Source organism: Pelophylax lessonae, assembly GCF_965119305.1.
Source record: "Pelophylax lessonae genome assembly, chromosome: 4".
Classification (NCBI taxonomy): domain Eukaryota; kingdom Metazoa; phylum Chordata; class Amphibia; order Anura; family Ranidae; genus Pelophylax; species Pelophylax lessonae.
This window is the reverse complement of record NC_138771.1, coordinates 504,619,640-504,907,997: the sequence shown is the minus strand read 5'-3', so window position 1 is coordinate 504,907,997 and position 288,358 is coordinate 504,619,640. Positions and strand designations below refer to the sequence as shown.

At 43.6% G+C, this 288,358-nt stretch overlaps 3 protein-coding genes across 4 annotated transcripts in view; 2 read left to right on the top strand and 1 right to left on the bottom strand.

The window, feature by feature from the left end:
• Positions 1-3,909, bottom strand: part of PKP2 (plakophilin 2) — a 157,004-nt gene extending 153,095 nt beyond the window's left edge. The window contains exon 1 of the mRNA XM_082255212.1: positions 3,665-3,909. Coding sequence (XP_082111338.1) covers positions 3,665-3,878 — 214 coding nt within the window. The 5' untranslated portion in view covers positions 3,879-3,909. The remainder of the gene's footprint in view (positions 1-3,664) is intronic.
• Positions 3,910-111,433: 107,524 nt separating this feature from the next.
• Positions 111,434-127,266, top strand: LOC309554056 (guanylyl cyclase inhibitory protein). Its single transcript, XM_082255580.1, has 5 exons — positions 111,434-111,565; positions 120,876-121,008; positions 123,208-123,357; positions 125,605-125,710; positions 126,949-127,266. Exons 1-5 carry the CDS (start codon positions 111,498-111,500, stop codon positions 127,110-127,112), a joined length of 621 nt encoding a protein of 206 aa, XP_082111706.1. The 5' UTR covers positions 111,434-111,497; the 3' UTR covers positions 127,113-127,266.
• Positions 127,267-130,781: 3,515 nt separating this feature from the next.
• On the top strand, positions 130,782-276,648 carry LOC309554155 (uncharacterized protein). Of its 2 annotated transcripts, none has more exons than XM_082255758.1 (9): positions 130,782-130,875; positions 148,525-148,604; positions 165,882-166,011; positions 192,024-192,076; positions 218,385-218,482; positions 245,713-245,818; positions 252,268-252,317; positions 253,882-253,960; positions 276,334-276,648. In XM_082255758.1, the coding sequence occupies exons 2-9, from the start codon at positions 148,548-148,550 to the stop codon at positions 276,556-276,558; spliced, it is 798 nt and encodes a 265-aa protein (XP_082111884.1). In that variant the 5' UTR covers positions 130,782-130,875; positions 148,525-148,547; the 3' UTR covers positions 276,559-276,648. The 2 variants fall into 2 exon arrangements, with proteins under 2 accessions (XP_082111884.1, XP_082111885.1); XM_082255759.1 differs by having other exon boundaries at positions 130,821-130,875; positions 148,528-148,604.
• The last annotated feature ends 11,710 nt before the right edge of the window (positions 276,649-288,358 follow it).

Below are 288,358 nucleotides of genomic sequence, written 5' to 3'. Positions count from 1 at the left end.
AGTCTATGGCGGTCGCCTCCTGGTCGCCCCAAAGAAGCTCCGGGCCCTTTTTCTGAGTCGGAGCGACTTGTGTCGCTCCTATCAGAACGGGTCCGCAGCTTCCCTATGGGAGGCGACCTGCGGCGACCTGTAAAGGCGACCAGGTCGCCTCACAGGTCGCCCCAGTGTGAACGGGGGCTAAGGATGAAACTATGTAAATGGTCATAAACAACACAACAATCATTGATATCCTAGCAGAGATGCATTGAAGGGCGGATTCAGTGTCTACCGTTATGGACAGATGTTTTGTAACGCCTTTTTTACATTGTCTTCTACAGTGAGTTATTACTGGGTTGTCGTATTGCTGTGTGCAGTAATGTACAGCGAATCACATTAAAACATTAGAGCCCAAACTGGGGCCCTTTCACACTTTATGTGTGGCCCTTGGGGCCCCTGCAGACATTAATCTGTGTTTCCCTATTGCCCTGTTATAGCAGTGACTTTTTCTCGTGTAATGTGTCTCCAGTCTATGGCTGTCTCTAGAGGCCTGTTCCCAGTCTCCTACAACTCCTAAGCATGTTCACCATCTCTGACAGTCTCTTGTATCATGTCTGCAGTCTCTGACCATCTCATATATCATGTCTGCAGTCTCTGACCATCTCATATATCATGTCTGCAGTCTCTGACCATCCCTTGTATCATGTCTGCAGTCTCTGACCATCTCATATATCATGTCTGCAGTCTCTGACCATCTCTTGTATCATGTCTGCAGTCTCTGACCATCTCTTGTATCATGTCTGCAGTCTCTGACCATCTCTTGTATCATGTCTACAGTCTCTGACCATCTCTTGTATCATGTCTACAGTCTCTGACCATCTCTTGTATCATGTCTGCAGTCTCTGACCATCTATTGTATCATGTCTACAGGCTCTGGCCATCTCTTGTATCATGTCTACAGTCTCTGACCATCTCATGTATCATGTTTACAGTCTCTGACCATCTCTTGTATCATGTCTACAGTCTCTGACCATTTCTTGTATCATGTCTGCAGTCTCTGACCATCTCTTGTATCATGTCTGCAGTCTCTGACCATCTCTTGTATCATGTCTACAGTCTCTGACAATCTTTTGTATCATGTCTGCAGTCTCTGACCATCTCTTGTATCATGTCTACAGTCTCTGACAATCTTTTGTATCATGTCTGCAGTCTCTGACCATCTCTTGTATCATGTCTGCAGTCTCTGACCATCTCTTGTATCATGTCTACAGTCTCTGACCATCTCTTGTATCATGTCTACAGTCTCTGACCATCTCTTGTATCATGTGTGCAGTCTCTGACCATCTATTGTATCATGTCTACAGGCTCTGGCCATCTCTTGTATCATGTCTACAGTCTCTGACCATCTCTTGTATCATGTCTACAGTCTCTGACCATCTCTTGTATCATGTCTACAGTCTCTGACCATTTCTTGTATCATGTCTGCAGTCTCTGACCATCTCTTGTATCATGTCTGCAGTCTCTGACCATCTCTTGTATCATGTCTACAGTCTCTGACAATCTTTTGTATCATGTCTGCAGTCTCTGACCATCTCTTGTATCATGTCTACAGTCTCTGACAATCTTTTGTATCATGTCTGCAGTCTCTGACCATCTCTTGTATCATGTCTGCAGTCTCTGACCATCTCTTGTATCATGTCTGCAGTCCCTGACCATTTCTTGTATCATGTCTGCAGTCTCTGACCATCTCTTGTATCATGTCTGCAGTCTCTGACCATCTCTTGTATCATGTCTACAGTCTCTGACAATCTTTTGTATCATGTCTGCAGTCTCTGACCATCTCTTGTATCATGCCTACATTCTCTGGCCATCTCTTGTATCCTGTCTGCAGTCTCTGACCATCCCTTGTCACAGTCCCACAGTTTGACCATCGCTTATATCATGCCTGCAGTCTCTAGCCCTCTCTTGTATCATGTCTATAGTCTGACTTCTTGTCTCCTATTCTCAATCTTTGACCATCTCGTGTATTATGCCTATTGTATCTGACCATCTCTTGTATCCTGTCTACAATATTTAACCATCTCATGTATTATGCCAATTGTCTCAGATCATCTCTTGCATCATGTCTATGGTCTTTAACTACATCATGTTGTGTGTCTGTTGTCCCTGACACTGAATATTCACTGAATTTTACATACGGCCCCTTGGTGGTAACGAGGGCTGCACTTGAGGCCCCCCATATCAAGAAAGTTGACCACCACTTCTATTGAATGAGTTCCACCTAGGACTGCATAACCACTGCAGGACTTAACCTCAAAATTATAGCTTCAGTGAACCAGATAACAAAATAGTTTTTGCTATAACATTTGGCTGGATTCACATCTTTGCATGTTTGCTTTATGTGTTTTCTATTGAAATCAATGGAAATGGGGAAACCAAAATATACCTTTCACCTATTATTTGTCATTCTTTCATTGCTTAAGATAATGTCGCTTATTGAGTGAAATAATGTATAAGGTTTGCCAACTGAATTTTATATCCATATGCTTCTTCTACAACACCCATTGCACTTTGTCGTATGTTTATAGTATATTGATATACTTTTTCAATGTACACAAGTTTTGAAACTTTCAATAAAATTTTTGGAAAAATAAATCAATGGAAATTAATCAAAATGCATCTCAATGCATACATTAGGAAGTGAATTAATGTGTGTGAAAACACACGGCAGCCCGTTTTAATACGCCATAACATGCATCAAAATGCACATGGCATCCAATATAAAAAATCAGGACGAAGTGTATATATACGTGTCAAACTGGGGTTTCATGTGCTTACATTGATTTCAATGACAAAATGCATTGGAGAGAAAAATGCATAGGTTCATATGTTCATATTTTCACACATATTCACAAATTTCTATGTTTTAAATTCTCAAAATGATGAGAACCTTTTAATAATAAGATGTGTGTAAAAAAAAAAAAAGGATTTTATTGTCATGTTATTCAATATTCTAAACAGCAACATTTTCAAAGACAACTTTCCAAAATGTAGGACGGAAGTTGGGGACACAGCGCTCAGTCTGTAAGCACTTTCGGGGTTGGGGAGTAAAGACTGATCTGAATCTTTCAGTATAATTACGCCATAGAATATGTTGGTGATATACAGTATAATAACAAATACTATATTTCTTGCCTTGAGAATTTGGACACATTTTTAGCAATAGTACACAGCATTTTACAAATCACATGAAAAAAATACTCAAAAAGTCCTAGCAACCCTGCTTTCAATTTGATGTTCCTACTGCGCACCCTCTCCTGGGCCAATTCAGTAAGGTACCAGTTAATCCACAAATATGTTTCTTGTGGGAGGAAGACCGCACTAAAACAGGGAGAACATATAAACGTCATGCAAACAGCACGCTTGCTAAAACCCAAGTCCTCATTGCTGACAGGGAAGAATTCTAACCACTTAACAACCATGCTGCCCAATGCATATTGTAAAGTCTTTACACACCACATCAACTTTTACAAAAGCCCAGACTGTCTGAAAAGAACTGTGCAACCCACAACTGCTGGAGGACTACAAGTCCTAGTTGACTGACAGACCACGCTGAGACTCTTAGTCCCCCAACATCTATAAAACCCTTGCCTTATGAATGACATGAACAAGCTGCAAATATACATACCATTGGCTAAACTCTTTTTATTCGTCCTCTTTGCCATGGTCATCTGGACCTGGTGCTGGATCCGCATGGACTTCTCCAGGTCCTGACGACCCACTTTCAATGTCTCTTCGGACGGCAGTGCCAGGGTAGAGCTGTCCATGTCCATAAAGTGATCTCTACTCAGGACTGTCCTGATGTAGCCTTGCTCACCAGCTGGAGATGCCACCATTGCCATGTTGGATGCAAGTGGTCTACTTAGTCTACTAGTGCTCCTACAGCTTTCTTGTGACAGGAATGTTATTGTACCACTGCCCACCACTGGTATGCAGTGATTGAGCCCTGGGTACCCGCTGTGCTCTGGGCTACAGCCTTCAACAAGCTGTTTTTAAAAGTGTGCACCTCCTGTATGGGCTTAACCCCAGTGTGCAATCTAGGATACACAATGGTCGCAAATTACAAACCGTAGTATGTTCTTTGTTCTAGTATACACGTTTGGTACACTTAATACCCAGAATAAGTTCTTGAGTACACGTTTACTACCACTATCCAGCTTCGGTTAAATAATCTTTTCAAGTAGAAACCTCCAGTATACTTAAAATCCCAGTGTACAACCTTGAGTAAATATTAGGATCCAGTCTACGGTCTGTTGATGGTAGTAAACACTTCCAGTACGCACTATGTCCCAGCATACAGCCTTCAGTTAGTATTTCATGCCTGCGCCAACTCCCAGTAACGGTCTAATTCGGTACACGCCTCCCTTAGACACCCCAAAATACACTCTCCAGTCAGTTCTTCACACCAGTACACACTTCCAGTGCAATGCCACCTCCCAGTACACAGCCTTCAGTCCACGTCAGGTGCAGGTAAAAGGCTGGTCACCTGTATTTGGCTCAGCTTTCCGATCAGGGTCCCAGTGCAAGGAGCAGTACACGCTGTTCCGGTTGGTGCAGTCCCCAGAGATCACCAAGTTCCAGTATGCAGCTTTCAACAGCAGTGTTCCAAAGCTCACACACCAATGCACACCTCCACACACACAGCTTCCTCTCTTAGGAACTGGCAGGCCTCCTCCCACCTTGAGTTTCCAGCCTGGGATTCCTCAGATAGCTCAGTTTTTAATGTCCCTGAGGTTCAGGGCTGGGCTGTAGAGCATAGAGGAGGGAGGGGAGAGGAGTGTACACATCAGTACACAAAGGCTGCACTGCCAGGAGCTGTGCAGGAGGAGTGGGCTGGGGAGTGGCACCTCTCTATACAGGTCACAGCTAAAGTTCAGGTTCAGTGCTGAGCACACAACTAGGGACGTGAATTCAGACAGCCCGCTTTGCAGACATTCTTTATGCATCATCATTGCCAAACATAATACAGTCATGGAGGAACACAAAATTCGAAATTTAAAGCGTATGTAAACTCCAACAATAAATAATTGTTTGCTCCTGTCTGGTCTGTATACCAATAAAAGTTTTTCCTTATATCTGTTCAATAAGTGTATAAAAATAGCTGTTAATCCTTTCACAAGCTGATAACTTCCCATGCTGTCTGCTGCATTGCATTCATATTTGTTACATTGTTCTCAGCTATCTCTTAGTGCCGGACCACACTTAACCTCCCTGGTGGTCTGATTACATACAGATTTCTGTGCTAAAAGCGCTACATTCTTTTGCATGGAAATCTGTTGTTTTACATTTTAAAACTCACCTTCCCCTGCGATCCCCCGCCGTCCTCCCCTGCCGTCCTCCAACCATCCTCCAGCCATCCTCCTGCTGTCATCTCGCTCTGTGCTCGGCCAATTGCCGATGTTCTATCAGAAAACCCTACCCCATCAGATTTCCCTGCCTACGTCATTTCCGGTGCAGGCTCGTCAAGCACCAGCTGTAGCCGCGTCACACGTCCTACTGCGCATGCGCGGAATAGGTAGGGAATTTTGGTAACATCGTAAGGGGTGAGGCAAAAGTCCTCTTGCGCATGAGCGGGCACATGCGCACCAACGGATCGGGTAGCGGCATCTCTTATAACAAACATCCACCCGATCTCCATGGCATACACTGCGCCGAGCCGAAAATGGGACAATCCTATTCCCTACCCACACGCGCACGCCCACTGTCCCATTGTCTGGTCGGTGCAGTGTGGGGCATGGAGATCGGATTGTCAGGTCGCTGCAGTGTCGGCTCGGCGTAGTGTCGGGTCAGCGCAGTGTAGGCCATGGAGATCGGATGGATGTTTGTTATCAGAGATCCCACTGCCCAACCCGTTGGTGCGCATGCGCCAGCGCATGCACACTAGGACTTTTGCCTGACCCTTACGATGTTATCAAAATGCCCTATCTATTCTGCGCATGCGCAGGATGACTTGTGACACGGCTACAGCTGATTCATGACGAAGCCACAGCTGATCCGCAACCGGAAATGACGGAGGTATGGAATTCTGATAGGGTATGGTATTCTGACAGAACACCGGCATTTGTCTTCCGGTTCCCTGCAAGCGTTTCGACGCAGGGGGTGGAACCGGCGGCAATTTAAAAAATGTAAATACACTAAATGACATAAAATGAAGGTGCATGATAGAGACAATCAAATAGGAAGTACTAAAACACACTAGCAGCGCTAAAATTCATAAATGATAAATGAAGTGCAGTCCACTGGGATAATGTCCATATGTTCATATAATCATGCAATGTGCCCAGAAACCGTGAATGGATATATTGCACTGGACCCTCCACCGCACCAACGGAGTGGAGTTTTCTCACACAATACAATTCCCAATATAGAGAGGTAGAGGACATTATTAGAAAACATTGGGGTGTATTGAGTGTAGATAGGATTTTGGGGAGCCTTATTCCATCCACACCCTCCTTTGTATATAAAAAAGCACGCACTTTTGGGGATCAATTGGTGTGCAAGGTCCTTGACCCCCCCACCAAGCCCTCTATGTTTTGGGACGACAGGACGGGTTTTTATGCCTGTCGTCGTTGCAAGACATGTAGACAGGTGCGGACTCATTTGCGGGGGTTTTCCTCTTTTAGTTCTTCCGCGAATGGTGAGACCTTCGACATTAAGGATCTCATCACTTGCCACACCACTCATGTGGTATACGGCTTGGAGTGCCCTTGTGGCTTAATTTATATTGGAAGAACGAAGAGAACTATTGCAATACGTGTTTCAGAGCACATTGCAAATATTCGAAATGGTTATAAGGACCATAATGTCTCTACATTTTAAAAAGTATCACAATCAAGATCCGAGTGAGTTGAAATTTTGGGGAATTGAAAATGTCAAACAGGTCTGGAGGGGCTCAAACAGAGTAAGAGAGCTGTCCAAGCGTGAAACATATTGGATATTTTTGACCAACTCTCTACATCCCAAAGGGCTAAACGTTGATTTAGACATCAACTGTTTTATCAGTGATTATTAACTTTTTTAACCTCCCCTGTCTCATGTGATGCTTTTGTCTCTTTGGATTTGGTCGTTTAACCCTTGTTTCTTGCTTTAATATGGTTAATTTTAAATATAGAATGATGCCTTTTATGTGTTTTCTTAAGATAATTTTATCTAATTTTTATAATGTGCATGTGATTATCGTTATGTTTATTGAATGATAATCACCTTTTTATTTGGATATTTTTGTTGTAATAAGTCGCTATTTATTGTAACATATCGATTATGTATATATAGGCTATATGATCTGCCTGTGATCCGACGAGTGCCAGTTCCCTTTCGTCCCTAGGGGCGCTGTGGAAAATGGATAGTCTTGATCGGAGATGGCAGTGATTCGCTGTGTGGGCGGAAGCCAATGTTACATGATATGACTTCCGGTATGGGCGGAAGTGATGACGAGCAGGAAGGTCCTGCGTCATCCGGCTGATTGGTGCCTCCGCCCCGTCGGTATAGTCAAATAGCGGTGACCGTACACGCGTGACCACGCCCTCAGTTGAAGTTACTTGCTAACGAAACGCGTCAGGGCGTGGTCACGCGGTCACGAGGTAGGACCTAGCGTCTGATGCTGAACCCGAGGCTCGCTACAGCCTGGTACCGGCGGCGAACTGGCACTACGGGGATCGGCCTCTACACGCAGGTTTATGCCTCATCCTTTATATGACAAGCTTGCTTTGTTTTACATGTTGTAAGTGCATCAGCTACTGGGGATCCTTTTGTGGGTAATAAAGTCTGATTTTAGCCATGCAATATTGCCCTATGTGAGCTATTATTTTCACATGTACTACCCCTGATGTAATTGGAATCTCCTGTGGGTCTGCCACAAGAATTGATCTGATTGAGACTGATCGAGGGCCGTTTGTCCTGGGAAGTTCCTGTGGATATCGTTTTCTGAGCCTGAGATAGGCTGGCATTACAAGTCCTTGTATGACCAGATTTCTGGTGAGTGTCTCTCATTAGGGGGAGCACGTTGGTGCGGTGGAGGGTCCAGTGCAATATATCCATTCACGGTTTCTGGGCACATTGCATGATTATATGAACATATGGACATTATCCCAGTGGACTGCACTTCATTTATCATTTATGAATTTTAGCGCTGCTAGTGTGTTTTAGTACTTCCTATTTGATTGTCACTATCATGCACCTTCATTTTATGTGGTTAGATTTATAGCAGCAGCTTTTAGATATATTATTTGTTTTAGCATTTTATATATCACTCTATATACATATAGGTACTTGGTAATAGCGCCGGTTGAGTAAGTATTTTTAGTCCCCACTTGTGTCCGTTTCACTTGCTCCTTTTGGACACTAAATGACATGATACAAAGCTGCGATCCTAACGGATTACACTGTATCATGCCATTTCACCACAGGATTGCACCTGGTGACTTTTCCAGTGCCCTGCCTGTGCTTTTCCAGTGCTTTGTGCCCGGAAAATAGAGATCGACCATGGCGTTCAAAAAGGGTTCTTAATGCGCAAAAGCGCTTTTAGACGAACTAGAAGACAGCGAAAGCGAAACTGAGTTACTTGAAGAACTGAGCGATAGCGATCCGTGGGAAAATTCATCATCGGGTACGGAAAGTGACCACAGTGACGGTTCTGATGTCTCTTTTTGGCACATAGCTCCTTTGGAAATTCTGAAGAATCATTTGATATACTTCCCAAATTCCACAAGCTATGTGCCAGAAAGAGACATCAGAATCGTCGCTATCGTCACTTTCCGTACCTGATGACGAATTTTCCCACGAATCGCTATTGCTCAGTTCTTCAAGTAACTCTGTATCGCTGTCGCTGTTTTCCATTTCCTCTAAAAGCCCTTTGCGCAAAAAGAAAGATTTTTGGACGACATGGTTGTTCAAAATTTTCCAGGCACAAAGCAGAGTCACAATGTAGATACAGTAATTTGAGTGAGTGTCAATAAAGACCATTAAAGTAAAACTATGACCTCCTATAAAAAAAAAAAAAACAGCCAAAAAACAAACGAAAATAAAATGCTGCCACATTAAGGCTAGGTTCACACATGTCTGGTGCAAATTTCTCCTCTTTCACCGCAAATTTCCAGAGCAGCTGTTCAGTGGCTCAGCTGCGATTTTGATAAGGTGCATATGTGAATTTGTGGGACCGGCGCCTTTAGCTAATTGTTAAGGAGCGGGCTGGGAAACAAAAAATAATGTCCACCGGTGTAGATCCAGCGTCAATCATAATTAACGCTGCCGCCAACCCGAAAAAAGAAAAAAAGCTGGCTCCCACCGCCTGCCCGCTCTGCCATCTGACAGTTCTTAAATAGCTAAGGGGTGGGGCCACCAAGGGACATCATCAACCCAGCATGCACCGGGCAGACAGGGGGAGCCAGCAACAGGTGCAGAGCTTTTCTTCTCTGTGGCGGTGTTTATCGTGGTTGACGCTGGATCTACTCTGGAGGACATTGTTTTGTTTGTTTTTTCTTAAATATAGCAATTATTTCTTTTTGACACTTTTTTTGGTGAATGAGTAGGGGTTCTATGTACCCCTACCTATTCATATAGGGGTGGGCTGGGATCTGGGGACCCCCTTCTTAGAGGGGGCTTCCAGAATCCATTAAGACCCAATGCCCAAAGACCCCCACAACCATCAGCCAGGGTAGTGGGGAAGAGGCCCTTGTCCCCATCAACATGGGGACAAGGTGCTTTAGGGTGGGAGTGCAGAGAAGCCCCTGCCACAAAGCACCCCCCATGTTGAGAGGCACGTGGCCTGGTATGGTTCAGGAGGGGGAGAGGAACTCACCCACCCCCCGCCCTTTCCTGGCCTGCTGGGCTGTATGCTTGGATAAGGTTCTGGTATAGATTTTGAGGGGGGACCCCACGCCATTTTTTAAAAAAATGTCTGTGTTGGGGTTCCTCTCAAAATCCTTAGGCCTGGTATGGATTTGGGGGAGGGGGGACTCCACCCCTTTTATTTAAAATTTTGGCGTAGGGTTCCCATTAAAATTCTTACCAGACCCGAAAGGGTATGGTATGGATTGGTTTGGACCCCCCCCCATGCTGTTTTTTTTCTCATTGAATTTGTGTTTAAACCTAATGAGATATGCGATTCAGATGTGTTCACATAGAAGGCAATGAGCCTGGAATCTGCATCTGAAATGCACTACAGTGCTCAGAAAACGCACATTTTCAAATTCGCAGTGAATTTGCACTGCCACTGCATATATGTGAGCCGGCTCCATTGAAAGCCGGTTCTGTTTACATGTCATGAGAATCAGATGCAATAGGACACAGGTGGTGAAAGAAAAATCTGACAGGGGTTGTAACCCTCCCTTGCTCTATCCAAAATGAAAAGTTTTGCCCACGGTTCTACTTTAATTATAAGTGCTTCTTTCATTAGAGTTTTTTCTTAGTCCCCCTGCAAAGTCCCCACAAATACCTGTCGAACTTGTCAGTGAAATCCACCTAATGCAGCTTCGTGTAATGGTGTGGCAACAATGCTGCACTGCTCATGCATTTAGAGCAGAGTTGCCACCCTCATGTAGGCTGTGCCTGATTGCACTACAGTGAGATGAGATGTTGCAGGGGGTGTGGCTATCAGCATTGACTGTTAATTCGCAAGCTTGTAGATTGCTAATCACCATCTGGTCACCAGGGCCGGCCTTTGGAGTGTGCGAGCTGTGCGGCCGCACAGGGCGCCATGGGCAAAAGGGGCGCCGTGCGGCCATCACAGCTCGCAGACTGTAAGTCGCAGTTAGTTACTCACATCAGTGGAGTCCTCTGATCCTATGAGTCACAGCAGCAGGTGCTGCCAGGTCCCCCTGCCCTGAGACTGGGTGAAGATCAACGCATCGGCACCTGAAAAAAAAAAATGGCTGCTGCCGGCCCCGACAGATCTCTCTTTTCCTCTATTGCATCCACTCTCCCTACAGTTAGAAAGCACTCCCTCGGAGCACACTTAACCTCTTGATCACCCCTGGTGTTAACCCCTTCACTGCCAGTGTAATTTATACAGTAACAGTGCATTTTTTTTTAGCACTGATCGCTGTATTAGAGTTACTAGTCCCCAAAAAGTGTCACTTAGTGTCAGATTTGTCAGCCGCAATGTCGCAGTCCCGCTAAAAATCGCTGATCACCGTAAAAACAATGAAAAAATAAAAAGTCCATAAATTTATCACATAGTTTGTAGACGCTATAAGTTTTGCGCAAACCAATCAATATACACTGCAGAGGCATTCAAATACCACAAAAGAAAGCTCTGTTTGTGAGAAAAAAAGACTTAAAGTTTATTTGGGTACAGCGTTGCATGACCGCGCAATTGTCAGTTAAAGCAACGCAGTGCCGTATCGCAAAAAATGGCCTGGTCATTAAGGGGGTAAAACCTTCCGGAGATGAGGTGGTTAATGGACTCAGACTCCAGCTTTTCTGCAGAAATTTGTGTAGACGTGAAATTACTGATAAAAACCAGCCCTGTTAGCAGTAATAGGATCCCCTTATCACTGCTAATACTGCGATTATTATCATTAACTGATTCTTCCTCGTAATAATTATCACTGCCCTCAGTATGCAGAATAATTGGAACACAAGACCGATAATAATAATAATATGAATAATAATACCCCCTTCCTGTCCAGGCCATTTTTTTAGTTTTTGGCAATACGTATAATTCTAGGGCCAGACCTCCTTATAAAGTGTTACTAAACCCAGGACCCTGCATTTACTATATCTTTGGTCTCCCACAGTACACAGAACATGGAAATGCAATTATTTTAGTAAATATAAACTGATAAATACCTTATCTCATCAGCAGTATATAGCAGTTTTGTGACTTCTATTAGTGCCTGGTTATAGCTTGTAGGAGGAGTTTTCATACTTTTTTAAAACCTTCATAAAGGGGTATTTAAAACTGACACTTGTGCCTCTATTGCAGAACAAAAGGGTTAAAAAACTGTCACTGGTCACTAATGCATCAGTGACCAGTGGCAGAACATTATTTAACCACTTCTTGCAGACATTGTTAATGAATTAACGCCTTCACCCCCTCCAGGAGTTATTCAGTCTAGTTCACAGGAAAGAGAGACAGGGAGGTAAGAGAGAGAAAGTGGGGTGGTGAGAGATGGGGGGAGGGTGAGAGAGAGGGAGGGGGTGAGAGAGACGGGGATCTGAGAGCGATAGGGGGCTGAGAGAGAGAGAGGGGGGCTGGCAGGGGAGCTGAGAGAGAGAGAGGCTGAGAGAAAAAGAGGGGGCTGAGAGAAAAAGAGGGGGTGAGAGAGAGGGATGTGAGAGATGGGGGATGAGAGACAGAGAGGGTGGTGAGGGGTGAGAGAGGGAGGGGGGAGAGAGAGGGGGGAGAACGAGAGAGGGTGATAAAAGAGAGGAGGGCTAAGAGAGGGGAGCTGAGAGAGAGAGAGGGAGAGCAGGTGAGAGAGAGGGAGTGAGATAGAGGGGGCTGAAAGTGAGAGGGAGGACTGAGAGAGAGGGGGTGGGAAAGAGGGGGGTGAGAGAGAGAGGGAGAGAGAGGGGGCTGATAGAGATGGGTGAGAGAAAGAGAGAGTGGGTGAGAGAATGGGGGGCTGAGAGAGAGGGGGGTGAGAGAGAGAGAGGCGAGAGAGAGAGAGAGAGGGGGGCTAAGAGAGAGAAGGGGGCTGAGAGATGGGGGTGAGAGAGAGGGAGGGGGGCTGAGAGAGAAAGGGGGTGCAAGAAAGAGGGAAGGATAAGAAAGAGGTGGGTGAGAGAGAGAGGGGGCTGAAGGGGGGGGGGAGCTGACAGAGAGGAGGGCTGTGAGAGAGGGGGTGAGGGGGGAAGATGAGAGATAGGTCCCTAGCCCTGTCCCAATCCTGCAGTTCCTCCTCTGCCCCCCCTCCCAGTCTCTGTCTGCAGGTAGGTCTGTGTATGATGCCCGGTAACTTTCATGCCAGTCTCCGTCTCGATCCAGGGGTGCTCTGCTTCTTCAAGCAGCTCCCTGGCAACCTGCACCTCCTGCCCATCCTCATTCTCCAGGCCTCATTGTTGATATTGGAATGGAGAGGAGGTTGGAGGAGGCTTTGGAGGCACCAGGGATCATGCTGCACCTGCTGCTGCTAGCCTTTTTGAGGGGTCAAGGAGGCTGTGAATCTCTTCTCCCTCCCGAGCTCACAGGCCTAGCTTCACTCGATGTTCACCTTCCCAGCGGCCTCTGTCTTCGGGGGCAACCCATTCGACATGTGTGGGGATAGATGATCAATAAAGTTGTGGACAGGCACAAGTCAGGAGATGGATACGAAAAAAAGCCAAAGGCATTATTAATGCCGAGAAGCACTGTGAATCTGTTATTAAGAAGTGGAAGGTATTTGGTACAACACAAACCCTCAGTGGATCAGGACATCGCTCCAAATCAGGTGAAAGAGCCTGGAGGAAACTGGTCAGAGAGGCTACCAAGAGGCCTACAGCAACTCTGAAGTAGTTGCAAGAATTGATGACAAAGATTGGTCATTGTGTGCATGTGACAACAAGATAAAATGTGACTTATATGGATGGGAAGGTTGCAAGAAAAATGCCACTCCTCAAGAAAGGCCACATGCAATTATGACTTAGCTTTGCAAAAACGCAATTCGAAGATTCTGAGGTCACATGGAAAAGGGCGTTATGGTCAGATAAGACTAAAAATTAATTATTTGACCTCAACACCAAACGATATGTCTTTTGGAAATCCAATACAGCTCACTATCCATACACATTTTCTACAGTAAAAGGAGGTGTTAATATCCTGGTAAGGGGATATTTCTCTTGTACTTGTCAGGATAGAAGGAAAAATGGACGGGGCAAAATACTGTCAAATTCTTGAGGAAAATCTACTGCCCTCAGCCAGAAAGATGTCAATGGGAAGAAGGTTTACCTTCCAACATGACAATGACCCAAAGCACACAACATAAATGACCACACAGTGGTTGAAGGAGAAAAAGGAGAATGTCCTTGCTTGGCTTAGTCAGTGTCCAGACTTAAACTCCATTGAAAATCTGTGGAATGATTTGAAGACTGCAGTCCACAAATGGTCACCATCAAATTTAACTGAACTTGAGCAGTTCTGCAAAGAAGAGTGGGCAATTATTGCAAAGGCTAGATGTACAAACCCAATAGAAACATATCCCAACAGACTAAAGGCTGTAAATAAAGCACCTGGTGATTCAACAAAATACTGATACTGGGGGGTCATCCTTTTTCCAACTCAGCGATTCTGTTATTTTTTTCTGACATGTTGGCGTTATCTCTTTTACTTGGCTATTACCCACTGTAGATAGCAGTAAAGCTTGACAGGGGATCTAACCTTTCCAAAGTCTATAAGAAACATAAAAAAAATATATTGTGCAGCACACGATACCTTTAGAATTTGCAACCAGTAATGCATTCTTTAACCATTTATTAATAGATTGCTATGTACAACATATTTTATCTGTATTATTCAGATCTGTTCTAAGATATTCAGAGATTTATCCAACCTGCCATAACACGTCGTGTAATTCTGACCACCAGAAAAGGGAATATATTATCAAAGGAAGAGCATTCCCCTGAAACAGAGACGTGAATCCTTGAGGATCAACGTCAGCTATTAATAAGGAATGTAAAAAACTAAAACATGGCGCCTCCCTGTGATGTGTAGAACATAAATGTTAAATAAAATGTAAAGATGCGGCTGCCATCAATTTTGGATAACCAATAAAACAAATAAAAGTGACAATACGAGGTGCCAAATCCAAAAGTGCTAAGTGCTAAATAAATAATTGGTGTTAATTAATAAATATTATAAATACTTAATAATAGATACCAATATTTCATATAGTGCAATAAACTCCATCCAATTAAGAAACATAAATAAACATATATAAAAAAACGACATATAAAAATACATCCAGTCCATAAATTCATAAGGTACAACAGTATTATTTCCATGCAGAAAACTCCACCACAAAAAGTGACATAAGGTGCTGAGCAAATCTTCTTAAAAAGTGCTTGTGCTTAAAATGTTCCTTCGCCCATTAATGCGGGGGTAACTCACCAGAAATCAAAGGGCCTCCAGGATCCAGTTTGCTATAAATTTTGTATTAGGCTCCTTGGATATATAGTAGATAGATGGTCTTCCTGTGTTCACAATGGATTGCTATGCACTTATCCTCTCAATCAGGATATCCCTAGAAAATAAAAGTATAGATTGAGCAATAACGTTTTTAAAAGATTTATGATACACAATAATGGATAGTACACTCACATTTTAATGTGCCAAACGGCACATCCAAATAGAGGAGAGCAGAGAAGTGTGTGAACGCCCGCTCGGTATCAGCATATATGCATTCCACAATGCGTTCCAACAGTGGGCGGAAATGACGAACCGGAAGTGATCACCGAACAAGCCTCAATGCATTTTGCGATGCCGCTGTTGGAACGCATTGTGGAACGCACGCTGATACCAAGCAGGCCTTCACACACTACTCTGCTCTCCACTATTTGGATGTGCCCTTTGGCACATTAAAATGTGAGTGCACTATACATTATTGTGTATAATAAATCTTTTAAAAATGTTATTGTGCAATCCTATACTTTTATTTTCTTGGAAAACGGCAACAATATCCTGATTGAGAGGATAAGTGCATAGCAATCCATTGTGAACACAGGGGGACCATCTATCTACTATACAGTATCTCACAAAAATGAGTACACCCCTCACATTTTTGTAAATATTTTATTATATCTTTTCATGTGACAACACTGAAGAAATGACACTTTGCTACAATGTAAAGTAGTGAGTGTACGGCTTGTATAACAGTGTAAAATAGCTGTCCCCTCAAAATAACTCAACACACATCCATTCATGTCTAAACCGCTGGCAACAAAAGTGAGTACACCCCTAGATCAACATGTCCAAATTGGTCCCAATTAGCTATTTTCCCTTCCCGGATGTTATGTGACTCTTTAGTGTTACAAGGTCTCAGGTGTGAATGGGGAGCAGGTGTGTTAAATTTGGTGTTATCGCTCTCACTCTCTCATACTGGTCACTGGAAGTTCAACATGGCATCTCATGGCAAAGAACTCTCTGAGGATCTGAAAAAAAATATCCCTTCACAATGGGGATCCCTGTGATGTCACTGACCATATTTGATAAATTATATCACCGGGGAGACCTGTCCCATTTGTTTTTACCTAGCTGTCATCTTCTGGAGCTGCCATTCATGGGTGAACACACATTGGGATTGAATTGTTCCTGCGGGTGGCTGTTTTTTTTCTTTCAGTTTTTGGCGGCATCGTTCATCATGATTAGAGTGGATCTGCGGTGCTAGACAACATGATTGGCGGTGGGTGTACATTGTGAGATTTTTTTTAAGGACTTCTTAAAATGGTGCATGTTTTTTTTTCTTTTGTTTTTTTTTGGTACATGTTTTTATTTACTCTTTTATAGTAAGTGAGCAGCGGATTCCAATAAGCCCCCCCCCCCCCCCCCGTTGACCCCTTAAACACAAGGCCAGATTACTATTGACTGAAAATCTATAATAGCAAAAGTGCCATATTGCTGCAGCAGAAGCATATACATGGATGCACAAAAAGGTGTACCCCAATCTGAAAGAGTCGTTGATGCTTGGAATAGACTTCCAGCGGAGGTCAACAGTAAGTGGATTAAAACATAAATCTACACTCAGATAAAGAAGTTAAAAAAATGGGGCAGACTCCATGGACCACAAGGTCTTTTTTCTGCCATCACTCTTCTATGTTTCAGCATGGAGGGGCTTTAAGCTGGCCATACAATGTAAATTTTGGCAAATTCCTGAGAAACTGAAATTCATTTGGTAGGTGGCCTTCATTTGGTAGGTACCCTTTTGCCAGACATTTTTCGATTGAAAAATCAAAGACACGTGGTGGAAAATTGTTGGTTGAACAATGGCTGCATCCAATTATCAGCCACTGTTCAGGTAAATTCCTTGTATTATTATTATACAGGATTTATATAGCACCGACAGTCTATGCAGCACTTTAGAACTTGAGGTATATAGTGCAACTACAATACACTTTAAAGCGGAGTTCCGGCCACATACAACTCTTTTAGATAAAAATACCCCCCTAATCCTAATCTATCCCTAATTACCCTAACACTAACCCCACATTACAGGTCATTACAGTAAACAAATAAAGATAAATACTTACCTTTAAAATTGATTGCAGAGCGCGGCCATCTCCGTTGTGGGTGTCTGAAGCCGCTGTGTCCCCCGCTGTGTCCTTCTTCCTGGAACTGGCTACCCAGAATGCCAATCACAATCTCGCGCATGCGCTGTAGATTGCGATCGGCATTCTGAATAGCGGCCGGCCGTTCCCATTGCATCCTGGGATTAATGACGCTCATCTCCCAGGACGCAATGTGAAGGAGGAAGTAACGTCGGCGGCCGTGTCCGCAGAGGGAGGAAGAGGAAGGAAGAAAAGTATATTTGCATTAAAAACAAGGTAAGTAAATAGAAAAAAAAAAATTGTAATTATCCAATTCTTTTTCAGGTACTTTAAAGCAAGCGTACAAAAAAAAAATAATTTTTAGGGTGGAACTCCGCTTTAATACAGTAGGAATCAGAGAGCCCTGCTCATTAGAGCTTACAATCTAAGAGGGAGGGTCAAGAGATACAATAGGTAATAACTGTGGGGGATGTGCTGATGGAGAAAATAAATGTACAGTTGTTAGGTGGGGGCCCAATAGATTTCTCTTAAAAGATGAGTTTTCAGGGATCGTCTGAAAGTGGACAAAGTAGGAGATAGTTGGACAGATGGTGGTAGAACATTCAAGAGGATCAGGAGTAGTCCTAGAGGTGAGCATGGGATGAGGTGACAAGGGAGCTAGAGAGCAGGAGGTCATGGGAGGAATGAAGACAACAATTTGGATGGTATTTTGAGACCAGGTTAGTGATGTAGCTGGGGGCCAAGTTGTGGATGACTCTGTAAATTATTGTTAGTATCTTGAATTGAATTAGTTGGTTGAGTGGCAGCCAATAAAGGGATTGGGAGAGAGGGATAGCAGATGCTGAGTGGTTTTTAAGGTGGATGGGCCTGGCAGCAGCGTTCCTGATGGACTGAAGGGTGTATAGCCTAATTAAAGGTAAGCCAATAAGGAGGGAGTTGCAGTAGTCAAGGCTAACCAGGGAGTGTATTAGAAGCTTTGTGGTGTTATTGGTTAGGAAGGGGCATATCTTGAAGATGCTGCGGAGGTTAAAGCGGCAAGCTTTGGGAAGCGATTGGATGTGGGACCAAAAGGATAGTTCAGAGTCCAGGATTACACCTAGGACCTTGGCATAGGGGGATGAGTTGATAGGTGAGCCATTGATTTTGGCTGTGAAATTAGGGGAAGAGGCATGTGGGGGAGGAAAAATCATGAGTTCAGTTTTAGATGGTAGGGTTTGAGGAAGTGAAGTGACACCCAGGCTGATATGTTTGGTAATAAGTTGGTAAAGCATGAGAAGACTGATGGAGTGAGCTGGGGGGTAGAGAGATAGATTTGGGTGTCATCCGCGTAGAAATGGTATTGAAAGCCATGAGCAGTAATAAGCTGACCCAGGGAGGAGTTTTAAATTGAGAAAAGGAGAGGTCAAAGAACAGAACCTTGGGGGACCCAGACAGAGAAAGGAAGAGGAGAAGAGGAAGTAGAGTTGTAAGTGACACTGAAGGTTTGGTGGGATAGGTAGGATGAGAACCAGTGAAGACTACAGTCACGGAGACCAAAGGAGTAGAGTTTTTTGAGGGGGAAGGGTGGTCCACAATGTCAAAGGCAGCAGAGAGGTCCAGGAGAAGTAGTACAGAATAATGTCCGTTGGTTTAAGCCGTTAATAGGTCATTTTTGAGTTTAAGGAGAGCAGTTTCCGTGGAGTGTTGAGGGCGAAATCTGGACTGAGAAGGATTAAGAAGTTTGTTCATAGTCAGAGGGTCGCTCATTGTAAATCACCTCACAAATTGTATCAATCTTATCTTATTAGGGGTTGGCGATCTCCTGGGCAGTGAGTGAGTTAGTGGGTGGAGGTAGTGGAGGACAGAGTAGAGAGTTAAAGATAAAAAAAAGAGGTGACGGGGACTAGATGAGAATGTGTTATTGAGAGTGATAAAAAAAGGTCTATCTGGCAATGAGGAGGCAGTAATAGTATTTTAGGAGGGCAGATTTATATTGGTTGAAGTCTTCCTGGGACTTAGTCTTACACCACAGGCGCTCAGGAGCACGGTTATGTTTTCTGAGATTTCTGGTGTCGTTGATTTGCCAGGGTTGTAGAGGTCGGGGCCTGATACTGGGTGTAGTGGGGGGGTTGAGATTGTCTAGGGAAGATGACAATGAGCTGTTGTAGACAGAGGTGGCTAGGTTGGGGCAGGACAGGGGTGAGATTTTGTCATGTAGGTGGTCAGTTGCAGAGTAAAGAAGGGAAGGGTTGAAGTGGCGAAGGTTTCTACAGGTAACTGTTAGGCGGTTGGGGGAAAGGAGAGGGAAGACCGGGAGAGAGCGAAACTAATAAAGTGGTGATCAGAGAGTAGGAGGGGATTGTTGGAGAGGTTGCACAGGGTGCATAGATAGAGGAAGACAAGGTCAAGGGTGTTGCCATTGGAGTAGGAGCCTGTATCTATTGCTTTAGGTCAAGAGATGAGGTTAGACTGAGAAGTTTAGAAGTAGTAGTAGTATTAGCATTAACAGGGATGTTGAAGTCGCCAAGAATGATTGTAGGGATTTCAGAAGGGAGAAAGTAGGATAGTCAGGCAGAGAAGTCATCAAGAAAGGTTGATACCAGTCCAGGGGGCCGATAGATTACAGCAATTCTTAGAGAAACAGGAGAAAAAAGAGGAGCCTCAAAAGAGGAGAGTATCAGAGAGGGGAGGTGGGTGAAGTACCTGATAGGTGCTGCATGGGGCTAGAAGGATTCCCCCTCTGCCTCCCTTCCATCCATTTGGTCTGGGGGAATAAGTGCAGAGAAGGCCCTCATGGGAGAGGGAAGCAGAAGTAGTGTTGGATTCATGAAGCCAGGTTTCGGTAATGGCAAGTAGGTTAAACTAATTTTTGATAAAGAGGTCGTGGGGGGAGGTAAGTTTGTTACAGAGAGAGCGGGCATTGCAGAGGGCACTGGAAAAGTTCTATGGGTTGCGGCTGCTATCAGAGGGTGTAGGGGGATGGGAGTGTCGGGCAAAGCCAAATAATGGAGGTCCAGGGTTTGGGGATATGTCATCAGTGGTTTGGAGAAGCAGGAGGGTGAGGAAGGCGATGTGTGAGCGTGATTTATATAATGAAAAATGCCCCAGAGTTCTGGAGGTTTTATCAGTATATGGATGTAGAATTTTAAAGAGTTGGTAGGAGCAGTAAAAAGGTAAAGGACAGAAGAGAGGGTGATATATATAAGCTGTGGGGTGGAGAAGAGGGGTGAAGGTAAGAGAGTTTGAGGAGAGAGTACACAACTACCAGAAGGAGCGGTAGAGGGAAAGTTTTACAGATTGGAAGGAGAGCTGAATAGAGAGACAGGGTCACCTGCAGCCTGTTTGGTGCTTTTAGTGTAGTTTGCTCGCTTCGTGCATAGCTTGAAGTGCATAGATATCACTTGTATAAAGTACAGAGCTTGAAATGCATATCACTTGTATAAAGTGCAGAGCTTGAAGTGCATATCACTTGTATAAAGTGCAGAGCTTGAAGTGCATATCACTTGTATATAGTGCAGAGTTTGAAGTGCATATCACTTGCATATAGTGCAGAGCTTGAAGTACACATCACTTGTATAAAGTGCAGATTTTGAAGTGCATATCACTTGTATAAAGAATCACTTGGAAAGAAGCCCAGCAAGGTGCTCCCCCAGCAAAGTGCTGACCCCATAAGGGTGCTCTAGCTTTATACTCTTAAGGGTGGGGGTGGGTGTTTATTAATTAATCATGAGTTAATATAAGGATGCCTAACAATCAAAGCGAGCCTTTCATTTCTAAAGTCAGACTAGCAAGAGGCCAGAGTTGTAAAGATAAGACCAGCACATTAAACTTAGGTACAGGGGTGGACTGACAACTCATGGGGCCCCCGGGCAATCAGAGTTCATGGGGCCCCTTGTGTCCACACTCAAGCCACACAAAGCCCCACCTACAAATTGCAGCTCAGCCACATAGAGTGGGCATTTAAATATCTACCACAGCATAGCCTGCATGGAAGTTCCTGGCTTCTTTCTGTAGTGTGTAGCCTCTCATGGGGCCCCCTACTGACCCTGGGCCCTCGGGCAGTGCCCTAATCCCTGAATGGTCAGTCCACCCCTGCTTAGGTAAGACTCTACAGAGTAAATAAAACATCATTATAATGCACACAGGGCAATAGATGGAGAAGGCAACATACCAAAAGCACATATACACATGTAGCACGGCCCCCTTGATGGCTGCTGGTTAGTGGAAGTTCCGCCGCACTTACCTTACCCTGCGAATTATCCAACCCACTAGGCACTTTAGGTTTCCGACATTTCAGTGGTAATCTCCAAAAACACACTGACACAATGGAGATACAAATCCTATTATTTACTGAAGAAAAGGGTAAATCAATCAAACTTATTGATAATGAATAGAATACAGTAATAACAAATATAGCAGTGTCAATCAGTTAAACCCCACTAATCACAGTGGGGCTTAGGAGACCGAAACTGTGGAGATAAATGTTCAGCAGAGTGTTATATTCAACTAATGATGTTAACGGACTGTATTATCAGGTCTAACTGTCAAAGCTATTGTAATATATATATTATCCTTGAACACTGGCGGAACCTCTTCTAAAATCAGAACTAGCAATATCTCGGTCTAACAGTATTCTAACAGGTCCCCTTTAAGACAGTAAGTACTAAAGTTCCTGCCCTAGCAAGGTCTTACGGAATCTTCGCCGGCAGTTGGAGCTCTTATCACTCTTCAACGTGATATTTGTAATACCAAAGTAATGGTGTACATGAAATCCTATCTGCAGTCAGTGTATAATAGGTGCAGGTTTATACTTGCGATTTAGGATGTCACTAGGCACTTTCTCACACAACAGTTTCCACTTGTGATTATCCTGCCGCCAGGCGATGTATTTCCCCCACACTCCTGCGTCACTGGGGATGTTCGGCTCTCGCTGTCCCGGAACAGTCAGTTCAACTTCACCTGCTCTGTACTCAGCTCCACTGGATTTATCACTGCCCTGTGACTACCAGCATCCGCACCACTGAGGATGGTCTCTGCTCTCCTTAGGCTGCACTCTCTGTCCTCTGACAACAACAGTCTCCTCTGGCACCTCTCAGACCAATCCGTCCTCCACGAGTCCCGAAAGCAACAGATTCCAGTTTCAGTTATAGATGGATGTGGTTCAGCTGAACATACTCGTGGATGGACAGAGAAGAAATGCACTTTGTGTGCAATCAGCTGCCAGAATTCCAGAGGGGTTCCCATGATTAGCTTGGGAGTTGGCAACCCCAATGATTGCAATTGGAGGCTACTGACTCTGTCAGTTAATAACGCACACTCACATGTAAACGCTCAAGCAGTGATCAGATGCGAGTAATCGGCCCTGGATGCAGACAGCTTGTGTTCAGGGCTGATCACTGGCATGTGATCGCTGCTTGAGTGCTTAGATGCAAGAGGGCCAATTAGCTGGGAGAGACAACAGCCTCCCATTGCTTTCAATTGGGCTGCCTACCCGCAGCTAGTTGCGGAACACTCCTGCACTCTAAGCTGATCAAAAACACAGGTGCATTCGCAAGAGTGAATATATCCTTAAGAATGTCAACTACCTGTCTGTATTCCTTGTAAAACATAGTCGAAAAGGTTGGTATATTACTCATATTTTCTCATATTACTCATATCCTCATATCCACATCTTTCAAAATCTTTACAATCAGCAATGAGTTTAGCATTGTTGATAGACCATTCCAGATTAACTCTTGCACAGAGCTGTTTTCTCACAATATTAAGCTGTGTACACTGGTCAAAAATCATCTGGTTTAGCAGGAACCAGCCCACTTTGTACAACTAGCTCATTATGTCTTTCTCTTGCAGGGTGGAAAAAAAAAAAAAAAAAAAAAAAACGAGTTTACAACCTCTTTAAGTTGTGTGCACTACAGTCGCTAGATGGAGGTGACCGTCACTACTTTACATTACACATACGTAGGTTGCACCAAAATTTTTTAAAAACTGACAGTTGAAGGAAAGTGGGCTTTTAAGAGACAAACTGTAATGTGAACCTGATGTCTGTGGTTTATGTACTTTAAAGTGATACTAAAGTCCCACTTTTTCATTTAAAAATAACAAACATAAGTAAGCTAACAGTTTCTTTTGGCCGCTGAGCAAAGCCCAACACATGAACACCTAGAGATGGCTTTACGGTTCGTGCCGAACTTTGCTTGTTCGCTGTCCGCCAATCATGCGAACATATGGCGATGTTCACGGCCGCCATATTATTTTACATTGTGAAGAACTTTGACCCATGACACATCCATCAGGTGGTGCAGGACAGCCAATTGAGACATTTTAGCACATGGATATACCCCCTACTTTATAAATAGACCTGATCTGGCTGCCATTTTACATTCTGCTTTTTGTCAGTGTAGGGAGAGGTTTGCTGTGTGCACCATGGACAGATTTTCAGTGACACAGATCACTCTGTTATAGGTCCACAAAAGTCCTTTTAAGGACTGGTATTTGGTATATGTGTACTATCTATATTCTCTATTTTGTCAATGTAGGGAGAGGTTTGCTGTGGGGAGCAGGGACAGATTGTCAGTGACACAGATCGCTCTGTTATAGGTCCACAAAAGTCCTTTCAATATCTATATATATTCAATATTTGGTATAGGTGTACTATTGTTTGGTGTGCAGTATATAGGGGTGTAATACACTTATAATATACTTTCTAATATAGAAAGCATATTATAGTGTATTTGGGTACTGCAGAAATGTTGCCTCCTTTGCTGTGTTAACTCTGCTACACACAGTGAAAAACGTTACTAGAAAATATTTTTTATAACTGGTGTGATAAAACAGTGGTCCCCCAAAACGACAGATTGAAGCGGGTGTTATACTTTTATAATAGTGTTTTTGGGTACTGCAGAAATGTTGCCTCTTTCGCTGCGTTAACTCTGCTACACACAGTGACAAAAGTTACTAGAAAATATTTTTCATAACTGGTGTGATAAACCAGTGGCCCCCCAAAACGACAGATTGAAGCGGGGTGTTATACTTTCATAAGTGTTTTTGGGTACTGCAGAAATGTTGCCTCTTTCGCTGAGTTAACTCTGCTACACACAGTGACAAAAGTTACTAGAAAATATTTTTCATAACTGGTGTGATAGACCAGTGGCCCGCCGGTCACACGCGCCAGCTTCTTCGGGTACGAGCGGGGGCGGAAGCGCGCCTCCGGCGGCGCGTGCTCGCCCCCTATTCGCTCCCAGGCTAGTGACGTACCGGTACGTCGCTTTGCCTGGGAGGGGCTGACCGCCACCATATATAGTCGGGCGGCGCTCGGCAAGTGGTTAAGATAAAAAACCTTCTGTGTGCAGCAGCCCCCCTAATACTTAGCTGAGCCCCATCTCGATCCAGCGATGTTGCACGAAAGATTTGTCTCCCTCCTGATTGGCTGAGACACAGAAGCGGAAGCCATTGGCTCCTGCTGCTGTCAATTAAAGTCAGTGAGCCAAAGAGGAGAGAGAGGGGACGGGGCCGAACCATGGACACACAGAGCAGAGGCTCAGCTTGGGTGCCTCCATAGCAAGCTGCTTGTTGTGGGGGCACTCGACAGAAGGGAGAGGGACCCTAGAAGAGGAGATTCGGGACTGCTTTGCACAAAACCGCTGCACAAATAAGTATAACATATTTGTTATTTTTTAAGAAAAAAAAAAAAGAAGACTTTAATATGACTTTAAGAAAGCTTCATTGTAATTTTCTTTCAAGATCAAATCAATATTTTGATCCGTTGTCACAGGGTCCTTTAATGGTGTGTGGCCCATAGGCCAGTGCCTACTCTGCCTATTTGCTAATCTGGCGCTGGAGGAAAGATTCCTTATTGAACAGTATATCAGTTGTGGTGCTACTCATGTGTGCCATGCTTACTGCACCCGCCTTATGAGAATAGGTATTCACTTTGGTGCCGGATGGAACTCTTTGGCATTCCACCAAACATTCCACATGTGTTAAGACATTTCTCTAGGGAACATGGAGAAGATATGTCATCTTTCACCTTTCATGGTATAAAGAGGGTTCTGCAATTCCACAGAGGACATCAGAGAATGAAGTCTTTTGGCTTGACTCTGCTTGAGAATGCAGCAAGGATTAAGTTACAGATGGGACATTATTTGCATATTAAGTAGCTGTTTATGTATTTTGTGTTTGTAAACATATTTAATCAGTACCATCTGTCATACTTGCTTTTGCATTTAACTATATACTGTTTTTTTTTCCAATCTATCTCTGTTTATTTTATTTTCTAATGTGTTTAAATTGTAATATCTGGCTCATCGCCGCGCCTTCCAGGTGGCTGGGGGAAGGGGATATTTTAAGCAGTTTCACTGCACAAGCATAGAGTGATGGTTAAAGCCCAACTGGGCTGAAATGCACAAGGGGGTTCTTGTTTTTATTTATCAAATATAGTTTCAATACGGAACATTTAGCCCCGGTTCACACTAGGGCGACCTGTGAGGCGACCTGGTCGCCTCACAAGTCGCCGCAGGTCGCCTTCCATAGGGAAGCTGCGGACCCGTTCTAATAGGAGCGACACAAGTCGCTCCGACCTAGAAAAAGGGTCCGGAGCTTCTTTGGGGCGACCAGGAGGCGACCGCCATAGACTTCAATGTTATGAAGTCTGTGGCGGCCGCTCCGAGGTCGCGGCGCGCTGCTCGCACCGCGATCTCGGAGGTCGCCCCGGGAAGTAGCGTCGCGGTAGTGTGAACCGGCGTTTGGAGGATTGAAGCATGTGCCAGTACTTTGTGTTACTCATTGGCCTGTTATTGGTGAAGGAGATCTCCTCTGTCATTGCACGGTGGGAGTTCACGTGTTGGGCTTTGCCAGAAGAAACTGTTAGCTTACTCACTTCACATACTGTATCTATGGCAATGGACATACACTATAGTGTCAAAAGTATTGAGGCGCCTCCCTTTACACCCACATGGCATCCCAGTCTTAGTTTGTAGGATTCAATATTGAGTTGGCCCACCCTTTGCAGCTCTAACAGCTTCATCTCTTCTGGGAAGGCTGTCCACAAGGTTTAGGAATGTGTCTATGGGAATGTTTGGCCATTCTTCCAGAAGCGCATTTGTGAGGTCAGGCACTGATGTGGGAGAGAAGGCCTGGCTCGAAGTCTCAGCTCTAATTCATCCAAAAGGTGTTATATCAGGTTGAGGTCACGACTCTGTGCAAGTCAAGCCCCTAAACCCCAAGCTGCTCATCCATGTCTTTATGGACCTTGCTTTGTGCATTGGTGCGCAGTTATGTTGGAAGGGGCCATGCTCAAACTGTTCCCACAAAGTTGGGAGAGGTAAAATGTCTTGGTATGCTGACTCCTTAAGAGTTCCCTTCACTGGAACTAAGGGGCCAAACCCAATCCCTGAAAAACAACCCCACACCATAATCCCCCCCTTCACCAAATGATTTGGACCAGTGAACAAAGCAAGCTCCATAGAGACATAGATGACCGAGTGTGAGGTGGAGGAACTTGACTGGCCTGCACACAGTCCTGACCTCAACCTGAAAGAAGACCTTTGGGATGAATTAGAGCGCAGCGCTGAAGCGGTTATAGCTGCAAAGGGTGGGCCAACTCAATATTGAACCCTACAGACTAAGACCGGGATCCCATTAAAGTTCATGTGCGTGAAAAGGCAGGCATTTGGATACTTTTGGTAATATAGTGTATCTGTTTTGGATGGACTGCCCTGCGAGAACAAAAACAAAACAGCTGCTATTGGCTTGTTAACAGTCAATTTAAAAATCAACTGAACTGGGTGGAAATTATCAGCCGAACAGTAACTGCATCCTATTAGATGCAATCCTTGTTCAACAGTAGGGATGGGCGGAACACCCCCTTGTTCGGTTCGCACCAGAACATCTCGAACAGGGAAAAAGTTCTAGCGAACATGCAAACTCTATTAAAATCAATGGGACACGAACGTGAAAAATCAAAAGTCCTCATTTTAAAGTCTTATATGCTAGTTATTGCCATAAAAATTGTATGGGGACCTGGGTACTGCCCTGGGGGACATGTATCAATGCAAAAAAAAAAAAAAAATGTATACAATCGTTTTTAAAGGAGCAATGATTTTAATGATGCCTAAAGAGAAACAAAAAAAATGAAAAATTCCTTTAACCACTTCTGGACCGGAAGATTGTGCTGCTTAATGACCAGGCCCTATTTTGCGATTCGGCACTGTGTTATTTTAACGGACAATTGCGCAGTTGTGCGACACTGTACCCAAACAACATTGACGTCCTTTTTTTCCCACAAATAGAGCTTTCTTTTTTGGTGGTATTTGATCACCTGTGCGATTTTTATTTTTTGCACTATAAACAAAAAAAGAGCGACAATTTTGAAAAACAAAAAAAAAACAAAATTTTTCACTTTCTGCTATACAACATTCCCAAAAAAAAATTTAAAAATCAAAATGTTTTAACATTTTAGGCCAATTTGTTTTCTGCTACATATTTTTGGTAAAAAAAAAAATCACAATAAGTGTATTTTGATTGGTTTGCGCAAAAGTTTTTGCGTTTACTAACTACGGGAAAGATTTATGTTATTTTCATTGTTTTTTTTTTTTTTTTACTAGTAATGGCGGTGATCTGCGATTTTTTGCAGGACTGTGACATTGCGGCGGACAGATCGGACCCCTAACTGAAATTTTTGACACTTTTGGGGGGACCAGTGACATTACTACAGTAATCAGTGCCAAAAATATGCACTGTTACTGTAATAATGCCATTGGCAGGGAAGGGGTTAATGCTATTGGTGATCAAGGGGTTAAATGTGACCCTAGGGGAGTGATTCTAACTGTGGGGGGGGGGGGGGTTGGGCTTTTGAAATAATCATAGAGACATGCGATCCTATATAGCAGGATCGCATGGTCTCTGTGATCATTGCAGGGAGAAGGACGGACGGCTGTGTTTACATCAGCCGTCTGTCCTTCTCTGTCAGTGGGGGGGAGATCACTGGTGTCAGACGGCAATCAGAGCCACCTGACACCCGCACTGGCTTCCCGACTAACGATCGGGGGCGGGAGCGCGACCTCCAGCGGTGCGCACTTGCCCCCTAGTGGCCTCTCTAACGTGATTTTACCTGGGAGAGCCACACTGCCGACGTAAAAAGCCAGTGCAGCGATGGGAAGTGGTTAAATATCGTGCCTGGGGGGGTCCCCTTAATGTGCCTGTAAAGTGGCGCATTTGTACGATGTACTGTATGTAGCCTGCAGCAGCAATATTGACATTTCTAAAGGATAAAATGTCATTTAAACTTGCTCGTGGCTGTAATGTATTGTTGGCCCTCGGCAATACAGATAAAAAAAGAAAAGAAAAAAAAAAACCTTTGGGTCTGGTATGGGTTTTAAGGGGAATCCCACACCAGAAAAAAAAAAAAAAAGAACCCCAAACCCCATACCAGACCAGTATCCGAGTATGCAACCTGGAAGGTCAGGAAGGGGGGGGGGGGGACAAGCGAGCGCCCCCCCTCCTGAACCATACCAGGCCACATGCCCTCAACATGGGGGAGTGGGTGCTTTGGGGCAGGGGTGACAAGGGCCTCTTCCCGACAAACCTTGGCTGTGGTTGTCTGGGTCTGCGGGTGGGGCGCTTATCAGAATTCTTAAAGCCCCCTTTAACAAGGGGGCCCCCAGATCCTGCCCCCCCATGTGAATAGGGATCGGGTATCTGGTAAGAGGCAACGAGTGACACTCCCCACCACCTGGAGCACCAAAGATCCAAGCGATTGAATTGATAATTTTTTTGCATGAATTGACTTGGACTAGAATTTAATTATTTATAAGCACTTTTATATCACCTCAAACACTTTAATTGTGAGCACAATATTTATTGATTTAATATTTATTGATTTAATATATGCACCAGTTTTGCTGTGTTATTTATCCTTTGTGGATGCACAAGTAAGCACTGTTCCAAAAAAATCTTTTTTAAGAATATTTTGCACGAATGCTGGATAACACTTGCACTTTATTAATTATTTAAGATATATTGCACTAGTGAAGTTTTTATCCTTTTATACACTTTAAGTTATTTTATAAGTATTTATATACAGCACTTTAAAGATTACCAGCGCCTTTTTACCATATATCTATTTATATATTATATAAATTGGGTATGCCTGTACACTACACTGACTGCACTAAACTGACTGAACAAACTATCCACTAACTACCTGCCTAATCTCTATTGTCACACACTATATATGGCTGCCGTGTAAGCAGCAGCCTTATATAGTGTTGGGCTTGGACTTAGCCCCTGAGCCATGATTGGCTAAAGGCACCCTGCCTTTGGCCAATCATGGCTCTGACAGGACATTGTGCTGTGATTGGCCAAAGCATACAGGTCAGGTGCAAGCTTTGGCCAATCATCAGCAATCAATGCATTGCAACAGTGCAGTGCATTATGGGGCGCTAATCGGCGGGTGAACTTCCCGGCGAGCGCCCTATTTCCTTGTGTGTTCAGCGACCACACGAACAGCTGATGTTCGAGTCAAACGTAGAGCCCATCCTTATTCAACAGCACCATTGCATTCAAGCAGCTCTGAGTTCTGCCTTTTAGAGTAAATAAGGGAATCAATTGATTTTCTCTGCTACAACTGCTGATTTTATTTTATTTTTGTAAAAGCACATTCTCTGTCATCCTCATCCTTCGCCTTCAGGTGCCTGGGAACCAGTATGCCAGCACTGAGGCTGGACTCACATGATAGGTTTTCTGTCCTGCTATGGCTCAAAAGGATCCAGTACCAAGTAAGGTCATGTATTATTTAATCAAGCCATAATCCAGCACACCCACGAGATGACAGGGCCACTTAAAGCGGCAAGTCATCGTCACAGAAATTCCACCTTTGTGAGTGAAGGACTGCTGGGAAATTTTCCATGAGTACATGGAAAATACTGCTGTGACAATCCTGGACAATACTATTAGCACCTTCCACGCTGATCGGTCACAGAGGGGACAGAGTATTTATCCAATACTGTATGTACCTGAATATTCTTAAAGTGTCATTGCAGCAGCTGGTCATTCAAGTCATTTTAGTCATAGATAATCCAGTTTTAAAAACTTTTTAATTAGTTCAAATCTATAATTTACAAATGTATCTTTAAATTATGAAATATATGATCATTTAATAAAATAAAAAATAAAATAATGATTATCTGTAATCCTTCTTTAGTGCCGGTTCACATTTGTGCGATGCGGCAACGCTGCGAATATAAAGCGTGTTCCCACATCGCATCCGCACCCCTGGCAGTTCACACTGCCATATGCGATACGCTGGGGGTGTCAATTAAAAGTTAACGACACCCCCAGATCAGATCGCATATCGCAGTGCGATCTGAAAGTTCGCACAGAGTCAGATCGCACTAGTGTGAACCACCATGCGATCCGATTCTGCTGCGGACCAAAAAAAGGGTCCTGTACGTCTTTTAGTGCGATTCCAGTGCGAATTTGCACCGCACAGAGATCGCATGTAATTTTAGGAGCAGTGCGCTCCGAATTACATGCGATCTCTGTGATCGCGCAAATGTGAACCGGCACTTACATATAATCACCATCATTGCTATTTGCCTATTTGTCCATGAGTCCCAGGATTGGATATTGTTATATCTTGAAACATCCAAAAACTGACTTTCAAATTGCTTGTTAATTGCATATTAGGCTAAATTCTGATCATTGATTAATGTTGCTTTTGTCCTTAAAAGATTTTTATTTTATTTATTTTTTTAACTTTTTTAAAAAAGTATTTTTTGTTTTTAAAGTCTAGCCCATGGTAAATAAATAAAGAAAATATATGAGGAAAATCACAAATTTCCTTTAAAATAATGTAGGTTTTTTCTCTTTCTCTCTCTCCTCTCTTTTTATCTCTCCCCCCCCCACCCCCCCACCCTCAGATACTGGTGTCACGCTGCCCATTTAAATATTTCAAAATGTTTTCTGGTGTGCATCACCCACTTCTGGAAGATTTTCCCCCTTAATGACCAGGCCATTTTTTGCGATTTGGCACTGATTTAATTTAACTGACAATTGCGCAGTTGTGCGACGCTGTACCCAAATAAAGTTGATGTCCTTTTTTTTCCCCACAAATAGAGCTTTCTTTTGGTGGTATTTGATCACCTCTGCGATTTTTATTTTTTGCGCTATAAACAAAAAAAGAGCGACAATTCTGGAAAAAAATATATATATTTTTTTCCATTCTGCTATATAACATTCCCAATAAAAATAAAAAAAATATATAAAATCACATTTTTTCATCATTTTAAGCCAATTTGTATTCTGCTACATATTTTTGGTAAAAAAAATCCCAATAAGCGTATTTTGATTGGTGTGCGCAAAAGTTATCACGCCTACAAACTAGGGGAAAAATTGATGTCATTTTTATTTATTTATTTATTTTTTACTAGTAATGGCGGCGATCAGCGTTTTTTTTAGCGGTACTGTGGCATTGCAGCAGACAGATGGGACACCTAACTGACATTTTTGGGGGGACCCGTGACATTACTACAGTAATCAGTGCTAAAAATATGCACTATTACTGTAGTAATGACACTGGCAGGGAAGGGGTTAACCCAGGGGCGATCAAAGGGTTAAATGTATGCCTAGGGGGTGTTTTCTAACTGTGTGTGTGGGGGGGGGGCTTATGGAATCTACACAGGGACCTGTGTTCCTAAATAGGAGGAACACAGGAGCCCTGTGATGATTGCTGAGAGAACAGCGGTCTGCTGTGCTTACAACAGCCGACCACCGTTCTCTATCCACGCGGAGGGATCGCGGGTGCCCAGCGGCAATCAGCGCCGCTGGCCCCGTGGATCAGCTTCTCCCCTGGCGAATGGTGGCAAGCGCATGCGCCCCCACCATCGCTCCCACAAAGCGTCATACAGGTACGGCGATATGCACGAACCTGCTGACCTGCCGCCGTATATCTGCGGTGGCTGGTGGGCACGTGGTTAATACCATGGGTATGATTGCTCGCAGGCCATGTGTACAAGTTCTGAATCTTGTACTCCACCGGAACTCTTTTCACTAACTGCTATTTTAAAGTGTATGTATATAGGATTTAATGAGGTCTAACACCTTTCATCTCAATGGTAGTTTTGATGGGGAAATCGTGCAAATTTCTTTCCTGCAATCCATGTATGGCCTGCCTTACTATTGTTAGTGATTAAAGAGATACATCAAGTTGCCCTTTAAATGTGTCCAAAAGTTGCCTCTGTACAGTTTACTGACTGTGCAGATTGTTTGAGTTAAAAGGCTGGAAATGCCTTTGTGTCTTCTTTTGTCCAAGTTAAAGCATTGCAAAACTTCTTATCTTGTTCCAGAAGTGAGTCAGAGGTATAAACAGTAATTGGGCGGAAGAGACGGGACAGAAGGACTTTCATATTATCCTATGATAGACTATAAACTATTAAAAAAGTGCAGGCGAGAGGTGGGGTGCATCTTGGGAATGCAACTCAGCACTCTTCTCTGAAGCACGTTGTAGGGAATTATTCGAGAAAGCTGGGGCATAAACTGTATCTAAACCTGAGAACAAACATGTAATTTGTTGCTGGTTACTTGTCCTGGTCATCCTGGTAGTAACACACTTCCTGGTCAAGGGTGACAACACTTACTGTACTGCATCTACCCTAGGCCATAGTTGCCAACATTTAAAAAAAATTTCCAGTTTAAAATTCTCATCACAATTTCCTGCAATTCTAAAGTGTCAGCTTGTCGGAAGGTGCTCTGCCTCCCCCTGCTGGCGGATTTCGGAAAGTGCACCATGCTGACACCCTGGCACCCTGGCTCCGGTGACACGTTAAATTTGCGACAGACGGGAAGAGTGAGCGGGCACCGAAAGAGAGAGACAACCTGCTGCCAGAACAACAACACATAGCTGAGGTGAGAGCGACACTGTGGAACAAAATAAAAAAAAAAAAAATATATATATATATATATATTTTTTTTTTAATGATTTACATTGTCCCTGATTAACAGGGACAGTGTAAATTATCCGGGACAGGCTCCTATTTGCCGGGATTGTCCTGGGAAAAACAGGACAGTTGGCAGGTATGCCCTAGGCTGCTCTCCTTATTTGGAGTACATACATCCCCTTCCTCCCAATCACATATAGGGGGGGGGGGGGGTCTGTAGTTCTGCAGTTTTTAGCTCACTACATTTCTGGATGGAATATGTATTTTTTGCACATATTGAACAGATAAAACAAATTGCTTTCAATGGTACATTTAGCAAAATAAATGTGAGCAAATAAAATAAATCAGCAGCGGACATGCCAGGACTACTGCAGCCCCCTGGTAAAAGCAATAAACGTAGGCTTCATGTACACACTGCCTACTTCCCAGCCTTGGGAAAATACAAAACGCTGCGATTTAGCTATGGTCTGCGATTTTTCGCTGCCAGAGGTCAAAACATTACTATCTTTCGCGTTCAGGAGAGGAAGGTTGAGAGGGAAGTTGAAGCTCCCCTAACCGCAGCAGCTCCTAAACTCCAGTAAAAGCCTATGTGTACATTGACACATGGGCTTTTGTAAAGTTGAGTTTAGGAGCTTTGGCAAAAAAACACCGAAAGCTCCTAGACTCAAGTTTGGGAGCTGTTAGTGTACATGAAGCCTTAACGTGGTTGTAAAGGCTCTACATTTTTTTCCTTCATGCATTCAATGCATGAAGTTAAAAAAAAACTTCTGGTGCAGCAGTCCCTGCAATATTTGCTTGAGCCCCATTATGATCCAGTGGTGTGCACGAGAGCCTTGGCTCTCCACTGACTCTCTCTCCTCATTGGCTGATATCAGTCACAGCCAGTGAGCCAATGAGGAGAGAGAGGAGGCGAGGTCGAGCTGCAGCTCTGTGTGTGTGAATGGACACACAAAGCCACAGCTCGGGAATGAGCCTGCTTGGGTTCCCCCATTGCAAGCTGCTTTCTCTGGAGGCACTCAGCAGGAGTGAGGAGCCAAGAACCGTTGCGAGGGACCCGAGAAGAAGAGGATGCAGGCTGCTCTGTGCAAAACCATTGCACAGAGCATGTAAGTGTGACATGTTTGTTATTAAAAAAAAAAAAGAAAGCCTTTAATATCACTTTAAGTACCTGCAATAAAAAAAATAAAAAAAAAGTTAAAAAAAGGTTCATAAATAAATTTAAAAACACCCCCAAATAATTTCTAAGTTCCTGTCCCCTCACCTGCAGCACATTTGCTGGGTGTACACACGTAAAAAAGCCACTATTATGTCATACATTCTCGGGCCATCATTTACTGTTAACTCTAAGGCTTTTAAAACATCACCTTTGGACAATTTTGGATGCCGTAATTTTACAGTCGTGCGCGATTTTTAAAGCTTGACATACACTATATTACCAAAAGTATTGGGACACCTGCCTTTACAAGCACACAAACTTTAATGGGATCCCAGTTTTAGTCTGTAGGGTTCAATATTGAGTTGGCCCACCCTTTGCAGCTATAACAACTTCAACTTTTCTGGGAAGGCTGTCCACAAGGGTCTATGGGAATGTTTGACCATTCTTCTAGAAGCGCATTTGTGAGGTCAGGCACTGATGTTGGACAGTGATGTTGAAGGCCTGGCTCGCAGTCTGATCTCTAATTCATCTCAAAGGTGTTCTATCGGGTTGGGGTTGAGGAACTCTGTGCAGGCTAGTCAAGTTCTTCCACCAAACTCACTCATCAATGTCTTTACGGACCTTGCTTTGTGCACTGGTGCACAGTCATTTTGGAAAAGGAAGGGGCCATCCCCAAACTGTTCCCACAAAGTTGAGAGCATGAAATTGTCCTGACGCCTTAAGAGTTCCCTTCACTGGAACTAAGGGGCCAAGCCCAACCTCTGAAAAATAACCCTACGCCATAATCCCCCCTCCAACAAATGATTTGGCCATTGCACAATGCAAGGTCCACAAAGAAATGGATGAGCGAATTTGGGCTGGAGGAACTTGTCTGAGCTGCACAGAGTCCTGACCTCAACCCCATAGAACACCTTTGGGATGAATTAGAGTGGAGACTGCGTGCCAGGCCTTCTCACCCACATCAGTGCCTGACCTCACAAATGCGCTTCTGGAAGAATGGTCAAACATTCCCATGGACACACTCCTAAACCTTGTGTACAGCCTTCCCAGAAGAGTTGAAGCTATTATAGCTGCAAAGGGTGAGCCAACTCAATATTGAACCCCTTTGACTAAGGCTGGGATGCCATTATAGTTCATGTGCGTGTAAAGGCAGGCGTCCCAGTACTTTTAGTAATATTGTGTATTTGATATCTATTTGCTATTGCAGTCTCATCTTTTACATTTTACCAAAAAGATGGGTATTATATTGTGTTTGTGTGCACTAAAATTAAAATAAGTGTATTTTTTACTTAAAATATTGATTTGAAAATTGGGGGCTTTAACCACTTTACCACCGGAGGATTTTGCTGTCTTCCGTCCAGGCCACTTTTTGCGATTCGGCGCTGTGCGACTTCAACTGACAATTGCGCGGTCGTGCGACGCCGTACCCAAACGAAATTTACGTCCTTTTTTTCCCACAAACAGAGCTTTCTTTTGGTGGTATTTGATCACCTGTGCGATTTTTACTTTTTGCGCTATAATCAAAAAAAGAGCGTTTATTTTGAAAAAATAACAATATTTTTAACATTTTTTTATATGAAATTCCCCCCAAAAAAGATGTAAAAACCAATTTTTTTAAAATTTTTTGGCCAATTTGTTTTCTGCTACCTATGTTTGGTAAAAAAAAAATCGCAATAAGCGTATTTTGATTGGTTTGCGCAAAAGTTATTGCGTTTAATAACAAAGGGAAAGATTTCTGTCATTTTTGGTGTTTTTTTTTTAACGCGTAATGGCGGCGATCTGCGATTTTTTTTTTTTTTTTTTTGTGGGACTGCGACATTGCGGCGGACAGATCGGACCCTTGACTGACATTTTTGACACTTTTGGGGGTACCAGTGACATTACTGCAGTAATCAGTGCTATATATATGCACTGTTACTGTAAAAATGACACTGGCAGGGAAGGGGTTAATTTTATTGGAGAGGGAGGGGTTAATGTATGCCTGGTGCTTACTGACGTGTAGGGGGGGAGGTGACTGAGTGAGTCATGGACAGATCGGATGTCCAGCTATGCTGAACAGTCCGATCTGTCACTCCCTGTCACTATGGAGATCCGCCCGCTTGTGTTTACACAGGCGGGCGGATCTCCACACTAGATCCCCGGCGATCGGGGCAGAGCAGCGGCGATCGCCGCTGCTCCTCCCCTGGCCCGACTCCCGCTGTGAATGAAAACAGCGGGAGCGAGCCTCCGGCGACGCGCAAGCGCCGCCCAGAAGGGGGAGTGTCTGACGACGTTAATACTACGTCGTCAGACGATAACGAACCACTTTGCCGCAGTAGTACTACCGTACTCAGACGGCAAGTGGTTAAAGTGGATGTAAACCCTCACATATACCCAGTGAAGTGTACAGCTTCAGGTGATACACAGAGATGAAACAAATCTCCCTACATAAGTTTTACATGTATATCTGATGTCTTCAGCATTATATATTCTTTAGAAAGTGCACATCGTGTTAGAAATGTTCTCTTCCTGTTCAGCACTGGGAGTGTAGTCCTGGCATACACTGTGTGAAAGCTGATTGCAGGAAAGGCATGCATCCCCCATCCACATAGGCAGAGGAAGGAAGGAATGTGCTGTGAAAAGACCAGCTCTCTGCTAATCTATTTATAGCACCCACCCGAACACAAAATTCAGCCTGGTTTTATCTCAGTTGATGGAGAACTTGTCAGAAGTTATCATGCTGATAACAGAAGAATGGAGCAGGAGAAAGCTACGGGACTTAGGGTTTTGGAGAGAGATAAGAAAACACTGCAGACATATGTGCCTATGTCAAATTTCATGTATCAGGTTTACATCCACTTTAAGAAGGCTTATGTCCTAAAATAAGCATTTATCATTGTCACGATTCACCACGGCGACTAGCTAACCGAGACGTGGTTTTGTGACTGGGGAATATAAGGGAATAAGGGAAATTCCTACTGAGTAATAAGACTGGCTGTGACGCTTTCACAGCCCGCACTGCCTTTGGTCACCACTAGAGGGAGACTCCACTCCAATCCAGCTGGCTGACAACACACAGGCAGATACAAATCTTCTCTCACGATTCACCACGCCCCCTGGCGACTAGCTAACCGAGACGTGGTTTCGTGACTGGGGAGTATAAGGGAATAAGGGAAATTCCTACTGAGTAATAAGACTAGCTGTGATGCTTTCACAGCCTGCACTGCCTTTGGTCACCACTAGAGAGAGACTCCACTCCAATCCAGCTGGCTGACCACACACAGGCAGATACAAATCTTAAATACAATCTCGTGCACTGTAAGGGTTGGGGAGCAGTCTAGCAATTATCACACACTACTAGGATTCCTCCAGCTATCCTACAAGCTAGAACCCCTGTGTTAATCACTCTTCCCACTGTCCCCACACCCACACACCACAAACGATAACCTGCCACCACCCAACAGTTTGTCCGCTGGCTGGTCTGCTGGGACACCACACACACGCAGATCTCCGTCTGGTTTACAATCTGCATGCCATCTGCCAACACACAGTGCAATTGCATACAGATTGGCATGTAGCGTAGACCAAGCAATTAGGCACTAAAATGAAACAATCTCTTCAGAGATATGAGTCCTAGCTTAGTACACAGAAGTCACTCATTCATTTTATAATTTAATATCCCAAAAGTGGGCAGTAGGGTTGAGCGGACACCTAGATGTCCGTGTTCGACGGGTTCGGCCGAACTTTAAAAAAAAGTCCGGGTCCGTGTCCCGGACTTTTACCGAACTTTTCCCGGACACCGAACCCCATTGAAGTCAATGGGGACCCGAACTTTAAGGCACTAAAATGGCTCTAAAACACCAAAGGAAAGGGCTAGAGTGCTGCAAATGGCAGCAAAACGTAATTAAGAGCATGGCAAGTGCTCTGCAAACAAATGTGGATAGGGAAATAACTTAAAACAACAAAAAAAAACAGAAAAATAAAACAATGTTCTTCTTCATCTCTGAAGGACGAGGCCCATATGGAGTAGGAGGGAGGTTGAGGTGGTGGTGGATGTGGCGGTGACATAGGCGTGCGCACAGGGTGTGCTGGGTGTGCCTGGGCACACCCTAATCACCTAGGGCACATAGCATTGCCAGTGAGGAGATGGGAAAGATCTCCCTGGGACCTGCTCTGCTCTATTTCTCCTTGCCTACAGGTACATGGCCCCGATACATTACTCTCCCTGCTGGCAAACACATGCATGTGTATTTCAACTTTGGGGTGCACACCTTAATGCAATAGGCTGCGCACACCTATGGGCGGTGTAGGTGGAAGCGGCGGTGGAGGAGGACCAGGGCCGGATTAACAGCATCATGGGCTTGGTGCTGAGGATTTTGAAGGGCCTTAAGGGCCGTGCCTTGCCATGCACCCAGAGGAGGAAGGGTGCAGCCATGCATGCCTAATTCAACATGGGATGCTGTCTCTGAAGCCCATAAACACATCCATGCATCGCCAACTGTCCCTCCTTGTCCGGCCTTCACGCTGTGTGGGGAGGTTCTGAGGGTGCTGCCTGGGGAAGCGAGCATAGAAGCCAGACTTCTGTGTTTACAAGTGACAGAAGAGCGGTAACAGTGAATATGGCCAACCCGGGGCCTATATAAAAGGTAGGGGCCTGGAGCTGCAGCTCCAATAGCCCCTACATTAATCTGGCCCTGAGGAGGAGGACGAGGTAGCCAACACTGCTTCTTTTCAAAAATTTTAAATGAGGGTACACCCCAAAAGAGTGAGAAAGAGCAAAAATGGAACAATGGGTGGGTAAGGTCGGTATCCATTGCTATTCTGCATAAGGTACGGAAAAGTCCCGTGGGATCCATGCCTGGTTCATTTTAATGAACGTGAGCTTGTCCACATTGTCTCTGGACAGGCGGCTGCGCTTGTCTGTTATAACGCCCCCAGCCGTGCTAAATACCCGTTCAGATAATACACTGGCTGCAGGGCACGCCAGCACCTCCAAGGCGTAAAGGGCAAGCTCAGGCCATGTCCCCAATTTGGAGACCCAGAAGTTGAAGGGGGCAGACCCGTCATTCACTACATGTAGGCGTGTGCACACATACTGCTCCACCATGTTGGTAAAATGCTGCCTCCTGCTAAGACGTTCCATCTGAGCTGCTGGTGCTGCTGTTTGTTGTGGCGTGCTGACAAAGCTTTTCCACATTTCGGCCATGCTAACCCTGCCTTCTGAGGTGCTGGCGGTGCCCTGGTTGCGTTGGCGACCTCCTCCTCCTCCTCCTCTGCCTTGTGCTTCCACTGTGGCCCCGCTGTCAGATGGGAATGCCAGCAGCATGGCGTCTACCAGCGTGCGCTTGTACTCGCGCATCTTGCGATCGCGCTCCAGTGAGTGAATTAAGGACGGTACGTTGTCCTTGTAACGGGGATCCAGCAGCGTGGCCACCCAGTAATCAGCACAAGTTAGAATGTGGGCAACTCGGCGGTCGTTGTGGAGACACTGCAGCATGTAATCGCTCATGTGTGCCAGGCTGCCCAGAGGCGACGAAAGGCTGTCCTCTGTGGGAGGTGTATCGTCCGTGTCCTCTGTATCCCCCCAGCCACGCACCAGTGATGGCCATGAGCTGGCCTGGGTGCCACCCTGCTGTGAACATGGTTCCATCTCCTCCTCCAGCTCCTCCTCCTCCTCATCCTCCTCATCCTCCAGAACTGTGCCCCTGCTGGACAATTGCGTCCCTGGCGTTTGCGTGTGCAGGAACCCACCCTCGGAGCCCCTTGCGAATGACTGCCCTGAAAGCCTTGGAAATGTTACCTCTTCATCCTCCTCCTCCTCCTCATCCTGTGCCACATCCTCTTCCATCATCGCCCGAATTGTTTTTTCAAGGAGGCATAGAAGTGGGATAGTTAAGCTGAGAACGGCGTCATTGCCACTGGCCATGTTGGTGGAGTACTCAAAACAGCGCAACAAGGCACACAGGTCTCGCATGGAGGCCCAGTTATTGGTGGTGAAGTGGTGCTGTTCCGCAGAGCGACTCACGCGTGCGTGCTGCAGCTGAAACTCCACTATGGCCTGCTGCTGCTCGCACAGTCTTTCCAGCATGTGCAAGGTGGAGTTCCACCTTGTGGGCACGTCACATATGAGGCGGTGAGCGGGAAGGCCGAAGTTACGCTGCAGCGCTGCCAGGCGAGCAGCAGCAGGGTGAGAACGCCGAAAGTGCGCACAAACGGCCCGCACTTTCTGCAGCAGCTCTGACATATCGGGGTAGTTTTTAAGGAACCTCTGCACCACCAAATTCAGCACATGCGCCAGGCAAGGGATGTGCGTCAAACCGGCTAGGCCCAGAGCTGCTATGAGATTTCGCCCGTTATCGCACACCACCAGGCCGGGCTTGAGGCTCGCTGGCAGCAACCACTCATTTGTCTGCTGTTCCATGCTCCTCCACAACTCCTGCGCGGTGTGTGGTTTGTCCCCCAAACAGGCAAGTTGTAAAACTGCCTGCTGTCGTTTACCCCTGGCCGTGCTGAAGTTGGTGGTGAAGGTGTTACGCTGTCCGGATGAGGAGGCGGTAGAGGATGAGGAAGCGGAGTAGGAGGAGTTAGGAACAGGAGGCAAACTGAAGCGCCCTGCAATCCTCGGTGGTGGAAGGACATGCGCCAAATTGCTATCCGCCTCAGGCCCATCCGCCACTGCATTTACCCAGTGTGCCGTTAGGGAGATATAACGCCCCTGACCGTGCTTACTGGTCCACGTATCCGTAGTTAGGTGGACCTTGGCACAGATGGCGTTGCGCAGTGCACACCTGATATTTTCCCCCACTTGGTTGTGCAGGGAAGGGATGGCTTGCCTGGAAAAGTAGTGGCGGCTGGGCACGACGTACTGTGGGACAGCCACCGACATAAGGTTTTTAAAACTGTGCGTCTCCACCAGACGGAATGACAGCATTTCAAAGGCCAATAATTTTGAAATGCTGGCATTCAGGGCCAGGGATCGCGGGTGGGTAGGGGGGTACTTCCTCTTCCTCTCAAGTGTTTGGGAGATGGAAAGCTGAACGCTTCCACGGGACATTGTGGAGATGGTTGTTGGTGACCCAGGTGGTGGTGTTGCTGACAGATCGTCTGTTTGCGGGGTGGCAGGTGCCGGTATCACTACAGATGTGGCTGGAGCGGCCGAGACTGCAGCAGAAGAGGAAGCAGGATGAGCCAGAGACGTTTCTTGGTTTTGAAGGTGTGTACTCCACTGCAGCTCGTGCTTTGCACTTAGATGCCTGATCATGCAGGTTGTGCTCAGGTTGAGAAGGTTTATGCCTCGCTTCAAGCTCTGATTGCACAGGGTGCAAACCACTCGTGTCCTGTCATCAGCACATTTTCTAAAGAACTTCCACGCTAGAGAACTCCTTTGAGCTGACTTTGGTGCGCTCGTTCCCTTGCTGCGTTGGGCAGTAGCGGGCGTAGTGTCTAGGGCACGGCCGCTCCGCTTCTGCACCCTGCTCCCTCTTCTGCTGTGCTGGTGGCTCTGTGCGACCACCGCCTCTTCCTCCAAACTACTCAGGTCACCTGCATGACGTTCATTCCATGTGGGGTCGAGGACCTCATCGTCCTCCACATCATCTTCCACCCAGTCTTCACCCCTGCCCTCCTTGTCGGTCTCCACAATGCTGAACGCCGCAGCAGTTGGCACCTGCGTTTCGTCATCATCGGAGACGTGCTGCGATGATCCTTGCATGTACTCATCTTGAGAAATAAGTGGTTGGGCATCGCTGCACTCAATCTCTTCCACTTCTGGGGCAGGGCTAGGTGGATGGCCCTGGGAAACCCTGCTGACAGAGTCCTCAAAAAGAATAAGAGACTGCTGTATGGCTTGGGGCTCAGACTGCTGGCCTGATTTGCAAGGGGGTGAGGTGAAAGACGGTTGGACATTGGCTGCAGGTGCCAACTCTGACCTTTCTGCAGTAGACTGGGTGGGAGACAATGTGAAGGAACTGGAGGCACTGTCAGCAGCAAACCAATCTACTATCGCCTCAACTTGTTCTGGCCTCATCACTTCTAGGGGCGTTTGATGCCCTACCAAATACTGATGCAGGTTCTGTCGCCTACTCACACTTGAGGAAGGTGTTTCACTTGTGCGTGTAGCTGGCACAGATCGACCACGTCCTCTCCTTGCAACAGGAGCTCTACCAGCAGCACCACGACCCAGGCCACGGCCCTTATTTGACGGTCTCCTCATATTTCTGTAATTTAAGATCTTGCCCTAGAAAGGTTTTTATTGAATAGCGGAATAGGAAATATGATCCAAAAAAGTGTATGTATCTCGCACGTACAAAACCACACTAGGCCCCAATTACTATTGTTTCTACCCCTAAAAGGATGGATGAGGAGTAGGAGGAGTATGGAACAGACAGCACCCTCAAATCTTCAGAAGTATGAGATGAACCCCAAAAACTTGGAAAGGTGGATCTCACACGTACCGACACAGACTATCCCGCAATTCAATTGATCCTCAAAGGTTTTTATTGAATAGCGGAATAGGAAATATGATCAAAAAAAGTGTATGTATCTCGCACGTACACAACCACACTAGGCCCCAATTACTATTGTTTGTACCCCTAAAAGGCTAGATGAGGAGTAGGGGGGGTATGGAACAGGCAGCACCCTCAAACCTTCAGAAGTATGAGATGAACCCCAACAACTTGGAAAGGTGGATCTCTCTCACACGTACCAACACAGACTATCCCCCAATTTAACTGATCCCCAAAGGTTTTTGATTAAATAGCGGAATAGAAAATATGATCCAAAAAAAGTGTATGTATATCACACGTACACAACCACACTGGGCCCCAATTACTATTGTTTGTACCCCTAAAAGGCTAGATGAGGAGTAGGGGGAGTATGGAACAGGCAGCACCCTCAAACCTTCAGAAGTATGAGATGAACCCCAACAACTTGGAAAGGTGGATCTCTCTCACACGTACCAACACAGACTATCCCCCAATTTAACTGATCCCCAAAGGTTTTTGATTAAATAGCGGAATAGAAAATATGATCCAAAAAAAGTGTATGTATATCACACGTACACAACCACACTAGGCCCCAATTACTATTGTTTGTACCCCTAAAAGGCTAGGAGTAGGGGGGGTATGGAACAGGCAGCACCCTCAAACCTTCAGAAGTATGAGATGAACCCCAACAACTTGGAAAGGTGGATCTCTCTCACACGTACCAACACAGACTATCCCCCAATTTAACTGATCCCCAAAGGTTTTTGATTAAATAGCGGAATAGAAAATATGATCCAAAAAAAGTGTATGTATATCACACGTACACAACCACACTAGGCCCCAATTACTATTGTTTGTACCCCTAAAAGGCTAGGAGTAGGGGGAGTATGGAACAGGCAGCACCCTCAAACCTTCAGAAGTATGAGATGAACCCCAACAACTTGGAAAGGTGGATCTCTCTCACACGTACCAACACAGACTATCCCCCAATTTAACTGATCCCCAAAGGTTTTTGATTAAATAGCGGAATAGAAAATATGATCCAAAAAAAGTGTATGTATATCACACGTACACAACCACACTAGGCCCCAATTACTATTGTTTGTACCCCTAAAAGGCTAGATGAGGAGTAGGGGGAGTATGGAACAGGCAGCACCCTCAAACCTTCAGAAGTATGAGATGAACCCCAACAACTTGGAAAGGTGGATCTCTCTCACACGTACCAACACAGACTATCCCCCAATTTAACTGATCCCCAAAGGTTTTTGATTAAATAGCGGAATAGAAAATATGATCCAAAAAAAGTGTATGTATATCACACGTACACAACCACACTAGGCCCCAATTACTATTGTTTGTACCCCTAAAAGGCTAGGAGTAGGGGGAGTATGGAACAGGCAGCACCCTCAAACCTTCAGAAGTATGAGATGAACCCCAACAACTTGGAAAGGTGGATCTCTCTCACACGTACCAACACAGACTATCCCCCAATTTAACTGATCCCCAAAGGTTTTTGATTAAATAGCGGAATAGAAAATATGATCCAAAAAAAGTGTATGTATATCACACGTACACAACCACACTAGGCCCCAATTACTATTGTTTGTACCCCTAAAAGGCTAGATGAGGAGTAGGGGGGGTATGGAACAGGCAGCACCCTCAAACCTTCAGAAGTATGAGATGAACCCCAACAACTTGGAAAGGTGGATCTCTCTCACACGTACCAACACAGACTATCCCCCAATTTAACTGATCCCCAAAGGTTTTTGATTAAATAGCGGAATAGAAAATATGATCCAAAAAAAGTGTATGTATATCACACGTACACAACCACACTAGGCCCCAATTACTATTGTTTGTACCCCTAAAAGGCTAGATGAGGAGTAGGGGGGGTATGGAACAGGCAGCACCCTCAAACCTTCAGAAGTATGAGATGAACCCCAACAACTTGGAAAGGTGGATCTCTCTCACACGTACCAACACAGACTATCCCCCAATTTAACTGATCCCCAAAGGTTTTTGATTAAATAGCGGAATAGAAAATATGATCCAAAAAAAGTGTATGTATATCACACGTACACAACCACACTAGGCCCCAATTACTATTGTTTGTACCCCTAAAAGGCTAGATGAGGAGTAGGGGGGGTATGGAACAGGCAGCACCCTCAAACCTTCAGAAGTATGAGATGAACCCCAACAACTTGGAAAGGTGGATCTCTCTCACACGTACCAACACAGACTATCCCCCAATTTAACTGATCCCCAAAGGTTTTTGATTAAATAGCGGAATAGAAAATATGATCCAAAAAAAGTGTATGTATATCACACGTACACAACCACACTAGGCCCCAATTACTATTGTTTGTACCCCTAAAAGGCTAGGAGTAGGGGGAGTATGGAACAGGCAGCACCCTCAAACCTTCAGAAGTATGAGATGAACCCCAACAACTTGGAAAGGTGGATCTCTCTCACACGTACCAACACAGACTATCCCCCAATTTAACTGATCCCCAAAGGTTTTTGATTAAATAGCGGAATAGAAAATATGATCCAAAAAAAGTGTATGTATATCACACGTACACAACCACACTAGGCCCCAATTACTATTGTTTGTACCCCTAAAAGGCTAGATGAGGAGTAGGGGGAGTATGGAACAGGCAGCACCCTCAAATCTTCAGAAGTATGAGATTGTGTTCACTGTACCCCACAAAGATTGAGTTCACTGCACCCCACAATGATTGTGTTCACTGCACCCCACAAAGATTGTGTTCACTGCACCTCACAAAGATTGTGTTCACTGTACCCCCCAAAGATTGTGTTCACTGCACCCCACAAAGATTCTGTTCACTGTACCCCACAAAGATTGTGTTCACTGCACCCTAAAAGGATGTTGTTCACTGCACCCCACAAAGATTGTGTTCACTGCACCCTAAAAGGATGTTGTTCACTGCACCCCAAAAAGATTGTGTTCACTGTACCCCCCCAAAGATTGTGTTCACTGCACCCCAAAAAGATTGTGTTCACTGTACCCCCCAAAGATTGTGTTCACTGCACCCCAAAAAGATTGTGTTCACTGTACCCCCCAAAGATTGTGTTCACTGCACCCCACAAAGATTCTGTTCACTGTACCCCACAAAGATTGTGTTCACTGCACCCCAAAAAGATTGTGTTCACTGTACCCCCCCAAAGATTGTGTTCACTGCACCCCACAAAGATTCTGTTCACTGCACCCCAGAAAGGATTTTGTTCACTGCACCCCAAAAAGATTGTGTTCACTGCACCCCAAAAAGGATTTTGATCACTGCACCCCCAAAAGGATCTTGTTCACTGCACCCCAAAAATGATTTTGTTCACTCCACCCCAAAAAGATTGTGTTCACTGCACCCCACAAAGATTGTGTTCACTGCACCCCAAAAAGATTGTGTTCACTGTACCCCCCAAAGATTGTGTTCACTGCACCCCACAAAGATTCTGTTCACTGTACCCCACAAAGATTGTGTTCACTGCACCCCAAAAAGATTGTGTTCACTGCACCCCAAAAAGGATGTTGTTCACTGCACCCCAAAAAGGATGTTGTTCACTCCACCCCAAAAAGATTGTGTTCACTGCACCCCACAAAGATTGTGTTCACTGCACCCCAAAAAGATTGTGTTCACTGCACCCCAAAAATGATTTTGTTCACTGCACCCCAAAAAGGATTTTGTTCACTGCACCCCAAAAAGGATGTTGTTCACTCCACCCCAAAAAGATTGTGTTCACTGCACCCCAAAAAGATTGTGTTCACTGCACCCCACAAAGGATTTTGTTCACTGCACCCCAAAAAGATTGTGTTCACTGCACCCCAAAAAGGATGTTGTTCACTGCACCCCAAAAAGGATTTTGTTCACTGCACCCCAAAAAGATTGTGTTCACTGCACCCCACAAAGGATTTTGTTCACTGCACCCCACAAAGATTGTGTTCACTGCACACCAAAAAGGATTGTGTTCACTGCACCCCAAAAAGATTTTGTTCACTGCACCCCAAAAAGATTGTGTTCACTGCAGCCCAAAAAGATTGTGTTCACTGCAGCCCAAAAAGATTGTGTTCACTGCAGCCCAAAAAGATTGTGTTCACTGCAGCCCAAAAAGATTGTGTTCACTGCAGCTCACACACAGAAAAATGGATGTGGATCACTGACACCTGCCTATCTCCAATCCCACACCACACAGCAATATCGATTGTAGTTTGTAGAACACAGTTTCCCTAAAATTCAGCAGACTCTGTCCCTAACAGGATTGAGAAGAGATCGTAGATCAGGATTGAGTGCAGATTCACCCCACCCCCCACACAGCAATATCGATTGTAGTTTGTAGAAGACACTGACCCTATAATTCAGCAGACTCTATCCCTAAAATGCCTACAACTCGCCCTGCCTAAACACTCCGACCTGTCCCTCAATTCTATCCGGACACAAATGTTTTTTTCCTGCCTATCTTTCCCTAATCAGCAGCCAGCACATTGATGTGTGCTCTGTCCCTTAGCTAAGCAGCAGAATGACGCTGCTGCGGCGGCTGCCTCGAACTTATAAAGACTTGGTCACATGCTTCAGACGGCCAATCACAGCTACTAAGACATTTGCAGGCATGGCTGGGATGGCTTAAGGCACACCAGTTAAACGATTGTTGATTGGCTGTTGAAAGCCCGCCATGAAAAGAGCGCCAAAGCATGCAAAACCCGGAAATAAAACGACCGAACACGGATTTTTACCCGAACATACAGTAAAGTGTCCGTGTCCGTGTTCGGGTACAAAAAATCCAATTATTCGGTACGAACACGAATAATACAGTCCGTGTTCGCTCAACACTAGTGGGCAGTGCATAAGAAATATAAACAAAGCAAAAGGAGTTACAAAAATACACAAAAAGATAAAAAGACACACAATTGGCAATTTGCTATTAAAATAAAAAGGAATAAAACAGAAATAAACTTTACCGAAGCTTATCCCTTGGTAGAAGCATACCGGAAACCGCGTGGGGACTCCCCAGTTTAGAACTGGCTTCATGGAAGAACACTGTCTATACCTCAGGTTCCCCAATTTATAGGAATATGAATGTGGGCTGGACTTTAGCCCTTGGCCAATCAACCCCAGGGGGTTGTCCCCATCTCAGCCCACAGGAGGTTTTGTGTCCTGAACTGACCAGAGATGAATTGGCCCAGAACGGCGCTGATCGCTGAGTCAGGGATAGGAATTCTGACACCAGCGCATCGGTCTGATTGCGACAGTACCAAACACTGCTTGCCTGCCGCAATCAGGCGCCATATAATGGTTTTGTGCATTTCTGTAGGATTCTACACACGCTACAAATACAGATTTACATGTACTTGTAGCCCAACACGTGAGCCATAAGAATCTCTCTGCCACTAATATTTTAACTTTTATGAGAGATAAAATACATTCCTTAGATCTGATGATACCAATCACAGCTTGCAGACCATTTGAAGCCTCTCACTGCCTCCCTGCAGATCCCTGCAGCCAAGATGACCAGCAGTCCTCTTTGAAGCTCCGGGAAGGTGACAATTCCTGTCCATTTGTATGGGAGACTTTATTGGCACGTAGGTGTCCCAGAGACCAGTTCGGTCCTTTTCAAATGCTAATAAAAGGACATATGTGTATGACTGAGTACTGAATACTACAATTCTTAATAACCCAAAATGACACTACATCTACAATTATACTTTTTCTACAGATCACTTCATATCTCGCTAATGCAAAGCTACCATACTCTTACATTTATGTTACAATCATGTATGCAAAAAGTGAAAAAAAAAAAATAAATAAAAAAAATTGCTCTGGCAGTGAAAGGGTTAAAGTGACACTGTTGCTAAAATCAATACTCAAAATAAAGGTCTCCCTGCAAAGGAGATATGAAATACGCACCTCTCCCACTGCCCATTTTGCTGATCACTGTTATAATTAAGCTAAACTCCTGGCTGAAGATCCTGCAGAATCTAACACTTCCTGCAGTGTCGAGTTCCTGGTCTTCCACTGGGCTTAGTGTTTCAATCTGCCACTCCCTACTTCTCTATTGTATCTTGTAGTGACCTAGAGGCCAGAGGGAGGAAACACAATACACAGTGGGGGGAATCACTTTACCAGCTGAGACAATGCATTGATTATCTGTACAGACCCATCAGGGATGCCCACTAGAGCCCACCAGGGATGCCCACTAGAGCCCACCAGGGATACCAACCCAAGCCACTACGGATGCCAACCCGTGGCCACCAGGGATGCCAATCAGTGTTGAATAAATATGCCAATCAGTGCCTATTAGGGATTCCAATCAGAGCCCATTAGTAATACCTGTCAGTGCCTCATCAGTGCTGCCTATTAGTGCCATCCAGCAGTGCCAATCAGTGCTGCCAACCAGTGCCACCCATCAGTGCCGCCTATCAGTGCCCATCAGTGCCACCTGTAAGTGCCCATCAGTGCCACCAACAGTGCCCATTAGTGCTGCCTATGAGTGCCCATCAGTGTCGCCTATCAGTGCCCATCAATGTTGTAAATCGGTGCCACCTATCAGTACCCATCAGTGTCGCCTATCAGTGCCACCTATAAGTGTCCACCAGTGCTGCCTATGATTGCCTATCAGTGCCAACAACAGTGCCCATTAGTGCTGCCTATGAGTGCCCATCAGTGCTGCCTATCAGTGCCCATCAATGTTGCATATCGGTGCCACCTATCAGTGCCGCCTATCAGTGCCCATCAGTGTTACATATTAGTTCCTCATCATCAGTGGCCATCAGTGCCACCTCATCAGAGACTATCAGTGCCGCCTTACCAGTGCCCCTCAGTGGAGCCTCATCAGTGCTCGTCAGTGCAGGAGAAAACTTACTTATTAACAAAATTTTTAACATAAAGAAAACTTTTATTTTTTTTCAAAATTTTCGGTCTTTTTTTTGATCAAATACCACCAAAAGAAAGCTCTATTTGTAGGAAAAAATGATAAAAATTTTGTTTGGGTACAGCGTTGCATGACCGCGCAATTATCATTCAAAATGTGACAGCGCTAAAAGCTGAAAATTGGCCTGGGCAGGAAGGGGGTGAAAGTGCCCTGTATTGAAGTGGTTAAAAAGGTCATATTCTTGTAATAGAGGATTATATCAATAATTCTGGCATACATGAGCACAGATCAGTTTGCAAATGTGTATGACTGTATTGGGGACAATAGAATGAAAAGTCCTTTGCATTAGGAATTGATGTGAGCAGCTCTGTGAGTGCCAGCTTAGGGCTGGTTCATACTGGTTCGACATACGCTAAGACTTCGAGAGCACAGTTTGCATGACATGTCAAAATCAATGACTCTCTATGAGAGCCATCTTAACTGGTATGACTTGTGTCGGTACGACTTTAAAAAAGGTTCCTGCACTACTTTGGTCTGACTTGGGCATGATTTTAGCCCAATGATTTGAATGTAAGTGTCATCCAAGTCAGATCATCATCTTAATTGCTCCGACTTGTGGCATGCGACTTGTGCTCTGTGGATCTTGAAAGGAAACCCCACATCAAAATGAAAAAAAAATAAATAATGGCACTCAGGCTGGTATACATTTTGAGGGGAAACCCAATGCCAAAAAAAAAAAAATGCAGTGGAGTCCTCCCCCAAAATCCATACCAGATCCTTATCTGAGCATGCAGCCCAGAAGGTCAGGAAAGGGGGGGGGGGAGTGAGCGCCCCCCGGACCACACCATAGCCCCCACCTCAAAGCACCTTGTCCCCATGTTGAGGACAAGGGCCTCTTCCCAACATCCCTGGGCAGTGGTTGTGTGGGTCTGCGGGCAGGGGGCTTATCGGAATCTGGAAGCCCCGTTTAAAAATGGCCCCCCCCAATGTGAATGAGTATAGGGTACAGGAGTGTCCCCCGTCGTAGCTGCAACGTGTCTTTCTCCCAGTTCTGCCACCAATATCTTCTTTCTCCAGTCTTCTCCCTCCGCTGATGCCTTCTCCCTCTGCTGATGTCAGTGGCGTAGCGTGGGTTGTCAGCACCCGGGGCAAGGCAAGTAATTTGCGCCCTCTAACCCGTGGGATTTTAGCACTCGAGTCTCTTCCACTAGATTAGTTAAAGAAACCCTTACCCCCTAAGCACATGTATTGTTTGTTATGAAAATACGTTTTATTTAAAGTAAAATGCATCTAAATACAAGTTTGAATGACCAGTGTGCCCCCTTTCAATGCAGAGAGACCAGCGTGCCCCCTTTCAATGCAGACAGACCAGCGTGCCCCCTTTCAATGCAGAGAGACCAGCATGCCCCCTTTCAATGCACACAGACCAGCATGCCCCCTTTCAATGTAGAATGACCAGCGTGCCGTGCCCCCTTTCAGTGCAAAATGACCAGCGTGCCCCCTTTCAGTGCAGAATGACCAGCGTGCCCCCATTCAATGCAGAATGACCAGTGTGCCCCCTTTCAATGCAGAATGACCAGTGTGCCCCCTTTCAATGCAGAATGACCAGTGTGCCCCCTTTCAATGCAGAATGACCAGCGTGCCCCCTTTCAATGCAGAATGACCAGCGTGCCCCCATTCAATGCAGAATGACCAGCATGCCCCCTTTCAATGCAGACAGACCAGCGTGCCCCCATTCAATGCAGACAGACCAGCGTGCCCCCTTTCAATGCAGAAAGACCAGCATGCCCCCCTTTCAATGCAGACAGACCAGCGTGCCCCCTTTCAATGCAGAAAGACCAGCATGCCCCCCTTTCAATGCAGACAGACCAGCGTGCCCCCTTTCAATGCAGAGAGACTTACCTGCAGCGGCGGCTTCTCCTCAGTCCCCCGCGTCTCCTCGAGTCCTCCCGCCTCCTCCTCGGGCAATGGCATGCGTTCGCCTTTCGGCCAATCAGGAAGCGGGTCTCGGACCCGCTTCCTGATTGGCCAGGAGGAGGATCCGTGTGACAATGGCAAATTTTCATTCGCTATTGTCACACAATGGGTGGGCTCGGGGCACACTGCTCTGCGCCCCGGGTCCACCCTTTTTTGAAGCCTATTAGAGCCTCTGGCTCTAATCAGGTGATTAAAAAAAAAAACCCACTCTGTGACAGCGCCAGGCTGCTGACTCACTCGCTGCTAAACTGACTGAGCAGTGAGGAGAGGCAGCATAGGTTGGGCTTGGCTTGCAACGCCACCCCACCCTACACCAATGGACAGGTGAGGCACAGTCCAGCTCCGCCCCGACCAGCCATTTTCAGCCATATGGCGGCCGTGCTGGACATCTCCCAGCCTAAAGATGGAGGCAGCCGCAGACATTGTGTGAACTGTGTATGTCAGAGTCAGACAGACAGAGTGACACTGCGGATGCGCCCCCCCCAGATGTTGCGCCCGGTGCGACTGGCCCCCCCTTGCACCCCCCACGCTACGCCACTGGCTGATGTCTTCTCCCTCCCCTGATGTGTTCTTCTTTCAGTCTTCTCCCTCCGGTATAGTCTTCTCTCTCCTCTAATGTCTTCTCGCTCCCCCCCCTTTTCCTGACCCACCAGGCTGCATGCTTAGATAAGAAACTTGTATGGATTTTGGGGGGAACCCACGCCGAAAAAAACCCCAAAAAACAGTGTGGGGTCCCCCTCAAGATTCATACCAGACTCAAAGGGCCTGGTATTGATCTGAAGAGGACCCCACGTAGTAGTTTTTTTTTTTTATAAATTTGGTATGAGGTTTCCTCAATACTAGAAGAAAAGGAATTGTTTTGATTGGTCAAAGTACAAGTCGCAGTCATCTCAAAGTCAGATCCTGTTCTTTGAAGTCGCATAGAAGTCGGACCTGAAGTAACAGGGCAAAGTCGGAACGTGCGACTTCCATGTCGGAGCAGTGTGAATCCGGCCAAATTCTTCAACATTTAAAAAGTACGATGGATAAAAAAGTGTTTTCTTTTTTAATTACATGTACTTAGTGCTGACAAATTGCACAGTGCTTTACATGTATATTATACATCTACATCAGTCTCTGCCCTCAAGGAGATTACAATCTAAGGTCCTTAACTCACAATCATATATATATACATACTAGGGCCAATTAACCAACATGTCTTTGGAATGTGTGTGTAGGTGGAGGAAATTGGAGTACCCATGCACGCCTAGGGAGAACATACAAATCTCATGCAGGAAGTGCCATGGTTGGAGTCTGAACCAAAAGCCCTAGCGCTGCTAAGCAGTAGTGCTAACCTAACCACTTAGCCATTGTGCTGCCCAAATCAGTTTCTTTTGGGACATGTTAGAAAAGAACATTTTGGGTCTTAGTACAATATTTTTTTAAGTTTTTTTTTTTTTTTGAAGCTTTGGGCTTTTATCTGCCTCCACGTGATATTCTCCCTATCCAGACTTTACACATTGTAAAACAACAAATGCTGCATTTATGTAACCCTAATAAGCGTTCACATTTGCATTGAGTGGAGTTAGAGTGCCATCTACTGTACATTAGTGTTGAACATATTTCTTGTCCAAAATAATGCATCCTAACTGAATCACATTTAGGTGTACTTTTATGAACGGGTGAATTTTTTTCTCTGTTAGCTTCTCTGCAGTTCTCCGGGGAAAATGATCACATCTGGCACCCTTTTTATGAAGCGGAGAACTTCAGTTCTCCCAGGGTGATCAGAGGTGAACTGTTTTCTCCGAGATCTGTGTAGAAGTGAATGGGGCGCCTGTAATCTCGTGAGACAAAGCGAGATTCCAGTAGTATGAAAATCCATGGCGCGCTTTAACAAGCAGTGATAAATTATCACTGCTGAGTACACGATCCCCACTTATGTTAATAAATAATAGTCCCCTTACATAAATATATATATATATATATATATATATATACACCAGACATCCCAACCTGCAAAAACTCATTTCAGGGAGGTGGCAAAGTCATTTCAGGGAGGTGAGCCCCCCCCCCACACACCAGAGCCGCCCCCCCCCACACGCCAAAGCTGCCCCCCCCCCCACGCACGCCTGCGCCGCACCCCCCCCACGCACGCCTGCGCCGCACCCCCCCCCCTTTCCAATTTAACACTACCAGAGAATAATGAAATGAAATGTAATCAGTATACCTGGTTACTGGTGCTGGTCACTGAGGCTGGTACTGGTCACTGATGCTGGTACTGGTCACTGATGCTGGTACTGTTCACTGGTGCTGGTACTGTACTGGTCTGGTAACTGGTGCGGGTACTGGTCACTGGTGCTGGTACTGGACACTGGTGCTGGACACTGATGCTGGTACTGGACACTGATGCTGGTACTGGTCACTGGTGCTGGTACCGACCACTGGTGCTGGTACTGGTCACTGGTGCTCGTACTGGCCTGGTCACTGGTGCTGGTACTGGTGCTGGCCTGGTCACTGGTGCTGGTACTGGCCTGGTCACTGGTGCTGGTGCTGGTACTGGCCTGGTCACTGGTGCTGGTACTGGCCTGGTCACTGGTGCTGGTACTGGCCTGGTCACTGGCCTGGTCACTGGTACTGGTGCTGGTACTGGCCTGGTCACTGGTGCTGGTACTGGCCTGGTCACTGGTGCTGGTACTGGCCTGGTCACTGTCACTGGTGCTGGTACTGGCCTGGTCACTGGTGCTGGTACTGGCCCTGTCACCGGTACTGGCCTGGTCACTGGTGCTAGTACTGGTCACTGGTGCTGGTACTGGCCTGGTCACTGGTGCTGGTACTGGCCTGGTCACTGGTGCTGGTACTGGTGCTGGTACTGGCCTGGTCACTGGTGCTGGTACTGGCCTGGTCACTGGTACTGGCCTGGTCACTGGTGCTGGTCACTGGTGCTGGTCACTGGTGCTGGTACTGGCCTGGTCACTGGTGCTGGTACTGGCCTGGTCACTGGTGCTGGTGCTGGTGCTGGTACTGGCCTGGTCACTGGTGCTGGTACTGGCCTGGTCACTGGTGCTGGTACTGGTGCTGGTTCTGGCCTGGTCACTGGTGATGGTACTGGCCTCTTCACTGGTGCTGGTACTGGCCTCTTCACTGGTGCTGGTACTGGCCTGGTCACTGGTGCTGGTACTGGTGCTGGTCACTGGTGCTGGTACTGGCCTCTTCACTGGTGCTGGTACTGGCCTGGTCACTGGTGCTGGTACTGGCCTGGTCACTGGTACTGGTCACTGGTTCTGGTACTGGCCTAGTCACTGTTGCTGGTACTGGCCTGGTCACTGGTGCTGGTAATGGTGCTGGCCTGGTCACTGTTGCTGGTACTGGCCTGGTCACTGGTGCTGGTACTGGTGCTGGTACTGGCCTGGTCACTGGTGCTGGTACTGGCCTGGTCACTGGTGCTGGTACTGGTGCTGGTACTGGCCTGGTCACTGGTGCTGGTACTGGCCTGGTCACTGGTGCTGGTACTGGCCTGGTCACTGGTGCTGGTACTGGCCTGGTCACTGGTGCTGGTACTGGCCTGGTCCCTGGTGCTGGTCACTGGTGCTGGTACTGGCCTGGTCACTGGTACTGGCCTGGTCACTGGTACTGGTACTGGCCTGGTCACTGGTGCTGGTACTGGTCACTGGTGCTGGTACTGGCCTGGTCCCTGGTGCTGGTACTGGCCTGGTCACTGGTACTGGCCTGGTGACTGGTACTGGTACTGGCCTGGTCACTGGTGCTGGTACTGGTCACTGGTACTGGCCTGGTCACTGGTACTGGCCTCTTCACTGGTGCTGGTACTGGCCTGGTCACTGGTGCTGGTACTGGCCTGGTCACTGGTGCTGGTACTGGCCACTGGTGCTGGTCACTGGTGCTGGTACTGGCCTGGTCACTGGTGCTGGTACCGGTCACTGGTGCTGGTACTGGCCTAGTCACTGTTGCTGATACTGGCCTGGTCACTGGTGCTGGTACTGGTGCTGGCCTGGTCACTGGTGCTGGTGCTGGCCTGGTCACTGGTGCTGGTACTGGCCTGGTCACTGGTACTGGTGCTGGTACTGGCCTGGTCACTGGTGCTGGTACTGGCCTGGTCACTGGTGCTGGTACTGGCCTGGTCACTGGTGCTGGTACTGGTGCTGGTCACTGGTGCTGGTACTGGCCTGGTCAGTGGTGCTGGTACTGGCCTGGTCACTGGTGCTGGTACTGGCCTGGTCACTGGTGCTGGTACTGGCCTGGTCACTGGTGCTGGTACTGGCCTGGTCCCTGGTGCTGGTCACTGGTACTAGCCTGGTCACTGGTACTGGTACTGGCCTGGTCACTGGTGCTGGTACTGGTCACTGGTGCTGGTACTGGCCTGGTCACTGGTGCTGGTACTGGCCTGGTCACTGGTGCTGGTACTGGCCTGGTCACTGGTGCTGGCCTGGTCACTGGTGCTGGTACTGGCCTGGTCACTGGTGCTGGTACTGGCCTGGTCACTGGTGCTGGTACTGGCCTCTTCACTGGTGCTGGTACTGGCCTGGTCACTGGTGCTGGTACTGGCCTGGTCACTGGTGCTGGTACTGGTCACTGGTGCTAGTACTGGTGCTGGTCACTGGTGCTGGTACTGGCCTCGTCACTGGTGCTGGTACTGGCCTGGTCACTGGTGCTGGTACTGGCCTGGTCACTGGTGCTGGTACTGGCCTCGTCACTGGTGCTGGTACTGGCCTGGTCACTGGTGCTGGTACTGGCCTGGTCACTGGTGCTGGTACTGGTCACTGGTGCTGGTACTGGCCTGGTCACTGGTGCTGGTACTGGTCACTGGTGCTGGTCACTGGTGCTGGTACTGGCCTGGTCACTGGTGCTGGTACTGGCCTGGTCACTGGTGCTGGTCGCTGGTGCTGGTACTGGCCTGGTCACTGGTGCTGGTGCTGGTGCTGGCCTCTTCACTGGTGCTGGTGCTGGCCTCTTCACTGGTGCTGGTGCTGGCCTGGTCACTGGTGCTGGTACTGGCCTGGTCACTGGTGCTGGTACTGGCCTGGTCACTGGTGCTGGTCACTGGTGCTGGTCACTGGTACTGGTCACTGGTGCTGGTCACTGGTGCTGGTACTGGCCTGGTCACTGGTGCTGGTACTGGTCTCAGGTGCTGGCTCTCTGGTGCTGCTCTCAGGTTAGGTCACTGTGTCTGTCACAGAGTGGGGTGTCACGATGATTGGTCCCGGAATAGACGATGTGGGTGTAGTAGAGAGCAAAGCCGACATGATTTCTCTGTGCAGGCTCAGCTTGCTCACTGGTGAAGGTGCTGGTACTGGTCACTGGTGCTGGTACTGGCCTGGTCACTGGTGCTGGTACTGGTCACTGGTGCTGGTCACTGGTGCTGGTACTGGCCAAGTCACTGTTGCTGGTACTGGCCTGGTCACTGGTGCTGGTACTGGCCTGGTCACTGGTGCTGGTACTGGCCTGGTCACTGGTGCTGGTACTGGCCTGGTCACTGGTGCTGGTACTGGCCTGGTCACTGGTGCTGGTAATGGCCTGGTCACTGGTGCTGGTGCTGGCCTCTTCACTGGTGCTGGTACTGGCCTGGTCACTGGTGCTGGTACTGGCCTGGTCACTGGTGCTGGTTCCTTGTCACTGGTGCTGGTCACTGGTACTGGTCACTGGTGCTGGTCACTGGTGCTGGTACTGGCCTGGTCACTGGTGCTGGTACTGGTCTCAGGTGCTGGCTCTCTGGTGCTGCTCTCAGGTTAGGTCACTGTGTCTGTCATAGAGTGGGGTGTCACGATGATTGGTCCTGGAGTAGACGATGTGGGTGTAGTAGAGAGCAAAGCCGACATGATTTCTCTGTGCAGGCTCAGCTTGCTCACTGGTGAAGGTACTGTGCTGGTACTGGCCTGGTCGCTGGTGCTGGTACTGGTCACTGGTGCTGGTCACTGGTGCTGGTACTGGCCAAGTCACTGTTGCTGGTACTGGCCTGGTCACTGTTGCTGGTACTGGCCTGGTCACTGGTGCTGGTACTGGCCTGGTCACTGGTGCTGGTCACTGGTGCTGGTACTGGCCTGGTCACTGGTGCTGGTACTGGCCTGGTCACTGGTGCTGGTACTGGCCTGGTCACTGGTGCTGGTGCTGGCCTCTTCGCTGGTACTGGCCTGGTCACTGGTGCTGGTACTGGCCTGGTCACTGGTGCTGGTCACTGGTGCTGGTACTGGCCTGGTCACTGGTGCTGGTACTGGTCTCAGGTGCTGGCTCTCTGGTGCTGCTCTCAGGTTAGGTCACTGTGTCTGTCACAGAGTGGGGTGTCACGATGATTGGTCCCGGAGTAGACGATGTGGGTGTAGTAGAGAGCAAAGCCGCTGCTTGCTCTCTGCAGCTCCTCCCACAGGCGGAGTGCATGACTCATATCACTCCGCCTGTGAGCCGGATCTACTTCGGCTCCGACATGATTTCTCTGTGCAGGCTCAGCTTGCTCACTGGTGAAGGTACTGGCCTGGTCACTGGTGCTGGTACTGGTCACTGGTGCTGGTACTGGCCTGGTCACTGGTGCTGGTACTGGTCACTGGTGCTGGTCACTGGTGCTGGTACTGGCCAAGTCACTGTTGCTGGTACTGGCCTGGTCACTGGTGCTGGTCACTGGTGCTGGTACTGGCCTGGTCACTGGTGCTGGTACTGGCCTGGTCACTGGTGCTGGTACTGGCCTGGTCACTGGTGCTGGTGCTGGCCTCTTCACTGGTGCTGGTACTGGCCTGGTCACTGGTGCTGGTACTGGCCTGGTCACTGGTGCTGGTACTGGTCACTGGTGCTGGTCACTGGTACTGGTCACTGGTGCTGGTCACTGGTGCTGGTACTGGCCTGGTCACTGGTGCTGGTACTGGTCTCAGGTGCTGGCTCTCTGGTGCTGCTCTCAGGTTAGGTCACTGTGTCTGTCACAGAGTGGGGTGTCACGATGATTGGTCCCGGAGTAGACGATGTGGGTGTAGTAGAGAGCAAAGCCGCTGCTTGCTCTCTGCAGCTCCTCCCACAGGCGGAGTGCATGACTCATATCACTCCGCCTGTGAGCCGGATCTACTTCGGCTCCGACATGATTTCTCTGTGCAGGCTCAGCTTGCTCACTGGTGAAGGTACTGGCCTGGTCACTGGTGCTGGTACTGGTCACTGGTGCTGGTACTGGCCTGGTCACTGGTGCTGGTACTGGTCACTGGTGCTGGTCACTGGTGCTGGTACTGGCCAAGTCACTGTTGCTGGTACTGGCCTGGTCACTGGTGCTGGTCACTGGTGCTGGTACTGGCCTGGTCACTGGTGCTGGTACTGGCCTGGTCACTGGTGCTGGTACTGGCCTGGTCACTGGTGCTGGTGCTGGCCTCTTCACTGGTGCTGGTACTGGCCTGGTCACTGGTGCTGGTACTGGCCTGGTCACTGGTGCTGGTACTGGTCACTGGTGCTGGTCACTGGTACTGGTCACTGGTGCTGGTCACTGGTGCTGGTACTGGCCTGGTCACTGGTGCTGGTACTGGTCTCAGGTGATGGCTCTCTGGTGCTGCTCTCAGGTTAGGTCACTGTGTCTGTCACAGAGTGGGGTGTCACGATGATTGGTCCCGGAGTAGACGATGTGGGTGTAGTAGAGAGCAAAGCCGCTGCTTGCTCTCTGCAGCTCCTCCCACAGGCGGAGTGCATGACTCATATCACTCCGCCTGTGAGCCGGATCTACTTCGGCTCCGACATGATTTCTCTGTGCAGGCTCAGCTTGCTCACTGGTGAAGGTACTGGCCTGGTCACTGGTGCTGGTACTGGTCACTGGTGCTGGTACTGGCCTGGTCACTGGTGCTGGTACTGGTCACTGGTGCTGGTCACTGGTGCTGGTACTGGCCAAGTCACTGTTGCTGGTACTGGCCTGGTCACTGGTGCTGGTCACTGGTGCTGGTACTGGCCTGGTCACTGGTGCTGGTACTGGCCTGGTCACTGGTGCTGGTACTGGCCTGGTCACTGGTGCTGGTGCTGGCCTCTTCACTGGTGCTGGTACTGGCCTGGTCACTGGTGCTGGTACTGGCCTGGTCACTGGTGCTGGTACTGGTCACTGGTGCTGGTCACTGGTACTGGTCACTGGTGCTGGTCACTGGTGCTGGTACTGGCCTGGTCACTGGTGCTGGTACTGGTCTCAGGTGCTGGCTCTCTGGTGCTGCTCTCAGGTTAGGTCACTGTGTCTGTCACAGAGTGGGGTGTCACGATGATTGGTCCCGGAGTAGACGATGTGGGTGTAGTAGAGAGCAAAGCCGCTGCTTGCTCTCTGCAGCTCCTCCCACAGGCGGAGTGCATGACTCATATCACTCCGCCTGTGAGCCGGATCTACTTCGGCTCCGACATGATTTCTCTGTGCAGGCTCAGCTTGCTCACTGGTGAAGGTACTGGCCTGGTCACTGGTGCTGGTACTGGTCACTGGTGCTGGTACTGGCCTGGTCACTGGTGCTGGTACTGGTCACTGGTGCTGGTCACTGGTGCTGGTACTGGCCAAGTCACTGTTGCTGGTACTGGCCTGGTCACTGGTGCTGGTCACTGGTGCTGGTACTGGCCTGGTCACTGGTGCTGGTACTGGCCTGGTCACTGGTGCTGGTACTGGCCTGGTCACTGGTGCTGGTGCTGGCCTCTTCACTGGTGCTGGTACTGGCCTGGTCACTGGTGCTGGTACTGGCCTGGTCACTGGTGCTGGTACTGGTCACTGGTGCTGGTCACTGGTACTGGTCACTGGTGCTGGTCACTGGTGCTGGTACTGGCCTGGTCACTGGTGCTGGTACTGGTCTCAGGTGATGGCTCTCTGGTGCTGCTCTCAGGTTAGGTCACTGTGTCTGTCACAGAGTGGGGTGTCACGATGATTGGTCCCGGAGTAGACGATGTGGGTGTAGTAGAGAGCAAAGCCGCTGCTTGCTCTCTGCAGCTCCTCCCACAGGCGGAGTGCATGACTCATATCACTCCGCCTGTGAGCCGGATCTACTTCGGCTCCGACATGATTTCTCTGTGCAGGCTCAGCTTGCTGACAGCTGACACACTCTTCTGCCTGCATCGATGAGTCATCTCATCTGACTAACTGTGACTCACACACACAGCCGGGATATTGCCCTGAGCTCGCGGGTGTCCGTGAGCTCAGGGCGGAAAGCGGGAGTCTTACCCCACGACTTGCGGGAGACTTGAGATGTCTGTATACACTGAATACACACATGCATACATTATATATATATATATATATATATATATATATACACACATTAAATATATATCTACATGTATGTGTATATATATATATACATAAATATGGCAGGGGGACATGATTACTGTGTTGGGGGGTCTGAACGAGGAAGAAGGAAGTCAATAATCTTCCTTTTTCCCCCTCAGTTCTCCCCCGATTCTGTCTTCACTCCCTGCTTCACAAGCTCCAGGCTGGTGAATCTGGGAGTGTGAATTCTGGCAAAGATCGCCAGTGAAGTGCGGGGATCGCAGCTTCATAGCCTGGCTGTTTCTGTGTCAGGCAATGACAGATTCCCGTGTGAAGAGATTGATCATTTCTGTTTCATAAACCAATAAAGATCAGAAATGAGCTGTGATCAGCAGGATCACTGCTCATCCCCATTTCATAAAAGGACACCAAAGTTCGCTCTTTCAGATGTTTGGCTTAAAATGAAAGTCCCCATGCATTCCATTCAGTGTAACAAGGAAACGCCCTGCTTTAAAGATTTATTTTCAAATAAAAATGTAATGCAGATTATGAACTGTTAAAAAGAATTAAAATAAAATTAACCAAAAATGATTGTAGTTTCCCTTCACCCTTTATGTTTGCAACGTGATTTCAAAAGTTCAAACTTGATGTGAGAGAAATAATTAACCTTCCAACAGAGACGTAGGAATCTTCAATTGTGTGTGTGTGTCCCTAGTTCCCAGACCCGCTGTAAATTTGTTGACAAGCTATTGCCATGTTATAACATCAGCATTATTATTACAATACAAACAATAGATATATATTACTGATAATCCAATATAAACTTACTTGAAAAATCTTCTTTCATGTTGTGAGTGCTGCCCATCTGCTTGTCATCTCTTTTCTCTTCCTGCATGCTTTGCAGCTTCTCCTCTGCGGTTTACTTTCCATTTCCATGGACTACAAATCCCATGGTACCTTGCTGCCTGCAACCCATGATTCTTGTATTGACTCGCTTCCTTAAAGCTGCTCTTCAGTCATTTTTTCATCTTTCCATCTATTAAATCCTCTGTCTTTATATTGTTTTAACTTTGGATAGTAAAACATTTTTTTTTCCTGCCAGCAAATACCTTATACAGCCCACTTCCTCTTTCTTGTCTGTTAATTAGTCTAGGCTAATGACATCATGTACAGCTCTCTCTCTCTCTCACACTCTTGTTAGAGTTTGTAAGCAAGGGAGGGAGGGATGAGTCATAGGAGGGCCAATGAGAGTTGCAGAGCTACAGGGGGCTGGATGAGGGCGGAGATAACAGAAGACTGTAGAGATCCATGAGGATCCATCAAGAGAGGAGAAATGTGCAGGCAAGCAGTGGTGAGTGTCTGTATATATGTGTGTTTGTGTGTCTGTGTATATGTGTGTGTGTGTCTGTGTATATACAGTATCTCACAAAAGTGAGTACACCCCTCACATCTTTGTAAATATTTTATTATATCTTTTCATGTGACAACAATGAAGAAATGACACTTTGCTACAATGTAAAGTAGTGAGTGTACAGCTTGTATAACCGTGTAAATTTGCTGTCCCCGCAAAATAACTCAACACACAGCCATTAATGTCTAAACCGCTGACAACAAAAGTGAGTACACCCGTAAGTGAAAATGTACACCTTTATTTTCCAGCACTGCCTTAACCCTCTCGGGCACGGAGTTCACCAGAGCTTTACAGGTTGCCACTGGAGTCCTCTCCACTCCTCCATGACGACATCACAGAGCTGGTGGATGTTAGAGACCTTGCGCTCCTCCACCTTCCGTTTGAGGATGCCCCACAGATGCTCATTGGGTTTAGGTCTGGAGACATGCTTGGCCAGTCCATCACCTTTACCCTCAGCTTCTTTAGCAAGGCAGTGGTCATCTTGGAGGTGTGTTTGGTGTCGTTATGATGTTGGAATACTGCCATGCGGCCCAGTCTCCAAAGGGAGGGGATCATGCTCTGCTTCAGTATGTCACAGTACATGTTGGCATTCATGGTTCCCTCAATGAACTGTAGCTCCCCAGTGCCTGCAGCACTCATGCAGCCCCAGACCATGACACTCCCACCACCATGCTTGACTGTAGGCAAGACACACTTGTCTTTGTACTCCTCACCTGGTTGCCGCCACACACGCCTGACACCATCTGAACCAAATACGTTTATCTTGGTCCCCTTAGACCACAGGACATGGTTCCAGTATTCCATGTCCATAGTCTGCTTGTCTTCAGCAAACTGTTTGCGGGCTTTGTTGTGCATCATATTTAGGAGAGGCTTCCTTCTAGGACGACAGCCATGCAGACCAATTTGATGCGTGTGTGTGTGTGTCTGTGTAAATCCAGGAAGTGAACAGTCAGCAGCTTCAGCTGCCCATAGTTAAAATGGCTACAGCCAGACTTAGTGGAGGGAGATTTCTGCAGCATATTTGTCAAGTACAGAATCACAGTATATATAAAATAATATGCAAAGTGGTTGGATGGAAGCTTCAGAATGGTAAATATGTTTTTATTAGAAAATTATGTGAGCAGACTGCAGTTCCTCTTTAACTACCTCCCACCCGGCCATAGTATATATACGGCCGGGCGGGAGTCTCGTCCTTCTGAATGGACGTTCCGGAACGTCCTTCAGAAGGAGAGAGATTGCGCCGCCGCGGGCACGCGCAGCGGCGTGATCTCGATGTGCCTGTGTCCCTCGGACACAGAGCGACATCATTCGGCAGGAGGGCCCTGTGATTGGCCCTCCTGATCACATGACGGCTGTGTCCAATCACAGCCGTCATGTAATGTAAATGGAGCCGTTGTAACGGCTTCGATCTCTTCTCCTCACTGACAGATCCTGTCAGTGAGGAGAAGATCAGAGGATCGGTGCTGCTGCGGGGGTGATCAGTGAGTATTTCTAATTACTCACTGATCACAGGGGGGGTCTGTGCTGGTAATCAGAACATTGATTACCAGTGCAGCCCTGGGGGGGAGGGGTGCCACTAAGCCACCAGGGATGCCCACCCATGACCACCAGGGATGCCCACTATGGCCACCCGGGGATGGCAAGCAGGGCTCAGAGAGCCCCCCAGTGCCCTCCCTATCAGTGTTGCCCACCAATGGCATCTATCAGTGCTGCCCACCAGTGCCATTATTGCCATCTATCAGTGCCGCCCACCAGTGCCCATTATTGCCCACCAGTGCTGCCTATCAGTGCCCATCAGTGCCCCCCATCAGTGCCGATCAGTGCCACTCATCAGTGCCGATCAGTGCCGATCATTGCTGCCCAACAGTGCCACTATCAGTGCCCATCAGTGCCCATCAGTGCCGCCAATAAGTGCCCATCAGTGCTGCCTATCGGTGCTCATCAGCGCTGCCTATCAGTGCCCACCAATGCTGCATATCAGTGCTATCTATCAGTGCCACATATCAGTGCCCAGGAAAAAACATATCTATTTACAAAATTTTATAACCTAAACAAAAAAAATTTTTTTTTTTTTTTCAAACGTTTCGGTCTTTTTTTATTTGTGCACCAAAAAATAAAAAACCTGACGGTGATCAAATACCACCAAAAGAAAGCTCTATTTGTGGGGAAAAAATGACACAAATTTGGTTTAGGTACAGCGTTGCATGACCGCGCAATTGTCATTCAAATTGCAACAGCGCTAAAAGCTGAAAATTGGTCTGGGAAGGAAGGGGGTTTAAGTGCCCTGTATTGAGGTGGTTAAACTCCTCCGCTCAGCACCTCTGTAGTTCAGAAGGCTCTGTGAAATGTCAGGACATAGTAAATAGGAAGATTAATAATTCAAGGAATTCAAGGAATTAGTAATTCAAGGAAGAAAATAAGTGGGGATCTTCACAAAGTAAGTTTAGCAATTTGAAGATTATTTAAATTAACCACTTGACCTCCGGAAGATTTAGCCCCCTTCCTGATTAGGCAATTTTTTTGCTATACGGCACTGCATTACTTTAACTGACAATTGTGCAGTTGTGCAACACCGTACGCAAATACAATTGTTGTCCATTTTTTCCCACAAATAGAGCTTTTGTTTTGGTGGGTTTTGATCACCTTTTGCGTTTTTCATTTTTTCCACTATAAACAAAAAAACAATTTGAAAAAATAAAACAATATTTTTTATTTTTTGCTAAAAAACATATAAAAAAAATGTAAACTATCTAATTTCTTCTTCAATTTAGGCCAATATGTATTCTGCTGCATATTTTTGGTAAAAAAAAAAATCCCAATAAGCATATATTAGTTGGTTTACGCAAAAGTTATAGTGACTACCAACTATGGGATACATTTATGGAATTTTTTTCTTTATTAGTATTGCCGATGATCAGCAACTTATAGCAGGACTGTGACTTTGCAGTGGACAAATTGGACACTAACTGACACTTTTGACACTTTATTGGGGACCAGTGACATTATTACAGTGATCAGTGCTAAAAATATGCACTGTACTAATGGGTTAACTGTGTGCCTGACCAGTGTTTTATTGTTGTGTGGGAGGTGCTTTTACTAGAGGAAGGCAAAGATCTGTGTCCCTGCAGGAACACAGGATCCATGCCTTCCTTACTTAAAGAACGGCGATCTACCTTGTTTAAATAGGCAGATCACTGTTCTGCCTGTGTACAGAACGATCAGCGGATGCTGGCGGACACCTGGACCCGTTGATTACCTCCTGCTGTGATTTTACACACCGGGAGCTGATCAGCGAGTCCTGCAGACCCGATGTCCGCCAGCACCAGCTGCGTGAGCCTCCAGCGGCTCGCATTGACGTCGATACCCGGAATTGCAGGATTACATATATATATATATACAGTATGTGATACTGTGCAGCGCAACTAGTAATAGGAGTAGGCTGGAAATCAGTGAGTTTTCTGTTTTGACCAGTGCTAGTTCAAAAAAAAATGTTTTTTTTTTTTACTGTAAATAAAAAGTATAAAAATATTTGAATCTAAAGAATCTAAACTAATGAATTGAATTGGAAAATAAATGAAAAATCAGCTGAAAGATATTAGCTAAGAGGAAAAAGGGAAGAAGGGGTAAATTAGGGTTGATTAGGATTAACTAAGGATTAAGAAGTAGTCACACATGGTTTCTTTAGGTGATGTCATATACAGATCAAAGGTCACACCTTTGATCTATATATGAATGAAATACTACATGGATTAGATAAGAACAATACATCGATCCATTGTATTTACTCAATGACACTAGCAAACTCTCCGCAAAATGTTTTACACAGGAGTGGTTGCAATGCAACACCTGCTCCTGCTGTATAATGCAGAGCAATTTTGACAGCTCCCACTGTGCTTATGCGCAAATGCGAACGCATATTTTACTTCTGCACGCATATGTAAACGATGATGGCACCACACATGTGAGGTATTGTCGTGAACGCCAGAGCGAGAGCAATAATTCTATTATTAGATCTTCTGTGCAACTCTAAACTGGTAATCTGTAAAGGCATTTAAAGCGTCGCCTATGGAAAGTTTTAAGCACCATAGTTTGCTGATATTCCACGAGCAGACCCAATTTCAAAGCATGACATGCTAGGTATCTCTTTACTCGGTGGAACATCATCTTTCACATTATACAAAAAAATTGGGCTTTAGTGTTTTGCTTTCTTTATTTCATGAAAGTGTTTTTTTTCTAAAAAAATTGCTTTTGTGATTTTCTGGCAAAAAAAAGTAGTTTCTTTTTCATGTAGGAGTGAAGTGTCAGAATTGGCCCTGATGGCAAGTGGTTAATATCACTTTAAGTGTTACTGTGGGCAAAGTTAGAAATGGCATGTGCTGCAGTCTGTGAGCAGTGGTGTAGACAAGAGCGGGATATGGAGGGTGCAATTTCCCCCCAGGGTCCAGGTCTATGGCGCAGTAGCTAGGCTTTTAAGCCTTTTAGCTGCGGGAGCCATACATACAGCAGCCTGTCTCCTCCCCCCACTGCTGATAGAACATTTTGCTATGGGGAGGAGAGCTGTAAGAAGCTAGAGGTGATTGGTGGGATCCACAGGTGGCGGGGAGAGCTGATGGGACTGGGGAGCTTTCAGCCCGTAGAACAGGAGAGGTTGTGTAAGGAGAGAGAACCCCTAAGGGAGCTGCTGCAGAGACTGCTATGTACAAATCAGGGAGAGGCATTAAGGTGTGAGCCAGAGCAGAGAGCAAAACACACAAACCATGTGGAAACATTAGCAGAGTCTGGGGATGCTTAAAGGCAAAGCAGCTCTGCCTGTATACAGTCTGGACACCCCAATTAGCTAGCAGCCTGCAGTTTATTCCAAACTACTGTATAAAGAAGAGTCCCTCTGTAAAGAGCCTGACAGACTGACCTCTTTAAAAGCTGGACACTGACCCCTCCACTGATCTATATAGATAGTGTGGCCTGCTTGTCTGCCTCCATCTATCCATAGATATTACCATACACAAGTAGCAGTGACTGTTCTGTTTCAAATGCCATGTTATGAATTGACAAACCTCCTTAGATTCACTCTGTCTGGACAGTATGGTCACCTGCTGACTCTGCATCATCAACAGGCAGCCTAACTCTTCACTAAAAAACAGAACTTGAACCCACCACAATTTTACTTCAGGTAATTGCAGTACAGAGGATTTTTTCCCAGTGTTTTGAAGTGTACGAAGAAAATGACTTTACTGAGCCCTGTCTCTATGAATAACTAATGGAGACTGATGGAACAGGCAAGAAGTGGGGAGGTTCTAGCTAAAACTAAACTAACTAGCACTAGACAGGAGGGGAGGAAAGAGGAAGATACCAAACTCACATTTTAAACTAGCTGTATGGGCCAGAAACTGCCACTAGATGGCAAAATACTACTGAACAATAATAACTAGTGGTGCGCTGAATGGAAAATTTGGTGCCGAAAACGCAGGATGCACTTGGCCGAAAACCAAAACCGAAACTTGCAGTTTTTAAAAAATATTTATATTTTATATATAATTGTATTATATTCGACTTTTTTATTTAAAGTCATCAAATTAAATGAATATGAATTCATCATCGGCTATTATTGGCACCTTTAACGCAAGAGAAGCCTAAGAAAAATGTATTCCTTAAAATTCTATGTATGGCTTCACACTGACCTGCTACTGACCTGCTACATTTCCATTGTGGTGTTAAAAATCCTGCTTGCTGCATTTTTGATCAGTTTTGGAAACAAGAACGCATCATTAACTCACCCGTGTTACATTTTTGATATGGTTTTTGAGTCGCATGATGTATGAAAAACACACCATAAGCACAGTAAAATCATGGTAAAATCGGTGCAAAATTGCTGTAAAATCGTGGCCAAATCGATGCAAATTTGTGGAAAAATCATGGTAAAATTTGTTTTGGGGGCCGAAATTTCAGTGTATCTCTAATAATACTGTACCCTTAAAGTAGAACTATAGGCAAAACTTTTTTTTTTTTCATTTTGGATAGAGCCCCTGTGTCAGATTTTTTTCCGCCATCTGTGTCCCTTTGCAGAGATTTCCCTTTACTTCCTGTCCTATAGCCAAACAGGAATGAGAGGAAATCAAATTAAGGGAATTCTTTGGGAACCCCCAGGTCACCAGAACTAGTGTCCCCATTGGAAGATTTCCCCTCTATTACTTCTGGGGACAACCCAAAATGTTGGTTTTCTTTTACTTTCGCCTTCAATGGTAAACATGACAAATAGAGAGGGTGAATCTCCTTAACAGGGGCACAGACAGCGATAAAAACTGACAGGTGTTCTAATCCTTCTCCATTCTATTCAAAACTTAAAAAAAAAAAAAGTTTTGCCTTTAGTTATTACATAAAAGTGGGGCAGAACAGTGACATCATCACTGTGCTGTACATAGCCTGTGCAGAGAGCAGAGCTGTAGGGGAAATCCAGCAGGCTCCACCCACTACTAGTCTGCCTGCAGAAAACTACAGGAGGGGGGAGGAGCCAGGACCAGTCCCCCTGCACAAGGAGAGAGAGAGCAGCAGTGACCGGTCTTTATTACAGGAAGCTCATGCACAGAGGGAAAGTTTCACATTGGATTACTGTTCAGATCTGGAAGAAATATACAAAGCACATCAAGATTCAAGGAAGAATACACAGGACTCTTGTATTTTTATGATATTTACTTATCTCAGAGTTCACCGTTCAGTTCCATATCACAAAATTTGTATCTTTCAAGGTGGGATATAGCAGCTTTATTCTTAGGCTTCTCACATATGTGTTTTGCTTTAGATGAGAAGGGTAAAAGAAGGCTGCACCCTTTTCAGTGTCCCCACCTTATTTGTGGCCCCTGAGAGCAGAGAGACACAGTCAATGTTTGTTTGAAGGAAGCTGCAGCTGGGTAAGGTCTTTGGGAGGGAAATAAAAGCAGTGTTGGTATAATGATGACCCGTCTACAGCATCTGCTACGCCTACGAAAGTCTCCTGGCGCAAAATAAAACAATAACAAGCACATTGTTTGATCCAGCTTACAAGAAGCACAGCGGGGGGTCCTCTCAGCAGATCCCGCTGGGTTTTCTCAACTCTCACTGGAAAGGGAAACAAAGAACCTTTACTTTCGGAATTTCCCAAAATAAAACTTTTGTATGCAAAGCAGAAAATAACATCAGATATACTGGATATTTTCATGTTAAATGCAGCTTGCCAAGTAATGTGTCAGTGGAAGACTTCCTGATATTTTTTACTTGCCACAGAGATCACATTACTCCCCCCCGACAATGCCTTTATCTAATTTTCTCTACAGAAAGATTGAGCCATCATACAGGGTCACCTTTTACTTTCTGGACTTAGGTGTCACAATCATGAATAATGCTGTGTATGCAGTTCTTGGCTGTATTCACGAAAGCCTGACACAGATCAGCCCCTGCTCCAGCCTCCCATGCTTGCTTCAAAGCTAAAATGTTAAAGTCTGATCACAAGGATCCCAAAAACATCCAGGACTCCTATGTAAAATCAAGCTTCTGAGCACTGCCAAAACAGTATTCAGAAGCTTCATTCAGAAAAACAATTAGTATTATATTTTATAGGTACCTCGGTCGACAAGTCCCCATCCCCCCCCCTTTTTTCCATTATCTTTCCCTTTCATTTTTCTTTTCTTTTTTTTTTTTTTTTTTTACTTTTCCTATTTTTAGACTGATATGCTTCAGAATCTTTTTTGTTAATTAAAAATATATTTTACCAGTTGATGTTCATTACTACATCTGTATTCTTTTTTGCTCAAATAATTTCAAACATATTGTAGTCCGAATAAATACATCTTTTTCTTTTTTCCTATATATGTTTCAAACCTGTCGTACTTATCGTTTTTACTTGCATACACTCAAAGATCTGCATTACATTTATAACATTATTTAAAGCTGGAGGAAGAGTCTTTTTCCTTGTTGGATCTCTTCTTTTGTTTTGATTCTTTTACCTTGCCACTGATTTTCTAATTCTTTGATATAACTTTAATAAAAATATATTGTAAAAAAAACAAAAAAAAAAAATCACTAAAACTATATCTTAAAAAACCTGTGCCACTTAAAGAAAATACAGTAAAACCTTGGATTGCGAGCATAATTAGTTCTGGAAACATGCTTGTAATCCAAAGCACTTGTATATCAAAGCAAATTTACCTATGTGAAATAATGGAAACTCAGATGATTCTTTCCACAACCATTTATTCATATAAAAATGATTGCAGCAATATAAAATACAGTATAAAGTGCACTGTAAAAATAAAACAAATTAGCCTGCACTTCAGGAGCTACAAAGTATAAAAGAGAAGAGAGAAAGTTCACACTGTTGCAACCTAAAAGTGGGCAAGACTTTACCAGGCAACTTTGAGGCAACTTCAAAGCTACTTCGAGGCTACACTACTTCAAGGCTACTTCGAGGCTACTTCAAGGCAACTTCAAGGCTACTTCAAGGCTACTTCGAGGCTACTTCGAGGCTACTTTGAGGGTAATTTGAAGCAACTTCAGGGAATGCCTGGGTAATCTTCCTGTAAGGTCGGATCCAAATCACATCAATTAAGATAAGGATCCGATCTGGAGGAAACTTCCATTAAAGTCTATGGGCACACGTCAGATAGAAGTCACCTTGAAGTGGTATAGGGACCTTTTCTAAAGTCAGAGTGACTTCAGTAGAGCTAATTAAGACATCTCTCCCAAGTCGGATCCCAAGCCGTGACAATGTGAACCGAGCCAGTTGTGATGTGACACTACTCGTATTGCAAGACCTCGCTCATTTATCAAGTTAGAATGTATAAAAAATGTTGTATAAATAATAGCCTCTTTTAGGATCGAGGCTACCTACAGCACTTGCTAACTGGTATGTAAAATTCAGTCAATTCAAAATGTGGGAAAATGTGTCAACATATTCCGTGCAAAAAAGTACAAGGTAAATTAGGTGGCTACTCAGTGCTATTCCTTCTAATTCAAATAATTAAATAAATAAATATACATCAAATTAAGTTATGTGTACATCAAATAATTCCGTGCAAAATTGCAATGAATAAATAATTAATAGACAATTGATAGGTGATTGTAGTAAAGTGCAAGTGAAAAAACTATAATTACAGTTATATTGCTTGAGATAAATAATAAATAAGTGCAAGTGTTTCAAAAGTGTTATTTCAAGTCCATAAATCTGTAAACAATCAGTGACTGTAATGATCACAGTTCAAATAAATGAAATTCCTTGTGCAAAGATGCTCATCCAATACAGTTCAAAGTGCTCAGTGCTCGTGACGTCACAGGAGCGAGTGGAACGCAATCCGGCCATACCGCCCTCCACTCTACCCTCCGGTTGTGTATGTTCACGGAAGTTGCCTGATACATCGTTTTAACCATATTTTGCCCATGGATGGGAAATAAATATATGACCGCTTCATACTACACTATCTGGAGTTTTCTCTTTTTACTCTGGCCCATATTTGATGCGGGGAGAGGAAAAGTAGGGACCCACCACTATTCCAGGACTGGAGTGTTATTGAGGTTACCTACCCTGGCCTTGGGGGGCCAATTAAGCGTGAGTGGTCTTAATGCTATATGGCATATGAGACCCACATCATCTGGTAAGTCACCCACTTTTACCCATACCACGGTGGAGAGAGATCTGTGCCATCCACACATCATAAGGCGGATTGGAAAATCCACACTGAGCACTTTGAACTGTACTGGATGAGCATCTTTGCACAAGAAATGTCCTTTATTTGAACTGTGATCATAAATACTGTCACTGATTGTTTACAGATTTATGGACTTGAAATAACACTTTTGAAACACTTGCATATTTATCTCAAGCAATATAACTGTAATTATAGTTTTTTCACTTGCACTTACCTACAATCACCTATCAATTGTCTATAAATTATGTATTCATTGCAATTGTGCACAGAATTATTTGATGTACATTTAACTTAATTTGATTTATATTTATTTATTTATTTAATTATTTGAATTGGAAGGAATAGCACTGAGTACCCACCTAATTTATCTTGTACTTTTTGCACGGAATATGTTGACACATTTTCCCACATTTTGAATTGCTGGAATTTCACATACCAGTTAGCAAGTGCTGTAGGTAGCCTTGATCCTAAAAGAGGCTATTATTTATACATTCCTAACCTTATACTATAGCAGCTGCCTGTTATTTTAAATAACACAATTTATTTTTCACGGTCCATGTGGCACGGGGAATATACCTACAGTATATCATTTTCTGACATCTATAAAAAATTTTGCTCGTCTTGTAAAACACTCACAGACCAAGTTACTCACAATCCAAGCTTTTACTTATGTATTAAGCCAAGTTAAATAAAAAAAAAAAAAAAGGAATTGTTCCAAGCATTGAGAGCACAGTTGTGTCAAATAGATGCAATATTCAGTGTTTAATATTTGGTATATAATCACTGTTTTTTACCTAGCGCAGATATATATACAGTGTATGATTCATAATCAGACAACATTATTGTTACATCACATTTACACTTTCAGTTATGTGCAGATCGAATGAATAACCTTTGATCTGCAAATGATGTCAGTTAAAAAGACCTTACAAGTAAAACAACAAAAAAAGTTTCTTTTTTAAATAACATTTGTTTTTATTTAACTATTAGGTTAAGCCGATTCAGTAATTCAGTGCTAATTTAACAATTTCTCCCCATCTTCCCTTGGTTCATATTTTTCTGCAGCTTCTTATTTTTTATTTTTTACAATTTCTTTAAACATTAAACTTAATTTTCATTTGTTTTGCAAATGCATTTATTTTTTTGTGTCGCATTAACAAATTAATGGGCAAATTTTGAAATAAAAAAAACCTACATATATTTAATTTGTAATTAACTTTGTAGTGTTTTTGTACCATTTTGTAATATTTTATAAAGTAAAAAACCCAAAACAGCACAGACGAGCCGAACCCCCCTCCCCCCCCCCCCCGAACTGCAGACCGCATTCTCATTAAAGACTCATCGGCTTCCTTTACCAGTTATGTTTCTTTCTGTTTCTTTATTAAAAGTAGGGTGACATGGCAACACGAAGAACATCTTCTTGTTTGAAATGCATAGCTTCTATAAAGGTTTAGACTGCCTTGTGACATCTAAACATGTTTATAATTTTTGAATCAGTCAATTTCACAAACTGATTTTCTACACAATTTACAGCATGTTTTTCCTAGGGAATATGATCTGTACAACATCTTTCTGTTTGGTGTGTGTGTATGTTTGTTTGTGTGTTTTGTATGTTTGTTTTTGGTGTATGTGTGTATGTACAGTATGTACCTTTTCTTAAATATTAAATAAAGAATGTAAAAAAAAAAAAAAAAAAAAAAAACATTCAATAATAAATAGAGAAATAAGAATTTCATAGCATGTTTTAAAGAAAAATGAAAAAACTATGATAAAGTTTCAGAGCAAAAAATTCCAGACATTTTTTTGTGAATTATTACCAAATTCAGAGAGAGCTGTCACCTCGGCACATGCTGAAACGGCACAAAGTTTTGGTTTTGTAATCAAACTGCTTCATTGACTCCAAAACTGCCGCGTGATAAGGCTGCACTCTAAAAATAGATGGCGTTTCAGTACTACATAGTGTAGATTAGCTAAATTCTGCTAAAGAGGATCAATGCAGATTCGCGTGACCTCCTAACGTTGATGCAGCTCCTAACGACGCAAGTTTTTGGCAGCTCCTCAGGTCCATCTGCATCATGGGAAATGTTCTGCATCAGTTTGTGCGGCAATGCTTCATTCATGACGTATGGCTTAAGTGTATAAATAAAAAAGTAATTGTTTAATCCTCCTTTGTAATTAAGGGACCCTGATAAAAATGACATACCTTTTTGTCTCTATAAATAAAGTTTTGGTGACGCAGTGTGTCACCAACAGTTTCCTCACAAAATTCAATGCTGAAAAAGAGCAATATCTATCATACTGGTGCCTTTGTCTTTTTTTAGATCGCATTATTTGGGAGAAAAGTCATTGATCAACATTATATTTTGACCTACTAAAATGCCAAATGTTTGATTGACTTTCTGTGTGTGTTTGGGATCACACTGGTTGATGCAAATTGTGTGACCTGAAGCAAGACCCCCACATATTCAACAATAGTCATCAGTGTAGTAGGTGATGGGGGAAAGGGAAATATTACATTTAAAGTAAGATCATCAGATTTTCAGAAATCCGAGTACACAAAGGGGTTTATTTGTTAAAACTGGAGAGTGCAAAATCTGGTGCAGCTGTGCATAGAAACCAATCCAGGTTTTTTTGTCCAAGCTTAACTGCTTCCCACCCATCATATAGTAAATTCTGGGAGGACTTCATATGATGTCCTCCCATTCTTGCCGCACATGCTTGCCCATGGGGGCATGTGGTGATTCAGGTTGCAATGTGCCCCTCGGTCACAGCTGATCACAGAGTAAACAGGAAATGCCAGTTATCGGCATTCCTTCATTTACACTGACAGCGCGTGAGGAGAGGACAGCCGGTATGCACCATTCCTCAGCGGTAACATCTGCACTGGCAATCAGGGCACTGATCATCAGTGTCCTGATCATCAGTGCAGCCCCATCAGTGCCCACCACTGCTGCCAATCAGTGCCCAACAGTAATGCCTGTCAGTGCCCATCAGTGATGCATGTCAGTGCCCATTAGCGCCTCCTCATCCGTGCCATCTATTAGTGCCTCCCATCAGTGCCCCCTATCAGTGCCCATTAGTGCCGCCTATTAGTGCCCATAAGTGCTGCCTTTCAGTGCTAATCAGTGCCGCCTGTCAATGCCCATCAGTGCTGCATATTAGTGCCTCCTCATCGGTACCCATCAGTGCACCCTCATCAGTACCCATTAGTGCAGCCTCATCAGTACCCATCAATGCAACCTCATCAGCGCACCTCAGTGAAGGAGAAAAATTACTTATTTACAAAATTTTATAACAAAAACTAAGAAAAACTTTTTTTCAAAATTTTTTGTATTCTTTCATTTGTTTAGCAGAAAAAAACAGTGGTGATTAAATACCACTGAAAGAAAGCTCTATCTGTCTCAAAAAAATGAATAAAATTCTGTTGAATTGTGATTCAAAGTGCGACAGCACGGAAAGCTGAAAATTGGCCTGGGCAGAAAGGGGATAGAAGTGCACTGTAGGCAATTGGTAAATTGAACAAGCTGAAATAAGAAGCTGATTGGTGTTAGAGATTTCGAGTTTAATATTATTTTAAATGATAAAAGTCTCTGAAATACGTATGAATGGTATAATGTAATATATTTGTTTTGAAGGTTACTTCAATATGTCTTTGTGAAGGAGAGAGAAGCCATTTTGCTATGTATGTATTTCTATTCTGAGTTTCTATGTCAGTATGTTGGGTGGAGTTATGTGTCTTACTATAAACTCAAACCATATATGCAAGAGTGGGTGTTACTTTTATATTCAGAATTACTACCTTCTTGGGACACACTTTTTGCTGACATCGTCTTTACATATAGTACAAAAGACAACTATATCTACAGATCAAGCAGAGATGAGAAAAGAACATCCTACACTCTGAAGACATGTAACACCTCTCTCTCTCTCTCCTTTTGACACGTGAAACCTTTCTGTTTTGTTCTGTTTCATATGTTTTGCTTTACTTTAAAAAAATAAACAACTTTCCTGAAGTATCGTGACAGCTGAGAAGTCTATTTCAAACATTTTGGTGAAGAATGCGGACCTGGATGAAGTATATCACTCTTTGACTCCAGTTAACGAATCCAGCTACCAGGTTGAGTTTTTTGTTTGTGTTTCTTACCTCTTGACAGCTTGCAGTTCAGCAAGGAGAAGAAAAAAAAAGCAAAAGACCCAGCTTGAATGAGGTTGATTGACATTATCATCTGGACAGTGTTTTTCAAGTGATTTTAGATCCGGGAGGACCTCTGGTTAGAAAAGCGTGACGTTACGTACGTGAAGATTTATGCCATCGTTATAGTCCCTGCCAGAGGGAGTTGGTAGCCAGGAGACGTGAGACATTCTCACAGGATATCGGGTTGGAGGATAGTACTATAAATGGGACTAAGACTTCACATTATTTTTTAAAGCCCATCATTACAGGTAACCAGCCAGATGTTCCCTTTGGATGAGGCAAGTTTAGAAGTCGGATTCTGAATATGGAAGGTGGAAGTTCACAGACAAAAGAAAGAACAAAAGGCAAAAGAAAAAAGACACTACTTATCTCTTGTTTTTCTTTAGGTGCACACAGGACTGTCATTCTTAACAGGGGTAAGTGTGTTTGTTCATATAAGCAGATAAAATCAAATAGTTAACATCTCAAGCTTATAAGTATAAACAAGTCCCTGTACTATCGGGAATTGATCAATTATATATATGGAATACAGACATGCAGTGGTTTATGGAACAATGTGAGAGTGTAGATATGTTCTTTAATAGACAAACAACTAAGTTTAATGCTGCATGTGAATTATTGCTATCTTTTTATGAATATTTCACCCCTGAAATGTGTGTCCTTACATGTGGTCATTCTAAACACATACAAGGGGCAGAACAAGGCTTACAGGAGAATCCATTGATTGAGATTGTAGAAAGAACTGTATGCAAACTAGATAAACTTAAAGAAGAACTTGGTGTTTAGTGTTTAACAACAATCCTACAGATGAGGTTCCGGAAACAATAAGTTAATGATTAAGCAATTTTCACAAAATATTCCAAACTTGGATTTGGTTAATAAATTAAAGGTAGTAGATTGTCCTAATTTACTTAATGCTACCCAGCAAATGTTAAAATGTAAATGTTTTGCGCAACCGGAAGTTTCTAAAAGTCATTTGTTAAAAGTCTTTGCAATAGGCATTTCTGGTAAGAGTAACAACTCTGGTTGTGGGAGAAGTCTTTCTCTGGGAATTGACCAATCGCAGTTCATGGGCAGGCCCCAGTCTGTGAGTTTCACAAAAAAATCAGTCTCCAAACAATTTCTTTGTTTTTGCTATAATCAGGGAAGGTACATAGTTACATAGTTAGTGAGGCTGAAAAAAGTCCATCCAGTTCAACTTATGATGTGTGTGTGAGTGTTTGCTGTTAACCATACATTGTAAACCCCTGTATGTTGTGGTCTTTACGGTGCCCATCTAATAGTTTTTTTAAACTATTGATGCTTCCTGCTGATACCAATGCTTGTGGAAGAGAATTCCACAACTTTACTGCTCTGACAGTAAGGAACCCCTTACGCAGTTTAAGGTTAAACCGCTTTTCTTCTAGTTCTAGTGAGTGGCCCCGTGTCTTATTGAATTCCATTTCTCTGAAAAGTTTGTTGCCCATGCTAAGGTCACCAGTAAGGTATTTGTACATTGATAACATATCCCCTCTCAAGCCTCTCTTCTTCAGAGAGAATAAGTTCAATGCTTGTAGTCTTTCCTCATAGCTGATGTCCTCCCTTTCCCTAATTATCTTTGTTGCCCTTCTCTGGACTCTCCCCAGTTCCAACACATCCTTTCTGAGTACCGGTGCCCAGAACTGGACGGCATAGTCAAAATGTGGCCAGACCAGAGTCTTGTAGAGTGGGAGAATAATCGCTTTATCTCTGGAGTGAATCTCATTTTTTATACATGCCAGTATTCTGTTGGCTTTGCTTGCAGCGGCATAGCATTGCATGCCATTTCCAAGCCTGTTGTCCACTAGGACCCGCAGGTCTTTTTCCATCATCGATTCACCCAGAGGATTGCCGCCTAGCGAGTAATCTGCATTCGTATTTCTGACACCCAAATGCATTACCTTACATTTTTCAGCCTTAAACCTCATCTGCCATGTAGTTGTCCAACCTATTATTTTGTTCAGGTCTGCTTGTAAGGTTACCACGTGCATAGAAAATATTGGCCTGTTTAGCTTAGTATCGTCCGCAAATACCGAGATTGTGCTGGATATCCCATCCTCTAGCTCATTTATGAATAAATTAAACAGGATTGGTCCCAGGACAGATCCTTGGGGGACCCCACTTTCCACACCTGACCAATCCGAGTACTCCCCCCGTTTATCACCACCCTAACTGGGATACAAAGTGTGACAGCTACAACTGACAGTAATAGATTATCTTCTGCGCTCTCTAAAAAGAATGTGACATGTAAAGCATACACTATCAGTTTTTACAGAGTAGCAAAGATCCAGTTACACAAACTAGCTAGCTGTCCCATGACAGTTTTAATTTCTTCTGTGGCTCAGAGAATGACAGACCTTTGTGTCCACCCTTCCTGATACATGGAAGAGAGTCCATTGACAAAAAGAAAAAAAAATATTTGAAAAGTACTATTACCTACTTATGTAATGGTTTTAAGAAGATTTTTAGGCCTTGTCAACTTTTCTCGAGAATTCATTGAGATTTTTGCGGACAAAGTATCAAATCCTAATGAATTATGGAGGATTTCTAAGGACATAGGGCAAATATTTTTATATACAATAATTTGAAGATCTAAAGAAAGCCCTTATAAATTCAGTATTTCTGATTAATGTAAATCTCTCACAACCATTTTACATTCTAGTGTATGTGGATGATGAGACAATTTTATCAGTACTTTTACAAAAATGTGTTAAATGTGGATTGTACAATGCTATAAGTCAGACACATTGTGGTTTTGCACCACTTGCTTTGCTAACACCTCAGGTTACACTAAAAGGTGTTATTACAAAGAAAGGCAAGGGGTGTTAATTCACAAAGATTTGCCCAGTGACAATTGGATCTTAAGGGGAAAGGCTTGTCAGATGAAGTGGGAGATAAATATTTATTGACTCAAATGATGCAATGTGAGAGACAGAGCCACAATTGTGTAATGGAACATGAAAGAGTCACTCCTTCACAGTTTAGTGGACATTTGTCGGGAGGAAATTTCCTGTGCCTATATAGATGGATCCAGATATTGGCATAATGGAGCGTATGTGATGGTTTTGCTGTTTGGATTCCAGATCAGCAACTTTTGTTACAATATAGGCTTCCTGGATATATGTCTGCACAAAGAGCTGAACCTGAGACTGCCTTAGGGCCCTTTCACACGGGCGCTCCGTATGTCCGCAAATCATCCTATTTTTTTTGCGGATAATTTACGGACATAATGTAAGTCAATGGCATTGCGGATGTCAGCGGAATACCATCCGCTGACATCCGATTTTCTTCCTTTCAGTTTTTTGGAACGGAACAGAACCCTATTTTTCCTCCGTTCAAAAAACGGAAAGGAAGCAAAATCGGATGTCAGCGGTGTCAAATTTTATCTGAATCAGTGCAGAATGATAGTGGAGGTAACATTTATTGTAAAAATATTGAAAGTCGAATGGTTACTTATATTTCAACAATAATGGCCAGAACGCTATTGAAATTGAATTATTCTCTTTTTGCACATCTAGTACCAAATTTTTTTTTGTACGAGCTAATGGAAGTCAATGTTTGAAATACTTAATTTTAGAGCCCTTTGTCATCAAATTTCCGAGTCTTGCTTTATTTGTTTATAGAACAATCCAAAAGGAAAAGGTAAACCTAAACTAAAGATTGGGTGACTTATTTACATACTATACTTTTTAGCTTAAGAGCTTTAGTGTTTTCTAGTATAGGTTTGTCACTTTTTGAGTTGATGACAAAGAATGTCTATTCTTCTATAGTTTGAGGATAGCATACTTAGTTATTTACAATCTGTTGTATAGAAAGAAGCGTGATTGCAACAACAGGTACATAAACTTCAGAAGTTTGCTGCACAAAATATGGCTAGACCCTTGCTATATTTAAATAAAAATGATGTTTTGAATAAGATTTCTACTTATGAGTATGTCAAGAAATTTATTCCAGTAACTCAAGTTATACAGTAGTTAAGAATTATAGATCTGAAGGTACTTGGGATGCCAATAGGGAAAGTTCCTTTGTTATTCTTAAGTTATTGGGGACTATAGTTAATTTATTTTGTTCAAAGAATGGGCAAACAAAGCAGAAAGGTCTATGAGCCTAGAATAGTCCATATTGATCAATGAACATTACTTAAAGTAGTTGTAAACCCACTTTGATAACTTTTACCTATAGGTAAGCCTTTAACAAGGCTTACCTATAGGTACTGTAAATATCTCCCAAACTTGCACCGTTTAGGAGATATTTACATTTCATGCAGCTGATGACATCATCGGCGCATGCGTTCTCAGGAAACGGCCGCCCCTGCCGTTTCTTCAGAGCCCTGTGCTGTAACCATGCACGGAAGGGACGTCACGTGGCTCCCGGCCAGTAGTATAGCCGGAGTCTGCAGACAAGGAAGGAAGACGGCTGAAGATGGATGCAGCTGCCAGCGGGGAAGACAAGGACTTTGTTTGGAGGTAAGTGCCACATAATGTGCTAGTATGCGATGCATACTAGCCCATTGTGCATTTACTTTGCAGGGAAGAAAAAAATATAAAAAAAAAAAGAAGCGTTTACTTACGCTTTAAGAAGAAAATATAATTTTTTGATAGAAATTTGATACTTGTTTTTTTTTTTCCTAGATACGTCTTTCGTTTCTAAGTTTAAAGAAAATTATTTTATTTTTTTTCTGGATTTTTGAATTCTACTATGACCATGAGACAAGCACAACTAAACTTCTATTTGTCACATTTTTTTTTTGTTTTTTCTTTCATCATTACTTCCTTTCTAATTGTGTTATCAAAGAACTATCATTTTTTGGATGGACTTCAACATTTTCCTCATATGGACTTGTTTCATAGAAGACATTCTGATCGTTCGATCATTATGAGAGGGGGAGTTGAGATGCGATTCTCATATATTCATTTTATTATGAATTGTCTGATATAGGAGAATATGAGTGTTTAGAGCTTGAAAATATTTTACACATTGTGTTGCTTATTCAAATAGAATCGATTATACATTTATGGGAATATTATGTGAAAAATTGGCCCTACTTTGTATGTATGTGAGTTATAGGGACCTTAGATTGTACGCTCCTTGAGGGCAGGGACTGATGTGAATGTGCAATGTATATGTAAAGCGCTGCGTAGATTGACAGCACTATATAAGTACCTGAAATAAATAAAATAAAAATAAAATAAAATCTGCTGTATTAATCTTGATGGTAGTGACAAGATAGAAGGAAGCATAAGTGACTCAGTGTTGACATTGAAATTTGATACTTTCTCTTACACAACCTTTGTTAGTTTAGATCCTTGGAAGATTGATATCACTGCAACAGCTAATAATAATGATACTAGTTTAGTTTACATTAAAGTTGTTAAATTTAGATTTCTTAACTATTTTACAGAAACCCATATTATAATAAACTTGTAAACATAGAATTTATTTTATTTTACTAATTTTGTTAGAACACACAAAGTTAGATGGATGGGTTGTTATAACAAGGATGTACAAAAATGGTACATTTGGAGCATTAATACTAGTTAAATTATAAATGTATCTTATTTTAAAAAGAATACATTTAGGAATTTTACTTGACTTATGGATATTTATTTCTATTGAAAAAGATGCTAATTATATCTAGATGAAAAAATATATACGGTAGTTAAAGGACATACAGGCTTGTGTGGAAGAGAGTGGATCTTAATTAATGTGTCCAAACAGAGTTACTGTTGAACTAAATAATATGAAATATTGAAAAAAGAGCATAGAAAAGAGTTGAATATGGCAATTGAATAATGGAGAGTTATAATTACTTATCATACTTATAATTGTTTGGTTTGAAAGATAATGTATAAAGGCTTGTATTGTAGGAATCACTTAGTTATAGAAAGTTCCAGGGATGGAAGAGATTTTATTTATTAATTAATCATTTATATTACAGAGTAATATCATTTTACATATCAAAGATATTATTTACATGCTGTTTAGGTTGCTCATGTCTATGTATGTTGGTGTGATATGTTGTGCCTCCCTGACCACACTGGACCGTGTTGTCTGAATTGCATGTACATTGGAATATCGGTAAACATACCTGAGACGTTCGTGACCTTCTTTGAGCTGCAGCCACTGTTGGGGGGTTAGTGGGTTTATTTTTACTTTTACTTTTTATTTTTGTTCTTTTTCTTCTTGGTTATTTTATGGTTTTATGTTTTGTTGAGCCTGGGTATGCCCACACGGCTCTGTTTTGTATGCAGTTTTTAAAAATATAGTAAACAGAATTTTCAAAATTTCCTTACATTGAAATAGGAAAATGGTTATATGATATGTAGAGATGGACTAACATCGTCCGGGGCGATTCGCAAACGTCAGCTGCAAATTTTCTCAAAAGTCCGCGAACCGCAAGTTGCCTTTAATGGGAGGCGAACTTTAGGTCATATTTGCAGCCACAAAATACGTACTAGCTGTGCACAAATAGTCCCAGCACATGGACAATGTCATAACAGAAGTATTGCAATTGGAAAAGTTGCCCTAAATTTGTTTTTTCTACAGTAAAAAATTATTATTTTTTTTTCATAAATCAGCCAGAACTGACAGCAGCCGGTAAAAACATGTCTAATACATATAGGGTCCATTCACACATCTGTAAAATGGGTCCGCATCCATTCCACAATTTGGCGGAACCTTTACAGACCCATTGATTTTCAATTACAGTCTGAAAAATTAGGCATTCATAGGATAAAGAAGTAAGTGTCGGCCATTCCAGGCCCCAAAAATTAGCCCACATGCATTTACCTGACAGCTAAGAACGTAGTATTCTGTGGCTGAAGGTACATTAGGCATTCACAGGATACAGAAGTAAGTGTCGGCCAGTATTGGCCCCAAAAATTAGCCCACATGGGTTTACCTGACAGCTAAGAACGTAGTATTCTGTGGCTGAAGGTACATTAGGCATTCACAGGATACAGAAGTAAGTGTCAGCCATAAAAGGCCCCAAAAATTAGCCCACATGGGTTTACCTGACAGCTAAGAACGTAGTATTTGTTGGCTGGAGGTATATTAGGCATTCACACAGTATACAGAAGTAAGTGTCGGCCTGTATAGGCCCCAAAAATTAGCTCACATGGGTTTACCTGACAGCTAAGAACGTAGTGTATTTGATGGCTAGAGGTACATTAGGCATTCACACATTATACAGAAGTAAGTGTCGGCCTGTATAGGCTCCAAAAATTAGATCACATGGGTTTAACTGACAGCAAAGAATGTAGTATTTGATGGCTGGAGGTACATTAGGCATTCACAGGATAGAGAAGTAAAAGTAGGCCTGTATAGGCCCCAAGAATTAGCTCACATGGGGTTAACTGACAGCAAAGAATGTAGTATTTGATGGCTGCAGGTACATTATGCATTCAAAGGATACAGAAGTAAGTGTCGGCCTGTATAGGCCCCAAAAATTAGCCCACATGGGTTTAACTGACAGCAAAGAACGTAGTATTTGATGGCTGGAGGTACATTAGGCATTCACACAGAAGTAAGTGTCGGCCTGTATAGGCCCCAAAAATTAGCCCACATGGGTTCAACTGACAGCTAAGAACGTAGTGTATTTGATGGCTAGAGGTACATTAGGCATTTACAGTATACAGAAGTAAGTGTCAGCCTGTATAGGCCCCAAAAATTCGCTCACATGGGTTCTGACAGCAAAGAACGTAGTATTTGATGGCTGGAGGTACATTAGGCATTCACAGTATACAGAAGTAAGTGTCGGCCTGTATAGGCCCCAAAAATTAGCCATTCAATGGACATGAAATGCCTTTTATGCAGCTGTATTTAGCAAAGCCAAGGACCAGGAATTGCTGTGGGTGGATGGCGGTCTGGCGGATATTTGTGGCCTGGCATGAGGAATTTCAATGAAACATGGTCTACTGGTCACATGTGTTGAATTCCTCAGAGATCCATGCCTCATTCATTTTTATAAATGTGAGGTAGTCTACACTGTCATGAGCTAGGCGAGTGCACTTATCGGTCACGATCCCCCCTGCTGCGCTGAACGTCCTTTTGGACAGGATACTGGACAGGGGGCAAGCCAACAGTTCCATTGCAAATTGTGCAAGCTCTGGCCAGAGGTCAAGCCTGTCCACCCAGTAGTCCAGGGGTTCATCACTCCTCAGAGCGTCCACATCGGCTGTTAACCCGATGTAGTCGGACACCTGTCGGACACCTTTTTTTACACTCCAACATTTGAGCCACAGAAGCCTGCCTTTTTCCAGAACAACGTGATGACGGCATCATGGAATGTGGAGTGGAGGACAAATGTTAGGAGAGAGGAGAAGAGGCTGGACGGTGAGAGCCTGGAGTGTGGCTTTGTGGGTTCTGACGGTGTTGCTCCCACTGGGCTCGTGATGGGATTTCAGGTGCCTTCTTAAGTCGGTTGTCCCTAGGTGAGTGTTGGGCTTACCGCGACTTATGCGTTGACTGCAAAGGCTGCAGATGGCAACACTGTTGTCAGCAATGGACACATTAAAAAAAACCCCCACTGCGGAGCCATGTGACGGCATCCTGGGAGCGCCAGATGTGACTGTACATGGTTGATGGCTCGCTCCTGATACATTTGCAGTCTGCTTTGTACCTCTTGTGCAATGCAAGTTCTGCCTGCCTCTCCTCCCTATCTGCCGGTCCATCAGTCCGCCAGTTCTACAAATAATTGGCCAGTAACTGTTGTCACTGTGTGTAGCACAGTTAACACAGCAAGAGAGGCCAAATTTTTGCAGGACTAAAATACACTCTTAGAAAATTATACTGTTAAATAACACCCCACTTCAATATGTGGTATTGGGGGGCCACAGGTCTATCATACTGGTTTAAAAAAATTGGCCAGTGAGTTTGTCACTGTGTGTACCAGACTTAACACAGCAAAAGAGGCAATATTGTTGCAGGACACAAATACACTTGTAAAAATTTACTCAGATAACATCCCACTTCAATATGTGGTATTGGGGGGCCACTGGTCTATCACACCAGTTGTTCAAAAAAATTGGCCAGTGAGTTTGGCACGGTATGTACCAGACTTAACTCAGCAAAATAGGCAATATTGTTGCAGGACACAAATACACTTGTAAAAGTATACTCAGATAACACCCCACTTCAATATGTGGTATTGGGGGGGGGGGGGGGCGGCATTGGTCTATCACACCAGTTATAGCACTGCACAGCAATACCAAAAAATTTGCAGCCCTTTAAATGACTTTTGTGGACATTAACAGAGTGATTTGTGTGACTGCTGCCGATCTCTAACTGCCCCTAAGTCACAGACTGGATACCTGCCCCTAACCTGAAAAGAGACTGGACCTATACCAAAAATTGCAGCCCTTTAAATGACTTTTGTGGACATTAGCAGAGCGATTTGTGTGACTGCAGCCAATCTCTCTAACTGCCCCTAAAGCACAGACTGGATACCTGCCCCTAACCTGGAAAGAGACTGGACCTATACCAAAAATTGCAGCCCTTTAAATGACTTTTGTGGACATTAACAGAGCGATTTGTGTGACTGCAGCCAATCTCTCTAACTGCCCCTAAAGCACAGACTGGATACCTGTCTCTAGCCTGAAAAGAGACTGGACCTGTTAGGAACGCTCCCTGAGCACACTGATGTGCTGTCTGTCATCCAAAGGGTTAACCTAGTGCAGGCTAATTGCAGCAATTGGCAACAGGCTAATTGCAGCAATTGGCAACAGGCTGCCTTATTTAAACACCCCAGCAGCACTGTGCCTTTGCTGTCTTGTCTTCAGCTTCTCCATGTTCCTGAACCTGCGTCCTGTTGACCCTGCCTGATTCCTGTTGACCTTTGGCTCGTCCCTGACTTCGTTTGCTTGCTGCCCGTCCTGACCCCGGCTCGTTTGACTATTCTCTTGGATCCTCCTTGTCTGCTCATCTGCGTTCGGACCTTGACCAGTCCTCCCCTGGTGGGGCGACCCTGGGGACCGCGACCTGGTATTCACCCGCAGCCAAATCCATCCTCACCTTCAGAGGCCCTGGTGAATACCGGTGGATACTTAGATTACGCACCTCAGGTTAGCCTGTGCTACTCACCTCGGGGGACCCCATCCAAGCTCCGCCCACTGGCAATCGGTAGGCCTTCCTCTACACGACAGACTCCTACTAGTATTATAACAGGACCTATACCGAAATACCAGCCCTGAAAAAGACTTTTGTGAACATTAACAGAGCGATTTGTGTGACTGCTGCCAATCTCTAACTGCCCCTAAGTCACAGACTGGATACCTGCCCCTAAACTGAAAAGAGACTGGACCTATACCAAAAATTGCAGCCCTTTAAATGACTTTTGTGGACATTAGCAGAGCGATTTGTGTGACTCCAGCCAATCTCTCTAACTGCCCCTAAAGCACAGACTGGATACCTGCCCCTAACCTGAAAAGAGACTGGACCTATACCAAAAATTGCAGCCCTTTAAATGAATTTTGTGGACATTAGCAGAGCGATTTGTGTGACTGCAGCCAATCTCTCTAACTGTCCCTAAAGCACCGACTGGATACCTGCCCCTAACCTGAAAAAAGACTGGACCTATACCAAAAATTGCAGCACTTTAAATGACTTTTGTGGACATTAACAGAGCGATTTGTGTGACTGCAGCCAATCTCTCTAACTGCCCCTAAAGCACAGACTGGATACCTGTCTCTAACCTGAAAAGAGACTGGACCTGTTAGGAACGCTCCCTGAGCACACTGATGTGCTGTCTGTCATCCAAAGGGTTAACCTAGTGCAGGCTAATTGCAGCAATTGGCAACAGGCTAATTGCAGCAATTGGCAACAGGCTGCCTTATTTAAACACCCCAGCAGCACTGTGCCTTTGCTGTCTTGTCTTCAGCTTCTCCATGTTCCTGAACCTGCGTCCTGTTGATCCCTGCCTGATTCCTGTTGACCCTTGGCTTGTCCCTGACTTCGTTTGCTTACTGCCCGTCCTGACCCCGGCTCGTTTGACTATTCTCTCTATTCTCTTGGATCCTCCTTGTCTGCTCATCTGCGTTCGGACCTTGACCAGTCCTCCCCTGGTGGGGCGACCCTGGGGACCGCGACCTGGTATTCACCTGCAGCCAAATCCATCCTCACCATCAGAGGCCCTGGTGAAGACCGGTGGATACTTAGATTCCGCACCTCAGGTTAGCCTGTGCTACTCACCTCGGGGGACCCCATCCAAGCTCCGCCCACTGGCAATCGGTAGGACTTCCTCTACACGACAGACTCCTACTAGTATTATAACAGGACCTATACCGATATACCAGCCCTTAAAAAGACTTTTGTGAACATTAACAGAGCGATTTGTGTGACTGCTGCCGATCTCTAACTGCCCCAAAAGCACTGACTGGATACCTGCCCCTAACCTGAAAAGATACTAGTAGACCTATACTGAAATACCAGCCCTGAAAAGGTCTTTTGTGGATCTTCACAGAGCTATTTGTGTCTGGCAATCTCTCCCTCATGAACACAGCAGACCTCTCCCTATGCTGGCCAAAAGCAGAATGTGAAATGGCCGACAGCTCAGGTCTATTTATAGGGTAGGGGGCATGTCCATGTGCTGAAATGTTTTATTTGGCTGTCCCGTTTCACCTGACTGCTGTGTCATGGGTCAAAGTTCTCCCCAATGTAAACTAATATAGCCGCCGCAAACAACGCCATGTGTTCGCAAATTTGTCGGGTAGCGAACAAGCAAAATTCGCTGCAAACCGACCGCCGGGCGAACCGCAAGGCCATCTCTAATGATATAGTGAAAGATGATTGAAGAAAATCTTTGATAATATTACATCATTTGGACGGAAACTTAAATAAAATGAATACATTATATAACAATTTATAGTCTCTTGATGGAATGAAATAGTTACATTTTTCACAGGAAAATCATTAGGTTTTGGACAAGTGCTTATTGTTTATCTATAACTTAGCACCCAGCTACATCACTAACCTGGTATCAAAATACCAACCAACTCGTTCTCTTCGTTCCTCCCTGGACCTCCTGCTCTCTAGCTCCCTGGTAACCTCTTCCCATGATCCCCTCCAGGACTTCTTCCGAGCCTCTCCTATCCTCTGGAATGCTCTACCTCAATCTGTCCGACTATCTTCTACTTTGTCTACTTTCAAGCGATCCCTGAAAACACATTTCTTCAGAGAAAACTATCTGGCAACCACCTAACAACTGTACTTTTATTTTCTCCATCAGCCCATCCCCCACAGTTATTACCTTTTGTATCTCTTGACCCTCCCTCTTAGATTGTAAGCTCTAATGAGCAGGGCCCTCTGATTCCTACTGTGGTAAAGTGTATTGTATTTGTACTGTCTACCCTTAAGTTGTAAAGAGCTGCGTAAACTGTCGGCGCTATATAAATCCTATATAATAATAATTTGTTTGTATTATAAAAAAAAGATGATCACAGACATTTCTTATTTAAAATCAATGCACTTTTATTAGTTGATTTTAGTCCATTGAGGGGGAATTGCTAGAGATTTAGAGTTTAATATTATTTTAAATTACTATTATTATTATACAGGACTTATATAGCGTCAACAGTTTGCGTAGCGCTTTACAATATGAGGAAAAGACAATACAGTTACAATACATTTCAATACAGGAGGAATTAAAGGGCCCTGCTCATTAGAGCTTACAATCTAGAATTGAAATTATAAAAGTCTCTGAAATACATATGAATGTTATAATGTAATATGTTAATTTTGAAGGTTACATCAATATGTCTTTGTGATGGACAGAGAAGCCATTTTGCTATGTCTGTGTATCAGTTGTGGATATTTGTAACTGATTCATGACAAATATTCCAATACATGTGTAATAATATCTCTCACCCACAGGTGGTTTAGCAAGCTTTTGATGTTTCGTATTTAAAGATGGCTGCCGCATATCCAATTGACCATGTGGTTGTGGGGGGAAGTACAACCATGTGTTGATGATGACCTCACTCACAAAATGTCCTGTGAGTGGTCAAGAGGAATAATTACATCCTGTGGTGGTACCTGGTGCACAGGACTATGAAAAGAGTCCATAGCATGAGGAATAGTCTTTTTTTTTGGAGCTTTGGAAAGACCAAGCATGCAGCCAGGATTTCTTATTATCCTGTTCCTCCAGCTATCCAGTGTAAGCTGTTGACATTCAACTACCAGAGCTAAGTATTATTTGATATTTTTGGAAATTGGGAATGGGAGTGTATGTTTAAGTCATGGTATTTTGTGTAATGTTTATGGTAACTTTTATGTGTAAGAAGCTTTATGTATTTTGATGTCCAGTAAAGTTTTGTTTTATGCTTTTTATCAAAGCTGCTATTGGTGTGTCTGTTCATTTTAAATATTCACTAGATATTTCAGTGGCTGTCTAGTATATCTTCTTTTTAAATTTTGTTGTTCTCACATTTCATACAACTGGCGTAGTTCGGCAGGATACTGCATTGTCACTAAATATAGAATATTTGGATAAAATATTGTGTTATAGAGGGTGTCACTTTGAGCCAGGACAATACATAAAGATTGTGATTGTTGTTTTTGCATTTGTGTCCCCCCTGAGAGTAGAGATGTTTAAAAAAAGCAAGAGAGCGGGAGCGAAGGAATCAGCTTCTAAGTATGGGGCAATTCCAACATGGGTCTGTTCTGGGTACTGGAAACCCATTGCAGAGGAATTGATAAAATATGCTGCTCCAATCTATCCAGGCCTTAGTATTGAACTTGATACGCAGGTTTTTCATTTAGATTTGACCGTATATTCTAGGAAGGAGCGGAAAGCCGCTGCCGCTACTGGGTGGTTAGTTGTGCAGGTCTTTTGCCGCGAGGTGCAGAAGAATGAAGCGCTTGAGAAAGAGTTGCAGGAATTGAAAGAGATGTTGGTTATGACCAAAGAATATTTGCAAAGTAATGCATGTCGAGTAGTTGCTTTAGAGGAGAAGTGTAAAGTGAGAGCGATGATTGCAGATCCCACATGGAATCTTGAAGATACGCTCCAGTCTTCAAATGAAGAGTATGTGTCCTATTCTGATGATAGTGATGATCTGCATGAGTGTCAGGCACGTCCAATAATCACACATCAGAGAAAAAGGAAAATAAATTGTGAGCATGATGGAGAGAATGGTTTGCGGGATACTGCTGGTGATGAACTGAATGAACTGGTAAAGGGGTATACTCAAATAGCTGACTGAGTGTTTGGAAGACACTGCAAGCAAGGCAAATGATTTGGGAAATAGCGCATTTAAATGTAAACCTGCAGTGGCTTTGAAGTGTGTTCAAACCCCTGTAGGCAGAGCTAAAGATTTGAATGAGCTGTTTGCAGCCCTCATAAACTAGTCTAATGATGCCCTAACAAAGGACAAAGGCCCTAAGCCTGTAAGCAAAAGTAGGACATGTGGCACAGATACTCCCAAAAGCTGGAAGCTGAGGATATGATCAGCTATGGCCAAGTTGATTTAGATGAAAATAAGGCAAGGCCTATGGTCTCCAGAAGAAATATGTGGACTGATTTACTTAAGGCGGGGGTCCCTAGAGAGGAAATAGATGGATTCCTACACCAACTTTGTTTAAGAGGTGGATACAAGTGGTTGGGAATGGTAGATTCAGCCACATTTAGTGTTTTTGCTGTCATGGAATGGGCATTTTGCTAGATACTGCAATGCTGTGAAGATTGAACTGCAGCAGGCTAGTGTACTACAGAAGGCTAGTGTTCGCAGGACAGCACGGAGAGACATGCTTGTTTCGTTGGAAGTCAATGCCTTTCCGTGAAAGTGTTACATGGCAACAGAGGGCACCCTACAACAGTTTTGCAGTTAAAAATGGTCAGATTGAGAAATGTGAGCAGTGAGCTAAGTTTTTTTGGTACAGGTGTATGGAACATATAATCTGCTTTTTCTCTTACTCTTTTAAGGTACTGAGCATCGAGAGGTGGAGCAGGCAGATCAGATGACCAAGCCAGATAGGATGGGGCAGACCAGAAGATCGGATCGAAAGAGAGAAAGGCTTTAAGAGCTGTTAAGAATAGCTATTAAGAATTATAAAAAAACAAGAGGTGGAATGTGTTGCTATAGATATTTGATGATTTTATAGTAAATGTTTTTTTTTTATTAGATTCTGTGTTAAGAAGCCCCCCCCCCCTCTTTCCCCCATGGATATGCAAACAAACCAGTCCAAAGGGTTTAGGAGCTAAACAAAGGAACAAGAAGTATGGGGAGGTGGTGTTTAGGACTTTTGAAACCACGCTTGTGTTCAGACAAAGGAGAGTTGTTTTTGGAACACAAAAGGTGTAACATGTCTGCTTTAGACTTGATCTGAGGATTTTGGAGAAAGCAGTTCATAATAAGAAGTCGAGTAACTGTTTAGGATATTTATTGCATACACATTGTACATGCTTATTTGAAGATAATTAGCTTGTGCATGTTGTAGGCATATTTTTGTAACCATGAATTGTGTCATGTGCGTGATGTGTATAGGAAAAAAAGCACTGAGGAAAGCTAGGCCCCTACGAGAAGTAGAAATGTATGAATTGTAATTATTGCCTATGTATTGGGTTCAACAGGTGGATTGTATCAGTTGTGGATATTTTTACCTGATTCATGACAAATGTTCCCATGCATGTGTAAAACTGCCCTTGGTGTGTCTGTTCATTTTAAATATTCGCGATAATACAAAAAAGATCAAACTACAGTCCAAACACATAGCACAGATGAAACGTGTATATTAGTTAAGGACAGTCCAAGGAAGGAGGATTCCAAGGTGCAAATGCAGGGATGGTAAATCCGCCACCAAAAGATCACTCAAAAAAGCCACGGTGAAGCATGCTGAGGGTGTAAGCTTACCAGAAGGAGAAGGGTTAAAGGCCTTGTATAGTCTCAGGATGACCAGCTACAAAGGAACACCTCTCCTAACCAGGTCCTATTAGGTCCAGGGATCCTCCACATCGAGCAAATGCAAACCACCAGCCTCCTCATCCAACTCAATGGATAGCCACACGTGTATAAAAGAAGGTACCACAATAGTGCAGACTGTTTTGACAATTTAATGAATATCATAAAAATAACAAAATAACACTCACAATTGTGTGGTGATTAAGCGCTTGTCAAGAAGTATTAGAAACACCGCCGCCGCCCGACTTCCGGATGCAGAGTAGTGACGTCAGCACGCCTTACTGCTGATAAATGGAAGTTGAAGCCAATAAAGATCCTTGATAAATTTTGTATGGCATAAACAGCATGAGTGTTCCTGTGATCAGCTGATCAGCTACTGTGATCACAGGAACACTCATGCTGTTTATGCCATACAAAATTTATCAAGGATCTTTATTGGCTTCAACTTCCATTTATCAGCAGTAAGGCGTGCTGACGTCACTACTCTGCATCCGGAAGTCGGGCGGCGGCGGTGTTTCTAATACTTCTTGACAAGCGCTTAATCACCACACAATTGTGAGTGTTATTTTGTTATTTTTATGATATTCATTAAATTGTCAAAACCATCTGCACTATTGTGGTACCTTCTTTTTTACACGTGTGGCTATCCATTGAGTTGGATGAGGAGGCTGGTGGTTTGCATTTGCTCGATGTGGAGGATCCCTGGACCTAATAGGACCTGGTTAGGAGAGGTGTTCCTTTGTAGCTGGTCATCCTGAGACTATACAAGGCCTTTAACCCTTCTCCTTCTGGTAAGCGTACACCCTCAGCATGCTTCACCGTGGCTTTTTGGAGTGATCTTTTGGTGGCGGATTTACCATCCCTGCATTTGCACCTTGGAATCCTCCTTCCTTGGACTGTCCTTAACTAATATACACGTTTCATCTGTGCTATGTGTTTGGACTGTAGTTTGATCTTTTTTGTATTATCGCGGATTTAATTCACAGTATATCAATTGTTGTAGCGCAGCTCTTCCATTTACATATCTATTTATAGTGATTCCCACTACAGCTGCAGCTTTTTGTCTTGTTTAGCTTAGCGCAGTTATTTACACTTTACATTTTAAATATTCACTAGATATTTCAGTGGCTGTCCAGTATACCTTCATTATAAATGTTGTTGTTTCCACATTTGATACAGTATGTATTTCTTTTCTGAGTTTCTATGTCGGTATGTTGGGTGGAGTTATGTGTCTTACTATAAACTCAAACCATATATGCAAGAGTGTTTGTTACTTTTATATTTAGAATTGCTTCCTTCTTGGGACACACTTTTTGCTGACATTGTCTTTACCTATAGTATAAAAGAAAACTATGTCTACAGATCAAGCAGAGATGAGAAAATAACATCCTACACTCTGAAGATACGTAACACCTCTCTCTCTCCTTTTGACATGTGAAACTTTTCTGTTTTGTTCTGTTTCGTATGTTTTGCTTTACTTTATTAAAATAAACAACTTTCCTGAAGTATCGTGACAGCCGAGAGCTCTATTTCGAACAATTGGCTGCCATGCACAGCTGCATCAGATTTTGCACTCTCCAGTTTTAGTAGATCAATCCCATACTGACCATGCCCACTTTTAAATCACATCCACAAAACAAGCCCCCTTTTGTAGCCAAACCCACAAACCATGCCTCCATTTTTAGCATGCCCTGCAATAGTTAGGCACCCTGAACATAAATGTAGCCAAATGCACTATTGCTTTTGCCATCATAGGACATTCCTTAACGAAGTCTGAGAGTATATATGTGGGCGCTTCCATGGGGTAGAGCCCTAGATCCTACAAGTTATGTAGATCTGCATGCACTTGGGCAGCACCTGAGAGGAGAAGCAGCTCTGTAGAAATATGGAGAAGAACCAGGCGCCTCTAAGTGCAATATTGACCATTTATTGGAGCAAAGAAGGATTAAAACAACTTGCAAGAAGTTGAAATCAAAACAGCATGTCTTAGAAGCTGGAGGAGCCGATGCTCAGTAATCCAGTGTCTGGGAGACTGCTTCATGTGTCGGCGTGCACACAGCCTGGTACAGCTGATAGTCAAATGCGGCCGTGCAGAACCATGTTTCGGAGCATGCGGACCATGTTCCAGTCTGATGAAGGAGCTACGCATGCTCTGAAACATGTTACCGCCCACTGGCTTTTGACTATCAGCTGCGTGCGTTCCAGCGTGGTAACCAGAAAGCCCTACCACGCTGTGTACACGCCGACACATGAAGCAGTCTCCCGGACACTGGATTACTGAGCATCGGCTCCTCCGGCTTCTAAAACATTCTGTTTTAATTTCAACTTGTAATTTGTTTTAATACTTCTATGCTCCAATAAATGGTCTATATTGCACTTAGAGGCGCCTTGTTCTTCTCCATACCTAACAAAGTCTGCATTGAGCTTTGTTCCCTCTAGTGGGGTTTGCATTGGGATTGTGACATAATTTTCTTATTGCAGAGAGAGCGAGACCACTATCGAAAGCAGGGGATTGTGGAGCATGTGGTCTGGAAAGCCGGTATCTCGATAGATCTAATGCTGTTGCAAAGTACAAGTTCCAGCTGGCTGGAGGAGAAAGAATTTGGGGTGAGCAGATAGATAGAGCGGTCCAGGGGGAGGCTATGCTCTCATGTCAGGGTGAGTGGGCGCCACAGACGGCGTGCAGGGCTATTCCAGTGGTGAACCCTAATCCTGGAAGCAGATCCACAGCTACCAGCTTCTCATGGGCAGAAGGCTATTCGGGACCACTCTCACCTATGCCTACACAGACTCTCACCTATGCCCACACAGATGCCGCTGGAAAGTTGGGCATCTTCAGCTGACTGCATATCCTTCAAAAGCCTGTTCTGGGACATCTTATCTCCATAAGCCTTGATATCTTCAGGATTGAGAAGTGGGCCGAAGCTCATCCTTAGTATTACATTCAGAGACACTGCTTACAGATACCTTTATCCCACCCTTTCTAAATCAAAGGACTTCCCCTGGGACACCTTGCTTATTCTATTCACCTTTGCTGGTTGCCATTGCAGAGCAACATATTTGGGCCCCTTTAGAGCTAGCTGAAGATTCTGTACACCCTTACTCCAAGGACTTTCCTCACACAAAGGAATCAGCCTACAACACCTGTTTATCTTAAAGGGGAACTCTCACTCAGGTTTTACATTTTGTGTTTTGTTATTTCTTTACTCCTGTCACTGTGGCATCAGGGCTTAGAGGGAGCTGACTGAAAGTATTTTCTCCCTCCTCATGTATCTGGGGCTATAGATTTCCCTTGTGATTTGTTGGTTTCTACCGCTAGGTTCACTGTTATTGCCATTTCATTGTATATCGCTTTAATTCTGTTTATGCTAAAGGTGCAATTTGGGGACTACCCACATTTTACATTTTCTTTCCCTTGGTAACTCAAAAATATCCAGTAAAATATCCATTTGATATTTCTTTGGTGTCTTTTGCATTTGTATTCTAATCTTCCAGTGGCCCCTGCGAGGGTGATGTTACATAAATAACAGAAATGATACAGCAAATTGTGTGTGTGGCCATATTGCAGTACCAGTGGGAGGAGCTAAACAGCTATGGTTAAAAAAAACCTTAGCCTACTCTGCTATGGGTCAAAAGTGTGTAATGCACAGAGTGCGGGGGTCAGAAGCGTGTAATGTATTGAGTGCAGAGGTCGGGAGTTTGTAAGGTACAGAATACAGAGATCAGCAGTTTGTAACGCAGAGCAAGCAGAGTGTGTAACATATTGAGTGCAGAGTTCAGGAGTGTGTAAACTATTGAGTGCAGGGGTCAGGAGTGTGTAACATATTGACTGCAGAGGTTAGGGGTGCGTAACGTACAGAGAGCAGGGGTCAGGAGTGGTTATTAGTCAAAGTGTAGGGGTCAGGAATTAGTAATGTATTGAGTGCAGAGGTCAGGAGTGTGCAGCGTACTGAGTGCAAAGGGCAGGAATGTGTAACATATTAAGTGCAGGGTTCAGGAGTGTGTAAACATATTAATCGCAGAGGTCAAGAGTGTGTAAAAAATATTGACCACAGAGGTCAGGAGTGCATAAAGCACAGAGTGCAGCAGTCAGGGGTGGCTATTGCTCAAAGTGTAGGGGTCAGGAAGGTGTAATGTATGGAGTGCAGAGGTCAGGAGTTTGTAATGTACAGTGTACAGAGGTCAGCAGTTTGTAATGCAGGGTGTGCAGAGGTGAGGAGTTTGTAATGTACAGAGTGCACATGTCAGGAAGGTGTAATGCAAAGTTTTAAGGGGTCAAATGCAAGTAATACACAGAATGCAGGGGTCAGGAGTGTATAACACACAGATTGCATAGTTCAGAAGCAAGTAATTCAGGCTAATAAGTGTAGCTGCAGCATAGCTGTTTAAAGACATTCTACCTTGTTCTTTGGTTTTGTGGTGGGCTATAGTTCATGTGAAAGTAGGGTATCTATCCTTTCCCCATTGCATTTGCCAGACTTTGTATGTGTAATTCATGCAGGTATCCCAAGTCACTAAGACATTCTCCCCAGCCGCTGCTGAATATCATGCAGTGTCAATGCCGCACTGCGCAGTGCTAGCTCAACAGTCCCGACATCCCATAATAAACAATGTTCAGTGCAGTCACCACTCAGCAAATCACCCTGTGCAGTCATTCACACAGATTCCAAAATGGCTGGAGCCAGTGAGGTTGCTGTGTGCCAGTGGCGGTATTTTGGAGTCAGGATGGACGATTGTGCAGGGCAGCTGATTAGTGTCCCCCTGTGCTGTGCATTGTTTACTATGGATGATGTCCAGAAAGGGGGGATGGATGGCATTCTATATTTGAACCAAACCCCCCAAAAAAGTAAAATATTGCAACTTACTAGTTCTTAGATGTGGTGGCTACATTTGTTTTCATTTTTTTAGGCTTTTTTCCTTTATGATCCTGCACAGTTATACATTTTCTGTCCTAGGGTGGCAACACTCATTCACTGCACAGTATCTAAGGAGGAGCAAAATTGTCACCCTAGGAAAGGAAGTGTGTTCGGACTACAGAACACCTCCCCCTCTCCTCATCCCCATAACATATATAAGAAATGTCCTGACATTCTTAGAGAGCTAGCAACAATGAAACTGAAAAGAGTGCAGCATAGGCAAAGAGAACAGGAAGCTCACAGGATTTCTGGTAGGTATTTTTGCATGTATCGAACAAACATTACCAGAACTATTTCTATAGTATAATAAACAGACTAAAAGCAAACAACTAAGATCCCTTTCACACTGGTGGAGTCTGCCAGCAGATCCACCCACTTAGCAGGGGATCTCTCTGCTGATCTCCACTGAGCAGGCGGATGAAAGGTCAGTGTCTGCTCTGCAGGCCAAGCCCACTGTTCTCTATGGGCTGTCGGATCCTACTTTACCATCTCCCAAATGCGTGATAAAACTAGGAGCCAGACCCAAGATGGCTGCCAGTGTCACATGAGGTAGCAGCATCCAATTAAATGCTTCCCAAGTGACCAGGAAACATTAGAGGAACTGTGTTCTCACTGACTTCCTCTCCAAATGCAGTGGCGCTGCAGAAGAGTGCCACCTGCAGTGGATACAGTAGACTGCACCTGCCTACAGGCAGGAATGCTTCTGTTCTGGCCATTTCTAGGAGGTGGGGGAGCAGAACCGAAGGTGTACAAAAGAGATCAGAATTCATTGAGCTTTTCAGGCAAATTTGGGGATTTGTTTGGATTTTTTTTTTGCATATTTGATTAATATTTGAACTGCTGTTTCATTTTTTTTTACAGTTGGATCAACTTTTTTGCTTTCATTTTTTGGCCGTTTGTTTCTTCCTTCTGTGCAAATAATAATAATAATAATAATAATAATAATAATAATAATAATAAGGGGCTGTTTTTTGGGGTACAAAAATTGGTTCAGGATAGATCAAAGAAGGTTCTTTAATCCCCAGAAGCCATTTAAAGCCCATTGCAACCCAAAAACAAGGTTTTAGTATATTGCAATTTAACCACTTTACAACCGGAGGATTTTGCTGTCTTCCGTCCAGGCCACTTTTTGCGATTCTGCGCTGTGCGACTTCAACTGACAATTGCGCGGTCGTGCGACGCCGTACCCAAACGAAATTTACGTCCTTTTTCTCCCACAAACAGAGCTTTCTTTTGGTGGTATTTGATCACCTGTGCGATTTTTACTTTTTGCGCTATAAACAAAAAAAGAGCGTTTATTTTGAAAAAATAACAATATTTTTCACATTTTTTTATATGAAATTCCCCCCAAAAAAGATGTAAAAACCAATTTTTTTAAAAGTTTTTGGCCAATTTGTTTTATGCTACATATGTTTGGTAAAAAAAATCGCAATAAGCGTATTTTGATTGGTTTGCGCAAAAGTTATTGCGTTTACTAACAAAGGGAAAGATTTCTGTCATTTTTGGTGTTTTTTTTTTAACGCGTAATGGCGGCGATCTGCGATTTTTTTTGCGGGACTGCGACATTGCGGCGGACAGACCGGACCCCTGACTGACATTTTTGACACTTTTGGGGGTACCAGTGACATTACTGCAGTAATCAGTGCTATATATATGCACTGTTACTGTAAAAATGACACTGGCAGGGAAGGGGTTAATTTTATTGGAGAGGGAGGGGTTAATGTATGCCTGGTGCTTACTGACGTGTAGGGGGGGAGGTGACTATGTGATTCATGGACAGATCGGATGTCCAGCTATGCTGAACAGTCCGATCTGTCACTCCCTGTCACTATGGAGATCCGCCCGCTGTGTTTACACACAGCGGGCGGATCTCCAGACTCGATCCCCGACGATCGGGTAAGAGCAGCGGCGATCGCCGCTGCTCCTCCCCTGGCCCGACTCCCGCTGTGAATGAAAACAGCGGGAGCGAGCCTCCGGCGGCGCGCAAGCGCCGCCCAGAAGGGGAGGAGTCCAGTCACGTTAATACTACGTGACTGGACGGGAACGAGCCACTCTGCCGCAGTACTATTACCGTGAGCGGTAGTAGAGTGGTTAACCAGTTCTTAAATGTGGTGGCTGCATTCGTTTTCCTTTTATTTTTTTGTCTTTTTTTCTCATTGATCTAACCAGTAACACACTTCTTGTCCTAGAATCCACTCTATGGTGGAGCAACAGAGACACCCTTGCACAGCAGCATTGTCAGGCTGTGGAGAGTGTACTGTTAGGTGCACTAGCAAATTTAGATATACTGTACCTGACTCATAGATGAATGCTCCAGCTAACACATTATATGGATTTACAGCTTTTTTTTCCCCTTTGGGATTCGCGTGTTTACAAATGAATGAAAGCTAACCATTGTAAGAACCCTTGCCAGTGTTAAATGGTTTGTCTCTAAATCTGACTGCTACTTTTGCTGGACAGCTTGGTCGGTTAACCACTTGCCGACTGCCTAACGACTATTTATGTCGGCAGTCAGCCCCTCACAGGCAAAGTGACGTAGTACTACGTCGCTAGCCTGTGAGGCTCTAGGGAGCGAGCGAGCGCGCGCGCCGCTGGAGGCGCGCTCCCGCTCGCTCACAGACCCCCCGCGCGAGTGACCGGCGGAACCGATGTCCGCCGGTCACTCGCGATCGTCGGTTACACCGGGAGAAAGGCAGGCGGCTAATGTAAACAAAGCCGCCTGTCATTCTCCCCTGTGTAACAGCAGAGATCATACGGTCCTGCTATGTAGGACCGTTGATCTCTGCTGTTACATGAAAAGCCACATCCAATCACAGTTAGAAGCACGCCCCTAGGGACACACTTAACCCCTCTTTCTCAAATAAATGTAACCCCTTCTCTACCAGTGTCATTTTTACAGTAACAGTGCATATATATAGCACTGATTACTGTAGTAATGTCACTGGTACCCCCAAAAGTGTCAAAAATGTCAGTCAGGGATCCGATCTGTCCGCCGCAATGTCGCAGTCCCGCAAAAAAAATCGCAGATCGCCGCCATTACTCGCTAAAAAAAAACCAATAAAAATGACAAAAATCTTTCCCTTAGTTAGTAAACGCAATAACTTTTGTGCAAACCAATCAAAATACGCTTTTTGCGATTTTTTTTTTTTTTTACCAAACATATGTAGCACAAAACAAATTGGCCTAAAATGTTAAACAGTTTTGATTTTTCAATTTTTTTGGGGGGAATTTCATATAAAAAAATTTGAAAAATATTGTTATTTTTGCAAAATTGTCGCTATTTTTTTGTTTATAGCGCGTGATCAAAAAATCGCACAGGTGATCAAATACCACCAAAAGAAAGCTCTGTTTGTGGGAAAAAAAGAACGTCAATTTCATTTGGGTACAGCATCGCACGACCACGCAATTGTCCGTTAAAGTCCCGCAGTGCCGAATCGCAAAATAGGCCCTGGTCAGGAAGGGGGTAAAATCTTCCGGGGCTTAAGTGGTTAAGCTAGGTTTACACTGCAGCGATACAATTATGATCTGACTTTTAGTGCCATTATATAGTAATTTTTGGGTGCAGCGTGGTGCTGTGGCAATAATTCAAAAAGTCAAGAGCAAAAGAAAACCTACATTAAAATTGTACAATAACAGTTCACAACAAACCCAGTGGAAAGGCTGCCCAGTCGGGTGCAATAATGGTTTCCAGTTATATGAAGAGAACGGGTATCAGCCAGACTAACAGCGTTCATACACTTTCCCTCCTTGTCAGGAACCTTTCCCTACCACTAGGACTGTCCCTAACAGACAGGGTACCTATCCCTACTCTACCAACTCGCAAAATGTGCACCAAACCTTGGGTGGCAGCATCCAACTGGAATGCTTCCCTAATGACCCAGGAAAACCATAGAGGAACTGTGTTCTTCTTGACTTCCTCTCCAGCTACAGGGCCATTGTGGATGAGCACCACCTGTAGTGGAGAAAGTATACTGCACCTGCCTACTTGTAGTGCAACTTGGATGCTGCTTTGATGCTACTTTGAAGTGGTTTGCATATTCCATGGAGACAAAATCATGCTAGAATCACAGCAAAGAAGTACAAGAACCTTTTCCAAAATCACGTTGTGCTGAGTTGCATTCATTTAAATGGGCACCATAGAAAATAATGTGATTTCCATCATCATATGATTCTGTAAATCTCACGTTGCATCTGAAAGCACACTAGTGTGAACGGAGCCTTAGAAGATGTTAAAAAATAACAGATTAACTGTCAGGATCAACTGTTTAAAATAAACGTTTCTACCGTTGACCGTATCACAATTGTGCCCTGCTTTGACTAGAGGCCAGCGGAAGGAACCACCGGGGCTGTCCTTTGACTTTTTTCACAGGATTATTGGTTGTTGCGATGAAACATGTCTGTAGGCCTGAAGCTGACCCAGTGTGGTCTGACTACTAGCCAGGAGGCTTAAAGAGTAACTCCACTTTCATACCTCCCAACTTTCTGAGATGGGAACGAGGGACATCTATTAGCAAAAGTATGTAGGCATAGGACACACCCCTTGCCACGCTCCCTTAAAGGAGGATAATATAAAAAAAAATGATTAGTTAAACCCACAAGTACTTTTTTTTTTGTACCACTACTATTCCTTTATATTGGCTTTTGTAGAAATTGGATGAAAGGTTTAGCACTGGGAAAAACTTTTTGAATGATAAAAAGTGCATTTTATATACAACTATATAGATCAGACCAAAATGAGGGATAAGAAATAAGGAGGAAAGAGGGACAGAGGGACTTTGTTCCAAATCGGGGACAGCCTCTCGAAATCAGGGACAGTTGGGAGCTATGCACTTTTGTTGAACAAAAAATATGTCCCTCTGGGTAATCTATGTAGATAGCAAGGATTTTAACAAACTGTGTTGCAGAGTTCTACCTTGTCTGTATCCATGTGCTTAGTGAATCTAATGGGGGTGGTTTTGTAATTATCAATCAGCTGCTGCACCTGCAGGGCTCTAATGTGGAAAATTGCAGGGTCTGCATCCCTTTAGATATGATTTCCCTTTGGGAGTATCTCCCCAACTCCCCACAAATGCAAATTTTTGTTGCAAGGGATGCTCAAAGTCAAATTTGTATCTTAGTGCAGACTTCTGGGAAAATCAGTCAGCCAATCAGACAAGCAGGAAATTACATACCTCCAGGTACTCATGTTGCATTGTATTTTACTGAGAATTACAGAGCTGCAGATTGAAAAGGAAAGGTAATTTTTAATAACATTTAAATACAAAGTGTCTTGTGTTGCTATTGTATATGCTAATTATTTTTTTTTTAACCACTTTACCACCGGAGGATTTTGCCGTCTTACGTCCAGGCCACTTTTTGAGATTCAACGCTGTGCGACTTTAACTGACAATTGCGCGGTCGTGCGACGCCATACCCAAACGAAATTTACATCCTTTTTTTCTCACAAACAGAGCTTTCTTTTGGTGGTATTTGATCACCTGTGCGATTTTTACTTTTTGCGCTATAAACAAAAAAATAGCGTTTATTTTGAAAAAATAACAATATTTTTAACATTTTTTTATATGAAATTCCCCCCCAAAAAAATGTAAAAATCAATTTTTTTAAAATTTTTGGCCAATTTGTTTTCTGCTACCTATGTTTGGTAAAAAAAATCACAATAAGCGTATTTTGATTGGTTTGCGCAAAAGTTATTGCGTTTACTAACTAAGGGAAAGATTTCTGTCATTTTTGGTGTTTTTATTTTAACGAGTAATGGCGGCGATCTGCGTTTTATTTGTGGGACTGCGACATTGCGGCGGACAGATCGGACCCTTGACTGACATTTTTGACACTTTTGGGGTTACCAGTGACATTACTGCAGTAATCAGTGCTATATATATGCACTGTTACTGTAAAAATGACACTGGCAGGGAAGGGGTTAATTTTATTGGAGAGGGAGGGGTTAATGTATGCCTGGTGCTTACTGACGTGTGTGGGGGGAGGTGACTGAGTGAGTCAGGGACAGATCGCATGTTCAGCTATTGCTGAACACTGCAATCTGTCACTCCCTGTCACTGAGGAGATCCGCCCGCTCTGTTTACACAGGCGGGCGGATCTCCAAACTAGATTCCCCGATGATCGGGGAAGAGCAGCGGCGATCGCCGCCGCTCCTCCCCTGGCCTGACTCCCGCTGTGGAAGAAAACAGCGGAAGCGCGCCTACAGGGGGAGGAGTCCAGCGACGTAGTACTACGTCGCTGGACGATAACGAACCACTTTGCCGCAGTACGGTCAACGTGACCGGTCGGCAAGTGGTTAATTTGCTCATTTCTTTCCCACAAAAGTGGAGTTACCTTTTAATCATTTTTTCTGTTGGATTTTACGTATTTTTCACTGTGATTACTACCCCTGCCAGGGAACCTCTTGTTTTGGGTTGTTTTTTGGTGCAACGCTGATCTATTAAAGAGGAAGTAAAGCTTCCTCTGTAACTTGTAGCTATGATAAGGATTACCTATAGGTACTGTAAATATCTCCTAAACTTGCTCTGTTTAGAATATATTTACTTTGCATGCAGCCAGTGACATCACTGGCGCATGCGCTCTGAAGGATTGGCCGCTCTGGCCAATCAGACCGGAAAGGTTTTACCCCCTTAACCACCTAGGCGGTGGATTTTTCATTGCAGGCGCGGTAACCCCGAGTCACGCTCGGGGTGGATTGCAGAGAGCGCAGCGGTGTCCTCTTACCTTATCCTGGCGATCCAGCGATGATCTCTCATTGCTGAGATCGCCAGCCGAGAGTCCCGCCGCTCCTCCGTCCACCGTCGGTGTGATCACTTCCTAGTTCCGTTCCCTGCAGCAGCAATGCTGCATGGGAGCGGAACTAGGGAGGGAAATTAAAAAAAAAAAAAAAAAAACGTTACACATATTTATGCATAACGTTATATATATATATATGCATATATATATATATATATATATATATATATGCATATATATGTATGCATATATATATATATATATGTATGTATATATATATATATATATATATATATGCACACACACATATATAATTATTGATTCAATTATAATTCATGCGTTATATATTATATATATATATATATATATATGTGTGTGTGTGTGTGTGTATATATATATATATATATATATATATATATATATACACACACACACACATATATCTATATATAATATATAATGCATGAATTAGAATCTAATCAATAATATAATTTTATTATATATATTATATATTAAATAATAAAATAATATTATTGATTCGATTATAATTCACGCGTTTGTGTTTCAAATTTATCACATCTGGGATGTCTACTAGACTCTTGTTTTGGTCAGGTTTATGTCAGTAATTACTAAGAATTGTAGGCCTATAATACATAACGCCAAATTTCCATGAAAAGAATTGTACCGCTTTTGGTATGTAATTCCTGACATAATCATACCGCCAGGGAGGTTAATGACCAGGCAAATTTTTTTGCGATTTGGCACTGTGTTATTTTAACGGACTATTGCACGGTCATGTTACTCTGTACCCAAATAAAATTGATGTCCTTTTTTTCCCCACAAATAGAGCTTTCTTTTGGTGATCACCTCTGCAATTTAAATTTTTTGCGCTATAAACAAAAGAACACAGACTATTCTGAAAAAAAAAGAAAACCAATATTTTTCAGTTTCTGCTATATAACATTCCCAAAAATTTAAAAAACAAGTTTTTTGATCATTTCAGGCCAGTTTGTATTCTGCTACATATTTTTGGTAAAAAAAATCCCAATAAGTGTATATTGATTGGTTTGCGCAAACGTTATCGCGTCTACAAACAATCTTGGCTGTCAGCCCCACAGATCAGCTTCCCCTCTCGTGAATCGCCGCATACCCCCACCCCCTTTCTCGCTCCCGAGGAACGACGTATGGGTATGGTGATTCGTGCAGCCGCCAGCCTGCCGCAGTATATCTGCGGCGGACAGTCGGCAAGCGGTGAATATCACTTTCCCTATCGACTACATTGTATTTCACTTTCATGGCAAATTTTCTACAAATTCTCTGATTTTCACAGAAATTTCAAGAAAATGAAAGCTCGATTTCACTCATGACTATTGAGAAACAGCCCGTCTCTGGTCTGGAAGGATACGCCGTCCCGGGGCACAGACTGAGCTAAGCCTCAGACTCTCCCTCTTTCTGTTTACACCTCTTGTACATCTTGTGCGATTACATAATAGTTTTGTCTTGCTCCAATAACACACTGAAGATGTTTACTGTGTGCGATCATCTTTTCTTTGGCCAAAATTCATGTGAGAAAACAAATAAGGCCTTTTGTCATGAGATATTTGTTTTGTATGAGTCAGCGGAAAATAAATATTGAAAGCTGAAGTTTAATCTGCTTTCTGGTTCCTCCCTCCCCCCTCATCAACATCCTAACAAATTATTTTATTAAAACCTTTCCATTTTCATTACATACCTTATTTCAGATCCAGTGATACCATTGCTATATCTCTGTGCTTCTCTATGCAGTGCAGGCAGATTATTGGTGAGGTGGGAGGGCCTGGCTGTACATAGATTCCTGAAAACAGCAGACCTGATGGAACCAATATTCAATGAATGAAAGGGGTGGCAAGGGACAGTCAGGCTGAGGAGGAAGGAGCGAGGCGATGCTAGACATCCTCCACCCAGCAAATGAGGTGGGCTCTCTTTGACTTGCTGCAACTTCTAATGCATGCTGTTAGAAGCTCACAGTGTTCAGTGAAATCAGAGGAAACAATTGCAGCACAGGAGGGAATATTTTAAAAGTATAAAATGTAAACCAATACCCTCTATCTGAGTACCCTGGATTAATTAACCACTTGCAGACTGCCGCACGACTATTTACTGCGGGCTGCGGCAGTCTGGCTTTCCTGGGCAAACCGACGTAGGGCTATGTCGCTCGCCCAGGAGCCTCTAGGGGGCGAGCATGCGCCGCCGGAAGCGCGCTCCCGCTCGTTCCCGCACATCCCCGCGCGAGTGACCGGCGGCTCCGATGTCCGCCGGTCACTCGCGATCTCCCGCTGGAGAGGGAGAAAGGCAGGCGGCTAATGTAAACAAAGCCGCCTGTCATTCTCCCTGATGTAACTTCAGAGACTACACGATCCTGCTATGTAGGATTGTATGTCTCTGTGGTTACATCACAAGCCACGCCCCTTTACAGTTATAGTCATGCCCCTAGGGACACACTTAACCCCTTAAATCACTAATAAAGTTAACCCCTTCCCTGCCAGTGTAATTTTTACAGTAACAGTGCATATGTATAGCACTGATTACTGTAGTAATGTCGCTGGTACCCCCAAAAGTGTCAAAAATGTTAGTCAGGGATCCGATCTGTCCGCCGCAATGTTGCAGTCCCGCAAAAAAAATCGCAGATCGTCGCCATTACTAGTTGAAAAAAAACAATAAAAATGACATAAATCTTTCCCTTAGTTAGTAAACACAATAACTTTTGCGCAAACCAATCAAAATACGCTTATTGCGATTTTTTTTTCCAAAAATATGTAGCAGAAAACAAATTGGCCTAAAATGTTAAAAAATTTTGATTTTTACATTTTTTTGGGGGGAATTTCATATAAAAAAATGTGAAAAATATTTTTATTTTTTCAAAATTTAAGCTCTTTTTTTGTTTATAGCGCAAAAAATAAAAATCGCAAAGGTGATCAAATACCACCAAAAGAAAGCTCTGTTTGTGGGAAAAAAAGGACGTCAATTTCATTTTGGTACAGCGTCGCACGACTGCGCAATTGACCGTTAAAATCACGCAGTGCCGAATCGCAAAATAGGCCCTGGTCTTTGAGCAGGAAAATCCTCTGGGGCTTAAGTGGTTAAACAATCAATAAATCAGTGTGAAACTTAATTAAACAAAACTGAACAAAGTGAAGCAGTTGGTTTTAAGCCATATTAGGCCAAAATAAATAAAAGGTGAATATTGCTAATAATATTAAACTGCGCTCTCAAACTCTGATCATGAAGTGAATAAATTGTACTATAATAAATTGTAATACATAGTAATTGTGTATATAAAATAAAGAAAGAAATTGTGCATCAACACCAAAGTGCTCCAATAGTGGTGGTGACGTGATCATATATGATACTCCGACTCCTCCAAAGAAACCGTAAGTTTCCCCCCTATCCATGCGTCTGGCCCCCTAATCTACATGCAGGGGCGCCGGACGCATGGAGCTCAATGGGGCTTTTTTTTTCCATCACCTGATTAGAGCCAGAGGCTCTAATAGGGTGATGCAAAGGGTGGTCCCGGGGCGCAGAGCAGTGCGCCCCGACCCCAACCATTGTGTGACAATAGCGAATGAAAATTTGCTATTGTCACACGGATCCTCCTCCTGGCCAATCAGGAAGCGCGTCCGATACGCGCTTCCTGATTGGCCGAAAAGCAAACCCCATGACATTGGGTGGGGAGGAGGCGGGAGCCGGGGAAACTGAAGAAGCCGCGAGCCGCTGCTGGACAACAAGAGCTCACCCAGAGGCTGGCCACTGTCATCACCCATGTCGGTAAGAAGAGCAGGGCGAGGCAGGAGACAGACACAGATGTGAGGTAAGTGCACTGGTCTCGCGCGCGGGGGGGGGGGGGGGGAAACACTTACGCTGGTCACTCTGCATTGAAAGGGGTCATGCTGGCATCTCTGCATTGAAAGGGGGCATGCCGGCATCTCTGCATTGAAGGGGGGCATGATGGCATCTCTGCATTGAAAGGGGGCATGATGGCATCACTGCATTGAAAGGGGGCATGATGGCATCTCTGCATTGAAAGGGGGCATGCTGGCATCTCTGCATTGAAAGGGGGCAGGATGGTATCTCTGCATTGAAAGGGGGCATGCTGGCATCTATGCATTGAAAGGGGGCATGCTGGCATCTCTGTATTGAAAGGGGGCATGATGGCATCTCTGCTTTGGAAGGGGGCATGATGGCATCTCTGCATTGAAAGGGGACATGCTGGCACCTCTGCATTGAAAGGGGGCAAGATGGCATCTCTGTATTGAAAGGGGGCAAGCTGGCATCTCTGCATTGAAAGGGGGCACGCTGGCATCTCTGCATTGGAAGGGGGCACGCTGGTCACTGCATTAAAAGGGGGCACGCTGGTCACTGCATTGAAAGGGTCACGCTAGTCTCTGTGCATTGAAAGGGGGCACGCTATACTTTAATTACTAAAGGCCCCGTTCACACTTTTGTGACCTCAAAGTCACGCAATTTTTTACAGCGTTTTTTTGCCGCAAAGCAATGCCTATTAAGCTTTTCTGTTTGCGCCCCCCCTAAAATTTTTGAGCACCAGCCACCATTGTACCCTATCCCATGATGCACCTCTTCTGTGCCAAACCCCTGGGATAGACATCAAAGCCTGTGTGTCATTGGCTGGGTTTCCTCCACTGTCCAACGTGCCTCACTATTGGACACAGTGAGGACACTCCCTCAGCCCAGATTAATCAAACACAGGACACATGGAACAGGCCTAACTGTAAATCCTGCTCCCTTATAAGCAGGAAGCACATAACTTTAGCCTGTTATTCTGCTGATAAGCAGCCAGAACCAAAAAAACTATACTGCCTGTCTAGAACCTGACTAGGAGGGTGCTACACATACAATCTAGGGAAGAACAAAAAGCCCTTCATTGTTTTATAGTTTTACTGCAGCAGGTCAGATCTATTACGTGAACCAATGTTCTTGTACATCGCTTCATGTAATAGATAGTGGGGGCACGCGCACGCACCGATCAGAGGTGTACCTAGGGTCTCCAGCGCCCTTGGCGAAGAGCTGTATCGGCGCAACCCCCCCTCAAAGAGAGAGAGGGTTTGACAGAGAGAGACAGGGGGGGTTTGTCAGAGAGAGGGGGTGACAGATAGAGAGAAGGGGGTGACAGAGAGAGAGAAGGGAGTGACAGAGAGAGAGAAGGGGGTGACAGAGAGAGAGAGAGAGAGAGAGAGAGAGAGAGAGAGAGAGAGAGAGAGAGAAGGAAGGGGGTGACAGAGAGAGAGAGAGAGAGAGAGAGAGAGAGAGAGAGAGAAAGAAGGGGGTGACAGAGAGAGAGAGAGAAAGAAGGGGTGACAGGGAGAGAGAGGGGGTGACAGGGAGGTGACAGGGAAAGAGGGGGGTGACAGGGAGGGTGACAGGGAGAGAGGGGGGTGACAGGGAGGGGGACAGGGAGAGAGGGGGAGACAGGAAGGGTGACAGGGATAGAGAGGGGGTGAGGGGTGTGTGACAGGGAGAGAGGGGTTGGCAGGGAGAAAGAGAGAGGGGGTGACATGGAGAGAGGGGGGGCAGGGAGAGTGACAGGGAGAGAGGGGGGTGACAGGGAGAGAGAGGGGGTGACAGGAAGAGAGAGGGGGTGACAGGAATAGAGGGGGTCGATAGGAAGAGAGGGGGTGACAGGGAGGGTGACAGGGAGAGAGGGAGGGTGACAGGGAGAGAGCGGGGTGGGACAGGGAGAGAGAGGGGTGAGAGGGAGGGTGACAGGGAGAGAGGGGGGGGTGACAAGGAGAGAGAGGGGGTGACAAAGAGGGTGATAGGGAGAGAGAGGGGGGTGACAGCGAGAGAGGGGGGGAGGGTGACAGGGAGGGTGACAGGGAGAGAGGGGGATGACAGGGAGATAGGGGGGGTGACAGGGAGAGAGAGGGGGGGTGACAGGGAGAGAGAGGGGTGACAGGGAGAGAGGGGGTGACAGGGAGAGGGGGTGACAGGGAGAGAGGGGGGTGACAGGGAGAGAGGGGGTGACAGAGAGAGAGGGGGTTGACAGGGAGAGAGGGGGGGTGACAGGGAGAGAGGGGGGGGTGAGAGGGAGAGAGGGGGGGGTGACAGGGAGAGAGGTGGGGTGACAGGGAGAGAGGGGGATGACAGGGAGAGAATGCTTCTGGTACCTGAGAGGCCAGCCAGGCCTTCCGTTACTGCAATACATTCATGCCTGGAGGAGTCGACTGATGATGATGTCATGTGGGCAGAGGAGGAGCCCTGTGACGAGGGGAGCCTATTGCATGGAGCTCATACACTGACTGTCGCCGCCTGCCTCAGTGCACAGAGAGCATTGGATTGGAGCGGGGGGCGCAGGCTGAGCGGAGGAGCGGTAATTCACTACTACACTGCCAATGTTTTTGCGCCCCCCCCCCCTCGGCCTGCGCCATTCTAGCCAACCCCACGGTACGCCCCTGGTGCCATTCTGGCCAACCCCACGGTATGCCCCTGGTGCCCCCCTGCAAAGTGCCGCCCTAGGCCTGGGCCTTGTTGTCCTAGGCCAAGATACAGCACTGGTTATTTGTATTTTTTATTATTATTATATAGGATTTATATAGCGCCGGCAGTTTACGCAGCGATTTACAACTTGAGGGTAGACAGTACAAATACAATACACTTTAATACAGTAGGAATCAGAGGGCCCTGCTTGTTAGAGCTTACGATCTAAGAGGGAGGGTGAAGAGATACAAGAGGTAATAACTGTGGGGGGTGGGCTGATGGCAATTGTTAGGTGGTTGCCATATAGGTTTTTCTGAAGAGATGTGTTTTCAGGGATCGTCTGAAAGTGGAAAAGTAGGAGATAGTCGGACAGATTGGGGTAGAGCATTCCAGAGGAAGGGAGAGGCTCGGGAGAAGTCCTGGAGGCGAGCATTGGATGAGGTGACAAGGGAATTAGAGAGCAGGAGGTTCTGGGAAGAACAAAGAGAACGGTTTGGTTGGTATTTTGAGACCAGATTAGTGATGTAGCTGGGCGCTAAGTTATGGATGGCTTTGTAAGTTATGGTTAGTAACTTGAATTTAATTTGTTGGATGCGTGGCAGCTAATGGAGGGATTGGCAAAGAGGGGTAGCTGACACAGCGAGGTTTGCAAGGTGGATGAGCCTGTTTATTTATGTTGTTTACCCTTTTTTATGTGCCCATTTGATATATTTGGTTTTTATGTACTGTCACTTTTTATATGCTTAGTTTTTTCTTTCAGTGCAAGAAAAATAAAATAATGAAATTTATGATGGGGATTTTTTTGACATGCACAGAGTAGTTGGAATGAGTTTCTGTGACCATCAGGAGCTGTTTGAAGCCTATTTACCCCTTAAAAAAAAACACTAATAACTAACACAAATAATTTCACTTTTTATATTGACTCCAATTTTAGGAGTTTTACAAAAATTTCAGGAAAAAAACAAATTTTCGCTCATCTATAAAAACTGTATTTTGCAAAACAAAAACTGTTTATGATAAGCAGTGCTTTAGTAAACTAATTGTCATTCGGGTAAGGTTTACATCTACTTTAAAACCATGATTCTGAGAGTTTTTTGGACACAGGTACATTGGGGCGTATATATTTTTTAAGAAAAAGGGACATTCATCATCTAAGCATGCTGTATTAACATACATAATGGTTATCCTCAACGTTCAGCCGTGTTTGGCAGCCAGGAGGGTTCAGGCAGGGCTGTGTTGTGGTTAAAGTGAATTATAGTAGATGTAATCACATTAGGCCCAGGGCATTGAGTCTGAGCAGATTAAATACTTGTAATGTCATTTGGCAGATGCCGGTCTCATAATCTTTCACCTTATATAAATTCTGCTGCCAGGCACGGGCGCAGTCTGCTCTTCCGATGTCTCTCAGTCATGGGTCAAGTGGCTTCCATGCCACGCAAATGTGGTACCTACGTCCTGGAACTGCATGAATGGTATAGGTAATTTTTTGTATACATTTTGTCTGGTGTTTATAAACTTTGATAACAAAGCCAAATTGGAGATGGCAGATGAGATATGTATCTTCTTTACAGCTGTTTATAATAGGGAAAGACTGTAACCACACCTTTTGGGGCCACAGGCACAGGGGACCTAAAAAGTGCCTGGCTACACAGTAAGTTATGCAGATACTAATAGAATTTGGCAAAAAAATTTTAAATATCTCTAGAGGGCCTTTGAGATGAAGATTGGAGAGGCATGGGGCTCTCAAAGTCCAAGCAAACCCTAATCATTTCCTTTTTTTAGTCTGTTAAACTTTCTATTTAATTATTTTTTTATATCTGTTTGTTAAACACAAAAAAAAGTTGATCCTGCTGGAAATTCAGTGAGCAGTGATTGTTCCCAGTTCTCTCTGTGAACTACAGAACATCTCCACCCTTAGTTATGGAGATGAACCCCTATTGAACTCCTTAATAGAACTCCTTAACAGAAAACATTTTCATTTGTGTTACCGAGATCCTAATTAGTACTTACTTAACATTAACTGTTAATCATATTCATTATTAAAATAATTGTCATTCCTTCTGCATATATGTGAAAGGGATCTCAAATAGGGCAGAATAATTTCTGTCTGCATTTTGAGAGTTTATAAGGGTTATCAAGATGCTCCTTCTTTCTTCTAACAAAAATTGTGGTGTACTTGAGCTTTTAATGCTGTCAGATCTGCTCTTTGCTCCATACAAGTCAATAGACATACCAAAGTAATTTAACGCTCCCTTCACACTTGTACTATTCCAAAGTCGTGCGACTTTAGAGTGCAACTTTGGTTCAACTTTGATGCGATTTTGGCGCAACTTTGACACAACTTTTGATGGATGCGACCTGGATGTGACTTGTCCCTCTGCAAAGTCAGATCCACTGTTGCACCACTGTTACATGTTAAACAGATGAAGTGAGAATGAGGTCAGAAGGAGGTCAGATGCAAATCACAATGAGGTCAGAAAGGGATCAGATATAAGTCAGAAGGCAATCAGAATTTGGTGAGAAGGATCGCTGCAGCGAGCTGAGGACATCAGACAAATGGAAGATCGGACCAGCACAACTAAAGGTACACATGATAAGTTCAGGACCACCTGGTGTTACTGGTCAGATTTCTCCTGAAAAGACAAATTTAAATAGCTGCTGTCAGGGTGAAATCTTTACTTTCTGAGCACTCTCTTTCATGACAGGAGCAGGGTTTGGACTTTATATGATGGTGCCTTGTCTACTATTGGCATTCCTCCTGGCATGGGAGGAGGGCTTTCCTACCTGACAGTACTTTTCCCATTTTCCCCCACCATACCCTCTCCTATTCTGTCTCTCTTTTTTTTCTACTCTGTAAAAGGGGGGGGGCTCTTGCTCCACCCCCACAGACCAGTTGAAAACACCTATTGACCCACTTCTCTTTACCATGTGTGGGGATGAGGGGTGTGAGGATCCCTGCTTCCTCTTTAGCCCCTATGAAATTAGGAATCGGGAATATTGTTATCCGTGTCTTTTTCATATCTCCGAAACTGAAATGATTGCTGTTAGATGTACCTGGAAGCCTACTGTACCATGCGTGTCTGTTACCTCCATTGCCTTGTTTATATTAACTGTTTTGTACAATGCATTTTGACCATCTGTTTTGAGATCCTAAATGTTTTTACACTTCTAGTCTCTGTGTATTTTAAATGTATACACGGTTTTTCCTGTACTGTGAACTTAGCAAAACAAAGAAAGCATAAGAAAAAATGTGGTCAAAAGGAGGTCAGATGCAAAAGTCAGAATGAGGTCAGAATAAAGTCGGAAGGATTTTAAAATGTGCTTAGAAGAAGGTCAGATGCAAGTCAGAATGAGACCAGAAAGGGTTGAGACACAAGTCAGCAGGATATCAGAATGTGCTCAGAAGGAGGTAAGATACAAGTCAGTAGGAGATCAGAATGTGCTCTTGAGGAGGTCGGATACAAGTCAGTAGGAGACACAAGTCAGTAGGAGATCAGAATGTGCTCTAGAGGAGGCCGGATACAAGTCAGTAGGAGATCAGAATACGCTCAGAAGGAAGGTCAGATACAAGTCAGAATGAGATTATAAAGGGGTCAGAATCAAGTCAGAAGGAGATCAACATGTGGTCAGAAGAAGGTCAGATGCAAGCTCTAATGAAGTCAGAAGGGGGTCAGATACAAGTAAGAAGGAAATCAGAATGTGGTCAGAAGGAGGTCAAATACAAGTCAGTAGGAGATCAGAATGTGCTCAGAAGGAGGTCAGATACAAGTCAGTAGGAGATCAGAATGTTCTCAGAAGGAGGTCAGATACAAGTCAGTAGGAGATCAGAATGTTCTCAGAAGGAGGACAGATACAAGTCAGTAGGAGATCAGAATGTTCTCAGAAGGAGGTCAGATACAAGTCAGTAGGAGATCAGAATGTTCTCAGAAGGAGGTCAGATACATGTCAGTAGGAGATCAGAATGTTCTCAGAAGGAGGTCAGATACAAGTCAGTAGGAGATCAGAATGTTCTCAGAAGGAGGACAGATACAAGTCAGTAGGAGATCAGAATGTTCTCAGAAGGAGGACAGATACAAGTCAGTAGGAGATCAGAATGTTCTCAGAAGGAGGTCAGATACAAGTCAGTAGGAGATCAGAAGGTGGTCAGATACAAGTCAGTAGGAGATCAGAAGGTCGTCAGATACAAGTCAGTAGGAGATCAGAAGGTGGTCGGATACAAGTCAGTAGGAGATCAGAAGGTGGTCAGAAGGAGGTCAGATACAAGTCAGTAGGAGATCAGAATGTTCTCAGAAGGAGGTCAGATACAAGTCAGTAGGAGATCAGAAGGAGGTCAGATACAAGTCAGTAGGAGATCAGAAGGTGGTCAGATACAAGTCAGTAGGAGATCAGAAGGTGGTCAGATACAAGTCAGTAGGAGATCAAAATGTGCTCAGAAGGAGGACAGATACAAGTCAGTAGGAGATCAGAATGTTCTCAGAAGGAGGACAGATACAAGTCAGTAGGAGATCAGAATGTTCTCAGAAGGAGGACAGATACAAGTCAGTAGGAGATCAGAATGTTCTCAGAAGGAGGTCAGATACAAGTCAGTAGGAGATCAGAATGTTCTCAGAAGGAGGACAGATACAAGTCAGTAGGAGATCAGAATGTTCTCAGAAGGAGGTCAGATACAAGTCAGTAGGAGATCAGAATGTTCTCAGAAGGAGGTCAGATACAAGTCAGTAGGAGATCAGAAGGTGGTCAGATACAAGTCAGTAGGAGATCAGAAGGTGGTCAGATACAAGTCAGTTGGAGATCAGAAGGTGGTCGGATATAAGTCAGTAGGAGATCAGAAGGTGGTCAGATACAAGTCAGTAGGAGATCAGAATGAGGTCAGATACAAGTCAGAATGAGATCAGAAAGGGGTAAAAATCAAGTCAGAAGGAGATACAAATGTGGTCAGAAGGAGGTTGGATGCAAGTCAGAATGAGGTCAGATGGTGTCAGATGCAAGTAAGAAGGAGATCAGAATGTGGTCAGAAGGAGGTGTAGATTAGAAGCAGGTGTGAAAGAATTCCAAGGTGACTGAAACTGATCCCAAATAGGTAGTCAGTTGAATAGCTGTAGAAAGAAATACACTGAAGAAGAGAACTGGATGAAGCAGACAACACAACTGATTTTTAGGTGTGGATAGTAGTAGTAAAAGCAAGCTCAGCCGGTTAAAATCTATCCATAGTCAGTCACTAAATCACTAAAATCAGATTTTAGTAATTGAGGTTACATATACATTAGGGTCCATTCACAATTCTATGTTGCAGTAACACATACATTACCACAACACACATTATTGCACATGATATATGTTGCTGCATGCCAGTGTCATTCATTTTGAATCGCACCCCAATGCAATGAGTCCCAAAGGCAATGCACCTGCCTTGTAGCATGCAGCAATGTGAAAAAAGGGACTTGTGGATTTTAAGGCACATTAGAGGTGCATTACCTGCATGTGGTAATACACCACAAGGTTGGAAGAATTTAAGCTTAAGTAAAGTGTTAACGTATATCTAAAGCCATTATTTTTAAGCTTGGATAGAGTGTGTGTGTGTGTGTGTGTGTGTGGGGGGGGGGGGGGTAAAACTGTCAGTTTTTTGCCATCTTGATATCTGTGTTTCATTATGGGATTTCCCTTCACTTCCTGTCTATAGACTCAACAGGAAGTGAGAGGATATCATTCAAGTTCAAGGGAAGTCCCCACTTAGACAGTCATCATAGAAAGTTTCTCAATTGGAAGATTTCCCCTATGTTGCTGTTCTAGTGGCAGGTCAACATTTTGGATTCACCCTCATTTTCATCCCCAGTGAAATTGTTGTTTAACCACTTAAGCCCCGGAAGATTTTACCCCCTTCCTGACCAGGGGTATTTTGCGATTCGGCACTGCGTGACTTTAACAAACAATTGCGCGGTCGTGCGATGCTGTACCCAACTGAAATTGACGTCCTTTTTTCCCCACAAACAGAGCTTTCTTTTGGTGGTATTTGATCACCTGTGCGATTTTTTGATCATGCGCTATAAACAAAAAAAGAGCGACAGTTTTGCAAAAATAACAATATTTTTCAAATTTTTTTATATGAAATTCCCCAAAAAAAATGTAAAAATCTAAATTTTTTAACATTTTAGGCCAATTTGTTTTCTGCTACATATGTTTGGTAAAAAAAATCGCAATAAGCGTATTTTGATTGGTTTGTGCAAAAGTTATTGCGTTTACTAACTAAGGGAAAGATTTTTGTCATTTATATTGTTTTTTTTTTTAACGAGTAATGGCGGCGATCTGCGATTTTTTTTTGCGGGACTGCGACATTGCGGCGGACAGATCGGACCCTTGACTGACATTTTTGACACTTTTGGGGGTACCAGTGACATTACTACAGTAATAAGTGCTATACATATGCACTGTTACTGTAAAAATGACACTGGCAGGGAAGGGGTTAACTTTATTGAAGAAGGAGGGGTTAAGTGTGTCCCTAGGGGCGTGCTTCTAACTGTTATGGGATGTGGCTGTTTGTGTATCTACAGAGATATACGATCCTGCATAACAGGCTTTGTTTACATTAGCCGCCTGCCTTTCTCCCTCTGTAACGGACCATCACGAGTGACTGGCGGACGTCGGGTCCGCTGGTCACACGCGCAGGGATCACAGTGAGCGAGCGGGGGTGGGAGCGCGCCTCCGGCGGCACGCCCTCGCCCCCTATTGGCTCGCAGGCGAGTGACGTACCCCTACGTCACTTTGCCTGCACGGGGCTGACCGCCGCAGTATATGTACTTGCGGCGGTCGGCAAGCGGTTAAATCTCCCTAATGGGGACACAGACAACAATAAAATCTTGACAGGTGTTCTAACTCCTCTCCACACTATCCAAAACTAAATAAAAAAATTATCTTTAGTTATACTTTAAAATGGTTATAAACTTCTGACATGAAATATAAACAAAGCATATCCTTCTATAGTGTGTGCTTGTCTCAGTCAAGTGTTATTTCTGTCTGCTGCCTCATTCCTTTGCTATGAATATGAGCCACTTTTGACAGGTTTTCCTGACACCAAGAGAAAAAAAGGTAACAGAGGAGGGAGCTCCAGCACACAGCCAGTAATTGACAGCCTCAGATTTGTTCCTGTGTGCTGTGTGAAGGGGTGTGTGTCCCTTCCCTCCAATTAGCTCTCAGAACTCTCCTCAGCTCTCTCCCTTAGCTCTGTAGAGTGCAAGTTCAGCTCCCCACCTCTGCTTTCTGAAAGCTCAGACACGCTGTATAAATTCTGCACAGCTGTAGAGAAGAGATGGCTGCAGATAAACAGGTACAAATTATGTAGGAGGGTTTGTTTAATCTCTTTGTATCACCTGAGGCCAGTCACTTCACTGGGTATATATAAAGGTTTACAACCACTTTAGGGCTTACTGTGAACTAATGTGATATTGGTTATTTGGACTGGAAACTCTTTTGGTGCGATCTCCCCAAAGAATTAATGGTTTGACCTCTTCCAGCAATGTCCCTAATGTAAAATTAAACAATAAAATGGTGAGGTGCTCCGTCCTACTTATAATGGTCTCAACATGCAGGTAAGAGTGTGGTCAGAGAGAACTCCTGTGAAGCCCATGAGCAGGGCCACTGTTAGAAATCATGGAGTCCCATACAGCCCTCCTGATAGGGCCCCCTCAACCATGCCTACATTCCACCTGCCCCCCTGGGGTACAGCGGAAAAGCAGCAGGGCTTACTGTGAACTAATGTGATATTGGTTATTTGGACTGGAAACTCTATTGGTGCGATCTCCCCAAAGAATTGATGGTTTGACCTCCTCCAGCAATGTCCCTAATGTAAGATAAACAATAAAATGGTGAGTTGCTCCGTCCTACTTATAATGGTCTCAACATGCAGGTAAGGGTGGGGTCAGAGATAGGGCCCCCTCAACTATGCCTACGTTCCACCTGCCCCTCTGGGGTACAGTGTAAAAGCAGCACTAACTTTATCCGCCTACCCCCCGAAAATGAAAAAAAAATGCCTCCTCTGCTCCCACTTCCTGGTCCCCTCTGTTAACCTGTTGGCACCTAAGGAAATGTAATTTAAGTCAAACCAAAGTAATTCTCCTGCGCTCGGGTGGTATGTGATAAGGGATAAATGATCTTAGGTGGTCTTTGTAGGCATCACTTATGGTCTTGCCGCCCCCTCAGGACTAAGGTTATCAAAAAACACTGAAAGACAAGAGAGGGGCGCACCGACCTTGTGCATTACCACTAAAAAGGTTTATTAAAATCCAAAAGCAACATGCAGTACATTGTACTCACAGTGATTCCTCATCATTTGTTTGTGAGTACAATGTATGTTGCTTTTGGATTTTAATAAACCTTTTTAGTGGTAATGCAGGAGGTCGGTGCTCTCCTCTCTTGTTGTTGTCTTTAAATGTAATTTAAGCCCTGGTAAGTAGGAGCAGGGGTGTGGTCTAGTAAAATCCATTTATTCATTTAGGCAGAAATGAACAATAAAGCTGCCCTGGCCCCCCTGTTTAGCTGATGGGGCCTGGGACCACTACAACAGAATTGATTGTACTGCCTTATCATCAGCCCTGCCCATGAGGAATCTCTTCGGCATACCAGGCAATTAAATATTAGTTTTGGCTTGACTGGAAAACAGCTAGGTGAGTTATATTTTACACTTACTAGACATGATGAGGAATTACATTTTTAAATGATATGTTAACACCATCTCGTGAAATAACCTACAGTCAGTAGGATGAGTCCCTTGTGCTGATGCCTCTTCAGTTAGTAGAAATCCTCCTCCGTCAATGTTCCCCCACCACGTCGCCTTAATATTCGAGTGCAGTAAAACCTTGCCCTTTCCATACAGCTCTGACATTCATAGAAGCCGTACTATAGCTTCTGTGAATGAAGGATGGTCAGGTGATTGATAGCCCCACCCCCTCCATTCATAGATCATGTTTTATTCATAGAAGCTGTAGTACAATGGTAGTGAATGGAGCAGCTGGGCAGAAAGGGAAGGCATAGATGGGCACTCTTGATGACAGCCTGTAACAGTCCCTTAGTTCTATCAACCTCTGCCATACTCAAAGATTACGGCAGCAAACATGGGGGGCATGGACAAAGAAGGAGTTCTTCTAACAGAAAAGGCATCAGCACAAGGAAACACCCTACTGACTGTAAGTTATGTCCCTTGTGCTGATTTTTCCATTTTTTTTTTTTAATTTTGACTGCACATAGGCTTTGAAGACATATCTTTTACAGGAAAACTATAATGGCTTTAGGTCAGGTTTACTTTAGTCTTTTTTAGGTTTAAAACCTGTTTTGTATTTTTGTTTACCCTCTCTCTTTACATAATACATTATTTAGCCAAAAGTTTGTGGACACTGGACTATCACAGCAGTATGAGCTGGCTGGATGTTCCATTCCGGAAACATTGGAATTATTATGGTGATGCCTATCATAGGTGTACGCATGTTACGCAAACTAAAGTTAATAATAATATTAATAATAATAATAAATTAATAAATAAATGTAAAATAAATGCACAAATAAATAAAAACATTCATAAATAAATAATAAATAAATACAATAAATGAATGCTATGTAATAATAAATAAATAATTAAACCCTAACCCCTCAAAAAAATAAATAACATAGTAATAAATAACTAAACACCCTAACCCTATTACAAAATAAAGAAAGAAAATATTATTAATAATATTATTAGTAGTATTAATAATAATAATAATATTTTTTTTTTGGGGGGGGGGTTTGGATGTTCATTTGTTATTATTTTTATTATTATTAATAATGATAATAATAATATTAATAATAATGTAATATATTTTTTAAGCTTAGGGGTGAATTATTATTTATTTATTAGGACATATTAATAATTAATTTTATTTATTTATACATTTTTAGCTATTTGTGTATTTATTTTACATTTATTTATTCATATATTATTGCTATTTTTTTTTAATCTTTTTTATTTGAGCAGAAAATTGCGCAAAAACACGTGATAAAACACAGAAATGGGCACAAAAACGTGTAAACCGTGCATTTCCATTAATTTCTAAGGGAATAAAAAAGCACAAAAAAAAATAAATGTACAAATCTGCCCAATTTGAGCTACAAAACAAAGCTCCGGAACTTTTTTGAGATTCAGGCATTTGGCCTCAGGCGACTTGGAGTGGAGATGTGAACCATCTCCATAGAGAATCATTTATTTTTTCTTCTCCAGCATTTTGGAGCTTCGAAGTCCAAGCTACAAAATGCTGAGTTGCGAATGGGGCCTTAGAGGGGTGTCCACTTATCTTTGGCCTTCTAGGTAGGTGTGATGGTCAGTCCTCCACATAATAGATACAGTACATGCAATCTTTGTTTAACAAAAACAAAGGATTTCCAGACCTGGATCAGCTAAAGAGTCATTGCCACAGTAGCTGCCAGCCTTGAGGCTCTACTTGTCTGATTGAACCTTCAGACTGAGCCATATAGTAAAAGAGGCATTCACTTCTGTGCATACATTTTAACTATAAATTATACAGGTCTACAAACAACATGCTTTTCCCATCAGGCTGTAAAGATATGTAAAATTATAAAAAATAAACCCATAACTATTCTTAGCTAAACGTTACACAGTGCTTCAAGATATTTGTAGAAAATTGTATTATTTTTTTTTCTTTTACAATTGATTATAATAAATGAATAAAAAACATATGCACAAATCCTGAACACAATCTCATCAATAAACAATGTAGTCATCTTCAAGTGTGTGTTTTATTACAGAAAGTTTGTCGAGGAATGTCCCAGTGGATTGATCACTCTTCATGAATTTCGTCAGTTTTTCTCTGAAATTACAGTGGGAGAAAATTCTTCAGAATACGCAGAGCAGATATTCCGAGCCCTGGATAACAATGGGGTAAGAGTCCTAGGTCTATGATCCAGTGCTTTAAAGCTGAAAAACAAGGAAAAAAAATCTGAAAAACAATTAAAGCCTACGTTTAGTCAGAGATTAAAAAAACAAAAATCAGCACATGGGGAATTACTTACAGTCAGTAGAATGTGTTCATTGTTCTGCTGGCTCCTTCTCCTTCAATCCCCCCACCCCTTGCGTAGCTTTGCCGTTCATAGAAGCTTGTAAGGGGGCTTCTGATTGGTCAACTGTTGGAGCCCAATTGCTAAAGCTCCCACTCTGTTTCTTAATAGATAGGACAAAAACCCACTTCTGTAGCTAAAAGCCTCCGCCATATTGTGCCCACTCCTTGCCATAGACCTTCTCATGACATCTCCAGCCATTAGTCTTTTTATCCACTTCCAGACCAGACCTTTTCTGGCATTTTTTATTTACATGTAACAATCAGTAATTTTTGCTAAAAAATTACTTTGAACCCCCAAACATTATATATTTTTATAGGCGAGGCCCTAGAAATTAAAATGGTGGGTTTAGCAATTTTTTATATCACAGAATAATTCGCACAGTTGTTTTTCAAATGCAAATTTTTAGAAAAAATTACACTTTTTTTTAATTTATTGCAAAAAATAAATACATAATACATAACGCAAATTTTTTGTAAAAATATAAAAGATGCACGCTGAGTAAATAGATACCAAACAAGTCAATGCAACGGCAACAAATGTTGTAAATCCTACTATCCATAAGCGTTGCTTTAAAAGCCTTAACAGATTAACACATGTTTAGATTTAAAGAGGAGGTCTCATGCTAAAATTACTACCCATGATCTAATGTTCACAATGATTCCTGTGTGGGACTATCACTGTTTGCGTGCATGCTGGAGCATGGGGGGATGGGGCACTTTAAAAAAAATGTAATTATCAATTTATTTTATTTTTTTATCTTTACACTGTTGCTTTATTTATTTATTTATTTTATAATTTCTATTGCTGTAACAAAGAATGTAAACATCCTTGTTACAGCAATAGGCACATAACAGGTACTCATTATGGAGAGACCCAAGATCCCTCCTCTGTCCAAGATCGGTATTTTCGAATGCTTTTTATTTTTAAAAACGGCGCTGTTGACATCCAGGTAAACCGGAAGTGATCTTGGCTTTGTTCAGCTCTCTGATCAGCCGGTGAGAGTGTCGGCTGGTCACTCCAGTCCCAGTGGGAAGGGAGAGCCCAATAAAGCCACAGAAGGTGGCGGGGAAGGGGGGATGTGCTGCTTGTAAAAGCAATCCAGTGACTAGTTAGCCACTAGGATTGCTTTTACAAGAGAACCGACTGCCAGGCTGCAGGCATCATCCCGGTATAACCACTTGAAGTCTGGAGAATATCCACTTCTGGACTTCCAAAGAGGGTGCTCTTGATAGGTATCTTAGAAAGAAACTCAGTTTGCATAAATCCATGTAAACTGGGTTTATTTCTAAGATAGTTATCAAGAGCCCCCTCTTTCGAATATATGTTCCTTGACTACTTTTACTACCATGCTGCTAACTTACTCATAGTGGGTCTGGATATTTCCCCATTGGGTAATCGGTTCTTTTATTTTAGGATTATGTGTGCAAGATCATTGGCTGTTTACTAAATGTACCCTCATTTTCCATCCAATAGGCAATGGCTTTACCTTGGCTTACTTATTTGCACCTCTATGGACAACAAACACTTGCTATGAATTCCTGTCTACCCTACTGACTGATATTACTCTAATAAAGATTAGAAGTGGGTTCCAGTGTACTGATTCTGTCACATGTGCTCCTGAAGAAGGATTTCTGAAACGTGTCGAGTCCACATGTGCACTGTATTCGGAATCTTTACATGTTGGGAACCACCTATGTGGAGAGTAACTTTTAACGTTGTGTCATAGATTTTTAATGGTACATAATAAAGTTGTTTTTATGGTACTAAGTTCTTCTTCTATACACAAAGTCCATGACTAGATATTCTGTTCAATGATGTACATGATTTGCTTGGATGTGGACATATAGCTCCTGCTATAGATTACTTTCAATACAGGTTCACTTTAAGCCTAGCTGCTGGTACCTGTTATTGCACAAGCCCCGTATTTCCATCAAACTTCCCTTTGACACCCAATAAATATGAAATAACTTCAATATTCAGGACTGCATGCATAACAATTCTTTCTGTAAATTGGTTGTAGGATGGAATTGTGGACTTCCGGGAATATGTTACAGCAATCAGCATGCTCGCCCATGGGACCCCAGAGGACAAGCTTAGGTGGTCCTTCAAGCTTTACGACAAGGACGGAGATGGAGCAATCACCCGCTCGGAGATGCTGGAAATCATGAGGGTCAGTAAACATTTTGGGGAATCTTCCTGAATATGTTTTCACTGTGTCTTCCAATGGGATTAAGATTCTAAGGAGCACCTGGTTTTCTTCCATCCCTTAATGGTGGAGGTGGACTTTTTTGCAGAGCTGTCAGATTATGGTTCCTAGGTTGGCCCCATCATAATGGAAAAATAGGTGAGAGGTTGGGTTGAAATCAAGCAGGATGCTAGGCAGAATGGTACAGAAGTAATCAGATGCAAGGTAAAATGGAAACCAGAAGACTAGTAATCAAGCAAGGTACTGATTGGCAGATGATGAGGTCGTAGGAGACACAATGTCAAGTGCAGGGAAACCAAGTCAGATTACCAACAGGAAGCAGGGTCAGGCAAACCAGAGGTGAACATTGATGGTCAGGTACACAAGTGGAAAAGCAAGGGAAAGAGAGCAAGCCAGAGTTCAACAAACCATGCCAGCAAGGTTACAGGTCAGCAAAGGTCTGAGAAATACAGTTATAGAATGTAGATGAGACAGCAAGGTCCTAGGGAGCAATTGAAAGCTTTTAGCTGGTTTTGTGCCATTCTGCACTGATAGACATTGGGATGTTCATGTGAGTGCTTACAGCATACACATCAACAAGGAAGGAGGAGAGCCACATGGGTAATATGCTGATACACCTGGCAACATCTTTATCTTTAAAGATAATTGATAGTCTTAATTTTTTTAGAAGATATCCATTTGATGTAAGTACTGTTTGGTGTGTGTTAATGTGCTAAAAACCATATTGCTATGTATAGTAAATAATGGACTGAGATAAGCGATAAATCACCTCCCCCAATCACCCAGCGCTCAGGCACTCTTATTAGTGGAATACTCAGTAAAGAAATTATTAGAATAAAGCTGCTGCCTAAACTAAAACTATACATTAAAAGGGTGCATAATACCTCCAACAATGACAAGGATCATATACACAAGCAGCGCTAAGCACATATCATGACTAAACATGACCAAAGATCCATATAAAGTTCATAGGGAATGTGATAATGGGAAAGTCTCTGTAAAGTCCACTGCGGGGTACACCAGTGTTGGAGCCGGAAACAAATCAGTCCCTTCACCTCACCATGGGAACCTCTCCCCAGGGAAACACACTTACCAGAAACTGGCAATTTGATAGCCAAAAGCACAGGTTCCCAATCCCTAGTAAATCCGGACCATAATCTCTCAGATATCCACTCTCAAATGTATAAGGCTGTTCACCTAAATGCAAAGCACTCAAGTCCAGTGCATGGGAGGAAGGAGAAAGGAGCACATAGAGCAGTATTGCTAGTGCACAAGTTTATTACAGCCCAACCTCCTCCACAATTGCACTTACAATAGACAAGGTTAAAAACAGCATTAATATAAATCATGCAGCAGCGTCAGACGCATTTGGGGAGCCTACCGCACCTCCGTAGTGCTCGTCACCATCCGGAAATCCATGGAAAATACCGAACCTCCCGCCTGGCGTCCTGCTGCCTAGGTGACCGCGTTGCTCACGCCCTGACCGGTTGCGTCACTCAAAGACTTCTGCGGGAGGCCCTCGGGAGAAGTCTTTGAGTGACAAAACCGGTTTGAGTGACGAAACAAGGCTCAGAGAACAATGCCTAATAGGATTATACTACTGTTCCCATAGACATGAGGCTATCTGCAGGGAAAGAGCCATGCTGTTTCCACTATGGTGATCAGGCACAGTAGAAAGACATGAGCGTGTATCCCTTCATAAAGGCAGATAGAAATCAAAACGATATTGACTTCACAGACCAAACATATCCCCGCTGAGTGAACAAATCTGCACATTATACAGGGGCCCCCGCTGGTGGTCATATCCTTGCTGTTAGATCCTTGAACTCCGAACTGGAATACACATAGATCTCTATCAGCAAATAGACCTGCGCATGTAGTCCATAGCGCTCTTAGTGTTCGCCGGTGGAGATGTCTATGTAGAGCGAACGCGTCTACACATCTAAAGGAAGGTTTTCACTGCCAGTAGTCTTTCCTCAATGCCGGTGTGCCCATACATGCACTAATGAGTGTATTGCAAGCAAACCGACAACAGGAGCCATAATGACAAGCTAAATAAAACACATCCTGAAAAATGTCCACACTAGGCCTAATAAAATTTCCACAACAACATTGAACTTGTTTCCTACAGTGACAAGAAATAAAACTACAAATGTTCTTCTGATTAGCAGCAGTCCAAGTGACTTTTCTATTTTGTATGTCTCTGCACAGGCTGTGTATAAAATGAGTGTTGCAGCATCCCTCACAAAGGTCAATCCGATGACCCCAGAAGAATGCACTAATCGCATCTTCATCCGTCTGGATAAGGATCAAAATGGTAAAAGTAACTTGTTTAATTAAAGCTGAATATTGCGCTGTGTGTGGCCCTGTTGGCACCATGTGACTTGACAACAGTCGATTGTTCAATTGACTTTTGTTAAAATTGTCAGGAAGAAAATTGTTGACCGAACAGCACCTGCATCTAGTTAGATGCAGTTCCTATTCAGGTATTCTAACAACTGTGGGTTTGTGCTGTCATAATTCAATACCTGGCAGACTATGACCAACACCTATGAGTCTTTAGCCAGATTAACAGACAGATGTATACATATATAATGTTACCAAAAGTATTGGGACACCTGCCTTTTCATGCACATGAACCATGAACTTTAATGGCATTCCAGTTTAAGTCAGTAGGGTTCAATATTGAGATGGCCCACCTTTTGTAGCTATAACCTCTTCAACTCTTCCGGAAGGCTATCAACAAGGTTCAGGAGTGTGTCTACGGGAATGATTGACCATTCATCCAGAAGTGCATTTGTGAGGTCAGGCACTGATGTTGTAGAGAAGGCCGGGCTAGCAGTCAGCATTCTGATTCTTCCCAAAGGGGTTCTGTTGGGTTGAGGTCAGGACTCTTTATGGACTCTGCTTTGAGCACTGGTCCAAATCATTTGGTGGAGGGGGGATTATGGTGTGGGGTTGTTTTTCAGGGGTTGGGCTTGGCCCTTTAGTTCCAGTGAAGAGAACTCTTAAGGTGTCAGCATACCAAGACATTTTGGACAATTTCATGCTCCCAACATTGTGGGAACAGTTTGGGGATGGCCCCTTGCTGTTCAACATGACTGTGCACCAGTGTATAAAGCAAGGTCCATAAAGACATGGATGAGCAAGTTGGGGGTGAAGGAACTTGACTGGCCTGCACAGAGTCCTGACCTGAACTCGATAGAACACTTTTGGGATAAATTAGAGCTGAGACTGCGAGCCAGGCCTTCTCGCCCACATTATTGCCTGACCGCAAAAATGCACTTTTACATTGCACAATGTACATTGCACAAATGCACAAGTACATTTAGAATACTGTACATTTTGTGTTTGTACATACCTTAGGCCCATATATAGTCATCTTTTAAAGCCCATTAAACTCTGAAAAACCACCATACACACTGTAATTTTACCAAATTTTACCAAAATTTAGGGAAAATTAAAACCTTCTCTGTCGCTCATCAATACTATGAAAGGTAAAGACAAATTGACAGCTGTGATCCTCTTATATTTCAATATGTTCTCCTCTTTCAGCCATCATCAGTCTTGAGGAATTTGTAGACGGTTCTCTGGGTGATGAGTGGGTCAGACAGATGTTGGAATGTGATCTCAGCACAGTGGAAATCCAGAAGATGACAAAACACAGCCATTTACCTGCCAGATCATCCAGGGAGAGACTCTTTCATGCCAATACATAAACTTTTAATGTTTATCTCCAGCCTAAAACACAAATATGAACATCACTCAGGAAGCACAGCCTACCCTACAAAGTGTCACAAAATCTAATTTCATCATCATCTGCTAAATCTCTACACTTGCTGGAAAACGGAATTAACAAATGGGCACGATAAAAAAAAAACATAATGTCAGCACATTTCCTGGTTTCAAGCACTGCCGCTGCAAATTCCATAGGAATACTATTAGGGAGTTGCACTGTGTACCATCTATAGAGAATCTTGTGCAAATTGGTGAACAAATGTATTTTCAGCTGAACGTCCCTCCAGCTGCAGTGTAATGAGCAACATATTAGCAGCAGTATTATTGCCACTGCTAAATGTGAAAGCTCCCTCCTGGTTGTTAGGGAGCCAGCAGCCGCCAGCGTCCTAAAAACCTATAGTGTTAGGTAATCTCTCTATTGGCCAATGTTAACTCCCATGGTTGAATGTTCTTATAGCTAACCAAAAGTTAGGGAATGCTACATTTGCCCAGTGAAATGGCAGCAAGGAAACTATTACACATATTACAAAGATTATGATTACCCTTGCACGAATGTTGAGGCATTGGCAAAGCAAATGTTTTAGAAAAAGAATTCTAAGTGATAGAATATATGTCCAAAGAAGTGATCGACCGATATCGTTTTTTTTTTTGTGCCGATACCGATATTTTGGTCATCGGATATCGGTATTGGCCGATATTTTCGGACATTTACATTTTTTTTTTTTATTAAAAGGTGCTGTGGTGGAAGGATCTGGGGGTCTAAAAGACCCCAAACCCCTCTTCTGCACTTAAAAGCATTCAAAACGCTAAGTTTGGCTGTTTTGAATGCTCACATTTTCTTTTTATTTGCCGCCGAGTACTCGGAAGTGATGTCATGACATCACTTCCGGGTTTTTTACATGGAGACCCGATCAGAGCCGAATGCGGCTTTGATCAGGTCTCCTCTTCGGCAGCCGTGCAGGTAGGATTCCCGGGTCTCTCGGTGGGACGGGAGACAAGGGTGAGCCGCGGAAGGAGGCGTGAGGGGGGGGGGACGTCCCCTCCAGCTCCTTGTAATGACAGCCGAGCGGCTTCTCAGCCACATCGGTTGTCATTACAAGTCAGCCGATCGTCGGCTATGGATGCCGGTACCGGGTGATGTCTCTAGCTGCAGGCATCACTCCGGAACATGCACTTTCCCTAAATATCGGCAATATCGGTAACCTCAGGGGCCGATTCCGGTATATCGGGGAAAGTTCAATTGCCGATAATCGGTCGGTCCCTATTCCAAAGTGAATTAAAGTTTGTTTTTTGGACGCAGCATGTCCTATTAAAATTCATTTAAACTGCAGGCAAAGTAGGCAAGATGGACTCTTTTCTTGACAATTGAACACAGCTGCATGGACTTTGAATGAAAAATGCAATGTTTGACTAAAACTGTCCACTGGATGCAGCATCGTTCCAATGATCTCTCAGTTCTCACAGCTCCCTGAAAAGAGAGCTAGTGACTGTTAGTTACCAGCTCTGTGCCAGCTCTGTGCTCTCTCCCCCCCCCCTCTCCGTGCTCACTTCAGTGCTGAGTTGTGGAGGAGGCAGGAGCGGTTGGCTCAGACACTCAGTGGGTGAAAGGCTAAAGCCTCGTACACACGCAACGATTATCAGCCGGCCGATCGTCCGACTTTTGTCCAAGTTGTGTTTTGTTGGTTGGAATGTGCCTAGACTGCACACGAATTTTCTCGGCCAACAAAATTCTACTTCAGAAGTGATGTCATGTGTTGGTTTGTTTTTTTTTGTGTTTTTTCTTCACTGAACATGCCCAGACTTGCTCATCAGATTTTTCCCTGTCAAAATCTGTACTGACTGCACGAAAATCGGCCGCTGTGTTGACGGCCAACAAAAATTTTATAGCCTGCACACCAGATTTTTTTCGGCCGAAAAGTTGGAGTTGGTTGTCGGAAGCATCATACTAACAAGCCGAAAATCGGCAGATCGGATGTTGGCCGAAAATTCCCTGCCAATTTTCAACGCGTGTGTACTGGGCATAAGCTGGGTGCCGGTCCAGGCATGTGTGAAGATCCCGACTTTATTATTGCTATCTCGCCCAAGCCTGGACCAGCTCTGTGACATGATCCACAACTTTGGCTGTACTTCTCCTTTAAGGTTTTTAACTTAATGCATTCTTTGCATTATAGTAAAAAACCTTTGTGCTACAGGTTTCCTCTCAGCTCCCCCTTTTACTTACCTGAGCCCAATCTTTATCCAGTGCTGTGCCCGAGAGCAGTGGCTCTCTCTGCTCTCCCTCCCTACAGGGCAGGTTAATAGTAGTGGAAGCCATTTGCTCCTGCTGCTGTCAATCAAATTCAGTGATGAGGGAGCGGGGTTGGGGGCGAGTTGTGCTGTCCGTATCTATAGATGCAGGCAGTGCAGCTTCAGATCGAGGCAGACGTGTGCCCCCATAGGAAGCCGCTTCCTATGGGAGCATTTATCGAAAAAGTGGCGCCCAGGAAAACGGTGGAGGACCTCAGAAGAAGAGGATTGGGGCTGCTCTGTGCTAAACCATTGCAGAGAGCAGGTAAGAATTACATGTTTATTATTATTTTAAAAAGAAGGTTTAACATGTAATGTTAATTACAATGGTGGTTTCAATTTTAAAATAATTCCTGGGGATCCTGCCCTAAATTCCTTGTTCAGCCACTTCCTGTTATTGGGTGACACTGCTTTGTACATGTTTGCCAACTGTGCTCCTATATTGTAATCCTGGCACACAGGGCACAAGCAGTTATTTCAACACATTTTATACAGGCACAGTCCACCGTTGTCACATCAGGAAAATCTGCCTTGAGAAATACCATGCAGCCATTGTTGGACTACATGTAGACAAGAAATAGCTGCAATAGCTGCAGAAGATCAGCAGCACTGAAGTGCAACAAAGGTTGGCAGAAAGCTGAAAATTTTATTTTATTTTTATTTAAAAGAAAAAAAATGATATACAGTATGTTACATTGACTTTTAAAAACTAAATTGCATTTGTTTGGGTTTACATCTACTTTAATAAAAATGCATTTTAAATATTTTTCTCTTTGATATTGTGCAGTGCGATCAATCAATTTTAGATGATCTTTCAAAATAGAGATGAAAATAAAAGGATAAATAAAACATATAAACAAAGATTAAAAAAAAAAAAAAAATGCAATGCCTCTTCCAAACCCAAAAAATTGATCGTCCCAAATTTTTCTGGGGCTAAGGCTCCATTCACACCAATGCGTTTTTTCATGTTTTTTGCTTTTTGCAGAAACGCAGGCCAATTTTTTAATGTTTTTGGTTCAATAGACTTCAATGGAGAAGCTGCAGAAAAGCATGTAGTGCGTTTTTACCACGATTTTGCCACATTTTGAATTTTTTAATCTGCTCAACAACAAATTAAAAAAAAAAAAAACAGAAAAACACAAATCGCAGCAAAATCGCAAAGTAAACACAGTAAAATTGCATGTTTTAAAAATGCTAAAAAAGCACAGCAAAAAGCACCGCAGAAATGCTCAAAAGCAACATGCATAGGTGTGAATCGAGCCTAAAAAGAACCCAAAGTAGACTCTCCTTTGTGCTTGGAGGAAGTCTTGGCCTAAACTGAAGTCATTTGCATGCAAAGTGTCTTACTTTTGTCCCCATGGTGACCTGTTTGTTGACTGTCAGTGATTGCCAGCAATCAGCATACACACCCACGGCTGATAATTCTGCCTGGACACAAAAGGGAAGACTAAAAGGAAGGTAAATATTTATTATTTTATTGGTTTGACACCTGAATGGATTAATAACATTGTTATCATACAAACTTCTGATCACGATGTTGCGGCTGTCCCTTTAACCCGGCTGCCATGTGTCCCTGATCGGCAAGGCAAGTATAGTCCTGGGGTTGAAGAGCTGTCCCTGGAAATGACCATGAACAATATCACAATAATATCTTTTTCTTAAAATATATTATTTTCCGATGACCTATTGGCATTTAAAACTTTACTATTTTAAAGTCATTTTTGATCATTCATATACAGTTTACCCTTTTACTGTATATTCTCGCTGTTTCATGTGTTACACATCCAGGAAGATTCTCTTTCTGGAGTTGGTTTGTATATCAGAGACTGTGGTCAACATTTCCTTTATGGCTCCATTCCCACCTAGGCATGTGCAGGTTTTTGTGCGTTTACATCTGTTGTTTTAACGCCAGCTTTGTTATCACTTTCAATACTTTATTTGGGGCAAACTTGCCCAAATAAACTATTTCCTTTACTAATTGATGATCCCATAGTCCAAGCTATATGAACTGTAAGTTGCATCTGCTGCATACCGTATACAGCACAGCAGGGGCGTAACTACAGGGGTTGCAGGGGTTGCGGTCGCAACCGGGCCCCATGCTCCAGGGGGCCCTGTGCGGCTCCCCTGTACACCTGGATAGGAGGGGCAGCAGGGGCCGCATGTAGAGAAATCACTGCCCTCCTTTTTCCTCCTGTAGCTGCAGGGGGAAAATGGAGGAGATTGGTTCCTCTGTATGCTGCCCCCGCCACTCCTCCTATCCATCCAGTTCACTTGTGTTCTGCTGTCTCTGGGCCCCTGTGTGCTCCCCTGGTCCCCCCCCCTACTGTGCTCCCCCCCCTACTGAGCTTCCCCCCCCACTGTGCTGCCTCCCCCTACTGTGCTCCCTACCCTCTCCTGCCGGCTGCTGCAGGGAATTTGTCACAATAGAGAACCAGGAAGGGGTCGGTAAATAGGTAATTTACCAGCCAGCTCCTTCCTTTTCTCAATGGACAGAGTCATAGTCAGTGACATTGTAAAAAAATAAAATAAAATGATAAAAAATAATACAATTAAAATACCAAAAAAATAAAAACAACTGACACCAGTGGGTGAACTTCCAGGATCGTAAAGGTCACACTTGCAACCGGGCCCTGGCATTCCGCCACTGTGGGGAGGCCCCAACATCGCAGGAAGGTGGCCCACTGCAGAACTTGTGAAAGGGTCCCGCAATGAGAGTAAAGGGCCCCAGGATCAGTGGGAAGAGTCCCAGGCTTGAAGGGAAGGGCCCCGGCCAGGGGTCCAGGGGGCCCTTCATGGTTTCCTGCACCGGGGCCCTGAAGGTTCTAGTTACGCCTCTGCAGCACAGTGTTGCGGCACCAGTACAAAGAGTTCCGGTCCCGCTCCTGAAGCAAAATCAAGTTGGGCTGAGAACAGTTCAGCCATTTACAGGAAGCTTTGTATTTTATAAATGAATACAAGGGTTTTTCTAAATGCCTGAGGCAGAGAGGCAGACGGATGATGTCACGGATTCTATGTCAGCCAATCAGAGGAAGTGTTAGGCCTCACGCACACTGAACGTTTTATAGCTGCTGTTTTTTGGCGTCAGACGTTTTTTTCTGCAGCCAATAAACTCCCCAGCATGTTATCCTATGTGCCCATGCACACATAGGCTGTTATAAGCAGTTTTTGGCAGGGGTGTTTTCTGGCTGTAATAAATCCAAGACTAGTGGGTTTTGAGAGTAGTTTTTCACCTGTAAAAACGCTCTAACCCTGAAAAACTCCTTCTACAGCTCCAGCTTTCTACTGGCACTTTGATAACGTCCAGCATGCATGAGGCCTAAAAGTAATAGCTAAGCTGGAATTTAGCTTTATCTAAACTTACCTGTCTGAAAGGCAGGAACTTTCCTTTAGGACCCATTTCAGTTTATGTGGTGTAGTAATGCTTCTGTGTGTAGCACTACTCGCTTGGGAGCTGCTGGTTATGGGTTCCCCTGGGTTACCATTAGCAACAGCACAACAATTCAACATTTTCCAAGTGATTTTGGCTCAGTCAGGAAACAGTCTAGGACAAGAATGGGCAAACTACGGCCCGGCGGACCTTTTAATCCCGCCCGTGGAGCGCTAGCTAATTTATTAATTTACAGTGGCAGCTGGTCCTAGGCTTCAGCAAAAGGTGGACGGGGGGGGGGGAAGCAGAGCAGTGCGCCCCGAGCCCACCCATTTTGTGATTGACCGGCCAATCAGGAAGCTGGTCTCTACATTGAAGGGGCACGCACGCTGGTCTCTGCATTGAAGGGGGCACGCACGCTGGTCTCTGCATTGAAGGGGGCACGCACGCTGGTCTCTACATTGAAAGGGGGCACGCACGCTGGTCTCTGCATTGAAGAGGGCACGCACGCTGGTCTCTGCATTGAAGGGGGCACGCTGGTCTCTGCATTGAAAGGGGGCACGCACAATGGTCTCTGCATTGAAGGGGGCACGTACGCTGGTCTCTGCATTGAAGGGGGCACACACACTGGTCTCTGCATTGAAGGGGGCACGCACGCTGGTCTCTGCATTGAAGGGGGCACGCTGGTCTCTGCATTGAAAGGGGGCATGCACAATGGTCTCTGCATTGAAAGGGGGCACGCTGGTCACTGCATTGAAAGGGGCACGCTGGTCACTCTTTTGAACAGTGGCGGCCCGTGCATAGGGGGCGCCAGGGCGCCGCCCCCCTACCCCTAAAAAAAAGAAAAAAAAAAAAAAGAAAAAAAAAAAAAACAAAACGAACAAATAAAGTTGTACAAAAAAAAAAAATTGGGTTCGCCGGCCTCGCCTGAAGGAACTGGTGGCTGGGGGGGGGGGGGTTACGTCCCAGAAGAGGAGCCGATTGGCTGCCTTCTGGGGGGGTAGGGGGGTATCCTGGGCGCAAGTCTTTGCGCTTGGACACCCCCACTTTCTGATATCCTGGCTGTGATTGGTCCAGTCTACAGCCTGGACCAATCATCATCCAGGATATCGCTGACGTCGCAATGGGGGCGGTGCGTGCGTCAGTCACTCACCGTCACCGCCGCTCAGAGAAAAGGAGAGGCCGCCCGCCGGTTCCCGCCGCCGAGACGAGGGAGAAGAACCCACCGCAGAAGAGGAGGAAGAAGCTGAGCCGCGCCGCCGCCAGGTAAGTTTGAAGGGAGCAGGCCGCCCGCCGGTTCCCGCCGCCGAGACGAGGGAGAAGGACCCGCCGCAGAAGAGGAAGAAGCTGAGCCGCCCCGCCGCCAGGTAAGTTTGAAGGGAGCACGCACGCTGGTCTCTGCATCGATTGGGGTACAATGCTGGCACTCTGCAATCATTGGGGGACAATGCTGGCACTCTGCAATCATTGGGGGACAATGCTGGCACTCTGCAATCATTGGGGGACAATGCTGTGGCGCTCTGCAATCATTGGGGGACAATGCTGGCGCTCTGCAATCATTGGGGGACAATGCTGGCGCTCTGCAAACATTGGGGGACAATGCTGGCACTCTGCAATCATTGGGGGACAAAGCTGGCGCTCTGCAATCATTGGGGGACAATGCTGGCACTCTGCAAACATTGGGGGACAATGCTGGCACTGTGCAATCATTGGGGGACAATGCTGGCACTCTGCAAACATTGGGGGACAATGCTGGCACTCTGCAATCATTGGGGGACAAAGCTGGCGCTCTGCAATCATTGGGGGACAATGCTGGCACTCTGCAATCATTGGGGGACAATGCTGTGGCGCTCTGCAATCATTGGGGTACAATGCTGTGGCGCTCTGCAATCATTGGGGGACAATGCTGTGGCGCTCTGCAATCATTGGGGGACAATGCTGTGGCGCTCTGCAATCATTGGGGTACAATGCTGTGGCACTCTGCAATCATTGGGGACAATGCTGTGGCACTCTGCAGTGATTGGGGACAATGCTGTGGCGCTCTGCAGTGATTGGGGACAATGCTGTGGCGCTCTGCAGTGATTGGGGACAATGCTGTGGCGCTCTGCATTGAAAGGGGCTCGCACGCTGAACTCTGCATTGATGGGGGCACGGAACAGTTGCATTGAAGGGGGCACGCACGCTGAACTCTGCACAGTGTTTATTGCATTGAAGGGGGCACAGCACAGTTGCATTGAAGGGGGCATGCACGCTGAACTCTGCATTGTGGGGGCACAGCACAGTGTTCATTGCATTGAAGGGGGCACAGCACAGTTGCATTGAAGGGGGCATGCACGCTGAACTCTGCATTGTTGGGGCACAGCACAGAGTTCATTGCATTGAAGGGGGCACAGTGTTTATTGCATTGAAGGGGGCACAGCACAGTGTTTATTGCATTGAAGGGGGCACAGCACAGTGTTCATTGCATTGTGGGGGCACAGCACAGTGTTCATTGCATTGAAGGGGGCACAGCACAGTGTTTATTGCATTGAAGGGGGCACAGCACAGTGTTTATTGCATTGAAGGGGGCATAGCACAGTGTTCATTGCATTGAAGGGGGCACAGCACAGTGTTTATTGCATTGAAGGGGGCACAGCACAGTGTTTATTGCATTGAAGGGGGCACAGCACAGTGTTGCATTGAAGGGGGCATGCACGCTGAACTCTGCATTGTTGGGGCACAGCACAGTGTTCATTGCATTGAAGGGGGCATAGCACAGTGTTTATTGCATTGAAGGGGGCACAGCACAGTGTTCATTGCATTGAAGGGGGCACAGCACATTGTTCATTGCATTGAAGGGGGCACAGCACAGTTGCATTGAAGGGGGCATGCACGCTGAACTCTGCATTGTGGGAGCACAGCACAGTGTTTATTGCATTGAAGGGGGCATAGCACAGTGTTTATTGCATTGAAGGTGGCACAGCACAATGTTCATTGCATTGAAGGGGGCACGCACGCTGAACTCTGCATTGAAGGGGGCATGTACACTGGTCTCTGCATTGAAAGGGGGCATGTACGCTGGTCACTGCATTGAAAGGGGGCATATACCATCTCCTGTACCATGACCTGTGACATGCCTATACCATATCTGTGCCATGCCTATACCATCACCTGTGCCATGCCTGTACCACCACCTATGCCATGCCTATACCATCACCTGTGCCATGCCTGTACCATCACCTATGCCATGCCTATACCATCACCTGTGCCATGCCTGTACCATGACTTCAAAGTCACGCAATTTTTTACTGCGTTTTTTGACACGAAGCAATACCTATTACATTTTTCTTTTTGCGCCCCCCCCAAAAATTTTGAGCACCAGCCGCCACTGCTTTTGAAGGGGGCACACTGGTCACTGTGCATTGAAAGGGGGCACGCTGGTCATGATGCATTGAAAGGGGGCACGCTGGTCACTGAATTGAAGGGGGAATGCTGGTCACTGCATTGAAGGGGCATGCATGCTGGTCTCTTTCATTGAAGGGGGCATGCACGTTGGTCTCTGCATTGAAGGGGGCACGCACGCTGGTCTCTGCATTGAAGGGGGCATGCTGCTCTCTGCATTGAAAGGGGGCACGCACGATGGTCTCTGCATTGAAAGGGGGCACGCTGGTTACTGCATTGAAGGGGGCACGCTGGTCACTGTTTTGAAGGGGGCACGCTGGTCACTGTGCATTGAAAGGGGGCACGCTGGTCACTGTGCATTGAAAGGGGGCACGCTGGTCACTGCATTGAAGGGGGCATGCTGGTCACTGCATTGAAGGGGGCACGCTGGTCACTGTTTTGAAGGGGGCACACTGGTCACTGTGCATTGAAAGAGGGCACGCTGGTCACTGTGCATTGAAAGGGGGCACGCTGGTCACTGCATTGAAGGGGGCACGCTGGTCACTGTGCATTGAAAGGGGGCACGCTGGTCTCTCTGCATTGAAAGGGGGCACGCTGTTCTCTCTGCATTGAAAGGGGGCACGCTGGTCACTGCATTGAAAGGGGGCACGCTGGTCACTCTGCATTGAAAGAGGGGAAAATTTTCCTTAATTACTGAAGGCCCCTTTTACACTTTTGTGACCTTAAAAGACACGCAATTTTTGACAGTGTTTTTTGCCATCTACTCTTGGTCCGGCCCCCGGGTCCAATTTATGAACCCATTGCGGCCCTCGAGTCAAAAGGTTTGCCCACCCCTGGTCTAGGAGCTTTGGTTTTTGTGTTTTTATTGAGAATTTGGATGGGAGAAGGGAATGAGTGGGTTACTCCAACTATAACTATGCACAATCTGCTGGAACGACTGAATAATGCTGAGTGCGGCTAGGCCGCCGCTTCACCTTGTCAGTAGCAGTGAAGTAGTAAGAATGAACTGTCTGAGGTAAGCTGTACTGTACTGCAGATCAATCTTCAGGGCCCTTCCTGGCACCCCTTTTGTTCCTATTCTTCAGGGTCAACTACTTTGTACACGGCACCCCCTTTACTGTTACACTTCCTGTGTGAGCTAGCTCCTTGATCCCCCTGATTTCACTGGAGTGGTCCCCCTTCCTGGGCCAGACCCTTTGGCAGGTCCCTCAGTACTCCCGGACACTGTTTTTCCCAAGAGACTCTGCCAGCAGCTCCACCGTCAGCACTCTGGATCCTCTGCAGCTCAGCTCCACACCTGGTTCACTAGGCCGACTGCCTAAGACCACCTTCCTCATACACAGGAGGAGAGACCAGCCATCTGCCTCCTCCTGGGACTCTGCTTCCCGCCAAAGACCCCCTGTGTCACATGTCCCCTCTTAATTTTTTTATATTTATGGTCAATCCCAGGATGCATTGCAGGAATGCCCTCCCACTGGGACTGCCATAAAACATCATGTGTCACTGGCTGGGTTTCCTCCACTGTCCAACAAGATCCCTTATTGGATACAGTGGGGACACTCCCTCAGACCCAGTGAATCACACCTGGAAACATGTGACAGGCAAACTAACAGATCAGGCTCCCCTGATAAGCAGAAAGAGCAATAGATGCTTTTTCCTAGCACCTACCTAGGAGGGTGCTACATGTGTTTGTGTGGATAATGTCAAACATTAAGGTGTATAGTGTTAGCGCAGCCCATTTAAATGCACTTTAACTTGTGACTTGATGACATTACTATTGTGTTAATGCAGCGAGCGTACCAAAGGTGCTTTGCCCTACTGCGTTGCATGCCATTTACAAACAAATGACATCACAATGCAGTAACTAGGGATGAGCTGAACTTCCCTGCCAGTTTGACCATTGTTCAGGGAACTTCAAAGAAGCTTAGATGCTGAACCCCGAACCCCACTGATATCAATTTGAGCGGAATCTGTAAAAAAAAAAAAAAAAAATGCCCTTTTTCAGGACATTTATACAAGGGGTTGTCAAAAAAACAGCACGTGGGGTGGCCACTGCCCTGGGAAACATGTACCAATGATAAAAAATATATATTTTTTAATTCCATTTGGCTGGTAGCAGTGATCTCTGCGATGTACAGAAAGTGCTGCATCAACACTGACATTTACTAAGCAAAAAAGTGTTTTAAATTGCCAGCAAATTACATTTCCCTGCTGGCATAGGGTTTGTGACTGTATGTATATTGGGGGACCTTTGGAGAAATCTGTGTGGAGCTTTTTTAAAAGAAAAAGAAGCTGGCAATGAATTGTAATTTGTGGCAATTTAACCACTTTAGCCCCGGAGGATTTGGCTGCTCAATGACCAGGCCCTATTTTGCAATTCGGGACTGCGTGAATTTAACGGACAATTGCGCGGTCGTGCGACACTGTACCCAAACAAAATTTACGTCCTTTTTTTCCCACAAACAGAGCTTTATTTTGGTGGTATTTAATCACCTGCTCGATTTTTATTTTTTGCGCTATAAACAAAAGAAGAGCGACAATTTTGAATAAATAACAATATTTTTCACATTTTTTTATATGAAATTCTCAAAAAAAATTTAAAAATCTAAATTTTTTAACATTATAGGCCAATTTGTTTTCTGCTACGTATTTTTGGTAAAGAAAATCGCAATAAGCGTATTTTGATTGGTTTGTGCAAAAGTTATTACTACGGGAAAGATTTATGTCATTTTTATTGTTTATTTTTACTAGTAATGGCAGCGAACTGCAATTTTTTTTGAGGGACTGCGACATTGCGGCGGACAGATCGGACCCCTAACTGACATTTTTGACACTTTTGGGGTACCAGTGACATTACTACAGTATTCAGTGCTAAAAATATGCACTGTTACTGTAAAAATGACACTGGCAGGGAAGGGGTTAACTGTACTGGTGATCAAGGGGTTAAATGTGACCCTAGGGGCATGATTCTAACTGTCAGGGAGTGTGGCTTGTGAAGTAATCACAGAGACTTGCAATCCTATATAGCAGGATCACATAGCCTCTGTGATCACTTCAGGGAGAATGACAGACGGCTGTGTTTACATCAGCCGTCTGTCCTTCTCTCTCTCTGCTGTGGGAGATTGCGTGTGGCTGGCGGCCATCGGAGCCGCCGTTCACATGCGCTGGCTCCCCAGCTAACGAGTGGGGGCGGGAGCGCACTGCCGGCAGCGCGCACTCGCCCCCTAGAGTCTCCTGAGCGAGCGACGTAGTACTACATCACTTTGCCTAGGAGCGCCTGACTGCCGCAGTAAATGTGCGGTGGGCGGGGCGGAAGTGGTTAAACAGTATGCTTTTTTTGCATTGTATGCGTCACTTTTGCTGTAGCATATTCTACAGCAAGAAAAACATCTTTCTGGTTTGGATTTTAAGTGGGATTCCATGCAGAAAAAAAAAATCAATACCAGACACTTATTTTGAGTATGTAACTTGGCTAGCCAGGAAAGGGGAGGGGGGGGGGGGGTGAGCGTGTTCCCCCTCCCGCCTCAACCATTCCAGGCTATATAAATAAAAATAGCAGAGGGCAGTGATCTGAGTGTAGTAAGTAAGGTTCTAAAACAAGTCGCGCTATTAATGAGTAATGGAAATGTAAAGTCCATAAAAGTCCATAAATTGGTAAAAACTCAGTTTCCGGACCAAGCTCCTTATGGATGTATGCTTACCAGATAAGGTAAAATTAAGTGCGGGTTCTCTATAGTGAATCTTGTCCCCTTGATAGAAGATCAGAACCGGTATACTCGTGGTGATTCAGTGGTCGTTGAATCATGAAATTAAATGAAAAACGCAATAGCGTAAAACCCAACACAAACGATTTATAGTGACTGAGACATCACAGTGATCATTCAGTGATTGGCGCAGAAAAATTGTGTATATATAACCTCCACCAGTGTGAATGTTCACAAATCAATATTATAAAATAAAGAAAAAAAACCCATGCAATAGGACACCTGATAAGTACCCCTTACCGATGTGAAATAGGGGCAATCGCATATATTAATAAAGTGTATCATTCACCAGCTGAAATCTCCTCTTACCATGCGAAAATAAGGTAAATGCCAAAGTGAATGGAAATAATCATGTAAGTTTGCGTGCTGAACCTCCACCAGCTGAAATCGCCTCTTACCATATAAAATAAATGAACAAGCCAAAGTGTACCAAAACAATCAAGTGTACCACTTAGGAACCAGTGCCAGCCTTCACCAGTAGAAGTCGCCTCTTACCACATTTAGATGTTAAACATGCCTGTAGATAAGTCAGACTTCATGCATAGAGACACTTGACCAGAACAGCTCCCATAGTGTAAAACCACTTTATATTTATTTAGAATAATAAATGAATAACACTTACAATAAACCAGGAAGTACAGAGCCTTGATAATAGCCGCCGGTCGGACGACTCCGCTCGTCCGCCCCCCCCTAGTCGCAATCAGATGACGTCAGTACGCCGTGTCCTTACGACGTTTCGTCACAGATAACGTTTTCAAAGGTGCAGACGGCGTACTGACGCCATCTATTTAAGCGAGAAGGTTGGGCTGGGTACTCGGAAGTTGGTGAGGACCGCTCCGCCATCTTGGAAGAGGGAACAGGAGCTAATGAGTAATCACACACCAAGATCGGGGCTTATTTTGCCAGCACAGTATGTGCAGGCCAGATGAGACAGAAACTATAGGAAACTGCCATGCTGACCCCATAATAACTTTGCACATAAATATAAAAACAGAAAAACAAATTGCAAATAAATTAACAATAATCATCGGCACATACATGGATCAGCAATAGCACCATCTAGTGGGTAAAAGGTGCAAAGGATTAACGTATAATCCAATGCACACAATACTAGCGAGACAGCATCAATACTAGCAAGACAGCATCAACTAAAGGCCGTTATTACATGGGATAAATTAATTTTAAAAATCAAACTTCCCACCTTAGATATGAACCTTTAAATGGCAATTAAATATTCCCAAATAACTGTAATAGTTAGGGGATAGAGACCAGACGTAATAATGGTATGGAACCCGCTAATTGATATTTGCAGTATACCAATCTGCCATAATTGATGTTGTCTTATTAAACACAATTAAAAGTTCAATATTAAAAAAAAAAAGTAAGGTACATTTATTAATAAAAACAGCAAATTGGCAACTGAAATATAGCCAGTAAAGGTTGACTTAAAAATCAATGTCAGGTTTGGGTGGTGTAGATCTCAGCACGGTAGATTTCAGATTCCAATCCAGGATAAAGTGTTCAGGGCTGTCAGCTGTGTATATCTATAAGGCTAGGAGAACACCAGAGGGTGCTAGACTAAGTGTAGCATATAAAGGCATGGTAAACACACATACAGTAGGCAACTCAGAGATATGTGGAGGAATTGGTGCGTATCAAAGAGTGCAGGTCTGCAGTTCCATAATATCTGCATCAGGTGTGTCCTGTCCCAGAATTCCAAGTTAGACAGCGGTTTTGTTGATAAAAATCAGATGCTGGTGAATCAGAGAGCAGAAGTAGCTGGGTAACCACTAACCAGGTGGAGGGCACAGCAAGCCGAAAGTGACCTCAATTCCTAAAACATCACTGGTGGGTGTGGCAACATGTTTCTCAAGCCAAGCCCCTATGCAGATGTACTGATGTATTTATAGTAAAGACTAAATGACTGTGTTGACCTCAGTTTCTTCTTTTAGCACCCACACAGGGCAAGGATTTAACTAATTTATGTTTTTCTTTCACATTGTTTTTTTAAACGTTCAGCTGGGGAGAGCTTATTGGGGATCGATTTAATAACCCAGACATGCAGTCCTCACCAATACATTTCTCAATAAAGGGTACACCCAAAATCTAGTGAGTGAAGCGTATTCTTACTACCTAAACACACCTGATAAAGACAAGACGAAGGGAAAGGTGGATCAGGAAATCAGATTAGTCTCTCAATTTCATAGCCAACACTGACACATGGAAAAAGTCTTCCACAAACACTGGTCTATCCTCTTGCAGGATCCCCACCTCAAAACATCCATTCCCAACAAGCCCAAGTTCTAATATAGAAAATGCTATGTTCTGTGTTTTCCCTCGGCCGACGGTCAAAACGTTCCTATTCTGAATGCGATTCTTCCACGTCGAACCTCACCTAACCGCAGCATGCTCCTAAACTCAGCTAAAACCCTGACACATAGGCCTTTATAGAGTTGAGTTTAGGAGCTTTGGCAAAAAATGCCAGATGCTTCTAAAGTGAAGTTTAGGAGATGCTAAGAGGATTGGATCTTCCCCCAAAATTAAAAATCAGGCCTACAACATCTACAAGGTTAAAAAAAACTCCAGTTAAAATTATGAGGAACAGATACTAACAGAGACTATATCCAGAGACATGCCTGATCTCCCCTCACCCAATATCTTTAGAGAATGCTTATTTCAGTTAGAGACTTTGTACATTTTAAAGAACAGCTTTAAAGACAGTTAAGTGATAAAAATGTAAATGACCAGCTGAGAGAAGAGCTAAACACACTCATATCTGAACACAGGCTTGTCTTAGAAGAAATGTGATCTACAATGCAACAGCTAAAACAAGAAACCACCCAACTGAGGGAACATTACAAACACCGGAAATAGCCAAGACAATGCCAATAATCCAGAGACAACAAGCAAACAATTATCAAACCACAAGAACAGGCAACAAACTCCTGAAATTGATTTAATAATAGACTTAAATAAGAAATACCTTAACACTAAATGGCTCTTTCCAGGAACAAGAGTTACCAAAATTCACCGTTCCACAATTGGATAGGCAACAGGAGTCATCAATGACCCATATTTCGCTAACCCTAAACATACCATCATACACACAGGCACAAATAAGGGACAACAGGATTTATTGCAGAACTGCACAACAAAAATGACCACACTCCAAAGTAATTCTGTCCTCCCTTCTTTCAAGGACGGACATATCAAACAATATAATCCAGCAAATCAACTCAGAGCTGGCAGATGAAACCAGGTCAAAGCCTTCCATTCAAGTGGCACAATATCCCTCAATATTGCCCCAGCACCTCTACAACAACAAAATCTGAACAAAAAAGGGGTCAGTCAACTTGCAAGAGAATTTCAAGTGACAGTACTGAATAAAACTAATAGCCCTGGATCTGGCACAAACCATGCTCAAATGAACACAATTACAGCTACAAGAAGACCCCAAACCTCACCACGAATTCTATACAACAATACAATCAACCAAAAAACAGGGCCACGAAGATGGTAAGAATGGAGAAAACCACCTGCCCCAAGATGGACACCAAGACCACCAAAGAGCAGAAAAATTGAGGAGATAAGAACCCTCCTCAGCACAGTATGCTCAAAAAGCAAAAAAGACAATGACAACCATCCGTAATCTGGTTTGTCCCAGGAAATTTACCCATAACAAGGTATATAACTACAACATGACATCGTTGGTAATCAGTAGCTGGGACATTCAGTGTCTGAAAGCTTTAGCCTTCGGATCCAAAATAAATGATCCAGATTTCAAAGAAAGACTAGATGAGACAGATATACAAATCCTCCTGGAAACATGGACCCGGGCACAGGATGCACCATTAGTACCTACTGGCTATAGGGAATTCTCTGTCCCAACACAGAAGAATAGAAAAATCAAACCGGGTCGGTGTTCAGGAGGAATACTAGTCTGATATAAGGAGGAGCTACATGAGAACATGAATGCAATCAAAAAAGGAGAGAGCCATATATGGCTAAGAATAAGCAGCTCCATCCTCACCTCTCAGTGCATCTACCTGTGTGTAGCATACATTGCCCCACCAGATTCCCCATATTTCAGACCAGACACCTATGAGGTATTATACCGTGAGGCCTCCCACTTCCAATCCCTAGGACAATGCTCATGTTTGGAGACCTCAATGCCAGAACAGGTGGGAAAAAGCACTACATAAATTGCAGAGAGGTAACTGACAGATCTGACATACTGTAAAAAAACAGCTCGAAAACTTCCAAAAAAATGCCTATGAGGTAAGCCCATGAGGTGTAAATCAGGCAACAAAGGACTTCCACAAAATATTATACACCATTGCAGAAACAGCGCAGCTGAGAAAGTCAACAGCAAGAAACCATCCAATAAAGAATCCAATAAAGGGTTCGACAAAGAATGCAAAGTATTAGAAACACCTTACAGTATGGACAGTCTCCAATAACAAACAAAGAGACCCTGACAACAAGACTTAAGGATAGCACATGGCAACTTAAACCTTCAGGGCTCTGTTGCAAGAAACCATAAAGGGCCCCCTAACCCTCCCTCCTCCTTCCATCCAAGCCCAGGGCTTCCAGTTCTGGGAGGGCATCCATGGACATTGTCCCAGAACCCTGCCTCCCACGTGCCCCCTGTGGTGCGCATCCAGCGCGCTCTGTGACTTCAGTGTTCTTCGGACACAGCTAATCACAGATCATGGTAAAGGGCCAATCACAGCGGCCCTTTACCATGTGATCAGCTTATCACATGTAAACAGACTTGCCAATTATCGGCAGTCCTTTCCTCCCACACTGTGTCTGTGCGAGGAAGGGAGAGACGTTAACTGGTGTTCTGGAAATTTTATTGATAGGCAACTCCTATCCTCCTATTGATTAGTGGTTTCAAATTAATAACTACTGCAGTAGGGAATAGACACAAAAGATACACTCAGCATCTTTCCAAAAACCTGTTCTGTTTATTCGATGCAATTGAAGTTTTTTATACACATAATAACGTATCAAAAACAATCCATGAACATTCGGCGGGGCAGACAAGAGAAGGACCGATGGGCCAAGGGCGAAAGACGCCAAGAAAACACCCCGGCCAATCAGGCTGTCCTGAGTGCACCACCGAATTCCATGAGACAGGGAAAGGGGGGGCAAGGGATTTTAATGGTGCCATAAAATTAGAGGTACAGCGAATACACGTATAAATTAAGTTTGTTAAGAAATATACATTTTATTCAAAAAATCAATCAATAAAAATTCCTTAAGCATCATACACAATTCATATATCACATACAAGATGTGCACCTATAGCATCAATAACAATACAGGTGTATTTGGGGTGGGCCATGGACTGATAAGCAATAGTCCAAAGGTTGGTGTCAAACCAAAAACTCCTTGTTAGTGGGTAAGGAGTTGGTCCATGTCTACCCAGTGACTTGACATGTTTAGCGGATCTCAACCACTTCTTTGGAAGTTCCTATTTTAAACATAAACTGTAATAATTAGACAGAATAAAAACATCTATATCAGAATGTATATATATTTACACATTTCAGCGTCAATTGCCAAATCTATTGCCGGCAGTGATCTTCCCATGCAGTGTCACCACCACCAGATGATACCACCAGATGATAGTGAGGAGAGAGGGGTAACCCAGCCACATCAAACAGCCCGCCAGCGGATGTGGTGTCGCCTAAGTAGGGACCGCCATCCAGTCATAAATAAGTGGAAAGAAGAGAAAAGCAAGATGAAAGAATTTGATAGATGGATAGATGTATATATATAAATCCCACCTGTATTGATAATTGGGAATGGGCTAGGTAAGTAAAATGAATCTCAAACCCAGTGAGTTAATTGATTTTTGGTTTGACACCAATCTTTGGACTATTACTTATCAGTCCATGGCCCACCCCAAATACACCTGTATTGTTATTGATGCTATAGGTGCACATCTTGTATGTGATATATGAATTATGTATGACACTTAAGGAATTTTTATTGATTGATATTCTAAATAAAATTTATATTTTTTAACAAACCTAATTATTACATGTGTTTGCTGTACCATTAATTTTATGGCACCATTAAAAACCCTTGCCCCCCTTCCCCCCTTTCCCTGTCTCATGGAATTTGGTGGTGCACTCATGACAGCCTGATTGGCCGGGATGTTTCTTGGCGTCTTTCGCCCTTGGCCCATCGGTCCTTCTCATGTCTGCCCCCCCGAATGTTCATGGATTGTTTTTGATTTCAATTTGGATGAAGGTGCTTACATTATTATTATTTTTATTACATAGCCGTGTGTAATAGATTCTTCCACATAATAACGTAGGTATCACATTAATATTACAATTGCACTTTAATGTTAACAAGGGGCGTAACATAGGCAGGCTAATTTCTCATTAGGACTTGAAAGAATGCAAACATGTAATGAAAATATTACAAGTGCCATGTGCAATACACAGGAAAAGCATACAAAATAGAATACAGTTATTTACATTAATTACAATTTCCTTAACACCGGCAAAACTGTCAGTGCATTGTTTACACTCATAATCAGGGCACTCCTCCTATTAGTGCCCATCATTGTCATCTACTGTATCAGTGCTCATCAGTGCCAACTATTATTGCTCATCAATGCCGCCTATCACTGCCCAACAGTGATGCCTATCAGTGCTCATCAATGCTGCCTATCAGTGCCGCATATCAGTTTTACCTATCAGTGCTTAACAATGCTACCTATCAGTGCCCATGAGTGCAGCGTATCATTGCCCCTCAGTGCCACCTATTAGTGCTGTCTATCAGTGCCTCCTCAGTAGGACTCTGAGCTGAGAGCGTCTCTCTCATGCAGCCTCGAGCCTGCACTGACAGTTCCCCCTCCCTCGCACGGAAGGGAGAGTAGACAACCGATCTGCTCCTTCTCCTCTTGGCCCTCTCCTCCTGTGTGCACAGCAGGAAGTGTGAAAGACAGCAGCTGAATGATCAAATTCATATGCCTAGCTTCACACTTTCCATGGTACACACAGGAGGAGAGGGGTGGGAGGAGACAGAGCAGATCAGCTCTCTCCTACCCCATCCATGCGAGGGAGGTAGAAATGTCAGTATAGGCTCTGGCAAGCAACCCCACTGGGGCCCCCTAACAGTGGTGGAATGCCAGTCCCCGGTCGCAAGTGATACCTTTGCGACCCAGGTGGTTCCGCCACTGGCACATGGCATTCTACAGAAAAAAATACAAACTCTTAAAAACAACAAAACTTCATCTTCAACAACCTGCAACACTTAGAAGAGGCACTTCAGGAAAACGCTTTCTGGGAAATATAGAAGAATATTGGCTCAGCACCCAGGAAAGGCAACCTTCACATCAAAAATGGCTACATATGGCTCAGCTACTAAAACCTCTACTAAGATATTCCAAAAGAGGCGCTAACTGTACAACAAAATACATAATCAAAAGACTAAATGATATAGTGGAAATATCAAAAACTTCCAGAACCCCCTATATGTACCGGTTACACTGCAAGAAATAATAGAGAATATCCAACACCTGCAAACTAAAAAAGCCAGTGGGATGGACAGAAGCCAGCCAGAGATGAATAAACACAGCTCCCCAGATGTACATGCTGGAATATGTAAAGTGTTCAATCTGGTCCTGAGTGCTGGTTACTACCAAGTGTGGAACCAAGGCCTCATAACACCCATCCATAGGAGTGGAGACCAGTATGACCCAGCTAACTACAGGGGAATTTATGTCAGTAGCACACTAGGAAAACGATTCAACAGTCATGATTCTCGGAGGGGGACATCATCATTCTCCACTATTGCTTCCCAGGAATGCTGCATGCTCAAAATCACTTGAGAACGAACCCCAACAATCGACTGCAATATGCATGAACAAGCAAATCGTATGCCCAAAAAATATAGTATGAACCTGCAATGTGAACAAATACTTACAGGCCATTGGGTAAATACATACAATTTACTAGCAGTTCTGTTTTGCCATGCCATGCACATTTTGTTTTACGAACTAATGCTAGCTAAGTGCCCAAAAAAATATATGATTTTTCTCAAACAGTTTTGGGATTATCTAACTTCCATTAGGAAATACCCATACTATAATTAAAGGAGATTGTAAAAAAAAAAAAAGAAAAACATTTTTAAAATCATCAGTAATCAGTAAATCCTACGCAGTTGTATATTGTACAGTGCTTGCACAAATATATGAGCACCAGCCGGCATACAAAGATCCCAAACACTTATGCTTGAATTAGGGATTTCAATGATAATAGGTTTACATATGTTGACTTTCATGCTACAACAGTATAGTGTACAGAGTTTTGTGGCATGGGTTAAGCTTCATACATTTAATTCTTTACGAGTCGGTCACGCTCGTGTTTTAAATTGTTTTAGAAATGCTCTCTTTCCAGGTGTTCTCAAACATCTGCTCACGTATGCAGGCATGTGATCCAAGCTTTTGTTTATTTGTTTTATTGTTTTTTAGTTAGGCCTAAAGTCTTTACAGAAAAAAACATAATTAAATAAAAGCTATAAAAGTAATGCAGTTAAATTTTTTTTTGTATAATTTTCAAATGTCTCCAGCAGAGGGCACTGGTGCTGCAGAAATGACTTCTTACATTGAAAATTCTCACATTCTCAAGACCCAGGAAGATTTCCCAGAGGTAAGGCATGTTTTCATATTAGATTATGACTTTTGCATTCATTCATAAAATGAGCTTGTTCTGCCATTTACTGTACAGTCTAATAAAAATGAATGTGGTCAGAACTCACATTCTGGGGTTGTCCTAAAAGCTGCAGGTCCCTTGGACGAAATTAAATCTAGGGCCCCCTCAAATATCATATGAAAACCCTTGATAGTGCTTTATATTCCAAATACATTTGAATAAAATATCATGTCAATCCTAATAAGCCCTCCAGAGGGTCAAACAGCAGGTGATAGAAAGGAAAAGAAAAAGACAGGGGTAAATTATTTTGCATAGAATGTGATGTGAATATGGGGAGAGAGAAAGAGGGGTGGTCATGATTGGGCCCCCAGACCTCACAGGCCCTGCAGCAGTTGCCCCTTTACAACCTGTGTAATTACACCCTTATTAAAGTGGAACGTTAGTCAGAAAATGAAGTCCTGCTGGATCACTTCAGGCTGGCTCCTTTTGCAGGTATAGCCAGGGCTTTTTTTCAGCGGGAATGCAGTTCTGGCACCTCGGGCACTGCATGTATGTAATGTCAAGGGGTGCTGTGATATGCTGGAGGATCTATTGATGCTAGGCGTTGGGGGATCTGTTGTTGGAGAGGGTCTACAGTTGGGAGGGTCTTTTGTTGCTGGTGGGGGATCTAGTGTTGCTGGGGGATATAGTGTTGCTGTGGTGGATCTGCTGTTAAGTGAGCAGTCTATTGTTGCTGCCTGCTGAAGGGTCTATTGATGTTGGCTGATAGAAAATACAGTGCCTTGCGAAAGTATTCGGCCCCCTTGAACTTTTCGACCTTTTGCCACATTTCAGGCTTCAAACATAAAGATATAAAACTGTATTTTTTTTGTGAAGAATCAACAACAAGTGGGACACAATCATGAAGTGGAACGAAATTAATTGGATATTTTAAACTTTGTTAACAAATAAAAAACTGACAAATTGGGCGTGCAAAATTATTCAGCCCCTTTACTTTCAGTGCAGCAAACTCTCTCCAGAAGTTCAGTGAGGATCTCTGAATGATCCAATGTTGACCTAAATGACTAATGTTGATAAACAGAATCCACCTGTATGTAATCAAGTCTCCGTATAAATGCACCTGCACTGTGATAGTCTCAGAGGTCCGTTTAAAGCGCAGAGAGCATCATGAAGAACAAGGAACACACCAGGCAGGTCCGAGATACTGTTGTGGAGAAGTTTAGCTGGATTTGGATACAAAAAGATTTCTCAAGCTTTAAACATCCCATGGAGCACTGTGCAAGCGATAATATTGAAATGGAAAGAGTATTAGACCACTGCAAATCTACAAAGACCTGGCCGTCCCTCTAAACTTTCAGCTCATACAAGGAGAAGACTGATCAGAGATGCAGCAAAGAGGCCCATGATCACTCTGGATGAACTGCAGAGATCTACAGCTGAGGTGGGAGACTCTGTCCATAGGACAACAATCAGTCGTATACTGCACAAATCTGGCCTTTATGGAAGAGTGGCAAGAAGAAAGCCATTTCTTAAAGATATCCATAAAAAGTGTTGTTTAAGGTTTGCCACAAGCCACCTGGGAGACACACCATACATGTGGAAGAAGGTGCTCTGGTCAGATGAAACCAAAATCAAACTTTTTGGCAACAATGCAAAACGTTATGTTTGGCATAAAAGCAACACAGCTCATCACCCTGAACACACCATCCCCACTGTCAAACATGGTGGTGGCAGCATCATGGTTTGGGCCTGCTTTTCTTCAGCAGGGACAGGGAAGATGGTTAAAATTGATGGGAAGATGGATGGAGCCAAATACAGGACCATTCTGGAAGAAAACCTGATGGAGTCTGCAAAAGACCTGAGACTGGGACAGAGATTTGTCTTCCAACAAGACAATGATCCAAAACATAAATCAAAATCTACAATGGAATGGTTCACAAATAAAATATCCAGGTGTTAGAATGGCCAAGTCAAAGTCCTGACCTGAATTCAATCGAGAATCTGTGGAAAGAACTGAAAACTGCTGTTCACAAATGCGCTCCATCCAACCTCACTGTGGTCGAGCTTTTTTGCAAGGAGGAATGGGCAAAAATTTCAGTTTCTCGATGTGCAAAACTGATAGAGACATACCCCAAGCGACTTACACCTGTAATCACAGCAAAAGGTGGTGCTACAAAGTATTAACTTAAGGGGGCTGAATAATTTTGCACACCCCAATTTTTCAGTTTTTTATTTGTTAAAAAAGTTTGAAATATTCAAAAAAATTTAATTCCACTTCATGATTGTGTCCCACTTGTTGTTGATTCTTCACAAAAAATTACAGTTTTATATCTGTATGTTTGAAGTCTGAAATGTGGCAAAAGGTCGCAAAGTTCAAGGGGGCCGAATACTTTCGCAAAGGCACTGTGTATGGAGATATATTGTTATATTCCATATATATGTTGCTGAAGTGAATCTATTGTTTTGGTGGGGGGATCTATTGTTGGTGGTGGGATCTGTAGTTGCTAGAGGCATCTATTTTACTGCTTTTATTATTATAATTAACAAATTATATACAAATTACTTAGCACCAAAAAAAATTATACTTGGTTCTGTATTCTCTAAAAAGGGTGGTATTGGGATTTTGCTAGGGGGTGGTACCAAGGGATGTACTCAAAGGTGGATAGGGGGCAGAGACAAGGGGTGACTTGGAAGGGGAGAATACCTGCACCTATTCTCTGAGAAAAAAAGCCCTGGGTATAGCTATGCACAACATTAAAAATAAGTGTCTATACTGTTTAAAATCCAGTAATACACTTTCTCATTCGGGTCTGCACATGCTCAGTTGCTCTCCTATAATAGGCATTTTTAGGCACTTTGCTGAATTTGTAGAGTCCAATCTGCTGACAACCTTAAAGCAGAATTAAACCCTCCTATCCTTTACAGCAAAGGAAGCTGCTTCTGTTTGATCTGCAACTGGCATGGTGCTGCACATGTGATCAGTTATGACACCAGCCATTTAATAGTTAGACAGTTTGGTTGAGGACACCAGCAAATGTGACAGTTAGCAATCCTGGCATTTCAGCAATGTCATTGTATGTTGAAAGCAATAAATTGATAGGTTTTGTTTAGTTTTATGATTTACTAATGTTCAGGGGCTCTCGGATTCAGCAAAATGGTGGCCTCCAGCAAGAAGATACAGGAGCAATGCTGAACACAAATCACAGCACACACTAATGTTGGTAGCATAATTATTAATGTGAAATGTATGTTCCTTTGCTAATGAACATTATTTTTTATCAAGTTGTTATGGGTAAAGTTTTGCTTTAAGGATCTATTACTGTAATTGTCTAGTGTGGCCTTTGCTTAAATAGTTTACCAGCCCATGTTTCTAAGAAGTTTAAAGACTGCACAGAGGGATGCAGGTAGAGGTGATGTAGAATGTAAGGTGGGGGAGGTTAAGGCCCCTTTCACACCTACGGACATTAATGCATTCCTATGGAAAAACGGATGGCAGCGGATGATCATCCAGTTTCATCCACATCCGTCAATATCTGTTTTTTTGTAAACTGACAAACGGTCGAAAAACGGATGAAAAACGGACGAAAAACGGATAAAAAAACAGATGAGAAATGGATGAAAAACTGATGAATACTTCATCCATTTTGACGTGACTGAACTGATGAAATGAATGGTCCGTATGTGTGAAAGGGGCCTAACTAAAACTGGTGCACACAGAATCTGGTGCAGTTGTGCATAGTATTCAATTAGCTTCCAGGTTTTATTGTCAAAGCTTATGCTCCTTTCACACTTGTGTCACCAAAAAGTCTTACGATTTTGCCACGCTATTTGGTCGCGATTTTGCTGCGATGTTGACTGGACTTGAAGCAATGTCTGTGTAATCTTGAGGTCTATGAACCTCAAAATGCATTAAAGTTGGACCAAAGTAGTGTAGGGACTATTTTGAAGTCGTTGCAACTTGAAGTCGCACAGATATGGACGGTACTCATTGGAAATTATAGAATACAACTTGTTATGTGACTTTGCAGTCCCAAGTCGCACAAGTGTGAAAGGAGCCTTAATTGAACAAGCTGAAAATAGAACCTGATTGTTTTCTATGCACAGCTGCATTAGATTCTGTGTGCAACAGTTTTAGTAAATCTCCCCTGTTGTGTCAGTGCCAAGACATGGGAAAAACTACAAACAGGATACCCAGTTAGAACTTTTATGTAAAATGAAGATGTCAAACTTTCTTGTAGGAAGGACTAGTTTTGGGAACTTATGGAGTAACTCTACCTAAAACGGGTATTTCAGTATTTTTTTAGATGGTTACATTACTGAAAGTAAACCTAGCATCAGATAGATTTGTTCACATTATATGCATCCATGCAAGTACCTCTCAAAGTGATCCCCTTAGCAATGCATTCATCTGGTCTCCCACCCAAAAAAATGGCTTCATATTTGTCCAGGCATCATCCAAGCTCACCATCTACATCCTGGACTGGGATGCTGGGCCAAAGATGGCATAACCATGTACACCCTGGTGCCTTTGCATTTCTTGGGTGTTTTCAAAAGTGTCTGACCCTGATCAGCCCCTGATTCAACTTTTCATTGTGTAACCTGAATGGTCTAAAGTTATCAGTGGTATACCCCGAGGTTCAGTGTTGGGACCCTTACTTTTTAATATCTTTATAAATGATATAGGGTCTGGGATTAAAAGTAGCATTTCAGTCTTTGCAGATGACACCAAGCTTTGCAGTGGAATAACTTCTTTACAGGATGTCTCCAATTTACAAGCCGACCTCAATGCACTGTTTAATTGGGCAGCTATGTGGCAAATGAGGTTTAATGTTGATACATGTAAAGTTATGCACTTGGGGGCTAAGAATATGCATGCATCATACATACTAGGGGGAGTAGAACTGGGGGAATCCATAGCAGAGAAGGATCTGGGTGTTCTGGTAGATCCTAAGCTTAATAATAGCATAACATAGTGGTTTCCAAAGCCTTTCTTGTATTAACAGAGGCATGGACTCCAGGGGGAGTGATATCATTTTGCCCCTGTACAGATCATTAGTAAGACCTCACCTGGAATATGCAGTTCAGTTTTGGGCACCAGTTCTTAAAAAGGATATCGGGGAACTGGAGAAAGTGCAGAGAAGGGCAACCAAACTGATAAGAGGCATAGAGGACCTCAGCTATGAGGAAAGATTAGAGGAACTGAATTTATTCTCTCTTGAGAAGAGGAGATTAAGGGGGGATATGATCAACATGTATAAATACATAAGGGGTCCATATAGTGAACTTGGTGTTGAGTTGTTCACTTTAAGGTCAACACAGAGGACAAGGGGGCACTCTTTACGTCTAGAGGAAAACAGATTTCGTCTCCAAATCCGGAAAGGTTTCTTTACCGTAAGAGCTGTGAAAATGTGGAATAGACTCCCTCCAGAGGTGGTTCTGGCTAGCTCACTAGATTGCTTTAAAAAAGGCCTGGATTCTTTCCTAGGTGTACATAATATAAATGGGTACTAAAATTTTTTTTTAGGTAAAGTTGATCCAGGGAATATCCGATTGCCTCTCGGGGGATCAGGAAGGATTTTTTCCCCTGCTGTAGAAAATTGGATCATGTTTTGCTGGGGTTTATTTTCGCCTTCCTCTGGATCAACAGTGGGTAAAGGATTGTGTATATGGGATTGTATGGTTGGGTTTTCAATACTGTTTTTTTTTTTTGGTTGAACCGGATGGACTTGTGTCTTTTTTTAACCTGACTAACTATGTAACTTGCTACAAAGTTACAATGTTATAGTCTGATTTCTGGAGAAGAGGAGATTGAGGAAATGCTTATTCCTGCCTGCAACAAACCGATGATATAATCTCAACCTAGGCACAAATCACTGAATCGAGGCACTCGAGGAAGATGTATTAAAGGGATTGTAAAGGCAGAAGGTTTTTTTTTCATCTTAATGCATTCTTATACTTACCTAAGCCTGTCTTTATCCAGTGATGTTGCAGGAGTGTCTATGCTGCCTGGGACTCCCCTCCTCTTTGGCTGAGACAGCAGCGTTGCTCGATTGATTCCCACTGCTGTCAAAATCATTCAGCCAATCAGGAGAGAAAGGGGATGGGGCTTCGTATCTAAATGGACACAAGGAGCTGTGACTTGGCTCAGGTGCCCCCATAGCAAGCTGCTTGCTGTGGGGACACCAACCAGGAGGGAGGAACCAGGAGAGTCAGTGAGAGACCTGAGCAGATAAGGATCTGGGCTGCTCTGTGCAAAACCAACTGCACAGAAGAGGTAAGTATAACGGAAAATTGTATCATACTTACCGTAATTTTCCTTTCCTGGTGCCTATCCATGGCAGCATACTAGTGATAGAGCTCCGCCTCGACTCCACCTTCAGGATCAGTGAATAGCATAAATTAAAAGGTATAGCCCCCCCCCATCATTCTCCGTAAATAGGAAAAACCGAGGGAGGGATCGTATGCTGCCATGGATAGGCACCAGGAAAGGAAAATTACGGTAAGTATGATACAATTTTCCGTTTTCCTGGTGCCTCCATGGCAGCATACTAGTGATAAATAACTAGCTTACACGGGTGGGATAATGCTTAATCAAAAAATAAAGTTTAATTAGACAAAGACATTGCTGCTTGAACAACTCGTCTTCCAAATTCAACTGTCGTTAGAGCCCCTGGATCAACTCTATAGTGTCTGAGAAACGTGTGCTGTGACGACCAAGACGCCGCCCTGCATATTGTCTCCAATGAGACGTTTGCTCTCGTTGCCCATGAAGTTGACACTGCTCTTGTTGAGTGTGCGTTCACTCTGGAAGGAACATCCATGTTTTGTGCAGTATAGGCTTTTTGAATGGTCTTGACTACCCAGGATGCCAAGGTCCTTTTTGAGGCTTCCTTTCCTCTGTTTTTACCCCAAGGAATCACGAAAAGCTTTTCCGAATTCCTGAAGGCTGCTGTCATTTCCAGATAGGCTTTTAGTATCTTGGGAACATCTAGTTCCTGACACGAATCTGAGAAGACTGGTAATGCCCATGGTTCACTTAAGTTGTCTGGCGTAGTCACTTTCGGAGTGAAACCTCGAAGAGGCCGTAGCTCCACCCTGTCAGGGAAAAACGATATATGCTCCTCCCCTATTCCCAGGGAGTGCAAGTCTGAAATTCTTTTGCCGGACGTGATCGCCACTAGAAAAACTGTCTTCAAAGTCAGGTTCCATAGCGAAATTTGTTCCACCGGCACAAAAGGGTGTTTGGACAGCATCTCCAGAATCAGAGGAAGGTCCCACTGAGGAAAGGGACTTCTACTTGGAGGACGAATCTTAAGAACTCCTCTGAGAAAGGTGATTACCAGCGGATTATCTGCCCATCTGATGCTGGTTGCCGCTGAAATCGCTGACACCTGAACTTTAAGTGTACTCAAGCCGAGACCCCTGTCTAGGCCAGACTGAAGGAAGGCCAATACGTTTGAAACAGAAGGCGTGATGGGATCAAATTCTTCTGTTTCCGCGTAGGACACAAACCTATTCCAGATCTTAGCATATACGGAATTGGTTGCTGGCTTTCTGGCTTTGAGGAGAGTATTGATGACTTGCTGGGAGCATCCTAAGGATTCAAACCGCCTCCTCTCAACAGCCATATTCGAAGGTTCAGAGTCTGTGGTCTTGGATGGAACCTCCCCCCCTGTGATAGTAGGTGAGGAAAGGGAGGAATCTTGATCGGGGAGCATACGCTCATGCGTAGGGCCAATGGAAACCAAGGCCTCTTCGGCCAATACGGAAGGATTGCCAGTATCTGTACTGGTTCCCTCGTCAATCTCAGTAAGAACCTGTGAATTAGGGGACGTGGTGGAAAGGCGTAGCCTGTCGTGAACCGCCATGGGCAGGACAGAGCATCCACTTCCTCCGCTTGCGGGTAAGGGAGACGTGAGAAGAAACTCGGGAGCTTGGAGTTCTCTGGAGTTGCGAATAGATCCACTTGTGGGAGATCCCATAGGCTGAGGATCTGCTGAAAAATGTGCGGATGTATTGCCCATTCGTTGGCGTCCTCGAAGTCTCTTGATAAATGATCCGCCACTGTGTTCAATCTGCCTGGTAGATAGGCTGCTCTGAGGGCCACCAGATTCCTTTCTGCCCAGATCATAATGGGCTCTACTTCCCTCAGGAGGGTCCTGCTGCGGGTCCCTCCCTGCTTCTGGATGTATGAAACCGCTGCCCTGTTGTCTAGGCGTAGTAGGACCCTCTGCGCCCTCACCTGAGGAGCTAGTGAGGTTAGTGCCATGAATGCCGCCCTCAGCTCTAGAATGTTGGAAACCAAGTCTTTCACCGGAAAGGACCATCTCCCCTGAATCTGTATTGTTTCGCAATGCGCTCCCCATCCCTGGCTGCTCGCATCCGATGTGATCATGGTCCAGGAATGAGAACCCAGATGGTGAGGTTTGGCGAGATTCTCCGGATCTGTCCACCAATGAAGGCCTCTGCGCATTATCGATGTTATCTGGATCGTTTGCGAGAGTTGACGTGTGCGCCACTGGGACAGGAATCCCGACTGAAAGAACCTCAGGTGCCAATGTGACCATGGCACTAGAGGGATGCAGGAAGACATTGAGCCGATCAGACTCATACATTGTGAAGCTGACATGTAGTCCCTTCCTATGGCATGAAGTGTCTTTTGAATTATTGCTGTTGCCTTCATTTGGGGTAGAGAGACCGTGCCTCTGGCCGTGTTGAATTCTGCCCCTAAGTATACCATCACCTGGGTTGGAGATAGTTGACTCTTCTGCCGATTTACTAACCACCCTAGATCCTTCAGGGTTTGTAGTAGAATGTCCCTGTGGAGAATCAATTTCCGTGGACAGTCGGCTAGGAGGAGGATATCGTCCAGGTAATGATATACTCTTAACCCTTTCTCCCTTAGGGGGGCAAGGGCCGATATCAAGACCTTTGTGAAGACTCTTGGGGATGTGCACAGGCCGAAAGGCAGAGCTTGAAATTGTAGGTGGACATGACCTACTGCGAACCTTAGATATTTTTGGAAGGCGGGAAGTATAGGAATGTGTAGGTAGGCATCTTGCAGATCCACAGATATCAACCAATCCATAGGCTGTACTGTTTGGATTATTGTCTGTAAGGACTCCATCTTGAATCTTTCCAGATGAATATAGCGGTTTAGACCTTTCAAATCTATAACCGGCCTCCAACCCCCTGTCTTCTTCTCCACCAGGAACAGGGTTGAATAGAAACCTGTGAAGCGTTCCCCATAGGGTACCGGTACCGCTGCTTGTTGAAGTTGAAGTGAAACTAGAAAGTCCTTTAAGGCCTGTGCCTTCTGTGGGGATGATGGTAGTGTCGTCTTTTTGTAAGTCGCCCGAGGTGGTTGCTGTTGGAATGTCCAGAAGTGACCGTAACGGATGGTAGAAAGGACCCAAGGGTCCTGGCATTTTGTCATCCAATTTGGTAAGAAGTGGCGAAGTCGGGCTCCCACTGTATCGGTCACTTCTTTTCTGGCGTCAAAAGGACTTTGTCTCCCCTTGTGGGGTAGTGAGATTTTTATTTTTTCTGGATGCCAGAAAGGAAGACTGGGTACCTTTCCAGGGCCTCTTATTGTCCCTGAATGGACGGGTCTGTCTGTAGCCTCTAGAATTTGACTGGCGGAACCTTGAGAGGAAACCCCTTGTTCTGCGTTCCTCCCTATCTTGTGGAAGAATACCAGTCTTTCCTCCAGTGACCCTGGAAATGGCCTTCTCCAATCTTTCACCAAATAGCGATTTACCATCAAAAGGTATTTTGCACCAGCTCTGCTTTGATGCCAAGTCAGCCGTCCAAGGCCTTAACCATAGTGCCCTCTTAGCCATCACTGAGTGGAGCATTGAACGAGAGGCGCACCTAATTGTGTCAATGGCGGCTTCTCCCACGAAGTCTGCCGCTAACTTCAATTCCTCAAGTGACTTGATAATATCCTCTTTAGGGACATCCTGTCGCAGAGCTGTCTCAACGTTGTCAGTCCAGGAATGAATGGCACTTGAGACTGAAGTCAGCGCAATAGCGGGCTTACAAGCTGCCCCTGCGGCCAGATAGCATCTTTTTAGGTCAAGATCAATGCGCCTATCCAATGGATCTTTAAATGAAGTTGAATCTTCCATTGGAAGGGTCATGTTCTTCGCTAGACGCACCACCGCTGCATCCACTACTGGCATGGAGGATAAGGCTTGTATTCCTTCTTCCGGCAACGGATAAAATTTATTCACTCTGTTGAAGGAGAATTTTTTATCTGTCTTACTCCATTCATTCTCAATCACTTCCCTTATTTCTCCCATTAAAGGGAAAGCGACTTGTTTCCTCTTGAGGAAAGGGAAATATGACTTTGACTTAGGCCGGGGTTCCGCTGGTTCATCCCAGGCGATGGCCTGCTTAACCGCCTGAATAAACGGCTGAACTAAAGCAAAGTTGAAACCTGAAGGCTCTTCTTCATCTGAAGATTTGTCCGAATGTTCCTCCGAGGAAGGATCTCTAGTGGCTGGAACTGCGCTAACAGTGATAGCGGAAGGACCTGCGATCACCGGATCCGATTCCTGTGGCTGAGAAGCCTGTGGTATAGGACGAGCTGGGATGGTGGACACCAACTCTGCAATTGAGTCCTTCATTGTTTGTTTAAGTAGATCAACTACTTGGCGGCTCTCCGTGTCACAACTGGCCGCATAATCCCTGAGACAGTCTTTACAGACCAGCTTTCTCGGGAGGGGTTCCGCGCCACAAGACCAGCACTTTTTTCTTGAAGAATAATGTGGTGAAGGAGAGCGATAACGGCTTCTGGATCTTGATCTCTCTGGGTATCTTGAGGAATGTGACCTGCGATCAGGACTGTGGTCATCCCGTCTTCCCGATGATTTTTGAGATCTCTTCGATGGTACTGGACTGTGACAAACCAAAAATAATGGATGTCAGTGGCGCACTCTTTTTTTTTTTTTTTTTTTTATACTCACGAAAAGTTGGTCCCATACCTATTACGGTCAGGTGGATCTTGGTTTCGTGAGGAATGACTCATGGTAAGGGCAAGAGGATCAGCTGAAAAAGGAAAGATTATAGTAGAAAAACATGTATACATATATATATATACATATACACACATATACATATATACAGAGAAAGAGTAAGAACCAAAGCATAAAAACCACCTACCGAGAGAGAGCAAACGAAAATGGTCTGCAGGGCAAGGCTAGTTGAAACCGAAGACACCGCCTCTCTAAACTTCCTGGTTTAAGTACATCAGGCTCCACTCCACCTGAGCCGAAGCACCAATAGGAAGGCAGGGAAACCATTGACTGGATTTTTTTTTTTTTTTTTAAAACAACACTGCCCCTTTAAGACATAATTTGTAAATGTGCTGCCCTATACCTGAGCCAAAACCTAACTTCCTGTAACTTTTTTGAATTCTGCCTTCTTCAAAACAACACTACCCCTCTTTATTTCTTTATACTGCAGCTTTAAATAAATTATTCATTTATATACATATATTTTTTTTTTTTTTTTTTGAGACCACGGCAAAATGGCCGCCGTTGTCTCTACCGCGCATGCGTCGTCCCGCAATTCTTACTGCGCATGCGCCGCAACCCGACATGTCGCCGCACAGAGACTCCCACCGAAAAGATGGCCGCTGTGGGAGTCAATGCGCATGCGCCGGCCGCCGCGTCATCACGGCGCGACCCGGCGCGAACAGGGGAACAGGACGCCGTAGCCATTAGAATGCTGCGTGGGGGAATCGCCCCCAATTGCCCTAACGCCAGACAAGGTAGCCATAACACACGCAATTAAGAATATAACTGGGAATAAACATCACAATCAGTGCCCACAAAACTATGCATAGTGATGGAAAGACAGAGAAGTGTAGAAGGGAAAGCTGATCTCTCTGCCACCATGAATCCCCACATTATACATGTATCCTTATCCACATACTCATGAATATTATATATATATACATATATATTTTATGAAAAGACGGCATATTTGTTCCACATTAGGAAACGCCGTTACTCACAGACCCCAGAAGATCCACAGAAGGGGTTCCCAGTCTTATTAGCGCGTTTAGCGGCCCAAGAACAGGGACTGCACACGGGAGAGGCTGAACCCGGTGGAAGCTGCCCGTTTTCACAGGCAGAGGTAGGGACATACTGCTGCAATCTTCACTGTTCAAGAGGTTTGAGGAAAAAAAGGAGAATGATGGGGGGGGGCTATACCTTTTAATTTATGCTATTCACTGATCCTGAAGGTGGAGTCGAGGCGGAGCTCTATCACTAGTATGCTGCCATGGAGGCTCCAGGAAAACATGTTTGTTATTTAAACAAAACAAAAAAAAACCAAAATGAGACCTTACAATCACTTTAACTGTGAAAGGCGGCGCTTTGAGGCCCTGTTCACACCTCAGCTCGTAAAACGCTCATCTCTGAAGTTCCAAAATGCTCAACAATCAAAACCTCATTGATTTCAATGGTCCCTGTTCACATATAAGCGTTTTGTTGCCTGAAGTGAAACGTCTGAAGCTCAAAAAAGTACATGAACTTCTTTTTGGCAGATTACAATCATTTTTGTTAGATGTCAATGCCTGCCTCCAAACACCTGCAAAAAACGCCTAAAAAATGCCCCAAAAAACCACAAGAAAAACACCCCATAAAAACACATGAAAAACGCCAAAAAAACACCTGAAAACGATATGCCCAGGTGTGAATAGAGCCTAAATGTGTCACACTCTGTGGGTGGTAGTGTCTGCCGAGTGCTACAGGTGGTATACTTGCTCCTGCGGTTGTGGTATATGTACACCCAGGTCACTGCCTTTCCAACTACAGGGTGAGCAGTTAAGGGCTGGTAAAAATGGGGGCAATAAAAGCTCACCCCCCCAACTACTAGTGTAAATAAGACCTCTTATTAATTTTCATTTTCACCATATTTATTAAATAAAAAAATGCTATAGAAGTTATCTTTTAGTATTACATTCCTTTAACAAGTGAGCTGTGGCTTTTGAAACCAGAAGATGATTAGTTGAATGTTCCATGAATAAGGCTACTGTTGTTGCACAAGGCTTTAGGTACATTGTTACAGTCTATTTTTATTCTCTAAGAGCAGATGAAGTGAAGGATGCAGTGTGTAGATAGGGTTGTTGAACAGAAGAGGTAGGAGGTTTGTTATCGGGGAGATGAATAAAAATAGCTGTGAGCCCGATTGGTGCACATAAGGGGAAGATGCAATGAATATACTCATTACTTTGTGTTCTCCTCACAGACATTAGTCTTTTAGAAGCACATTATGTTTAGAGCACCTCTGGCAATGTTTCGGTCTATTTCTGTGACTTTTATTTAGGACAAGAATGAAGGCAAACAACTCTCTGGCAGCTCGCTGTGACTAGCATACAGGGAACACATAAAAGCAGCCATTTGTGTGCCAGGTGGGGTGCCAGGAAGCGGCCCTTAAAGTGGAAAACAGTTAAGCCATGTTGTTTTCAGGTCATGCAAACGACAAAACTAAGTATTTTATTAAAGCTTTCAGAAAAAAAAGTGGTAAAGAGCCACACTTGGCCACCTGAAGTTCTGGGGAAAAGGAATAACCAGTACTGTAGCCCAAAATGGAATGGCACCACAAGTATAGTGCACCCTGTGCCGTCTTTTTTGTGTGTGACATTTTAAAACTGTTATGGGGTGCAGTGGACCCCCTGTGCTGCCAGCAAGGCTGAGCTGAACAAGATGCGAATGTTGCCCTGCAGACAGCACCAGAATCCAATATTCAGGATTGCCCAAATTGTGGCAGCAGACTTGTGTAGGCAGAATTAAAATGCAGAACTACATCAAAGAACAGGAAAGCACTCAGGACTGGAGGTAAGGGTCAGTGGTAGACAAATGTAGTCACAAACAAGTTGGGCAGCTAAAAGCAGAAACTGAGGTCAATTGTGGGGAAAGACAGGTAGTATACACACACCTTTGATGAGGTTCCGTTTAAAAATGAATAATTTAAAGTGGAGTTCCACCCTCATCTGCATCTAAATATGCATGTGCTGCTGATCACTCCGCCATTTCCTTTTGGATAGTGTCATTTTTATTTTTTTTTAATATATAGTACCTCTTTTTCAAAAAAACATCCACTTCCGTCCAAACCCGGCCGCAGCGCAGTACGTCATATCCTTTTTCGCAATGGCTCCTGGGATACCAGTGTAAGGAATCCCAGGAGCCAATGGGCATCCTCCGCAACTAGCATCGCGTTACTTCTAAAGCAGAAATGACGCGATGCTAGGCTAGGCTACGGCCGTTATAAAGTCCCACTGTACATGCGCAAGATCGGGAGGTGCTTGCTGGGTAGCCAGCAGCGCCTTATCCCGGAAGAGACTCCTGGTGGGCTTCAGATGCCCACACTCAGGATGGACACTTGCTGGATCAGAAGGCTACAGTGAGTACTAACACTTTTAATGATACGGAAAATGTTAGCACATGCAGCATATGCCGATTTCAAATACATATTTGGCTACTATCACGGGGGTGATTTAAAAAAAAAATAAAAAAGATGCTGGAACTGGCTGGAACTTTAAGTACTGCTAAATAGTGATGAGCCAAACACCCCTCTGTTCGGTTCGCACCAAAACATCTCAAACAGGGAAAAAGTTCTAGCGAACATGCAAACTCTATTAAAGTTTATGGGACAGGAAAAAGAAAAATCAAAAGTCCTCATTTTAAAGGCTTATATGAAAGTTATTGCCATAAAAATTGTATAGGGACCTGGGTACTGCCCTGGGGGACATGCAGCAATGCAAATTTTTTTTTAGAGGAGCAGTGATTTTAAAAATGCTTAAAGTGAAACAATAAAAATGAAAAGTTCCTTTAAATATCTGCCTGGGAGGCCCCCTTAATGTGCCTGTGAAGTAGCGCATTTGTGCGATGTATGTAGCCTGTTGCAACAATACTGATATTTCTAAAGGAAAAAATTTAATTCAAACTTGCTCGTGGCTGTAATGTATTGTTGGCTCCTGGCAAAACAGATTATTAAAAAAATGGCGTGGGGTACCCCCCCCCCCAGTCCATACCAGGCCCTTCGGGTCTGGTACAGATTTTAAGGTCCTTTTTAAAAATAAAAATAGTGTCCCTCAAAGTAAATCCATCGTCAATCACATCGCCCATTGCCTCTCCCGAAAAATATATAAAAAAAAACACACGCACCCACCTCCTCACGCACCTCCTGTGTAATGAGCTGTTTGAGCTGTGACAGCTCTTTTATAGGAAAGGGATGGGACACCCGGTTACATCACTCGGTGGCACCGCCCCTTCTGATGTGACGTCAGTCATTTATTCACTGCACATGCCGTCAGAAGGGAGCGTCTTATTTTTTTTTCTATTTTTCGGGTGCGGCGACGGGCGACGTGATTGACAATGGATTTACATCGAGGGACACTATCTTTTTATTTTTATTTTTTAATAAATGACTTGTCAAAAACTGTCTTTTGTCTTTATTTTTTTTTTGTACACTAAATGGGTAGGGGTACGATGTACCTGATATCCATTTACATAGGGAAGGGCAGGATCTGGGGGCCCCCCTTGTTAAAGGGGGCTTCCAGATTCCAATAAGCCCCCCACCCGCAGATCCGGACAACCACAGCCCAGGGTTGTCCGGAAGAGGCTCTTGTCTCCATCAACATGCCCCCAAAGCACCCTCCCCATGTTGAGGAAGGGCGGCCTGGTATGGTTCAGGGGTATGGTTTTTGGAAATCTTGGTCAGCTTGGCATGGCACTGCTCACGAACTATAAGTGACAGGGACACAAAACTTGGGGAGCACTGAGAGGGGACCCAGGACTACAACATATCTATACAATATAAAAGTGGGGTATGCCTGTTCACTACACTGACTGCACTAAACTAACTCAACTCACTATCCACTAACTACCTGCCTAATCTTAGCCTAGCAGCCTCATATAGTGTGTGGGGTGTGGACTTAGCCCCTGAGCAATGATTGGCTAAAGGCAGCCTGCCTTTGGCCAATCATGCCTCTGACAGGACACTGTGCTGTGATTGGCCAAAGCATACAGGTCATGTGCATGCTTTGGCCAATCATCAGATCATCAGTAATTTATTCACTGCATCAGTGCAGTGCATTATGGGGCTCTCATCGCCGAGCACCCCACGTGTGTTCAGCGAACACACGAACAGCTGATGTTCGAGTCAAACTTACGTTCGACTCTAACTCGAAGCTCATCCCTACTGCTAAATAGGGTCAAGTGTGCAACTGCAGAATAATCATGCCACAGTGCAGAGTTGTGTCCTGCAGATGGCAGGAGTGAGTGTATTTGGCATTGTGACTCTGAGCCTTTCATGCAAATACAGGAAGAGTGAGGTAATAAGCTGCCCGTGATTAGCGACTGGCTCTGGGTCTGGTCCGAACATGCTGGTTTGAAGGTTCTGGGACTGACCAGAGCAATAAGGTTTTCGACCAAGCTGAACCGCTGCAGTGGGAAGTGAAACATTTAGCAGCAGTATTACTATCCTCTACAGTAGGACTGGGTCTTCCCAGTGCTAGTTTTAGACTGACTGCAGGTATAGACCTAATAGAAGCCAGCACTGGTCAGTCACAACCATTGGAGAGAGTTTTGAAGAGAGCCACCTCCTTATCAGAAGCTCCTGTCAGTGCGGGTTGCCTTCTTGAAACCTTAACTTTCCTAGATGAATATACAGTCACCTTCCCCTTTCCTGTCAATACTGCCATTCCACAGAATTATGTTAGTACTGAGAATCTAGAGCAGGGGTCTCCAAACTTTCTAAACAAAAGGCCAGTTTACTGTCCTTCAGAGTTTAGGGGGGCTGGTCTTTGGCCAGAAAGAATAAAAATATTTTCTGGCATCAGTGGGAGTGAACAGTGCCCCATCTTTGATACTGGGGGGGGGGGGGAATAATGCTCCACTGTTGATGTCAGTGGCAGGAATTATGCCCCATTTTTGGTGTCAGGGGGCAGAATAGTGTCTCATATCAGTGCCACAAGGGCTGGATAAATGCAATCTAAAAGTCGCATCCCACCTTGGCATGTTCACACTTCTCCATCATTCTCTGTATTATAACATCATTTAAGAATCCAGCAGGCAGAGTAAGACCTCCTTGCAATGGCCACAGCAGGTGGGACGACCCACGAACCTAACACAGTGATCTCACCACTGGAGAGACAACAGAAACCGCTTAATTATTTTACTTTCCAACAAATATTATCTTTGGCTGGTCTGACCCATAAATATGTGTTTAATATTGGACTGTGTGTTTTCTTGATTCCAGGGATTTCGAGCTGGTCGCTTTGAGCACGTTGCCCAAATGAACATGCTTGATGACATGTCAAGGTTCTTCCGGATATCACCAAAGATTTGTGTGGTGAAGATATCTGCCAAAGAAGACCCAGAATCCTCAGGTAAAGTTCTTCTTGAACAGTGAACAGTAAGCTAAATGGTAATGCTACATGTGATTAATATCACTAGCCATTGATTAATAAGACTAGAGATGGGCAAACCCCCTCCCCCCCCCCCCCCCCCGGTTCAGTTTGCAGCAGAACTTCTAAACCTCACTAAAGTCTATGGGACCTGAACTGAAAAATTGTACCCATTTTGATGGCTTATATGCAAGTAATTGGCCATGGGTATGGGGTCTGGGTACTGATCTGGAGGGCACGTATCAATGCAAAAAAAAGATCTTTTAAATGATTAAAAATAGATTTTTAAATGAGCAGAGATTTAACGATGCTTATAGTAAAACAATAAAAATGAAAAATTCCTTTAAATATAGTGTCTGGGGGGTCCCCTTCGTCTGCCTGTAAAGTGGTGCATCTGTACCGTGTATAGAAACCTGCTTCAGCAAAAATGACATTTAAAAAGAAAATAAATTACAGTTTCCCTGCAAGCTTTCTTTATTTTGTAAGCAACTGTTTGGGGAGTCAGTCTGTTTGATGAGGCCACAATTTAGTGCACTCAGAACAACATTAGAGATTTTTGGGATAAATTCTGGTGTCTGTTTCACAGACTTTGAATAGAAGTAACAGAGGTGGACAAATCGGGCTTTGGGTGTTGGTGGTGCCGTCACACTGTAACCCTATAGAGGTACTCTTGATGAAAGCAAGAATTGGCCTTGTAAAAAATTGTAATTATTTGCACCAGTCAAACAAGTGCAAAACAAAATGGTCCTTGGGTGTTTATTGTGCCCATGAAACCTATACCAAAAACTTTTTTTCCAGATAAAATCAACATCCACAAAGCTAGGCACCCTAGACAGTCTTGCAGAGATTCCACATGCCAAAAAACACTTAATCAGTGACATCGGCATCAGGAACTTCATAGCTGCTGCTAATCCAGGAATGATTAATTTTGCTAAATGTCTGCCAGTCAACAGAGTCTGTGGACAGACATGCTCTTTTATCTGTCATAAAACCTCTGGCAGCACTGAATGCCTGTTCAGAAAGCATGCTGGATACAGGGCAGCCCAGCAGCTCAATTGCATACTGGGCAAGTTCTGGCCAGTGGTCTATTCTCATGACCCAGTAACCCAGTGGATCGACGACTGGAAAGCTCCTCGTGTCTGTTTTGGCCCCTAGATAATCTCCCACCATATAACTACCGATGGGATGTGAAAGCAACAGCCATTGGCACAGAGGACTAAAAAAATTGAAGAAGTGCCTCACTGAGGCAGCCCCCTTCTCCCCCACTCCTCCTTTTACCAACAGAGGCCTCAAAACTAGCTTTTCCAAAAGACTGTAACCTACCGAGCCTGGAAAGGCATTACATAAACTACTCTTTAGGTTGTCCTCAAGATATTTCATCTTCTGCTCCCTCTGTGGGGACAGAATGAGTTTCGAGACTTTCCCCTTGTAACAGTGGTCAAGGAGGGTTGCCAACCAATAATGATCCTTCTCCTTGATGCTACAAATTCTCTGGTGCTTTAGCAGTCTTTGAAGAATAAGGGAGCCTATGCACCGAAAATTTGTGGAGGCATGAGAAACAGAGTACACATGGTCACTGAGGATTACAGTATCTGAAACTGCCTCCTCCCAGCCACGTACTACTCCCAAGGGTTCTGGGGACAGAAAACCATCTCTTAAGGTTTGATAGATGTCTTCCTCTGCTCCAATGCCTCCAAAATTGCCATAATCCTCCTCCTCTTTCTCCACCCTTTCCTCTTGTGTGTTCTGTGGCTTCACAAGAATTGTGTCTGCATAAAGCAGGACTTGAGAGAATAGGAAGTTATCCTCTTCATCCTGCTTCTCTGCCTCGAGTGCCCTGTCCATAATGCCATGCAGAGTCTGTGCCAGCAGGAACACAACAGGGGTTTTGTCACTAATACATGCATTGTACGGCTTACCATCCTTGTCGCCCCCTCAAATGGTGACAGCACAGTGGATGCATCCTTTATCAGCAGTCATTGGTGTGGGGAAAATAAGCCAAGCCGCCCTGAGCCTATCACTGGCCCACAATCACACAGGTGCTCGTTGATGGCCCTCTGCTGCATGTGCACAACATTGGCTGTGTATGACCGCCTGAAATGGCTACAGACTCTTCTGGCTTGCTTCAGAAGATCTTGCAACCCTGGTTACCTGTTTAAGAAATGCTGCACAACCAAACTGAGGACATGTGCCATGCATGGCACATGTTTCAACTTTCCTTGTCGAAGGGCGCACAAGAGGTTAGTGCCATTATCCACACCACCAATTTCTGGCTCAAGGTAGTGTGGCATGAACCACCTCTAGGCCTGCTTCTGCAGAACTGAAAGAATCTCTGCTCTGGTGGGGTTCCAGTCCCCCTAGACATACCAGCTAAAGCACTGCATGGCATATTTTAGCCTGATTCGTTGAATAGCCTCTTGAACGCTTAGGGGGTACTGGTGGCTCACAGGACAATTCAGCAGAGGGGGCTTTGAGGAGGAGGAGGAGGAGGAGGAGGAGGAGGAGGGGATGGAGCTGATACATTTTGCATCATCACAACCAGCTGTATGGAGATGTGGTGGCAAAACAAGCTCCAGCACTGAGTCATGTTCTGCATCCTTCCTAGTTCCAAGCAGAGTTACCCAGTGTGCTGCAAACAAAATATATCATCCCTGACCATGCTTGCTGGACCACAAGTCAGCAGTAAGGTGGACCTTGCAGGTCACTGCTTAGCCAAACAATGCCCCAACATTGCCTTCAACGTGATAGTACAGAGCTGGAATGGCCTTATGTGCAAATAAATAGTGACTGGGAACCTGCCATTGTGGTACATCACATTCTGAAAATTCATGGAAGGGGCAGAATCCACCAGACGTAATGACTGTAATTTAGACGCTGGACATGTGGGTGGCAATGACTGTTTTTTTTTCTGCTGCAGCAGCTGAGTGCTGTAAGAAATTTGCCTGCTATACTCTACAGCTGGTGGTGTGCTGCTGGCAGACATGCTGCAAGGACCTGTGTCACCCTTCGCTATACCACTATGCCTGTCAGTGGAGGCTACTAAGAGATCAAGAGATATAGCGGGGGTAGACCTGAAAGGGGAGAAGTGAGGAGGAGAAGATTTGCATCCCTGTTGCCAATTGGCTAAGTGGTGGGAGGTTAAATGTCTTGTCAAGCATGTGGTACCCAAATGGCTGATGTTTTTGCCACGCTTGATCTGCTTGAGGTAAAGTTTGCAAATTGCAACAGCGTGATTGGCTGCACATGTGCTAAAGAGGCCAAGACAGCTGAGCTTTGGGAACAACAGCTCCACAATCTGATACAATAGGGTGGCTGCTCTCTATTCTTCCATGATGGCTGCCTCTGGAGGACATCCTGCCTTGTTGGGGTTGTGCTCACTCTCACTTTCCTCCTCTGCTCTATCTGGCACCGAAGTTGCATCAGTGACCTCATCATCATCCCCTTCATCCTCATCATCACTGGAGCCAACTTGGCAATACGCTGCAGCTGTGGGAACATCACTGCCAATTTGTTGTTTACCAGTGTTGTTCCCTCTCTGCAGGCTCATGTTCCTACCTTCCTGAACCTCAGAGTCAGAACCAACATCAGAATCATGTAATACTTGTTCATTGTCAAGGAGCAAGTGGCTGATGCTGTGTTCAAATAACTCAACTGACTCCTCCATGCATGATGAGGGGGCTATGGCAGGAGTAGCTGTGAACAAGGAGGCCGAATTAGCCACTCTGGCAGCTTCTGTGGACTGCACACTAGTTTCTGCTTGGGTGATAGAGGATGAGGAGGATGAGGATGGTTTTGTAAGCCAGTCCACCACCTCCTCTGCATGCTGGGGCTGGATAGCACAGGCAACATCACTAAACAGAGGAAATGATGCCCTGCCTGAGGACGGACCACATCCACCTTTGCCCGTGGACACATACGCTGCTGGCTCCCTCCCAGTGCCATGGGTACCATGGGAATGTCTGTCTCTCCTTGTTGGCCTCCAGATATTATGGGGGGGGGCTTATTACTGAAATGTAATAGAGTTGGAGAAATGTGTAATTGGATGTACTATAATCAATGGAAAGTGGTGTTTGGTACACTTTAAAAGCTTCCGAACCACCCACCACACATTTACTGTGGCAGGCTGGCCCTCTTGCGTGAACCGCCGTAGCCCTACGTCGGACGCGTGCTTGGTGCTAGGCACAGCTGACCATTCTTCTATCTGAAATTATCACAGAGCGCCTGTGATCCTTCTATTTTTAGGATCACAGATTTCTATGGTCAATTCACAAGCCCCTCCCCCTACACATAGTAAACACTCCACTAGGCTCACATTTAACCCTTTGATCACCCACTAGATGAACCCCTTCCCTGCCAATGTCATTATTACAGTAACAGTGCATATTTTTAGCACTGATTACTGTAGTAATGTCACTGGTCCCCCCAAAAGTGTCAAAAATGTCAGTTAGGGGTCTGATCTGTCCATCGCAATGTCACAGTCCTTCAAAAAGGAGATTGCCGCCATTACTAGTAAAAAAAAAAAAAACAATAAAAATGACATAAATCTTTCCCGTAGTTAGAAGACACGATAACATTTGCGCAAACCAATCAAAATACGCTTATTGTGATTTTGTTTACCAAAAATATGTATCAGAAAACAAATTGGCCTATAATGTTAAAAGATTTTTATTTTTATTTTATTTTTTTTGGGAATGTTATATAGCAGAATGTGAAAAATATTGTTGTTTTTTTTTCAGAATTGTCGCTCTTTTTTTGTTTATAGCGCAAAAAATAAAAATTGCAGAGGTGATCAAATCCCACCAAAAGAAAGCTCTATTTGTGGGAAAAAAAGAACATAATTTTTATTTAGGTACAGCATTGCATGACTGCGCAGTTGTCCGTTAAAATAACACATTGCCCAATCGCAAAATAATGGCCTGGTCATTAAGGGAGCAAATCCTTTCGGTCCAGAAGTGGTTAAGGGATTCTCTAGTTTACAGAAAGAACTCAGGAAGATTGGACTGATAACAGTGTTTGAGATTTCAGTGCATTCTTCATGGTCATGTAGACGTTCATGGCCAATAGGACTCCTAGGTCATTATTTTAGGCTTTTTTTTTTTTCCTTTCAAATGTTTGGACATTCTGTGACATATCAAGACTTAATTCCTGATAAATGTTTGTAGGAGAACATGCACAGAATAACAATTTAGCGGCAGTTACATTAATCCGCCAGCACAGCTCTGTGTAAATGTGGAACGATTCAAGATGAAAAATGTTTTTGTCAATAGACGATTAGAGGGAAAAATGAAAACAGAATCATCTGGCTGTGTGGTGCCATCAGACAAAATCCCGCTGCAAGTATTGCCGCCATTCATCACACCCTTTCTCACAGGGGTGCCAAGTTAATCATGCAAAATCAGAAAGCTTTTTACAAAACACAATTAAACAGACAATGAGTATATGAAGAGGCTCACACAATGTTTGAGTGCTATAAGAGAGCAGGATGCGGTGGAAGTGTAATGCATTCATTTAGAGGAAAAAAATGTGGGGAGGACTGTGATCCTATGTTCCTCTTAGATTTAAGGGAACATGTGTGTGACTAACGTTTTGGGGTGCAGCTCTGTCTCTGCTATTAATTCTGATGTCCTAAGCAGGTCTTTTCTTCTCAGAGAATAGGTGCAGGAACTCTTGTCTCTGCCCCCTACCCACCTCTTAGCACCATTCCTTGGTTCCAACCCCTACCCACCTCCCAGTATTGCCCCCTTTAGAGAATACAGAACCAAGTATCATTTTGTGGTACGAAGCCATTTGAATAGAATTTGTTAATGATAACAAGAAAGGTCATAAAATTGATCCCCTGTAGCCAGCAACAATAGAACCCCCCCCCCCCTGCAACAATAGACACCCCCAGCAACAATAGACTCCAAACAGCCAACATCAATAGGCCTTCCAGCAACCTGTAACAATAGACCCCCTCAACAGTAGATCCATTTCATAAATAATTTTCCCCTCCAACGATAGATCCCCCTAGCAACAATAGACCCCCTAGCAAAAATAGATCCCCTACAACAAAAATAGTAAAAAATAGAAAGGCCAGCATCAAAAGACCTTCTAGCACACCCCAGCACCCCTTGTCATTACACACTAAGAATGATAATTCTGTTTGACTCAAGAGATAACAGACCAGTTTCTAAACCACTGCCAGTTTATTGACCATTCTCATTGGGACTAAAAGTGATTGGAAAATCCAACATTTTGTTTTTGTCTTTACAAGCGATATAGAGGTGAAATCTTCCTATGGTTACACCTATTTTGGTGACAACTGTCTAAGACAGAATTTATTTTTCTTTTGTGTCAGTAGGACAGGAAATTAAGGTAAATGGCCCCAATGGCAGACAGATGAAACATTTTTTTAGCTAGAGTATCTTGGGTTTTATTTGAAAGGTTAGGTATGGAATTACAAGGTAGCTACTGAATATAAAGTTACAGATTCAAATTTAGCGTTGTTGGGGGCGTCTGGGTGGCAAGTCATGTACTCCCTCTGCACAAAGCCAGCATATCCCATATATGCTATTTTAGGGGGGGGGGGTCAAAGTTAGGCTAGCATTTTTTTTTCTTTTACATTCAACTTTCATTGTCTTTCTAATCCCACTTTTTTCTCGTGGAGAAGATTAACCTCAAATTATTAGAAACAAGGCTTTACAAATGATCTTTGCTTAAAATAATTGCCTCAGCATGGCTGTGTAGACTCATTCTGTTTTAAGGAGCTGGGGTTAATTGGAAGACAAATAATGGACTGCATTTTTTTTTAGACTGAAAATTAATTAGAAAAGCCCCACGTACTTTTCTCCTTGAACACAAAATCCCCGTTTTCAGATCTTACTCTGTGTGGAGATTATTTTGCTGTGGCTTATAGGGAAGATGACTGCACTATCTCACCTGTCTGTGTATTCTGAGAAATATAATTAACAGTTTTTGTCCCTTGGAGTTGTAGACGAGGTAGCTTTCTGACTGGGTGTTAAATCCACAGTGATTCCTCTATCAATTATAGGAGATAACTTGGCCTGTATTCATTTTGTCTGGTGAATCATAGATTTTATACGTTCATCAAAGATACACAACAAAGGAAGAAATGTAGTTTAAGATTTGACTTTATTGGATTTGATGAGGTGTCAGTAATAGCTTGTTAGAAGATCAGTAAAGAAAGATATTGTTTGCCTCTTAAGTCTTTCTCATCTCTTGCACCTTTGGCTTTCTGTCTATCCTACTATGAACGTCTACAACATTGAGTCTACCTTGTAATTAGGAGGTCAGATTGTCTGAGCTTTATTTTCTGTATCAGTGTCTCTCTTGAGCATGAACTGACAGTCAAAAGAATTGTTTTAAGTTTCTACCAAGGACCTGTGTCAATGGGATTTAGACTTTGGTCCATGGCATCAGTTTGACATCTGTTTGAGGCACTTCTGAGAGCATTCTGAATTAAATGACAGGTGCATTTACCCTATAATTGACCTCCTTTTGACCTGTTTCAAGCAGGTTTTGCATTCCTATAGACTTGTATAAAAATGGACAACATGCATGACAAGAACAGAACCTGGTGACACTGGCTACAAAAGTTGCATTCCCACACCCTTTTGGTTGCTGTAGCCAAACTCTTAATACCAAGATTTTGGAAATTTAAGAATTTGAATTTTTTGAAATAAATGAAATAAAAAGAAAATTTTCTTAGTTTAAATTAGTCAGTGTACTTGGACCAAATATCTTAAATAAAAAACTATATTTATAAATCACTAATATATAGTTGACTACCAAAGACCTAATCTTAAAATAGTAATAAAAAAAAAAAAACTATTACACCTCTTCCTTCCCGATTTCCTTTTTATTATTTTAGCCTTTTTTTTAACAAGCATGTTTATAATTTTAATATGAACCCCTTGTTGTGGTTTCCTCAGAATTTACAGCATTGATTTGCATTATTTTACATGTTTAGTACTGAACATGATCAATGGGTTACACTGGCTCCTGGTATATGTCTGTATTTTAAAAATGTAATGTTTCATAAAAAGAAAAATCACTCTCAAAATGGCATATATTACTACTTGGAACACCGCATCTTTGAGGAACCTTTGTTGACATTGTTGACATCTTTACTCATACTACCTCTTCCAGATTTGCTGTTGGCTATATCTTGAAAGAATTGCCTTTTAACTTAATAGTTTTAGTCACCATCTATGGAGACCTTTAGGCTGGGTTCACACTGGTTCGATGTTAGACATTGCATGTGATTCACACGCACTGCTGTGCAGATCACATGCAATGTCATTGCGATGCAAATTCAGCCATACAGACTGTATGGCTGAATTTGCATTGCATTCACAATAAAATGGTGCAGGACGCTTTTTTTAGTCTGCACTGGAATTGGATCGCATGGGTGTTTACACCCATGCGATCCAATTCCTGCAACATTTGCAATCTGCAAACCAATCTGGGGGTGTCATTAACCACTTGCCCACTGCTCACTGTGCTGCTACTGCGGCAAAGTGGCTCGTTAAGGTCTGGCGACATAGACCTACGTCACCAGACTCTCCCCTCTCTCGGCGGCGCGTGCACGCTGCCGGAGGCTCGCTCCCGCTGTATTCAGTGGGAGTCGGGCCAGGGGAGGAGAGGCGGGGATCGAGTGAGGAAATCTGTTCGCTTGTGTAAACAAAGCGGGTGGATCTCCTCTGTGACAGACAGTGACAGATTACAGGATCTGTGTCTGTCACACAACCCCCTCCCCCCACACACGTCAGTAAGCATGAGGCATACATTTAACCCCTTGATCACCAATAAAGTTAACCCCTTCCCTGCCAGTGTCATTATTACAGAAACAGTGCATATTTATAGCACTGATTACTGTAGCAATGTCACGGGTCCCCCCAAAAGTGTCAAAAATGTCAGTCAGGGGTCTGATCTGTCCGCCCCAATGTCGCAGACTCGCAAAAAAAATTGCAGATCGCCGCCATTACTAGTGAAAAAAAAACCCAATAAAAATGACAAATCTTTCCCGTAGTTAGTAAACGCAATAACTTTTGCGCAAACCAATCAAAATAAGCTTATTGTGATTTTTTTTTGACCAAAAATATGTAGCAGAAAACAAATTGGCCTAAAATGTTAAAACATTTTGATTTATACATTTTTTTGGGGGAATGTTATATATCAGAATGTAAAAAATATTGTTTTTTTTTTCAAAATTGTCGCTCTTATTTTCAAAGATTAAAAATCTCACAGGTGATCAAATACCACCAAAAGAAAGCTCTATTTGTGGGGAAAAAAAAGGACATACATTTAATTTGGGTACAGCGTCGCACGACCGCGCAGTTGTCCATTAAAGTAACGCAGTGCTGAATCACAAAATATAGCCTGGTCAGGAATGGGGTAAAATCTTCCGGTCTTAAAGCAGTTAAAAATACACTCATTGAGAATTTTTTTGTCAAAGACATGTAGCTAAACACATTTTGGCCTAAATATATGACAAAAATTGAATATATTGGATATTTTTTAACTGTCAAAGTAGAAAATGTAAATTTTTTCTCAAAAATTTCGCTCTTTTTTTATTAATATCGCAAAAAATGAAAAGCGCAGAGATGATCAAATACCACCAAAGAAAGCTCTGTTTGTGGGAAATAAAGGACATAAATTTCGTTTGGGTACGGCGTTGCATGACCGTGCAATTGTCAGTTAAAGTCACGCAGTGCCAAGTTGCAACAAGTGGCCTGGACGTTAAGCAGGAAAATCCTCCGGGGCTAAAGTGGTTAACTTTGCATTGACATCCGCAGCAGTTCGCAGATGTCAGTGTGAACCGCCGGTAGGTGACATGCGATGTGGGAACCCGGACTGGAATTGTGCAGGTTCCCGCATCGCATATATGTGAACCAGGACTTTAAGCCCAGGGGCCTACAGTGTGTTCCTACTCTTCATCCTTCTCCGCTATGTGCTAAGTGATACATGTAGTAAATCTTTTTTTTTTTAATTTAAACTTTATTTGGATTTCAATAGAAATGTATAAATACATTCCAGAGAGTAAAAAATGTATAACAAATAAACAAGCAACCCATCGCCTTTTAATCCCACCCCTCCCTCCTCTCCTCCTTATTTAGTCATATCTCTCTTTTTCCTTATTGTGACCCCTCCTTTCTTTTCTACCACACAGTCTCTCTCCCTTCCCTAGTCCACCCATATTTCTGCATATTTTCTAGTTCTTTTAAACCAGTCTCTAAGTGTAGGGCTTTTTGGGTCTAGCCATTTTTTTGGGATTGCCACCTTTGCTGCCTGTATTAAAGTTGGTACTATTGTACTTTTATGTTATTTTTATGATTTATTAGTTTTGTGAAATAAACATACCCATGGATCATCAGTAATATCTACCCCTGTAATTTCCCCAATATATTGTTGCACCTTCTGCCTATATTCTCAAATTTTGGGACTCTCCCACCATATGTGGGTCATCGTACCCTTCTTATTACATCCCCTCCAACACAGTTTGGATTTTTCTGGTTGGCATTTTCGTGCTTTTACTGTTGTTATGTACCATCTTGCAAGACATTTATAGTTAATTTTAATGGTATTTATATCTGTCGCAAAGTCATGTACAGCTCTCAGTATTTGAATCACTAGTTGTTCTTTTAGTCGTGTTCCTATTTCTTTTTCCCATGTTTCTTTAAATGGAGGCATTCTCAGCCCTGCCATCCGAGTTAGCATTTTATATATCTGAGATACACAATGCTTCACTTTTTGTTTGTGTTCTACATAATTTTTACACTAGATTTAAATCCTTCTCAGATCTGGTAGGTTGCGGTAAACGGTAAAGATTTCACAAAATGCTTTAGCTGAGAGTACCTTAATTTATTCAGTGACATAATTTCCCCTTTGGCTTTTAATTTGTGATATGGGCTTATCTTTCCCCCTTGTATAATATCTTTTAACTGTGTGTTTTTTTTGTTTTGGAAAATTTATTTTTATTGAAAAATTGAGATGTTTTGGGCATCCTCAGCTAATACATAAAACACAGAACTACCAATAACACCTCCTAATATAGAGCCCAAAAAAAAAAAGATGAAACAACACACCTTTTTCGTACACCTCACTCTGCATTCTCTTATAAAATCACTTCAAGGGTTGATGAATTATAAGGAGGAGATTCCTGTTCCCTCTCAACCATCAGGATAATGTATCGGTGGAATATTAACTCGTGTTTAGAATCCTACCTGAACAAATGTAATATGAGTCCCTGCAGAGGAATACATTTGTTTATATCATAAACTAATCCTTATCAGGGGGAAATAAATTCAGTCTGTGGACTCCTGATCATCTGTTGTATACTCCGAATCTGTCCGCAAGTACCAGACCTTCTCAAATTTCCTAGGGCAACCCCCGTGACAAAAATGTAGCTTTGTATAGGGGTACAACCTTATTGAATAAATGCTTCCAGAAGGGCAGATTTGGGGCTGTGTCTGATTTCCACTTGAGCACTATCACCTTCCTGGCATAAAATAATAGGAGACCCAAGAGAGTACGCATCGCCCTACTAACAGCCAGAGAGTCAACTAACCCCAGGAGGCAAACACCAACTTTTACAGGGACCTGTATAGTAGTTAGGGTAGATTTAAACTGGGTCACTTTCCACCAGTAGCTACATCTGAGGGCACTCCCAAAAGATAGGGGCAAATCCAGCGGGGTCACTAGAGCATCTCCAACAGCAAGAATAGGAATTAGGGTATATACTATATAGTCATTTTGGTGTAAAATAAATTCTGTGCTCTATTTTAAATTGGATCAGCTGGTTTTTAGTCAATATTAGTGTTTGAAATGGGCTGTCCCAGAGATCTTCCCTGTCTTCATTGTCCAAGTCCTGCTCCTCTGAACGCCACACACAGTCTAGTCCCACATGAACGGAGGGAAGTAATGACTTGTAGATCACAAAAAGTGTTTTTTGGAGAGCGTCATCCTGGAGAAAAACCTCCAAATCGTCCTGCTCAAGTCTAAACAGGGTGGACCCAAATTGCGCTGCATAGGTGTGTTGGAGTTGCTGGAATTCGAAGAAGAACGCATTAGGCAGTGTAAATTTATCTTTCAACCTATCAAACGTAAATAGTGCACTTCCATCCCAAACATCTGAAAGGTATCTGATTCCTTTAGCAGCCCAAAGACCGGGGTCTGGTAAGGACTGAAATTCTGGTAGCATGGGAGTGAACGAAAGCAGAGTTGATGGGGACCTTTTACCCCTCACTATATTGGGTTTAGTAATGACAGAATGCCAGGCCTTAATAACTGCCCTCATAGTGGCTGTAGGGGGTGGGTGAGAGCCTCTCAGACCCCTGTAGAGGAGCTTACCGAGGGTCTCATAGGATCCTGAATGTGCAGATTATAATAGTACTGAGGCATTTGAGTCATCAGAGATAAGCCAGTTATTAGTGTGGATAAGCATGGCCGTTAAATATTAGGTATGAAAGTCTGGGCAAGCCATGACCCCCTTGTGTCCAAGGTCTGCATAACATTTTTCTGCTATATCTAGCTGGTTGGGATTGCCATAAGAAGTAGCCTATAAGTGAATCTAATTATTTAAAAAAGGATTTTGGTGGCCCCTCTGGGGCGTGCCTAAGGCTGTATAAATGAACTGGAAGGATTTTCACTTTAATTAAATTATTTCTTCTGATAAGGGATAAAAGGAGATGTGACCAGTCTTTTAATCTCTGTTTACACCACTGAAGAGCTGGGGACAAATTAAGATGTCTTAAATCCTTAGTGTTAGGAGAAATATTGATCCCTAAATAATTAATAGTTGTTGCCCATTGCAAAGACGAATTGGGGTCAGCCAACCTTTTAGCCCCTTGATCTATCTGGAACACAAGGGATTTACCCCAATTAGTATGTAGACCCGAAAGGGCCGCAAAGCGGTCCAGGATCCGTAGTGCTTCCGAAAGTGAAGGGCCAGGGTAACTGTGTGTTTTTTATCCATTTACCAAATTGTGCATCATTCCCTGGTGAAAAATAATTTGTGCCCTCTAGTGGCATCAGTGCTGAATTATATTCCCATTTAGCTTGTCCTTGTATCGTGTCCCATACCTTATATACATTTCTAGTTATATCATGTGTATTTTCATAAAGTTTTCTGTGCTTTGGTGGAACCCAGATATTATTTTTAAATATGATCTACTTAATGTGGTTTCTATCTTAATCCATCTTTTATCCAAGTTTATTTTAGTCCATTCTACCATAGTGCTTTTGTAACTGCAGTGTTATATTTTTTGATATCTGGTGCTGCTAATCCCCCCTGTGATTTGTCTTTACTAAGTACCACATACTGTGTTCTTGGCTTCTTCTCTTGCCATATGAAGTTTCAGATAATTGCTTTTACTTTTTTAAAATATGCCTGTGGGATAGCTATTGGTAGCATTTGGAATTTAAAAAGTATTTTGGGTAAATTTAACATCTTTACCATGTTTATCTGACCTATCCATGAGAATAGGCGTGTTGATATTTTTGTTGATATCTGATTTTATCTCTATTCTGACTCCAACTGTTGTAATAGTGACCTTGCAGAGACCTATGCCAGGGCTGTATAAGCAGATATAATCACTGTGAACAGATAGCTGAACTCACCAAAACACAGTTTTATCATCGTGGGTCTTTATTGCAAGCAGCAGGTATAGCAGACAACAAGATGTGGCAGGTGATTGAAAGACAGTATTTTGCAGGTCAAAACATGGTATTGTGTTCCAAGCAATGCAAGAAGATTGCTTGAGGCCTAGACAGATGTGGCCATCTCTTATCCCAAGCATAATGAAGGAAATACATAAAAAAATGGGAGGGGAAATTCAGAAGGGAACGATAGAAAAGGATGGCGCTATAACCAAAATAACCACAAGATGGCAGTATAATAAAAAAATATATAGACATTATCATAGGTTGCCTTGGCCCATGATCTCCATCTGAAAATGCTAGTGTTAAGTTCATGTTAAATTCAAATGTTAAGTTTGAGCCATGAAATAATCTACGCCAATAAGGTTTACATTCGTCTCCATATGTTTACTCAGAATATACGCCATACAGCGGGTCCACATCTTCCAACAGAAATGTGACCCAGATTACATTTTGGTTACAGGTTTTATAGTCATAAATGGGCACAAGCCCAAGTTACAGATTACACAAAGTTTCACAATATTACACAAGATTTCATAATACAGTCTAATTACACATACGGTCATCTTGACATTATAATGACGTCGAGTGAAAAGTTAGTCTGACAATTAAAAATGATTGATTGGGGGCTTTTTACATTTTACGGTAATAAGGGGCTTGTTTTCATAAACATCTCTTTCCGGGGATCTTATCATATCTTTGGCAGAACATTTCATGTTATATTTGACACATTTTCATAATAAAGACAACATAACAAAAACAGACTCAGACTGAGTTCTAAACTATTATTTGAAAATATATTCAGGGATTAAGAGGGGACTCTAGACTGCTATACTGAGTATGGATATATGAATATATAATATAAAAGTCTTTAAGAGTCCTCAATATGTTCTCATCTTGACAGTCCCTCCTGAGTTTAGAATTCATCTGTGTCTTTTCTTTTATACTTTTAAACTTCTTATGTGTCTTTAAGTTGGTTTTCGGGTATGCGGGTAACCATCTCATGGGCCGTCTTTATGCGAGAGCTCAAAAGAACCAGTATTAGTACAATCATCACAAGTATTTGAAGTCATTTTTTAAGCATCATTTGCATAGCATTGGTACACATTTGATTATGAGGAGTATCAACACTATAATTCCAACAATATATAGGATACCATGCAATATACCTGCGAACCACCCTCCAATACCAGTAAACCAGTTGACAGGTTTTAGCTAAGAGAGTCAACTTTCCCAGCTACCTCCAATCCAAGCGGTTTCGGTATGTTCCTTACAAAAATAAAGCTTTAATTGCTGCGCCCTTTATACATGTGAAATGATTGCATCTTCAGCTTTCGTATCATTTCCTATGTAATTGCAGCATGAGGTTCCCACTACGGTACACATTCCTCCCTGACTAGCAGTAAGGTAATCCAACACCAGCCGGTGTTGCAAAACCTCCTTTTTAATCATTTTTAATTCAGTGGCCATTAATATGAAATTTCTGTCATACAGAGCAGTTATGTTAAACCATTAAATCTATGATAAAACTGAAAGCTTTTTTAACACAACATCTATTCACCCAAGGTATAGAAAATATTGGTCTTATCTCTTTATCATGGGACTCAATATCAATATCATCATAATTTCTTTCTCTGGGCCTATATTTTGAGTTGGGATAGGTGTTGGTATTTCAAGATTAGTCTCTTCTTCAGCGTCAGCTTTAGGCTCCTTTCACATGGCCGCTCCGCTGCTTAAGTCCGCTGCGGGACTTTTTTTTTTTTTTTTTCACGGAGCGAATGACATTTGTGTCATCCGCTCCGTGTGCCCGCATATCATCCCATCCGTTTGCGGATGATATGCGGACATAATGTAAGTATATGGCACTGCGGATGTCAGTGGATGACACCGCTGACATCCGATTTTCCTTCCTTTCCGTTTTTTACACGGATGAAAAAATGGGGTTCTGTTCCATTCGTAAAAATGGAACAGAACTGAAAGGAGGAAAATCGGATGTCAGCGGATGGTATTCCGCTGAAATCCGCAGTGCCATTCACTTACATTGATGTCCGCAAATCATCCGCAAAAAAATAGGATGATTTGCGGACACACGGAGCGGCCGTGTGAAAGGACCCTTAGTCTCCTCATTTTTGCTAGTATCATCTTCCACTTGTCCAGGAATAGCCTGTAGTGGAATGTCCTGTTCAGTAAGGGCTCTTTTGAAGAAATGGGCAGGGATTTTATGCAATTGTGTCTCTTTAAACTCATTGTCACTCATATACCATGTAGCAGGCACATTAATAACTTCAAATTATTCTGGCATGCATGTTGGCGATGTGTGAAATCATGCAATTCTTGATATCAGTCTGTGCTCCACATTACATCTTTACCATCAAACCAATACCTGACATCCGCATTATCCCTGCACTGAGAGTCTCCAATCACTCGATCAGCATTCTTGAAACCTTTCTCAAGTAGTTCTGGCGGATAAATGCGGGTAAAGTTAATACATACTGCTGGTATTCTCATTGGGGCCTTGGTAAATAGTAGCAGTGAAATGGCCTTGTCAACCATCTTAGCACTGATATTGCTAAAGTGAGCACCGTCTTTTATCTCAGCTAGGGTACTGGGTATACCTAGTAAGGGCAAAGTCTTATGCGAGATAGGTGAGTGTGTGCATATCCAACACTTAGTGATTTCCAACTTCTTGGCAGCTTGCAACTGCATAGCCACAAAGGAATTATAGAAGGGTTCTCCCAGTTTAGCACGTAAGTCTCTCTTCAGCCTTTGCTCAACTCCAGACTCTGGGGTAATGTGTAACTTTTTAGTCATTACAGTAGCATTGAGGAAAAAGGAATCATGCGTCTCACCTTTTTTTATCATGTGAGTCCATTCATACATCATGACTGTGATCCACATCAAGGCTCCTCCACTCAGGATAATTCCTCAGAGATGCATATCAGCTCTAGGTACTGTAAGAGACATTCTTCCGTATTCCTAGTCTTCTGGCTCGAGCCCAGTGGCGTCACTAGGGGGGGGCCAGAGGGAGCCATGGCCCCACCAAAATTAGTCTGTGCCCCCCCACGTGCCCCCCCAATTTATGTGCACAACAACAGTCATGGATTCTCATTCTGCGTCTCTGCGGATTGGTTGGAAGCCAGGCAGCTGCAGGGAGAGAGAGTAGAGCTGTCAAAATGTAGCTCTGATGTCGGGGATGGGCGGAACTGATATGCGGGACCCGCCCCCTTTGTCAGACAGTCCATCGTGGCCAATAGGGGGCCCGCCCCTGACTGTTGCTAAACATCGGAGCAGACACATGCTGAGAGAGCTCAGCTTCCTGTCAGCACATACCGCCGATCTTCAGGTCTCCCGGGCTGCACGTTGCTGAGCTGACTCTTCTCTCTCCCTCCAGCATTACTAGAAGAGCCGTGAGTACACACACAGCTCTCACACTGATTCAGCCTGTCACTGTCTTTTCTAGCTGCAGCACGCCTATGATCCTTCCCATGCGCTCCCTCCTCCTCTCCTTGTGACTGATAATGGAGGTAAAGTCAGCTACTTTCTCTTTTGTTCGCCCGGCCACTGCACGATGCCTCTCTGATACTTGTTCCCGTGCTCTCCCCCCTCCCCCTCAGTTTTGATAACAGAGGTCACTACACCACACTGGTTCTTTCTGAGCATTCCAGCCAGCACACCTTCTGTCCCTGCATTCTCTGATAGCCTGCTGTGAATCTCCCTGAGCTCCCTCAAACACCACAATAGGAGAGGGGGTTCAATAAGAGCACCTGTCTTGCTCAGCAGTAGCCTGGCCTGTCATTACAAATACTGTCCCTGCTGATGCACCTGTGATTTCTGCGGGCTCCCTTGCTGGCCTGGCCACCTACCACAACTCACAAGTGGCTGGCATTAAAAGGCCCCTTTCACACGGGCGCATGGAGTCCGTTCTGCTCAGTGGGGGATCGATCCACTGATCCCCCACTGAGCAGACAGATAACAGCTCTGTCTCCACTCTGTGTACAGAGACTGACCTGTCAGATCCCCGCTCTCCTCTATGGGGAGATCGGATGAGAACAGACCGCCTGTCGGTTCTCATCCGATCCAATCCTCCAGACGGTGAACTAAACAAAATTTTTTTTTTTTAAAGAAAAATCCTTCTCGGTTACTCTGAACTGTGCATGAACAGTCTGGAGCCAGCTGATTTCAGAACTGCTGGGCTCAGCTTCAGATTAGGCAGTGGGATGTGGCTTAACCACTTAAGGACCAGAAAGGTTTTGCCCCCTTAATGACCAGGCCCTATTTTGCGATTCGGCAATGCGTTACTTTAACCACTTAAGCCCCGGAAGATTTTACCCCCTTCCTGACCAGGGTTTTTTTTGCGATTTTTTTTACTGCGTGACTTGAACGGACAATTGCGCGGTCATGCGACGCTGTACCTAAACAAATTTCACGTCCTTTTTTTCCCACAGACAGAGCTTTCTTTTGGTGGTATTTGATCACCTGTGCGATTTTTTGATCATGCGCTATAAACAAAAAAAGAGCGTAAATTTTGCAAAAATAACAATATTTTTCACTTTTTTTTATATGAAATTCCCCCCAAAAAAATGTAAAAATCAAAATTTTTTAACATTTTCGGCCAATTTGTTTTATGCTACATATGTTTGGTAAGAAAAATCGCAAAAAGCGTATTTTGATTGGTTTGCACAAAAGTTATTGCGTTTACTAACTAAGGGAAAGATTTCTGTCATTTTTGGTGTTTTTTTTTTTAACGAGTAATGGCGGCGATCTGCAATTTTTTTTGCGGGACTGCGACATTGCGCCGGACAGATCGGACCCTTGACTGACATTTTTGACACTTTTGGGGGTACCAGTGACATTACTGCAGTAATCAGTGCTATATATATGCACTGTTACTGTAAAAATGACACTGGCAGTGAAGAGGTTAACTGTATTGGAGAGGGAGGGGTTAAGTGTGTCCTAGGGGCGTGTTTCTAACTGTAGTGGGACAGGTCTCCTATTGTAAAAACAGAGATCAACAGTTCTACATAGTAGAACCGTCTGATCTCCATTTTTACACAGGGGAGAATGACAGGCGGCTTGTTTACATAAGCCGCCCGCCTTTCTCCCGCTCTCTCCTCCTGACCCCTGTTCACCTCTTCTCTCCTCTCCTCTCCTGACCCCCTGTACCATGCTCCATAGCACCCCATGTCTGACCTTTGACTGAGGGGGGGCATTGGGTGGAGTATGGGAGGTACTTTTTAAATGTGGGAAGAGCTTGGGCGGGACTTTAAAATGTGGGAGGGGTTATCAAATTTACCTTCGGGCTGAAGCCCCTGGTCTTTTTCCCACCTAGCAACGCCCCTGCTAACAACACAACACACAGGCCGGCGTGTGTGTGTGTGTGTGTATGTATGTATGTGTGTATGTATGTGTATATATATATATATATATATATATATATAAAATTGTGTTTTATAGTTGGCCCCCCTACTTTTGATCCCGTCCCCCCATGTGCCCCCCCTAAATATAAAAGCTGGAGACGCCACTGCTCGAGCCCGAGTCAATGATGGAGATGACCTAGGAGGTAAAGGTACAGAAAAGTCCTTGCCAGCAGTACACTGGCTTGTATGTTTGTTCAAAGCTACTGCTTCCTTACAATGGGAACCATGCACCCAATACTTGTAGTTTTTTAGCTTTACAGCTGTGGGAGACACAAGAATAATCTGGAACGGTCCCTTCCACTTATGGGACAGAGTAGTCTTGGGGGTGTGATTCTTGATGTACACCCACTCTCCAGAATTTAGTCCATGAGTCTTTTCACTTAGGTCCACTGGTTGTCCTGCTTTGGAAAAAGTATCAGAAAACACATTTGTGTTAAAGTCTTAAAGTCACTGTTTTGTTGCCTGGATGTCTCTGCCTCTAAAACTTTCTGAGCCCTGAAGCAGGAATTGAAGTAAGTGAAGAATAAAGCAAGTCATAAACCCATATCTACTTGTACTAGGTCAGTGAGTTAAAAAATATTGAAGCCACCATGGTAGCATGAAAACCAGAACTAACATTTTCAGAAAATCTGCAATGGCAGCCTACAAATAACTCACTGTACAGGGTTTTTTTTTTTTTTAACTTTTGGCAATAGGCTCCTCTCCTCCATTTCTCATTTTTATCCATTAGAACATTTGGATTTAATGAATGAGCAATTATTGCAATAGATTTGTCTGTGTGCAATTTGGTCTTCCATCTTCTATGCCTGTAGAAATATGCATGCCTATGCCTATGCACATGTGTATTAGCCCCCGTTCACATAGGGGCGACGCTACTTCGCACCGCGACCTCCGTGGTCGCGGCGCGAGCAGCACACCGCGACCTCGGAGCGGCCGCCACGGACATCATAACATTGAAGTCTATGGCAGTCGCCTCCTGGTCGCCCCAAAGAAGCTCCGGACCCTTTTTCTAAGTCGGAGCGATTTGTGTCGCTCCTATTAGAACGGGTCCGCAGCTTCCCTATGGGAGGCGACCTACGGCGACCTGTGAGGCGACCAGGTCGCCTCACAGGTCGCCTTAGTGTGAACGGGGCCTAAGCCAGACAGAGCATGGTCCTGAGAACAAGTTTCTAAATTGGTATTCTGCTGTATATATTTCATGATTTGTTTACTAACATTATTCTACAACCTAATTTTTTATGCAGGAAGACCATTACCCTCACTTTGCAAAACAAGGTGGGCTTTTATTAAAGCCCTGCACCATTTTAGAAGCATAAATGACTAAAGCTTGCTATACATGGATTTAAACTTCACTGGTTCAGCAGGGACTATACAAATTTTAATTAATGTATGGGCACCCTGGTTGCACAGAAGGCTGTTGGGCTTTTGCCAATTGATCAGTTCCGCAGCTATATCCGGCAGCACTGCTCATTGTATTCTGATCACAGGGAGCAAAACACAATAGCACAGCAGGAGGATTCCCCGAATGTTGAATGAAAAAAATTATGCATGTAATGGCGACCTAAGCAAGGATCTCTTTACTTTTCTACTGGACAGTGATGATGGTCATCACATTTTGTAGCCAATAGGGCTGTGAGACGAATAGGAAGGAATGAGCTATAGCGAAAAAGAGGAGGCTGTATCCGTGCTGTAAACCAGTGGTCCAGGATGCACAGTTGGCCAGAGTCATATAGAAATAGTTTGAGTGGTTCTGCCCACTATCTCTATTTTTATATTTTGTGAGGGTAGTGAAAAATTGTGATACCTTCTGTCCTAAGAAGGCTTCATCCTAGTGCAGTGGAGCATTTTTGGTTCCTTTTAACTCAACTCACCTTAACCTGTTTGGTTATAATTTCATGTTTGTGACAGGAGTCACTTTGGGTGGGGGGCTCTTGGAACCCAGATTACTTTAGAGAGGTCAGGAAACTCCTTATCCAGCTTCCCCGGCACCTCTTATGTGTAAGTTACACTGTGTCTATTGGGGGCACAGGGTGACCAAGAACCCCAGTTGGGTCGGCACTAGTCAGACTCGCTGTACAACTACACCGCATTTTGTGTTGCCCCGGTTGTCCTGGGTCATGGGTTCTATATGTGTGGTTTGTGTTGAAAGAATGAAGGGACTCTTTCACTTGGGACAATAATATTTCTGAACAATATCCCTCAGGAAATATAAAAAGATAAACAATTTGACTTTTCAGATTGCTTGAATATTGTTGGAGTCTCTCATAGACCCTTGCTAGATAGTGGGGTGGGGTGGGGTTTGTTATTGGTAAGTGCCTGTATCCCATTGTTCTATTGTTTCTGTCTGCCTTAAGCTCAACCTGTTATGGGATGTATATGTGTATGTGGATTGGCTGCTTTGTGCCTGTGTTTGAATAAACAGTTTTTATTCTGGAAGGTTCCTTAACATGTACAAGCTAAGTTATCGGCTAGCTTTGTATGGGGGTGGCTAGGATTTCATATCTATGTTCACGACTGGGAGGAAGCCATATACTGATGGAAGTCTACAAGTACAGTGTGGGTTGCGGTTCCGTTACAATGTTATCTAACAAAAACTCACAGGCTCTGTTCACATAATGGCAGAATCGCTGAACGCCTGTCGCCCAAAAGAAGTACAAGAACATCTTTTGGGTGACAGGTGTCCCGCGATTCTGTTTTTGTGGGATTTTACACTTGCACCATGTTTGGGGTGCCATTAGAAGTGACGGGAATCACATGAGCATCCTGCGATTTGCCGTGATCCAGGGCGCCAATATGTGAACAGAGCCACAGGGAACAAGTAATAAAATACATAAATATTTTTATATAGTGATAAAATACACTTTCGTGATATGGGGAAAACGAGGTACACGGATCCTATGCTGGTTCTATTTAGTTCTTGGGAGCCCACCCTTTCTACAAGCATTACTACAGCCAATAAAGAATGGGTAAGTATATGTCTGCTAACTGCTAGAAACACCATCCTTTGAGAATTTCTCTCCTCTGAACTTCTAAACATGAAAACAGTACACACTGCTATAAAGGATCTGCTTTATTTAGAAAATATTGAAGAGTTTGGATGAGTTAAAGGACTCTGACCTAAAAAGGTTTTATCAGTGATGGTCATCATTTATAGACAAAATCCTGATACCCCAAGAAGAAGATTCCATACTGTCATCTTTCTCTTATTCCAATAAACAAAATAGTGTAAATGCATATTACGCCTTAAGCTCAGAGTCTGAAGAGATCTAAGGGGGGCATTGCCCAGTTGCTCGTAGCCTTTGGTCTTAACGATATCCAGTTCATGTATCTTACCTATGATGTAAGAAACAACTTATTATGAGGAGAGAGGAGGAACACGTCATTTTTTTCAGTTGTAATGTTTTATGTTTTACATGTTTTTCAGGTTTCTTCATTACTGTTTTGTAAGCAAAGCGAAAGTCACACACTTTTTAGTAGACATGTGCAATCTGTTTCGGTCTGAATGTAAATTTGGATGCATTTTTGGTTATTTAAAGATTCGGATGTATTCAAATCTCCAAATGAAATAGTAACAAATTTAGTTTAAATTTATTTAATTTAGTTTATTAATTTTTTAATGAATTCCAAATTTTCGGAACAATTCCAATTCGGATTGGTCAAAAAATGATTGACCGATTCAAATTCTGTATGAATAGCTGGCTGTTAAGGACTGGGCTGTCATTAACAACTGATGACTCATCAGCTGTTAGCGGGCTTCCCTGCTGAGAGCTTAAATGCAAACGAAAGAATGCCAGCAATGTAAAATTCAGAAAAATAAAACAGCCTGGAGTCCCCCCCAATCCATACCAGGCCCCACACTGAAAAAAAAACAAAAAAAAACGGCATGGGGTCCCCCCAAAATCTTTACCAGACCCTTATCCGAGCATGCAGCTTGGCAGGCCACCCTGCCCCCTCCTGAACCATACCAGGCCACATGCCCTCAACATGGGCTGGCACTTTAGAGCAGGGGAGACTCTGCCCCCCCACCCCAAAGCACCTTATCCCCATGTTGATGGGGCAAGGGCCTCTTCCCCACAACCATGTGCGGTGGTTGTGGGGTTCTGCGGGCGGGGGGGGGGGCTTATCGGATACTGGAAGCCTCCTTTAACAAGGGAGCCCCTAGATTCCACCCTCCCTATGTGAATGAGCATGGGGTACATAGTACTCCTACCCAGTCACCAAAAAAGTATTAAAAGTGATAAAGATACAACACAAGTTTTTGACAATCCCTTAGAAATTAAAAAAAACATGTGCCTGAGATTTTATCTCTACACTGAGTTACTGCCTCAGATGGGCAAGGTTATGTTTATGTTTAACTTCAGTTTTAACATTTTTAGGTACAAAAAGATTACCTAACAAGCCTTTTTCTGATTTAGGTTACAAATGTATATCAATCTAAGGGTCCTTTCACATGGGCTTTCCGCCCGGGGGACTCGTTTTGCTCAGCGGGGATCGATCCGCCGATCCCCGCTGAGCAGGCGGATGACAGGTCCGTCTCCGCTCACTGTGCTGAGATGGACCTGTCAGGGCCCTGATCTTCTCTACGGGAGATCAGATGAAAATGGACTGCCTGTCCGTTTTCATCCAAGCCGATCCTCCAGACTAATGGAAAATAGAGTTACCAACCGTCTGGATTTAACAGACAGGATCAGATTGGACAGCATCACCGCTGACATCTGCTGCTCCATAGGGGTACACAGAGGCATACCTAGGGTCTCCAGCGCTCTTGGGAAAAAGCTGTATCGGTGCCCCCTTCCCCCCAAAAAGAGAGAGAGAGAGAGAAAGAAGGGGGTGACAGAGAGAGAGAGAGAAGGGGGTGACAGAGAGTGAGAGAGAGAAAGAAGGGGTGACAGAGAGAGAGAGGGGGACAGGGAGTGAGAGGGGGTGACAGGGAGAGAGGGGTTGGCAGGGAGAGAGAGAGAGAGAGAGGGGTTGGCAGGGAGAGAGAGAGAGGGGGTGACAGGGAGAGAGAGGGGGTGACAGGAAAAGAGGGAGTTGACAGGGAGAGTTAGGGTGACAGGAGGGTGACAGGGAGAGAGGAGGGTGACAGGGAGAGAGGGGGTGACAGGGAGGGTGACAGGGAGAAAGGGGGGGGGGTGACAGGGAGAAAGGGGGGGTGACAGGGAGAGAGGGGGGTGACAGGGAGGGTGACAGGGAGAGAGGGGGTGACAGGGAGAGAGGGGGGTGACAGGAAGAGAGGGGGGTGACAGGGAGGGTGACAGGAAGAGTGACAGGAAGAGAGGGGGTGACAGGGAGAGAGGGGGTGACAGGGAGAGAGATGGGTGTGATAGGGAGGGTGACAGGGAGAGAGGGGGGACAGGGAGAGAGAGGGGGGTGACAGGGAGGGTGACAGTGAGAGAGGGGGGTGACAGGGTGAGAGAGGGGGGTGACAGGGAGAGAGAGGGGTGTGACAGGGAGGGTGACAGGGAGAGAGAGGAGGGTGACAGGGAGAGAGGGGTGTGACAGGGAGAGAGGGGGATGACAGGGAGATAGTGGGGGTGAAAGGGAGAGAGTGGGGGTGACAGGGAGAGAGGGGGATGACAGGGAGAGAGGGGGTGTCAGGGAGAGAAGGGGGGTGACAGGGGGAGATGGGGTGACAGGGAGAGAGGGGGGTGACAGGGAGAGAAAAGGCGGATGACAGGGAGAGAGGGGTGACAGGGAGAGAGGGGGGGTGACAGGGGGAGAGGGGGGTGACAGGGAGAGAGGGGGGTGACAGAGGGAGAGGGGGGTGACAGGGAGAGAGGGGGGGGTGACAGGGGGAGAGGGGGTTGACAGGGAGAGAGGGGTGACAGGGAGAGAGGGGGATAAAAGGGAGAGAGGGGGGTGACAGGGAAAGAAGGGGGTGACAGGGGGAGAGGGGGTGGCAGGGAGAGAATGCATTCATCCACCAGCCTGGAGCTGCCTAGGAGCCGACTGATGAGGTCATGTGGGCGGAGCCCTGTGACGAGGGGAGCCGTCCATCGCACCGAGCTCCGACACTGACTGTCATCTCCTGCCTGGCAATGGACACACAGAGAGCTCCGGGAGGCTTCCGGGATTGAAGCTGGGGGGGGGCGCAGGCTGTACGGAGGAGCGGTAAGTCACTGCGTCTGCTACACTACACTGCCAGTGATTTTGCACCCCCCCTCGGCCTGGCGGGCACCGTTCTGGCCAACCCCACGGTACACCCCTGGGGGTACATAAAGCATCCGATCAGGTCTGTCTGAAAAACTGACAGGCGGACCTGATCAGAAAGCCTGTGGGAAAGGGGCCTAAGGTAAAAAACTAAATTCTGTCCATATACATATGTGATTTCCTTATCTTCTAAATTTATTTACAAGATGCAATAAAATGTTTTGAAAAAAAAAACTCACAAATAGTGAATTAACCAGTCTTCCAAACCTTGATGACTCAGATTGTAATTATTACATAACCTAAAAATTGATTCTACAGATCATGTCGCTGCCTGGTAATTATTGTTATCCACAAGTTTATCACCCTCAGTGAAATTACATAAGTGATACAGAAGAGTTTGAAGGCAGCCCATCAATGCCCATTTATGTTAGATGGGAACACAGTGTACCACCTTTTTATCTTGTGATAAAAAAGACCATCTGAGTAAGTCTAACATATACAATTATGGGTGAAATTGCATTTAAAAATACCCCTAATTTGAAGCTACAATAGAAGAACATTAACTTAGCAACTAGGTCGTGACTTAAAAGCCTTTGGTCGTTTATTTCTGCTCAGTCTTGCCAGCCAGCTTACTCCATGGCCTTTCATGCAGGATATGATTCATTGATGTGAGCCTAAGTTAGTGAATGCACTTTTTTTCTCCCCTTTTAGTTTCATATGTAATTATAGCCTCCCCTGCAGCTAATTTCTTCATCTCTGTTTCAGGGCTTGGAGATAAAAATTTCAAAGTGCCGGACCCAGCTGATTCTGCGTCATGCGTGAGTCACACTAATAATGCGACTTAATATCTCCAGAACAATACAAATTAATTGCACTCATTATTTCCTACAGCTTGACATGGGTTCTTTGCATTGTATTTGCTTTTCTTGTAAAGAAAATTATTGTACCGAAAGACAGAGATACTATTGCTCTCTGTGGCTTTTGGAAACATAATCTTTTGTTCTTAGTTGAAGGCTAGGCCTACATAAAACCTATATTTTTTGTTTTGAATGAAGGACAGTGAGATTAGTCAATTCCTTACTTCTTTACAGTATATGTCAACATAATCTTGATATAGGTTGTGGCCCTGCGGTCCTAAAATTGCTATTATAAAGACAAAGAGGGTGTCTTGTTTATAAAGTGTGTAATGCCAAAAGTTCGTTTTTTCAGTTCTCAAAAGAGTAGAGTAGGATTAAAACCCCTTTCATTATTTTTTTCCTGTCTGTGTCCTGCTAGGGAAATTTCTCTTAATTTCTTGTCTTGGAGACTCAACAGGAAGTGATAAGAAATCCCCTTAAAGTGTTACTAAATCCAAATCCTGCATTCATTAAATCTGGTCTCCTACAGTACAAAGAACATGCAAATGCAATAATTTTAATAAATATAAACTGGTAAATACCTTTCCTGGTGCCTCCATGGCAGCATACCAATGATAGAGCTCCGCCTCGACTCCTCCCTCAGGACTAGTGCATAGCATAAAAGACAAGAAGGTCCCTTACCCCAGCATTCTCCTTTTTTTCCTCATACCTCTGGAACTGGTGAAGAGTTAGCAGTATGTCCCTACCTCTGCCTTACTTAGTTTGGCAGCTTCCGCTGGGTTCAGCCTCTCCCAGACGCAGTCCCTGCTCTTGGGTCGCTCATAGCACTAATAAGGCAGGGAACCCCTTCTGTGGATCTTTTGGGGTCAAAGCAGAGTTTCCTCATAGGAACGCAGTCTGCAGTTTCTGGAAAATTATGGATGAGTCGTTTCTGCAAAACAGCCGGGTCAGGTTTTTCCCTTTATTTTATCTGTTTCATTTATATATTTCACTGGTACTGTATGTGTTATCAATGTCTTATTTTCCATTTCTCCCCATTTTTCAGGTTACTGTCACTAAATGATGTTATTAGTTAGGCATATTTTGTTATTTTTTTCTTCCTTATATTCTGGTAGTAATGCGTTTTTTTAGGGGTTTGTCCTTTTTCCCAAAAAGTTACCTCTTAAGCTGGATACACACTGTGCAACTTTTGTTGTCAGATTTCCTTTAGATTTGCCTTTTCTGTGTGGTGCAGGGGCCTGCCTGATTGCATGCAGGTTGGGGGTGTTTAGGTTTGGCCTCATGTTATATGGTTTTGGTAGGTCTGGAGGAAAAAATCTAAAGAAAATTGTATAGTGTGTTAGTCGCCGGCCATGTTTGTTGGGGGAAAGCAGTGCTCGCTTTCCCTAAAGCAATCAAAGTAAACTATGAGCAGCAGTTTTGTCCATTAGGCTCTCCCTTTCCCTAATTAAAGATATAAGGAGGCATCTTGCTGGGATCTGCCTCTACGAGAAGACCTTCAAGTGCTCCTTTCCCTGCCCTTAGGTAAAGTAAATTTTTATTTAAAATCTGTACAGGTATATCTGTGGGTATAGTTGTGCAGCTATGTATATGTATGTATGTGTATGTATGTGTATGTATGTATGTATATATATGTATGTGTATGTGTGTGTGTGTGTGTGTGTGTGTATGTGTGTATGTGTGTGCTTCTATGTATATGCGTGTATGTATGGGTATCTGTCTTGTATAGGTCTGACAGTTTTATTCCCTCTCTCTTTTCTTTTTCTTCATCCCTATTGTCTTTAAAAAAAAAAAAAAAATGGGGATTTTTTGTCTCTGTCTCTCTCTCTGTCTCTCTCTCTGTCTCTCTCTCTGTCTCTCTCTCTGTCTCTCTCTCTCTGCCTCTCTCTCCTGACCCTGCTGCTCGTAAGCCATCATGAGTCACTCATCTTATGCAAAAGATCCTCACACTTCTGATAGGTATGGGACCAACTTTACGTGAGTATTAAAAAAAAAAAAAAAAGAGAGCATGTGCCTTTGAGTGATGGGAATTTTCCCTCTCTCACCAGCCCTGCCCATTCCAAGAGATCGGAGAAATCTTCAAGATATCGAGATGACGAGAGTCCATATAGATTCCGATCCTCACAACATAGATCTGGAAGATCAAGGAGGCGGGACTATTCCCCATCTCCCCCTCCTCATACTTCCAGGAAGAAATGCTGGGCTTGTGGCGCAAATCCCCTCCCGGATAAATTAGTCTGCAAGGACTGCTTGAGAGATTATGCGGCCAATCGGGAGCAGGAAAGCAAACAAGTAGTAGACTTGATCAAACAGACGGTTAAGCATTCAATTTCAGAGCTAGCATTGGCTCCAACCCAATCTGTTTCCGAATCTTCTGCTCATGTTCCAGATACCGAAAGGCCCTGTCCCTCTGCAACTATTACTCCTTTACATCCGGTAGAGCATCCAGCCAGGGAGTCAGACTCGGTGGGATCTTCAGATGAACGGGATCCATCTGGGTTCCAGTAAACCTTGGTTCAGCCCTTCATTCAGGCGGTCAAAGAAGCTATTGCCTGGGAGGAGGTAGAAGATCACACTCCTCAAAAATCCAAATCCTATTTTCCATTCCTTAAAAGGAAACAGATCTATTTCCCTTTAATGGGAGAAATTAAGGCGGGACGTCCCAAAGGAGGACATAATCAAAGCCCTGGAAGAGCTCAAGATTTTGGCAGATTTTGTGGGAGAAGCAGCAATTGATACCATCCGCTGCTCAGCCAGAGCTATGCTCCATTCTGTGATGGCAAAAAGAGCTTTATGGCTTAAACCATGGATAGCCGATCCTGCATCCAAACAGAACTGGTGCAAGATTCCATTTGATGGGAAGAATTTGTTTGGGGAACAACTAAATACAGCCATCTCGAGAGTGTCGGGCGGAAAATCGGGCATGCTTCCACAAGACGGAAGGGCTCGCAAGTCAAGGCCATTTACAGCAAGATTCCATCCATCTAATGTGCGGGATTACAGACAGCCAAAACAGGCCAGAGAGGGCAGGAGACCCTGGAGAGGCACTCAAGCTTCCTTCCTAAATTCCAGAAAAAATAAAGTCCTTACCGCTCCCCAAGAGGCGCCAACACCTTTTTGACGCCAACTTAGCCTTGTCCCTCCCAGTGGGGGCCAGGCTAAAACAATTTTTCCAATCTGGGCAAGCCACTGCCAGGATCCTTGGGTTCTATCGACTATTCGTTGGGGCCATTTTTGGAGTTTTTTGGGTCATCCTCCTCAAGATTCGTTCCAACAGACAACGTGGCCGACCTCCCATCAAAAGGCACAAGCACTGTCTCATTTCCTGTCATCTCTCCAGCTTCAGAAAGCGGCATTTCCTGTTCCCTCGGAAGAGCGCTTCAAGGGATTCTATTCTACCCTTTTTCTGGTCCCAAAGAAAACAGGAGGTTGGAGACCTGTTATAGACCTAAAGAAGCTAAATCGACACATTATTCTCAAAGTTCAAAATGGAGTCCCTGCAAACGATTATCCATGCCATCCAGCCAGGGGACTGGATGATCTCTATAGATCTGCAGGATGCGTATTTGCATGTCCCTATTCTCCCCTCTTTCCAAAATACCTGAGAGTCGCAGTGGGACAATTGCACCTCCAATCCCAAGCCCTTCCCTTCGGCTTGTCCACCTCTCCACGAGTTTTCACAAAGATACTGGTCTCATCCCTGGCTCCACTTCGAGAGAGGTCTAAGAGTCTACCACTATTTAGACGATATCTTGTTTCTGGCCTCCAACCCAAACCAGCTCATAGTCCACAAGGAAATGTTAATGCAGGAATTAACGGAAATGGGATGGTTGATAAACCTACAGAAGAGCCAGTTAATACCTACTCAAGAGATGATTTATCTCGGCGCCTTATTCAACACGAAACAAAGTTCAGTTTCTTTGCCTCCTCAGAAGAGGGAAGCCATTATTCAGAAAATGATCCAAGTTCGGCGATGTTCTTTCCTGACAGCATCTCAATGCATGAGTCTAATAGGCACTATGTCGGCCTGCATCCCTTTAGTCCCCTGGTCTCATTGGCATCTGAGGCATTTCCAAGTAGCCTTTCTGGCACAGTGGAAAAGGCTACATCTTTCCCAAAAGATCAGTCTGTCAGCATCAACAATCAGAAGCCTACACTGGTGGACAGATGCAACAATTCTTTCCAAATCGCATCACCTCGGCTCTTCCTCATGGATCACAATTACGTCCGATGCCAGCGGACAGGGCTGGGGAGCCTATTGCGGGGAGACAAGGGTACAGGGAAGGTGGCCTTTCCCTACCAACGGGATTGTGTCGAATATCCTAGAAATCAGAGCGGCTTTTCAAGCATTGTTAGCCTTGACTTCCATCATCAAGGGTCAGAGAGTGTTACTGCGTCTGGACAACAGGGCAGCAGTGTCTTATCTCCAGAGACAAGGGGGCACACACAGCAGATCCCTTCTCAGGGAAGTGGAGCCAATACTCTTATGGGCAGAGAAGAATCTCCTCGGCCTGAAAGCTATGTATCTTCCAGGCACTTTGAATATGGAAGCAGATATGCTGTCCAGGAACTTCACGGACAGCAACAAGTGGTCTCTACACCCCCACATCTTCCAGCAGATAGTCAATCTCTGGGACTATCCTCAGGTAGATTTGTTTGCCTCTCCGAGCAACAACAAGTTGACCCGTTTCTTCTCCTGCTTTCCTCACCCATCGGCCGAAGCAGTGGACGCTCTGGTATGCCCATGGGTCTTCAAGACGGCTTATGCCTTTCCACCTCGCCCACTGATTGCGAGTTTTCTCTCAAGACTTCTGAAGGAAGAAGTCCAAGTTTTGGCAATTCTACCCTATTGGCCGAAGAGACCATGGTTCCCTCTAGCCATGTATCTCAGCCTGGAACCGCCGACAAGGATCCCCTCCTTTCCTCACCTGTTATCCCAAGGCAGGATGTTTCACCCGAATCCCCACAAGCTGGACCTTCGGGTTTGGAAGCTAAAAGGCAGAGGTTTGAAAACCTAGGATGCTCTGCAGAGGTCATCTCTACCCTTCTAGGACCAAGAAAGCCTTCCACAAACACAGTATACAATAAAATCTGGAACAAGTTTCAAACCTTTGCTTTTGGAAAAGGATTCAACCCCCATCTCTCCTTCTACGATTGATGTCCTCAGTTTTTTACAGACGGGTCTAGATTTGGGTCTTAGTCTGAGCTCCCTAAAGGTTCAGGTAGCAGCAATATCGGCCGCATCCAATAGAAGGTGGGCAGAAGACCCCTTAGTAATGACCTTTTTGAGAGGAGTATTAAGAATCCGCCCTCCGGCCAGGCGCTCCTTTCCAAAATGGGATCTTTCATTCGTTTTAGAGGTCCTCTCAGATCAGCCGTTTGCCCCAGTAGAGCAAATTTCACTTTGGAATCTTACATTAAAAACGGTCTTCCTCTTAGCCATAACATCTGGAAAGAGAATTTCGGAACTCCACTCACTAGGAATTGGTGAGGAACACATTTCCTTTTTCCCGGATAGGGTAGAGCTCCGTCCGATTCATGGCTTTGTCCCCAAAGTGGCGTCATCAGCTTTCCTAAGAGAACCCTGGGCATTGCCAGTTTTTACTGACATGGATTCCGATACTTGCCACGAATTAGACATCGCCAGAGTGCTGAAAGCCTACTTGGCTGCCACCGAATCTTTTAGGATATCGGAAAGACTATTCATCATCCCTCACGGGAAAAATAGAGGGAAAGATGCCACTAGCAGAACTCTAGCCTCCTGGATAGTGAAGCTAATCAAAAAAAACGTACATATCCAAGAAGTTGGTGCCTCCAACACAGGTGAAAGCTCATTCCACTAGGGCTGTAGCAGCATCTTGGGCAGCTAGGGCCAACGTCTCCTTGGAGACGGTATGCAGGGCAGCATCCTGGTCTTCTTGCCATACTTTCATCAGGCATTACAGAATTGATCCAGGATCCCTTTCAACTGTAAACTTTGGAAGGAAGGCACTAAGCTTAGCCATGTCCTCTGTCTGAATAAAATTAATTTTTTGTGTGTGCATTATCCCACCCGTGTCAGCTATTTATTTATCATTGGTATGCTGCCATGGAGGCACCAGGAAAGCGGGAAATTGTATCATACTTACCGTAATTTCCCTTTCCTGGTGCCAATCCATGGCAGCATACGCTCCCACCCTCGGTATTCTAAATTACAGGAGAATGCTGGGGGAAGGGACCTTCTTGTCTTTTATGCTATGCACTAGTCCTGAGGGAGGAGTCGAGGCGGAGCTCTATCATTGGTATGCTGCCATGGATTGGCACCAGGAAAGGGAAATTACGGTAAGTATGATACAATTTCCCGCTTTTCTCTTTAGCTGTATATAGCAATTAGAGCAATCTTGTGACTTTTAACCACTTAAGCCCCGGAGGATTTGGCTGCTAAAAGACCAGACCCCTTTTTTCAACTTGACACTTCGTGACTTTAACTGATAATTGCGCGGTCATGCAATGCTGTACCTAAACGAAATTTACGTCCTTTTTTTCCCACAAACAGAGCTTTCTTTTGGTGGTATTTGATCACCTCTGCGCTTTTTATTTTTTGCGATATTAATAAAAAAAGAGCGAAAATTTTGCAAAAAAATGACATTTTCAACTTTGTCTTTTAAAAAATATCCAATATACTCAATTTATGTCATTTTTTTTGGCCAAAATATATTTAGCTACATGTCTTTGACAAAAAAAAATCAATGAGCGTATTTTTATTGGTTTGCGCAAAAGTTATAGCGTCTACAAACTATGGTGTAAATACTGAAATTTACGAAGCTTTAATTTCTGACTGCCTATCTCATTTCATGAAGTGCTAAAATGGCGGGGCAGTACAAAACACCCCCAAACTACCACATTTTGGAAAGTAGACATCCTAAGGAATGTTCTGAGAGGCATGTTGAGCTCATTGAATATTTCATTTTTTTGTCACAGGTGTTTGAAAAATGACTAAAAATTTTTTTTTTTTTTACACAAAGTTGTCACTAAAAGATACATTTCTCACACATGACATTGGTATATGTGGAATGACACCCCAAAATACATTCTGCCGCTTCTCCTGAGTATGGGGATGCCCCATGTGTGCGACTTTTTGGGAGCCTAGCTGTGTACAGGACCGCAAAAGCCAATCAACACTCTCAGGTTTTCTAATGGCGTAAATTGTTCATATCACCTCTGCACTACCTGTCACAGTTTCGGAGGCCCTAAAATTTCAAGATAGCACAAACCCCCCCCCCCCAAATGACCCCATTTTGGAAAGTAGACACCCCAAGCTATTTTATGAGAGACATGGTGAGTCCATGGAATATTTTATATTTTGCCACAAGTTCCGGGAAATATATATATATATATATATATATATATATATATATATATATATATATATATTTTTTTTTTTTTACACAAAGTTGTCAGTAAATGATATATTGCTCACACATGCCATGGGTATATGTGAAATGACACCCCAAAATACATTCTGCTGCTTCTCCTGAGTACAGGGATACCCCATGTGTGCGACTTTTTTGCAGTCTAGCCAAGTACAGGTCCCCGAAAACCAGTCCCCACTTTCGGGCTTTCCAAGGGCGTAAATTGTTGATTTCACTCCTGACTACCTATCACAGTTTCGGAGGCCCTAAAATTCCAAGATAGCACAAAACCCCCCCAAATGACCCCATTTTGGAAAGTAGACACCCCAAGCTATTTGCTGAGAGGCATGGTGAGTCCATGTAATATTTTATATTTTGCCACAAGTTCCGGGAAATATATATATATATATATATATATATATATTTTTTTTTTTACACAAAGCTGTCAGTAAATGATATATTGCTCACACATGCCATGGGTATATGTGAAATGATACCACAAAATACATTCTGCTGCTTCTCCTGAGTACAGGGATACCCCATGTGTGAGACTTTTTTGCAGTCTAGCCGAGTACAGGTCCCCGAAAACCAATCTCCACTTTCAGGCTTTCCAAGGGCGTAAATTGTTGATTTCACTCCTGACTACCTATCACAGTTTCGGAGGCCATCAAATGCCAAGACATCACAACCCCCCCCCAAATGACCCCTTTTCGGAAAGTAGACACCCTAAGCTATTTGCAGAGAGGCATGTTGAGTGTTTTGCAGATCTCACTTTTTGTCACAAAGTTTTGGAAATTGAAAAAAGAGGAAAAAAAATGCATTTCCCTGTTTTTTCTTCATTTTCCCAAAAAAATGAGAGCTGCAAAATACTCACCATGCCTCTCAGCAAATAGATTGGAGTGTCTACTTTGCAAAATGGGGTCATTTGGGGGGGGTTTTGTGCCATCTTGGCTTTTTATGGACTTCAAAAGTGTGATAGGTAGTAAGGAGTGAGATCAACAATTTACGCCCTTAGAAAGCCAGAAGGTGCAGATTGGTTTTCCAGGTCCTGTACGCGGCTAGACTGGCAAAAAGTCTCACACATGGGGTATCCCTGTACTCAGGAGAAGCAGCAGAATGTATTTTGGGGTGTAATTTCACATATACCCATGGCATGTGTGAGCATTATATCATTTACTGACAACTTTGTGTAAAAAAAAAAAAAAAAAAAAATTCCCGAAACTTGTGGCAAAATATAAACTATTCCATGGACTCGCCATGCTTCTCAGCCAATAGCTTGGAGTGTCTACTTTGCAAAATGGTGTCATTTGGGGGGGGGGGGGGGTTGTGCTATCTTGAAATTTTAGGGCCTCTGAAACTGTGACAGGTAGTCAGGGGTAAAATCAGCAATTTACGCCATTAGAAAACCTGAAGATGTGGATTGGTTTTCGGGGGAGCGTACACAGCTATGCTGCCAAAAAGTCTCACACATGGGGTATCCCTGTACTCAGGAGAAGCAGCAGAATGTATTTTGGGGTGTCATTTCACATATTCCCATGGCATGCGTGAGCAATATATCATTTAGTGACAACTTTCTGTAAAAAAACAACAACAAAAAAAAGAAATAATAATTTTCCCGACACTTGTAGCAAAATATAAAATATTACATGGACTCACCATGCCTCTCAGCAAATAGCTTTGGGTGTCTACTTTTCAAAAAGGGGTCATTTGGGGGGTGTTTGAACTGTCCCGGCATTTTATGCTCAATCTTATCCACACATCACCCACTCTTCTAACCACTTGAAAACCAAGCCTTTTCTGTGCCTTTTTGTTTACATGAAAAAATATTTTTTTTTTTACTAGAAAATTACTTTGAACCCCCAAACATTATATATTTCTTTAAAGCAGAGGCCCTATAGAATAAAATGGTGGATGTTGCAAATTTTTTTGTCACACGGTATTTGCGCACAGATTTTCCAAACGCAATTTTAGCGAAAAAAATACATTTTTTTTAATTTATTGCACAAATACACTATATAATTCAAATTTTTTTGGTAAAATTTAAAAGATAATCCTATGCCGAGTTCATAGACACCTAACATGACATAAAAATTGCGCACGCCTGCGCAGCGGCAACAACGTACGTACATTTTTAAAAACCTTTAAAAGTCTCTACAGGTTACCACTTTAGACTTACAGAGGAGGTCTACTGCAAGAATTACTGCACTCGATCTGGCGATCGCGGCGATACCTCACATGCATGCTGCAATTGCGGTTTATATATGACACTAGACCAACGCTTGTGTGTGCCATTGCGCGCAAGCGCGGGGGGAAAGGGGGGGCTCCATTTTTTTTTTTGTTATTTTTTATGTTATTTTGACACCTTTCCTTTATTTTTTTTTTAAATCATTTTTATTGTTATCACAGTGAATTTAAATATCCCCTATGATAGCAATCTGTAGTGACAGGTACTCTTTTTTTAAAAAAATTGGGGTCTTTTAGACTCTAGATCTCTCCTCTGACCTTAACGCATCTGACCACACCAAAATTGGTGTGATAAAATACTTTCCCAATTTCCCAATGGCCCTGTTTATTTCTGGCGAAAAAGAAGTCCTGAAATGCTCGTAGCTTCCGGCATCTTAGGCCATAGAGATGGTTGGAGCCATTCTAATCTCCAATTAGCTCTATGGTTAGATAATTGAATCACCGGCTGCACTCTCGGGTTAACCGGTGGGACAGGAGAGCCCGAGAAAAACCACGGAAGGCTGCGGAAACCGGCGGTGGGGGGGGGAGGCCCCTCCCACTGCATGTAAAAGCAGTCTAGCGGCCAATTACCTGCTAGGATTGCTTTTACATGTAAGCCGACCGCTGGCTGTAAAAAACGATACCAAGATGATGCCTAAATCTGCAGGCATCATCCTGGTATAACCACTCAAAGTCCAGCAATGTACCAGTACATTGCTGGTCCTTGTTTGGCATATAGGTTTTTTTTTTTTTTTTCATGCAGCCTGTGGGCTGAACGGAAAAAAAGAGAACCTATCAGAAATCAGCACAGGAATAATGCGTAGTATTACTCATCATTAACCGCCCAAACAACCACCCACTGAATTTAATGATGGGTATACACGACACTATCCACGTATACCAAAATAGGATTTTAACTGCAGTGCTGAAATCAGAAAATCACCACAGCTGCTATCAGCAAAGGTATCCATATATGCTGAGCGCAAACGCTGTTTGTGTCAGAATATATAAAATCAATGCATGGTAGCCGACGAGTACCTGCAAGAGAAACAGGTCACAAAAGAATGAAAAAACAAACAAAGGACATTATAAAAAGTACAGTAGGAAGAGTAGAAGAACATATAAAATGACTGACACAACAACAGTTTTTGGATCCTTTTATTTTTCTTTCTAACTGTTTCTTGATGTCTTGATTTGGGACAGCGATCTTCCAGCTTGGGTCTCTCAAAATGTCGATGGACATCCAACATCTTTCGAGACCCTGTGTTTGTGTGCCCTACACTGTGTCGTGCTGTACCCTACACTAATACTCCACTAGTGTATGGTAGCGCTCAAAACATTCCCCGATGCAGAGACCAGGTTGGTCAGGACATCTGGGACAATAATAACGGGTGTCACGCCTAAATCTGCGCCTGCTACAGACACGACATCGTCTTTGGGGTCGTATTTGGGTAGGGGTACTCGGGAGGACATAAGGAAAATGTCTCTCATGCAGCCGGCTCACTGCATCTGGAAGGGGAAGTTGGGCAGGCATGCCTCCTGGGTACAGGTAGGCAAGGATGACCACTTCCTGGAATTCCCGGAAGGATCCAGTTCGTCCTGACGCCCTGTATAGGACAAAGGCGTTCAGCATAGCCAATTGGAATAAATAAACAGACACTTTTTTGTACCAGCGTCTGGCTTTACGGGCAACTAAATACGGCGCCAAAAGCTGGTCGTTAAGGTCCACCCCTCCCATATTAAGGTTATATTCGTGGACACAGAGGGGTTTCTCCATAACGCCAGTTGCCGAAGGGATTTGGATTGTCGTGTCTGCGTGAAGGGAGGACAGAACATAAACATCCCGTGTATCCTTCCACTTCACCGCAAGCAATTTGTCCGTTTTCAAGCAGGCTCTCGCCCCTCGACTAAGACGGGAATTTACAAGCCGTTGGGGGAAGCCCCGGCGATTAGGTCGCACGATGCCACATGCGCCAATTTGTAATTCAAGCAGGTGACTAAATAGTGGCACGCTTGTATAAAAGTTGTCCACGTACAAATGGTACCCCTTTCCGGATAAGGGTGACACCAAGTCCCAAACAATCTTACCGCTGCTCCCTATGTAGTCTGGGCAGTTCGGGGGCTCCACAGTGCTATCTTTTCCCTCATAGACCCAGAAACTAACTGTATAGCCTGTGGCCCTGTCACACAATTTATACAGTTTGACCCCGTATCTGGCACGCTTGCTGGGGAGGTACTGTTTCATAGCAAGACGGCCAGTAAATTTAATCAGGGACTCATCAACGCAGACAACTTGTTCGGGGGTAAATAAGGCTGCAAACCGCTGATTGAAGTGGTCTATGAGGGGCCGAATTTTGTGGAGCCGATCATATGCAGGGTCTCCCCGAGGACAACAGATTTCATTGTCGCTGAAATGCATAAATCACAGAATTTGCTCGTATCTCCCCCTGGACATGGAGGCAGAGTACATGCGCATATGGTGAACTGGGCTAGTGGACCAATATAGCCGCAATTGACTTTGTTTAGTTATGCCCATGTGGAGGGAAAGGCGCAGAAAGATTTTAAAATCGGAAACTGTTATAGGATTCCAGCCAAATGGTCTGGTAAGGGGCGAATTTGGGTTGGCGGCGATAAATTGTTGTGCATATAAATTTGATTGATCCACAATAGATCTGTAAAGATCTTCCGTGAAGAACAGCTCAAAAAAGTTCAGGGCGTAAAACCAGCTGTCTCCACGTGGATTCCAGGTTGGGCAGTGAATGGGGGAAGTACTGGCGCTGTAGAATCAGTGGGTTGCCAATTGGGATATGCCAGCGCATCAGGGAGGGTACTATGGGCTCTACGGGCCTGTCTACGAATACGGGGTGGCTGCGGGCCACTACTTGTGCTAGCCACCGCACCAGCTTCAACTGCACTTAGGGGACTCGCCATGTCACCAGGTGATACTGCAGTGCTGGTTGTACTAGGTCCAGGGTGTACTAGGCCGCTGGCGTTTGCCAGGTCGTCAGAAGGATGAGCGGCACTAGTAACCACACTCTGCTCCATACGAGCACCCTGCGATTCCTGCATCTCAACAACTCCAGAATGGGGTCGGGTACGCCTGGGTCTAACAGGGACCCATCTGTCGTCGGAGCTATCTGTCAGGGAGCCGCTGCCGTCATCTGGTTCGTATACTGACCCTGATTCTGCCGGTGAGGCTTCCCCATCGCTCTCACCTGACATGGTCATTATACTATATATAGCTTCATCACTGTACAAACGTTTAGACATTTTGGTAACTAAATTTACCTGTACAGTGATGCGACTCACAGGTAATAAAAGCACCTGGTTGTCAGGGACTATTTCAAGCGCTACCAAAAAAACTGCTAATGCTAGCAGGGATCAGGCCTGACTCTACTAACACAGCGGTTTTGTGTGTTGTGTTTTTTTGTAAGTGACAGTAATCTGTTGATTACTACACTTACCTGGGTGAAAGGGTTAAACGCAGGTGCTGGCAGGAATCAGTGCTGACCGTGCAAACACCGCGTTTTGGGAACCCTAAACTATGGGGGCACTAGTATAGTTCTGAGCAGATCAGATATTGATCTGTTCAAACACTATACTAGTAATGGAAGTGTATGTGCGTGCGTGTGTGTGTGTGTGTGTGGTAATCAAGGGGTATTTCTAACTATGCGCCGGGGATGTGGGGGGGGGGGGGTGGCGGGGACCCTAAACCTCCTTTGGGAAAGAAACTAGCTCGCTAGCGCAACCTCAAGTCACAATCACACTAATACAAAATACAGTAAAAACAGTATATTATGTGTGTATTAGTGTGCTATGTGACAGGGGGGAAGGGGTTAACGGGATGTGATCAGGGGGGGATCAGGGGGTTAAATCTTTATTGGAATGGGCTGGCGGGTATCCTAAGGATAAAAGGAACGGTGGCAAGCGCTAAACCTGGTCACAAGTCACACTTATACGGGTATATAGAAAATGCTATATACTGTATACAGTGTGTGTTGTGGCAGGGGGTGTAGGGGTGATCAGGGGGGGGGTCAGGGGGTTAAATCTTTATTGGGTGGGTGGCGGGGACCCTAAACCTTCTTGGGATGTAAACGTAGTCGCCTGCGCTAATTCTGATAACAATTAAGGATGAACATCCGAACTTCCCGAAAGTTCGGCCCGGATTTCAGAACCCCATTGAAATTAATGGGCCCCGAACTTTGGTAATCAAAAAACACCATTTCCTGACAGACTCCATGGCAGCACACGTATGGGTAGGCTCCGCCTCCTCTCCTACCCTATAGGACCCCACTCCCATAAATCTTTGCTCCATACCAGGAGCCGTGTTCCTTTTTTGTCCTCCTCCTGCGAGAAGGAAGTCTTACCTTATAGGACGTCTATCGGTTTCAGGCGAGCTGGTGGCGTGTGGACCTTGTTGATGTCGGATGCCTCCTGTTTTATGTCCAGCAATCTCGATATTTATCGGGTGGACCCGGGCAATATTATTTTAAATGCTGAAGATGCCGTAAATCCTGAATGAGAGGTGGGCTGCATTGATGGCCAATACGTCCTTGCTATTGAGCGGATAGGCCCTGGTGCCCTGTCACACACGCATGAATTCATCCAGGCCTGAGACTGTTCGTTTATCGTCATGGTGGTAAAGTATAAAACTTTCTTTTGGTTTCATTGCATTTCCTGTTTGTGCGGTGGAGCGCTCCTGCGTTCCAGATCGTCGCTTAGGCTCCTCCCCCTGCCTCGCTGGACCTTCAATTGGTTGTCCAGGATGAGGCTTGGCCCTGGTATCGTCTGCGCATGCGCGCGCATCGCTCCCGATCTCCTATGACGATATTGCGTCCTTTGGGGCGTGGCTTTGCGGCGCCCGGGAGATTTAAGCAGCTGTCATTCCTGTTTACAATGGGATGTCTGCAGGCGTTGCGGTGGCTTCCCCGTGCTGTTTCTCTGCTCTTCAGCGGTGAGTCATGCTTTGATCCAGGTGCCATTTGGGGTAAAAGGGTTGGTGTGGAGACGAAAGTCAGTACATGTATGCTTACTTTCTTCCTGTGCAGGCTTTTGCTTCTATCTGCAAATGGATGCTTCACCATCCCACGGTGGCCAGTCCCTGCGCAACAGGTGAGCTAGTTTTTCTTAACCCTTACCTGCTTGCGTTGGCTGGTGGAATGGAGCCTAAGTGTGTTTTTCTTTCCCTATTTAGCCCTTTTAGGTCTGACCAACGCCCTATTTCTGGATCAAAGGATCGTTCTCCTTCAGCCCATCGGCATTCTTCATCAAAGTCTGGTCATAGGTCTAGCTCCAGGTCTAAACGACATGAGCACACTTCCAGTTCAGTCGCTCCGCGGTAATCCCGCCATTCTGACCGCAGTTCAGGGAAATCATGCTGGGGCTGTCGAGCCCATATCCCTGAGGATAGATCCCTATGTGATACCTGTTATTCCAGGGTTTTGAGGGAAAAGCAAGACACTGCACAACCAGTGGAGGCTATGGTCAGGCGGATTGTAAAAGAATCCCTTAGAGATTGGGATTCGAGCAGGCTTTCGGGTCACTCTTCAGAGGCTCCTGGTTTCCTCCCAAGGGATGAAGTGGAGCCAGGTACTTCCCAACCAAGTCGTCTGTCAGAAGATTCTACAGACAGTGAAGATGATTTGGTAGACCAGAATGTAGGTTTTGAACTTGCTATGGTCCCACCGCTAGTTAAGGCGGTTAAGGAGGCATTAAAATGGGAAGATCCAGCTGAGTCCCCAGCTAAACAGAAGAAATACTTCAAACATCTCAAAAAAGAGCGTTCCCATTTTCCCCTCCTAGGGGAATTGGGAGAAATTATTACAGACGAGTGGCAGGGAGTTGAAAAGAGAAACTCTTTGTCATCTAAGGTCTCCAGAATGTATCCCTTCAAGGATGATAAGGTGAAACATCTAGACTCCGCTCCCGCGGTGGATGCGGCCTTGATGAGGTTGGTGAAACACGTAACCTTACCATTGGAAGACTCAGTCTCATTCAAAGACGCTCTTGACAGGCGGATTGACACAGATCTTAAGAAGATTTATCTCTCCGCAGGTATGGCGTGTAAGCCGGCTCTGGCTTTGGCAGCCACATCCAAGGCAATGGAAGCCTGGGTAGACAGCGTGGAGGCTACACTTCAGAGTGTCTCCGAAGAGGTGGCCAGGAGTTCAGCCATTCAGGAGTTGAGACTGGCAACGGCTTTCTTGGGTGAGGCATCCATTGATATAATCCGCTTGGCGGCGCGGGTCATGCTGTCCTCTGTCACAGCCAAACGCGCCTTGTGGTTGCGCCCCTGGTTGGCTGACCCTGCCTCTAAGCAGGCCTGGTGCAAAATTCCCTTTGAGGGTTCCTCCCTCTTTGGTAATAAACTGGACAGTGCTATTACCCGTGCCACTGGTGGTAAATCTGGTTTCCTTCCCCAGGATCGCCGGTTGATAGATCAGAGAAGACCTCAAAACAGACAAAATCCTGATCGTGCCAGAGAGGCCCGTTTTTACAGGCCCGGTCGTGAGTTCAGGAAGAACTGGAAGCGCCCTCAGTCTACAGGGCAGAAGTTCTCCAAAGGAAAATCTTCAGCAAGCCGAGAGGCGACAAAGTCTTTTTGACATCGAACCTGTCCAGACGGTGCGGGTAGGCGCACGCTTGCTTCAGTTTGCGCACGTCTGGGCAGCCTCGATCGAAGATCAATGGGCCGTCAGAACCGTATCACACGGACATGTGTGGATTTTCGACAGAAGCCCCATTCTTCGCTTCATTCCTACGGCCTTACCCCGTTCAGAAGAGAAGAAGTCAACTCTTCTTACATATGTAGAATCCCTGGTTGCCCAGGGTGCGGCAGTGCCTGTCCCAACCGAGGAACGGTTCCAAGGCATCTACTCTCCGCTCTTCATGGTCTTGAAGAAAAGCGGCTCTTGGAGGCCGGTTATAGACCTAACACACCTAAATACCTTCATCAAGAAAGAGAGGTTCAGGATGGAAACACTTTTTACAATTCGGCAAGTGGTACAGCCAGAGGATTGGATGATATCCATAGACTTGAAAGATGCCTACTTTCACGTCCCAGTCGCAGCAGAAATGCAAAAATTTCTCCGATTCGCAGTGGGTCAGGTGCATCTTCAATTTACCTGTCTCCCTTTCGGGCTTACCACATCACCTCGAATCTTTTCCAAAATCTTACTGGCTGTAGTAGCCCTGATCAGAGCAAAAGGGATTCGTCTTTACCATTACTTAGACGACTTGCTCCTTCTGTCAGAACATCAGGATCAAATTCTGCTTCACAGATCTCAAGTAATTTCCACCCTTCAAGAGTTCGGGTGGCTCCTGAATTTGGAAAAAAGTCATCTGGAACCCACGAAGTCGTTGGTCTTCCTAGGGGCCCTCTTCAACACTTCCAGAGGCACTATCTCCCTTCCATTAGAGAAGATTCCGACAATTTGCAACAGGATTCGTCCGGCATTATCAGCCTCTCATCTCCGGGCGTCCCAGTGCATGAAGATAATTGGGACCATGGTTTCCACGGCTCCCATGGTGAAGTGGGCACAGTGGAAGATGAGGCCCTTTCAGATGGGATTCCTCCAACAATGGAATTTCGAGAATCCAGAAGTCCTCATTCGGATAACTACGTCCATGAAGGACAGCTTAACCTGGTGGCTTCAGCGAAAGAATCTTTTAAACTGCCATTCAATCGTTCCAGCGTCCTGGTTGGTCATGACCTCGGACGCCAGCAGGACGGGATGGGGAGCGCATTGCCTGTCGGAGGTGGCCCAGGGCAGATGGGACTTCCCTACATACGGGGTGGTCTCGAATGTGCTGGAGCTTCGGGCAGCGTTCTGTGCTCTCCAGGCCTTTCAGCATCTGGCGACCGATGCCTCGGTCCTCCTAAGACTGGACAATACGACAGCCGTCGCCTACATCAAGAGACAAGGAGGCACCCGCAGTCCTTCTCTTCTGAAAGAAGTGAAACCTATTATGGATTGGGCTCAAAGACATCTGTCCAACTTGTCAGCCGCCTATCTTCCGGGTGCCCAGAACGTCCAGGCAGACTTCCTCTCGAGGTCTGCTCTGGACAACAACGAGTGGTCACTCCATCCAGAGACCTTCATATGGATCATGTCTCTAGGTTACCATCCAGAGGTAGATCTGTTCGCATCTCCAAGCAATGCCAAACTGGAGAGATTCTACACGAGGTGGCGTTATCCCCAGGCCTACGGGGTAGACGCCCTGACGGATCATTGGAATTTTCAAACGGCCTATGCGTTTCCTCCAGTGCCAGTCATCTTCAAGTTTCTTCACAGACTCAGGACAGAGAGAGTGCAGATCATAGCGATTCTTCCCTTCTGGCCAAAGAGACCGTGGTTTCCTCTGTTGCTCCAGCTGAGCTGTCGGGACCCGATACCTCTGCCAGTCAGGCCGGACCTTCTGTCCCAAGGGCCTATTCTTCACCCCTGCCCAGCACAGCTTCATCTCATGGCATGGCTGTTGAGAGGGAAAGATTGAAAGCGCTCGGTTGTCCAAACGAGGCAATCGCTACAATGATGAGTGCCAGAAGACCCGGCACGAACAAGGTCTATGAAAAAATCTGGTCCAAGTTTAAGGATTATGTGGATAGCAGATCTAGCTCTGTCTCTGACCCAGGAATCCAGGATATTTTGGGCTTCCTCCAGTCCGGTCTGGACCTGTCATTGGCAGTAAGCTCCCTTCGGGTCCAAATTTCAGCCATTTCGGCCTTCACCGGGACTGCATGGGCGAAACACTCCCTGGTTCGCCAGTTCTTCAGAGGCGCTACTAGGTTAAGACCTCCTAGAAAGCCCAGGTTCCCTAAGTGGGATCTTCCTACGGTCTTGGAGTTTCTTTCCTCACTTACCTTGAATCAGAAGGATCCATTCTTCCTTAAAAACATCTCCATGAAAACAGCCTTTCTGGTGGCTATTACTTCGGCCAAACGGGTTTCTGAACTCGGTGCCTTGGGTTACAAGGAACTATTCCTTACGTTTTTCCCTGATCGGGTAGTATTGGTTCCGATGCTTGGCTCCAATCCGAAAGTAATGTCGGTATTCCATGTCAACCAGGAAATTGTCCTACCCACGTTCAAATCTCAAGATGAAAATTCTGTCCATCCTTTGGACGTGGGGGAAACTCTTCGGCTATATCTGGAGACTACAGCTCCTTTCCGCCAGTCAGACCATCTTTTTGTCCTCATCTGTGGAAAAAACAAGGGCAAACAAGCTTCCTCAAGATCTATAGCAAGTTGGATAGTTCAGACCATCCAGTGGGCATATAAAGCCAAGGGACTGGCTCCTCCAGAGGTGGTGACAGCTCATTCCACTAGAGGGATCTCTACGTCGTGGGCAGCTTCTCTTCATGTAGCTCCTGACGTGATTTGCAAAGCGGCTTCTTGGTCATCAATACATACCTTTATGTCGCATTACTGTGTTGAACCGGCTTCTTTATCTTCGGTCAACTTTGGTTTAAAAGTCTTGTCTGTTGACGGTGCAAATTAAACCTTTTTCTGTTAAACCAGCAGTTACCCGCCCGGGTGTGTATGGCTAGTTATTTCCCATACGTGTGCTGCCATGGAGTCTGTCAGGAAAACGGAAAATTTATATCAATACTTACCGTAATTTTCCTTTCCTGATGGACTCCATGGCAGCAGGAGTCCCCTCCCATCTGCTGGAGTAGTTCTAGTTATGGAACACGGCTCCTGGTATGGAGCAAAGATTTATGGGAGTGGGGTCCTATAGGGTAGGAGAGGAGGCGGAGCCTACCCATACGTGTGCTGCCATGGAGTCCATCAGGAAAGGAAAATTACGGTAAGTATTGATATAAATTTTCCGTTTTTTAAGCCCTAAAACCCAATAAACGCCCCTAAAAAGTGCCCAGGGTTCTGGGTCATGCCCCATTAACTATTAATCACACAAAAAAAAGTTCTTAAAAATTGTCATTTTTGATAAAAAAGCCAATTATTGAAAAAAAAAAAAGAGAGATTTTTTGGATTTAGTATCTGGGGGGTCTAAAAGGTGTGCATGTGAAGTTTTAGCTCTGTAGCATGTCCAGAACCATGAAAAAAAAAAAGATAATTTTTCAGTAGAACAGGGATGTGGGTCGGGACCCTCCTTTAACTTTAACACCTATATGATCTTTTTTTCTGGTTCTGGACATGCTACAGAGCTGAAACTTCACAGGTACACCTTTTAGACCCCCCCCCCCCCAGACACCAAATCACACAAAAAAGTTCTTAAAAATTGTCATTTTTGATAAAAAAGCCAATAATTGAAAAAATAAAAAAAAAAAAAAAAAAGAGAGATTTTTTAGATCTGGGGGGTCTAAAAGGTGTACATGTGAAGTTTTAGCTCTGTAGCATGTCCAGAACCAGAAAAAAAGATTGTTTGTATTAGAACACTTTCTTTCAGGACAGGTAGTTAGTTTCTCTCCCGGTTTAATAGCAGGCATTTTTTTGGGGTTCTTTGCAGTCAGGAAAAACATCTGAACTTGTGTATAGTGGTACTGTGCACAAGTTCTGATGTTTTGCCTGCCTCCAAAAACCCCCAAAAAATGGCAGCAAAAACACACCTGGGCGTTTTTTTTTTGGACGCTAGCGTTTTTTTGGCATTTTTTTGGGTTCTTTGCAGTCAGGAAAAACATCTGAACTTGTGTATAGTGGTACTGTGCACAAGTTCAGATGTTTTGCCTGTCCCCAAAAAACCCCCAAAAATGGCAGCAAAAACACACCTGGGCATTTTTTTTTTGGACGCTAGCGTTTTTTTTGGCATTTTTTTGGGTTCTTTTGAGGCAGGCAAAACATCTGAACTTGTCTATAGTGGTATATATACACACATAATTATATGTTTATACACACCTAGACATATATAGGTGTGATAGTAGCAGAAATATATTAGTGTAAATGATTTCATTAGCGCAAGCATATATTTCTGCTACTATCACACCTATATATGTCTAGGTGTGTATATAAATATATGTATGTGTGTATATACACCACTATAGACAAGTTCAAATGTTTTGCCTGCCTCAAAAGAACCCAAAAAAATGCCAAAAAAAACGCTAGCGTCAAAAAAAAAAAAAAAAAATGCCCAGGTGTGTTTTTGCTGGCATTTTTTGGGAGTTTTTGGAGGCAGGCAAAACATCTGAACTTGTGCACAGTACCACTATACACAAGTTCAGATGTTTTTCCTGACTGCAAAGAACCCAAAAAAATGCCAAAAAAAACGCTAGCGTCCAAAAAAAAATGCCCAGGTGTGTTTTTGCTGGCATTTTTTGGGGGTTTTTGGAGGCAGGCAAAACATCTGAACTTGTGCACAGTACCACTATACACAAGTTCAGATGTTTTTCCTGACTGCAAAGAACCCCAAAAAATGCCTGCTATTAAACCGGGAGAGAAACTAACTACCTGTCCTGAAAGAAAGTGTTCTAATACAAACGATCTTTTTTTTTTTCTGGTTCTGGACATGCTACAGAGCTGAAACTTCACATGTACACCTTTTAGACCCCCAGATCTGAAATCCAAAGTAAAAATAAAACAATCTCTTTTTTATTTAAATTTTTTCAATAATTGGCTTTTTTATCAAAAATTAAAATTTTTAAGAACTTCTTTTGTGTGATTTGGTGTCTGTGGGGTCTAAAAGGTGTACCTGTGAAGTTTCAGCTCTGTAGCATGTCCAGAACCAGAAAAAAAAAAAAGGATTGTTTGTATTAGAACACTTTAAACAGAGGTAGTTAGCTTCTCTCCCGGTTTAATAGCAGGCATTTTTGGGGTTCTTTGCAGTCAGGAAAAACATCTGAACATGTGTATAGTGGTACTGTGCACAAGTTCTGATGTTTTGCCTGCCTCCAAAACCCCCCCAAAAATGCCAGCAAAAACACACCTGGGCATTTTTTTTTTTTGACGCTAGCGTTTTTTTGGCATTTTTTTGGGTTCTTTTGAGGCAGGCAAAACATCTGAACATGTGTATAGGGGGTATATATAGACATATATGTCTGAATATATACCCCTAGACATATATAGGTGTGATAGTATCAGAAATATATTCCTGTAAATGATTTCATTAGCGCAAGCATTTATTTCTGCTACTATCACACCTATATATGTCTAGGGGTATATATTCAGACATATATGTCTATATATACCCCCTATACACATGTTCAGATGTTTTGCCTGCCTCCAAAACCCCCCAAAAAATGCCAGCAAAAACACACCTGGGCATTTTTTTTTTTTGATGCTAGCGTTTTTTTGGCATTTTTTTGGGTTCTTGGGTTCTTTTGAGGCAGGCAAAACATCTGAACATGTGTATAGGGGGTATATATAGACATATATGTCTGAATATATACCCCTAGACATATATAGGTGTGATAGTAGCAGAAATATATTCCTGTAAATGATTTCATTAGCGCAAGCATTTATTTCTGCTACTATCACACCTATATATGTCTAGGGGTATATATTCAGACATATATGTCTATATATACCCCCTATACACATGTTCAGATGTCATGTCTGACATCAAACATGTCCTCAAAAAAGCACTGGCAGTGGCAGCCCCTGCAGCATAAAAAATGCTTGGCTGGTGAGAAGCCATATTCCAGTTACGAAGCTATTCAGAGAAATGATCATTTCTCTATAGCGGTCACCCTGCTATGGAAGGGTTTTGTCACCCTGCCATAGCAGTCACTGCCAGTTAACCCTACACTACGGTCCCCTTACACTTAACACTTTCCCTACAGAAACTCAATTTTTGAAGCTAACTTAAGTGTAAAGGAGCACTCTAACTACACTAGATATCCCTTTCCTCACACTAAAAATAGGTAAATGACACTTTTAAAGTAAAATTAACAGAACTGCTTCCATTCTCTTCCATGTCCAGTATAACAATGCTAGGAATATGGCGGGGGCGATCTTATATACTGGGGGGCGTATTCACTAATGATTGGTCTAGGGACCCCCTAGTCACTCCAATCACATTCCTAGCATTCTCCTGCCCCCTCAATTGGCTTTTGCTAATGGTTCTGGTCCAATCACGGGCTTTTAAAGCCCATTTCCTAAAGCATTGCATTTTGGGCGGTTCTGGTTGCCGAATTCCGAACTTTTTGGGCAAAAAGTTCTAAATTCGGCCGAACCTCGAACACCCAATGTTCGGGCCGAACCGATGGAGGACCCGAACCGTTCGATCATCCCTAATCACAATCACACTAATACAAAAATACAAAAACACTGTATATTACGTTTGTATTAGTGCTGATGTGACAGAGGGCGTAGGGGTTAACTGGCGGTGATCAGGGGGGGATCAGGGGGTTAAATCTTTATTTGGGAGGGGTGGCGGGTAATTTAAGTGGAAAAGGGGGGCCGTAAGCGCTAGACCTGACCACAAATCACACTTATACGGGTATATAGCAAAATGCTATATACTGTATACGGTGTGTGTTGTGGCAGGGGTAGTAGGGGTGATCAGAGGGGGGGTCAGGGGGTTAAATCTTTATTGGGCGGGTGGCGGGGACCCTAAACCTTCTTGGGACAGAAACGTAGTCGCCTGCGCTAATTCTGATCACAATCACACTAATACAAAAATACAAAAACACTGTATATTACGTTTGTATTAGTGCCAATGTGACAGATGGTGTAGGGCTTAACTAGCGGTGATCAGGGGGGGTCAGGGGGGATCAGGGGCTTAAATCTTTATTAGGGGGGGTGGCGGGTAATTCAAGTGGAAAAGGGGGGGCCGCAAGCGCTAGACCTGACCACAAATCACACGTATACAGGTATATAGGAAAGTGCTATATGCTGTATACAGTGTGTGTTGTGTCAGGGACTGTAGGGGTTAATCGGGGGGCGATCGGGGGTGAAATGTGCCTATCTAAGTGTGTATGTACGTGCTTGGTGCTGTACTTACAATTAGATGTGCTCTCCTCTCACGCTGGATCCAAAAAGACCGTTGGGAGAGGAGGGCACATCTTCTCTAAGCCTGTGTTTACATTTCACAGGCGTAGAGTGTGATCTGATTGGGCAGGACTGATCAACAGGTCCAGGCCAAAAATGATTGGCCTGAACCTGATGACTGATTGGTTCTGAACCCAATCGAGTCATCGGCGGGTCCGCGGGTGCGCGCGCGCGCACCAGAGCGGTGAAGGCTAGTGACGTACCGATACGTCACTCTGCCTGGCCGGGGCTGACCGCCGCAGTATATAGTCGTGCGGCGGTCGGCAAGTGGTTAAGTGAGTGCTGATAGTTTGTAGGAGGAGTTTTCATTTCTCCCACGATTGTACTATTAGGCTTCAAGACCCTTAATTCTCTGTCTGAACATGTCTGGACAGTGCTGATTGGCCCTGTGCTGATCAAATGTACCCTCCCAAGAATAAAATAAATCATCCATCAATCAAGATGTGACATCCAACCCACTGTGTTATTTTTAAGTTACTGGGCATGGAGGAGGAGGGAGGGACTGGGCTGTCATTTAGGATCTGTATACATGCCCAAATGTGTGATGTTAATACCATGTGACCTGAAAAGCTCAGCTAAAACCAGGAAGTGTTCTCTGAGCAATAGAGACCAAACTGAGCATGTGCAGCTGAACTACACTTACTGTGCTTATCTGGACTTGTCCAGAGTGAACTTGCCGGAGGGGGAGGATCTGTGCATACAGGATCACACAACCTTTTTCCACAATGCAGAGAATTAATCACTTAAGTTACACAGGGAGTATAACGAGCATGCTATTCTGCACCTATAGACAGATTTTACTGTTGTGGGTTTAGTAACACTTTAAAGTCAGAGGAATTCCAATCTTAAACAGTCATCACTGGAACATGTATATCCATTTATAAATTTACCCTCTGCTTTCAGTCTCATTACAACTTTCAAATGTAGGATTTTTCCTTATGTTTTGTTTCAGTGACAATGGTTACCACAACAAATAGTGGGGCTAACCTCCACATTGACACACAGACCACAATAAAAACTTTGCAGGAGGTCAAATCCCATGCCTACTGAAAAAAAGTTTTCCCTTTACTTTAAAAACAGTGGATTCTGCACAGGATGAAATGTTCTGCCCTTACACTCTTGTAAAGGTCTCATAGATGAGTAAAAACAGAAACACTAAAAGAGATACCTCCCCATTGCAGTTCAAAAAAGATTTAAAAAAGCCAGCTAGTTAGTTAACTGATGTTGATCCAAGAATGAGATGTTAGCTTTGGATAGACTTACAGTCCAAACTTTTGCCTTGTGTTTTATTTTAATGGTTGGTCAGCGTTTCTACTTTGGGTCATGAAGTATAAAAGAGAAATTTAATTTTACTATGTACACTATGGTTGCTAGGCTTATTTGGCATGAAGGGGGTTGAATAGTCTTCCAATCTTTGAGTGCCTCGGATTGAAGTCATAGCCAAACTGGGGGACATTTGATAGACTTGGATATCTCACTGCATTATTGAACCTCTTAGGGGGATTTTATGTGGTGCTGTCTTTGGTATGTTCAACTGGAAGGAATTTCAGGTAGACCCAGGACACCCAAGTTGGATTTTACCTTCCCATTGGTCTGAGAACACCTATCAGGGTTCATGATCAAGCAAAAGCCCAGGGTGGCTTTCGGTTCCTGTAAGCTCTTCTTAAGGACCTCATGAACGTATTTGGCACTGTTTACATAGGTCTATGTAAAAGGGTCTACAGAAAGAATAACAGATATATCCAATATTTCCAGAAAATGATAAAGGTTAATGAAATAGTGAATAAAAGTTTTTTTTCACACAACATCAAAATCAGTCTTATGAGGAGCCTGTACGTGTTAATTAACATACTATTTAATGAATTTAACCAGGGGTTCCAGGTCCAAGATGTCGATAGTCTATTTTTATTCACCATTCACCACTTTTTTTGCTAACCTATTCTGAGAAAGCTGAAAAATGGTTGTGTACCTCCATCTATGAATGTCTGCAGCGGGGTAAATATGTGGGTTTTCTTTTTAATATTCACATTTTTATTGTGTCCAAATAGAGTAACGGTATTATTAAATGATGAGTTACTTAAAATCATTTTGACAAGGGGAGGATGTATGCTCATTGTGTAACTACCTCTATTTGATGTCATTCTAATCTAAGAGTCCCTTTAAAGCCCCTTGATATCATCCTTGTGCAGTCTCTGTAAAGTTGAGCTCAGGCTGGTAGAGGGGAAAGAAGCACACAGAGCCAATCATGTGCTAATAAGAACCAATCTGATAAGAGGGGAAATCAGAGTGACTGAGAGATGAGCTTGTTAGTCTGCTGCTTCTCCTTTTACTAAGTAATCACAGGCTGGAGGAGGGATAAGACCTGTAAGTGTTACTAAAATGCAGTACAGAAAAAATCAGGTCTCCTGCCTTGCCAGACAGGGCTGTCACTTTATGGTAGAGTTGTCTAAATCTCAGAATTTAAAGGTCAAACATGCTAATCCTTTGTAAGTTAAAACATCTCCCATATATGTACTTAATCTGTACATTTATCCAATTGCTTGTTTTCAGTTTTAAACTTTTTATTAGAAGGTGGACAATTAAAATAAGAAACAAGTAGCTAATGCATTTGTGTTTTGATTTCTAAAAATCTCAGATTATTGCAATTTTTGGATTAAGGACCTAATTTTTCATAGAATCACTTTTAAAATGTTACCTTTAACTTCTGCAGAAAAACGACAGCTGCTGTAAACTGTTGAATATAGTGAAGCAAGATTTACAGCTGAGTGAAAATGAGGACAGCGAGCCAGAGAACACAGAAAGTCCCAGGTATATGAATGTCATTTTTGGTGGCACTTAATGATACAGCTATATAAATTGTCCCTGTCAGGATTTTTTTTTATAATCTACTACTGCATTTCAAGGTATACAGAGATACAGCTAAACAACAATGGGCAGAAGCCGCTCAGGTGGATGGATGAAAGCCTGAAGGTCGGGTGCACATCTGGTCCGTAATCCAAACAGCAATGAGTACAAGAAAAGTTGACTGCACTCTGGCAAAAAGGCAATTGTGATATTTATTGAATAAAGGTATCCAATATGACAAACATCATGGACATAAAAGGCATGCCTGCTATGTCCATAGTGTTTTTCATATTGGATACCTTTATTCAATTAATATCACCATTGCCTTTTTGCCAGGGTGCGGTCAACTTTTCTTGTACTCATATGCGGAGATACACACGTGTAAAATATGAAGGGAGTTACAAAAGGAATAAAGCAGAGGATAAACAATAAACATATAGTAAATGTACAAAGAACCATTAAGTTTCATAAGGAGTTGTCAATCCCTGGAGGATAAGAAGGATATTGTCAAAAGAGTAACCTGTGCAAATGTTGCATGAAAATATCCTAAAAACATGGGAGTGGTTAGCAGAAACATACACGTACAACGTTCTACAGACTTCCTCAGCCCCTTAAGGGATAGAGTTAAGCCTCGTACACACGCAACGAATTTCCGCCGACCGGTCGTCCGTCTTTTGTCCAGAGTGCATGTCTGTTGGTTGGAATGTGCTCTAGACTGCACACAAATTTTCCCGTACGACAGAATTCTACTTCAGAAGTGATGTCATGTGTTGGATTGCTTTGTATGTGTTCTTTCATCTCTGAGCATGCCTAGTCTTGCTCTTAAGATTTTTCCCCATCGAAATCTGTACTATTGAGACGAAAATCGGATGTGTTTTGACGGAGGACAAAAATTTTAATGCCTGCACACCAGGATTTTTTCGGCCGAAAAGTCGGAGTCGGCTGTCGGAAGCACCATACTAACAATCCGAAAATCTGCAGATCGTTCGTCGGACGAAATTTCCCGGCCGAATTTCTTCTCGTGTGTACGGGGCTTAAGTTTCTGTTGGGGATTTCTTTTTATCAGACTACACAGTAAGAAGCCCAGCTAAGTGATTACTGAATTGAGATAAAATAAACACAAAAGACTAAAACTGGCTATAACGCTGTGCGAAAGGGTTGCTTTGTTGGCTCCCTCCTACCCAACATTTCTCAACTGGAATATCCAAGGAGCTAGACAGAAAACTGTCAGTCTGAACAGTGACTGCATTCAATCAGATGCAGCCATCGTTTGGGTATATAAACAGCTGGCAGGGCAGTCCATCCGCCCGTATATCGTGATCTGAGAAATTGGTTTGTTTTTTTAAGGAAAAAAAGCTATCAGTGTATGGACAGCCTAAGATATTTTTAAAAATTGGAAGCAGAGTGATAAACTATATTTTTTCATTAAAAGCCATATGTGGCTGAGATAATGGCATCAGTCTGCTGCAGGCAAGAGGAAGCATTTTCCTCAGTCGCTCCTCTCTCCCCCAGAGAGCAGAGTAGCTTTAGCTGTAGAAAGCCGCTTTAAAAACGCAAGTTTTACCGCATTTTTTAGCGAAAAAACATTTCTCAGAGTTAGGCTTCTAGAACACTGCAGCTTGAAAAAGCTCAGTACAGCTTTTTTTTTTTCAGTGAGCTAAAGTACAGCCTATCAATTGTAATGTGTGTAAACAAGTGCTGTGCATTCTTCAGTAAAATGCGCACGAGTGTATGCAAATGCCCGTTTACATATTGTGCAGAACAGGATCGCAGGAATACATTTTCAAGCATGTGTGCGAAAGTGCGTGCAAAATTGCTTGAACGCATATACACGAAATTGCGTGTAATTATGCACACATACATTAAAAGAAAAGTATGAAAAAGTAGATGTTCAAACATGTGCAAAAGGCCCTAGAGTGATTTTACAGCTGAAAAACACCTCTTCAATAGTGATGTCGCGAACCTAAAATTCGCGGTTCGCGAACGGCGAACGCGAACATCGGCAAATGTTCGCGAACCGGCGAACCGGGCGAACCGCCATAGACTTCAATAGGCAGGCGAATTTTAAAACACACAGGGACTCTTTCTGGCCACAATAGTGATGGAAAAGTTGTTTCAAGGGGACTAACACCTGGACTGTGGCATGCCGGAGAGGGATCACGCAAAAAAAAGTTCTTAAAAATTATAATTTTTTGATAGAGAGCCAATTATTGGAAAAATTAAAAAAAAATAAAAATAAAAAATTTCTTTGGATTTAGCATCTGGGGGGTCTAAAAAGTGTACCTGTGAAGTTTCAGCTCTGTAGCATGTCCAGAACCCCTAAAAAACAGCATTTTTCTTATATTTTCAGGAATATGGCTTCTCTGCGGCTGGCTTTTTCTCTTGCAGGCATTTAGCGGGCATTTTTTTAGGCAGGCATGTCATTTTTTGTATTTAGTGTCTGGGGGGGGTCTAAAAAGTGTACCTGTCAAGTTTCAGCTCTGTAGCATGTCCAGAACCCCTAAAAAACAGCATTTTTCTTATATTTTCAGGAATACGGCTTCTCTGCGGCTGGCTTTTTCTCTTGCAGGCATTTATCGGGCATTTTTTTAGGCAGGCATGTCATTTTTTGTATTTAGTGTCTGGGGGGTCTAAAAAGTGTACCTGTCAAGTTTCAGCTCTGTAGCATGTCCAGAACCCCTAAAAAACAGCATTTTTCTTATATTTTCAGGAATACGGCTTCTCTGCGGCTGGCTTTTTCTCTTGCAGGCATTTATCGGGCATTTTTTTAGGCAGGCATGTCATTTTTTGTATTTAGTGTCTGGGGGGTCACAAAAGTGTACCTGTCAAGTTTCAGCTCTGTAGCATGTCCAGAACCCCTAAAAAACAGCATTTTTCTTATATTTTCAGGAATACGGCTTCTCTGCGGCTGTCTTTTTCTCTTGCAGGCATTTATCGGGCATTTTTTTAGGCAGGCATGTCATTTTTTGCATTTAGTGTCTGGGGGGTCACAAAAGTGTACCTGTCAAGTTTCAGATCTGTAGCATGTCCAGAACCCCTAAAAAACAGCATTTTTCTTATATTTTCAGGAATACGGCTTCTCTGCGGCTGTCTTTTTCTCTTGCAGGCATTTATCGGGCATTTTTTTAGGCAGGCATGTCATTTTTTGTATTTAGTGTCTGGGGGGTCACAAAAGTGTACCTGTCAAGTTTCAGCTCTGTAGCATGTCCAGAACCCCTAAAAAACAGCATTTTTCTTATATTTTCAGGAATACGGCTTCTCTGCGGCTGTCTTTTTCTCTTGCAGGCATTTATCGGGCATTTTTTTAGGCAGGCATGTCATTTTTTGTATTTAGTGTCTGGGGGGTCACAAAAGTGTACCTGTCAAGTTTCAGATCTGTAGCATGTCCAGAACCCCTAAAAAACAGCATTTTTCTTATATTTTCAGGAATACGGCTTCTCTGCGGCTGTCTTTTTCTCTTGCAGGCATTTATCGGGCATTTTTTTAGGCAGGCATGTCATTTTTTGTATTTAGTGTCTGGGGGGTCACAAAAGTGTACCTGTCAAGTTTCAGCTCTGTAGCATGTCCAGAACCCCTAAAAAACAGCATTTTTCTTATATTTTCAGGAATATGGCTTCTCTGCGGCTGTCTTTTTCTCTTGCAGGCATTTATCGGGCATTTTTTTAGGCAGGCATGTCATTTTTTGTATTTAGTGTCTGGGGGGTCACAAAAGTGTACCTGTCAAGTTTCAGCTCTGTAGCATGTCCAGAACCCCTAAAAAACAGCATTTTTCTTATATTTTCAGGAATACGGCTTCTCTGCGGCTGTCTTTTTCTCTTGCAGGCATTTATCGGGCATTTTTTTAGGCAGGCATGTCATTTTTTGTATTTAGTGTCTGGGGGGTCACAAAAGTGTACCTGTCAAGTTTCAGCTCTGTAGCATGTCCAGAACCCCTAAAAAACAGCATTTTTCTTATATTTTCAGGAATACGGCTTCTCTGCGGCTGTCTTTTTCTCTTGCAGGCATTTATCGGGCATTTTTTTAGGCAGGCATGTCATTTTTTGTATTTAGTGTCTGGGGGGTCACAAAAGTGTACCTGTCAAGTTTCAGCTCTGTAGCATGTCCAGAACCCCTAAAAAACAGCATTTTTCTTATATTTTCAGGAATACGGCTTCTCTGCGGCTGGCTTTTTCTCTTGCAGGCATTTATCGGGCATTTTTTTAGGCAGGCATGTCATTTTTTGTATTTAGTGTCTGGGGGGTCACAAAAGTGTACCTGTCAAGTTTCAGCTCTGTAGCATGTCCAGAACCCCTAAAAAACAGCATTTTTCTTATATTTTCAGGAATACGGCTTCTCTGCGGCTGTCTTTTTCTCTTGCAGCCATTTATCGGGCATTTTTTTAGGCAGGCATGTCATTTTTTGTATTTAGTGTCTGGGGGGTCTAAAAAGTGTACCTGTCAAGTTTCAGCTCTGTAGTATGTCCACAACCCAAAAAAAACAGCATTTTTCTTATGATTTTTAGTAGAAAACTAATGCAGTGTCTTTCCAGCTGTCTTTTTTTCTTTCTGGCAAGCTGAAATATGATATGCCAAGGCAAACATGCCTATCAGTTGAGCTATGACACAGACAACACTGCACACATGGGGAAATATGTAAAACAAAAAACAGGAAAAGGAAATTAGGTGACGGTAACAAAACATGATATTGTGATTGGCCAAATAAAAAGTCACCTCGCGATGAGGTCGCGCCAAAGTCGCGCTAAGTCGCGCCAAAGTCGCACTGGAAGCGACGCTACTTTAGTGGTAGCGGCAGTGTAAACCAGCACTAAAACATCCAGTGTGTGAATACGATCAGGTATGATGTTTTATCGGTCAAGTAGTGTAAGGGTTACGCCCGTTGCCCGCTTCACAGTGACAGACCAAACTCTGACAGACCAAACTCCCCGTTTAACAGTCAGTCAGTCCATTTGCACAACCGCAAACTCCCAATTTGCACAAGGTTGGATACCAAGCTAGCCATGTCCCGTTCCTTGTCCTCACTGACATCATTGAAGGTCTCTTCCTCCACCCAGCCACATACAACACCAAGGGTCCCCGAAAGGTGAGAACAAGCCCCCTGGGACGCCTGCTGTGGCTGGTATTCCACCTCCTCAAAGCCACCTTCCTCCTCTGACTTCTCTTCTTCAGACTCCTCTCTCTGCGTTGCCACAGGTCCAGCAATTGACAACGACAAGGCTGCTTCTGGTGGTGATGAGGACCACAACTCTTCCTCTTCATGCTCATCTACAGCCTGATCCAGTACTCTTCGCAGGGCACGCTCCAGAAAAAACGCATATGGGATGAGGTCGATGATGTTGCCTTGGGTTCGACTGACCACCAGGGTTGTCATCTCCGCAAAAGGACGCATGAGCCTACAGCCATTGTTCATGAGCATTCAGTAACGCGGCCAAAAAATACCCAGCTCCGCAGAAAGAATGAAAGAAAATGAATGTTTTTTTTTATGAAAAATTATCCTGCGGATCGCTTTTGGTCTGTACACAATGAAGCAACGACCTTATCATCTGGGGTGTGCCAACACAATCCTAGAGGTGATCGCTTCATTGTGATACGCAAGCCCCTTCACCACGACAAGGTAACGATCACGAAGGGGAATTGACACATGTATGTGCCTTTTTTTTTGTTTTTTGTTTTTTTGCAGCCACAGTGTAGCACCAGAGGCCAGAAAAATTAGGCATGTACACATGCATGAAAAAGTAGGTATTGTTGCAGCCGCTGCTGTAGCAGCGGCCTGAAAAATTGAGGTTTTAAGGCAGAAAGTGCACTAAAACATTGCTGCTTGAACCGTAGTTGGTGGCGGAGACGTCACGTAAGTCATCCGGCATGCAGAGAATGATTATATACAGCAGCGTGTGGACCATTTTTAGGCCAAGGCATCTCAGTCATCACCAGGCCTTTTTTAGTCAAATGCATCCCCCACTGTCAGTCCCTTCGGGATCCATGCCTCATTCATCTTAATAAACGTGAGGTAATCAAGACTTTTTTGACCTAGGCGACTTCTCTTCTCAGTGACAATACCTCCTGCTGCGCTGAAGGTCTTTTCTGACAGCACACTTGAAGCGGGGCAGGCCAGAAGTTCAATGGCAAACTGGGATAGCTCAGGCCACAGGTCAAGCCTGCACACCCAGTAGTCAAGGGGTTCATCGCTCCTCAGAGTGTCGATATCTGCAGTTAAGGCAAGGTAGTCTGCTACCTGTCGGTCGAGTCGTTCTCTGAGGGTGGACCCCGAAGGGCTGTGGCGATGCATAGGACTAAAAAAGCTCTGCATGTCCTCCATCAACAAGACGTCTGTAAAGCGTCCTGTCCTTGCCGGCGTGGTTGTGGTGGTAGGAGGAGGATTACTTTCACCTCTTCCCCTGTTGGATTCCCGTTGTGCTGTGACATCACCCTTATACGCTGTGTAGAGCATAGTTTTTAACTTATTTTGTAGCTGCTGCATCCTTTGCGACTGCCGGTAATTGGGTAACATGTCACAGACTTTCTGCTTATACCGGGGGTCTAGTAGCGTGGCCACCCAGTACAGGTCGTTCTCCTTCAGCCTTTTTATACGAGGGTCTCTCAACAGGCATGACAGCATGAAAGACCCCATTTGCACAAGGTTGGATGCCGAGCTACTCATGTCCAATTCCTCGTCCTCACTGATGTCATTGAAGGTGTGTTCTTCCCCCCAGCCACGTACAACACCACGGGTACCAGATAGGTGACAACGAGCACCCTGGGATGCCTGCTGTGGTTGGTGTTCCTCCTCCTCAAAGCCACATTCCTCCTCTGACTCCTCTTCCTCACACTCCTCTTCCAGTGTTGCCGCAGGTCCAGCAATCGATGGTAAGGCTGTTTCTGGTGGTGGTGATGGTGACCACAACTCTTCCTCTTCCTCTTCACGCTCATCTATGGCCTGATCCAGCACTCTTCGCAGGGCACGCTCCAGGAAAAAAACATATGGGATGATGTCGCTGATGGTGCCTTCAGTGCGACTCACTAGGTTTGTCACCTCCTCAAAAGGACGCATGAGCCTACAGGCATTGCGCATGAGCGTCCAGTAGCGTGGCAAAAAAATACCCAGCTCCGCAGAGGCTGTCCTAGCACCCCGGTCATACAAATACTCGTTGACCGCTTTTTCTTGTTGGAGCAGGCGGTCGAACATTAGCAGTGTTGAATTCCAACGTGTCGGGCTGTCGCAAATCAAGCGCCTCACTGGCATGTTGTTTCGCCGCTGAATATCTGCAAAGTGCGCCATGGCCGTGTAGGAACGCCTGAAATGGCCACACACCTTCCTGGCCTGCTTGAGGACGTCCTGTAAGCCTGGGTACTTCTGCACAAAACGTTGCACAATCAGATTCAACACATGTGCCATGCACGGCACATGTGTCAACTTGCCCAAATTCAATGCCGCCAACAAATTGCTCCCGTTGTCACACACCACTTTGCCGATCTCCAGTTGGTGCGGGGTCAGCCACTGATCCACCTGTGCATTCAGGGCGGACAGTAGTGCTGGTCCGGTGTGACTCTCTGCTTTCAGGCAAGTCAACCCCAAGACAGCGTGACACTGTCGTATCCGGCATGTGGAATAGCCCCTGGGGAGCTGGGGGGGTGCAGTTGGTGTGGAGCAAGACGCAACAGCAGAAGAGGACTCAGCCGAGGAGGTTAGCAAAGAGGATGGAGTAGGAGGAGTAGAGGAGGTGGCAGCAGGCCTGCCTGCAAGTCGTGGCGGTGTCACCAACTCCTCTGCAGCAGAGCCACGCATTCCATGCTTGGCAGCCGCCAGCAGGTTTACCCAATGCGCAGTGTACGTTATATACCTGCCCTGACCGTGCTTTGCAGACCAGCTATCAGTGGTCAGATGGACCCTTGCCCCAACACTGTGTGCCAGACGTGACATGATTTCTTTTTCCACAATAGAGTACAGGTTGGGGATTGCCTTTTGTGAAAAATAATTTCGGCCGGGTACCTTCCACTGCGGTGTCCCAATAGCGACAAATTTTTTGAAGGCCTCAGACTCCACCAGCTTGTATGGTAAAAGCTGGCGGGCTAAGAGTTCCGACAAGCCAGCTGTCAGACGCCGGGCAAGGGGGTGACTCTGCGAGATTGGCTTTTTGCGCTCAAACATTTCCTTCACAGACACCTGACTGTGGGCAGGTGACGAGCAGGAACTGCTGAAGGTGAGAGGCGGAGGGGCGGGTTGTTGATAGGGGGCATGGAGGACAGCAGTGGTTGACGTGGCTGAAGATGCTGGACCAGGAGGAGGATGGTGGCTTTCAGTTTGTGTGCTGCTTTTACTCATGTGTTGATCCCATAGGCGTTTGTGATGTGAGATCATGTGCCTTCGCAAAGCAGTTGTACCTAGGTGGGTGTTGGACTTCCCACGACTCAGTTTCTTTTGGCACAGGTTACAAATGGCATTGCTGATATCAGAGGCAGACACACAAAAAAAATGCCACACTGCTGAGCTTTGCAAGGACGGCATTCTGGTGGTGGCAACAGCTTGCGTTGATTGGCGTGCTGTCTGGCTGACCCCGGGTGCCGAATCTACATGCTGTCTGACTGCGCCACTAGCTCCTTGCGATGACCTCCTCCCCCTGCTTCCAACTCGTCTCCTCCTCCTCTCTGTCTCCCCATCTGAACTTTCCCCCTCTTCTTCTGCTCTTCGAGCAGGCACCCAGGTGACATCCACAGACACATCGTCATCATCAGCCGCTTCACTTGACAACTCAGCAAAGGCAGCAGCAGCAGGTACAACATCATCATCATCACAATGTACGTCCATGTGTATAATGCTGCCTGACTGAGACATATCCCCGTTATCTACATCCTCTGGCACTAATAGTTGCGCATCACTTATTTCTTCAAACTGATGTGAAAATAACTCCTCTGACGGATCAAGTGAAGCGGCTGTGGTGCTAGTGTTGGTGGTGGTGCCGGCGGGCTGGCGAGTGGTAAATTGAGAGGTGCCCGAAGTTGAGCTGGAGGAGGATGGTGCATTAAGGTTCCGAGCGGAAGCTGTAGACGATTGGGTGTCCTGTGTAAGCCAGTCAACTATGGCCTCAGAATTTTTTGAGTTCAGGGGCTGTGGTGGCCTCTGAACACTGGGCATTATTCTAGAGCCTAAGGAAATCACAGCACCACGACCACGACGGCCCTTGCGGGGTGGCCTGCCTCTGCCTGTCATTTTTTTTTTAATGTGTTGTTACTGTTGTACTATGAGTGCAAGCTGCTGTGCCACCTTATATATCAGTGGTGGGTGGGCAGTGGCACAGTACACTCTCTGTGGACCTGACAGCAGTCACTGGCACCCAGGCAACTGCAATTTAAAAAATATATATATTTTTTTTTACTTTGCAAGCTGCTGTGCCACCTTATATATCAGTGGTGGGTGGGCAGTGGCACAGTACACTCTCTGTGGACCTGACAGCAGTCACTGGCACCCAGACAACTGCAATTTAAAAAATATATATATATTTTTTTACTTTGCAAGCTGCTGTGCCACCTTATATATCAGTGGTGGGTGGGCAGTGGCACAGTACACTCTCTGTGGACCTGACAGCAGTCACTGGCACCCAGGCAACTGCAATTTAAAAAAATATATATATATTTTTTACTTTGCAAGCTGCTGTGCCACCTTATATATCAGTGGTGGGTGGGTGGGCAGTGGCACAGTACACTCTCTGTGGACCTGACAGCAGTCACTGGCACCCAGGCAACTGCAATTTAAAAAAATATATATATTTTTTTTACTTTGCAAGCTGCTGTGCCACCTTATATATCAGTGGTGGGTGGGCAGTGGCACAGTACACTCTCTGTGGACCTGACAGCAGTCACTGGCACCCAGGCAACTGCAATTTAAAAAAATATATATATTTTTTTTACTTTGCAAGCTGCTGTGCCACCTTATATATCAGTGGTGGGTGGGCACACAGTGGCACTGCAGTGGGCACAGTACACTCTGTGGACCTGACAGTCACTGGCAGCCCAGGCAACTGCAATAATAAAAAATATTTTTTTTTTCAATTTATTGCAACAAGATGCTGTGCCAACGTATATATATCAGTGGTGGGCAGTGCACTGCAGTGGGTACAGTGCACTCTGTGGACCTGACACAGCACTCACTGCAATTATGACAGAGAAAAAAAAAATATTTTTTAAAATGCCAGGTACTGTGCCTGTGCCACCCGAAATGAGTGTGGTGTGCACACAGTACAGTCTGTGGTAGGTCTGTGGCCTCTCACACACAGCGAGCAGGCAACTGCAGTGTACAATAGATATATATATATATATATATATAAAGAAAAAAATCTATTACCTTACCAGCCCTTGAAAGGGCTTTTGGGGACACTATATATATATATATATGTATATATATATAAATAAAAAAATCCTCAATTACCAGCCCTTAAAAGGGCTTTTGGGGACACTAGATAGATATAGATATATATATATATGAAGAAACAACTCAATTACCAGCCCTTAAAAGGGCTTTTGGGGACGCTAGGTATATATATATATATATATATATAAAAAAAAAAAAAAAAAACACAAATACCAGCCCTTAGAAGGGCTTTTTGGGGTGCTGATATTACAGCAGTAGTGGACCAAGAACACTGCAAGACCAGGAACACTGACTAACTGTCCCTAGCTTAACAGCAGCAGCAGCAGCAGCAGCTCTCTCCCTATTCTCACTACACACACTGCTTCAGAATGATCTAAGATGGATGCTGCCCTTGCTTATTTATAGGAGGTGGGAGGGTGTGGGAGGGAGGTACACTGATTGGCTGGAAATGTGTCTGCTGACTGTAAAGTTCAGGGTCAAAGTTTGCCTCAATGATGTCTTATGGGGGGCGGACCGAACATCGCATATGTTCGCCGGCAGCGGCGAACGCGAACATGCTAAGTTCGCCGGGAACTGTTCGCCGGCGAACAGTTCTATACATCTCTACTCTTCAACCCCCAGAACTACCAGAAAACCCCCTACCAAAAAACACTGATAAAAGCCTATGTGTGCATGGACACATAGGATAACATGCTGGGGAGTTTACTGGCTGCAGAATAAAAATCCTAAAGCCAAAAACAGCAACTGTAAAAACATGCAGTGTTCATGAGGACGAATTACAAGCTCCACCAAGCCATTGCTGAATTAGGGTGTGCTTTCCTATTATGAAAATGAATATTAAGCTAGTAAAAATGTTTGGCCTTACAAACACATAGCAGATTTTGCAGATTAACTCCCATTGGAATTGATGATCTTTAATAAAATGGGTTAAGTCCTTTCAATGTGTGCTACCTAAGTGACCCAGGTTACCAAATTTGACGCTTGTGTGTAGGCATGAGCAAAATGTTCAGCTTTCACTTCCCTGAAATATCAATAAAAATCAGGTTATTTCAGTGAAATTTCACCATTTTAGCAAAATGCAATGAAGTTTGTGGGAAGGTTAAATTAATTTGGTTTTGGTGCGTTTTAAGGGTAGAGTGGGCTTTAAATGATTCCTGAGTGTTAGAGAAGCTCCTTTCACCCTATAATAGAAGTATTTGTGTGCAACAAACAGCCCTTTATTAGCACAAATATTTTAAAAAAATTTCACAGAGAATGAAAACAGCCAGTGGGAAAAAAGTAAAATAAAACATTAAAAGTCACAATACACAAATATAAATTAAACACTAAATTAAATAAATTAAACTAATGTGCATTCACCCAAAAAGCCACACCCTCTCAATGAAGAAAAAGAAAGATTCAATTTTTTCTCTTTATAAAAGCACAGAAAACTAAAGGACTTTAAATGCTTACCAACATCTTTTCCATAAATTGTATAGAGTAAAAAAAAAAAATCAAAATTTCACCCAAACACTTAAATGCCCCCCCAAAAAATGTTTAAGCATGCATGTATGAATGTAAAAATGCACGTGTCGCGAGGACCCATGCATAAAAACGCTCATTGCACATATTACATATCGCCATGCTTGCCAGAAAGATTGTAATAATTCTAATGCTTTGCAATGCTTTTAAAGCATCGCCTATAAAAAATATAGGGTGCCAACATTTGATGCCATTTCACAGGTACATACATTTTTAAGGGTAGACATGTTTCATTTCTATTTACTTGGCGCATGTCATCTTTTATATTTTGTCAAAATTGGGTAATTTATAGCATTTGTGAGCTCTAAAATGAACTTTATTGTATTTTTTACTGAGTATTTGGATTTCCCATATTGTTACATTATTGTATCACTTAAAAAATTGGAGCTACAACTGTTTCATTTTCTAGAGTGTCTGCATTCAGAAAATATATAATGTTGAAAGAGGTTTATGCAATTTTTTTAATTTTTTAAATGTGTACAATAAATGCAAAAAACGGCTCTGGCAGCGAAAGGGTTATATTGCTCTTAAAGGTAATGGAAGCTTCTTCTACTATCCTGGACCTATCATTAGCCTCATTATATTATGTTTTTTTTTCTCACTCAGAAAAAAATAATCAAAAAGAAATTAATTAAAACACCCAAACACCCCACATCCTCCAAAATAAATAAATAAAGAAAGAAAGAAAGATACATTTTTTTAAGCAATATTCATATTTGTCAGAGTCACTCTACACACCCCAGCTCATATGTACGGTGGCTTACAACATATAATGTAGCTTGTTGGTTATTTTTTTTATAACACACAAACACACACACACACTTATATATGTAAAATCAGGTGATAAAATAGTTGATATTTAGAAAGATTGCAGTCTGTCATGGGTCAGATATGGTGACACCGCTGTCATCGACTTATCTACTGTGAGCAGTTGTTTACGTCTGAACGCAGCACTTTGATTACCGCTAGAGACATCAACCCCCTGCTGCACTCCCTTGATTCATCCTTCTGATAATAAATGTTTATATAACAACTGTTCATGTCCTGCAAAATGCCAATAAAAGAATTCTACATCTAGAGATAAAAAATGCAACAAAGAGTAGTGGGGAAATGATTACACTTGTTCAAAGATATTATGGAGATTGACAGGGCCTAGATCCAGAAGATCTACAGGTGTACGTTTATTTGCATATCTGTGCCTGACACATCAATTTCCCCTCCTAGCACCCTTCCCAATTCAACTCCAACACTCTAAGAACACAGGTTCCCTTCTTCGCTCTCAGACAGTGATGTGCTGTTTGTAATGATAGTGCAGTGTATTAACCCAGCCTTCCAGGTGTTACATTTTTCTTACCTGGTCCCCCCTGTTTGGGTCCCTTGTTTCTGCCTACGGGAACCACCAGTCAAGCACTGCACATCCCCTTTATTTCCCTTGGTCTGACATTGGTCATCTTGGGGATCCTGAGAGAACCCCTTCACTGGCCAACAAATGGAAATTGTCTAGGTTCAAAGGTTAAAAAAATAAAATCCCACACATTCATTCTAAACCAATAGGAAATATACCCATTTGAACGAATGATCGCACAGAACATTGTTGTTAATTTATTCTGCCTGGTCTGAAGTCACTAATAAGCTGCATGCAAGGCGTATCACAGAACAAGGTTTGGAAGGGGGATGAAGAGGAGTCAGTCTGAACACGATACAATGGTCTAACCTGCAGTGGAAAGAGAAGATTGCTGTTACTAGGGGTAACCGGAGAAATGTCAGGTACTTGAGCAACCAGCCAGCGGGAGTCGTAGTGACATGGCATGGGTGACGGAGGGCCCTGGTAGAGAGGGGGTTTGTGTGCTTGGCCCCCTCCCTAGTGACTAGTGCCCCACATACAGGGACCAATATGGCGGGAACAAGGTATTCCAGGTACCTAGCCTGAGATGTCACAGAAGAGGAGAAATGAGCAAGAGGCCTCAGGAAAAATCTTAGGAAGATGTGAAGAGATGATCTCTGGTGTCAGGGAGAAGTCTCATAATGTCACTGGGATTGAGGTGACACATAAAGCTGATGAAGTGGGGTACAGGCTCTGTGGTACCCACTTGGAATTGCTGCATCCATTGGGAGAAGCTAAAAAAAGTGAAACATACACAAAGGGTTAAAATTCTTAATCCCCCAAGAAGCAATCAAATATTCCCTTGATCAACTTTACCTATATCTTATTAGCATTCAGTTATAGTTTTTTCATTTATGAAAGAATCCAGGCCTTTTTTTTTAAACAATCTAGTGAGCTGGCCAGAACCAGCTCTTGAGGGAGTCTATTTCACACTTTCACAGTTTACTGTGAAGAAGCCTTTCCGTATTTGGAGATTAAGGGGTTGATTTACTAAAACTGGTGCACACAGAATCTGGTGCAGTTGTGCAAAGTAACCAATCAGCTTCTAACTTCAGCTTGTTTAATTAAGCATTGACCCGGAAGCTGGAAGCTGATTGGTTAATATGCACAGCTGCACCAGATTAAGTGTGCACCGGTTTTAGTAAATCTCCCCCTAAATCTGTTTTCCTCCAGACATAAGGACGTGCTCCCTTGTCCTTTGTGATGGCATTAGAGTGAATGACTCAACACCAAGTTCATGTATGGACCACTTATGTATTTGTATATGCTAATCATAATCTCTTTTTCTTATTTAATTCAGTTAATTCCTCATTGCTGTGTTCCTCCATGCCTCTTATTAGTTTGGTTTTTGTTTTTGCATGATTTCCTGCATTGGCAGCCTCACGGACAGGCTGTGTGTTGAGTTATTTTTAGGGGACAGCAAATTTGCACTGTTATATAAGCTGTGCACTCACTAATTTACAATGTAGCAAAGTGTCATTTCTTCAGTGTTGTCACATGAAATGATAAAATAAAATGTTTACAAAAATGGGAGGGGTGTACTCACTTTTGTGAGATACTGTATATACATACACATATTTCCCAAGAATGTAAGAACAGTATTCATATAAGGGTGTGCATTTCCAACTCCTCATTCAACCCATTGGGTGACATGGAGTTTATGGTAAAAATCCAGAAAGTTTCCTTTAATCTGGAAAACCTTTCACCTTCTGGAATGGTCATAGGTACAGCTTCTATACCAAAAAAACTCCAGCCCCTGTGCTACTTCCATGTCCCTGTGAGAAATGCTGTGTTCTTTTTCGACAAACCGTCGGGTGTTCTCAAAATCTCTCCCGCATGATTTGTACAGTTCTCCCTACATAGAGGAGCCAACAGGGGCACCTTAACCCATAGACCCCAAACTGGGTGTTGCAGCTTATGAACTGTTTGATCTCAAACACTCGGACATCTTTACTGCACTTACACCTATAGGATCCTGTCAAGTTAAGAAACGTGGGCATATCCTTGGCCCTATGTTGTTTGCTTTGGATAAGACTTGGGGCAATGATGCTCGTAACACTGTTGGCCTTTCTAAAGACCACCTAAGGCTTACCAGGAAGCAACCTTTGAAGAGCAGGGTCTTGTTTGAGATTTGGTCAATGTTTTTGAATAGCCCCTTTTTTTTTTAGCCTAGTGCTAATCATTAAATTTGGTGATGAACAATGTGTCTGTCTCCCTATCTACTCATGTGCCCTGTTTTTTACCATTTAGCCGATAGTGGTAACGTTTGACCGCTTTCTGTATATGGTCCTTAGGGTATCCTTTCTCAAGAAACTTTTTAGTTATTAGTTCCGCTTGAGTCAGGTATTCTGCAGGATTTGTGCAATTCCTACGAAGCCTCCAGAATTTACTGTACGGAACATTATTCTTCCATCTAGGGTGGTGGCAGCTCTTCTTATGAAGATAGGAATCAGTGTAAGGCCCCTTTCACACATGCTTTCCGATCAGGTCCGCCTGTCAGTTTTTCAAGCGGACCTGATCGGACACTTCATACACCCCAATGGAGCAGCGGATGCCAGGGGAGACATCTCCGCTGACACCTGCTGCTATCCAATCCGATCCTGTCCGTGAGGGATGGAAACCCTATTTTCCATCCGTCTGAAGGATTGGATCGGATTGGATGAAAACGGACAGGCAGTCTGTTATCATCCAATCTCCCATAGAGGAGAGCGGGGATCTGACAGCTCTGTCTGTGCAAAGTAAGTGGAGACAGGGCTGTCATCCGCCTGCTCAGCGGGGATTGGAGGATCGATCGAAGGACTATTTGGGGAGATGCAACAAATTTTAAGCAATTCTGAAAAATATGTGCTCCTAAGTAAAGCCCTTCTCTTGGTAACAAAAAGAAAATTAGGGGGGGATATAAAAAAGGTAGATTGATTAAAAAAGAAAAGGAGAATACCATTGTCTCCCAGGATCTCTTTAATATATCGCCTTCCAAAAATACATAAGGTTCTGGTAAATACGCCTGGTAGACCGATCATTAGTGGTATTGGCTCCTTGGTATTGAGAGTGAGGATATACTATTGATTACTTTCTCCAACTGCTTGTGACTACCCCCCCCCGTCATATCTTAAAGATACTAAACAGGTAATAAATAGTGTTGAGCGAACACGGACTGTATTATTCGTGTTCGTACCGAATAATTGGATTTTTTTTACCCGAACACGGACACGGACACTTTACTGTATGTTCGGGTAAAAATCCGTGTTCGGTCGTTTTATTTCCGGGTTTTGCATGCTTTGGCGCTCTTTTCATGGCGGGCTTTCAACAGCCAATCAACAATCGTTTAACTGGTGTGCCTTAAGCCATCCCAGCCATGCCTGCAAATGTCTTAGTAGCTGTGATTGGCCGTCTGAAGCATGTGACCAAGTCTTTATAAGTTCGAGGCAGCCGCCGCAGCAGCGTCATTCTGCTGCTTAGCTAAGGGACAGAGCACACATCAATGTGCTGGCTGCTGATTAGGGAAAGATAGGCAGGAAAAAACCATTTGTGTCCGGATAGAATTGAGGGACAGGTCGGAGTGTTTAGGCAGGGCGAGTTGTAGGCATTTTAGGGATAGAGTCTGCTGAATTATAGGGTCAGTGTCTTCTACAAACTACAATCGATATTGCTGTGTGGGGGGTGGGGTGAATCTGCACTCAATCCTGATCTACGATCTCTTCTCAATCCTGTTAGGGACAGAGTCTGCTGAATTTTAGGGAAACTGTGTTCTACAAACTACAATCGATATTGCTGTGTGGTGTGGGATTGGAGATAGGCAGGTGTCAGTGATCCACATCCATTTTTCTGTGTGTGAGCTGCAGTGAACACAATCTTTTTGGGCTGCAGTGAACACAATCTTTTTGGGCTGCAGTGAACACAATCTTTTTGGGCTGCAGTGAACACAATCTTTTTGGGCTGCAGTGAACACAATCTTTTTGGGGTGCAGTGAACAAAATCTTTTTGGGGTGCAGTGAACACAATCCTTTTTGGTGTGCAGTGAACACAATCTTTGTGGGGTGCAGTGAACAAAATCCTTTGTGGGGTGCAGTGAACACAATCTTTTTGGGGTGCAGTGAACAAAATCCTTTTTGGGGTGCAGTGAACAACATCCTTTTTGGGGTGCAGTGAACACAATCTTTTTGGGGTGCAGTGAACAAAATCCTTTGTGGGGTGCAGTGAACACAATCTTTTTGGGGTGCAGTGAACACAATCTTTTTGGGGTGGAGTGAACAACATCCTTTTTGGGGTGCAGTGAACAAAATCCTTTTTGGGGTGCAGTGAACAAAATCATTTTTGGGGTGCAGTGAACACAATCTTTTTGGGGTGCAGTGAACACAATCTTTGTGGGGTGCAGTAAACACAATCTTTTTGGGGTGGAGTGAACAACATCCTTTTTGGGGTGCAGTGAACAACATCCTTTTTGGGGTGCAGTGAACACAATCTTTTTGGGGTGCAGTGAACACAATCTTTGTGGGGTACAGTGAACAGAATCTTTGTGGGGTGCAGTGAACACAATCTTTGGGGGGTACAGTGAACACAATCTTTTTGGGGTGCAGTGAACACAATCTTTGTGGGGTGCAGTGAACACAATCTTTTTGGGGTGGAGTGAACAAAATCATTTTTGGGGTGCAGTGAACAACATCCTTTTTGGGGTGCAGTGATCAAAATCCTTTTTGGGGTGCAGTGAACACAATCTTTTTGGGGTGCAGTGAACAAAATCCTTTGTGGGGTGCAGTGAACAGAATCTTTGTGGGGTGCAGTGAACACAATCTTTGGGGGGGTACAGTGAACACAATCTTTTTGGGGTGCAGTGAACACAATCTTTGTGGGGTACAGTGAACAGAATCTTTGTGGGGTGCAGTGAACACAATCTTTGGGGGGTACAGTGAACACAATCTTTTTGGGGTGCAGTGAACACAATCTTTGGGGGGTACAGTGAACACAATCTTTTTGGGGTGCAGTGAACACAATCTTTGTGGGGTGCAGTGAACACAATCTTTGGGGGGGTACAGTGAACACAATCTTTTTGGGGTGCAGTGAACAACATCCTTTTAGGGTGCAGTGAACACAATCTTTGTGGGGTGCAGTGAACAACATCCTTTTAGGGTGCAGTGAACACAATCTTTGTGGGGTACAGTGAACAGAATCTTTGTGGGGTGCAGTGAACACAATCTTTGGGGGGTACAGTGAACACAATCTTTGTGAGGTGCAGTGAACACAATCTTTGTGGGGTGCAGTGAACACAATCATTGTGGGGTGCAGTGAACTCAATCTTTGTGGGGTACAGTGAACACAATCTCATACTTCTGAAGATTTGAGGGTGCTGCCTGTTCCATACTCCCCCTACTCCTCATCTAGCCTTTTAGGGGTACAAACAATAGTAATTGGGGCCTAGTGTGGTTGTGTACGTGTGATATACATACACTTTTTTTGGATCATATTTTCTATTCCGCTATTTAATCAAAAACCTTTGGGGATCAGTTAAATTGGGGGATAGTCTGTGTTGGTACGTGTGAGAGAGATCCACCTTTCCAAGTTGTTGGGGTTCATCTCATACTTCTGAAGGTTTGAGGGTGCTGCCTGTTCCATACTCCCCCTACTCCTAGCCTTTTAGGGGTACAAACAATAGTAATTGGGGCCTAGTGTGGTTGTGTACGTGTGATATACATACACTTTTTTTGGATCATATTTTCTATTCCGCTATTTAATCAAAAACCTTTGGGGATCAGTTAAATTGGGGGATAGTCTGTGTTGGTACGTGTGAGAGAGATCCACCTTTCCAAGTTGTTGGGGTTCATCTCATACTTCTGAAGGTTTGAGGGTGCTGCCTGTTCCATACCCCCCCTACTCCTCATCTAGCCTTTTAGGGGTACAAACAATAGTAATTGGGGCCTAGTGTGGTTGTGTACGTGTGATATACATACACTTTTTTTGGATCATATTTTCTATTCCGCTATTTAATCAAAAACCTTTGGGGATCAGTTAAATTGGGGGATAGTCTGTGTTGGTACGTGTGAGAGAGATCCACCTTTCCAAGTTGTTGGGGTTCATCTCATACTTCTGAAGGTTTGAGGGTGCTGCCTGTTCCATACCCCCCCTACTCCTCATCTAGCCTTTTAGGGGTACAAACAATAGTAATTGGGGCCTAGTGTGGTTGTGTACGTGTGATATACATACACTTTTTTTGGATCATATTTTCTATTCCGCTATTTAATCAAAAACCTTTGGGGATCAGTTAAATTGGGGGATAGTCTGTGTTGGTACGTGTGAGAGAGATCCACCTTTCCAAGTTGTTGGGGTTCATCTCATACTTCTGAAGGTTTGAGGGTGCTGCCTGTTCCATACCCCCCCTACTCCTCATCTAGCCTTTTAGGGGTACAAACAATAGTAATTGGGGCCTAGTGTGGTTGTGTACGTGTGATATACATACACTTTTTTTGGATCATATTTTCTATTCCGCTATTTAATCAAAAACCTTTGGGGATCAGTTAAATTGGGGGATAGTCTGTGTTGGTACGTGTGAGAGAGATCCACCTTTCCAAGTTGTTGGGGTTCATCTCATACTTCTGAAGGTTTGAGGGTGCTGCCTGTTCCATACCCCCCCTACTCCTCATCTAGCCTTTTAGGGGTACAAACAATAGTAATTGGGGCCTAGTGTGGTTGTGTACGTGTGATATACATACACTTTTTTTGGATCATATTTTCTATTCCGCTATTTAATCAAAAACCTTTGGGGATCAGTTAAATTGGGGGATAGTCTGTGTTGGTACGTGTGAGAGAGATCCACCTTTCCAAGTTGTTGGGGTTCATCTCATACTTCTGAAGGTTTGAGGGTGCTGCCTGTTCCATACTCCCCCTACTCCTCATCTAGCCTTTTAGGGGTACAAACAATAGTAATTGGGGCCCAGTGTGGTTGTGTACGTGTGATATACATACACTTTTTTTGGATCATATTTTCTATTCCGCTATTTAATCAAAAACCTTTGGGGATCAGTTAAATTGGGGGATAGTCTGTGTTGGTACGTGTGAGAGAGATCCACCTTTCCAAGTTGTTGGGGTTCATCTCATACTTCTGAAGGTTTGAGGGTGCTGCCTGTTCCATACTCCCCCTACTCCTAGCCTTTTAGGGGTACAAACAATAGTAATTGGGGCCTAGTGTGGTTGTGTACGTGTGATATACATACACTTTTTTTGGATCATATTTTCTATTCCGCTATTTAATCAAAAACCTTTGGGGATCAGTTAAATTGGGGGATAGTCTGTGTTGGTACGTGTGAGAGAGATCCACCTTTCCAAGTTGTTGGGGTTCATCTCATACTTCTGAAGGTTTGAGGGTGCTGCCTGTTCCATACTCCCCCTACTCCTAGCCTTTTAGGGGTACAAACAATAGTAATTGGGGCCTAGTGTGGTTGTGTACGTGTGATATACATACACTTTTTTTGGATCATATTTTCTATTCCGCTATTTAATCAAAAACCTTTGGGGATCAGTTAAATTGGGGGATAGTCTGTGTTGGTACGTGTGAGAGAGATCCACCTTTCCAAGTTGTTGGGGTTCATCTCATACTTCTGAAGGTTTGAGGGTGCTGCCTGTTCCATACTCCCCCTACTCCTCATCTAGCCTTTTAGGGGTACAAACAATAGTAATTGGGGCCCAGTGTGGTTGTGTACGTGTGATATACATACACTTTTTTTGGATCATATTTTCTATTCCGCTATTTAATTTAACTGGGCCTCCATGCGAGACCTGTGTGCCTTGTTGCGCTGTTTTGAGTACTCCACCAACATGGCCAGTGGCAATGACGCCGTTCTCAGCTTAACTATCCCACTTCTATGCCTCCTTGAAAAAACAATTCGGGCGATGATGGAAGAGGATGTGGCACAGGATGAGGAGGAGGAGGAGGATGAAGAGGTAACATTTCCAAGGCTTTCAGGGCAGTCATTCGCAAGGGGCTCCGAGGGTGGGTTCCTGCACACGCAAACGCCAGGGACGCAATTGTCCAGCAGGGGCACAGTTCTGGAGGATGAGGAGGATGAGGAGGAGGAGGAGCTGGAGGAGGAGATGGAACCATGTTCACAGCAGGGTGGCACCCAGGCCAGCTCATGGCCATCACTGGTGCGTGGCTGGGGGGATACAGAGGACACGGACGATACACCTCCCACAGAGGACAGCCTTTCGTTGCCTCTGGGCAGCCTGGCACACATGAGCGATTACATGCTGCAGTGTCTCCACAACGACCGCCGAGTTGCCCACATTCTAACTTGTGCTGATTACTGGGTGGCCACGCTGCTGGATCCCCGTTACAAGGACAACGTACCGTCCTTAATTCACTCACTGGAGCGCGATCGCAAGATGCGCGAGTACAAGCGCACGCTGGTAGACGCCATGCTGCTGGCATTCCCATCTGACAGCGGGGCCACAGTGGAAGCACAAGGCAGAGGAGGAGGAGGAGGAGGTCGCCAACGCAACCAGGGCACCGCCAGCACCTCAGAAGGCAGGGTTAGCATGGCCGAAATGTGGAAAAGCTTTGTCAGCACGCCACAACAAACAGCAGCACCAGCAGCTCAGATGGAACGTCTTAGCAGGAGGCAGCATTTTACCAACATGGTGGAGCAGTATGTGTGCACACGCCTACATGTAGTGAATGACGGGTCTGCCCCCTTCAACTTCTGGGTCTCCAAATTGGGCACATGGCCTGAGCTTGCCCTTTACGCCTTGGAGGTGCTGGCGTGCCCTGCAGCCAGTGTATTATCTGAACGGGTATTTAGCACGGCTGGGGGCGTTATAACAGACAAGCGCAGCCGCCTGTCCAGAGACAATGTGGACAAGCTCACGTTCATTAAAATGAACCAGGCATGGATCCCACGGGACTTTTCCGTACCTTATGCAGAATAGCAATGGATACCGACCTTACCCACCCATTGTTCCATTTTTGCTCTTTCTCACTCTTTTGGGGTGTACCCTCATTTAAAATTTTTGAAAAGAAGCAGTGTTGGCTACCTCGTCCTCCTCCTCAGGGCCAGATTAATGTAGGGGCTATTGGAGCTGCAGCTCCAGGCCCCTACCTTTTATATAGGCCCCGGGTTGGCCATATTCACTGTTACCGCTCTTCTGTCACTTGTAAACACAGAAGTCTGGCTTCTATGCTCGCTTCCCCAGGCAGCACCCTCAGAACCTCCCCACACAGCGTGAAGGCCGGACAAGGAGGGACAGTTGGCGATGCATGGATGTGTTTATGGGCTTCAGAGACAGCATCCCATGTTGAATTAGGCATGCATGGCTGCACCCTTCCTCCTCTGGGTGCATGGCAAGGCACGGCCCTTAAGGCCCTTCAAAATCCTCAGCACCAAGCCCATGATGCTGTTAATCCGGCCCTGGTCCTCCTCCACCGCCGCTTCCACCTACACCGCCCATAGGTGTGCGCAGCCTATTGCATTAAGGTGTGCACCCCAAAGTTGAAATACACATGCATGTGTTTGCCAGCAGGGAGAGTAATGTATCGGGGCCATGTACCTGTAGGCAAGGAGAAATAGAGCAGAGCAGGTCCCAGGGAGATCTTTCCCATCTCCTCACTGGCAATGCTATGTGCCCTAGGTGATTAGGGTGTGCCCAGGCACACCCAGCACACCCTGTGCGCACGCCTATGTCACCGCCACATCCACCACCACCTCAACCTCCCTCCTACTCCATATGAGCCTCGTCCTTCAGAGATGAAGAAGAACATTGTTTTATTTTTCTGTTTTTTTTTGTTGTTTTAAGTTATTTCCCTATCCACATTTGTTTGCAGAGCACTTGCCATGCTCTTAATTACGTTTTGCTGCCATTTGCAGCACTCTAGCCCTTTCCTTTGGTGTTTTAGAGCCATTTTAGTGCCTTAAAGTTCGGGTCCCCATTGACTTCAATGGGGTTCGGTGTCCGGGAAAAGTTCGGTAAAAGTCCGGGACACGGACCCGGACTTTTTTTTAAAGTTCGGCCGAACCCGTCGAACACGGACATCTAGGTGTCCGCTCAACCCTAGTAATAAACAATCTCAGTAGTGTAGAAATTGCAGAGGGCACAGTTTTAAGGACTGCCAATGTGGCATCACTTTAAACAAATATCTCCTATGAAGATGATGTGAAGGCAGTGGAACGCTATTTACAAACAATAGATTATATCCACTCTACAAAAAAAAACAGTTTATCCTGGGTATCTTACATTTTGCTATGTCTTATAAATATTTTTGGATCAATCTCAATAAAAGGGGTAAAGCTATGAGTGCAAAAAATTGCACCCAGTCTGGCCAACCTATTTATTACCAGATGGGAAGCCGAGGTCATTTATGGATTACAGTGGCCACACCCAACTTTCTACAAATGATACATTGATGATATTGTATTTATTTGAAATGGCGACATTAGGTCTTTACCTTTATTATATTTTATGCATTTTTTGAATGCTAATAGTTATAATATTAAGTTATGGTTTGTATATAGCCAAAAAGAGTTATATCTCCTGGATTTGACTTTTTTTTTTATTTCAAATAATATGACACAGACAAAGTCATTATTTAAAAGCCCAGGCGGAAATAGCTTTATCCCTCTAACCAGTTATCATCATCTGCCGTGGTTGAAAAATGTGCCCAATGGGCAATTTATCTAGATGAGAAGGAACTACAGTAATATTAAAGATTATTATTTAAAAGCTTAAGTCCTTAAAAATAGATTTTTACAGAAATGATATCTTGAAATTGAACTGGATCATCCAGTATAATGGAAGATTGAAAAGGAAGTCTTTACTGGAAGATGGAAAGAAGAATCTGAGGTCAGGACTCTTGTGTCCTTTTATTACTATTTTTTCAATTCAACATCAGCAGGTTAAACAAGTTAATAAATGCCATTGGGGTATTTTGAAACAAAATCCAGTGCTGAATAAAATGATTCTGAATATTCCAGAGGTAGTGTTTAGAAGAGCTTCTAGTCTTAGAGCCAAAGTTGCTCCTAATATTATTAATCCCCCACAAAAAAATGAATTTTTGTACCCACATAAAAGGTTTATTTCCCTGTAATAGTTGTGTAAGTGTGCAGTAAATTGATTCAGGTGTAATAAAGAAAGAATTTTTGCTCATACACTATGGGCAGGAACTACAGTTTTGATGTGCTTATTTCTTGTAGTACTAAGTTTGTTGTATATTTACTACAATGCCCATGTGGCAAACACTATTTGGGTAGAAGTACCAAAATATTAAGAGTTCGCCTCAGAGAACATATTTAAATATCAAGAGAGGCTTTAAGGGGCATAGTTTATTGGCACATTTTAGGAAACACTATAATAGAGACACCAAAGGTCTACAATTTGTAGGAATCGATAAATTACAGCCCCAATAGAGAGGTTGCAACTGGGCTCTGGAAATTTCTAAACTGCAGATGTTTTGGATCTCTAAGCTAGGAATGTTGCCCTATTGGGTCTAAACTTTGACTGGGACATAAATTGCTTTATTGACACAAAATAATGTTGGATTATTTCTATATGTACTGTATTTTATACTTGTATTATTTATAATGACTCTTCCCCTCCAGTGTCATTTGATTTTTTTTATATGTTGTTATGGTTTTTATACTTTTTTACAATTATATGTGACATATTTTATGTTGTTTTAATTTTTTTTTTTACATATTTTTTGAATTTTTGAGCCATCTATATAGGATTTAGGACTTCTTCAGCGTTATATACTTAGAAATATGTTGGCATTGTTTAATTTATTTAATGTTTTGGGGTACACAATGCTGTTTGCACAATATGTACAGCACAGTCTCCAGTAAAATGGTGGCTATTGTTAACACTATTGTATTCAAGAGAATAGTAATATGATGTGTTTATGATTTTAAAAGTTAAATGGTGATCCATACTGGAGGATTTATTATTATTAGAAATTGGTTCTGTCTACATCACTTATGGGACCTTAGCTGAAAATTTTGGCTTTCCTTCAGTGGGTGGAGGGAAGTTGGCTACAAAAACAAAGCACACAGTTTTTCTTCTGGCTACAAAAACACAGCACACATCAGAGGTTCTCTGAAGACATCCTGAAAATGAGTGTGCTGATGCTACGCTACTGCACGATCCTGTTAGCAGCAGCTTTGAATGTAAGGCTTTATCTGCTTTGTTTTATCCTGTGCATTTGTTTAATTGAAGACTGGTTGTGTATTATGTTTGATGCAGTCTTTTAATAACATATTACGCTATTGCCACATTTTATGTGCCCTGATGTGAGCTTTGTTATCACAGCTCATCCTTGTATCCGATACTAGGGATAGGAGGTGACTGTAACCCTGAAGTGGACTGCCTTTATGATGAGCTTGATTGGGGATGGGAGAAACATGCTGTGTTTGCTACATTATTTGCAGCTTTAATTTCGTTGAGTGTCCATTTCATTGGATAGTGGTGTATGTTCACAGAGTGGAAAATTTGGCACCAATTTGGATTTTGTTGGTGGTGGATTTGATTCTTTTGACACATGTGGATGGACTTTATTTTGAAGGTCTATTTGTTTCTTTGTACGCATGTGTGTATACACACACACACACACACACACACACACACACACACACACTATATTGTCAAAAGTATTGGGACGCTTGCCTTTCTATACACATGAACTTTACTGGCATCCCAGTCTTAGTCTGTAGGGTTCCATATTGAGTTGGCCCAACCTTTGCAGCTATAACAGCTTCAACTCTAACGGCTAGGCTATCCTCAAGATTTAGGAGGGTGTCTACGGGAATGTTGGACCATTCCTCCAGAAGTGCATTTGTGAGGTCAGGCACTGATGTTGGACGAGAAGCCCTGGCTTGCAGTCTCCACTGTAATTCATCCCATAGGTGTTCTATCGGGTTGAGGTCAGGACTCTGTGCAGGCCAGTCAAGTTCTTCCACCCCAAACTCACTCATCCATGTCTTTATGGACTTTGCTTTGTGCACTGGTCCAAAGCATTTGGTGGAGGGGGAATATGGTGTGGGGTGGTTTTTTAGGGGTTGAGCTTAGCCCCTTAGTTCTAGTAGAGGAAGCACTTAAGGCTTCAGCATACCAAGACATTTTGGACAATTTCATGCTCCTAACTTTCTGGGAACAGTTTGGGGATAGCCCCTTCTGTTCCAACATGACTGCGCACTAGTGCATTAACAAGGTCCATAAAGACATGGTTGAGACATGGTTGAGCGAGTTTGGGGTCAGCAAGAAGGCAAATTTCTTAGCACAAATTGGGGAATGGCCAGAAATTCTAGGTATCTATAGCAGCACACCCAGACCATACAGTAACCCCTGGCAGCAGGTGCACCTGAGAATCCCAAAACCAGGTTTTACTTTCAATGTGCTAGGAGTTGTCTGCCACCCATCTTCCACATGGCACCCTTCAGTGAGGAAGACAAAGATCCTTCTCCAGACCAGGGCTCTAGAACAATGCTTTCAAACACAAATCCTTTAGCAGTCTTCTCCAGGCCCCAAGCTCAGCACCTTCTGAGGTCTGGACTAAAACTCTTGTCTCACACTAGATGTCTCCCAGGGGAAGCAGCCACAGGAGAAGAAGAACCCTCCTAGCAGAGGAAGACCCCCCTGCCCAAGCCTCCCCAAATATTTATCACTTCCCTCAGCCACCTTCTGAGTGCCCTCTTCCCAGAGATTTGCTGGGGTTACTGATAAATATTAATAACATTCTATTATGTGGAAACTTCCTCCAGAAGCGAAGCAATGAACCCCTGACTGAGTACAGTAAAGCCAAAAAACAATGTTTTAGCCTAACTTTCAAATGGGACTTACTACTACTAACTATACCATAACCTGGTTAAAACGAGAACCATTACAAATATTTTGTATATATGTACTGTATGACATGATAGTAATTTCTGTGTCCTATTCCCTCAATATATGGATGAAGCTCAAAGATGACATTCAAGAAAGAGAGAGAAAATTACCAGGAGAAGGCAAAGAAAAAAGAAGATTCTAATGATGAGAATGCAGAGTGGCATAAAGCCATAAAGAGGGTAATACATTACCATTAAAGCACTCTCTCAAATAATGTTGACTATTTTTAATCCTTATGCTGCTAGCATTAGTAAATAGACAGGAAATATATCATATTTGCATGTTTAAAACTGTTTTTTTTTTCACATTTCTTATATTACTTCCTGGTTTCCAGGCCTAGGCAAATTATGTCATACATCCAAAGAGTCAGAGTAGGGGTTTTCTCAGCTAAACAAACTCCCCTGAGCTAAGGGCAGATGAATCCCAGGAAGCAAATGTTACATGAAACATCTGCCCTTACTCAAGTTGGCAACAGCTAGAAATGCTAGGGGGGTGTTTTTCAAAGTAGCAAAATAAAGCATGAAGACATTCATAGATGGGTGAGATTGCTCTGAATATTAAAAATGGTTTAAATGGTGTTTTGGGGTTTTGGTGATCAGATGTAGTGTAGTTCTGCTTTAATGAAGTTCCAGAATATCCAAAAATGTTTCCATAGTTTCTGCAAGTCTATAAAGAGAACTCACTTAAAATGTCTCTAAGAAGTCTGCAATCCTCCAAAATAGGTGATCTTCTTGAAGTTTATTATCTTTTTTTTTTTACTTTTGGAGGAGGTTTGAGCAGTTAGAACACTTGTCAGGTATTTATTGATGTCTGTGTCCCCTATGGGAAGACTCACTCTTTCTGCTTAAAAACATTGTCAATGGGACTGAAGGTAAAGGAAAATTAAACATTTTTAGCTATCACCAATACAGAAATCAAGGGCAAATCTTCTAATTAGGGATGGGCGAATGGTTTGGCCTGAGCATGAGTTGAATTTAACACAGTATATTTCTGTGCAGTATAATTTAGTGCGTTACATACCGTTTAGTGCAGTATATTTCTGTGCGTTACTGCGCGTTTAACGCAGTATATTTCACTCTGTTAGTCCATATTTAACGCAGTACAGTATATTTCAGTGCATTACTTGCCGTTTAACGCATTATTATCCTGTTCATTATTGCATGTTTAAAATGTAACGGAACAGGGCACCCCAGACCGGGTACCTCCGTTGAAAGATGCTCCTAGTGCTTTCCGAGGGCACCAAGCACTCCACCAGACACCGTAAGCACTTCAGTCCCCACGAACCGCCGCAGCTTGGTTAGGGTCTTGGCATCTCCTACCCACCCTGGACCTACGACAAGGCTCCAGGTTCCTGTGGGTGAACCTCTCTTTCCCCAGAGAGTGCAGCAGAACAAGCTCTTACACAAGCTCTTACAAGAGCTTAGTGATTCTCTAAGGGAGTATGGAAGACCATAGCAATCCCTGCAGCAGATTCCCCCAAAAAGAGACAGAACTCTAGATTGAGGTTGAATGAACTCAGCACAACTTTATTGAACACGACTTATATACAGTTTTCACCCACAAAGTTACCACCCAGATGGACCTTTTGAAGACTGAACATAATATTCACCATCCAAAAGGAACAGAGTTTTACACTCTCATACAGTGTACAAAATATACAATGTGGTACAATCCCCCCTCCCCCTTAGCATCTAATCCACATTCCTATAAGTTTCTCTTAAGGCAGACAGACAGAACAAAGGTAGGCTCATTAGCACAGTTAACAATAGGTGAATGGAAAAGCTGTCTCAGACCCTATTTTAGACAAAAGCACTTCAATGATTAGCAGCCATGCTGTCTCTACCAGTTCCTGGATGCCCAAATTAGGCGTTGCACTTCCTGTGCCTGACAGTCTAAAGAGATATGATAGATCTCCATATTTCCTGAGAGATATGGTTAATGCATATTATTGTCCCATTTGAAGGAGTCCAACCATATTCTCAGTGTTCACCACCCTCTTGGTCACCCTGCATCCATAACAGATGCAGGGTGACTTAAACATAAAGAGCCCCATAAGGCTTGGCATGGTGCCCCCCAACCTCTCTAAAGGAATTTGGAGTCCACAACCCCCATGCCCAAAGTGACTCCTGTCACACACAGTATATTTCTTTTGGTAGTGTGCAGGTGGAGTGTGTCTGTGTAGTGAGTACTCACGACCAAATACAACTTTCCATTGATTAAAGTGCATCCACGTACAAATTTACAAATCATTATTACATTTTGTTAATAAGCACCTTCCCATCATGTCTGGGAGGCCAACAAGGAGAGGCAGATGTTCCCATGGCACTGTGAGGGGGCCAGCAGCATATGTGTCCACAGGCAAAGGTGGACGTGGTCAGTCCTGCATCATTTCCTCTGTTTAGTGATGTTGCCCGTGCTATCCACCCACAGCATGCAGAGGAGGTAGGAGACTGGCTTACTAAGCCATTCTCATTCTCCTCATCCTCCGTCACCCAAGCAGAGACTAGTGCGCAGTCCACTGCAGCTGCTAGTGGCTAAATCTGCCTCTTTTTCCACAGCTATTCCATAGCCCCAACATCAGGCATTGAGGAGTCAGCTGAGTTATTTGAACACAGTGTCAGCCATTTGCTCCTTTCTGATGCACAGGCAATACTTGATTCAGATGTTGGTTCTGACGTTGAGTAAGGTAGGTACATGAGCCTACAGAGAGGGGAGAACACTGGTACATAAATTGGCAGTCACGTTCCCCCAGCCGCAGCTTATTGCCATTTGCTTCTTTATGATGCACAGGCATTACTTGATTCAGATGTTGGTTCTGACGTTGAGGAAGGTAGGAACATGAGCCTACAGAGAGGGGAGAACACTGGTACATAAATTGGCAGTCACGTTCCCCCAGCCTCAGCTTATTGCCATTTGCTTCTTTATGATGCACAGGCAATACTTGATTCAGATGTTGGTTTTGACGTTGAGTAAGGTAGGTACATGAGCCTACAGAGAGGGGAGAACACTGGTACATAAATTGGCAGTCACGTTCCCCCAGCCGCAGCTTATTGCCATTTGCTTCTTTATGATGCACAGGCATTACTTGATTCAGATGTTGATTCTGACGTTGAGGAAGGTAGGAACATGAGCCTACAGAGAGGGGAGAACACTGGTACATAAATTGGCAGTCACGTTCCCCCAGCCTCAGCTTATTGCCATTTGCTTCTTTATGATGCACAGGCAATACTTGATTCAGATGTTGGTTCTGACGTTGAGTAAGGTAGGTACATGAGCCTACAGAGAGGGGAGAACACTGGTACATAAATTGGCAGTCACGTTCCCCCAGCCGCAGCTTATTGCCATTTGCTTCTTTATGATGCACAGGCATTACTTGATTCAGATGTTGATTCTGACGTTGAGGAAGGTAGGAACATGAGCCTACAGAGAGGGGAGAACACTGGTACATAAATTGGCAGTCACGTTCCCCCAGCCACAGCTTATTGCCAAGTTGTCTTCAGTGACCAATTTTACACCTGTTACTTTTATCCAAAGTCTGCGGAAGAGACACCAGAATTTATCCAAAAAATCTCTAATCTTGTTCCCAGTGGACTACATTGTGGCCTCATCCAACAGACTGGCTCCTCAAGAAAGGAGTTTCTCATTTTTATTGTTATTTCTCATTTTGATGCTTTCACTTTGAGTATCAGTAAATCACTGCTCATTTAAAAATGTTGTTTTTTACAAACGTTTTTTTAATTGATACATGTCTCCCAGGGCAGTACCCAAACCCCCATATCCATTTTATGGCCAATTACTTCCATACAAGCCTTCAAAATGGGCACTTTTGATTTTTCCAGTTCGAGTCCTTTAGACTTCAATAGGGTTTGTTATTTGGTTCTGAACTTTCATGATGTTCGAAAGTTCTGGTGCGAACCGAACAGGAGGTCGTTCAGCCCATCCATACTTTTAAAAAGTCCACCTGTACCATGAAAACTGTCAAAGGTCTGCATGGGTAGTTTTTATAATACCTGTGGCTGGGTTTTAAATAATCGTAGACATCTTAGCAACCTGGAACATTTGATCAGAAGTATGTACTATACAGCATAGCTTGCATAGTATGGTTATTAGCCATACAGCTGACAGAGCATGGTGGTCAGGAGTATGTAACGTACCCTCCACACTCCTGATAGCTGCATTTTGTATACTGTGCTGTATGTTGCATACTCCTCAATGCTGCACTCCCAATGTGCAAAGCTCAGTGATTAGTGGTAATTAACAAACAGCAAAGAGTGCAGTGTTTAGGCATTCATGTGGAGTACAGAGTTGAAGAGCACCCTCCCATCAGCCATTTAGTCAACCCCAAGTGAAAAATCCTCTCTTTCCAAACTAGAATTTGCCCTAAGGTAAACCGCCACCCTTCACATGAAGAAATTGCCTCTCTCTATGCAGCACCCCTTAAGCACAAATTCCCCCTCCCTCTCTCCCTCCCCATTCCTCTCTGTTTTCCTCCTCTTTGGCATTGCAGCATGCTACTGTGAATGTCCTACTTTTTCTCTATAGGCTCCAATGGACAAGCTGTCTCCCTACAAGTCTTTTTTGCCACTAGGGCATAGGTGTGAGCAGCCTATTGTATTAGGGTTTCTACTCCAAGGCTCAAAGGCAGAGCAACAGAGGTGATGGCTAGAGGTACACACATGCCATGGCTGTGAGGCTATACTTTACAGCCATGGGAGAAATTATACAGAGCAAAGGACATGTACATCTTTCTTTCTTTCTTTCTTTCTTTCTTTCTTTCTTTCTTTCTTTCTTTCTTTCTTTCTTTCTTTCTTTCTTTCTTTCTTTCTTTCTTTCTTTCTTTCTTTCTTTCTCTGAGAAAGGGACTGAGGACATAGATTCATCAGTCTCTTTCTCTGTAGCTTCAGCTGCACAAAAATAATGAATAGGAAGTGCTCACAGGCTTACTATTTATTTGCAAACTGAAGCATAGTAAACACAGTTTAGTATGCTTCTTTAATGAATGGACACAGAAGCGATCATTACTGTTTGCTCACTGTGTTCATTCATATAAGTAAGGGGCTGGTAAATTATATATTTACTAGCCCCCTCCCCTGCCCTCACTGCTGCCGGTGGGAGAGAAGCTGGAAATACTGCGGGATATAGGGGCACACAGTGGGGCCAGGATAGCAGGGGAATGGGGGCATAGATGCTAGAACTGATCCCCCTGCAGTGCAGCTAGACGGAGAGAGAAGAGGAGAAGGCAGTAACACTGCAAGTTGAGGAACAAGAGGATCAGTGTCTGCAGTAAGACAGTACAGCCTGTCCTCTAGCTCAGCAGGTGCCTTGCCCCTCTTTTGAAGTGATAGGGCCTGGGCCCAGTATAGGAGGGCTTGCTTTACTGCCTTATCAGCAGTCCTGGAGGACTGGGTGATTAGGGTGTGCTTAGCCACAAACGGCACACCTTGTGCGCATGCCTATGCACTAGGGTGTTTGCATCTGAAAATAAGAGGTGTAGAAGACTATAGTACAGTAAAGGATAAACTACATAAGGGTGTTTATCTTGCTAACAATATAACTTGCTGCATGCCAAATTCCAAACATTGAAGCTATTTCTCACAATGTTCAAAAAACAAATGGCATTTTTTTTTTTTTTTTTTTTCAAAATAACCAAGCCATTGGACAGCAGTTTCAGTTTGATTACAGAAATGTTTCTGCATCTTGGTTAACATTTTTAGCAGTGCTCTCAAATATTTCTAATAAGAGACTATTGGTTGTAAAATGATTGTTGAACATGCATAGACATCATGATTAACCCAAGTACAAACATGTAATATATTGCAGTTTTCTGATCCTTTGATGTGGTGGGTGCATTGCTTTTCTTTTTTCAGGCTTAGAATGTTTTCACCAAATACAAAAAATAACTGTTAGTCGTGTCAGTCCTCGTCACCTCCAGTACATTAAACTGAAATTACAAACCATCCTAAATTACTTACTACCTCACCACCTTTGCAATGGAAAAGAAAAGTTCAAATCAGAAACACAGGACGGGTGACAACTATGACTCCCTCTGTAGATACAATGAAGGAATGAGCATAGCCACCCAGGGACAGGACGTCTGTTATTTGCAGGATCTCCAGATGAATATAAAGGAAAGAAAAAAAAATATAAAGCCTGCCAAAAAAAAAAAATGAATGCAACCACAATAGATTGGTAACCTGCAATATGACATTTTTGTTTTTGGGGTTTGAATATTCTTTAAGTTCTTTGTCTTTAAATTCAATAAAAAAATTATGAAGGAATTTATAATGTTCACAGTAGAATAGAGTGAAGATACACTTCAATTATCCAATCATGCAAAAAGCTAATTATGTTTTATTTATTCCATTTGGCTATGATTGGATTAATTGTAAAATTAATGTTCACAGTGTTTTTTTGTGTGAATTTTCACAATACTTTTAGTAAATCAGCTTTGGTGAATCAGCAGTTTAAGTATGTGACACCCATATCTCCCCTCTATTGTTAGCCTATCTGACATTTTTTTTTACTGTATGTAGCAGACCTAAATATTGGCAAATCTTAAATCTTTATAGAAAAAGGAACAGGTAGCAAACAACACAATCTGATTCGTTTTAATTATCATGTTTTGTAGGTTGAAGAATTTCTGGATTTTCCAGCAGTGATTTCAGCCATGAACTTTAGGTAACATTCTATTAATTTACCCATTTATTCATCTATATCATTAGACAGGAAGTCATATGTGTGTGGAATTTTGTATCCCCTCTACTTTCTATTAGTTATCTGGTGTTTTTATTATTTACCAAAACCTTTTTTATATTCTATTATTATTTCCTTTTGTAGAATCACATTACAATTTAGATGCCCATAAATGTTAAAATTTCATTATACAACCTTGCACAATCTTCTTTAGATTTACCACTATGTAGTATGAAGAACTACCTAAACATTTTATTCAACCCATTTACAATTAGATAGGCTCTTGCACTACACAATAAAATAAAAAAGTTATGTTCCTCAAGTGCTAGAAAATGTGGATCAAAAGAAAGTGTGAAATAACCAAGTGGAGAGAGCTCATCCGGAACCAGTGCAGCTGACCAATAACGTGGAAAATGTAGCATAGAAAAAAATGAACTGATAGACAGCGCTCAATAGACTAGATAACCCAGTGGGAGAACCACAAGAATCAATCATGCCAAGGGATGTTCATCACATCCCTTTTTTATAAATCTATGATGTTCATCTACTCATGTACCTAGCGTCCATATAGAACGTCCTATGTACAGTAGATTGCATGAACAAACCATTGGTAACAATCACTTCCAGATTTCCAAATAGTTCTGCCCACTCCCTGCCCCCATATGTTCACACAATGGATATATATATATTTTTTGTTTGCCGTTCTATCCGTGACTTTGACAAAGTTCATGCACACAAAACTTGTCACCACAGAAACAGACATGCTTGCGTTCCACACTGATTTGTGAGCATCCATCTCTCTTTCTTCATTTTCTGTTGTTAAAGCGGAGTTATTCAGGTGTGCTGATTTCTTGGCTCAGCTTCCCGGTCAGCTTACACCACCCCACAGCGACTGGCCGTGATATCTCCACAGGTAGTGACACATGATCCCTTAGCCTTCTTCCCCGGTCGGCTCACGCCTGGGAGTTACACCTCCAATGCACGCCTGTTCTCCCTTGTCCCAGACTACCAGGGATCCCCCCAGGACCAGGCTTCTATCTTCCACAGCATGGACACTGGCGCCCCGCCATGCTCCATGAGCTGGTCTTCTGGATGGTGTTAAGCCCTCAACACCCATGGGAAACGGTGTGGTATCATTGGCTTTTTTTATCTTTTTAACTCATTATCTTTGTTCACTGAGGAAATAAACATTAGTCTTCATGGCATGATTGACTCTCATGGTTCTCCCACTTGATTACCCAGTTCATTGAGCGCTGTCCAACAGTTTGTTTTTCCTTACTACACAGTCATTAAATGTAAAGGAAATTGTATTATTAGGCATATGTGGTCAGTCTAACTCTAAGTTTATTTATATGGCAATAGAGACTCATTTGACACATATGTCCTACAAGATGAATGAGGACAAAACCAATCCATTTCTGAATTATCCTTCTTGAAAAATGGTTGAACTGCCACATAGTAACACCACACAGGGGGAAATTATGTAAAAAAAATGTTTGGATAGTGTTACTACAGATAAGTAATTTTTTAAATGTTGTTTCTATTGCAGGAATAAGACAGAATCTCATATGTTTTCTCAAAACTCACCTACATCTAGCAATTTACAAATGGCATCTGAAGAGACAAATGTGAGTACAGTTTTTTCACATTAAATATAGCCATAAACATACTCTACAACTTAATGAGACATAGATCAAGACACCTAGGGATACTTCTAGAAGGAGATATTGAGCATTTCTGACATTAAAATGCATCACAAATACACATTTCAGCATATTGGAAAAACTGTGTAACAAAATCCCTTACACTGAACCTTAACTCAAATTATAACTTCAACTACTACCCCCTAAACTCACTCTCACTACCAACTGTCAACACTAATCCTACCTTAAATTCATTGTAAAGACACAGGTTTTTTTTTACCTTCTATGTATGAAGGTAAAAAACCTTCTGTGTGCAGAAGCTGCCCCCCTCCCCAAATACTTACATGTTCCCCCTCTCAATCCAGTGATGTCCACGAGAGCCTTGTCTCTCTAAGGACTCATACTCCTGATTGTCTTTTTGCAGCAGCAAAAGCCATTGGCTCCTGCCGCTGTCAATCACAGCCAGCGAGACAGAGGGGGCAGGACTGAGCAGCGGCTCCATGTGTGAATGGACACACAGGGCACCGTCTCGGGAGCGCCTGCTTGGGTGCCCCCACAGCAAGTTGCTTGCTAGTTGGTGAATGTGCTAGGAATTTTTTGTAATGTGTTTATTCTGTGCAAAGCCCTTCAATGTGCACCTTACACTGAGAATCTAGTTATAAAATAATATGAGCGGTTGCCATTTTTATTAAGCCTATTGTATTACCATAGCTTTTGCATAAATTATAATCCTCAATTTAACCTCTAAATCTTATATCAAAATCTTCATCGTAACTGTGACTGAACCGAACCCCACTGCGCTTGAGTGCTTCCGTCAGTATACCGCTTCCTCCAGTCATGAACATAGATATCAGATATTATAGCCACATTTTGCAACCAAGAACTAGGCAGAAGTCATTTTAGCAGCAAATCTGGAACTGTTTATTGAATAAACTCACACAGAATATATACTAGTGATCGACCGATATCGTTTTTTTCGTTGCCGATAGCGATACCGATATTTTGCCGATCGCATATCGGTATGGGCTGATATTGGCCGATATTTTCACACATGTAAAAATTACCCAAAAAAACACAAAAATTGACAGAAATCTTTTAATAAACATGTTAATCTTTATTTATTAACATTTTTAACATTAAGTGCTCGTTTTTCACACCTTAACTGCATAAAAACTTCAATTCCAGGGACATTTGCTTTGCATTTCACATCCTGATTGTGCATTAATGCATAAAACTTACTGCACTGCAGTAACATATTGCAGTGTGTGAGTCCACTACTGCAGCACTTTTATCATAAACATAAAGATTTTATCATAATATCACTAACACACTGCAATATGTTACTGTAGTGCAAAACAGCTAGAAAAAGAGCACACCAACAGCTACACAATGTCACAGTGGATTGGACTGGACTGGAGTCAGTGGATGACTATCCTCTGCAGTAAGGCACTGACTGCAAATGCAGGGCAGTCATTGCAAAACTGCTAGAAAAAGAGCAAGGCAACAGCTACACAATGTCCCAGTGGATTGGACTGGACTGGAGTCAGTGGAGGACTACCCTCTGCAGTAAGGCACTGACTGCAACTAATGCAGTTCAGTCAGTGCAAAACTGCTAGAAAAAAGCTAGGCAACAGCTAGACAGTGGATTGGATTGGACTCTTAGCAGTAGGGCACTCACTTCAATTACATCATTCAGTGCAAAACTGCTATAAAAAAGATAGGCAACAGCTAGATAGTGGATTGGATTGGAGTCAGTGGACTACTTCTGCAGTAGGGCACTCACTGCAACAACAGCAGTAAGTGTAAAACTGCTAGAAAAAGAGCAAGGCAACAGCTACACAATGTCACAGTGGATTGCACTGGAGTCAGTGGAGGACTACCCTCTGCAGTAAGGCACTGACTGCAACTAATGCATTGAAGTCAGTGCAAAACTGCTAGAAAAAGAGCAAGGCAACAGCTACACAATGTCATAGTGGATTGGACTGGACTGGAGGCAGTGGAGGACTACCCTCTGCAGTAAGGCACTGACTGCAACTAATGCAGTGCAGTCAGTGCAAAACTGCTAGAAAAAGAGCAAGGCAACAGCTACACAATGTCACGGTGGATTAGACTGGACTGGAGTCAGTGGAGGACTACCCTCTGCAGTAAGGCACTGACTGCAACTAATGCAGTTCAGTCAGTGCAAAACTGCTAGAAAAAAGCTAGGCAACAGCTAGACAGTGGATTGGATTGGACTCTTAGCAGTAGGGCACTCACTGCAATTACAGCATTCAGTGCAAAACTGCTATAAAAAAGATAGGCAACAGCTAGATAGTGGATTGGAGTCAGTGGACTACTTCTGCAGTAGGGCACTCACTGCAACTACAGCAGTAAGTGCAAAACTGCTAGAAAAAGAGCAAGGCAACAGCTACACAATGTCACAGTGGATTGGACTGGGCTGGAGTCAGTGGAGGACTACCCTCTGCAGAAGGGCACTCACTGCAACTACAGCAGTCAGTGCAAAACTGCTAGAAAAAAGCTAGACAACAGCTAGACAGTAGATTGGATTGGAGTCAGTGGACTACCTCTGCAGTAGGGCACTAACTGCAACTACAGCAGTCAGTGCAAAACTGCTAGAAAAAAGCTAGGCAACAGCTAGACAGTGGATTGGACTGGACTCTTAGCAGTAGGGCACTCACTGCAACTACAGCAGTGAGTGCAAAACTGCTAGGAAAAAAAGGTAGGCAACAGCTAGACAGTGGATTGGAGTCCCAGTAAAGTAGAACAATATTATAATATATAATAATGCAGAAAGCGGAACATTTCAGCAAGTCCATGGTCACCTGTTAAAGGTCTTCTGTTTTGTTCAAACAATGCTGCAACTTTGTAAACATGCTCAGAAGTGGAGGACAGAGGAGCAGAGAGAGAGAGGTATCTTCTAGCATGGGAAGCAAGTCTTTTGTAGCGTGCCTCATTTTCTCTCCACCACTGAAGAGGATGACTTCTTCTGTCAATTACGGCTTCTTTCAAATAGAAATGAAGCTCATCATCCAGGCTCATCGTTGCAGATTCAGAAGAAATTGAACCCTCCGCAAGAGGGTTGGGATCTTCCATCTGAATCTAGACAGTGACATATGTTTTTTTTTCACAAACATATCTGTTATTGTTGCCTGGAATAGTGGAGGAGGTATTTCAAAATCACATTGATATTCATTTTGTTTTTTCTGTGCTGCATGATAAAATTCAATATGATGAACTCTTAGATGGGCCCAAAGATTTGAGGTATTTTTGTTTTATGCAGTTACTGATCCCATGCTTATGTTGTTTGTACATGTGTTGCACACTGCTGCTTTTCCTGGAGAAGGTTGAGACGAGAATTAGTCCCAGACAACACTTTTACTCTTTCTCTCCTCATCCATCTACATTTAAACTTGAAAGACACAAAATGGCTTGCTGAAGCTGAAGTTGCTGCTGATGCTGGCACCCTGTTTTGGGTTGGTGGCTGACGCCTGGCAGTGTGGCTGGCTTGGTGTCACCCTGTTGTGGGTGGCTTGCTTGCCGGAACACTGTGGTGGCTGGCTGGCGTCACCCTGTTCTGGGTGGCTGGCTTGCAGGAACACTGTGGTGGCACTGGCTGGCTGGCTGGCTTGGTGTCACCCTGTTATGGGTGGCTGGCTTTCAGGAACAGTCTGTGGTGTGGTGGCTGGTTGGCTGGCTTGGTGGTGTCACCCTGTTATGGATGGGTGGCTTGGTGACTAGTGTCACCTTGTTATTGGTGGCTGGCTTTCAGGAACAGTCTGTGGTGGCTGGTTGAATGGCTTGCTGTCACCCTGTTATGGGTGGCTGGCTTGCAGGAACACTGTGGTGGGTGGCTGGCTTCGTGTCACCCTGTTATGGGTGGCTGGCCTGCAGGAACACTGTGGTGGGTGGCTGGCTTGCAGGAACACTGTGGTGGGTGGCTGGCTTGCAAGAACAGTCTCTGTGGTGTCTGGTTGGCTTGCTTGGTGTCACCCTGTTATGGGTGGCTGGCTTGCAGGAACACTGTGGTGGGTGGCTGGCTTGCTGGAACACTGTGGCGGGTGGCTGGTTTGCAGGAACTCTGTGGTGGGAGGCTGGCTTGGGGTCACCCTGTTGTGTGGGTGGCTGGCTTGGTGTCACTCACTCACCCTGGCCTGTTGTGGTGGGTAGCTTGCCGGAACACTGTGGTGGCTGGCTGGCGTCACCCTGTTATGGGTGGCTGGCTTGCAGGAACACTGTGGTGGGTGGCTGGCTTGCAGGAACACTGTGGTGGGTGGTTGGCTTGCAAGAACAGTCTCTGTGGTGCCTGGTTGGCTTGCTTGGTGTCACCCTGTGTATGGGTGGCTGGCTTGCAGGAACACTGTGGTGGGTGGCTGGCTTGCTGGAACATTCTGGTGGGTGGCTGGTTTGCAGGAACTCTGTGGTGGGAGGCTGGCTTGGGGTCACCCTGTTGTGTGGGTGGCTGGCTTGGAGTCACTCACTCACCCTGGCCTGTTGTGGTGGGTAGCTGCTGGATTGCTGGAACACTGGTCACGGTGGTGGGTGGCTGCGGGGGGCTGGCTTGGTGTCATCTGGGTGGCTGGTTGCTTGCTCACTTTAGCTAGCACCCTGTTGTGGTGGGTGGCTGAGGCCAGGGCCTGTGGGTGGATGGATGGCTGGCAGCGTAAACCGGACCAGACTGCAGCTGGCTGTAACACAAGGCGGTGGGAGGCAGTCTTAAGTGCAGTGTGTGCGGTGAAATGGCGTCACGTACAGGCCGCGCAGGCGTGGGAGGCGGTGTTAGAAGGCAGAGCGTGTGCGCGCAACATACGGAATGACGTCACAAAAATATCGGTAAATCAAAAGGCCGATTCCGATATATCGGGGAAAGTGCATATCGGCCCTCGATATATCGGTGATGCCGATAATCGGTCGATCTCTAATATATACCACACAGGATGGCATCCCTTCCTCCTGATCATATTACCTTAACAATACAAACTGTAATCAGAAACATAATTAACAAGCGCTAATTAACTAATCACTTAACCAAGCCTGGATGACTAGACTATTTGGCCCCTACAACAGTAAATACAAAGGACACATTTTTACAAGTATAAACACTTCCCACAAGGGTTTGCTAGCAGAGACAATAGGTGTTCCAATTTACAATTAACCATGTAATCCACATCTAAGCAATGCTTTGATTATTCAGGAGTCACAGACTTCATTACAATGGTCTACAACAGGCTATATGGCAAAGCTCATACAGTGTTCCATGATCACTCTGATACAGTGGAATTAATGTATCATAGATTTCTTCAGGGATAATGTGGAAAAAATATTACTGTCCCATTTGCAGTAATCCAAACCATATTCTCAGTGTCCATTAAGTAGTTGTCCATCATTTTCTCGGCCACCCTGTGCCCCTAATAGACACAGGGTGACCTACACATAAGAGGGACCTGGGGAGATGAGACAGGGATTTCCCAACCTCTCTAAGGTAAGCTGGATTACCCAACCAAAGTGACTCCCTTCACAGTAACCACTTATCCGAACCATCAGCTGTCAACTTCAACCCTTTCCTCAACCTTCAAACCAACCTTTAAACTTTAACCCTTCAACTGTCAACCCTAACCCAACACAATACTCAGTAATAAAACAAACCCCCTAATCACAACCCAACCCCCCCCCCCCCCCCCCAAAAAAAAAAACATGTAAATGAGAGTTGATCCTAAAATTCTGAAGTCAGATTCTGACTGAATTTAATGAATTACAGTGTTACTTATGGCAGTTTTGATTCCCAAAGATTTCTGTAAGAGAGAAAAAAATAAGGTCACTTCTGCCTTATGTCTTATACAGTTTATATATTATTTCTGCTTCTGCTGTTGTCTAGTAACCTTTTACCTTGACTGCAACACCACTAGATCCGACCCATCTATCTGGGTATGCTTGATAGAACTTCCAGTAGCTCGGGATGTTTTTGGCCACATCATCTTATTAGGCAGGGCTGCCAGGAGCTACCAAATACATTCTGCACATTTCTGCATTATTTGCTGCTCTGCAATACACACTTTTTGGAGCCCGGTTCAAATTTCTTTCTACTTAAATGTTGCTTCTAGGTAAAAAAAGGTCAATTTTAGAGGTAGGTTTGGCCGAACCACATCTGATTGAATAATCAGACTTCTGGTTCAGGGATTTCTGAGGTTTTCACATTTCCTTTAGATGTTGAGCAGCACAACTGAGCAAACTTTTTAAGGAGTTCACTTATCTCTATTGTTAACCTTAACCCTACCAAAAGCTGGAACCCTCAACTGAACCTGTAAGCCTCAACCAAACCCCAATCACTAACCCTAACATAGCTCCTAACCCCCAATACCTAAAAATATTGCAAATGCAATTTTTGCAATGGAAGTGTCTTACAAAAAAATAACCTACTCCTTGATATATCTACAAGATGATTTTTTATTCTAATACAAAGTAAGCCAGGATTATGGGCAGACAAACATTTTCCAAAATATCTACTTTACATAAAACACAGCTTGGTTGTAGATCATCCAAAGGACTTCTAGAATTAGGCTAATGAATAATAATGAATAGACATGCAATTCTTTTAGTTACAAATTGAAATTCAGATGAAATTTTGTATCAAAATCTCTGAATCACAATAGTAACAAATTTCAAGTAATCTAAAATAAATGATTATATAAACAACAAATTCATTCTTATTCATGTGTTAAATTTGGATGACGTGATGGGATAGTTTGGGCCTTTTGTTAATGTTTGAAGCATCCAAAACAACGTAACAACATAATGAATGATCCGAATTGGTTTGGATCCATTTGTTTTTGTTCTACTGAGCATTGTGTGAATATTCTAATAAGATGCTTTTTGCATTGTGGTTGAGACCATTCCTTTAATTTGTTTCTGCATGGCCCAACAAACAAAGTTAGTTGGGAATGGGGAAATTAATTCAACTTAAAAACATAATGAATGAATATGTATTAATTCAGATTCATTTGTTTTATTCAGATGAGAACAGAGAGGTAGTCTTTGACTCTTAAATAATTAGCCAATTCTTTTTTTTTTTGCATTAATAGTTTTCATTATTATAAAAAATGCATGAATTCGCACCTAAAATGAACCAGAAGACACACAGGACTCTTTTCCAGTGCAGACCATTACCACCCCGGAGGTGTGTAAACCATTGGGAGGCAGTCACACTCTCCTGTCATGCTAATTGGATGCGCATAAGTGTGAACCAGTGGCAGCCGGTGTGTTGAGGGCGCAGGGGTGCCGCCCCCCCTATCCATGCATCCGGCCCCCTAATCTGCATGCAGGATGCATGGAGTTCGATGGGGCTTTTCTTTTTTTTGCATCACCTGATTAGAGCCAGAGGCTCTAATAGGGTGACGCAAAGGGTGGTCCCGGGGCGCAGAGCAGTGCGCCCCGACTCTACCCATTGTGTGACAATAGCGAATGAAAATTGCTATTTTTTTGCCGCAAAGCAATGCCTATTAAATTTTTCTGTTTGCGCCTCCCCCAAAATTTTGAGCACCAGCCGCCTCTGGTGTGAACCCTGCCTAAAAGTTCATGTCCATGGGTGCCATACAACAAGCAGAAAAAAATGCCAATTACCTATCCATTTTAAACTACGCAGATAAAAATTATCTTACAGCACAGCAATAAGAGTAGATAACTCTACACATAAAACATCAGGAAAAAAAAAAAAACACCCCTTGCAAAAAAATATACAGAAAACAGAAATTGGCTAGTTTTCAGTCTCTGCGAGTGTTCCCAAAAGTCTACGTCTATCACTCAAATATTTAGAAGAAATTGAATTTGAGACACATCCAGTAACCAGCTCCCTCTCTCCGGAAGTAATGTCAGCAATTTGTGATGAGCAGACGTTAGCCAGAATTCCTGCATGTTTAATCAGATCATTTGTCTCACTTATTAACTTACATAACTATAGCACCTGTCTGTATTTACTCTGGGGCCCATATGGTAATGCGCGATTCATTCAGTCATGGGCGACGGTGGCGTCAACAGAACAATGACTCATTTTGACTTTTCTGCAATGAAGTCTATTTAAAGTGCACCTGACATTTTGCATTAAACATGCTGCAAAGAAGGAGAGCGGAAAAGAGAGGAAATGCTCTTATTCATTAGGTAATTAAATGAAATGGGTGATAATGATGCCTCCCCTACTGTTAAGCTCCATGTTCCATATTATCCATCTCAACCCCCCTTAGTAAATCTATTTTATTTTTGCAGCTATATGGAGTGAGATGGTTTGAAAATGTAATGTCACTTAGGCCTCATACACATGGAAACTGTTTAATATTAGCTTCTAAACACTAGCTTGAGAACATCAAAGATCAGCAGGCATTTTTAAAGCATTTAAAGTGGATCTGGTGGCAGATTTTGTTTTCATGTTAAGTACATGCATACTGAGTAATGTGTCAGTGTAACACTTCTAGGTAATTATTACTTCTCATTGCTCCATTCACAATGCCTTCATCTGCTTTTCTTTCCAAAAGGACAGCACCATCTTTGTTCAGGCATGCACTCTATTTAAAGGCATATTATCTTCTTTTGTGGTGCCTGGAAGCCCCAGCTGCTGTGTAATTCTGCCCATAGGAATGAATAACAAAATATGTTGTACATGGATATATAGGTATAAATGTCAGTACTTGCATGTACAGGTGCATGCGTATAGGTGTATTTTTCTAAAACTACTTTTAATCTGTACACCCATATGTCTGTAAATACTTCATTCAGTCCATGAGCCCTTAACCACCTTAGCGGTAATCCCGAGCGTGACTCGGGGTTGATTTTTCATTGCAGGATCGGTAACCCCGAGTCACGCTCGGGGTGGATTGCAGAGAGCGCAGCAGAGCTTCTCTTACCTTATCCTGGCGATCCAGCGATGATCTCTCATTGCTGCGACCGCCAGCCGAGAGTCCCGCCGCTCCTCCGTCCCTCCGTCGGTACGATCACTTCCTAGTTCCGTTCCCTGCAGCAGCAATGCTGCATGGGAGCGGAACTAGGGAGGGAAATTCAAAAAAAAAAAAACAAAACGTTGCACAAAACACACTTTATATTATATATATATATATGCATATATATATATATATATATATATATATATATATATATATATATATATATATATATATATATATATATATATATGTATATATATATATATATATATATATATATATATATATATATATATATATATATATATATATATATATGCATATATATATATATATACATATATATATGCATGCATATATATATATATATATATATATATATATATATGCGTATATATATATATATATATATATATATATATATATATATATATATATATATATAATATGCACACACACACATATATATATATATATAAAATTATATTATTGATTCAATTATAATTCATGCGTTATATATTATATATATATATATATATATATATATATATATATATATGCGTATATATATATATATATATATATATATATATAATATGCACACACACATATATATATATATATATATATATATATATATATATATATATATATAATTATTGATTCAATTATAATTCATGCGTTATATATTATATATATATATATATGTGTGTGTGTGTATATATATATATATATATATATATATATATATATATATATACACACACACACATATATCTATATATAATATATAATGCATGAATTATAATCTAATCAATAATATAATTTTATTATATATATTATATATTAAATAATAAAATAATATTATTGATTTGATTATAATTCATGCGTTTGTGTTTCAAATTTATCCCATCTGGGATGTCTACTAGAGTCTTGTTTTGGTCAGGTTTAAGTCAGTAATTACTAAGAATTGTAGGCCTATAATACATAACGCCAAATTTCCATGAAAAGAATTGTACCGCTTTTGGTATGTCATTCCAGACATAATCATACCGCCAGGGAGGTTAAAGGAGTTGTGAAGGCAGAAGGTTTTTTATCCTAATTCATTCTATGCATTAAGATAAAAATCCTTCTCTGTGTAACAGCCGCCCCAGCACCCCCTAATACTTACCTAAGCCTCCCTCGGCTGTCCAGGACTCTCCCTCCTGAATGGCCGAGACATAGCAGCGGCGCCATTAGCTCCCATTGCTGTCAATCAAAGTCAGTTGCCCAATAAGGAGAGAGAGGGGACGGGGGGCGAACGGCAGCTCCATGCCTGAATGGACACATGGAGCTGTGGCTTGGCTTGGGTGCCCCCAGAGCAAGCTGCTTGCTCTGGGGGCACTCAACAGGAGGGAGAGGCCAGGAGCAGCGAAGAGGAACCCGAGAAGAGGGGAACCTGGCTGCTCTGTGCAAAACCACTTCACAGGGCAGGTAAGTATAACATGTTTGTTATTTAAAAAAAAACAAAAAAAACACAAGCCTTTGCAATCACTTTAAGGATGTGTTGCCCTTTGTAGATATAATACATCTTCTTAAGTTTAAAGTGATTGTAAATGATCACTTTGTAAACCAACCTATTCAGTTTAAAATATAACATTTGTGTATTGATAAAATAACATTATAAATATCTTTTTTTCTCCCATTTTTTATAAGTGATCACATTCCCTCTGTTCCCTCAGCTGCATTAGAGCTGGGGGAGGAGAAGCGACAGTATACCAATCTTCCCAGTGAATGGCTGTGTGTGTGTGGGGGGGGGGGGGGGGGGCGTGCCAATACAAGTCTGATCATTGGAGGAGAGCAGGCTGAGTTCCCAGCATAGCTCTAGAAAACTGCTGTCCACTGAGTTCTCATGCTTAGTGTGATCAGCTGTTAATAGGAAACACCAGGAACTTCACACAAAGCAAGCAATACAGAGAGAATGGGATACTTTTTCATACAAGTACTTAGCACAGCAGGCACATATCAGGAATATTTGGGAATATGTTGGGATAACAAACACTTTATTTTCATTTATTTTAACTTGTTTTACTTGAGTTTGGCATTCCTACTTTAGGGGCTTGTTTGAAGCTTGTTAAAATGGACCTTTCACTACCTTACAAGTCTGTGTGAATTAATTTCTAACATGTCACAATACAGTGGGTACGAAAAGTATTCAGACCCCCTTAAATTTTTCACTCTTTGTTATATTGCAGCCAATTGCTAAAATAATTTAGGTTCATTCTTCTTCCTCATGAATGTACACATAGCACCCCATACTGACAGAAAAACACAGAATTGTTGACATTGTTGCAGATTTATTAAAAAAGAAAAACTGAAATATCACATGGTCCTAAGTATTCAGACCCTTTGCTCAGTATTTAGTAGAAGCCCCCTTTTGATCTAATACAGCCAGGAGTCTTTTTGGGAAAGATACAACAAGTCTTTCACACCTGGATTTGGGGATCCTCTGCCATTCCTCCTTGCAGATCCTCTCCAGTTCTGTCAGGTTGGATGGTAAACGTTGGTGGACAGCCATTTTTAGGTCTCTCCAGAGATGCTCAATTGGGTTTAAGTCAGGGCTCTGGCTGGGCCGTTCAAGAACAGTCACAGAGTTGTTGTGAAGCCACTCCTTCGTTATTTTAGCTGTGTGCTTAGGGTCATTGTCTTGTTGAAAGGTAAACCTTTGGCCCAGTCTGAGGTCCAGAGCACTCTGGAGAAGGTTTTTGTCCAGGATATCCCTGTACTTGGCCGCATTCATCTTTCCCTTGATTGCAACCAGTCGTCCTGTCCCTGCAGCTGAAAAACACCCCCACAGCATGATGCTGCCACCACCATGCTTCACTGTTGGGACTGTATTGGACAGGTGATAAGCAGTGCCTGGTTTTCTCCACACATACCGCTTAGAATTAAGGCCAAAAAGTTCTATTTTGGTCTCATCAGACCAGAGAATCTTATTTCTCACCATCTTGGAGTCCTTCAGGTGTTTTTTAGCAAACTCCATGCAGGCTATCATGTGTCTTACACTGAGGAGAGGCTTCCGTCGGGCCACTCTGCCATAAAGCCCCGACTGGTGGAGGGCTGCAGTGATGGTTGACTTTCTACAACTTTCTCCCATGTCCTGACTGCATCTCTGGAGCTCAGCCACAGTGATCTTTGGGCTCTTCTTTACCTCTCTCACCAAGGCTCTTCTCCCCCGATAGCTCAGTTTGGCCGGACGGCCAGCTCTAGGAAGGGTTCTGGTCGTCCCAAACGTCTTCCATTTGAGGATTATGGAGGCCACTGTGCTCTTAGGAACCTTAAGTGCAGCAGAAATCTTTTTGTAACCTTGGCCAGATCTGTGCCTTGCCACAATTCTGTCTCTGAGCTCTTCAGGCAGTTCCTTTGACCTCATAATTCTCATTTGCTCTGACATGCATTGTGATCTGGAAGGTCTTATATAGACAGGTGTGTGGCTTTCCTAATCAAGTCCAATCAGTATAATCAAACACAGCTGGACTCAAATGAAGGTGTAGAACCATCTCAAGGATGATCAGAAGAAATGGAAAGCACCTGAGTTAAATATATGAGTGTCACAGCAAAGGGTCTGAATACTTAGGACCATATGATATTTCAGTTTTTCTTTTTTAATAAATCTGCAACAATGTCAACAATTCTGTGTTTTTCTGTCAGTATGGGGTGCTATGTGTACATTCATGAGGAAGAAGAATGAACTTAAATGATTTTAGCAAATGGCTGCAATATAACAAAGAGTGAAAAATATAAGGGGGTCTGAATACTTTTCGTACCCACTGTACATAGCAACAGTATAAACTTGCATTAAAGCTCCACCTTTTATCAATAAAAAGCTTTCCCTGAGCTCCAGTCCAGTGACTTTGCCTAGGGTGAGATGATGTCATCAGCCTTCTGCATGCAGAAGGAAGTCTCCTCTGCCCCAGTGATAAAAACTGCATCATTGTAACTTTGCGGCAAATCAAAAGGTGAGAGACTATAGCAGGAGCTGATCTGTGTCAGACAATTGTAACATAGCCAAGAACTGCACAGGCACCAGGATTTTCATGATTGTGTCATCTCTGAGCCAGCATCTCATTCTGGGAAGTAAATGGTGACTCCAAATGTTGCCTGATCAAAGCAAACACCATCCTTCTGAAGAGATAAGCAGATGAAGACCATGTCAGAAGGAGTAATGTGATCTTGATGACCGGTATTAAATACCTGGAAGCATAGGCGTGCCCAGGGTGTGTGCCTTGGCACACTCTAATCATCCCTTGTGGCGCAAATTCCCCCTGCTGATATTTTACCAAAGCCCCCCCAATGGGGTTCCTAAACAAAAAAAAAAGACATTTTAAAAAATAATTTAGAAAATAAAATAATAAAAAATAAAAACTACTGGCAGTGTCCACCTCCCTACTGACACCAACCTCTGCCCTACTGACAAGTCCACTGCTCTACTGACACCAACCTCTGCTCTACTGACAAGTTCACTGCTCTACTGACACCAACCTCTGCCCTACTGACAAGTTCACTGCTCTACTGACATCAACCTCTGCCCTACTGACAAGTCCACAGCTCTACTGACATCAACCTCTGCCCTACTGACAAGTCCACAGCTCTACTGACATCAACCTCTGCCCTACTGACAAGTCCACTGCTCTACTGACACCAACCTCTGCCCTACTGACAAGTCCACTGCTCTACTGATACCAACCTCTGCCCTACTGACAAGTCCACTGCTCTACTGACACCAACCTCTGCCCTACTGACAAGTCCACTGCTCTACTGATACCAACCTCTGCCCTACTGACAAGTCCACTGCTCTACTGACACCAACCTCTGCCCTACTGACAAGTCCACTGCTCTACTGACACCAACCTCTGCCCTACTGACAAGTCCACTGCTCTACTGACACCAACCTCTGCCCTACTGACACCAACCTCTGCCCTACTGACAAGTCCACTGCTCTACTGACACCAACCTCTGCCCTACTGACACCAACCTCTGCCCTACTGACAAGTCCACTGCTCTAGTGACACCAACCTCTGCCCTACTGAAATGTCCACTGCTCTACTGATACCATGCACTGCCCTACTAATACTGTATATGTTTTTTTTTTCCAGATAATTTTTTATTGAAAATTTTTCAATTTTACACCAAAAAAAAAAAAAAAGAACACGTTTCATGATGAAAGCCGTACTTTTTCATAGTACCAGTACAAATAATTTCTAGAATTATACAAAAATAGTAATAAGGCCGAATAATTAAAAATCTGTTCATTATAACGTCCATGTTTTAATACATTTGGGGTGCACACCCTAATGCAAAAGGCTGCGCACACCTATGCCTGGAAGTGTTACAATGACAATTTGTTTAGCATACATGAAAAAAATATATGTGATGCTAAGTCTGCTTTCAACATAACAATTATTTTATTGAAATGCTATTAACTGCAGCTCTTTCAGACTGAGAAAACTAAGTGAAAAATCTTGTTTTTTTAATTGACTTTATCTCAGCAGCCTTTTAGTAGGCTTGTTATCTGTGCTACTTCATATACAGTCCATAATCTATAAAGCTGTAATTAAAATGCAGCCAGGAGCATTTAGAACGGCAAGCAAGTAAAATTGTAGAAGGCACATTAAAAAACGAATTTCCGGTAAACTTTTTAAGAATGACTCAGAATGCCCACTGAAAATATATTACGGTCTTCCTTTAAATAAAACACGAATGTGAGAAGGCTATCATCAGCAATGCTGCAGAGGTAGCAGCTGCTTATCTGCATCCACACAGGGATGTGCTATGTGAACACCTGACACAGCAGGGAGCAGTGTGAAATCTCCAGAGATTAGACGATGTCTGGCTCGCTTACGGGGCGATGAGCTGATCAACGTCACCTGGGTTTATTCATATTTTCTGTGGATAAATATGAACTGTATATATCTATGCTGTTGGCTTGTACCAAGAAACATTCTCTAATGGTAAAAGTTGTGTGCCATGGCATAGGAAAGAGGGACTGCTGGTACCTTCCCCCTCCTTGTATGGGGAGGAGGGATTTCAGCAAATGTTTTGGGTTGGGTTGTGTTAGTTTATTCACATGTTTGCGGTGCGTTAACTCATGTGTGTTACACGCATTATATTGAGTGTCAATGTGCGTTGTGTTAGAACAGCCCCATTAAAATGAATATCCGGTAAAGCATCATAGCTGACACTTTTTTCTAATATAGGCACTCAATTTCTTTTTGAGGGGGGATAAGGAGTAAAGTTGTTTGAGAATTTGGAAAAATGTCGCCAGAATGGAGTCAATGGGGAATGCCTTTACTTTCGCAGAAGAAACTCCATACACATTACACTGTACTAGGAGCCCAAGTGCCTGAAAGCATCATACTGCAGGATGTCATTGGCCAGCACGGCTATATGACTGTGCTGACCAATCGGAATCTATTATTTTTTCTGTGATACCCTTTTCGAAAGAAGGCTCAAAAGAGATGCTCTTTGGTCAGAGGCCATGCTGACCAATGACCACTTGCCATTGCGAGCATTATAATGCTTACTGGCTGCTAGAGCAGTGTACAGTGTACAGATCGTCTTCTGTAAAATAATCCTTACCCTTAAGAGAACAACTGTCTTTAAATCATTATTAAAGGCATTTTTATTTAATTAAAATAATAAACATGTTATACTCACCTGCTCTGTGTAAAGGTATTGCACAGAGCGGCCCCAAACCTCTTCTGGGCTTTCCCCATCAGCGTTCTTAGCTCCTCTTCTGCTGTCAATCTATCAGAATAGTCTGTGCCATGGGTATCTCTTCGGATCAATAACAAAAGCTGCAATCACTAAAAACCTGCAAAGGAATATATTAGTAGCACGAAAGTTGTGACTGCGCTGATAAATTATTGCTAAAAAATGTACCCAAAAATGTATATTAATTCATTATTTACCCCTAATACTATAAATTCATCAAAGTGTGATCAATCAATAAATATTGTAAAACTTTCTTCATTTCATATTAAAATTAATTCATACTAAAATAGTCCTTGGTGTCCAATATATGCAATTCATAAGAAAATAATAAAAAAATGAAGTACAAAAAAATAGAAGTGGATACACCAAATAATCAATCACAAAAAAAGTCCCCAATGCCCATAAAAAACTGGTAATCTGAAAAAGTCTTTATTCTCTAAAGTTCACCCCACCATAAAGTATAAAGTATTGTTCTTTTCTTCTGAAGGGAAAAATCCACACCTAGTGTCCTCCACCATAAGATTCTGTGTGCTCATCCACAAATCTTAGCAAGAAATGGGTCACTTATAGATAAAGTGCTGAATTATTCAGTCACTTTTCAATCATTTTACACCAATATCAATCAATTGATAATGTGCCTTTTCAGCATATCAGGGGTTACACCAGTACCTCAAAACTCTCAATCGCCATGTAAGAAAGGAATGCATCACATAGATTTAAATCCTTTGACATTCATTCAGTTAAAAATAGTATCTCACTTATATTTTGTATTGTCATGCCCGACACTAGGAATGACAGAGTGTATATTGGTATGCACTGCTGGCTCCAGCCACAAACAATGGCTGAGAGCAGTGGGGTTTATGCGGGGTGACATCACTAAAAGGAAGCCCCTCTCTAGGCATTGAAATGGAATCCTGATGCATGTGTTAAATAACTAGTGGTCCAGGCATGTGATAGTTAACAAATTCAATTCATTTCCACTGGTTGTCAAGGAGGAGGCACCTGCCAGCATCCTTAACAACCAGGAAATAGCTGGTTGTTAAGGAACTGTCATTTGCCACGTCTTTACCAAATATGCCTCATCTGCTGTCAGTGGGATTCCCTGCTGACAGCAGAATGTAAAAAAAAGAACAGCCAGCATAAAAAATGTAAAAAGAGAGCTTGGCCCTCCCCCTAATCTATACCAGGTCCTTTGGGTCTGTTATGGATTTTGAGGGGGACCTCAAACCAAAATATTTTTTAAAAATGGTGTGCGCGCCCCCCCTAAAACCTATACCAGACTCTTATCTGAGCATTCACCCCCCCCCCCCCCTGCCGAACCATGCCAGGTTACATATCCTCAAAATGGTAAGCTGCTTTGGTGGAGAGCTCAACCACCGGGTCAGGGTTGTGGGGAAGAAGCCCTTTTACTCATGAACATGGGGACAAAGTGCTTTGGCGGGCTACATGTTTGGATAAGGGTCTTGTATGTATTTGGGGAGGGGAGGGGCCCTACTGCCATACCAGACCCGAGCTGTTTTTATTAAACATTTTTTTATGGCAGCTCTTCTTTTGTTTGCATTCTGCTGTCAGGGTAAAAATTCTATACACTATTTTACAGCGGTAAATGCCGCTTAGTGAATTGAGCCCATTTTAACTTATTTTTTTACAGAAAAAACCCAGTGGCAAAAAAAAACAAAAAAAAAACGAACTAACCCTAAATACAATAACAAAACACCTTCTTTACAAAAAATATACTTTTTTTTCAAGCAAATATCATAGCTTCATGAGTAAAATTGAAGGTTTCTACTTTGGTATAATCTGTAATTTTGTAGTGGAATCAATTTCTAATCACTATGCTCATTCCTAGTTGCAAGCCCTTAAAATGTTGGTAAATATGAGCTGAGAATGAATCGTTCAAATTAATCCTCCATCATAGTTTATAGCACACCTGTCATGAGACTAGAATTCCAAGGTGCTATTCAGTAGCAATGTTCTTGAATTAGTTTTCCTGGGTAAAACAGAGTGATGAGAAACGCCTCTGGCTCATCCTTTGGTGCACTGCAGGCACAATGGGTTGCTAAGGCACAGCACTGCTTTGTGGTCAGAGTTGATTTTGAAGTTTATATGAAGCTAGATTTTAATTAAATTTTTTAATTTAGGTGTCCTTGGCCAAATCCAAATTTCAGAGTTATTTTTAACTGTTCATATTTCAAAATGCCTACTAAGAGAAAGGGACCAAGGCTGCGTAAAAAGGTTGTTTTTGGCTTTTATCTGCTTCTTCTGATTCCCGAGCCTCCGTAGCTTGACTGCAAGGTCCGACCCTTCTATCTAAGTATCCCTGGAAAAGATATAAAGGAAGTGCCTCAGGCTGTTTGTTTCCCCCAATAATCTCGTCAGTCTGGGCTGCCGGGGCTTTCTCAAACCATTCCCCACATTTTTTTTTATCTTTCTTTTTTTTTAAACTGCCTTTTTGCTGAACATATCTTTTGATTACAATAGAGAGAGAAGATGCACTGTAAAACCATAGATAAGGAACAATAATTATACAAAACAGCATTAAGTATACTGTGACAACTCTGGAAGGAATCTTTGTGAAAAGATCCATAAATCATGGTATATAGAATGTCATAGACTGAGAAATCTTACATATGGGTAAAGCCTGGTACACACTATTCGTTTTTTTTCCAGGTTGAATGAAAAAAAAAAAAAAAACTGTCCGCTTTGGTTGGGGGCGCTATACTAACTATGCGAAATTAGTATAGCAATCTCCCCTGCTGGACAGCCCCCCACCAGAACACTTCGATCAGCGCTCTCTGCCATTGGCTGAGAGCGCTGATTGGGAGTCCGTCGGCTGCTGGTGTTCCAGCATGCACGGCCGACTTCTGTCAGACAGACCGACATTCACATGAGCCGAATGTCGCCCGTTTTCTTTTTTGTTTTTTTGAATCGGCAAATGTTTCCCAACATTTGACCCATGTGTACCCAGCTTTAGAGACACAACTGATAAATGCAAAGGTGTAATGCAGGCCATACACAGAGCAAATTTCTTTCCTGCAACCACAGGTTGGGTGAGGAAAGCCGTCTACGCTGGAAGAAGACAGTGATTATTGCTAGTGGCTAGCGATAATCGCATGAAAATATAGCAAGCTGGTTGATTGATTAACCACTTCCCAACCACCTGCCGCCTATTTACTGCGGCAGGGTGGCTCTCCTGCGCAAACCGACGTAGATCTACGTTGGTCGCGCGCGGCAAGCTAGGGGCGAGCGTTTGTCAGGTGGCTACGATTGCAGGCCTGACACCCGCGATCACTCCCCGCAGAGAGAGAAGGACGGTCGGCTGTTGTAAACTTCCCCCTGAAATGATCACAGAGCTAATGTGATCCTTCTATCATGTGTCTCTATGGTCATCTCAGAAGCCACACCCTCCCACAGTTAGAATCACTCCCCTATGGTCACATTGAACCCCTTGATCACCTATACTGTTAATCCCTTCCCTGCCAGTGTCATTATTACAGTAACAGTGCATATTTTTAGCAGGGATTACTGTAGTAATGTCACTGGTACCCCCAAAAGTGTCAAAAATGTCAGTTAGGGGTCCGATCTGTCTGTCACAATGTCGCAGTCCTGCAAAAAGATCGCCTCCATTACTAGTAAAAAAATGATAAAAATGACATAAATCTTTCCCATAGTTAGTAGACAGAATAACTTTTGCGCAAACCAATCAAAATACGCTTATTTTGATTTTTTTTACCAAAAATATGTAGTAGAAAACAAATTTGCCTAAACAATTTTGATTTTTAAGTTTTTTTTTTGAGAATGTCATATAGCAGAATGGGAAAAAATATTGTTTTTTTTTCAAAATTGTCGCACTTTTTTTTATATAGCGCAAAAAATAAAAATTGCACAGGTGATCAAATACCACCAAAAGAAAGCTCTATTTGTGGGGGAAAAAGGACGTCAATTTTATTTGGGTACAGCGTCGCACGACCGTGCAATTGTCCGGTAAAGTAACGCAGTGCCGAATCGCAAAACAGGGCCTGGTCATTAAGAGGGCAAATCCTTCCGGTCTTAAAGTGATTAATCAACTTGGTACATTCAGCCTGCCCATACATGGTTTTGAACCATCTATGGCTGGCTTAAGAGTGAACCATTTTTCTGAATAAATCAATCAGCATGTACAATTGTATTATAAGAACGACTAAAGGAAAGGCACAGCTTGTGAAAAACTGTCACAGAATTAGGTAGAATACAAAAGAAACATAAAGTTAAAGCCAGTTAGATTACAAAGCATTGGTAAAACCAACCCATCAGAAACACACACCAAAGCTAAGAGCTATTGTAAAGTTCTAACCACAGAGTACATATAGGTATCATAATATTACAATCTGGTCATTAGAGGAACAAAGCTGTGCTGGCCTATAGCAGCTGGCAGTAATCGCATCCCAAAAATCCGACATGCTGGTTGTACCCAAGTCGATTGATGGATCTACTTGGGTACAATCAGCCTGCCTATATAAGATTCAAATTTCGGCCAGTCCCTGCTGAACCGGCCAAGATTCAAACTGTCTATTGCCAGCTTAATGGACACACTGTATAAGGCAAAGTGTATTGTAAGAACTAGCATTGGAAAAGGCTTTGTATTACTAAAGATAAGTCAAAGGTACCATAACAGGGAGAGATAAAGGCAGCTCCTAGAGTATAGCAAACTTATTTGAGATTTTTCTATGCTAAACGTTCCCTAACAATAGAATTAATATGGGTGTGCCAGTCTTTCAACGTGGGAGGATAAAGAAGATCCATTTAAGGGCTATAATTTTTCGGACACGAAATAGAAGTCAGAAGATCAGCACCCTAATCTCAGTGGAATACACTTCTTCATCAAAGTAACCCAAAATAGAAACCAAGGGATCAAAAGCAATTTTCTTTTAGAAAACTCTATTAATGGTGTCCATAATTGATCGCCAGTATCTACAGTAAATCATTTCCAGCACCTCTAAAGCATATGCAGTAGATCTGCTGGTGCTCCATGACACCTTGGATAGTCAGAACTATCCTTGTGGCTCCACTAAAAGAGCAAAAGTGTGATATGATATACTCTGTGAATGATAAATAGTTGAGACGATGTCTGCGTAGAGGTTCATGATATCATTTTGCACTTCTAGAACACGCTTCCAAAACTCCTCCTTTAGTGGACCCAAATCCTCTTCCCACCCTTTTCTACTTAATATACCTGTGAAATGATGCCTTTTTTAACTGTCGCTGTCACAAAAAAATATCTACCAGTGGGGTCTTTATCAGAGATGGGACTTTAGCTTTGGTCTGAGACGTAAGCGCATGACATAGTTGGAAATATTGGAAGATTCGATACAATTTCTGTAATTCACAGAATGTGTTTAAGACATTTCGAGAGTATGGTTGGTGAATATATTGCACCCCCACCTGGTACCAATTTCACACAATTTTACATTGTGTGCTGCTCCGTATGACACATTTTTTTGGAGCCCAGTTTGGATTTTTATTGACTTCAGTGGGGCTTCTAGTTCAGAAATTCTGAAATTTGAGGGTTCACAAATTTTAAAAAAATTGGTCTGAACTGATTGAGGATCTCAGAAGTTGGTAATCTCTGATTGTTGTATATAGTATGGTCAGACCTTAGGACTGACTGTTGGAAAGTTGGGAGTGCTTTCTTACTGTGTGGGGGATGGTTTAACTGAAGGAAGACGGAGATCCATGTTCCTGCTTAGCAGAAACACAAGATCTCTGTCTTTCTTACTAGCAGAATGATGATCTGCCTTATTTATATAGGCAGACCGCCATTCTGCCCCTCTCGGAATGATCGCTGGGTTTCCGGCAGACATTGGGTCCGCCAGACCTGCCGATTGGCTCCTGCTGTGTCCAATCACAGCGGGAGCGGGCCCCGGCAGCACGCGTGCACGCCTCAAAGAAGAGCATCATGTACAGGTACGTGATTTCATGCTTAAAGAGGTTGTAAACCTCCACATTTTAAAAAAAAAGAAAACCTGAAAGAAAAACACATAATGAGCTAGTATGCATCGCATACTAGCTCATTATGAAATACTTACCTTAAAACAAAGCCCCGAAGTGCCGACGGCTCACCTCTCTCATGGGCGACATGTTCTGTCACCCGTCTTCCGGGTTTGCGGCATCCGGCCATCTGATTGGCTGGAGCCGCGATTACGTCAAATGCGCGCGGGAGGCGACGATCACGGCACGGGGCTCTAAAGGAACGGCACCAGCAGCCGTTCCTTCAGAGGGCATGTGCCAGTGATGTCACTGGCTGCATTTAAGGTAAATATCTCCTAAACTGTACATGTTTAGGAGATATTTACAGTACCTATAGGTAAGCCTTATCATAGGCTTACCTATAGGTACAACTTGCAGAGGAGGGTTTACTTCCTCTTTAAGGGCCCCCCTGCTGCAGTATATGTATGGTCCTTAAGTGGTAATTTTTTGCAGGGGTTCTGTGAAACGTGAAAATTATTTCAAGGGCTCTTCTAGGGTAAAAAGATTGAGAGGCTGGTTTTGTAGCTTATCTCTCATGACAGTTGTGTTTTAACTGACAATTGATGAATGATAATGATTTGTATTCTGTATTCTGTTTTGCACACCAACAGTTCCATGTACAAACATGTTTTTAACTGCCCGGCGAAACCAATTATTTTCTTCCTGTGCTTTTAGGTTCCTATTCCAAACACCAGACACAACGCTGTCTTCTTGAGGAGCAATCCGAAGGCTGCACAGGTGACCCTGACATCTCTGTATCACAATGGTGAATATCTTAGAACTGAGAATAAAAGTGATAGGAATGAAGATCGTAAAGGAAACCTGCCACCCAAAAAGGTCCTCAACTTGGCTGAGAAACCCAACACCACCATGGAAGCAGAAACAGATGCTGACAGATGAGCAGGGATTCTTGCTAATTATAGAAAGAAGCCACCAAAATATTTAAAATGCTTACATAACACGTTCACCATTAAATTTCTAAAATGTTTTAATATATTCTTCATGTTCGATATACTTGCTCAAGAGAGAGTTCAAGCTTTCTCCTCTACTTCAACATATCGGTGCTTGGAAAAGAAAACCACTTCTGTAAAGCCTGTAATTGACAGCATAAATAGAAATGTAATCGCACCCCCTTCTGTTTAGTCGTTAACTGTCGTGTGAACTGTTTGCAGCCTCTCAATGAAACTGAATTCATGGAGTCGTGGAATAAAATTTAAGCTAGAGGTTTTGGCCAGTCATGGCTCACATGTAAGTCATGTATCATAACTTAAGTTTTGCACTCTGTAATTTGTGTATTAAGCTATTGTCTATTGGCTATTCAGCAGGTAGTAACCAGAGAACACAAAAATTCAATTAAATCACATTTATTCATAAATTTGTTTTTGGACTGTGGCTAATTAAATTATAAATCTTTCAGAAATATTTTTGTTTTGGGTAAAATGAGGAAGATACAGAATCACTGTATTATACTGTACTGGATTTCATTACTATCTGAATCCCCATACATACTGCCACCAGACAAAAAGTGATAGTAAAACACCAACACCAACACAGACAGAAATAAAAATTCCTTAATTTTTGCTAGAGTAAGGAAAGGCTAAAAGTCCTGTCAGCTTTTTATTTCTGACTGCATTTCTGTAGATTTCCCTTCACTTTCTGTCTGGTGAAACTGCTGACAGCAGTTAATAGCCCCAGAGGGCAGTAAATTTCGACAGGGGTCTTAACCCATTCCGACATTATCCTAAAAATAATAAAATCAACTTGACATACACTTTATTTCTTAATAGCTGCTCAAGCCTGGAAATTTTCTTTAAGCCCCAAGTCTTATGGTCCTTTCTAGGTTGACAGGTGTATAATTTCCATCGGTTGAATTATTTAGCATTCTTCTATTTATAACTCTTCTGAAAGTATGTTATCTTACTGAAAGTAGGTAATTAATATTTTATATTTTCATTGTGATTACTTTTGTAAGGTTAATCTACTGTTTACACCAACAATGTAGCAGGTACACCACAGCGACTTTCACTTTCACTTGGGATCTTTGTTTAATATCTACCCAGGACACTGGCCATTTTGAGTTTATTCTCTCTGAGCTTGTGTGGATTTCCATATACAGTCCAAGAACATGCTGGTAGGTCATTTGCTTTCTACTCAAACTGGTCCGGATGTGTGTGTCCTTATATATGACCATGGCAGGGCCATGATAGTGTAAGGTCCTTTAGGAGTAGGGACTAATGTGAATGTTCCAATGTTCCCTTTAACCAGTTGCACGAAGGAGTATTTTCTAAAAACTCCCTCCTGGGCTAAAAAATCAGTGTATGAACTCAATAAGTGTGAACTTTGCTTGCACTTTATGTGCTATTCTAACACAAATAAATCGACAAACAAAAAAAAAAATAAAATAAAATAGTGCAGCATTCACTAGTGTTGAAAGTCTAATGTATACTCAATAAACAAATAATCACCTTAATGAAAAACGTAAATCAGTGCCATCACATCAAAATAATGAATGAAAATCATAAAAGCCTACTTTTCAAAATTATATAATCCTGTCCCTTTTTAAAATCAGACCCAAAAGTATGCAATTTGTTCTTCAGTACTAAGTCTTGATATACTATTCCACATGAATCCTGCATGGAAAATATTGTCACACAGCACCACTTTGTGTTTCTTTCCCAACTTAAAGTGGAAGGAAATGCTTGATTTCAATTAACTTCATGCAGTAAGTTTCACCATGCTACTGTAATGATATAGATACAATGTGTAAAAGATGTTTCTTTAGCTGCATTAGAGGCTCTCTGTCGCTCCTGCAAGCCAAAACAAGGATTGGAGGAGCTAATTCACACTTCTGTTGGAGCGCTAACGAATGAGGACGGCATCACAGATGGTGCTGGGCTGGGTGGGGTATGGGTGGGGTGGGCAAGGCATAGACAGGGCTCGATGGGATGGAGGTGGGGTCGGATGGGATGAGGTGGAGCAAGGGGGGGAAAGGGGCAGGGCACAGACACTGACATTGGTTCCAGAAGTGCCTCTGAGCTGCCACATTCGACTGTACAGGCACTCCATCGTCGCTACAGCTCAGAAGGATTGCTGATTATCCAGATTAGACTATTGTTTCCAATCAGACAATCAGCAATTAGATTAGCACATAATGTAAATGTTTTAGCTATTATACATACTATCTAAGGGCAGATTTAAATTTTTAACTGGAATTCCACTTTATTCCAATAACAAGATACTATGTAATAGCACCACCTGGTTTCCTCCACTGCACAGTAGATCCTGTTAGCACCCCTTCCCTTTAAAGGATGGCTGCAATAACACCACCCCATCAGCTCCACTCTACAGGTGGTCACATATATATTCTCAAAAGATAAAATAAAAACTAATAGTACTCTCCATTTAAAATGTTTATTATAGGTAAAAATGTAAAAGATACACTTGAAGGCAGGTGAAGTTCAGCCTCCCTGCACAGGTGGCACTATTCGATGGGCTGCATGCAGAGAAAGTGGAGGACAGGCCTGTGTAGGTGTCAACAGGAGAACAGCTGTCCCTGAATTACCTCAGCGGCCATCTTTAGTGTGGGCAGTGCTAATAAATATCACTGTTCCCCTGCAGTTGTCACGCATTTGTGAAGTCGCTAGGTCAGGGACAGGATCCTGCTGGCCAGGGACGGCGTTTCTAGAGTAGGAAAAAGGAGGAACAGAATAGGGACTGCTCACCTGTGTCGCCAGGCAGGAGCCCTTTCAGTATCCAGATGCCTTATTGCCAGACTGCCTTCCAGGTACCTCCTCTGTCAAATGTTACCAGGCAATATTAGCTGTTTCAGGTACTCGCTGCAAAACAGAACTGTAATTTGAAAAACTCTCTGTAAGTGCAGGCGAGACTTTTCAGTTTTCGGCATTGAAGTAAAAAAGATAGAACAAGTCTAATACGCCAGCGCTATTGCAGCAAAAATAGGGGCGCAGAAAAATAAAGAAACAATGTGCCACGTGCTAAAATAGTCAAGAGTGGAAGAATAGAAGGAAATGGACTTTCTAGGCACAGTACTTAAAATAAACCACTTTTATTAATGATAATCATAAAATCAGAGAACAGAACCCCCAATAGGGGGAAATACTGGTGGATCAAAGTACATGTACAAGAAAAACAAAATATACCATGCCAGGAGGGCCTGAACATACAAATAATGTTACACAGTATACTGTACATGATATAACAAGATAGTAAGTAAGGGCGCTATACGTTACGTGCCATGTGGCAAGTGCCGCTGTCAACGGCAACGCAGAGCGTCCTTTATTGGAGTGGATACAACTTGCACATAGGGGGAAATCCATGTAGCCAGATGCCCTACATGTTTCGCTTAAAATTCAAGCTTCTTCCGGAGCTATTAGGATACACGTTCCGTGTGGCAAAATGAATCAGGGTTAGTAATGCAACAGGTATATGTGCAATAGTCACAGGTCTCGATAAATAGACCATACTGACTAGCAATAATATTACATTTCATACAGCTTACAAAATTGATTGGCATGATATATTTTGTTTTTCTTGTACATGTACTTTGATCCACCAGTATTTCCCCCTATTGGGGGTTCTGTTCTCTGATTTTATGATTATCATTAATAAAAGTGGTTTATTTTAAGTACTGTGCCTAGAAAGTCCATTTCCTTCTATTCTTCCACTCTTGACTATTTTAGGACGTGGCACATTGTTTCTTTATTTTTCTGCGCCCCTATTTTTGCTGCAATAGCGCTGGAGTTTAGACTTGTTCTATCATTTGATTGGGTGGAAGCACCCGCTAGTTTCACTAGCCCTAGCAGCTTTTTCTACCTTGGAATTACCTAGTTTGGTTCTTTCTATTTGAAGGTTTCTATTTATCTTGAATCATTGTTCTTTGGCCCTAGACTGTGGGCCGCTTAGCACTGGACGCGGCCACCACCGCTTCTTGTGCTCTCTGGCCTACAGTCTCGTGTCACCTCACACTTGTGTTCTCCCATTTATGTGTCTTTTTCTGTCTTCTCGTGTCCCCATTTCTCATTGGCCCCTCTGGATTGTTACAATATTGTTTTCTCAATTGTGGGCTGTCCTACCTAGGTTGGTCCTGCCAATATGGACTTTGTGGGTGAGGCCTGGACTGGCTATTTGTCAGAGTTACAACAGAGTGTCATAGTCCCAGTTGGTGATGACATTAGCCTCAATCAATATATTAACACAGCCAAGAAACTACTTAAGCGCAAATCTAATCTATTTTGGCACATCGAGTACTTTCTTAAATACATCCAAGAGGGTGTGTGCCCTATGGGTCTCAGGGTACAGCTGTTCCCGTCTTTCGAGACAAAATCCATGGAATTTAGACTTCAATGGGAACATATCTTGACCAATTGTAGCCTTGAATTATGTAAACTCCTTGTGGCGCAATACAAGCTGGATCTAGTGGCCCTCGATTCTGAGTTATTGACGCTGTATAATAAAAATGAAAACATCAAAAAACATGTCACCTTTGATAAAAGATGGACGGAAGTCAAAGATTACCTAACTAAACTAAACAAGGATATTATACACAAAAAACAAACCAAATTCTTAAAAGATAAGCTAGCCTTCTCAGAGGGCTATGCATATCACTGGCAAGGTCCCTCTGGGTCTAGACGACCTAGACAACCTCATAATCATGTGCCCACTTCTAGGGCATCAGATTATAGAGAAACAGACTGTGAGTCTGACTCATCGTCTTTCTCTAACACTTCACAAAAATCAGGCGCCTCCAATCGTATGGCCACTCGTTCCAGAACTAGGGCGGATTTACGTAATCGCCCGCCACCTGAACCCAACTCTCTACCCAAGCCTAACAAACGTTCTGGCGCACCACCCAAGAAACCTTCCCCGGGCAATGCAACCACCATTCACCAAAGTGACATACAGTAGGTCCACATGACACATCGGACCCCTACCTGGGCAACATTGCGCCTCGTGCATTACAAGTGCTTCAACCGACTTTAGCCACCAATGGCAATCCCACACCCACTAATACTCAGCCTGGGTCCAACACGGGGGCGATAGTCGGACCTATTTCACCACCTTCGGGACATCCCACGACGTCTTCTTCCACCACTCTCCAGCCTGGCAGCAGGCAAACTACCCTGGACTCTCATTTTAGTAGTTCCGGGTCACAACCCCCACATTTTCAATTGAGCCAACTCCCGATCCCTCCCATCTGAATTCATCTATTATCAATTTGACGTGCTATGAATTTACTTCTGAGGAGCTGGAATTGCTGAAATTGGGGCTAACTTTCTGCCCAACCACTCCGCTCGACAAATACAATACCATCAAGGACTTGTATTTGTTCTGCCGTAATTTGACCTACAGGTTCATTTATGATCAGGACCATGTCTGTCAGAACAAAGAGCGGGAGCTCTCTGAACGAATAAAAAATTTTACTATCAAAGAATTTGGAGCCCTGCGGGACTTGATCCTCCTGCTTGAGGAAAATGAACGGGCTGGCTCCGATTCTTCCTCAAATGTACCATCTACTTTTGTGTCCCCTCTTTCAGAGGCTCCTCCACCCCCTTTCAGTAAATTCAAACCTAAGTTGACGTCCTTACCCAACCTCACGACAAACCCCAAGATATGGGCGTTTCTAACGGCATGTGTGAGCGAGATTCAACAATGCCACCTGCCACCCTCCCGTGGGAATCTCTCCCCTCAACAACTAAGGGCTCTACGCAATCTACAACAGCATCCTGACCTTGTTATTAAAGCCTCAGACAAAGGGGGGAATGTGGTCCTTATGACCAAAGAGAACTATGAACGGATGTGTCTAGACATCCTCAACAATACTGCTTGGTACAAAAGGATCAGTTGTTCCAAGACTGTCAAGTTCAGTGAGGAATACAAAGGTATTATAGGGGAGGCTTTCCAGACTGGCCTCATCGACCAGGATACCTACAACTACCTCAATGTGTGCTTCCCTAGGGAGGCAACCTTCTATGCACTCCCCAAAACGCATAAGAGTTTATAGCACCCCCCAGGGCGCCCGATTATCTCTGGCATAGGGAACCTCACTGAGCATGCCAGTCGGTTCATTGATTTCTTTTTGCTCCCACACATCGTTGGTTTACCTTCGTACGTCAAGGACACCTTGGACCTCTTGAAGACCCTTGAGGGGATGGTGCTTCCTCCTGACGCTCCGCTCGTGACGCTAGATGTCGAGGCTTTGTACTCGAGCATCCCTCACGAGCAGGGCGTCGGGATGATTGGCACCTTCCTCTCAGAACAGGACCGTCGCACCTGGCCCTTCAACAACTTCCTCTTGAAACTGCTTATGTTTGTTTTGACCCATAATTGGTTTTCATTTAACGGTTCCCACTACCTCCAGGTACAGGGTGTGGCTATGGGCACATGTTGTGCGCCCGCCTACGCCAACCTGTACCTGGGGGGTGGGAACGCTACATTTTTTCAGACGAGACATACACTCAGTACGTTACTCACGTCAATGTGTGGCTCAGATACATTGACGACGTGTTCATTGTCTGGTCTGGCTCCCCAGAGGCCTTGACAGAGTTTATTGAACGTCTCAATGTCAATAGTTTTAATTTGAAATTTACATTTTCTTTCCATCCCAGTGAAGTTAATTTCTTAGACCTAACCATTATGAAGGACTTGGAGGGCCAGGTGACTACAAACCTTTTTCGTAAACCCACGTCAGGCAATACGATCTTACATGCCACTAGTGCACATCCACCAGCCCTACTGCGCAGCATTCCCTACGCTCAGTACATCAGGTTGCGACGCAACTGTACATCCAGTGCTGATTTTGTCCAACAAGCTGGCCTCCTGCGAGATCGCCTACTCCAGAGAGGTTATAGTAAGAGCACGTTACGCAAGGCATATAACCGAGCTCGGTTTAAGAGAAGAGCAGATCTCCTTTACAAACCCAATTTTGTTCCATCTAAATCTACAGTCAGACTCATCACTGAGTTTTCCAGCCATCAGGGGCTGTTGAGAAACATCCTTAATCGGCATTGGCACATGCTCCATGAGGATCCCATCCTTCGGAAGCACATCAGCAGTGCCCCACAAGTCACTTTCAGGCGCACAAGATCTCTACGTGATCGCCTGACCAGTAGTCTTTACCAACCCATAAAATCCTCTTCCCCGAGGCTTCGGGGAACATTTAGGTGCCACCAATGTGCGTTTTGCCCCTGGGTGGCAGAGGGAACTAGATTTCACCTACCCAATGGTGAGACCCTATCCCCTACGTTCCGAGCAGACTGCAATACCCAAGGGCTTATTTATTTGATGTACTGCGACTGTGGGGTCTTCTACATGGGGAAGACAATACGTCAATTTAGACGTCGCATAAATGACCACGTCTATTATTCCTCTAAGGGAAAGATGATCACCCCAGTCACCAGGCATCTTGACCTTTACCATAGGTTCAATAATAAGTGTGCACACTTTTTTGTACTGGAGGTCATCCCGCCAGACCCTCGTGGGGGGGACTGGAATAGGCGTATTCTGCAGAGGGAGGCACTTTGGATTATACGCCTGAACGCCACTAGTCGACCCGGCCTCAATGAGGCGCAATCCTTTAAATCATTTCTTTAAGTAGCCTCTATCCCCCTGGTATTCCTTTACCGGTCCTTTGTTCCTTCTTTTTTACCTCCAGCTTCTGCCCCTTTTCCCCTTCTCTCTTGCTATATGTCTTATTTCCTTCCCCCCCTGTCAAACTTTCTTTTTTTCTCCCCCTTGTCTCCTGGCTGGTTGCTTTGTCCCCTTTCTTTTCCCCTACTACTCTTCTGTCTACCTTGATTCAGGTTATTATCCTTCTTTAAGTGTGCAATTCTATTGTGCAGATAAGAATTTATATGTAAGCCATTAGTGGCTGAACTATGTATCAAATATGTCATTAGGAGGAGTGGCTCGCACCAACCTCATGTGACCCGCTCCCCCTCTCCTTTCTTTCTCACTGTATTTTCTCAATTTCACTACTGTATCCCTTTGTTGTTGTATCGCACAAGTGAGGGCCAGTGCTCGGTGATCCCCTTGGTGGCGCTGCACGCTCTGGCCAATCGCTCTGGGCACATTATGGGTTCCGCTGTGCGGCCAGGTAACCACACATGACGCCTCCACCGCTGGTCGGCGCTATGTGTGGTCGAGGTTGTCCCACTGGGTTACCCTTGGGTGGTTCCTCTGGGCTCCTCCCCTTCCCCGCCTCGCTGTCCGGCGTATTGCCCCGTCACGCTGGTATCCGGGGTAGGCACGGAAGTGACGGCCGGGGTTGAGTGACGTCACATCCGGTGGCTCACTACCCGGGAACGGAGGCGCTATAAAGGAGGCTTTCCCCACGCCTCCTCTATGGTGGTTCATCCCCATCCGGGGGTTCTGATCTGCGGTGCTGCGAAGGTGTTTCCTGAAAGATACTCTGACTGGTAAATATTCATGTCCGGACCTTGAGTCCCCCTCCCCCCCCCCCTTTGCTTCCATACATGTACTCTGGCTTTTGTATATGATAGACCCTTGATTCATTTGACCATCTATTGACAGGTTCCCTTTTACCAGAGGGACTATGTCCATTTTGGAACTAAGCTATCTAAATATGGACTAAGCTATCTAAATATGTCTTGTGTCCCAGTGGTAAGTGCTGTCTCCATGACTATTTTGGGTGTTTCACTTCTATTCTTACTACACTACTGCATGTTATTCTACTATCTTGGTGCTGGTTACCTGCATGGACCTTGGTCTCATCTACTCTCTGTCTATACAATCTGCAGGGCTGTGCACACTGCACCAGCCATATGCCTTTATTGGACACTTAGTCCTTCATTGGTTTTCCGGCATGCCCTCTTGGGACTTATTCACTTTCTGCCCTAACACTCTGGCGGTTTGTGCTTCTGGTACCACTACATGCCCCTATTGGACACCTACCTGCTCATTGGTTTTTCTATGCATGCCTTTTTGGGGTCTCACTGCTCAGTTGGTGGTTGTGCTTCGGTCTCTATCACATTAACCACCCACAATATATTTTACTTTTTGCCAACTACCCCCTTTTCCCTTTTTTTTTTTTTCTTCCATTCTAGGTTACCGCCTTGTGGCATAACATGTAGACCAAACTTTTTGTCTAAAATCTACCAACAGCAATATATCTTTCAGCTTCACCTCCGCAGATCATCCCCCGTTTTTGTTTTTGTATCTTTTCTACCTCGTTTTTTGTTGATACCCTGGCCACTGTGAATTTCACAACTGCCTGTAAAGGGGTAGGTACATCTCAATTATGGTTTTTGCAGTACAATATTCTTTATCGCCATCTGTGGTTTTCTATGTCTCTCCGTTCCCCACATCGGTCCCGTCTTGCTCATGTGATGGGCTTGGGCACCACCGTTTAGCCATCAGCCACCTCGCTAGTCCTCTGTGGAGAGGCCATCACCCCCCACTTTCCCCCTCACTTGTGCTATCCCTATTGGTTGTTTTATTGTCTTTGGTTGATGATGCATATATTTACCTTATTTGATTAGTATTTGGTTTTAATCAATTTTGTAAGCTGTATGAAATGTAATATTATTGCTAGTCAGTATGGTCTATTTATCGAGACCTGTTACTATTGCACATATACCTGTTGCATTACTAACCCTGATTCATTTTGCCACACAGAACGTGCATCCTAATAGCTCCGGAAGAAGCTTGAATTTTAAGCGAAACATGTAGGGCATCTGGCTACATGAATTTCCCCCTATGTGCAAGTTGTATCCACTCCAATAAAGGACGCTCTGCGTTGCCGTTAACAGCGGCACTTGCCACACGGCATGTAACGTATAGCGCCCTTACTTACTATCTTGTTATATCATGTATACTGTGTAACATTATTTGTATGTTCAGGCCCTCCTGGCATGGTATATTTTGTTTTTCTTGTACATGTACTTTGATCCACCAGTATTTCCCCCTATTGGGGGTTCTGTTCTCTGATTTTATGATTATCATTAATAAAAGTGGTTTATTTTAAGTACTGTGCCTAGAAAGTCCATTTCCATTGAAGTAAAAAACCTTCTGCTTGAGAGAATCCTCCCCCAGCCCCCCCATATACTAACCTAAGCCCAATCCTGATCCAGCAAAGTGCACAAGAGCAGCGACTCTCCCAGCTCTGTCCCTCCTCACTGGGAAGATATATAGCAGTGGGAGCCATTGGTGAGCCCGCATGAGTGCCCCCATAAAAAGCTCTTTTGCTTGGGGGCACTCGGCAGGGTGGGAGGAGCCAAGGGCGCCTGGGGTGGATTTGGGAAGAGGAGGATCATAGCCGCTCTGTGGAAAATCATTACACAGAGCAGGTAAGTTTGACATGTTTATTATTTTATTTGAAAAAGGAAGCTTTGATATCACTTTAACTTTGCATTTTAACGTGTGCAAAAGGGGTTTAGTCAGATTTGACACATATGTCAGCTTTCCTGAAGCTTTTTTCCTTTGCTACTGTACATTCTCCAGTACGCCATATGTAAGTCATGTAATTTACTTCCCAAATCCTCTGTGTTAATCCGTGTTAAATATGGAGGACACTAATAATATTGTTTCTGAGACAGGCATTGTTCTGGTTAAATTTCCCATTAAAATGCAGCATCACGGAGCGGACGGCTCTTCTTTTTTATCCTACATTTCAAATCACTTTTCTCATAGGCCATGAATGCTGGTTTGTGTTTACAGGAAATCAAGCCGGAATTTATCTTTCAGATCTATCTATCTATCTATCTATCTATCTATCTATCTATCTATCTATCTATCTATCTATCTATCTATCTATCTATCTATCTATCTATCTATCTATCTATCTATCTATCTATCTATCTATCTATCTATCTATCTATCTGTCACCTTTTGTCTTTGCCCACTACCCACCTCTCAGTATCACCTTTTGTAGAATACAGAATCAAATATAATTTTGTGTGCTAAATCATTTGTATGGAATTTGTTAATAAGAACAATAAAAACAATAAAATAGATCTCCTGCAGCCTGCAACAATAGACCCTCATCCATCAGCAACAATAGATCCTTCAGCAAAAATAGACTGCCACAGCAAATACTCACCCCGCAGCAACAATAGATCCACCACAGCAAACATACACCCAGAGAGGATTTACCAACCAGCAACAATAGATCTCCTAGCAGTCAGCAAAAATAGACCCTCCAGCAGCCAGCAATGATAGACTCATGATCAAAAAAAATAATTAGCGCAATACCTGTAGATTAATCTTTAATGTGTCTAATACATGTGGTTTAAATACTAAAATCCTAATAATGATATCTGTTTAAGGATAAGAGATTACAATAATTGGATAATAATTACAAAGTGCTAGTGTATGTGCAAACTGAAAAATATAATTACTGTAGATAAATATATCCAATTGTGATGAAATGATCCTAAATTAATCTCAAACATGTTAGTATAGACATATGTTATTGAGATAAAATCACTCACAGATTTTAATCTAATAACATATGTTTATACCACTATGCTTGAAATTAATTTAGGATAATTTCACCACAATAGGATATATTTATCTATTTATATTTTGCAGTTTGCACATACACTAGCACTTTGCAATTATTATCCAATTAATTGAATCTCTTATCCTTAAACAGATATCATTATTAGGATTTTAGTATTTAAATCACATTTATTAGACACATTAAAGATTAATCTACAGGTAT

Coding starts and splice junctions, on each gene's coding strand:
- LOC309554155 (XM_082255758.1), top strand. CDS start 148,548: ATGACTTCTTACATTGAAAATTCTCACATTCTCAAGACCCAGGAAGAT. Junction 166,012..192,023: donor AGAAGACCCAGAATCCTCAG/GTAAAGTTCTTC, acceptor TCTCTGTTTCAG/GGCTTGGAGATAAAAATTTC. Junction 218,483..245,712: donor GAGAACACAGAAAGTCCCAG/GTATATGAATGT, acceptor ATATGGATGAAG/CTCAAAGATGACATTCAAGA.
- LOC309554056 (XM_082255580.1), top strand. CDS start 111,498: ATGGGTCAAGTGGCTTCCATGCCACGCAAATGTGGTACCTACGTCCTG. Junction 111,566..120,875: donor GAACTGCATGAATGGTATAG/GTAATTTTTTGT, acceptor GTTTTATTACAG/AAAGTTTGTCGAGGAATGTC. Junction 121,009..123,207: donor GAGCCCTGGATAACAATGGG/GTAAGAGTCCTA, acceptor AATTGGTTGTAG/GATGGAATTGTGGACTTCCG.